Here is a 235,000-nt window from a genome sequence, read left to right on the forward strand (position 1 = left end):
AAGTGATACAGAGAGATCGTGACAGGTGAGAAACATCATACTCCAATGACATGTGCGTTCTACTGTAATTTGTGGTCCATACATTTACATGCTGTACATTTCTTGTGACAAGCCAATTACTTTATTTTTAAACACTTGGTTTCAGCATTATTTCAATCCAAATATCAGTCAAATGTATACATACAATAAGTTGACTCTTTCTAAACACTGATGTAATGACTTTTAAAATCTTCTGATAGGCCAAGTATTATAATTAGAAATGATTCAGGAATGTGTGGGAGGCTGTATGTAAAGTGCGGTGTATAAGGTTTGCCCTTAATACCTTAATCCAAGCAACCCCAGTAAGACCTCAGAAGCCCTGTTCCTCATTAGGAGGAAAGGTATCACAAGAATATGTAAAAACAATTGCAAATTGTACAGTACTGTATATAATGCAAATATTTAATTCAATTAAATACAATTTATGATTTACAATTTATTTAATGAGCAAGCCAGAGGCAATGGTGTAAAGAAGAGACTCCCTGAGATGATATGAGGAAGAAACTAAGAGGAACCAGACTGAAAAGGAAACCCATCCTTTTCGCTGTGACATATTCAATATGTGGTTTGTTGGTGCAGTAAATAAAGTTAGTTAGTGAAACTCAATGTGAAAACAGCAGATTATGAGAGTCTGGTAAGGTTCAGGTTCATATCGCTAACATTTTCCTTTTCTTCTCGGTGTGATTGTGAGTGATCCATTACTCCAAAGCCAGAATCAAAGAGGGAAAGTCTACACGTGTGCTGTTAGTAACGGAAAATGTTCACCAATGCAAATTAATGGTACTAACGCAGACAATTTTTATTAATCATAAGCTCATGCGATTTTTTAATCAAAATAATATCCCAGAAATGCTACTCCATTGACCCACATTTAACTACATGTTAAATCTTGCCACAGTTCCCTCTGAGGCTGTCAACATGTCACTTGGGCTGTCAATGACTAAAGATCACAAGTCTTCAAACGTAGTGGTAAGCCACAGTACATTGGTATTTCAACTCAGGTAGGGAAAAACTCTGTATTTCAATTCAGGTAAAGATTGATTTTAAAGGTGGGGTGTACGATGTTTGAAAGCCAATGTTGACATTTGAAATCACTGAAAACAAACACGCCCCTAACCCAAATGCTTGATAGCTCCGTCCCACACATATATATGTAACCCAGGCAACTATTATGGCGGAACCTGCTGGGGCAGCTGGCCGAGGGGATATTTTTTACCAGTAAATGAACTCAATGAGTAATACCATGGTAATACATGTCAAATGTGTTTTTGTAGTACTGTGAAATGTGCATTTTAGAGTTTAACCATTTCCAATTAAGTAAAAGGAAAAACATTATTTTTCAGGTCTGTGGCCCAACCATTCCCAAGGACTGTAAGGCATGTGTTTTAAACTGGGTTCCAATAGTCCTATACCACAAACTTTGAGAGGTATTTCATATGAACAGCTAGCAGCAATAAAAATCCAAAATTTTTGTTCTCTATTCTTATAATTTTGTTTTCATGCTTTCTTTAGATTGTTCATCGGGAACAGACATTGCTTTCTTGCTGGATGGCTCTGGAGGAAGTGTAATGCGGAGTGATTTTATTTGGAAATTTGTTATAAACATGATTAACGAGTTCAAAGACAGAGATTTTCTGGCAAGTGCAAAAACCTCTTTGTCTATCCAATATATTTGAATGTTTTTATAGTTATGGGACTGAATACCCTGTTGCCAGAAACTACAGCTACATGTTTATGCATTTTTAAATACATTCCAAACACAACTTGAAGTACCAAGATAAAATTGTTAAGAAGAAATAGTTAAAAACAATATGGGTCCTAATTAAGGTGGCAGAGCTACTGACCATCATTAGTGTTATATGAAAAGAACAGAGAGCAGAACAAAGAACCAAGTTTCTGAAATTCATTTGACAGTCGTTCATGAAATGATTTGAATAGTAAGGCTAATTAATTTGTTTGTGCTTGAGACCAAAGACATTGGGTTTGAGATCAAAAGATGGATATGAGATGAGAGTTTGGGATTTCTGCTATTTATATCTAGAAGTGTTAAACAACATAAACCACTAAAACGTTTTTAGTGGACCAAATATTTTTAGGTTATCAAAACTATAGGAACCAATTCTTAGAGATATCTGGTTAACCCACTGGCCTTAAATCATTATTATTTTATTTATTTATTTTTTGTAAAAATAAAATAAAATAAAATAAAATAAATAAATAAATAAATAAATAAATAAATAAACAAACAAACAAATAAATAAATAAATAATAGCTTACTGAGCAAAATGTCCTTCTGGACGCATGGGGCTCATTATTAAATTTTAATTTATAACAGACAGCCATTTGATTAAAGACTTTCATTCTGGTTTTGCAAATTACATTGTTAGAAACTTGCTGTAAAAAGAAAATGCAATAGAAATAGATAAGTGGATGCAATGTTTACAATCAGTTAATGTATTTTGTGCAGGGATGAAGTATTTACCACTAGGGCAGGGGCCAGAGAAAATGCTAACAAAGTGTTGGTGGTCATCACTGATGGCCAGTCAAATGATAGAATTCCACTGTCAGATGCTGTTCGGAATGCAGAGAGGAAGAACATTATTCACTATGCTGTAGGGGTAAGAGATTCCCCTACATTTCCCATTCATAGTAATATTATGAATGTTTTATTAATTTATTTATTGCCTCTAATTAATACATGTCTGACCAGAAGAACTATTACATAGTAATTATCTAAATAGAGCAAAATGTTAGACTGCCTGGTCCTTAATAGTCATTATTTTGCCTCATATATTAATCTTTTATTAAATTTGTGTGTGTGTTTTTGTCAGTCAAACAAAGCTAAAAAATTCCATCTGATTCAATATTTTTTTGGAAGTAGTGCTTTTCTTAATATTTATGCTGTTATTTTTTCTTCACTAGGTCGGCGATGCCTTTAAAACTAATGCAGCAGAACAAGAGTTGAATACTATTGCGTCGGATCCAGACAATAAACATGTATTTAAAGTGGATGACTTTTCTGTATTGAAGGAAATTCAAAAAACACTGGAAGCGAATATCATTGCAATTGAGGGTATGCAAGTAATCTTCAGAATCTATTGTAGCTACTGAAGAAAGATTTGATTTTCTGATGGTGTTTACAATAAGTGTCATTCGTGGTATTATTACTTTATTAGGAACCCAGGCTTCAGGAGATTCCACCAGGATGGAATTTGCACAGGATGGCTTCACTGCAGACTTTGATGAAAATGTAGGTAAAGCCTTTCATTTTTTTAACTAGTATTGATTGACATTAATTTCATTTTCTCTCTATTTTTTTAAATCAACTTTTAATTAAATATTACCAATATTATCTAGTCTAGTATCACATCAATATTGAGTCCTTGGTGTAAGTTGATATTCTTTATGTGTCTTTAGAGTGACATGATAATGAGTGCAGTTGGAGCATTTCAGTGGAAAGGTGGCTATCAGAAGTACAGCAGTACAAGAGGAACACCACTAAACTCCTTTCAGAAGGGCAACGGTAATGAAAGTTATCTAGGTGAGATGCCCTTCTAAACTAATCTAAGTAATGTAAATTTAAATTGGGATATTACATGAAAAATGTTTTGTTCAGGTATCCATAAACACTTAAAACACTACATGCACAAAAGTTTGCAGACACCTGACCCTCATGTGGGTCTTCTCCAAAACTGTTGTTGTAAAGTTAGAGTCACACTAACGTTAGAATGTCTTTGTAGGCTGTAACATTAAGATTTCTTCATGGGAACTAATGGCAATTCCAATGTGTATTGGATATTCAACACTTACATTAGGTGCAGAGTCGATCCTGACCTCCCTGGGGCCCTAGGCAAAATTCTGCTAAGGGGCCCTCCTACCTGACCCGTGAGCCGTAAGAAATAGAACACAGCTTTGGATTTTGGGATTACCTTTGGTTCCCATTCCAATGTAAATCCATTGGTTTCCAAATTGCATTAACGTTGTTGTAATCCTGATTCAGAGACTATAAACATTGTCATTTAGGAGTGCTATCATGCTACTTTTTGTACTGGTCCCCACACAGATGTTGCTGCTGGAAAGCGTGCGTGTCATTTCGTGCACGTTTGCACGCGCATTTCGAGCTGCCGTTTATAAACACCGTTGCCCTTGGGCATTTATTCAGGCAAATGTTCACGCAATAAATTGTTGTGTGACAGAAAGGCCAAGGATGCACTGGCAGCACTGCACGGCTAATTTAGCTAATCAGATAACTTTACTGTTATTTGCTCTTGCTGACATCAAACTTGAAGAGAGCACAAGTTTACCTGGTTGCTGTTCTCGCATTTCACTCTCATTTTGTTTCTTTTTACTCTTTTCATGGCCTATGGATAGCTCCACTTCATATCGTCATCTACACAGTAAACATTAACACGCGCTGTTAAATGACGCAGGGGGAGGTGGGGTCTTGCGTAATTTGCGGGGCCCTACGCAACTTGCTTAGTGAGCGTATAGGGCCGATCAGCTCTGCTTAGGTGTGTATGTACCTTTATCCATATAGTGTGGGTTTGCATTGTGATGTTTATATACTGTCAATATACATAATATGTGCTTTAAACATCAAGGATCAAAGATTTTAAAGTCCTCAATATAAGAGATTTAACAAACGAGTTGAAGGTAGTTCATTGTCAAATCTGCTAAGTTGAAGGTCAATCAATCAATTCAGTACAAAGGGCTTCTGGAAACACTTATTAGTTAATCAGAGAATGTTTTAACGAATGAGAAAATAAGTCAGAATGTTTAAATGAAACCCAGATGAGATGTTAACCAGGAGTCAATAACCGGATTTGTTTATAACTTGTAGCACTACCTGGTGAATTACTTGCTACCTTTTTTCTTTTTAAAATAAAAAGAAAGAAATCACAGGAGTTTTGTTTGTATTGAACCTCTGAATACTGCATAATGCTAGGATATAAGTTAGGAATCAGACTGTGAGCAAACATGTAACATGACCAAGCAAAACTCCTGTTCTGTGTTCACAGGTTATTCCATGGCAGTAGCACAAACATCCGTTAGGCAATTCTACATCATTCAGGGAGCTCCAAGAGATAAGCACATGGGGGCAGTGATCATATACAATGGAGACAATGTCTTTCAGGCACTGGATCCTCCCGAGGTAATTTTATTCATCTAGTAATAGCAGTAAAAAATGCTGCATTGAGGTGCATCTCACAGCTCCAGCACACACTGATCAGTCCTAGGCCTAGCAATATGAACTGTGTATTTCCCAGTCTCAGATGAAATTTAGACCCTGTCACCAATTTTTCAGCCTCAAATTGGTGCCTATTATGGTGCTGAGTTATGTGTTGTGGACTTGAATCGGGACAACATCACAGACCTCCTACTTGTTTCTGCTCCGATGTATAATGAGGAGGATCAGGAAGGAAAAGTCTTCATTTACACCTTTCAAGGATCTTATGGGTCCCAGGTAAAGAGTAAACATGACAGTGCTAAAGTACCAAAGCTGAAGTGTTGTCTTATTCTCAACATCTTCAACAATCCCGTTCTACATTAAAGGAAATTGCAGTTAGTAAAATTACAGTCTCAGAAGTCTCCAATTTTATTGCTTTGTAAAAGAAAACTTAATTTTGATCAATAAATTAAAGTTGCTTCCTGTTTCTATTGTAATCTGTATAGAAGCTTTTCACAATTAATTTTAAAACAATTATCTTGGGTACTAAAAACTCCATATTCATCCCATACTGGGCAAAAATTAACTTCACCCTTAAACCATCACATCGTTGAGCATTAATTGCTTAATTTTCCTATAATATTTGTCCCCAGCTTGGCCAGTAATATTAAATAGTATACCCTTGGCCAAGTGGCTTCTTTAGTCTAGAAACACATCTCACATAAATTATGTAAAATGGCTATATTGCTATATATGGGTCAATATTCAACTGTTTCAATGTTATGTGATCTTGAGCCACCAAAATCTTATTAAAATGCTTATGTAAAAAAAGGGACTTCCTAAAATATATTGTTTAAAAAAATACATTTTGTTTTATAAGAACATAATATCATATTTTAATATTATAATATAATATTACTGTATACCAGACATCTTCCTGTGATTTTATCCAAAAAGTGGCTTGTTACTTAACATGAAGAATTCTTTAGCAAACTGCAGACATTTTCTGTAAACATTTTACAGCTACAATACATAGGGGCAGTGAAAGGAAATCTCAGGACAAAGGGGGAGGTTTGGCCTGACGCTGGCGAGCCCTGCAGATCTAAATGAAGACAGCCTGGTGGATGTAGTGGTAGGAGCACCTCTAGAAGAGAATAACCAGGGCAGCATCTACATCTTTAATGGGAGAAATGGAGACATTGCCCCAACCTTCTCCCAGGTCAGACAGAAATAAGTGTACAGCATATTATTATGATTAAGGTTTATTTAAAATGTATTATAATATATAGGGTTGTGAAAGACCTGCTGATTCACATAATGTTTAATTTTGCATTGGCTTCTTTGTAAATCATTGATGAGATTATGATCAGATGACATTTTGATATATATATATATATATATATATATATATATATATATATATATATATATATATATATATATATATATATATATATATATATATAAACAGTGTTAGGTTAAATATAACCTAATGTGAGTCATTTTTGGCTCCAACATACAACATAACACTAGAATTTGACCCAAAACATCATTATAAAGCAGCCATAGATCTTATTCACGGGAATTACGTTTGAATTATTAAACCTCACAATTTATTTGCCATTACATTAAGCAGGATGTTCTTAATTACTTAAATTTTCAATACTGTAATTTTACTTATGTCCAACAAAACAAATACAATATACATACTTAAGTAAAACCCAAATATTGAAAAAATAGTAATTTTTTTTACCTCTCATATATTGTTTTAGGAGGCCTCTGATGTAGAAATTAAAGGTTTTTTTTTAATTTTTTACATTTTAGTAAGTTTTTACGGAATTGTAATATTGCAACGTTGGGCTCTGCAAGGAGCAGAATTTCTGCATTTGTACTCACTTTCTCTGAACAGATATACAGAGCATTTAAGCATTCATTTGCATATTTTTTATGAATAAGCATTTATTAATATAGATTACAAACCAGAAAATCCAGTATTGGGACTGATACACTCCTTTTTCAGCCAGCGATGTCTGTCACGGGGCAAGGTGTGCTTCTTTGGTTGGGGCTTGATGTCCACACCAACTCATTGGCTGGGCAGTCAATGAGGTGGTGGTTTTCTTTGTCCATTGCACCTGCATCTTCATTCTCTGAATCACTTGCATCAGTGTCATCTGAGTCCATTTCAAAATCACTCTCTCCATTTTGGACTGCAGCAATCACATCCTACACAGTGACTAGCTGACCTTTCTGCACTGGTGGCATTCTGAAATGGAAAAAGTAAAAATAAATAAATAATTTAGTGATTAATACATATGGGTCTTATATTGTAGTAGATACACTGAAAGAATAGTATTATCCATCAAAGTATTATCAGTTCAATGCAAATGCTAATCAAAATTCCACTACTACATTCAAACAATACTCTCTGGATGGCGTATTATGCTATCTATTTATCATACTAAAGGGAACACATGCATCTCTCCATATCACAGGTTCATATTCAAGACCATTTACATCTGTCCTTGAACAATGCAACAGACATCACCCCAAAAAAAATCCAGAACATTTAGAGCCTGCTTTTCTGTCTCCTAATGCTATAAACTGCTACTTGGGCAATACTCATAAAAAATCTCAGGATCGTTTAGACGTTAAATAACAAACAAAAAAACTACAAAGATACAGGGAGTTTCAGATACTGCTCTATATGATGGAGTTTTAAATACGACATAAAATTTATTCTTGTGTTTAATTACGGTCTAATCTAAACTAAGTACAAATTTAACAGAAAAGCACATTTGCACATTTAGAAATGAGTTAATGAATCATCTAACAGTTTAAATTTCAATTTGTGATGATGTCAGTAGTGCAGAAGTGAAGTCCTAATGTAATGTGTAAGGTGCACAGGCTCTTTTGACTACCACTCTGGCCCAACGGTGTACAATTACAACATGGACTTAATAAGCTCTAAATCAAATTTTATTAATGTTTTCAAAAATACCTAAATATTTATGTTCTATACATTGTAATAAACACAGAAAAAATATGTGAGGAATTTTACTTAATTGAATCTTGACAAATCCAGTGATGCAAAAAAATAGAGATGAGCTCAACGCGAAGTTTGCAGGTAGAGTGAGTTCATAGTCAGATGACTGGATCTATAAACACTTCTTCTATCAAATAGTATTATGAGGACAAACAATAGAACCCATTAACTATGTAAATGTGGTCTTGAGAAAAAAAAACATTCGCAGCCCTTTTAAAAAAATTGTTAAAAATTATGTTGTAATTCTGCAACAGTGGGCTTTACAAACAATACTTCAGTTATAAGAGCTATCTTCACTACATCAAAGAAAAAATGGGGGTATTTTGTCTGGTCCAGGAAATGACTGTCCTTTCTGGACCAATAAATTAGGCATGAGGAGCAGAACCCCATTCCTACCACAACCCCCTGTCTACTTCACTGTGTGTATTTTGGCTGGAAGTTCAGCTAACACTAGCATCTATCCGCTACAGACATATGATCTTATTTGAGGTGGAGGCACTTAAGAAGAAGAGCATAAACACTCAACGACGCGTCTTGACATATTCTCACTAGAATCCATGTGCAGGGTATTTTTTAACATATTCTAAATCAGTGTCAAAATAGACCCTAGTCAAACACAACAACTCACCCACACAGACACAAAATAAAGATTTAAGATCAAATACTTAGAAGCATGTTATATTAGAAGTATCATGATTTGTAATTTTGTAAATAATAGTCCTGTAAATAATTTTCTTTTTCTGTTTTTTTTTTTTTTTTTTTTTTTTTTTTACAGAGAATCACAGGCTCGTCTGTGCGCAATGGACTGCAATTTTTTTGCTATTTCTCTGAGTCCATCTGCTCTGGACCTTAGTAAAGACCAACTGCCAGATCTTGCTGTCGGTTCCAAAGGAGCTGTCTTGCTTTTAAGGTCTGGCATTTCAGTTCTGATGTGTTAACCTGATATGTTAATCTCCTGGGTTTGGGGCAATCTGCTCCAAATCTAGATGTGGTATCAATGAATAAAATATACAGAAATTTCACCCAATTGAGGCTTTCCACATTTTGTCCTGCTACACCTGGAAAATTATATGGATTGGGATTTTTTAAATTTGGTATACACAATATTTGGGTAACCTTTCACACTGTGAGATTTTTAAGTCATACTATCATAGTATTCACCTTTCCGTGTTAATTCTTTATAGAACAATTTTCTCTGCAAGATATCTTTCCCACCAGACCACATATTTACATTTACATTTACATTTACAGCATTTGGCAGACGCCCTTATCCAGAGCGACGTACATAAGTGCTTAAATCTCTAACACTGAATACATTAATGCTGGTTCACTAGGTTACATACTTAAGATACCAAGAGTTTAAAACATTTGTTCAAAGTTAGAATGAAAAAGTGTCAAAGGTTTTTTTTTTTTTTTTTTTTTTTAAAATGCAAAAGATAAGGAAAGAAGTGCTAGTTGAAGTGCTTCCTGAATAAGTAGGTCTTCAACCGCCGCTTGAAAATAGCCAGTGACTCGGCTGTCCGGACCTCTATGGGAAGTTCATTCCACCACCTTGGTGCCAGTACAGAGAAGAGTCTTGTAGTATACTTGCCTCTTACCCTAAGAGATGGTGGAACCAGTCGAGCAGTGCTGGTAGATCGGAGGTTACGGGGTGCAGTGCGAGGAATGATGAGGGCTTTGAGGTAAGAGGGGGCTGGTCCATTTTTGGCTTTGTAGACCAGCATCAGTGTTTTGAACCGGATGCGTGCAGCTACCGGAAGCCAGTGGAGGGATCGCAGTAGCGGGGTGGTATGCGAGAACTTTGGCAGGTTGAAAACAAGCCGGGCAGCTGCATTTTGGATCATTTGCAGAGGACGGATTGCGTTCATAGGTAGACCTGCCAGCAGTGCATTGCAGTAATCCAGTCTAGAAATGACAAGAGACTGAACAAGTACCTGGGCAGTCTGTGTGGACAAAAATGGCCGAATCCTTCTAATGTTGTAGAGAAGAAACCGACATGAGCGAGTCACATTTGCAACATGAGAGGAAAAGGACAGTTGATTGTCCATGCTTACCCCAAGGTTGCGAGCTGTGGCTGAAGGGGAGATCAGATCGTTGTGCAAGGATATAGCAAGATCGTGACCTGGGGATGAATCACCTGGGATGAACAGCAGTTCAGTTTTGCTAGGATTGAGCTTTAACTGATGAGCAGTCATCCATGATGAAATTTCTGCCAGACATGCTGAGATCCGGTCAGAAGCTGTGGCATCTGAGGGTGGGAAAGAGAAGATAAGTTGTGTATCATCAGCATAGCAGTGGTAAGAGAACCCATGTGATGAAATAACTTCACCAAGAGAGTGAGTATACAAGGAGAAAAGAAGAGGACCAAGTACTGAGCCCTGTGGGACGCCAGTGGAGAGTCTGCGTGGAGCAGAAGTCACTCCCCTCCATGTTACTTGATATGAGCGTCCTTCCAGGTAGGAGGCAAACCATTCCCAAGCTGATCCGCAAATCCCAAGACTCTTGAGGGAGGATAAGAGAGTCTTGTGGTTGACCGTATCAAACGCTGCTGAAAGGTCAAGGAGGATAAGGACTGATGATAGTTTGGCTGATCTAGCAGTATGTAGCTTCTCAGAGACATCCAAAAGGGCTGTCTCTGTAGAGTGAGCTGCTTTAAAGCCAGACTGTTTGGGATCTTGGAGGTTGTTCTGTGAGAGATAGACAGACAGTTGATTATAGACAATGCGTTCAAGAATTTTTGAAAGAAATGAGAGAAGTGATACCGGTCTGTAGTTACTGATGTCTGATGGATCCAGAGCAGGTTTCTTTAGGATGGGAATAACCCTTGCTCTCTTGAAAGTAGTTGGCACCTGACCAGATGCTATGGATCTATTGACGATAGTGGAAATGAAGGGCAAGAGGTCTTGTGAGATGGTCTGGAGCATAGTGGTAGGGAGTGGATCCAATGGGCAGGTGGTAGGATTGCAGGACTGGATGAGTTGTAAAATCTCTTCTGCTGCCACAGTTGAAAAATGTGACAACGAAGGTGTAGGGGAATCCATACTCTGAGATGTAAGTGCAGTCGGGGCTGAAGTGAAGGTCCGGCAGATTTCCTCAATCTTCTCCTGGTAGAAAGAAGCAAAGTCTTCTGCAGTCAGGGAGGATGAGGAAGGTGGAGCCGGGGGGTTGAGCAGAGAAGAGATGATGTTGTGGAATTTCCGAGGGTCATGTGAGGAAGCTTCAAGCTTTTCCTTGTAGAAGGAAGTCTTGGCAGAAGTCACATCTGAGGAGAACTTGACAAGAAGTGTTCTGTAAAAATCAAGATCTGCATCAAGTTGTGATTTCTTCCACTTTCTCTCTGATGATCTTAGCTCTCTTCGATTGTTGCGCAGCACATCTGAAAGCCAAGGAGCAGAAGAAGAAGTTTTCTTGGGTTTAGTGAACATAGGGCAGAGGGAGTCCATAGTTGAGGAAAGAGATGAGAGGAAAGTATCTGTGGCTGAGTCTAAGGGTAGTGAGGAAAAAGACTTAGCATCAGGAAGGGAAGAAAGAGTGCAGGAAGCTACAGATGAAGGTGAGACAGAGTGAAGGTTGCGGCGAGTAAGAGCAAGGGGCTGAGAGGTAGTTTTAGGTAAGATAGGTAGAGTGATGGTGAAGGATACCAGGTGATGATCAGAGACGTGGAGTGGGGTAGCAGTCATATCTGTAGCTGGAGAAGGACGGGTGAAAACCAGGTCCAGGACATTGCCTCCTTTGTGTGTGGGGATGTAGCTGTTGAGTGTGAGGGAGAAAGAGTCGAGAAGAGACAGGAGGGAAGAAGAATGTAGCTTGTCAGAGGGGAGGTTGAAGTCACCAAGCACTGTCAGGGGGGAGCTATCGGAAGGGAAAGCACTAAGCAGTGAGTCCATTTCTTCCAGGAAGTTTCCTAGGGGACCAGGAGGGCGGTAGACAACAATGATAACAAGGCTGATAGGAGAGGTAACTGAAATGGCATGAAATTCAAAAGAAGAGATGGTTAAATTAGAGAAGAGTAGAGGTTTAAAGCACCATTTCTTTGACAACAATAAACCTGTACCACCACCCCTGCCTGTTTCTCGTGGTGAGTGAGAGAAAGCATAGGCAGAGGATAAAGCAGCTGGTGTAGCCGTGTTCTGTGGGGATATCCAGGTTTCTGTTAGAGCAAGAAAATCAAAGGAGTAATGGGAAGTTAAAGCAGAGATAAAATCAGCTTTCTTTACCGCAGACTGACAATTCCAGAGCCCACCTACCACTACTGTTTGAGACTTACACAACAGAGGAGGGTAGATGAGGTTATTGGGATTGTGACCTCTGCTTTGTGGATGAGAGCGTCTGCGAGAGTAGGCCTTGAGTACAGAGATGGGTTTAAGGCACATATTTGTAGTCTAGTACTAGACACTAATGTGAGAGAGAGAACCTTCAATTTAAATAGGTAAGCCCTGCCCCCAATTCACACCTTAAGGGAGACTGAAACTACTCCTGATTAATCAGCTGAGAGAACAACAAAAACCAACACTATAAAAATCAACAATGCTATAGAATATAACACGATTCAAATCACACTACTCTAGAACAAAGTGAGTTAAGCAGATAGTATACAAAAGACAGGAACCTACTTTACCAGAAGACAATATAATCAAATGTAGAGAGTTAAAGCACACATAAAGCACACATAGCACACATATATCTATTCACATTTGAATCACCAGCATGATTGTTTAAAAACCTGAATGTAGAATCACTCTTCAATAAACCCAGCTTTATGGAATGTTTAGGCAACCAGCATCTTCCATGTGAACTTTGGATCTAACCAGCAACTACATTGTGGTCTTAATTGTGGTCTCTTGCTTACTTCACTGACTACGAATACCTTCCTTACTCAGTCATTGACTATTGGTGAATGTCCTTCTTTGGGCTCTCCTGTGGCTTTCCAGGAACACGTGTATTTATAATGAGATAATGTGGAACTCACTGAGGATAATTGAAGACAGATCAGTTAATAATGTTGCTTCTGATAGCAAATGGCAGCACCAGAACTAATTAAAGCTTTAAGCTTTTTTTTTATCTGCTCAAATCCAAATTAATGTGGAAATGCTTATACGTAGTTTGATGTTCCATATGCATATTTACATTGTATGAAGTGTTTTGTGTAAATGTTCAGATCCAGACCCATTGTGGATTTGCAGAACACAGTAACTTTCATCCCGTCCAAAATACTCACCAAAGATGTTGACTGCAACAAACCTTTAACAAACAGTAAAATTGTGTTTCAAAATGACGAGGCTGAATAATGCCAAACAAGGTACCAATATTTTTCTACATTTTTTAAAAACACATAACTTTTGCTTTCTCATAAAATTACAAGGGAAATGTTTGACTTCAGGAAGCTTATTGTTGTGGTTATTTCTTTTTCTTTTATTGTGTTTGTTTAGATTTGTCTAAACAAAAAGGATCCAGCAAGGCAGTAAATCACATCATTACTAATTGCTCAAGCCACTGAATAAATATAAAATAAATATCTATAATATTTTTATTTAAACAGACAATCTTAATAAAATCTCACATTTTCAGTCAGCATTATTTCAGGCTAAGAAATGTCTTTGTTTAAATTTATTTATTTATTTATTTATTTATTTATTTATTTATTTATTCATTTATTCATTCATTCATTCATTCATTTTATCAATTAATCCTTATCATTCCTTGGAACACTGCTCTAGTGTAATGTGACTTTTAACAGCATGTAAACAGTTTGATGGATGTATATTGGAAGTGTGTGTGTATTTGGTGTAAGTCTGTGCAGTCCATACAGATGATGTGCATGTGCACTGTATGTTGTGCTCAGTACAGCTCAGTTCAGTTATTGAGAAGTCTGATGGCTTGTGGGAAAAATTGTTACAAGTCTGTTTGTGAGGGCCTAAATGCTTTGGTACCTTTTTCCAGAAGGCAAGAGGGTGAAGAGTGTGTGTGGGGTCATCCACAATGCTGTTGGCTTTTGGGATGCAGCATGTGGTGTACGTGTCCATGATATAGGGAAGAAAGACTCCAATAATTTTCTTAGCTGTCCTCACTATTTGCTGTAGGCTATTGAGATCCGAGATTGTACAGTTCCCAAACCAGACAGTGATGCAGCTGCTCAGGATGCTCTCAATGATCCCTCTGTAGAACATGGTCTGGATGGGGCGAGGGAGGTGTGCCTTTCTCAGCCTTCGTTGGAAGTAGAGTCACTGCTGGGCTTTCTTGGTGATGGAGCTGGTGTTGAGTATCCAGGTGAGGTTCTCTGCTAGATGAACACCAAGAAATTTGTTGCTCTTGACGATCTCTACCGATGATCCGTCGATGTTCAGCAGAGAGTGGTCGCTCTGTGCTCTTCTGGAGTCAACAACCATTTCTTTAGTTTTGTAAACATTCAGAGACAGGTTGTTGGCTCTACACCAGGTAGTTACTGTAGATGTTGCACCTCCTCCCTGTATGCTGACTTGTCATTCATGCTGATGAGACCCACCACAGTTGTGTCATCGGCGAACTTGATAATATAGTTTGATCTATGCATTGTTTGAGTCAGCAAGGTGAACAGCAGTGGACTGAGCACGCAGCCCTGAGGGGCTCCAGTGTTCAATGTGGTGGTGCTGGAGATGCTGTTCCCGATCCTGACTGACTGAGGTCTCCCAGTCAGGAAGTCCAGGATCCAGTTGCAGAGGGATAACAACAGAGGTGTTTAGTCCCAGCAGGCTCCGCTTCCCAATCAGGTGCTGAGGGATGATTGTATTGAATGCTGAATTAAAGTCTATGAACAGCATTAGTACATAAGTGTCTTTATTGTCCAGGTGGGTGAGGACTAAATGAAGGTCTGTGGCAATGGCATCATCTGTGGAGTGGTTTGGACGACATGTGAACTTCAGAGGTCCAATGAGGGTGGTAGCATGGTCTTGATGTGCCTCATGAAGAGCTTATCGAAGCACTTCATTACGATGGGTGTGAGTGCGGTGGGACGGTATTCATTTAGGCAGGACACTATAGACTTCTTTGGGATGGGAACAATGGTGGTAGTCTTGAGGCACGTAGGAACAATGGCGCTGCTCAGGGAAATGTTGAAGATGTCTGTAAAGACATCTGCTACAGTAGCTGTTCTGCACATTTTCTGAGCACCCTGCCAAGAATGTTGTCTGGTCCACCAGCCTCCTGTGGGTTATCTCTGCATAGAGTTCTCCTCACGTCGGCAGTGGATAGACAGAGTACCTGGTCATCGGGGGGAGGGATGGTTTTCCTTGCCATTACGTTGTTCCTCACGTCAAACCGAGTGTAGAAGTCATTCAGCGCATCTGGGAGAAAGGCATCGCTATCACAAGCAGGTGAAGTTGTCTTGTAATTTGGCTGTGGATTGTCTGGGAGTGTGTACGCTTTGCCTCTCTGATGGCTCGGGACAATTTGGCCCATGCTGGTTCTTAGGGCCCTGTACCCTGTTTTGAAGGCTAGGTCTCTAGTCCTCAGCAGCGCACGCATGTTAGCAGTCATTCACAGCTTCTGGTTGATGCATGAGGTGATGGTCTTGGAGATGGTCACGTCATCAATGCACTTGCCAATGTAGCTGGTCACTGATGACGTGTACTCCTCCAAGTTGACAGAGTCGCTGTCGGTTTCAGCCTCCCTGAAGATGTTCCAATCAGTGCACTCAAAGCAGTTCTGAAGAGCAGATGTGGCTCCTGCTGGCCAGGATTTCACCTGCTTCAGAAGCGGTTTTGAGCAACTGACGAGTGGTCTGTACGCTGGAATTAGCACAACAGAGATGTGGTCTGAGTAGCCGAGGTGGGGGTGGGGCTTTGCACAATACGCGCCGGGAATGTTTATATAAACCAAATCCAGCGTGTTTTCACCTCTCGTAGCAAAGTCCAAATGTTCATGGAATTTAGGGAGCACTGACTTGAGATTCGCATGGTTGAAATCTTCAGCGATGATAAACAGGGTGAACTGCAGGTCGCTAATAGTTCCGTATAACTCACTTAGCGCCTCTCTAGCAGTAGTGCTAGGAGGAATGTAAATTCAGACAAGGTAAACAGTAGTAAATTCCCGTGGTATATAAAATGGCCTGCATCTAACAGTCATAAAGGACTATTAATAGACATTTCCCCTAATTTGTGGTGTTTCTCCAATCTTAGCTATATCACTACTAACTACTATTAAACAATAATAATTAACATGCATTCATTTTGATGTATCTTCATAGGCATTTTTGAAATATTAAACAACGATTTAATGCTGTTTTGTAGTGGATTAAATTCGGCCGTGAAAAATTTTATTAGCTAAGAGTATTGAAAGTTTCTTTTTCTGTAACTAATTATTTTCTCCTGCCTTACAGACCTGCCCTAATGATGTAGTAAACCCAATAATTAATGAGTTAAAGTATACATTCGAAGGTCTTCCTATTAATCAACAGGATAATTTGCGGCCGATACTGCGACCTAATACAAAGAATACCTCAGATTATAACGTAAGTTCTGAGAGTCTTCAGCATTTTACACATCAGTTCTATTATCTAATTTTCTCAACCTATTATATAAATCACATAAATGTTTAAATGTTATACCATGCATGTGACACCTTACTGTGTAAACATTTTTTACAGCTGGATTTTGAAATAAATTGTGGAACTGATAACATCTGCATTGATAATCTCAAAGTGGATTTTAATTTTTCTCGGTAAGTGGAAACAGTAACACTCAAAGAAAACACTCAGCGTCCACTCAGAGATCTAAGAACAAGGATTTGACCTTTTGGTTTGTTTTTCTTTCCATTTTCAGATACTCAGTCATACAAATTGGAACAATTCAAGAACTGAATGTAACTGTTTCCATAGTGAACAGAGGGGAAAATTCCTACAACAGTCGAGTAATTCTTAAGTACCCTTTTGGACTCTCTTTCAGGAGATCCAGCACTAAAGAGGCAAGTTTATCAATTTGACCACATTAAGTGTTGAGTTGTACCATAGTTGAGTAATGAGGTATTACTAAGATTTAAAACACAGTGGTGCAGCAGATAGCGTTCCTACTTCACAGGTCCTGGGTCCACTGTTTGGCACTGAAATGAGGTACCATCTGTGTGGAGGTTTACATGTGTACACATGGGTTTTCTTCATGTTCCATTGACTGGATAGTGGCAGTGCTGTGATTTACTCAAAACCTTCTAATTAGTGGCCCCCATAGCCTTAACCAGTGAGACACCACTTTCCCTTAAAATCTATGGCAGCATGGTGGCACAGCGATAGTGTTGCCTCAGGTTACTGTCTGTTTGTATTATTTCCTGAAATTGATTTAGTATTTTGTGTAAACACAAGATGGCAGCATATAAACTTAAAAGGTTATGTGTTTAAATCCTAGGACCAACAAGCTGCCTCTGCTGGGCCCTTGACCAAAGCCCTTATTTGACTAAATGAGTTCATTGTAAGCTGCTTTGGATAAGGCTAAATGTTTGTATCATGTCTGGTCATTGAATGTAACTTTCAATAGTCCAAAATGTGCAGAATTCCTAAATGCATGTGAACTGAGAATTGGGACAATCCCTCCAATCTGCCGAATTGGATCCGCTGAAAGAGAACTGATTGACACCTCCCTTCTCTCAGTGACAACTAGGCCAAAATATTCTATGTTGTTATTACAATCCATCCTGTGTGATTAGTAGATTGTTTATCACAACCCTTTAATTCAAGACATTTGGTCCATATTCCAACTCCCACAAGAGTGTCAGGACTCAGCCCGGACTCAGCCGGAGAGATTACATCAGATCAGTTGGTCCTTATGATAGTTTCAGGGATACAAACTGCAATTTCACCACTGGGCCCTAGACTTTGCAGTGCAATGCTCATTGATAACAAACTCCACATGTGGAAATGTGTTCAAGCACTGGCTTGCTGGAGATATAGAAAACTGTTAATAAAAGGATTCTGACTGGGACTGGTGCATCAAACAGAGATATCTACCATACATTTTGTGGAGCTGTGTGGTGCGATAAGGGTATGAGGAGTGTAGGTCATCGTCTAAACAATAAAGGTCAGTCTTATATTAGCAGTCAGGTAATTACAAGGTTATGCAGCTCTTCCCATCGGTCTGCACCTAGTAGTCATACCTGGTAAAAGTTTTATGAGCCACAGGTGAACCTCTTTATCAATTTCAGATTCCTGCTTTCGGTCAAATAAGGAATCAGACTAAACACTCCTGAATGCAAGATGGTTTTAGATAGAAGTGGGTTGTTAATGGTGCTCTGCTCTTTGAACTGAGCTTATTGTCCAATTCCCAATCTACTACCCTTTTCTCATGGTATTGAGCAGCAAGTTATTATCTACACTGAATGTGTATGTCACGACACATCCCACCTCTGCAGAATGGATGGTATTTTTCTAGAGACTCACAGGCTTATTACTTTTTTATTACCTTTTTGAAAGTTGAGGTGCCTTCATTCACCATAATCCCCTTTTACTGAAGTCCCTTGAGGGCCCCCATTATGAGCCTATTCAGAATGCTAAAAGGAAAACTTTTTTGTTTGTTTGTTTGTTTGTTTGTTTTTTTAATGAAAATTGGTTAAAATTTTGGGGATTTACTTACTCTGGTATTAGGCATAAATAGCATGTATTCTTGACCAGATGATAGTAAGGTGAGCTTGTTTTTCAGCGATTTCAGTGTATATGTTCTGCAAAAGCTGTGCTAATTATTTGTAATCTTTATCAATGGAAATTGTTACAATACAATGACTTAAAGAATGGCGAAGAATTTGTTTCTTAGAAATGCTGTTTACTTTCATTCTAAATGACTGTCTGAGCAGGGTAGAGTGGAGTGTGAATCTGTGGATAGTGATGAAAAAGCTACACTGGGGGAGACGACTTGTCTCATCAGTAAACCAATTTTCAAGACTAATGGTTTGGTGAGCACTAATGAGTTTATACTTTATTTTTCTCTTATAGATATTTAATGCATTAAGAATGACTAGGTATTATATTTCGAGTTATGCCTAGGACAAAGATGAAAGTAGTGTAGATTTTTAAATATTGGCTAGTTAAATCGAAATAAGAAAAATGATGACACATTATCTGAATTGCTGTATTACCCCTATAGGCTACCTTTGATGTTACATATAGCATAAACAGAGAAAGTAACTTTGACAGGATGATGAAATTCACTGCATCTGCTTCCAGGTATGATCTTATATTATTTTAATTAATAGAGCGAGTACTAGTATCTATACTTTTTCATGTTTTTCATGTTTTTGTTTATTGTTTGTTTTTAAGTTTATTTTTGAGAGTATTTTTGTCCACGGTTTTGAAAATCACTGATGTACTACTTGCAATTGCTTTTTATCTTTTTTGACATATGAATTCATATATAAATTAATTAAGTCTGGGCTAAACCATAGAGAAAGTATCAGAACAATTTTATACTGAACTAAGAAAAATATTCCGATATTTACAGTGACAATGACAAACATTCACCTAACAATGAACTCATCAGAGAAAAAAACATTGATGTTAAATATGCCATCTACGTTGTGATGATCAGGTTAGTTGACCATTTGTTTTGCTGACTTATAGTGCAAATACATATGTATATAAATTTGCTATATTCTTGTTTACATCTATCAATAAATTGTCAAATAATGTAATCTGCCAGTAGAAAACACATATGTAAAGTACATATATTAATGGGCTTTATCTGTGCAATTTCTTATGTTTGTTTAATTGTCTGTGAGCAATATCTCACTTTATATGATTTTATGTCAAGGCATGAAAATTCCACTATTCACATCAACTTTACTGCAGGACAAAATAACCTTGAGAAACCAGTCCACCAAATATTCAAGGTATAAATAAAAATAAATAAATAAATAAATGAATAAACTCTTTGATGTGCAATTTTTATTTGGTTATTATAAAATCTTCACTTTCTCTTAGGTGGAAAATTTCCTCAGGGATTTGAGCTTCAACATTTTTTTCAGAGTACCCATAAAATTAGGAGTTAAGGACATCTGGACTAATAACAACTTGGAGGTACTGTAAATTGACATTAACGTTACTGCAGATATATATCTTTGACCGACTATTTATTAGTTTTAAATGTCCACCATGATGACTTCACTGCCGAGCCACCACAAGACATCCTCCCACATACATGTCTTTTGAACTTCTTCTTCATTTCTAATATAGGAGATTGAAACAAATGCTGGCAAAACAAAAAATGGAAATAAGCATAAATCAGACAACCTTCACAACTGACTACTCACAACTGATACTCATAACAACAATCACAAACTGCAGACACTAAACCTAAAGTGGGGGCTGGGTGTGAGGTTGGGTAACTGGGGAAAGGGGGAAACTGAATAAGTGTTCACAAACAATGGAAATGATCTGCAAATAAGAACTTATATGGGAGGGTACCCTTGGGTCGTTTTGTGGTGAATTATTCATGGTGGTTAACTAAGTCAAACATTATTCATCCTGACCTGTTAGTTGAGGTGGGGGATTGCATTTTGACTCCTGTCAGCTGTCCAACTACAGTATAAGCCAAAATGAAACTGATCCTAGAAAGTTTTGTAGCAAAGACGTTTTTCTGATCTACAATGGATTAACATTCGTGGAATATCACTCAAGATCACTTGGCTTTGATCGGGGTCAGACCTCCTTGGTGATGCTTGAACTTTCTGGAGCTTTTGACACCACCAATCACACTTTTCTCCATGTTAGGCTAAAAATGTTGGAGTTAAGCAAACAGTTGTGTTTCTTAGATTCAAGGCTGCAGTGCAGACAAAGATGAGCAACCCACAATCCAAGATTTTGTAGAAGCACTGAAAAATCAGCCAGAGGTGGTGAGTAACTGTTATGTCTTTCTATAATCACCTACCATTTTAAACATCTAGCAGCAAATCTTTGTGTTCTCCAGACTCTTCATAGAAATAAATACATAATTAATTTATTAATGAAGTTAATTTATTTGTGGTGTGTGGAAACTCTCTGGGTTTTAGAATTGCTCTGTAGCTGTGTGCAGTGTGTTTAAATGTGCTGCAAGTCTCATTAAAAATCAAGCTATATACTACAGCATCTCTGGTAATGTCAGCTCTGGATGGCCTGAACAGGTATATCAATGATGCGCTAACACATTACTGGTATTTTCACCAATTTCCACCAAAAGTCCTAGATCTCTGCATTAATCATTCATATACACTACCTTTTAGATTGGACTGAAATCAGCCATTTTTGAGCTGGTCAGTACAGCAACCCTGGACTACAATGAAACAACATATATCTACTCCCCCTCTGGTTCTATAAACACTGCACCTATTGGCAAGGTATGTCAGTGGGCTGAGACTTTAATAAAATCAGACTGATCATGAGCTGATTTTTGTTTATCAGCTCGCATTGAAATAAATAACTATAAATTCACATGACTTTCACGGACGTCTGGTGTGGTGGTTATTGGACTCAAAGTAACAGGATGCAGTGCAGCTATAGGATGTGATGTCAATAGTTAGGCGAAGGCTCCATCTGGCGAGTAGGAGCGGGATTATCAGGCATGGTTGTAACCATTAAAGACTGCAGGTTAATTGTACAGATTTCTATACTCTATGGAAGTTATTCCTGATTAATCAGTTCTTAGACTATCCACAGCACCACCATGACAACCTCAGCTTCTAGTGGCTGCTTAAAATGACATGTTTCTTAGAATATTATTATCCAACACAGTACTAGATCCTATTATAGATAGATTCTGAATTTACTTACCAGATTGACTTGTTATTGCAACTGTGTCCAGGTTAATACCCAGGTGGAGCTGTATGAAGATAAATTCCCACTTAAGGAGGTCATTGGTGGTGGTGTAGGAGGAATTGTGCTTTTGGCTATCACTGCTGTTCTCTGTAAGGTCAGTGCAGAGATGATCATTAGTCTTTAGTTTTCTCTCATTTTTATATTTGAACACAACAACCTTCTGAACTCTGTTATATGTTGTGTGAACTTTCCTATCACTCCTAGACTGGGTTCTTCAAAAGCAACTATAAGACGATGTTGGAGGAAGCAGGAGCAGCAGCCGGAGAGGAAGGAACAGGAGACGCCCTCGTGGAGAGATCACTCTGCTTCAAATTGTGTTTAATATTATTACACGTATAAGGTGTCAGTCTGGTGTTTCTAACCGTAAATCTCCTGAAATCTTTCTGGAGAGCTCACAATGCTATCCAGAATGACCTCATATGCTAAAAGAATCTAACAATTTACAATCCAATTCATAAGTAAACCTGCTTAAAGTTTCTTTTATCGCTGTTGCAGCTTGTAGTGATTTTAGGAAAGCTTACAATACACATTATGTATTATGTACAGTATTATGGTTGGCATGCTATATTCACCATGTGTTCAGACTTGAACTGTTGCTTCGAGATCACATTTTAATAACTGAAACTCTTATTTGCTCAAAGAGTAAAACCTATTTGTGCATGTTTTGATGTCTTGGCTATAATACTGAATGATCTTCTTATGATCAGAAGAATCAGAATTAATAAACGTTCATTCAAACATACTATTTTATAAATCTGGATTTTTTAAAATAATAAGTATAATTCAAATGCATAATAAATAATATAATTATTATATTTATTATTTATTATCATATTTATTAAAAAAAAATCCAAAATTTTTATGTAAATTTATGTTATTTTAAAAAATGAGATAATTTTGAATTAATTTAATTGTCTGTCTGTCTGCTGAAACAATTCCACCATACAAGAATATGTGTTCGTGGAATTGTTTTAGCAGACAGACAGACAGACAGAAACACACACAAACATACACACACAAGGTCTCATTTTGTCTTGTCTTTTTTCTGCTTTCCTCTAAGGCATGTCCTTCTCTATTGGTTGGTGTAGAGGAGAGAAAAGTTTATGATGTATGTCGACACACACACACACACACCAGGCAGAAATCTTCCAGAACAAATACTAAAATAGAAGCTAGATAGAACGAACCAGCTTCTGACACCCAGGATGCCATGACCAAGAAATGTGCTGCTGTATTTGGCACCATTTGGCCTGCAACTGTGAAAAGAAATGTTCAATTTACTGACCATGTCCCATTGTTTGTTAGAGCATTCAGTGATAAGTTGTATAAGGTTTAATGAATGCTAAAAGCTAATGATAGTTTTGGATCCTTTGTAATTGCTTCAGTAAACTTAAAGCTGCACGGATGGTCTTATCGAAAGCTTGTCTCTATAGACTCACATAATCCTAGCTGCAGAGTGTAAAAGATGATGCCCAGTAAACTGTTTGCTTGGTTCAGAATGCTGTCCTTTTCAGCAAACAGCTGAACGAGACCAAATCCACGTCCCCACCTGACAAAAAACATGCAGAGGATATCAGGGCTGAACAGTGGCTAGCTACAGTAGCTGATGGTTCATGTTTGTGACGTTTACAAAGCCTGTCTTTATGCTTCTTAGAAATTTTCTTGCTAGATCTAGTTAGTCTTAAACGACTTTAGTGTCTTTAATGACTTTAGCAACACATGTTGTGACTTTTAGAGCAGATATTAGTGACTGCTGGAATTCCAAATCCCAGTCACTAATCACCATTTTTACAAATGCCTAATCACTGACCACCATTTTTACACAAAGCACAATCACTAATCACAATTGTTCCCAATGGCCTAAGACTAAACAATATTGCACCCAATGCCCAATCACTAATCACCATTGTTCCCAATGACCAATCACTGTGTACCAATATTCTCAGTGCCAAATCAATAATCACCATAATTCCCAATCAACAATGAACTTTTTCCAATGCCCAAATCTCTAACCACAATTTTCCCTCTAAAGCCCAATCACTAATCCCCATTGTTCCCAATGACCAATCACTAATTACAATAACAGCAACCAATGAGCCGAACTGTTTTAAATGCGAGCCAACATTACAAATGATAAAGGAGTCCAAAAGGCAAAAAACACTTACAATAAACAACACTAGTAACTAGATTTGTAAAGTTTGTCGCGACAAACTTTGATGTTGGCTTTGACGGTGCAAGTATTTGCAAAGGCAGGTGCATTTTGGAGGAAATTGTCAAAGCTACTGTACCGCTAGGGTGGAAATACCTTTGGAGGTGAGCGGACATGAGCATGTGACATGATCCAAAAACCCATAGGGCAGTTCCCCTCATTGTGCTGAGTGTTTTGATATGTCACATGTCCATGTTGTGCAAATTTTTAATTGTCACATGACCTCACGTGACGTCACGTGATGTCACGTGATGTCACGTAATACACCAACGGGGTGTATTAAGACGGTATGGCGCCTTTCGTGCTCAAATAAATTACACCATTGTTTGAAAAATGAGTAACCAATAATTTTGTGGTCATTTGGACACTAAACATGAAACGGAATGACGATATAAAGGCAGCGGTACATTACATACACAGATCAGTAATTAAAGTGTAACTGATGTTAATACAGTGTTGTGTTCTGACACATGAATAAAATACGCCCATGTCAGGAAAGTAAGGAGCAAATAATTTTAAGTCAGGCAAGCCTTAACAGAAGAAACACATTACAAAAGGGTTATAAGAATAAGAATCTTAGAGTATCTTATCTACTTGTTTTATTAGTAAAAGGAATGTCTCTGTGTACTCTACCTATCCTACCTAAAACTACCTCTCACCCCCTCGCTCTTACTCGCCGCAACCTTCACTCTGTCTCCCCTTCATCTGTAGCTTCTGGCACTCTTTCTTCCCTTCCTGATATTGAGTCTTTTTCCTCACTACCCTTGGACTCAGCCACAGATACTTTCCTCTCATCTCTTTCCTCAACTATGGACTTTCTCTGCCCTATGTTCACTAAACCCAAGAAAACTTCTTGTTCTGCTCCTTGGCTTTCAGATGTGCTGCGCAACAATCGAAGAGAGCTAAGATCATCAGAGAGAAAGTGGAAGAAATCACAACTTGATGCAGATCTTGATTTTTACAGAACACTTCTTGTCAAGTTCTCCTCAGATGTGACTTCTGCCAAGACTTCCTTCTACAAGGAAAAGCTTGAAGCTTCCTCACATGACCCTCGGAAATTCCACAACATCATCTCTTCTCGGCTCAACCCCCCGGCTTCACCTTCTTCATCCTCCCTGACTGCAGAAGACTTTGCTTCTTTCTACCAGGAGAAGATTGAGGAAATCTGCCGGACCTTCACTTCAGCCCCGACTGCACTTACATCTCAGAGTATGCATTCCCCTACACCTTCGTTGTCACATTTATCAACTGTGGCAGCAGAAGAGATTTTACAACTCATCCAGTCCTGCAATCCTACCACCTGCCCATTGGATCCACTCCCTACCACTATGCTCCAGACCATCTCACAAGACCTCTTGCCCTTCATTTCCACTATCGTCAATAGATCCATAGCATCTGGTCAGGTACCAACTACTTTCAAGAGAGCAAGGGTTATTCCCATCCTAAAGCCCATCCTAAAGAAAACTGCTCTGGATCCATCAGACATCAGTAACTACGGACTGGTATCACTTCTCTCATTTCTTTCAAAAATTCTTGAATGCATTGTCTATAATCAACTGTCTGTCTATCACTCACAGAACAACCTCCAAGATCCCAACCAGTCTGGCTTTAAAGCAGCTCACTCTACAGAGACAGCCCTTTTGGATGTCTCTGAGAAGCTACATACTGCTATATCAGCCAAACTGTCATCCGTCCTTATCCTCCTTGACCTTTCAGCAGTGTTTGATACGGTCAACCACAAGACTCTCTTATCCACCCTCAAGAGTCTTGGGATTTGCAGATCAGCTTGGGAATGGTTTGCCTCCTACCTGGAAGGACGCTCATATCAGGTAACATGGAGTGGAGTGACATCTGCTCCACGCAGACTCTCCACTGGGGTCCCACAGGGCTCAGTACTTGGTCCTCTTCTTTTCTCCCTGTATATTCACTCTCTTGGGGAAGTTATTTCATCATGTGGGTTCTCTTACCACTGCTATGCTGATGATACACAACTTATCTTCTCTTTCCCACCCTCAGATGCCACAGCTTCTGACCAGATCTCAGCATGTCTGGCAGAAATTTCATCATGGATGACTGCTCATCAGTTAAAGCTCAATCCTAGCAAAACTGAACTGCTGTTCATCCCAGGTGATTCATCCCCAGGTCATGATCTTGCTATATCCTTGCACAACGATCTGATCTCCCCTTCAGCCACAGCTCGCAACCTTGGGGTAACCATGGACAATCAACTGTCCTTTTCCTCTCATGTTGCTAATGTGACTCGCTCATGTCGGCTTCTTCTCTACAACATTAGAAGGATTCGGCCATTTTTGTCCACACAGACTGCTCAGGTACTTGTTCAGTCTCTTGTCATTTCTAGACTGGATTACTGCAATGCACTGCTGGCAGGTCTACCTATGAACGCAATCCGTCCTCTGCAAATGATCCAAAATGCAGCTGCCCGGCTTGTTTTCAACCCGCCAAAGTTCTCGCATACCACCCCGCTGCTGCGATCCCTCCACTGGCTTCCGGTAGCTGCACGCATTCGATTCAAACCTCCGATCTACCAGCACTGCTCGACTGGTTCCACCATCTCTCAGGGTAATAGGCAAGTATACTACAAGACTTTTCTCTGTTCTGGCACCAAGGTGGTGGAATGAACTTCCCCTAGAGGTCCGGACAGCTGAGTCACTGGCTATTTTCAAGCGGCGGTTGAAGACCTACTTATTCAGGAAACATTTCAACTAGCACTTCTTTCCTTATCTTTTGCATTAATAAAAAAAAAAACCTTTGACACTTTTTCATTGTAACTTTGAACAAATGTTTTAAACTCATGGTATCTTAAGTATGTAACCTAGTGAACCAGCATTAATGTATTCAATGTTAGAGATTTAAGCACTTATGTACGTCGCTCTGGATAAGGGCATCTGCCAAATTCTGTAAATGTAAATGTGTTGTGTGTGTGTGTGTGTGTTCTGGTTGAGGGCCCCTATGAGTTCAATCAGAGAAGCGGCATGGGGTTATCTGGTCTTTGTGTAGGCTCCAGTCATTCTGGAGCCAGTTGTGTGTGTGTAAAACTGGGTTGCTCATCGGTTGATTGAAGATTAGATCCCGAAGTTTAGGGTGCCTTGGACATGAAATCTAAATGACCTGTACCAGATGCTACATTGGATTGGGATGGCATGGTTCCGGCGTGTTGGCCTCTCTAATACTGGACCCAATTCAGCACATAGATCCAAGAGCACAGCTCTAGGGAATCTAAATCGGCTTATTAGCCAGTCATCATTACGGGCCAGGAAATCATGATGGTCCCTGAAAACTCATTCTCTCCTTATTCTGCAATTGGCCTAATCCTCCAACAGTGACAGCAGTGCCATCATGATGCATTACATACCCGAGTCACCGGAGGATTTATATTTCTAGCAATTAGACTTAATACGACTACATGCTATTCTGTATCACATGTAGTCGCGACATCTCCTCCAGTGCTCCCATTGTGGACAATGTGACTGTAAGGCAGCACTGATTATTATTATAAATTTTTTTTAATACATTTTGAATTACGTTTGGATTTTACTAGATGTATATAGCCTAAAACAATCTGCACAAATAACACTGTTGGATTTAATCTTCATGATAATGTGGATATAACGTATGAAATGTTGTGAAAATTAAATGTCATTAATTCTTATAATCGTTCTTCTCATTTATTTTCTACAATCTAACTATAGTTCACGACCTCAACATCTGTGTCGCCAGTTCCCTTTGTCTCCAGAATGTGCGTACACACGGCTCAAAGTTTGCTTATAGGTGCGCACATTCTCCCTGGTCCGTGGCCCTCAAAGAAAGAGACCTGTAGTCTGGGATGAAAAATGTTTCTTATTGACATCACAATATTAAAATCTTCATTAATTTTAATATTGTGATGTCAATAAAGATAATTTTGTATTGTTACCTATGTCTCTGACTCTAATTAGTGATACGAATTTGTGTATGCCAGTTCTAGGTGTTCCAGTCTAATTCTTTGGGTGAAATTCCCAAAGTGGCGTAGTCGAAACTGATACATCGTTACTTTCCTCATTTGTATTTCTAGTAGGGCTGTAGCTATCGAATATTTTAGTAATCAAGTATTCTACCGAAAATTTCATCGATTAATTGAATAATCGGATAAAATGTATTTTTGCTTAATTAAAGAGCTATATTAAATATACAAGATAAAATAAGACAGGTCTCTTAAAATGAACAACTACTTCAGGGGTGGCCAACCCAAGCCGCATGCGGCCCTTTGCCCGGTTTCATGCGGCTCTTAGGTTCATACCGAAGTTTGTATTTGTGTTTTTAATGTGCGTGTTTGCTTCGCTTGAGTTCAATACGGTATTTTCGTCAAACGCGCATGTGAGTGGGATGAAAATACCTCAAAGTTTCCCAGTAGGAGCAAGATCATTTGAGTAAACAATTTGTATCAAGTTGTGTCCCTTTTTTATGAACATCAAATATCTTAATCCCTCTACACTGCTTCTCTCTTTCTACCCATCCCGAGGCATCCAGACATTGTACCAGCTCCGATCGTCTTCCGTGCAATGAAGATTTTGGACCTCCACTGAGATGAGGCTGACTCTATGAAAATCCTGAGACATCTACAGATCTACCAGCTCCAGTTGGACTCTATGATACCAAGAGGAGATCTGAACTCCATGTGATCTTTACACCAATTCAACACTTGTTTGACTGTATATTTGTAATCTCACCCCCAGTTCCACCCATATGAGGATGGGTTCCCCTTTGAGTCCGGTTCCTCTCGAGGTTTCTTCCGTATCAATTTAAGGGAGTTTTTCCCTTGCCACTGCTGCCTGAGTCACCTCAGACTTGCTCATTGGGGATAAATAAATACATACATACATACATACATACATACATACATACATACACACTGTGAACTATATATATATATCTTAATTTTTTACTATAATAATTCTTTTTTCTCCTTATGTTTAACTTGTTCTATGTTTATGTTCTGTAAAGCTGCTTTGAGACAAAGCCCATTGTAAAAAGTGCTATACAAAGAAACTTGAATTGAATTGAAGTTCGCTCTCAAAATGGCAGGGGAAAAAAAGGTGAAGTTCAAGTGTGCATATGTGTATGATGTGGCTCTTTGCAGTAACACAGTAAAAAATGTGGCTCTTGGTCTTCGACTGGTTGGTCACCCCTGAACTAATTGGTTTCTTTTTTTTTAGAAAAATGAACTTTTATTTTTTAAATGCATAGTATGCAATGCATACAACAATATTTTCTACCAAAAATAAACATTGAAATATTACCCATTGTTTTTCTGTCTGTACTTGTACTACGAACAATGACAAAGTTGTCTGAGAAGAATTAATTACATTTAAGTGCCAAACATTCTGGGTTTTAAATGAACCCTTTTCTGAGATGCAAAAACAAAAACTTTCAAATTACTTTTTAAGTATCAAAACTAAGGTATACATTAAAACAAACAAACAAACAAACAAACAAATAAATAAACAAACAAACAAATAAATAATAATACAAAAATACTGCCTTTAAGTCATGCAACTTAACTTTCAGAACTAAAAGATTCAAAATCTACAGCTCAGCCATAGCATAAACCTTTACTGTCTAATTTGGAATGCTTTGTGGTAATTAAGAGGCAAAAAACATGGACAGGAACTTGGAACTAGAGGCCATGCATGTTACATCCCAAATCAGATCAGAATAGGCAATAACCAAATCACCACCATGCATTTGTTTAGTCAAAACATTATCTTTTCCCACAAGACCTTGTTGAGCTTTAACAATATGGTCGTCTTTTCTCTGCATTAGTGACATTAGCATATTATCCAATTTTGGTAACTCAAAATCAAATTCTGGGATATCTTCCACAAAAACTAATTGTCTGCTGGATTAAATGACATTGTCTGTAGAGTGAAATTAACATATGGAAAGTAATATTTTCCTATGAACCAAGCTGTCTCTGGAATCATACAAAGTAAAGTAACCTTAATCGGACAAAGTGTTATCATGTGGTTATCATTAACAAAGATAGAAAAGTGATCATGAGTTGTGGTGACATGTTTTCCTGTGTGAAACTATTACTCTTGTAAAATTATTGTGGACATGTGTTAGATCGATTTCACAAGCCTCATAATTAGTGTGGGGTGCCCCATATTATGGTTGTTTTTCCAATGCATCAAACATGCAAATAAAACCAATGTAGTTTTGTCACAGTGTTCTATGTCCCGTCCGTGCCATTCTCCTGATGGTAACTGTGTGATAAACCTAAAAGTCCTTGAAGTCCATTCTTTAATACACTCTTCTGTAATATTCCCAAATTGTCAATGCTTAGAATACTTTCAAACAATTCTTCAAATCCTTTCCAATCCTTGGGATTATTTACTTAAAGATGTTCTCTGAGCAGTTGATGAACTGGTTGCAACAGCACTGTGATTCCTCAGGAACGACTTGAAGATGTTCTCTGAGGAGGTGATGAACTGGTTCCAACATCACTGTGATACCTCAGGAACGCTGTTGTCAAGAAGACCTTATACATTCCTGTAAAACTGTTCCTCTGGGTCTGGAGATCATGCTGGAAGGTTCACCAAGACCGGAACCTGAATCCATTGTAGATAAGCACTTTGGGACAGCGTTGGGCACTACTGTCATGAGGGCTGCCTTCCTAGTCCATCCCCCACATCTATTTCTTTTTTGACCTGAAAAACACTTGAAAACATAATTAGTTTACCCCCCTTTTAAACACACTACTGATCTAATAATCACACTAATAATCGCTCTGAAAATGCCATGGGGTGCTCCCCTGTCCTCATGTGTACATCAGATATTTTATCCCAGTCAACTGACATTACACCTAGGACTTTAAGCAGTGCTTGTTTCCTCTCTAACGTATTGGCAGTTCTAGTTTTGACATTTAACGCTCCAGACAAAGTTTCAGGCAAACACACAGTTAACAACACACGCATCACCGTCTGTGAATTTGTAAATGTCAGCATATAGCTCGAAAACCTTTAGAAAGTCTAATGGATCTTGTTTGGCAGGATCAAATTTACCAATACTTTTAATCACAGCTTCTAGCTCAATGGGTTTAAACCCTCTGACCATAGTCGAGGTCACTGGTTCCTCCGCCCTTTCACTAGCATGCATAGTTGTAGTTAAGTGAACTGGAGCCATGGGGAACTTAACTGTACAGTCAGAGTATTGACTCCTGACTGACTGAGAATCTCTTTCTGAGTTCTTATCACTGTCTAACATGTCAGGAACCTGATTACTCCACATGCCACATACAGATGTCTTACTGCTGCTAGTTTAGTTTCAATTTTTATCAGAAATTGACAAGCAGACTTTGCTTCCTCTAAATCTTTGAACACTGTTTCCACAGATGAGCTAAGCACACTGTTGTTAGTTTTAAGGCGTGCAATCTCACTCTGCATGCCAATCTTTTCTTCCTTCCAGATTATCTCACTAGTCTGGTAGTCTCTTTTAGAGATTATCCCATCATCTAGTCTAGATTGCAGTTGCTCATTGTCAGCCTTTAATGCATTTAAAGCCTTTCTAGTGACTTTATACGATGCAAGAACTGCTTGCAGTGCATTGGCAATTTTTCCTTTTTTGTTCTTGGGAATTTTGGGATTATTTTCACACTTAGAAATAGCCCACTCATACGGTTTATCAACAATGTTTTCTATTCCATCAAACATTCCCTGAGAACCTTGTTTAGCGAAGTACTTAACAATCAGCTGTTCCATTTTAACAAACTCACAGCTTTCCTTAAATGTTAGTCTTTAAACTTTACAGTTTCTGTGACTACGAGATATCTAGTTAACCGTTAGTCTATTTATTCACAGCTTCAGTACTTCGGACGCAAATGAACAAAACAGCCCAAATACGTCGGGCTTTTGAACTCAAAAGTCTCACTGCTTCAGACACAGACACACTTCGTCTGGCATCGAGGTCAACTAAAGTAACACTTAACACTCACAACTCTCACAGTCACAAACACTCACCAACAGGAACACTCAAACAATAACACTCACAAACACTTTCAAACAGTCACAGACAGTAACACTCACAAACTTTTGTTGCTTTAAACTCTACAGAGCCACGGTGCGTCGGGCTCTTTACTGTTTCAGTTACTTTAGAAACACTTTTAGCTATAATTCAACTGCCACACTGCTTCAGGCTGATTCAGTTACTTTAGAATCTTAACAGACTTTTAACAAACACACAAGTTTCAGTTACTGTAGAAACCTATCAGCTTAAGCACTTTGCTTCAGTTACTTTAGAAGCAACAATACAACTCTGTCACCACACTGCGTCGGGTTTATTCAGTTCCATTAGAATCTTAAATAGAAATGTAGAATAGGTTTAACAATAATAACTCCTACTGCTTATGATCAGTAAACTATACTCTATGTTCGATTCTACACTAAAACATTTCTTTTCTAGGTTTTTTAAATGAAGGGGTTCGCTGAATAAAAAAGAAGAAAATACCGCTTTTCTTACCTTTCCCCACTTTTTTTTTTTAATCCGTCGCTGGGTGGCTCACCAATGTAAGAAAAAATGCGTTGTGTGAAAATAAGACGATGTTGAAGATCATAATAAAGAACAAGAAGTTTATTCCAGCATAGCAGTGACAAAATACATGGTGTACTTTGGGTTTGTCGGAGTCGGTAGGAACCCGGAGCAAATTCTGCTCAAGCCTTATATACAGTTTTCCCATTTGGTAATTTTAAATGAAGTTCCGCTTTGAATGTGTATTGAGTGTAAGAACCGAATGTCTCCCAAATGGCTGGGCTACACCTTGTTGTCTAGCTGATGTCTTTAAATGTTAATCATGGTCACATACACCTTGTCTTTGTATTGTTACAATTGCTAGCACCCAAGTGGTCACTTCAAATGGTAATTGCGGTCACGTAGACCCTTTGTTCGTGGTGATCCCTAATGTCCTACCGCCATCCCCATATTTACAATTGAATCACATTTATACGTTTAGAGTCCTAAACGTGTTACCTTATGATACAGTACTTCTTAGGAATGAGCTCTTTTTAGATGTGTACCTTGGAGTGGAAATTGTTTGCAATTTCTGTAATTTCTTACAAACCTATGCAACAATGCTCTTCATAGATATCAGTTCAGCGTTTAACACAATCATCCCAGACATTCTAATCAATAAATTATCTGCACTGGGGCTTTCCCCCTCCATCTGCATATGGATAAAGGACTTCCCCACAAATCGCCCACAAACTGTTAAGCTCGGCTTCCACCTCTCCCGTACCATCACGCTCAGCACCGGCTCTCCAAAAGGCTATGAAAGGAGCCCTCTCATATACTCCCTGTATACATATGACTGATTCCACCAACACCATCATCAAATTTGCAGATGATACCACAGTGATTGGACTCATCTCAGGAGATAATGAATCAGCCTACAGAGATGAAGTCCGAAAATTAGAGGAGTGGTGCTCTGTAATTAACTTGTCCCTGAACACCTCTAAGACAAAAGAGTTTATATTGGACTTCAAGAGGCATCACACTGAACCAGCCCCACTCTACATCAATGGGGAATGTGTCGAAAGGGTAAACAACTTCAAATTCCTTGGAGTACACAACAACATGTCTTGGTCTACTAACACCTTAGCAACCATCAAAAAGCCACAACAAGGCTGTACTTCCACAGAGTGCTCAGGAAGAACAACATAGAGAGTAAGCTGCTGGTGTCCTTTTACTGCTCTACCATAGAGAGTGTGTTAGTGTACTACATTTCGGTGTGGTACACCAGCTGCACTGCAGCAGTCAAGAAAGCCCTTCAAAAAATAGTAAACACAGCCCAAAAAATCACTGGCTGCCCACTACCGTCCCTGGAAAGCATCGCTCACTCCCATTAACTCTCTAGGGCCAAAAACATCATAAAGGACACATCCCACCCAAGACACTGCCCTCAGGCAGGCGGTACAGATCATTAAGAGTAAAAACTGCCCACTTGCAGAACAGTTTCTTCCCAGTTGCTATCAGGACATTAAACTCAATGCACTAATCTCAAAATACCATACCATTCATGCTATTCTGTTATTTATAGTAACTTATTTCACTTAGAACTTATTTCACTTAGAATAATCACTTTACTCATTGGTCGATTTATTCAGACTATTTAATGTGAATTTCACTTGGTGTATTTATGTGTAAAAGTGTATTGTTTTTGTCTGTGGTTATATGTCTGTTTTTTTGTGTGTGTGACTATATGCATGTTTTTCAAGCAGGAGTAGAGCTCCTAATTTGGTTGCATGCATAATACAATGACAATAAAGGCATTCAAATGCATTTAAAGGAGCTGTCTGGCCTGCAGCTGACTTCCTCTTCGGTGGGATAGGAGGTCCCTCACAGCCATCTGTGCACTAGAAATATTTCTACAGCATTTCCCTGATTTTCTACAAAAACAACTTATGCCACTCCCACAGTGGTGTGCAGGGCTTATTACATTGAGTGTTGAATACATTTTCAAAACACTTCTTCTGTTTCTACTTCCTCAACTTTACTCTTTTCACCTACCCAGTTATTCTGAATCTGATGACAGGATAGAATATGGACTGGAATCTTGCATTGTACATGTTCCTGATTTCTGGTAAGATGTATTCAAATTCTTGTCAGTTTTGATCTGTTCTATCACTGGTGCAGGTCTTATATATTTACAGCCACATTAAGGACAATTAGGAAGTCAAACAGGCTAATTGTCACAGACCTCTGGTTTTACTGGACCACAGTATAAGGAAACATTGCTATGGGAATAGAAGTGTTTAATAAGGTGTCCATTAAGTGTACACTTTAACCTTCATTTAAAAATTCCTGCTTAACTGTTACACTCAAATGTTTTGAAGTGTTTATTAATAAAGCGTTAGCTTTGACAGAGGTCATCTTATCAGGAAGAGATAATGTACAAGATGCTTTTTAAAGGTTTGTACTTTTCATACCAGTTCGATTTTGAGGTGAAGATTTAAGTTATTAATGAAAGTGACATGAATGCTCCTTGAATTTAAAAACTTTACTTTTAAGTGTAAAGGGCATTTGTTTGTACGTTAGAGTAAATATATTTGTCTCATGTGAAACTATGTACTATTTCTTAATGGAAGATATATGAGTTTGTGTGTTTGTGTGATAGAAAGTGAATATACAGTGAATATACCGTGAGTAGGCATTACTGTATTATTTCCTTCAAAAACAGAAACATCACATTACATAAGTATGGAATAAAAACACTGTCAATAATAATCATACGTAATTCAAAGCATTTGTGTGTAAATTTTAATTTAGTTGTGCGTAATTTAAAACTATTGTACGTAATTATGTTTTTTGCGGAGGTGGATCCCAAAATCTACAGCCACGACAGTTTACAGATACGACATTTTGTGTGTTTGTTCAAATACAACTCAAAATGTACGACTATGACAGTTTACACACACAACGCTTGTTTTCACAACACCTCTTTTTCATACACGAATTGCGGTCTGCGAAACAACTGTCAAAAATATGTCATCACGTTCACAGGCATTACTATCTGAGGGAAGATGAATCGCCCTCTTAAACCACTGCCGCCGAAATGGCGGATCAGCAGCCAAGCGCTCACTCATGCTAATTATGATAAATTAATAAAGAACCACTTAATTAATAATTACTAAATTTGCAATTGCCCCACATCTATCCATTTGCTTAATCTCATAGTCCACAATTCACTGTGTGACCTCAAAGGGCCTTGCCACTTCTGAATAATTTGGAGTTTTTTTTTTTGGGTTTTAAGTAACCCAAGTGATCGGCCGTTGGATTATAGTGTTCCTGGCCATGCCTCTTCTTCCACAGGATGCCTGTTGATGTATGTTATTAAGGTATTCGCACCAGTACTAAACATCCCTTTTACTGTACTAGACATTTTTCCAAAAGATATTTTCTTATTTTGTGTTTTAATGATGACTCTGAAGGTCTATACAATTTCATCCTCATCAAGTTGTTCAGTAAGCCCGCATGCACTGTGGATGACGTGGAGTCTTTCTAGAAGAGGCCATTCCACCTGGAGGAAAATTCAGTGATGAGTTTATGAATGATTGAGAATGCATTAGCCAGTTTTAACACACCAATAGCATTCAGACTGTTAAAGATCAAATGTATGTTTAACTCAACTCTGAATCCATCCAGAATACGTATGTTCTTTCAAATTTCAATATTAAATATAGCTGCAAGCAGCGATGGCGGGCCCTCGCACGTTTTTTATCACTATACGGTGCCTCCCAGAAAACAATGCACAGTTCCCACTTGATGCACTTGCCCATCGTGCATCAAGTGGACTATTTTATGTTGTTACTGACCCATTTGGGGACTGTAGGTAAATGAAACCCCACATTTTAGACAAACGGGGGCGCTAGTGAGCCACTTAAGAGACACACCTTTGTCTGACCTTTTTGTCCACACTTAACAGCCGAAAAATGTGATGTATGTGTCAAATTTCGAGTTAATCTAAGCATGCCAAAAGCCTTAAATATGCCTGAAATAAAAGTAAACTTTGACACGATGCCATGGCAACGGTGTTTGAGATATCAAAAATTTGTTCACGATTTTGCATTAGATTCAATCGCATGAATCCTCTAGGAGGAGTATTTAACAGTTCATTGAATGCAACTGTGAAAAAATGCACCTTTGTGACTGTCACACTACATGGGGCCTGTTGGTGGCGCTATACCCGGGACGCACAATAAGCACATCGATGCGATCGGAATCCTTGGCCGAACATACACACCGCGTGTCATCACAATAAGACATTTTTTGCTTTAGATAGAAGAGACTTCTTGTTTCTCTGAATCCCTTCGCAATTTAGCAAGTGCAACGTCTCGGCATCATGTTCACCACGTTTGATGTCAATCGCATGAATTCCCTATTAGGAGTATTTAAAAGTTCACCGCACTTATAAAACAATCCAAAAAGACCGACCTCAAATTTCAAGAGTTTTTGAGCATGTTAAGGGACCCCAATTGGCCCTAATAAAATGCATATACAGTACTCTAATGTTAATTGTCATCTATTTAATAGATAAATAATTTTGTTTACTATTAAAGTCATGTATCCTGTTTTTTTTTAAAAATTATTTAAAATTATTTTTATTTTAGTATCTCAATCAGTGTTGGCTTTCAACATTGATCCAAATCCATGGAAAGATTTTACCCAACCCCAAAACATAGCCTTCGGCTACAAAGTGATACAGAGCGATCATGACAGGTGAGAAACATCATACTCCAATGACACGTGTCTTCTATTGTAATTTGTGGTCCATACATTTACATACTGTACATTTCTTGTGACAAGCCAATTACTTTATTTTTAAACACTTGGTTTCAGCATTATTTCAATCCAAATTCCAGTCAAATGTATACATACAATAAGTTGACTCTTTCTAAACTTTCTAATCTTCTGATAGGCCAAGTATTATAATTAGAAATGATTCAGGAATGTGTGGGAGGCTGTATTTAAAGGGCAGTGTCATTTTGCCCTTAATACAGTAGCTTAATACAAGCAACCCCAGCAAGACCTCAGAAGCTCTGATCCTCATTAGGAGGAAAAGTATCACAGGCCACTCTAAAAACAATTGCTAATTGTATATAATGCAAATATTCAATTATATTAAATACAATTTAATTTGTATAGCACATTTAACAGCGGGCATTGTCTCAAAGCAGCTTTATAGGATCAGAAATTCTATGGTGTAAAGGAAAGACTCCCTGACATGATATGAGGAAGAAACTAAGACTCAAAAGGAAACCCATCTTTTTCTCTGGGACATATTCAATACGTGGTTTGTTGGTGCAGTAAATAAAGTTAGTTAGTGAAACTTGATGTGAAAACAGCAGATTATGAGAGTCGGGTAAGGTTCAGGTTCATATCGCTAACATTTCCCTTTTCTTCTCAGTGTGATTGTGAGTGATCCATTACTCCAAAGTCAGAATCAAAGAGGGAAAGTCTACACATGTTCTGTTAGTAACGGAAAATGTTCACCAATACAAATTAATGGTACTAACGCAGACACAATTTTTATTAATCTTACGCTTATGTGATTTTTCATCAAAATAATATCCCAGAAATGGTACTCCCTTGACCCACATTTAACTACATACTAAATCTTGTCACAGTTCCCTCTGAGGCTGTCAACATGTCACTTGGGCTGTCAATGACTAAAGATCGCAAGTCTTCAAACGTAGTGGTAAGCTACAGTACACTGGTATTTCAACTCAGGTAGAGAAAAACTCTATATTTCAACTCAGGTAAAGATTGATCTTAAATAGTGGGTCTGATATCCCATTGTAGGTTTTGTTTCTATATAAGAATCTAGATTTAAATTATCTGTGAAATGTAGTTTAGTTTAACCTTTTCCCATTAAGTAAAAGGAAAAACATAATTTTTCAGGTCTGTGGCCCAACCATTCCCAAGGACTGTAAGCAGTTTACTTCATACAGTGGCATGTGTTTTAAACTGGCTTCCAATAGTCCTATACCACAAACTTTGAGAGGTATTTCATATGAAGAGCTAGCAGCAATAAAAAGCCAAAACTTTTGTTCTCTATTCTTATAATTTTGTTTTCATGCTTTCTTTAGATTGTTCATCAGGAACAGACATTGCTTTCTTGCTGGATGGCTCTGGAAGTGTTAGCCAGAGTGATTTTACTATAATGAAGAATTTTGTTATAAACATGATTAACGAGTTCAAAGACAGAGATTTTCAGGCAAGTGCAGAAACCTCTTTGTCTATCCAATATATTTGAATGTTTTTATAGTTATGGGACTGAATTCCCTGTTGCCAGAAACTACAGCTACATGTTTATGCATCTTTAAATACATTCCAAACACAATTCTAAGTACCAAGATAAAACGGTTAAGAAGAAATAGTTAAAAACAATATGGGTCCTAATTAAGGTGGCAGAGCTACTGACCATCATTAGTGTTATATGAAAAGAACAGAGAGCAGAACAAAGAACCAAGTTTCTGAAATTCATGACATTCCTCCATGAAACGATTGGAATAGTAAGGCTAATTAATTTGTTTGTGCTTGACACCAAAGACATTGGGTTTGAGATCAAAAGATGGATATGAGATGAGAGTTTGGGATTTCTGCTATTTATATCTAGAAGTGTTAATCATAAAACACAAACTTTTGTAGTGGACCAGATAGTTTTAGGTTAGCAACACTATAGTAACCAATTGTTAGAGATATCTGGTTAACACACTGGCCTTAAAATCATTATTAAAAAATAAATAAATTAATTAAAATGAATAAAATAGCTTACTGAGCAAAATGTCCTTCTGGACTTATGGGGCTCATTATTAAAGTTTCATTTATAACAAACATTTATTTAATAAAGACTTTCATGCTGGTTTTGCAAATTAAATTGTTAGAAACTGCAAAAAAGAAAATGCAATTTATTGTGAATGTTATTTTCCATTTCAGTTTGCAGTTGCACAATATTCTTATAATTGTGAAATACACGTACAATTCAACACATTTTCAAGCACTGATCAAATACTTAGAATCACACAAATGCGTAGTTTGACCCACACAGCCTCTGCTATCAACAAAGTCGTGTGAGTATCCTGAATGCATCTAAAAGCCAAAATGTTTAACGTTGATCTTTCTTATTAAAAAAGATAAGTGGATGCAATGTTTACAATCAGTTCATTTGTTTTGAGCAGGAATGAAGTATTTACCACTAGGGCAGGGGCCAGAGAAAATGTTAACAGAGTGTTGGTGGTCATCACTGATGGCCAATCAAATGACAAAAATCTACTGCCAGATGCTGTTTGGAATGCAGAGAGGAAGAACATTATTCGCTATGCTATAGGGGTGAGAGATTCCCCTACATTACCCATTCATAGAACTATTATGAATGTTTTAATTATGCCTATAATTAATACATGTTGGACCAGAAGAATAATTAAATAGTAATGATCTAAATAGAGCAAAAGGAGAGCCTGGTCCTTAATAGTCATTATTTGGCCTCATATATTAATCTTTTATTAAATTTGTGTGTACGTTTTTGTCAGTCAAACTAAGCTAAAAAATTCCATTTGATTCAATATTTTTTTGGAAGTAGTGCTTTTTCTAAATATTTCTGTGTATATTAATAAGTGACAGTTACTCTTAGTGCAAAGTGTGTTCATCGCATAGCCCACTTTCATTTAGTGATGTCAAAAATAACGTGATAAAAAACAAATGATGACAAAGGAGGAAGAGATTAAATTGAATTGAATTGAATTGAACTGAATTGAATTAAATAGATCGTTGTAATTGCAGAGTGATCTAAAATTTCTGATGATGCTTTTAAACAATTGCAGCTCATCATCTAAAATAGACACAATAGTTTTTCCTCCTTCTATGTGGCTACACAGCAAAACACAAACGTTTATCCTAATTAAATGGCTAGTCTAAATATTTGTCTGGATTTGTACTGGATTACTTAGTATTACTAAGTATTAGTATATAGGAGAGATTTAAAATTTGAAACTATGCTGTGTTCAAAGTGTCTATTTATGCTGTTATTTTTTCTTCACTAGGTCGGCAATGCCTTTCACTATCCTGAAGCAGCACAAGAGTTGAATACTATTGCGTCGGATCCAGACAATAAACATGTATTTAAAGTGGATGACTTTTCTGTATTGAAGGAAATTCAAAAAACACTGGAAGCAAATATTATTGCAATTGAGGGTATGCAAGTAAACCTATCTTCAGAATCTATTGTAGCTACTGAAAAAAGAAAAGATTAGATTTTCTGGTGGTGTTTACAATAAGTGTCATTCGTGGTATTATTACTTTATTAGGAACCCAGGCTTCAGGAGACTCCACCAGGATGGAATTTGCACAGGATGGCTTCACTGCAGACTTTGATGAAAATGTAGGTAAAGCCTTTAATTTTTTTAACCAGCATTGATTGACATTAACTTCATTTTTTCTTTTTTTGTTCTTTTAATTAAATATTACCAATATTATTTAGTCTAGTATCACATCAATTTTGAGTCCTTGGTGTAAGTTGACATTTTTATGTGTCTTTAGAGTAACATGATAATGAGTGCAGTTGGAGCATTTCAGTGGAAAGGTGGTTATCAGAAGTACAGCATTTCAAGTGGAACACCACTAAACTCCTTTCAGAAGGGCAACGGTAATGAAAGTTATCTAGGTGAGATGCCCTTCTAAACTAATCTAAGTAATGTAAATTTAAATTGGGATATTACATGAACAATGTTTTGTTCAGGTATCCATAAACACTTAAAGGTGTTGTGCACGATGTTTGAAAGCCAATGTTGACATTTGAAATCACCAAAACAAACACCCCCTAAGCCAAATTGGTGTCACCCCTGTTTTAGCTCCGCCCCACACATACATACGCAACCCAGGCAACTATTATGGTGGAACCTGCTGGGGCAGCTGGCCGAGGGGATATTTTTATCAATAAATCAACTGAATGAGTAATACTATAGTAATACAAATGTGTTTTTGTAGTACTGTGTGCTGTACCATGAAAGGTTTAGCTCTGTTTCACGCGGAAGACGTTCAGTTCTCTCCAGCACTGGAAAGCTGATCCTATAGTAACACGTGTCCTGCTTTTTGCCTTATCGGAAGCCTTTTTTGCTTTTCGTTTATATCCGCAATGTTAATGTTTCAATCGCTTTCTATATATCCGCCATGTTAATGTTTCAATCGCTAATGTCAGACATGCGCACTGAACACCGCCGCATATTGACAAGACACGCCCCTTTCTGCTCATTGGCTACACGTTTGTTTTGTTTGTCGGCCCGACTCAGTTTTCTGAAGCATTTCTCAAACATTGTGCACCCCACCTTTAAAATACTATATGGACAATTGATACCTGACCCTCATGTGGGTCTTCTCCAAAACTATTGCTGTAAAGTTAGAGTCACACTAAAGTTAGAATGTCTTTGTAGGCTGTAACATTAAGATTTCTTCATGGGAACTAATGGCAATTCCAATGTATATTAGATATTCAACACTTAGGTGTCAATATACCTTTATCCATATAGTGAGGGTTTGCATTGTGATGTTTATATACTGTCAATATACATAATATGTGGAGGATGAAGGATTTTAAAGTCTTCAATATTAGAGTTTTAACAAACGAGTTGAAGGTAGTTCATTGTCGATTCGAAGGTCAATCAATCAGTTAACTCATCGTCTTTATGTACTATGTTCAGTACAAAGGGCTTCTGGAAACACTTATTAGTTAATTAGAGAATGTTTTAACGAATGAGAAAATAAGTCAGAATGTTTAAATGAAACCCAGATGAGATGTTAACCAGGAGTCAATAACCGGATTTGTTTATAACTTGTAGCACTTGGTGAATTACTTGCTAACTTTTTTCTTTTTAAAATAAAAAGAAAGAAATCACAGGAGTTTTGTTTGTATTGAACCTCTGAATACTGCATAATGCTAGGATATAAGTTAGGAATCAGACTGTGAGCAAACATGTAACATGACCAAGCAAAACTCCTGTTCTGTGTTCACAGGTTATTCCATGGCAGTAGCACAAACATCCGTTAGGCAATTCTACATCATTCAGGGAGCTCCAAGAGATAAGCACATGGGGGCAGTGATCATATACAATGGAGACAATGTCTTTCAGGCACTGGATTCTCCCGAGGTAATTTTATTCATCTAGTAATAGCATTAAAAATGCTGCATTGAGATACATCTCACAGCTCCAGCACACACTGTTCAGTCCTAGGCCTAGCAATATGAACTGTGTATTTCCCAGTCTCAGATGAAATTTAGACCCTGTCACCAATTTTTCAGCCTCAAATTGGTGCCTATTTTGGTGCTGAGTTATGTGTTGTGGACTTGAATCGGGACAACATCACAGACCTCCTACTTGTTTCTGCTCCAATGTATAATGAGAAGGATCAGGAAGGAAAAGTCTTCATCTACACCTTTCCAGGATCTTTTGGGTCCCAGGTAAAGAGTAAACATGACAGTGATTTCAGTCTCGGAAGTCTCCAATTTTATCACTTTGTAAAAGAAAACTTCATTTTGATCAATATATTAAAGTTGCTTCCTGTTTCTAATGTAATCTGTATAGAAGCTTTTCACAATTAATTTTAATACAATTATCTTGGATACCAAAAACTCACCACATATATAAGAAGAGGACTTCCTGAAATGGTTTAGATTCACTCCATACTGGGCCAAAATTAACTTCACCCTTAAACCATCATATCGTTGAGTATTAATTGCTTAATTTTCCTATAATATTTGTCCCCAGCTTGGCCAGTAATATTAAATAGTATACCCTTGGCCAAGTGGCTTCTTTAGTCTAGAAACAAGTATCATATAAATTGTGTAAAATGGCTATATTGCTATATATGGGGCAATATTCAACTATTCAACAAAATCTTATTAAAATGCTTATGTAAAAACAGGACTTCCTAAAATATATTTAAAAAAAAATAAACATTTTGTTTTATAAGAAAACTGGCCGGTACAGTTTCTATTAAATATGACTGTAGACCAGACATCTTCCAGTGATTTTATCCAAAAAGTGGCTTGTTACTTAACATGAAGAATTCTTTAGCAACCTGCAGACATTTTCTGTGCACATTTTACAGCTACAATACATAGGGGCAGTGAAAGGCATCCCGGGACAAAGGGGGAGGTTTGGCCTGACGCTGGCGAGCCCTGCAGATCTAAATGAAGACAGCCTGGTGGATGTAGTGGTAGGAGCACCTCTAGAAGAGAATAACCAGGGCAGCATCTACATCTTTAATGGGAGAAATGAAGACATTGCCCCAACCTTCTCTCAGGTCAGACAGAAACAAATGTACAGCATATTATTATTATAAAGGTTTATTTAAAGTTTATTTAAGGTTTAATTAAGGTTTATAGGGTTGTGAAAGACCTGATGTTTCACATAATGTTTATATTTGCATTTTCAAAATTTTTGGGTTAAGTGTTGGGTTAAATATAACCTAATGTGAGTCATTTTTGGCTCCAGCATACAACATAACACTAGAATTTGATCCAAAACATCATTATAAAGCAGCCATAGATCTTATTCACAGGGAATTACGTTTGAATTAGTAAACCTCACAATTTATTTGCCATTACATTAAGCAGGATGTTCTTAATTACTTTAATTTTCAATACTGTAATTTTACTTATGTCCAACAAAACAAATACACTATACATACTTAACAAACAAGACTTCAGTTGTAAGAGCTCTCTTCACTACATCGAAGAAAAAAAGGGGGTATTTTGTCCGGTCCAGGAAATTACTGTCCTTTCTGGACCAGTAAATTAGGCATGAGGAGCAGAACCCCATTCCCACCACAACCCCCTCGTCTACTTCACTGTGTGTATTTTGGCTGGAAGTTCAGCTAACACTAGCATCTATCATATACAGACTCACATATGATCTTATTTAAGTTGGAGGCATTTACGAAGAAGAGCATAAACTCTCAACAACTGGTCTTGAGATATTCTCACTAGAATCCATGTGCAGGGTATTTGTGTCAAAATAAACCCTATTCAAATACAACAACTCACCCACACATAGACACAAAATACAGATTTAAGATCAAATACTTAGAAGCATTTTGCAATTAATATTAGAATTATCATGATTTGTAATTTTGTAAATAATAGTCCTGTAAATAATTTTCTTTTTCTGTTTTTTATTTATTTATTTTTGACAGAGAATCACAGGCTCGTCTGTGCGCAATGGACTGCAATTTTTTGGTATTTCTCTGAGTCCATCTGCTCTGGACCTTAGTAAAGACCAACTGCCAGATCTTGCTGTCGGTTCTAAAGGAGCTGTCTTGCTTTTAAGGTCTGGCATTTCAGTTCTGATATGTTAATCTGGGTTATGAAGGGATGACGTTATCAATCAATCATTCAATCAAATTTTATTTAAAGAGCACCTTACAACAGCCAAAAGGAGCACAATGTGCTTTCCAGTAAAACAACAATAAAAAACAAAATAAATAGTATCAATAAGAACACAATGAACATAAAATAGCAGTTGAAACCGGGTCTACGCGTTAAAAGCTTCTATGAATAAATATGTCTTCAACTGTGATTTAAAAACACTCAGCACAGTGATGGATTGTAAATGTGCTGGAAGTGCGTTCCACAGCTTTGGTCCCTTGATGGCAAATGACCGGCCTCCAAACTTCTCATAATTGTATTTGGGAATGACCAGAGAGGTATGTCCAGAGGAGCGGAGAGATCTGGCTGGTTAGTAGACCTTTATTAATTCTGTGAGGTAGGCTGGGGCCAGACCATTGATGGCCTTGAACACACAGAGAAGGACCTTATACTCCACCCTAAACCGCACCAGAAGCCAGTGAAGCGAGTGGAGGACAGGAGGGATGTGTGAGCGTTTGGAGGTGTTGGAGAGAAGACGTGCTGCCGCGTTTTGTACTATTTGAAGCCGATTGAGAAGTGATTGATTAAGTCCAGTGTAGTTTTTCAAGGTCAGCTTGAGACAAGAATGATTTTACCTATCAAGTAAGATTTTACCTATCAGTTATCAAGTTCAGCACTTTTCATTGTCACTCCGGGGTTTGGGACAGTCTGCTCTAAACCTAGATGTGGTATCATTGTGTCCTGCTACACCTGGAAAATGATATGGACTGAGATTTTTTAAATGTGGTATACACAATATTTTGGTAACATTTTTCACTGTGAGATTTTTAAGTTATAATATAATAGCATTCACCTTTCTGGGTTAATACTTTATAGAACAACCTTGATCTGCAAGATATCTTTCCCACCAGAACACATATATCTATTCACATTTGAATCACCAGCATGAACCCTGAATGTAGAATCACTCTTCAATAAACCCAGCTTTATGGAGAGTTCAGGCAACCAGCATCTTCCATCTGAACTTTGGATCTCACCAGCAACTACATTGCGGTCTAAATTGTGGTTTCTTGGTTGCTTCACTGACTACGAATACCTTCCTTACTCAGTCATTGACTATTGGTGAATGTCCTTCTTTGGGCTCTCCTGTGGCTTTCCAGGAACAGGTGTATTTATAATGAGATAATGTGGAACTCACTGAGGATAATTGAAGACAGATCAGATAATTATGTCGCTTCTGATAGCAAATGGCAGCGCCAGAACTAATGCTTCTTCTCAACAGAAGTCTCTGAGTCTGCTTAACACTCTTAACGTTTTTATTTTGTAAATAAATTAGATTTTACCCCTCTGTGTAATAATATGGACTTTTACGGTCAAATCCAATGTGGAAATGCTTATACGTAGTTTGATGTTCCATATGCATATTTACATTGTGTGTTGTGTTTTGTGTAAATGTTCAGATCCAGACCCATTGTGGATTTGCAGAACACAGTAACTTTCATCCCGTCCAAAATCCCCACCAAAGATGTTGACTGCAACAAACCTTTAACAAACACAGTAAAATTGTGTTTCAAAATGACGAGGCCAAATAATGACAAACAAGGTACCAATATTTTTCTAAATTTTTTTAAACACATAATCTTTGCCTTTCTCATAAAATTACAAGGGAAATGTTTGACTTCAGGAAGATTATCGTTGTGGTTATTTCCTTTTCTTTTATTGTGTTTGTTTAGATTTGTCTGCAAAGTTAAGCTATACATTAATGCTTGATGCCAAACGACAGAGCTACCGGGCCTACTTTTCAGAAAAAAAACGTATTCTAACTGACACCATAGATGTGTTGCTACAAGAGAGATGCAAGGAACATGTATTCAGTCTAGAGGTATTTGAAATGCTCCTTTTAAATCTTTTAAATATGTGAAATGGGGGTGAAGTTGAATGACAAAAATGCTGATTAACATTGATGACACATTAGATTTCAAGCTAATTATTTTTACATTATACCTTCATTTATAAATGTTGTGTTTAAACATGAAATACAAAGGGTTAATGAGTAATAAACAGGATCCAGAGAGACAGTAAATTGCCTCCTTACTAATTGCTCAAGCCCCTGAATAAATGTAAAAAAATCTCTATGATATACTTATTTAACCAGACAATCTTAATAAAATCTGACATTTTCAGTTAGCATTACTTCAGCCTAAGAGATGTCTTTGTTTAAATTTATTTATTTATTTATTTATTTATTTATTTATTTATTTATTTATTTATTTATTTATTTAATCAATTAATCCTTATCAATTCTTGGAACTCTGCTCTAGTGTAATATGACTTTTATAAATGTCTTCATTAAGTAAGCAATTTTCTCTATAAGCAATGCTCTATAGAAACGATTGAGTTTTCACACTATTTTGCATTAAATTTCATAGAGGATTATTTATAGTCATTTCCCCTAATTTGTGGTGGTTCTTCAAACTTAGCTATATCACTACTAACTACTATTAAACAATAATAATTAACATGTCCAAATTAAGGCATGTTAATTATTATCGTTTTCGAAATATTAAACAACGATTTAACGCCGATATTTCATGTGTTGTAGTGGATTAAATTCGGCCGTGAAACATTTTATTAGCTAAGAGTCTTGACAGACATCTTGTGTAGGATGTCCAACGGTGTGTATATGAGGTGGAGGTACCGTAAATACAAGAGAGGATGTGAACACATGTCAGCCAGCGCATGTCCATAACAGACATCATTTTGACCCTTAGTTTGGTTTTTAAAATAATAAATACGATTGTATTGAAAGTTTCTTTTTCTGTAACTAATTATTTTCTCCTGCCTTACAGGCCTGCCCTAATGATGCACTAAACCCAGTAATTAATGAGTTAAAGTATACATTTGAGGGTCTTCCTCTTAATCAACAGGATAATTTGCGACCGATACTGCGACCTAATACAAAGACTACCTCAGATTATAACGTAAGTGCTGAGAGACTTCAGCATTTCATATTAGCATTAAGACCAGCAGCAGCTCTCTTTCATAGCTTTTTACTTGCTAATAATCTTGTCTAACGTATTATGGATCATTTCCATAATGTTTATTTCTACAATAAAATGCCATTTTACACATCATTTTACAACCATCATAAAAATCATATAAATGTTTAAATGTTAGACCATGCATGTGACACCTTACTGTGTAAACGTTTTTTACAGCTGGATTTTGAAATAAATTGTGGAACTGATAACATCTGCATTGATAATCTCAAAGTGGATTTTAATTTTTCTCGGTAAGTGGAAACAATAAAACTCAAAGAAAACACTCAGCGTCCACTCAGAGATCTAAGAACGAGGATTTCACATTGTGTTTTCTTTTTCTTTCCATTTTCAGATACTCAGTCATACAAGTTGGAATAATGCAAGAACTGAATGTAACTGTTTCCATAGTGAACAGAGGGGAAAATTCCTACAACAGTCGAGTAATTCTTAAGTACCCTTTTGGACTCTCTTTCAGGAGATCTGGCACTAAAGAGGCAAGTCTATCACATAACAATTTAGCCACATAAAGTATTGAGTTATACCATAGTTGAGTAATGAGGTATTATTAAGATTTAACACACAGTGGTGCAGCAGATAGCCTTCCTACTTCACAGGTCCTGGGTCCTCAGTTTGGCCCTGAACTGAGGTACCATCTGTGTGGAGGTTTACATGTGTGCACACGGGTTTTCTTCGGGTTCCATTGACTGGATAGTGGTAGTGCTGATTTACTCAAAACCTTCTAATTAGTTGCCCAATGAGCCACCAGTTTCCCTTAAAATCCATGGTGGCACAACAATAGTGTTGCCACTTCATAGCTTCATATTCCCTGACTCCTCGGGTTACTGTCTGTTTGTATTTTTTCTTGAAAATGATTTAGTATTTTGTGTCACCGCAAGGTGGCAGCATATAAAGTCAGGAAGTTATGCTTTTGAATCCTAGGACCACCAAGCTGCCTCTGCTGGGCCCTTGACCAAGGCCCTTATTTGACTAAATGAGTTCATTGTAAGCTGCTTTGGATAAGGCTAAATGTTTGTATCATGTCTGGTCATTGAATGTAACTTTCAATAGTCCAAAATGTGCAGAAGTCTTAAATGCACTGAGGATTGGGACAATCCCTCCAATCTGCAGAATTGGATCCTCTGAAAGAGAACTGATTGACACCTCCCTTCTCTCAGTGGCACAACTAGCCCAAAATATTCTATGTTGTTATTACAATCCATCCTGTGATTAATAGAGTGTTTATCACAACCCTTTAGGTCAACACATCCTGGATCCATATTCCAACTCCCACAAGAGAACCATTTCTCAAAAGGGTTCTTCTTACAATCCTTAGACAGGGTACATCATGTCCACAGATTGCTGGTAGGTGAGGGGATGTGAAAATATTACTTAGTGGATAGAGATTACATCAGATCAGTTGGTCCTGATGATAGTGCCAGGGATACAAACTGCAATTTCACCACTGGGCCCTAGACTTTGCAGTGCAATGCTCATTGATAACAAACTCCACATGTGGAAATGTGTTCAAGCACTGGCTTGCTGGAGATATAGAAAACTGTTAATGAAAGGGTTCTGACTGGGAGTGGTTCACCAAACAGAGATATCTACCATACATTTTGTGGAGCTGTGTGGTGCGATAAGGGTATGAGAAGTGTAGGTCATCTTCTAAACAGTAAAGGTCAGTCTTATATTAGCAGTCTGTCCCAATCTACTACCCTTTTCTCATGGTATAGAGCGGCAAGTTATTATCTACACTGAATGTGTACTGTATATCATGACACATCCCACCTCTCTAAAGCAGATGGTATTTCTCTAGAGACTCATAGGCTTATTAATTTTTTATTACCTTTTTAAATGGTGAGGTGCCTTCATTCACCATAAGTCCATAGGACTCAGGGACTGGGCCTCCTTCTTTTACTGAAGTCCATTAAGGGCCCCCATTATGAGCCTATACAAAATGTTAAAAGGAAATGTGTATGAAAACTGTTTTTTTATTTATTTTTATTTATTTATTTATTTTTTAATGAAAATTGGTAAAGATTTGGGGATTTACATACTCACATATTTATTAGGCATACTGTAAATAGCATGCATTCTTGGCCAGATGACAATGTAATTTCGGATGTAATTTCTCTCCAAACTTTATATCACCCAACTTTGTAAGTCAACTTACTGTTCATATTTTAGTGAAGGTGCAAGTTCAATTCAGTGTCTGGTTCATGCTCTATTTAGACTGGACTGCAGCTGCTGACTGCATTGTATTGCAGCTGACAGCAACTGTTCATCTGTCATTTTGTAGTTTCTGCAGGCATGCTCTTGCAAACAAACATGAATTTTGGTAGCGTCACTATTCTTGGCCTATATTGAGGTTCATAGAACCACAGTTACATAAGTAACTAACATTAAAAAAGACAATCATTTGAACATTTTCTCAAAAACTATTTAAGCATTATGCTTTATAAACTATTTATGCAGTTATCATGAATGTGCTCGGAGGATTCAGCATAAATGCTCTGCAAAAACTGTGATAATTATTTGTAACCTTTATCACTGGGAATTGTTACAATACAAAGACTTAAACAATGGTGAAGAATTTGGTTCCTAGAAATGCTGTTTACTTTCATTCTAAATGACTGTCTGAGCAGGGTAGAGTGGAGTGTGAATCTGTGGATAGTGATGAAAAAGCTACACTGGGGACGACGACTTGTTTCATCAGTAAACCAATTTTCAAGACTAATGGTTTGGTGAGCGCAAATGAGTTCATACTTTATTTTTTTTTCTTAATGCATTAAGAAAAATTACTAGGTATTATATTTCGAGTTATGCCTAGGACAAAGATGAACGTAGTGTAGATTTTTAAATATTGACTAGTTAAATAGAAATAAGGGAAACGATGACGCAATATCTGAATTCCTGTATTACCCCTATAGGCTATCTTTGATGTTACATATAGCATAAACAGAGAAAGTAACTTTGACAGGATGATGAAATTCACTGCATCTGCTTCCAGGTATGATCTTATATTATTTTAATTAACAAAACAAGTACTAGTATCTATATTTTTTCGGGGTTTTCACGTTTTTGTTCATTGTTTAACTTAATCAGATAAAATTCGCTAATTTTTTGGTTTGAAAAGAGGTTTTGTCCATGGATTTTAAAATCACTGATGCACTACTTTTTTACACATGAATTTGCAGATAAATTACATTAAAAGCATAGAGAAAGTATCACAACATTTTTCTTTTTACTGAACTAATAAAAATATTCTGATATTTACAGTGACAATGACGAACATTCACCTAACAATGAACTCTTCAGAGAAAAAACCATTGATGTTAAATATGCCATCTATGTTGCAATGATCAGGTTAGTTGACCATTTGTTTTGCTGATTTATAGTTCAAATAAATATGTATATAAGTTTGCTATATTCTTGTTTTCATCTATCAATAAATTGTCAAATAATGTAATCTGCCAGGAGAACACACACATATATACATATGTTAATGGGCTTTAACTGTGTGCAATTTCTGATGTTTGTTTAATTGTCCGTGAGCAATATCTCACTTTATATGATTTTATGTCAAGGCATGAGAATACCACTATCCACATCAACTTTACTGCAGGACAAAATAACCTTGAGAAACCAGTCCAACAAATATTCAAGGTATAAATAAATTAAAAAAAAAAGAACAGAGAAATAAATTAATAAACCCTTTGATGTGCCATTTATATTTGGTTATTATAAAATTTTCACTTCCTCTCAGGTGGAAAATTTCCTCAGGGATTTGAGCTTCAACATTTTCATCAGAGTACCCATAAAATTAGGAGTTAAGGACATCTGGACTAATAACAACTTGGAGGTACTGTAAATTGACATTAACGTTACTGCAGATAAATACAGTATATCTTTGACCGACTATTTATTAGTTTTAAATGTCCACCATGATGACTTCACTGCCAAGCCACCACAAGACATCCTCCCACATACATGTCTTTTGAACTACTTCTTCATTTCTAATATAGAAGACTGAAACAAGTGCTGGCAAAACAAAAAATGGAAATAAGCATAAATCAGACAACCTTCACAACTGACTACTCACAACTGATACTCATAACAACAATCACAAACTGCAGACACTAAACCTAAAGTGGGGGCTGGGTGTGAGGTTGGGTGTGAGCATGAAAGGCGTAGGAATCTGATGAAGGGGGAAACAAAGGAACAAAGTGTTAACAAACAAAGGAAATTATTATATGGGAGGGTACCCTTGGGTCACTTTGTGGTGAATTATTCATGGTGGTTAACTAAGTAAATTATTATTCATCCTGACCTGTTAGTGGAGGTGGGGGATTGCATTTTGACTCCTGTCAGCTGTCCAACTATAAGCCAATACCAAACTGATCCTATAAAGGTTTGTAGCAAAGAAGTTTTTCTAATCTACATTGGATTAACATTTGTGGAATATCACTCAAGATTTAGGCCTCATTATAGCACACAGACAGCACTGGTTAAAGTGGTAAATGACCAACTACTTAGCTTTGATCGGGGTCAAAGCTCCTTGGTGTTGCTTGAACTTTCTGCAGCTTTTGACACCATCGATCACACTATTCTCCATGTTAGGCTAAAAATGTTGGAGTTAAGCAAACAGTTGTGTTTCTTAGATTCAAGGCTGCAGTGCAGACAAAGATGAGCAACCCACAATCCAAGATTTTGTAGCAGCACTGAAAAAACAGCCAGAGGTGGTGAGTAACTGTTATGTCTTTCTTTAATAACCTACCATTTTAAACATCTAGCAGAGAATCTTTGTGTTCTCAAGACTCTTCATAGAAATAAATACATATAATTAAGTTATTTATTTATTTGTGGTGTCTGGGTTTTAGAATTGCTCTGTAGCTGTGTGCAGAGTGTTTAAATGTGCTGCAAGTCTCATTAAAAATCAAGCAAAATACTACAGCATCTCTGGTAATGTCAGCTCTGGATGGCTTGAACAGGTATATCAATGATGCGCTAACACATTACTGGTATTTTCACCAATTTCCACCAAAAGTCCTAGATCTCTGCATTAATCATTCATATACACTACCTTTTAGATCGGACTGAAATCAGCCATTTTTGAGCTGGTCAGTACAGCAACCCTGGACTACAACAAAACAACATATATCTACTCCCCCTCTGGTTCTATAAACACTGCACCTATTGGCAAGGTATGTCAGTGGGCTGAGACTTTAATGAAATCAGACTGATCATGAGCTAATTTTAGTTTATCAGATATTAAAAGGTAAATATTGAAATGCTGTCATTGAAATAAATAACTATAAAGTCACATGACTTTCACGGACGTCTGGTGTGGTGGTTATTGGACTCAAAGTAACAGGATGCAGTGCAGCTATAGGATGTGATGTCAATAATTGGGGAAGGCTCCATCTGGCAAGTAGGAGCGGGATTAGCGGGCATGGTTATAACCATTGAACACTGCAGGTTAATTGTAAAGATTTCTATACTGTATGGATTTTATTCCTTGGATGGATCAGTTCTTAGACAATCCACAGCACCACCATGCCAACCTCAGCTTCTAGTGGCTGCTTAAAATGACATGTTTTTTAGAATATTATTATCCAACACAGTATTAGATCCTATTATATATAGACTCTGAATTTACTTACCAGATTTGCTTGTTATTGCAACTGTGTGCAGGTTAATACCCAGGTGGAGCTGTATGAGGAGAAATTCCCACTTAAGGAGGTAATTGGTGGTGTTGTAGGAGGAATTGTGCTTTTAGCTGTTATCACTGCTGTTCTCTATAAGGTCAGTGCAGAGATGATCATTATTCTTCAGTTTTTTCTCATTTTTACATTTGAACGCAACAACCTTCTGCACTCTGCTATATGTTGCTTGAACTTTTCTATCACTCCTAGGCTGGGTTCTTCAAAAGCAACTATAAGACGATGTTGGAGGAAGCAGGAGCAGCAGCCGGAGACGGAGGAACTGGAGACAGCCTCGTGGCAGAGTGAAGAGAGATCACTCTGCTTCACAATCATCACATAAACTGCAAAATTGTGTCTAATTTTATTTCACATAGTATAAGGTGTCAGTCTGGTGTTTCTAACCCTAAATCTCCTGAAATCTTTTAGGAGAGTGCACAATGCTATTCAGAAAGCCCTCATATGCTAAAAAGATCAAACAATTTACAATCAAATTTATAAGAAAACCTGCTTAAAGTTTCTTTTATCGCTTTTGCAGCTTGTAGTGATTTTAGGCAAGCTTACAATACACAGTATTATGGTTGTCATGCTATATTCACCATGTGTTCAGACTTTGAGATCACATTTTAATAACTGAAACTCTTATTTGCTCAAAGAGTAAAACCTATTTGTGCACGTTTTGATGTCTTGGTTATAAAACTGAATTATTTCTTATGATAACTAAAGAAATCTATTTTATATATTGACATATATATTTTATTGTTCATTGTTCAGATGTGTTTAACATTTAGCCTAATGTGTAATGGTGGAAAAAAATATTTGTATTTGAATAGATGATCTAGTCAGAAATTGTGTACAGTTTACGTGATTATATTTTTAATACAGCTTAATGCAATTTATTTAATCAGTTGTCCAAACCTTTTAGTTTTCTTGTCACAGATTTGATAAAAAATAGCTTTTATCATAGTCCCTGTGAAACTGAAGAGAATCTCAAAGGGCAAAGTTTATAAATTAATGTGATTTATGATTATGCCTTAAACATAATAAAAAACTACAACACACACATTATGAAATTTAAGTTTTTCTTTAAATATGCTCCATTGTTATGGGATACAATATTACCTATTGATACTATGCCCCCTTGTGGCCATAATTACAAACACATCCCTTAAATAAAATCCACTTATTTCAGAATGTATTCAGTTCGTTATTATCAATAATTAATCGTGTTTACTCAACCAATAAATTTAAATAATTATACAGTGTGAATGTGAAAACATAAAGTTTGAAATCTTTAATTTTTTTAATCATTAGCATCTGGTGAATAGAAATAGAGCAGTTTTCCAATGTTTACTAAAATACTGAATTGAGCTGACTGTAAATTCCATTTGAAGTCTATTCAGATTTGAGACGCCAAAGTTGCTGCGTTTTCAGGCAAAACCTTTAGCATATTATTTATTTTAATTATGTATAATGATATATACAATATATGTTTTAATATACATGAATCAAATAACTGTATAACCCTAACCCTAACCCACACAATTATTTGAAAATCACTTATCATTGAAAAATGATATTATTAATTAAGATTTATCTCATTTAAAAAAAAATAAAATCCAACTTTCCTTTGAATTATACTTATTAATAAAATGGCATTTTAGCTTTTATTTATAATCTAGAACGTTTGAATTGTTAGTTTTACTTTTAATTTTTATTTTGTTACTTATTAAAAGTAAATTATATATACAGAGGGTGTAGGAGCCAAAAAGTTAAATATGTATTTAATATTGTAAATTAAATGTTTACTATGTCAATGTTCATGTTCACTTGTTTATGGTGTTTTGTGTGCCCCCCTGTGGTGAATGGGAAAAGTTGCACCTGCCTTGGCACTTCCTGTAGGTAGCTATATTAGACAGGAAGTGATGTGGCAAGGGGAAGTGGGAAGGGAGACAGTTTTTTGACCTACATGCACAATGTGGAATTGAATCTTTTCGAATAAATCATCCTCAATTCAACTACGGAGTAGCGTCAACTTTACTTTCCCACCAGAAATGGTTAAATTCAAAAGGAAGCCGTTATAGAGGGGTTCAGTTTTCAACAGAACAGAACAGCACATTACCTATTCAGGTCAGCAGGTGGCAGTGTTGTTAGTATACAGCCATTAGACAATCCTCATTCATTCATTCATTCATTCATTCATTCATTCATTCATTCATTCATTCATTCATTCATTCATAAGAAAAGTTGGTGATGTAAAAATAATGCAACTGTTCAAACAATCTTAACAATTTTTTGATTTGTAGTTTGAAGAAATTAAATAACTTTAATCAATAAACTCGAGTTATATATTAATAAACTGTTATATTAATAAACTGTTGTTATTTAGAGTTATGTTGTCAGGTTGGTAAGGATTCCACAGGTTTGTGTAAAACCTAAAGATCCATGTTAGATCAATAATAAAAAAAAATACTTTTTATGTATGTATGTATTTATTTATTTAATAAATCTGCTTACATTTAAAATTATGTGCAAGAAATTTTGCAATTTCTTAAATTTCGAGTAGTCGAAAGGTTGCATATTTAATTTATTTTAAAATAGTTTCATATTCTAAAAATTTGTTTGTTTTATTTTTTATTTATTTTATTTTCATGTATATCTGTCAATATGCCTGTACTGCACTACTACTTTGCACTTAGATTCTAAATGCATTTTGTTGCCTTCTTCCCACGTGCAATGACAATAAAGTCGAATCTAATCTAAATAATAATTACATTAGTATTTGTTTAACTACGCTAATTTGGCATGTCAGGATAGTGAAACAGACTATAATAAGCCATCCACTGTTAGTTTAAATGTTACCTCTCTGCACGTGAATCCCAGTAATGTCCATATTTGATATTTCTAATAATAAATTATAAACACAAAACAGAGGAGATTTTCTGCCATGATTCCATTTGTAAATCTTGTGGGATTGTGACCCCTATTTGGAGCATCTGAGGCATAAACACGTCTTTATTCAGAAGAAACACAAAAATTATGTCATTACTTTTTTATAAGCTTTTATTCAAAGAGACAAATAGTTTTTAAGTAAACAGAATTAATCATTTGCTGGCTTTTGTGTAACAAAAATTTATGCTCTATAAGAAAAGAACACTATATTCTTGTATTCTGTCCTTCTTCCTTTGAATTTCGAAAAAATGTCTACACACACACCATGCAGAAATCTCCATGCAGAATTTGAAATTTTAAAATTCAAAAAGTCTACACACACACCATGCAGAAATCTTCCAGAACAAATACTAAGCTAGATAGATTGAACCAGCTACTGACACCCAGGATGCCATGCCAAGAAATGTGCTGCTGTATTTGGCACCATTTGGCCTGCAACAGTGAAAAGAAATGTTCAATTTACTGACCATGTCCCATTGTTTGTTAGAGCATTCAGTGATAAGTTGTATAAGGTTTAATGAATGCTAAAAGCTAATGGTAGTTTTGGATCCTTTGTAATTACTTCAGTAAACTTAAAGCAGCACAGATGGTCTTGGCACAATGCTTGGCTGTATAGCGGGCATAACCAAAAGGCGGGCCGTGGTCCGGATCCGGACCGAGTGACAGGTCTGCCTGGACCCGTTAAAATTCTAATATTATCATATTAAGCATCTCCTTATTATAATCTAATATTTTAAGATTATATAAGCTCTTTGATATTAATAAAAAGATCAATCTTTCGTTCATGTGCAGTTAATCTAGTTATTACGACAGGAGTGTCATCAAAAGCCAAGCCAAAAACAGATTGTTTCTCTTCCATGCTCCAGAGCAGAAGGTGGCAGTAATGCACCTAATTAAGCTGGCAGGACAATTAAGATTCAAACTGCTGGAAGGACAGTTACATGGCCATTTCTCTCAGTAGGAACGGAAGGTGAAAAGGGAGTAAGGAGAGGTGGAAAGGAAAGAGGAAAAAGGGAGCTGCTCAAAGCTCTGCACTTTTCTTTTATTCAGTAAATTCTGCCCTGTTCTATTTTACTTGAAATGTTCTTTTGCCTAAGGTTCCTGTGTTATTAATGTAGTTAATGTTTAAAAAGGGGGCAGCTCAAAAGTCTTTTGTTTAATTTTTTTCTTAAAGATTAAATGCACTTTTATTTTATTCGGAAGATTCTGAATGTTTTACATTGCTTGAAATATATGCCCTAAGTTAAGGCTGCACAAAGCTGTGTTTGTACTTTTTATTTCTTTTATTCAGAAGAATTTCAGTGTCTGTTGTCTGTTACTTGACATGTAATAAATACAGGATTGTTTTCCATTCAAAGTTCAGACTTTGAAAACACTTGAAATTTAACAATAAATTATATAGAAATGTATGTGCGTTATTGATTTTATTAACATGAGGGTACACTATTTTAAGTGACAATATAAGATTCTGACCTTTGCTGGAAGGACATTTTAGTAACTGGACCTCTTGGAATTTTAATTGAATACCCCTGCTGTATAGACTCACCTAGGCCTAGCTGCAGAGTGTAAAAGATGATGCCCAGTAAACTTTGGTTGGTTCAGAATGCTGTCCTTTTCAGCAAACAGCTGAACGAGACCAAATCCACGTCCCCACCTGACAAAAAACACGAAGAGGATATCAATGCTGAACAGTGGCTAGCTACAGTAACTCATGGTTCATGTTTGTGACGTTTACCAAGCCTGTCTTTATGCTTCTTAGAGACTTTCTTGCTACATCTGGTTAGTCTTAAACGTCTTTAGTGAACTTTTTATTAGCTAAAAAAGCCTAGCTGTTTGCCATGTTTTCTTGAAGTGGTTATGAGTGAAGGTTTATATTTTGAGTTGGGTTAGTTTTATTTGAATTGTGTCTCCTTACACTTTAAGGGCCTGCCACAGGCCAGAAAACTAGCTAATATAGTAATAGTGTGAACTGGCTGTTATCTTGGAGAGTTGGGACCAACTTTTGAAGAGTTACACATTTCATGTGTGTTTGATTTTGTGTACATTATTTGCTGTCCTATTTTGTAATAAATATTTGTACCTTGAGTGATTTGAAGTGTTTCTCTTTCAAATTAATTTTGAAGGAATGGCCTAGTGTTGCAATTTGGCGCTGCAAGCAGGGCGGATCAATTTGGATATACTCATTCATTTGTTAGGCTGGGAAGTATGTAGTGTTTTTGTTCTTTGGTTATTTTTATTTTTTGGAAGGAGAAACAGCAATTGGCTTTGAGGGACCTTGATTGTCACTGGACAGGACATGCTGTGGCATAAGCTGATAGTCTGCTGTAGTTATGACAGAGGATCTGCAACACTTACGGGAGCAGTTGGAGCAACTGCGTGTAGAAAATGAGAGGCTGAAACAGCAGACTCAAAATGGAATTTCAGCAGGTGCTGTTTCAAGTTCATGCACATGAAGGTAATGGACAAAGGAGGGAACAAGCTTTATACTTGCCTAGGGAGAGAAAATGTCCCAAATTTTCCGGTAAAGTGTCATTGGGATCTCTACCTATTGAAGATTGGATTGAAGAGTTGGAGAGCTGCATTAGGGGAGACGTATGTCGGAGTGGGACATAGCTGTGTTTGTTTATGATCATTTAGAGGGGAGGCTCAGACTGAAATTAAATTCAGGTCTAGGGAAGTAAGAGAGAATTCAACTCAGATTTTTACTGTTTTGCATAAGTTGTATTGCTCATCATTTTCTTACAACAGCAATTTTTTGATAGAAAGCAAAAGGAAGGGGACTCTTTTCAAGAGTTTTCTCATGCTTTGATGGATTTGATGGATAGGATTCGTTTATGTTTTATGAGAATGTTTATGACCATACTCTCCATAGGGAACTTAAAAGACTGGTAAGGCAAAATCCTTTATGGATGCTTCTTGATCTACATAAAGAGACAATGTGGTGGGTGGAGGAGGGGCAACCCCTCCGAAATAGATCTAGTAGAATAGCTCCTCGCTCATTGGAATCCCAAGCAATTGTTACATGTGAAGAGAATATAATGGTTAGTTCTGAGTTTGCAGAGCTAAAAGATATGGTTGTATGACAACAAGCACAACTGGATTTGATTTTGAAAATCCTAAGTAATACAGAGGGGACTTCTAGTAATGTAACTAGGCCCCCTAGAAGTACTAGGTTTCACCTGAACACCTGATGGTCAACCAATATGTGTTAAATGTAATCAAGGTGGCCATATTGCTAGATATTGTACTAATATAATTCAAACTGGGTTTTCTGAGGTCCCAAACTCCAGCGTTGGCACATTTTTTGGACCTGTACCAGGGGCAGAAATCTAAATCAAACATGGTGCAGAGCTTTTTCAGGTCCCTTGGGTGAGAATGGCTGCTCCTGCCTGAAGACAGGCACTGCGTTGTTGTCAACAGATTGAAGCCATTTCAGGCTCTGCTTCTAGATACAGTATAAAGTAAGAACACGGGGTAAGGTCCCAATTTGTGTTGCTGCAGGTACTATGAATATAGTCCCTGTTACTTGTCCTCAGGTTTCAGGTGCTGTATTTTTGTTAGAACCTTTAGGGCCTGAAGAAAACGCTCTTCCAGAAGGCTTGCTGTTGTCTCCTTCTGTAGTGTAGGCTGAGGGAGGGTTAAGCTGAGTGCTTTCCATAGCACCGTAGTCCTTCATTGAGTGCTTTCAATAACACCAAAGCAGATGCTTCCTTTTTTTTAAGACAGTCAGTGAGTTGAGTTTTTGTATCGGACCAGAGTATTTTCTGTATCCTTTTGCTCTGTATGAGCTCCTTTATAACGCTGATGTCCAGTTGAAGTCATTTCTCAGAGACCAGTTTTGTTGGCTTAAGCGCATCAAACAGAGAGTGATTGTCTGTAACACAGATCAAGGGAGGTGCATTCATCTCAGGATTTCCAGTGGTGAGCTCAGAAAATAGGGTAGCCAGAAACACAGCATTATCTATTCCATCTGACATGGCCAAAGTTTCCCCTGCCAGAGTACTTCTCACCACATGTCGAATTTTCTTAGATTGCCAGCTGAGAGGAGAAAACTTCTCTCCTTCTCCCATGAGACCAATCAATGTTCCCGATTGTGTGCCCCCATCAGGGAGATTTCCAAGGGAAGCGTAATTAAAAACAAGAAAGTTCAGAGCATCATTGTTTCCCATGTGCTGAAACTTGAGAGTCACCTCTTCAGATTTAATCTTTCTAATGACCTTATTTGTCTCATGAATAGACTGGACTGTGGCATCTTTTATATTAGACACTAAGCTGCTTGCATCAAACATATTGTCTGGTCTGGTTTGTTTTGCAATTAATAGTACCTGTCCTATTTTTGACCTAAGCTGCTCTTTTTCAGTCTCATTAAGAGAGGCATCTCTCTGCACAGCACGTGCTGCTTGCAAGCGAATAGGCTGTAGGTTTTCAATGTATGTTGATGTACATGAACTACACCATTAATAGTGACAAAGTCCATTCCGAAATAGCAGAAATTGTCATGTTCTTCACATCCAACATGGAATGCAGACTTTAGTATGGGTATCATATCTGTTGAGAAGTTTTCTGAGCCTGCCCAAAGAAAATCATCAACATGACATGCGAGTACTCCAGTAACCTTACACTGTTCATCCAACCAATAGAACACTGCCGGATCTACTTGAGACATTCTACCACCTGTACTCAGCATGATGTCTTTCATCTTGTTGTACCAATACAGTGATGCATCTGCAAGGCCATAAACACATTTGTTTAGTTTCCATAGAATGTCTTTCTTTTCTGCTTCAGGAGGGGGTCAGACATAGATTTCTCAGGACAACTGCTTGCCCTGTAAGAAAGCAGATTTGATGTCCATAGAATGAACTTGCCACTTATTTTGACAGATTACTGCTAATAATAGCCTCACAGAGTCAGAAGCACATGTTGGGGAGTCTTTATGCAGCTTGTGAATGTTAAGCTCTTCAAAACCTCGGGCTACAAGTCATGCTTTGGGGATAATGCCACTGGGAGTTTCTTTGAGGCCACAGACCCATCGGGTAGAAACACACTTTTGACCTGCATCATCAACTTCCTCAAAAACATTGTTTTTGTTCCAATTCATAATTTCCTCCTGCTTGGCTGCATCAAATGAAATGTATTTTGTAATGAGTACATCATTCTCCCTATCAGTTGATTCAATGTTAAGATTATCAACACATGACATACAGTATCCACTGGCTCCTTTTGTCCATCACTGCCGTCAGGTTCAATATGTTGCAAATTAAACCAGTGTTTTTATTTTCCAGAGGCTTTACCTGCTCTGCCTAAAACCTAAAACTTCACACCAGCAGAAGATGCAGGGTTATCACTAGCATTGTGATCTGTTTCAGTTTGTGTCATAGGATGAAACACTTCTCCTGTATTCACCTCATCATTGCTGATGTTTTCCTGTTCGCTGTCTGTGTTTTCTTCTCTTTTGTAGTATACCTTGTCTCCTGTCACATACATGTCGTCTGTGGGTCTGAGCTGTTTATGTGGTGCTCTTCTTAGTGAAAAAACTGTTTGTGGAGCTTCAGAAGGACTTTGCGTTTCTCATCTGTCACTGTTACAGTAGGACTTTTTCTTCAGTTAGACATTTTTTAGTTTCTTTGTCTCTGATATTGACACAGTAATGTCCAGAACTAGTAAATTCAAGAGGAATGCATTGTTTTAACATACTGTACAGTCATTTTCCATGTCCAAAATGGTCCCTGCTTTCTTCAGTGATGTTTTACTCAGCAGAAGTGGAATGTCAGCCTTGACAACTTCAGTTTCAATTTGGCATTTTGTCAGTCCTATTTTAGCTGGTAGTTTCAAATTTTTTTTGTGGAATATAACAAATTCCCATCTCCGAATCGAAATGGTCTGCAACTAGGAGTTTCTGTTTGCATCAACTGGTTTACTTGATTTTGGGTAAGGTCATCAATATAGCTTTTCAGCCATTTCTCCTCACACACAGTACGAGTACAAGCAATGTATAAAAAGTCATAAATATCTCTGCATCTGAGATAGCAGCCTGTGTAAACAATGTGATGTTACATTTCTCTACCTCTGCAGTTAATCTTAATTGTTCAGTTTTCTTGTGGGGACAGTCTTTAACCCAATGAAATGTACACTGGCAAATAGCACATTTGGATCTCTTACCGAACTTATCCAGTGGATTAGTCCCTGCTAATGGCTGCTTTAGTTGTCCACTTTGGAAAGTTGTGATCCATTTTCCTCTGCCTTGTGGTCTTTGTTCTATGAAAAACACCACGTCCTGTTTCACTTGTATTCCGTTTGATGAGCCTGTCGTTTTCCCTCCAAAAATCCTTTTTAGAGCCGATTTCATAGAGGAGAACGTCAGCTCGGTGTTGGCCGTCAGTGCCAGCTGTCTGCTTTTATCGTCGAGACAGGCCGTGTCTAAAAGCTTAAAAGCCAGTACAGCATCAGGAAGCATCATATTATACTTTTTCATCCGGTTGTATCGCTGTTCAAAGTCAATTATGTAGTCCTCCATGGAAACAGAATTATTCTTTGTTACGCCATAAAAGCATGAATAGGCTTCATACGCGCGATCTTTTTCCTCTTTAAGGAATACGCCGTCCAGCTTTGCCATCAACGTTGCCATGCCGTTATCGCGGTCCAAATCTTCCGCAGGTATTTCCATTGCCATCTCACATGCTCTCTCTCCAAGCCCCAAAGCAACAGCAAGGGCTTGCTTCTTTTTATCCAGATCAGTAACCCCCGTCCAGATGTTAATTTCATTTTTCCAACACTCGTGTGGCCTGGCTTCATCAAACTTCGGCGGAACTTTGTAACTCGCTGCCATCCTTTAACCATCCTCTGCTACCATGTTATTTGAAATAAACCCGACGTTTATTGTCTACACAACTTTATTGCAGTGTCAGGCATCACCGTCACTCACACACTGAACAACCCGCGCTGCCCATGCGCAAAAAAAACATCTGGCACACCGTACTGTATTTAACAGAGTAGAAGCACCTTATGCTGTAATGAACAGAGTAGGGGAGGAATAACTTGTTAACATTCAGGTGGTGAAAGTAGTAAAAATGATGGGGTAAACGATTGACTGATAAGCCGCCAATGATTGGCAGCTTAATGCAAAGACTAGGAAAGATGCCTATCCATTGCCTAGAATTGAAGAGTCTCTGGATGTGTTGACTGGGACAATGTGGTTATCCACCTTAGATTTAGCCAGTGGTTACAATCAGGTACAAGTGGCTGAGGCCAATAAAGCAAAGACTGCTTTCTGTACTCCATTTTGGCCTATTTGAGTTCAATCGTATGCCTTTTGGGCTGTGTAATGCCCCAGTCTTACGTCTCGCTATGGGTCTAGAGGATGCGGATGTAACACGTGAAAATTTTGTTATTAAAAAAATGCGAGTTAAAGAAAACCTCCGTTCTATTGGTGAATTGTGGTGTGTGTTCAAGTGAACAGGTAGAGGCAAAAGCTGAGTCTGGTTTTGCTTTTATAGTAAAAATGAACCAAACAAAAAAATAAACATTCAATAATTCCATAATCAGTGAACCAAAATTAAGCTCAAAAGTGTGTATTTACAAACTATATACAAACACAATAGATAACGATAACAAAGTGAGGGACAAGAGCAGTGCTAAAGAAAAGAACTCAATAAAACAAACACGTCAACTAAATCTCAGGTACCAATACTTAGCTAACAAAAGAAAACAGCAAAGAAACATATTCAGCGTAGAATGCCACTAACTACGCTGCCTGATAACAAAAGTACAAGGAATTCCATCCGCTCGTAACCTAGTGTGTCTAAACAGTTTCACTCTGCGTGATGAAATGTAAGTCACGTGACAAACTAACCTGGTCCCAATCACTATGTATCGGAGAAGGACTGGAATAGGCACCGTTAAACTGAGAGTCGAGTCAAAGCATCGATAACTGTATGGAAGAGTTCACACACAATAACTAAACACAGAATTAGAAATAAACAAAGAATTAGAAATAAACAAAGGCAAAACAAGAACAGGTAAGCAAATGCGGGTGAGCAAACAACCAGGTAAATCAACGCCCCTCTCCTGCGCTCGTGTCACATCCGGGTCTTTATACCTGGCCAATAACACCAGATTGGTTCCTGGAGTGGTTCATGGAATGATGACTGGCGGCTGAATCGTGCAATCACAGGACCTGCAAGTCGGAACAGTGAATAAAGGAGAAAAGAGAAAGAAAACAATACGGGACGTAACACCCAGCAACTTTCCAGAGACTCATGGAATGTATGTTTGGAGATAGGCGGTTCCACTCTTTGTTGTTGTACTTGGATGATGATATTGTTTTTTCATCTACCGTACAGGAGCATTTGGTACGGTTAGAAGAGGTATTTGTCCAGATGCAGCATGAGGGCCTTAAGATCAAGCTGAATAAGTGTAGCTTTTTCCAGAAGCAGGTAAAGTACCTAGGTGATGTTGTACTGTATGTTGTACCTTCAGCCATTTTTAGGGTTTGCCAGTTATTATTGACGTTTTATTGAGGGATTTGCCAAGTCAGCTAGGCCACTGCATGCACTGCTAATGAAATTGAGTGGTAACTGGAGAAAAGAGAAAACCCCACAGTTGCCCTTATGTTCCTTTTGGGATTCTGAGTGTGAGGAGAGTTTTCAGACTTTAAAGACAAAGCACCCGTACTTGCCTATGCGGATTTAAAAAACACAACATTTGTTTTAGAGATTGCTGCGAGTCATGAGGGGCTGGGGGCAGTTTTGTCCCAAGAGCAAGGGGGAAAGCTCCGCCCGATTGCTTATGCCAGTAGGGGTTTACGAAAGACTGAACGGAATATGGAGAACTATAGCACAATGAAGTTCGAGTGTTTGGCTCTTAAATGGGATGTATGTGAAAAATTCAGAGAATATCTGTTGGGAAACAAGTTTGTTGTTTATACTGACAATAATCCCCTCTGTCATCTGCAGACATCAAAGTTGGGTACCCTGGAGCAACGATGGCTATCCATGTTGGCTTCTTTCAATTTTGTCATAAAATATCACCCTGGGAGGGTTAATCAAAATGCAAGATGTTTTTCCAGGTATAAAGGTCCTATTAGTGCTACAACAGCAGGTTGGTATACAACCCCTTGAACAGGCAGTTGTTAGGGTTAATGAAACTGCTGCACTGCCTGGATGTTCACAATCAGATTTGCGGTCTTTGCAACAGGCAGGCCCTGTAATTGGCCCTATTTTGAAAGCTAGGGATGTTGGCACCCCTCTGCAGGCTTCAGAGTTGGTGGAGATGGGTAGAGCAGTGAAGGAGTTGTCTAGACAGTGGGATCGATTACATGTAAAGGATGGGTGCCTTTATCGGTTAATATATTAACCTGATGGCCACCAAGAGATCTATCTGTTATTGTTACCTCAAAACCTCCAAAAGGAGGTGTTTATGAGTTTACATGATGGTCATGGGCACCAAGGGGTAGATAGGACTGTTGAATTGCTTAAGCATCATTGCTATTGGCCAGGGATGTTGAAAGATGTGGAGCAGTGGTGCCATGAGTGCCAAAGGTGTGTTCTGGCTAAAGCCAAAGGTGAGGTCTTTGATGGGTACATTGCAAGCATCCCAGCAATACTGTAGATTTTAGCAATAGATTTTACTATGTTGGAGCCTGCAAGTGATGGGAGAGAGAATGTGTTGGTGCTTACAGATGTGTTCTCTAAGTTCACTCAGGCTATTCCCACGAGGGATCAGCGAGCAAGTACTGTAGCTCAAGTTTTGGTCTGCAATTGGTTTCAGTTGTTTGGGGTGCCTCGTCGTCTTCATTCTGATCAGGGATGAAATTTCGAGAGCAATCTTATAGGTCAGTTGTGTAAACTGTATGGTATACAGAAGAGTCGTACTACCCCTTACCATCCACAGGGTAATGGGCAGTGCGAACATTTTAATTGAACTCTACATGACCTATTGCGTACTTTGCCTCCTGAAAAAAGAAGCAGTGGTCTCAACATTTGCCGCAGCTTGTTTATGCATATAACACCACAGTGCATCATTCTACAGGTATGAGTAAAATATTTTATGTTTGGCTCGGAACCCAGATTGCCATTTGATTGTTTGCTGAATAAACAGTTGGAGATGACAGCGGATGCAGTTGAACGGTGGATTGTGGAGCATCAGGATAGACCTCAGTTGGCATATGGGGAAGTGCAAAAAAGGCTGAATGATAGGGTTGCCCGACGTAACCAGCGCCATAAGGGTAGGATAAATGATCAAGGGTTTTGTGAGGTTGAGTTGGTTTATTTACTATGATACCAAGAGGAGATCTGAACTCCATGTGATCTTTACACCTATTCAACATTTGTTTGTCTGTATATTTGTAATCACACCCTCTAGTGTCACCCATATGAGGATGGGTTCCCCTTTGAGTCTGGTTCCTCTCAAGGTTTCTTCCTTACCAATTTAAGGGAGTTTTTCCTTGCCACTGCTGCCTGAGTCTCTGCTACCTCAGACTTGCTCATTGGGGATAAAAGCATATACATACATACATACATACATACATACATACACACACATACACACACTGTGAACTATATATATCTTGAATTTTTTACTATATTAATTCTCTATATTTTTCCTTATGTTTACCTTCTGTTCTATGTTTCTGTCCTGTAAAGCTGCTTTGAGACAAAGCCCATTGTAAAAAGCACTATACAAATAAACTTGAATTGAATTGAATTTATTTAAGAAACCATCAACATGGGCAAAATATAATCCAGGACATGTATGATTCATGTTTGCATAAGGTTGTTCAGGCACCAGGTGAGCAGAGTGCAATATATTCAGTCACCCCGGTGTCTGGGGAAGGGCTGGCGAAACAGGTGCATCGGTCAGAAATGCGTAAGGCATTTTATGAACCCGTAGTTGAAGATGTGGACCCTCCTGTTCTTAGTGGAGTGTCTAATTTGAAGTAATTATACTGACGTACTTGCCCCTTATCGACACATGTTTTCGGATTGCGTAGGAAACCTTCCATGCCCCCGCTAAGGAGTGTGTCTTAATTGGCACGGGGTTGTGTTGGAAACACAAGATCAACTATTAAAAGTTGGTCTTACCTTGAACGCAGGTGTCCTTCGAAGTCCCCTCGGTCTTCTAACAAAGGCTCCTCTCGAAGGTCTTCTACTTAATCTATTATTTGAATCTTTAAATGAAGGAGGCAGACTTAGACTTTTTTGTCTTTTCAGGATCCTCACAATGGGAGGCCTTGTTTTTATTAAAAGTAGTGTAATACAAATAGGTGTGTATAATATATGTAAAATAAAAAGAAAAAATTACAAATTAAACACTTCCTTCAAATAATCAAACAGTACTAGAATAAGTAAAAGGTATTAAGATGCAAAGATTATAACAAACCAAGAAACACTCTCCAAGTGTGAACTTGTGTTTCTTCTATGATGCACCTAAAGTATAACATGCACTAAGGCTGTCTACAATAGAATGCACACACAATGTTATTCAAGGCGAGCTTTTATACTTTTTTACTGTGCCCAGATAGATTTGGCTGTCAGGTTTGGTTGGCTTTGTTCCTTTTAGACGGCTACCATCTTATTTCATAAACACTTCTTGGTTTCCCAAACATATCTTGCCGCCGACTCTGTGTGCGCTGCTAATGTCTTTTTTCCTAACCTCACGGTTAACACTTCTATATATGGTCATACTTTCTGCAACTTCTCAGGCTGTGATTATATAGAACTGAAGCTTTTTCTTGCCATGGAATTTGACAACGAGCTATAAAACACTGCGCGTGCAGATTACTCCCCGCAAATACACAGAAGGCTTCACTTTTAACAGCAGGCCTTGAAACACTTGTGTGCAGATACTCTCAGTAATACACAGTAGGCTTTATAAGCGTTCACTACAAGAAAGTTTACTGTAAAATAAACAATATTAATCTAATCAACTCTATTACATTAGAATACATGATTATAAAAAAAGGAAAAGCATATCAGAATTTTCTTGAACATTCTGAAAATAAAACATTATAAGACTTAATGCATTATAGTCTTCTTTTCTTTTGGAATCTTCTTCCAGCTGTCTAGGTACAGTGTCTGATCCCTCGGTGTCTTCTTCTAAACACTCATATTCAAGTCTTTCAAATCTTCAACCAGTTCTTCAGCCTTTTGGATTTTTACATCAATCTTTTTTTTGTTTATTCACCTTACATTTTCTTTCCCTATTTCTCCTTCTCTTTGTATTATCTATGTCCGTCTGTCTACTGACAGATAAGTTAATAATTGGTTGTGGTGTACCTTTATATTTATTATTATTTATTTGCTGAGAACCAGTATTAAGAAAACCAGTATCAGGTATGTAGAGTACTGTAACAGGTTAGGGTTACGTCGCCAGCTTGATTCCTAGTGCTTGCCTCCTGTGTGTGTGGGCCTCTCTGTGTATGGGATCCATGTTTGCCTTGCTTTCTTGAAGTGATTTGAATTGTGGTGTTTTTTCTTTTCAGTGTGTATTATCAGGGAGATGTCTCCTTATGCTTTAAGGACCTGCCACACGCCAGGAAACTAGCTAATATAGTAAGAGTGTGAACTGGCTGTTAACATCTTGGAGAGCTGGGACCAACTTTTGATGAGTTATTTATATAAATCATTTCATGTGTGTTTGATTTTATGTATATTATTTGCTGTCCTATTTTTGTACCTTGAGTGATTTGAAGTGTTTCTCTTTCAAATTAATTTTGAATGAGTGGCCTAGTGTTACACTAACAAGCAATCACATACTGTACTGCTCATATACAAATACAAAATAACAAAATAACACAAAATAACAGTAACAATTATATTCCTAATTGTTTCTTGTATATGTATATAATGCATAAACCATTTGTTTGCAGCTACAATATTTATTTAAAATAGATTATATAAATATCATTTTTTATTCTGATAAAACCCTATTCTATTCTGTCGTCTAAACTGTTTTGAAAAAATCTTCATGAAACACGGTTCGATATGCAAATGATTGCTGCGAATGATGATGATGATGGCCGGAATGTCAATGGGACCTTGGCGTGCCATACAGAATAATTAAACAAGCCAGTGAGTGAGCTAAATGAATTGGGATTTTGCATCCATGCACATGCTCAGCTATTTTTGTGAGGGGGAGAATGTTATGTTTTACAGCTGAGGTTGGTGTGATGGAGACATTGCCAATATATATGACTTTTAAACGTTATGTGGAATGTAGAGCGTGTCCATGTGGAGAGATAGTGTACAGATCCTATATGTTAGAAACAGAACTGCTGGGGATCCAAATCAGACTGCCACCTATGTACTGTATGTTGCAATTACATCTCTCAAACCAAACCTGAGAGATAAAATCAAGAATAATCAAACTCTCAGATATTAGATTTAGCGGTCCTGTTGCTCATTGGCAAACTTTGAGAATATGTGACATGAGTTTGGGCCAACAAACATTTAAACCCAATGATCATCTTTGGGACTAACTGCTACTTCCAAAAACCTCAATACATTAAAGTAACAGTTAATAATAATTCCTTGACTGGGCCTCATTGATTTTATAGATAAAACTGTGCAAATATGTAAACCTGTAAACCTTTTTTATGCATCCTTTATAAAATCCTAAATTGGGAAATGAATCCAATTCAATCCAAAATTGAATTAGGAAGTAAAAAATACTCTCAACTTTACTAATCTACATGATGTGAAAATATTTCTACAGAGTTTCCCTGATTTCCTCTAAACAATTTATGCCACTCCCACAGTGGTGTGCAGGGCTTACTACATTGAGTGTGCAATACATTTTCAAAACACTTCTTCTGTTTCTACAGTACTTTCTCAACTATACTCTTTTCACCTACCCTGTTATTCTGAACCTGATGACAGGATAGAATATGGACTGGAATCTTGCATTGTACATGTTCCTGATTTCTGGTCAGATAAGACTAGGTGGTCTAGTCTTGGACACACTAGGTCATCACTTCTATAACTCTATTTCTAGAGTTGTAGTACTCGAGATCGGTCTTGGTCTGGAGACCGGTCTCGAGACCACTTTTTAAAGGTCTTGGTCTCGTCTCGGAATCGACCGCATTTTGACCCGGTCTCATCTCGGACAAAGAGGACTCGGGATTTCATTTCAAGACCGGTCAAGACCAAAATTCAGGGCATATCACGAAATTATTTGTTAACATCATTATGTGATTGGACAATAAACTTTCGACCAAGAGCTTGACCCCTGTGTCTAATTTTAAATGTTTTTAGTTTTTACTCCCCTCCCCTCCCCGTGCCGCCAACCCCCAACCCCCACAACGCATCACACTCCACACGTGAAAGCAGGAGACAGGAGAGCAATCTGTGCCGTCACCGTGACCGTGGCTGTCGGAGAGATGTCAGCCAAATCTTCTGTTATACAATTTGGCTACCTAAACCACAAAGTTCATCTGTAAAAATGCATCCAAAAGAAAACATTCAGCAGTGTGTAAGTTCTGTAACTTCTATCGACATTTGGAAAGGAAGCATAAAGAAAGGTAAGCTAAGTGCAAGTAGTGCTGGCAAATTTTGCTGTAATGATAGCAAATTTTGCTGTACCAAAACTCAAGTTCACCCCTCCCTCCCCATAGTGCTGGGTGATATTAACCAAAAACATAAGTCAAATCACATGTGAGATATTTGTTAAAACAAACTGATCAAAAATAAAATGCAAAAACAGGGTTTCCTTCCATGTTGCACAATAAAGCTACACAATAACGTTACCAACATGTAAATTAAAAATATATAATAATTATTATATAATAATTTGCCTACGAAGCAAGACTTAATGGAAAAGGAGTTCTGAATAAATGGTTAAGTTAATTTCAGCTCTTAAGTGTTTGTTCGCATTTATTTGCTTATAGAAGAAAAAGATAAAACACATTAAGTCCAATTAGGAAGTCAAACAGGCTAATTGTCACAGACCTCTGGGGTTACTGTACCACAGTATAAGGAAACACTGCTATGGGAATAAGAGTGTTTAATAAGGTGTCCATTAAGCGTACACTTCAACCTTCATTTTAAAATTCCTCCTTATATTGTTACACTCAAATGTTTTGAAGTGTTTATTAATAAAGTGTTAGCTTTGTCATCTTATCCAGAAGAGATAATGTACAAGATGCTTTTTAATTGTTTGTACTTTTCATACCAGTTCGATTTTGAGGTGAAGATTTAAGTTATTAATGAAAGTGACATGAATGGATAAGCGTTTGGATTGGATGTCTGCCATTATGCATGTAAATGTCTCAACTGTTACTCACTTTGGATAAAATCTTTAGGAACATAAACAATTATATAATGTATTACTGAAAAAAACACAAAAAAAGTGCCTCTCACACACACACAAAAAAAAATACTTTCATGTTGTGACCTTCAAAACTAGAATCAATGTCAAACCATTCAGAAACACTTTGTATATGATCTTTCCTGCATCTGGATGGATTTATGCTCATGTCTAACTTTGGGTTTCATAATGGTCTGGGATGCCATCTTGTGGAATTTATTTAGACTAATGATTTCTTTGCACCAGTTAGTCTCATTGTTTTGAGGTAAATCTCTTTCTTTAGTAGTCTTCATAACAGAAAACTGTCAACAAGTTAAGCAGCAAGTGTTAGTCTTATAAGCTTTGAGAAGGTGAGAGGGAAAAGAGAAGCTTGTGAAGTAACTACAGATTACCAAATGTTAAGAAGAACTAACTTGTTTCAGAAAATATTACACAACATTTAGCATACGTCCAAATGGCTAAAAACTGTGATGTGTTATTTTTTAGAATTATTTGAGTTTTGCAGTAGTACATGTGGAATATAACATCCCAGGACATGCTGTTATTGGAAAATAATGTACTGGGAATAGCAGCTCCTTGTCCCAACAGGAAAAGGAGCTGACTTTCAGGTTTCAGTGTTTTACAATATGGAGCACACACACTCTCATCACACACAAAACTCAGCAGCATGTTTTACTCTCTCTCTCTTTTGCTCTATTTTGTCTTCCCTCTTTTTTCTGTTCTTTTCTATTTGCCCGAGTTCACTGAAAGAAAGAGCAAATCATTAGTGTGATTAATCACAGGTAGTGTGGACTCTAAGAGTAGTTCTGGTTGACTCTGCCTTCCATTCACAAATGCGTCTGCTTCCGTATAACCCCAACGTCCGCCTCAGGCTGGGGAGCTGTCTGGCCTGCAGCTGACTTCATCCTTCGGTGGGATAGGAGGTCCCTCAAAGCCATCTGTGCACTGGAAATATTTCTACAAAGTTTCCCTGATTTTCTCTAAACAATTTATGCCACTACCACAATGGTGTGCAATACTTACTACAGTAGATTGAGTGTGTAATACATTTTCAAAACACTTCTTCTGTTTCTACTTCCTCAACTTTACTCTTTTCACCTACCCAGTCATTCTGAATCTCAGAGGATAGAATATGGACTGGAATCTAGCATTGTGCATGTTCCTGATTTCTGGTAAGATCAGACTAGGTTTCTTCATCACTTCTATAACTATTTCGATAAATGTATTCAAATTCATGTCCATTTTGATCTGTTCTATCACTGTAGCAGGTCTTATGTATTATCAGCCACATTAAGGACAATTAGGAAGTCAAACAGGCTAATAGTCACAGACCTGTAGGGTTACTGTACCACAGTATAATGAAACATAGCTATGGGAATAGAAGTGTTTAATAAGGTGTCCATTAAGCGTACACTTTAACCTTCATTTTAAAATTCCTGCTTAACTGTAACACTCAAAAGTTTTGAAGTGTTTATTAATAAAGCATTAGCTTTGACAAAGGTCATCATATCCATAAGAGATAATGTACAGTAGGAGATGCTTTTTAATTGTTTGTACTTTTCATACCATTTAGATTTTGAGGTAAAAGATTTAAGTTATTAATGAAAGTGACATGAATGCACCTTGAACTAAACTTTACTTTTGAGTGTAAAGGGCATTTGTATGTACGTTAGAGTAAATATATTTGTCTCATGTGAAACAGAGGCAGAAATGTTCTGTTTCTTAATGTAAGATATACGAGTTTGTGTGTTTGTGTGAGAGCAAGTGAATATAGAGTGAGTAGGCAAAATAAGGGCCTTAGATTAAAATACAAACACAGATGCACTGGTGAGTTATATTATTAGTTTATTAGTAATATAGTGAGATTTTTAAAAAGCCAAATACTAAATGTTACAATTGTCATTATTCTTCTGTTGTTGTAGATACAGTAAGGGTGTCTGCCTTTATGTATGTAAATATCTCAAATGTTACTAACTTTGGATAAAAGCTTCAGGAATATAAACAAACTTGTATATTACTGAAAAAAGTATCACACACACACACACACACACACACACACACACACACACACACACACACACACACACACACACACACACACAAAATACTTTCATGTTGTGACCTTCAAAACTAGAATCAATGTCAAAGCTACCATTCAGAAACACTTTGTATATGATCTTTCCTGCATCTGGATGGATTTATGCTCATGTCTGTGGGCTTCATAATGGTCTGGGATGACATCTTGTGGAATTTATTTAAACCAATGATTACTTTGCACCAGTTAGTCTCATTGTTTTGAGGTGAATCTGTTTCTTTAGAAGTCTAAATAACAGAAAACTGTCAACAAGATAAGCAGCAAGTGTTGGTCTCACACACACACAAAAAAAAATACTTACATGTTGTGACCTTCAAAACTAGAATCAATGTCAAAGCTAACATTCATAAATACTTTGTATATGATCTTTCCTGCATCTGGATGGATTTATGCTCATATCTAACTGTGGGATTCATAATGGTCTGGGATGTGCACTGGGCCTGTGGAACTGGAAGTTAAAAGGCTATAGAGATAGACACCAATGATCCTCATATTGGCATCCTTTGTGTGTTCGAGCCACTGGAGCAAGGGGTGGTCCAAACAGAGGATGAAGGCCCATCCCAGCAGGTACTGTCCGAGAGTGAGGATCACCCACTTGATGGCCAGGCACTCCTTCTCTGTTGCTGTGTTTAGTCTCCCTCACCAATAGTTTGTGACTAATATACAGCACAGGGTACTCCTCCCCTCCTCCACCTGGGACAACATGGTCAGCAGCCATGTCTGTTCAATCTGTGAAACAAAAGGGAAAGAGAAGTCAGGAGAATGCAAAAGCAGTCCAACACATCATGCTGCCTTTACCTTAGTGAAAGTCTGCTGGCATGGCTCTGTCCACTGGATCATGTCTGGTGCTTCCTTTTTAGCGAGATCAGTCAGTGGGCTTGTGACATCCAAATAGTTAGGTATCTGAACATATGATATGAGGTATAATAGCCAGCCAGCCCCAGGAACTGTTGCACCCCATTTTGATCTCACTCCATTTTGAAAGAACTGTGAAGAATTTCTGTAAACCAAAGAGTTTTTAAAAGGCTGTTTTTTGCAGGACATTAGAGTCAAGGTCCCTTTTTAAATCCAGTCACCGAGTTGACTTGTCTACACAGTATCGAACCAACCCATTAGACTTTGGCACCAAGACCACCGGACTGGCCACTCATTGTGCTACACCTCGATTACCCTTCTTTTAAGCATGGCCTGAAGTTCACCGTTTTTGTTTGTGGGTCAGCTGCACACTGTGACCCCTGGGAGTGTCTTAATATGGTGTTCTCCATGAGTTAGAAAGGTGAAAGGTGGTCTGGAGTGAATGAATTTGATGATTTTAATTTTAGCTCTGGTCCCACCTTCTTCCTCTCCGGAACTACCATCATTAATGCCACAGGGACCACCTTTTTCCATGGTTTTAGGAGGTTGAGGTGGTAAATTTGCCATTGCCCCACGTCTATCCGTTTGCTTAACCTCATAGTCCACAACTCGCTGTGTGATTTCAAAGGGCCTTGCCACTTTCTGAATAATTTGGAGTTTGATGTGGGTAGTAAAATGAGAACTTTATCTCCTGGTGTGAATTCTCATAGTTGGGCATTCATATTATTGCATAATCCACTGGGCATTCATATTATGTAACATAATCCACCAGCATTAACACAAACTGATATCCCCATATCAACTGCTCTAAGGAGACTTTGATTACCGGTAATGGGTGCAGTGGCATTTTTGGGGTGGCTGGTGGATTCACCAATTGACATTTGACATGCTGCACACCACTAGCCAACATTGCTGCAAATGCCCGGACAATAAAAGTAGGCCATTAGACGGTTCACTGTTTTAAGTGACCCAGGTGATCGGCCATTAGACTATAGTGTTCCTGGCCATGTCTCTGTTTCCACAGCATGCCTGTTGATGCATGTTATTAAGGTATTGGCATCAGTACTACACATCCCTTTTACTGTACTGGACATTTTTCCAAAAGATATTTTCTTATTTTGTGTTTTATTTTTTGACTCTGAAGGTCTATACAATTTCATCCTCATCAAGTTGTTCAGTAAGCCCTCATGCCCTGTGGATGACGTGGAGTCATTGTAGAAGAAGCCATTCCACCTGGAGGAAATTTCAGTGCTAATTTTATGAATGATTGAGAATGCATTAGCCAGTTTTTACACATCAATAGCATTCAGACTATTAAAGATCAAATGTATGTTTAACTCAACTCTGAATCCGTCCAGAATACTTAGGTTCTTTCAAATTTCAGTAATAATAAAATGCATATACTCAAATTTATTCTAATGTTAACTGTCATTTAAGTAATACATAAATACTTTTGTTTACTATTAAAAGTCATGTATCCTGTTTAAAAAAAAAAAGTAAATTATTTTTATTTTAGTATCTCAGTCAGTGATGGCTTTCAACATTGATCCAAATCCATGGAAAGATTTTACCCAACCACAAAACATAGCCTTCGGGTACAAGGTGATACAGAGAGATCTTGACAGGTGAGAGACACAATACTCCAATGACACGTGCGTTCTACTCTTAATTTGTGGTCCATACATTTACATACATTTCTTGTGACAAGCCAATTACTTTGTTCAAATTACAATTACTTTCAGTCAAATGTTTACATACAATAAGTTGACCAATTATTAAAGGCCAATTATTATAATTAGAAATTATTCAGGAATGTGTGTGAGGCTGTATTTAAAGTGCAGTGTCATTTTGCCCTTAATACCGTAATCCAAGCAAGTAATCACCAAGACCTCAGAAGCCCTGCTCCTCATTACGAGGAAAGGTATCACAAGCCTCTGTAAAAACAATTGCAAATTGTATGTAATTCAAATATTCAATTTAATTAAATACAATTTAATTTGCATAGCACATTTAACAGTGGGCATTGTCTCAAAGCAGCTTTGCAGTATAAGAAATTCTAATAAAAATGATAAAAGTTTACATTTATAATGTATATTTATTCCTAATGAGCAAGGCAGAAACTAAGAGGAACCAGACTCAAAAGGAAACCCATCTTTTTCTCTGTGACAAATTCAATATGTGTTTGTTGGTGCAGTAAATAAAGTTAGTTAGTGAAAATCGATGTGAAAACAGCAGATTATGAGAGTCGGGTAAGTTTCAGGTTCATATTGCTAACATTTCCCTTTTCTTCTCAGTGTGATTGTGAGTGATCCATTACTCCAAAGTCAGAATCAAAGAGGGAAAGTCTACACGTGTGCTGTTAGTAACGGACAATGTTCACCAATGCAAATTAATGGTACTATTGCAAACACAATTTTTATTAAATCATAAGCTCATATGATTTTTTTTATCAAAAGAATATCCCAGAAATGGTACTCCATTGACCCACATTTAACTACATGCTAAATCTTGTCACAGTTCCCTCTGAGGCTGTCAACATGTCACTTGGGCTGTCAATGACTAAAGATCGCAAGTCTTCAAACGTAGTGGTAAGCTACACTGGTATTTCAACTCAGGTAGAGAAAAACTCTGTATTTCAACTCAGGTAAGAATTGATCTTAAAGGTGGGGTGCATGTTGTTTGAAAGCCAATGTTGACATTTGAAATCACCAAAACAAACACACCCCTAACCCAAATGGGTGTCACCCCTGTTTTGATAGCTCTGCCCCACACATACATATGTAACCCAGGCAACTATTATGATGGAGCCTTCTAGGCAGCTGGCCGAGGGGATATTTTTATCAGTAAATTAACTCAATGAGTAATACTATGGTAATACAGGTCACATGTGTTTTTGTAGTACCGTGAAAGGTTTAGATCTGTTTCACGCAGAGGACAACTTTCAACACCTAGAACCCGAGGCAGAGTTAATACCAGGTATCCGCCATGTCAATGTTTCAATCACTTTCTGCTAATGTCAGACATGCGCACTGAACACTCTCTCTGCTGCATATTGATAAGACACACCCCTTTCTGCTAATTGGCTACACGTTTGTTTTGTTAGTCGGCCCGACTCAGTTTTCTGAAGCATTTCTCAAACATCATGCACCCCAACTTTAAATAGTGGGTCTGATATCCCAATGTATGTTTTGTTTCTATATAAAAATCTAGATTTAAATCTGTGAAATGTGCACTTTAGTTTAACCATTTCCCATTAAGTAAAAGGAAAAACATTATTTTTTAGGTCTGTGGCCCAACCATTCCCAAGGACTGTAAGCAGTTTACTTCATACAATGGGATGTGTTTTAAACTGGGTTCCAATAGTCTTATACCACGCAATTTGAGAGGTATTTCATATGAAGAGCTAGCAGCAATAAAAATCCAAAACTTTTGTTCTCTATTCTTGTAATTTTGTTTTTATTATGTAATTATGCTTTCTTTAGATTGTCCATCAAGAACAGACATTGCTTTCTTGCTGGATGGCTCTGGAAGTGTCAGCGAGAGTGATTTTAATATAATGAAGGAATTTGTTATAAACATGATTAACGAGTTCAAAGACAGAGATTTTCAGGCATGTACAGAAACCTCTTTGTCTATCCAATATATTTGAATGTTTTTATAGTTATGGGACTGAATACTCTACATGTAATACAGCTACATGTTTGTGCATTTTTAAATACATTCCAAACACAACTTGAAGTACCAAGATAAAATTGTTAAGAAGAAATAGTTAAAAAAATATGTGTCCTAATTAAGGTGGCAGCGCTGCTGACCATCATAATGTTATATGAAAAGAACAGAGAGCAGAACAATAAACCAAGTTTCTGAAATTCATTCGACAGTCTTCCATGAAACGATTGGAATAGTAAGTTATTAAGAAAATAAAAACAAACAAACAAACAAACAAAAATAAATAAATAAATAAATAAATAAATAAATAAATAAATAAATAAATAAATAAATAAATATCTTACTGAAGCAAAATGTCCTTCTGGACTTATGGGGCTCATTATTAAAGTTTAATTTATAACAAACAGCCATTTAATAAAGACTTTCATGCTTATTTTTGCGAATTAGATTGTTAGAAACTTTCTGTAAAAAGAAAATACAATTGATCGTGAATGTTATTTTCCATTTCAGTTTGCAGTTGCACAATTTTCTTTAAACAGTGTAATACATGTACAATTCAACACGTTTTCAAGCACTGAACGAATACGTACAATCAGACAATTGCGTGGTAGGACCCACACAGCCTCTGCTATCAACAAAGTTGTGTGAGTATCCTGAATGCATCTAAAAGCCAAAATGTATAACGTTGATCTTTATTATTAAAATAGATGAGTGGATGCAATGTTTACAATCAGTTCATTTGTTTTGTGCAGGGATGAAGTATTTACCAGTAGGGCAGGGGCCAGAGAAAATGCTAACAAAGTGTTGGTGGTCATCACTGATGGCCAATCAAATGATAGAATTCCACTGTCAGATGCTGTTCAGAATGCAGAGAAGAAGAACATTATTCGCTATGCTGTAGGGGTAAGAGATTCCCCTACATTACCCATTTATAGAACTATTATTAATGTTTTATTAATTTATTTATTGCCTCTAATTAATACATGTCTGACCAGAAGAAGAATTACATAGTAATTATCTAAATAGAGCAAAATGTTAGACTGCCTGGTCCTTAATAGTCATTATTTTGCCTCATATATTAATCTTTTATTAAATTTGAGTGTGTGTTTTTGTCAGTCAAACAAAGCTAAAAAATTCCATCAGATTCAATATTTTTTTGGAAGTAGTGCTTTTCTTAATATTTATGCTGTTATTTTTTCTTCACTAGGTCGGCAATGCCTTTCAAACTAATGCAGCAGAACAAGAGTTGAATACTATTGCGTCGGATCCAGACAATAAACATGTATTTAAAGTGAATGACTTTTCTGTATTGAAGGAAATTCAAAAAACACTGGAAGCGAATATTATTTCAATTGAGGGTATGCAAGTAAACCTATCTTCAGAATCTATTGTAGCTACTGATAAAAGAAAAGATTTGATTTTCTGGTGGTGTTTACAATAAGTGTCATTCGTGGTATTATTACTTTATTAGGAACCCAGGCTTCAGGAGACTCCACCAGGATGGAATTTGCACAGGATGGCTTCACTGTAGACTTTGATGAAAATGTAGGTAAAGCCTTTCATTTTTTTTACCAAGCATTGATTGATATTAATTAGATTTTTTCTTTTTTCTTTTTACTTTTAATTAATTATTACCAATATTATCTAGTCTTGTATCAAATCAATATTGAGTCCTTGGTGTAAGTTGATATTTTTATGTGTCTTTAGAGTAACATGATAATGAGTGCAGTTGGAGCATTTCAGTGGAAAGGTGGTTATCAGAAGTACAGCAGTACAAGTGGAACACCACTAAACTCCTTTCAGAAGGGCAACGGTAATGAAAGTTATCTAGGTGAGATGCCCTTCTAAGTAATGAAAATTTAAATTGGTATATTACATAAAAAATGTTTTGTTCAGGTATCAATAAACACTTAAAACACTATATGGACAAAAGTTGGCAGACACCTGACCCTCATGTGGATCTTCTAAAAAAAACTGTTGTTGTAAACTTAGAGTCACACTAAAGTTAGAATGTCTTTGTAGGCTGTAACATTAAGATTTCTTCAAGGGAACTAATGGCAATTCCAATGTGTATTGGATATTCAACACTTACTGTAGGTGTCAATATACCTTCATCCATATAGTGTGGGTTTGCATTGTGATGTTTATATACTGTCAATATACATAATATGTGCTTAAAACATCAAGGATCAAGGATTTTAAAGTCTTCAATATAAGAGATTTAACAAACAAGTTGAAGGTAGTTCATTGTCGAATCTGCTAAGTCAAAGGGCAATCAATCAAATAACTCAACATCTTTATGTACTATGTTCAGTACGAAGGGCTTCTGGAAACACTTATTAGTTAATTAGAGAACGTTTTAACGAATGAGAAAAGAAGTCTGAATGTTTTAATGAAACCCAGCCGAGATGTTAACCAGGAGTCAATAACCGGATTTGTTTATAACTTGTAGCACTTGGTGAATTACTTGATAACTTTTTTCTTTTTTTGAATAATAAAAAAACAGATACAGAGAGTTTGGATAGCTGTTACAACTACATTTTCTGTATATCAAATAATCTGTTTGTACTGAACCTCTGAATACTGCCCAATACAAGAATATAAGTCAGGGATCAGACTGTGAGCAAACATGTAACATGACCAAGCAAAACTCCTACCTGCTTGTTCTGTGTTCACAGGTTATTCCATGGCGGTAGCACAAACATCCTTTGGGCAATTCTACATCATTCAGGGAGCTCCAAGAGATAAGCACATGGGGGCAGTGATCATATACAATGGAGACAATGTCTTTCAGGCACTGGATCCTCCCGAGGTAATTTTATTCATCTGGTAATAGCAGTAATAAAACGCTGCATTGAGGTGCATCTCACAGCTCCAGCACACACTGTTCAGTCCTAGGCCTAGTAATGTGAACTGTGTATTTCCCAGTCTTAGATGAAATTTAGACCCTGTCACCATTTTTTCAGCCTCAAATTGGTGCCTATTATGGTGCTGAGTTATGTGTTGTGGACTTGAATCGGGACAACATCACAGACCTCCTACTTGTTTCTGCTCCAATGTATAATGAGAAGGATCAGGAAGGAAAAGTCTTCATCTACACCTTTCAAGGATCTTTTCGTTCCCAGGTAAAGAGTAAACATGACAGTGCTAAAGTACCAAAGCTAAAGTGTTGTCTTATTCTCAACATCTTCAACAATCCCGTTCTACATTAAAGGAAATTGCAGTTCGTAATATTCTCGGAAGTCTCCACTTTTATTGCTTTGTAAAAGAAAACTTAAATTGATCAATAAATTAAAGTTGCTTCCTGTTTCTCATGTAATCTGTATAGAAGCTTTTCACAATTAATTTTAATACAATTATCTTGGATACTAAAAACTCCAAATTCACCCCATACTGGCCCGAAATTAACTTCACCCTTAAACCATCACATCGTTGAGCATTATTTGCTTAATTTTCCTATAATATTTGTCCCCAGCTTGGCCAGTAATATTAAATAGTATACCTTTGGCCAAGTGGCTTCTTTAGTCTAGAAACCTAGTATCTAGTATCACAGAAATTGTGTAAAATGGCTATATTGCTATACATGGGTCACGATGTTATGTGATCTTTAGCCACCAAAATGCTTATTTAAAAACAGGACTTACTAAAATATATTGTTTAAAAAAAAATCTTGTTTTATAAGAAAACTAGCTGGAACAGTTTCTATTAAATATGACTGTATACCAGACATCTTCCAGTGATTTTATCCAAAAAGTGGCTTGTTACTTGAGTTACATGAGAATTCTTTAGCAACCTGCAGATATTTTTTGTACACATTTTACAGCTACAATACATAAGGGCAGTGAAAGGAATCTCAGGACAAAGGGGGAGGTTTGGCCTGACGCTGGCGAGCCCTGCAGATCTAAATGAAGACAGCTTGGTGGATATAGTGGTAGGAGCACCTCTAGAAGAAAATAACCAGGGCAGCATCTACATCTTTAATGGGAGAATTGGAGACATTGCCCCCACCTTCTCCCAGGTCAGACAGGAACAAATGTACAGCATATTATTATGATTAAGATTTATTTAAAATGAATTATAATATATAGGGTTGTGAAAGACCTGCTGATTCACATAATGTTTAATTTTGCATTGGAAAATGTTTTGCTTTTTTTTTTAAATCATTGATGACATTATGATCAGATGACATTTTAGTATATATATATATATAGCTGAAGTTGTAAGAGCTTTCACTACATCGAAGAAAAAAAGGGGGCATTTTGTCCGGTCCAGGAAATTACTGTCCTTTCTGGACCATAAAATTAGGCATGAGGAGCAGAACCCCATTCCCACCACAACCCCCTGTCTACTTCACTGTGTATTCTGGCTGGAAGTTCAGCTAACACTAGCATCTATCCTTTACAGACATATGATCTTATTTGAGGTGGAGGCACTTAAGAAGAAGAGCATAAACACTCAACAACTGGTCTTGAGATATTCTCACTAGAATCCATGTGCAGGGTATTTCGTAACAAATTCTAAATCATTGTCAAAATAGACCCTAGTCAAACACAACAACTCACACACACACAGACACAAAATAAAGATTTAAGATCAAATACTTAGAAACATTTTGCAATTAATATTAGAATTATCATGATTTGTAATTTTGTAAATAATAGTCCTGTAAATAATTTTCTTTTTCTGTTTTTTATTTATTTATTTTTGACAGAGAATCACAGGCTCATCTGTGCGCAATGGACTGCAATTTTTTGGTATTTCTCTGACTCCATCTGCTCTGGACCTTAGTAAAGACCAACTGCCAGATCTTGCTGTCGGTTCCAAAGGAGCTGTCTTGCTTTTAAGGTCTGGCATTTCAGTTCTGATATGTTAATCTGGGTTATGAAGGGATGACGTTATCAAGTTCAACACTTTTCATTCTCACTGCTGGGTTTGGGGCAATCTGCTCTAAACCTAGATGTGGTATCATTGAATAAAATATACAGAAATTTCACCCTATTGAGGCTTTCCACATTTTGCCCTGCTACACCTGGAAAATTATATGGACTGAGATTTTTTAGATTTGGTATACACAATATTTGGGTAACCTTTTAGATTGTGAGATTTTAAGTCATACTATAATAGTATTCACCTTTCCGTGTTAATTCTTTATAGAACAATCTTGATCTGCAAGATATCTTTCCCACCAGAACACATATATCTATTCACATTTGAATCACCAGCATGAACCCTGAATGTAGAATCACTCTTCAATAAACCCCGCTTTATGGAGTGTTCAGGCAACCAGCATCTTCCATCTGAACTTTGGATCTCACCAGCAACTACATTATGGTCTTAATTGTGGTCTCTTGGTTGCTTCACTGACTATGAATACCTTCCTTACTCAGTCATTGACTATTGGTGAATGTCCTTCTTTGGGCTCTCCTGTGGCTTTCCAGGAACACGTGTATTTATAATGAGATAATGTGGAACTCACTGAGGATAATTGAAGACAGATCAGCTAATTAGGTCGCTCCTGATAGCAAATGGCAGCACCAGAACTAATGCTTCTGCTCAACAGAGGTCTCTGAGTCCGCTTTACACTCTTAACATGTTTTTATCTTTTAAATAAATTAGATTTTGCCCCTCTGTGTAATAATATGGACTTTTTCGGTCAAATCCAAATTAATGTGGAAATGCTTATACATAGTTTGATGTTCCATATGCATATTTACATTGTGTGTTGTGTTTTGTGTAAATGTTCAGATCCAGACCCACTGTGGATTTGCAGAACACAGTAACTTTCAGCCCGTCCAAAATTCCCACCAAAGACGTTAACTGCAACAAACCTTTAACAAACACAGTAAAATTGTGTTTCAAAATGACGAGGCCGAATGATGACAAACAAGGTTCCAATATTTTTCTACATTTTTTTAAACATATAATATTTGCCTTTCTCATAAAATTGTTTTCTTTTACTTTTATTGTGTTCGTTTAGATTTGTCTGCAAAGATAAACTATACATTAACGCTTGATGCCAAACGACAGAGCTACCGGGCCTACTTTTCAGAAAAAAAACGTATTCTAACTGACACCATAGATGTGTTGCTACAAGAGAGATGCAAGGAACATGTATTCAGTCTAGAGGTATTTGAAATGCTCCTTTTAAATCTTTTAAATATGTGAAATGGGGGTGTAGTTGAATGACAAAAATGCTGATTAACATTCATGACACATTAGATTTCAAGCTAATTATTGTTACATTATACCTTCATTTATAAAAATATTATATATTTTGTGTTTAAACATGAATTACAAAGGGTTAATGAGTAATAGACATGATCCAGAGAGACAGGAGCTTGAATTCCTCAGGGGCTTGAATTCCTCAAGCCCCTGAATACAAATGTAAAATAATATCTATGATATACTTATTTAACCAGACAATCTTAATAAAATCTGACTATCAGTTAGCATTATTACAGTCTAAGAAATGTCTTTGCTTAAATTTATTTATTTGTTTGTTTGTTTGTTTGTTCATTTTATCAATTAATCCTTATCAATCCTTGGAACACTGCTCTAGTGTAATATGACTTTTATAAATGTCTTCATTCTCTTACGGGTCGCCGTGCCGTAGAAGTGACCACTAGGGGATGACCCAGAAACAAGCTTCAATTCAACTTTAAAGCATCAAATCCTCCAAAAACAAGAAAAAACCTATTTACCTAGTAAAGTTTATACTCTCAATAATTTTTTAAGCCCACACACAAAGCACAATATGATTCACAGCCTTCATACAATTAGAAAAAAATTTCGGACAAAACTGACCTAGGTGGCGCTAGACCGGTTTTTCCCTTACCTTTAGACGCGTCTCTTTCTTCACTGGGGTAATATATTCCAACACAAATAATACACAAAAATCCACACAGGTCCAAGGAATTGAAATCTGTAAGCCTTTTAATCCAAAACGCTCTGGTCGCGCCGCAAATATTCCGTTAGTGTTCTGAAAACTGGAAACATAAGTGCGCCATCATCTCGTTTTGCCGCTCTAACTCCTAATTGGGATATTCAAAAATTCAAAGTCTACGTCATATATATTTATAGCCCAGGTCCTACCGAATCAAATAAGCCCTCATTTGAGCCAATCGGTGCTTGTATGGCAGAGATAGACGGCTGAGAAGCCAATGGTGGCATGACCTAATTTTTGGGAACCCGCGTTTGACTGACAATTACTCCTTCCAATAGCAATGAAATGGGCTGGGACCTATACAGCCGTTTAGCCAATAAGCAGACGATTCCAACGGTATATGACATGCCGTATGTTCTTTGCCTGTGTCTGCGTGAACTGGATGCGCAGAAGAATTCTTGCGTAATCCCTGACCTTTTGTCCCTCTCACAGCTCAGGGTGTCAAGTTACAGGCCTGTTTTCACACCAGAGTGATAGAGAGAGAGTCTAGGCTTGTTTATGGCCTTTCAGACTGAGCCTGCAGCCTTTTATTTCAAAGTTATATAGTAAACAAGTACACAAAAACGCTGCACCCGACGACCAGGGCCGTAGAAAAATATTCATATAAAATCCATTTTTGGGTCTTTTGACTTGAAATTTTTTTTGGTGAAAGCCAAGACATGTGGCTATGACTCTCAGTTGTTGGTTTGTCCCTAACATGTTCCAGAAAAATAAGATTAATCAGTTTATCAGAAAAACAACCCAGGCGGACAGGAAAATCTGCACTAACACCCCTGTAACTTTGTGCCAGTAAGGCCTAGAAACTAGTTTGTAAACTAGAGACTAGAGAATCTCTTCTTTCAAATGAGACCAGGCTCACCCCTGTGTGTCAAAGTATGTGGGAGCTGTAGCACTTTTTGTTGGATAATGGATATAGGCGGAGGTCCTTAAGAGGGAATAATTGTAAGCAATTTTAAAATTTTAAGATTAAATTCAGCCGTGAAACATTTTATTAGCCTAGAGTTCTGACAGACATCTTGTGTAGGATGTCCAACGGTGTGTATATGAGGTGGAGGTACCGTAAATACAAGAGAGGATGTGTACACATGTCAGCTAGCACATGTCCAAAATTGACATCATTTTGACCCTTACTTTGGTTTTTAAAATAATAAATACGATTGTATTGAAAGTTTCTTTTTCTGTAACTAATTATTTTCTCCTGCCTTACAGGCCTGCCCTAATGATGCACTAAACCCAATAATTAATGAGTTAAAGTATACATTTGAGGGTCTTCCTCTTAATCAACAGGATAATTTGCGACCGATACTGCGACCTAATACAAAGACTACCTCAGATTACAACGTAAGTGCTGAGAGACTTCAGCATTTCATATTAGAATTAAGACCAACAGCAGCTCTCTTTCATAGCTTTTTACTTGCTAATAACCTTGTCTAAAGCAAATTGATCATTCTATAATGTTTATTTCTACAATAAAATGCCATTTTACACATCAGTTCTATTATCTAATTTTCTCAACCTATTATATAAATCACATAAGTGTTTAAATGTTAGACCATGCATGTGACACCTTACTGTGTAAACGTTTTTTACAGCTGGATTTTGAAATAAACTGTGGAGATGATAACATCTGCATTGATAATCTCAAAGTGGATTTTAATTTTTCTGGGTAAGTGGAAACAGTAACACTCAAAGAAAACACTCAGCGTCCACTCAGAGATCTGAGAACGAGGATTTGACTTTGTGTTTTCTTTTTCTTTCCATTTTCAGATACTCAGTCATACAAGTTGGAATAATTCAAGAACTGAATGTAACTGTTTCCATAGTGAACAGAGGGGAAAATTCCTACAACAGTCAAGTAATTCTTAAGTACCCTTTTGGACTATCTTTCAGGAGATCTAGCACTAAAGAGGCAAGTCTATCACATAACAATTTAGCCACATAAAGTATTGAGTTATACCATAGTTGAGTTATGAGGTATTATTAAGATTTAACACACAGTGGTGCAGCAGATAACGTTCCTACTTCACCGGTCCTGGGTCCACAGTTTGGCTCTGAACTGAGGTACCATCTGTGTGTAGGTTTACATGTGTGCACACGGGTTTTCTTCAGGTTCCATTGACTGGATAGTGGCAGTGCTGTGATTTTCTAAAAACCTTCTAATTAGTGGCCCATAGCCTTAACCAGTGAGACACCACTTTCCCTTAAAAGTGTTTCCCCTAACCCTATTGCAGCATGGTGGAACAGTGATAGTGTTGACACTTCATAGCTTCAGATTCTCTGACTCCTCGGTTTACTGTCTTTTTGTATTATTTCCTGAAATTGATTTAGTATTACGAACACCAGATGGCATCATAAACTTAGAAGGTTATGTGGACACAAGATGGCATCATAAACTTAGAAGGTTATGTGGACCACCAATCTGCCTAATTTGACTAAATGAGAGGCCCTTATTTGACTAAATGAGATCATTGTAAGCTGCTCTGGATAAGGCTTGTATCATGTCTGGTCATTGAATGTAACTTTCAATAGTCCAAAATGTGCAGAAGTCCTAAATGCACTGAGGATTGGGACAATCCCTAAAATCTGCAGAATTGGATCCTCTGAAAGAGAACTGATTGACACCTCCCTTCTCTCAGTGGCACAACTAGGCCAAAATATTCTATGTTGTTATTACAATCCATCCTGTGTGATTAGTAGATTGTTTATCACAACCCTTTAGGTCAACACATCCTGGATCCATATTCCAGCTCCCACAAGAGAACCATTTCTCAAAAGGGTTCTTCTTACAATCCTTAGACAGGGTACATCATGTCCACAGATTACTGGTAGGTGAGGGGATGTGAAAGTATTACTTAGTGGATAGAGATTACATCAGATCAGTTGGTCCTGATGATAGTTTCAGGGATACAAACTGCAATTTCACCACTGGCCCCTAGACTTTTCAGTGCAATGCTCATTGATGACATACTCCACATGTGGAAACTTGTTCAAGCACTGGCTTGCTGGAGATATAGAAAACTGTTAATGAAAGGATTCTGACTGGGAGTGGTGCACCAAACAGAGATATCTACCATACATTTTGTGGAGCTGTGTGGTGCGATAAGGGTATGAGGAGTGTATATATCAGTCTTATATTAGCAGTCAGGTCATTACAAGGTTATGCAGCCATTCGAAACGTTATAATCGAAACTTTATAATCACCCATCTTTGTAAGTCAACTTACTGTTCATATTTTAGTGAAGGTGAGCAACTGTGCAAAAAGTTCAATTCAGTGTCTGGTTCATGCTCTATTTAGACCGGACTGCAGCTGCTGACTGCATTGTATTTGCGCTGACAGCAACTGTTCATCTGTCATTTTGTAGTTTCTGCAGGCATGCTCTAGCAAACAAACATGAATTTTGGTAGCGTCACTATTCTAGGCCTATTTCTGGGTTCATAGAACCATAGTTATGTAAGTAACTAACATTAAAAAAGACAATCATTTGATCATTTTCTCAAAAACTATTTAAGCATTATGCTTTATAAACTATGTATGCAGTTATCATGAATGTGCTCGGAGGATTCAGCGTAAATGCTCTGCAAAAACTGTGCTAATTATTTGTAACCTTTATCAATGGGAATCGTTACAATACAATGACTTAAACAATGGTGAAGAATTTGGTTCCTAGAAATGCTGTTTACTTTCATTTTAAATGACTGTCTGAGCAGGGTAGAGTGGAGTGTGAATCCGTGGATAGTGATGAAAAAGCTACACTAGGGACGACGACTTGTTTCATCAGTAAACCAATTTTCAAGAATAATGGTTTGGTGAGCGCAAATGAGTTTATACTTTATTTTTTTCTTTTATAGATATTTAATGCATTAAATAAAAATTATTTGAAAAAAAGAAAAATCACTAGGTATTATATTTCGAGTTATGCCTAGGACAAAGATGAAAGTTAAATAGAAATAAGGGAAACGATGACACAATATCTGAATTCCTGTATTACCCCTATAGGCTATCTTTGATGTTACATATAGCATAAACAGAGAACGTAACTTTGACAGGATGATGAAATTCACTGCATCTGCTTCCAGGTATGATCTTATAGTATTTTAATTAACAGAATGAGTACTAGTATCTATATTTTTTCATGTTTTTGTTTATTGTTTGTTTTGAACTTTATCAGATAAAATCTGCAAATGTTTTGCTTTGAAAGGAGTATTTTTGTCCACGGTTTTAAAAATCACTGATGCACTACTTGTAATTGCTTTTTTTTATACATGAATTCACATATAAATTAATTAAGTCTGGGCTAAACCATACAGAAAGTATCACAACAATTTTTTACAGAACTAATAAAAATATTCCGATATTTACAGTGACAATGACAAACATTCACCTAACAATGAACTCTTCAGAGAAAAAAACATTGATGTTAAATATGCCATCTACGTTGCGATGATCAGGTTAGTTGACCATTTGATTTGCTGAGTTATAGTTCAAATAAATATGTATATAATTTTGCTACTCTTGTTTACATCTATCAATAAATGGTCACACACACACACACACACACACACACACACACACACACACACACACACACACACACACACATATATATATATATATATATATATATATATATATATATATATAGATAGATAGATAGATAGATAGATAGATAGATAGATAGATACTGTATAAGTTGACGTAATTGTCTGTGAGCAATATCTCACTTTATGATTTTATGTCAAGGCATGAAAATTCCACTATTCATATCAACTTTACTGCAGGACAAAATAATCTTGAGAAACCAGTCCACCAAATATTCAAGGTATAAATAAAGAAATAACAAAAAAAAAAAGAAACGAATAAACCCTTTGATGTGCAATTTTTATTTGGTTATTATAAAATCTTCACTTCCTCTCAGGTGGAAAATTTCCTCAGGGATTTGAGCTTCAATATTTTCATCAGAGTACCCATAAAATTAGGAGTTAAGGACATCTGGACTAATAACAACTTGGAGGTACTGTAAATTGACATTAACATTACTGCAGATATATATATTTGACCGACTATTTATTAGTTTTAAATGTCCACCATGATGACTTCACTGCCGAGCCACCACAAGACATCCTCCCACATACATGTCTTTTGAACTACTTCTTCATTTCTAATATAGGAGATTGAAACAAATGCTGGCAAAAAAATGGAAATAAGCATAAACCAGACAACCTTCACAACTGACTACTCACAAATGATACTCATAACAATCACAAACTGCAGACACTAAACCTAAAGTGGGGGCTGGGTGTGAGGTTGGGTGTGAGGATGAAAGGCGTAGGAAACTGATGAAGTGGGAAACTGAATAATTGCTCGTAAACAATGGAGATGATCTGCAAATAAGAACTTATATGGTAGGGTACCCTTGGGTCGCTTTGTGGTGAATTATTCATGGTGGTTAATTAAGTCAATTATTATAAGCCAATATTAAACTATAAGACAATATTAAACTGATCCTAGAAACCTTTGTAGCAAAAACGTTTTTCTGATCTACATTGGATTAACATCACTCAAGATTTAGGCCTCATTATAGCACACAGACAGCGCTGGTTAAAGTGATAAATGACCAACTACTTAGCTTTGATAGGGGTCAAAGCTCCTTGGTGTTGCTTGAACTTTCTGCAGCTTTTGACACCATCGATCACACTTTTCTCCATGTTAGGCTAAAAATTTTGGAGTTAAGCAAACAGCTGTGTTTCTTAGATTCAAGGCTGCAGTGCAGACAAAGATGAGCAACCCACAATCCAAGATTTTGTAGCAGCACTGAAAAAACAGCCAGAGGTGGTGAGTAACTGTTATGTCTTTCTTTAATAACCTACCATTTTAAACATCTAGCAGAGAATCTTTGTGTTCTCAAGACTCTTCATAGAAATAAATACATATAATTAAGTTATTTATTTATTTGTGGTGTCTGGGTTTTAGAATTGCTCTGTAGCTGTGTGCAGAGTGTTTAAATGTGCTGCAAGTCTCATTAAAAATCAAGCAATATACTACAGCATCTCTGGTAATGTCAGCTCTGGATGGCTTGAACAGGTATATCAATGATGCGCTAACACATTACTGGTATTTTCACCAATTTCCACCAAAAGTCCTACATCTCTGCATTAATCATTCATATACACTACCTTTTAGATAGGACTGAAATCAGCCATTTTTGAGCTGGTCAGTACAGCAACCCTGGACTACAACGAAACAACATATATCTACTCCTCCTCTGGTTCCATAAACACTGCACCTATTGGCAAGGTATGTCAGTGGGCTGAGACTTTAATGAAATCAGACTGATCATGAGCTGATTTTTGTTTATCAGGTATTAAATGGTAAGTATTGAAATGCTGGCATTGAAATAAATAAAGTCACATGACTTTCACGGACCTCTGGTGTGGTGGTTATTGGACTCAAAGTAACAGGATGCAGTGCAGCTACTGTATAGGATGTTATGTCAATAGTTGGGTGAAGGCTCCATCTGGTGAGTAGGAGCGGGATTAGCGGGCATGGTTATGACCATGATTTCTATACTGTATAGAAGTTATTCCTGATGGATCAGTTCTTAGACAATCCACAGCACCACCATGCCAACCTCAGCTTCTAGTGTCTGCTTAAAATGACATGTTTCTTAGAATATTATTATTCAACACAGTTGAATAATAGGTGCAGTTAGGTGCAGTTTTTCACATTACAATTTTGATAAATTCTGAATTTACTCACCAGATTTGCTTGTTATTGCAACTGTCTGTAGGTTAATACCCAGGTGGAGCTGTATGAGGAGAAATTCCCACTTAAGGAGGTAATTGGTGGTGGTGTAGGAGGAATTGTGCTTTTGGCTGTTATCACTGCTGTTCTCTATAAGGTCAGTGCAGAGATGATTATTATTCTTCAGTTTTTTCTTATTTTTACATTTGAACACAACAACCTTCTGCACTCTGCTATATGTTGCGTGAACCTTTCTATCATTCCTAGGCTGGGTTCTTCAAAAGCAACTATAAGACGATGTTGGAGGAAGCAGGAGCAGCAGCCGGAGACGGAGGAACTGGAGACGGCCTCGTGGCAGAGTGAAGAGAGATCACTCTGCTTCACATTCATCACATAAACTGCAAAATTGTGTTATCTTATTACACATAGTATAAGGTGTCAGTCAGGTGTTTCTAACCGTATATCTTTCAGGAAAGTGCACAATGCTATTTAGAAAGACCCCATATGCTAAAAAAAAGCTTAAAGTTTATTTTATCACTGTTGCAGTTTGTAGTGATTTTAGGCAAGCTTACAATACACAGTACTATGGTTGGCATGCTATATTCACCATGTGTTCAGACTTTGAGATCACATTTTAATAACTGAAACTCTTAATTGCTCAAAGAGTAAAACCTATTTGTGCATGTTTTGATGTCTTGGTTATAATACTGAATTATTTCTTATGACAACTAATGAAATCTATTTTATATATTGACCTATATATTTTTTTTAATTCATTGTTCAGATGTGTTTAACATTTAGCCTAATGTGTAATAGTGGGGAAAAAATATTTGTATTTATTGTAATTTATTTAATCAGTTGTCCAAACCTTTTAGTTTTCTTGTCACAAATTAAAAAAAAAAAAAAAGCTTTTATCATAGTCTCTGGGAAACTGAAGAGAATCCCAAAGGGTGAATTTTATAAATTAATGTTATTTATGATTATGCATTAAACATTAAAAAACAACAACAACAACAACAACAACACACATTATAAAATATACGTTTTTCTTTAAATATGCTCCATTATTCTCCATTGTTATGGGATACAATATCACCTGTTGTAGTTCTGAAGAAATTAAATAACTTTAATCAATAAACTCGAGTTTTACGTTATAAATATATTAATAAATTGTTGTTATTTAGAGTTATGTTGTCAAGTTGGTAAGGATGTGGTAAATTTTGTAACAAAATTGCATAAAATGTGGTAGCTCAGTGGTTAAGGTGTTGGGCTACTGATCAGAAGGTCATGGGTTCAAACCCCAGATCCACCAAGCTGCTACTGCAGGGCCCCTGAGCAAGGCCCTTGTTGCTCAGTTGTAACTCACTCTGGATAAGAGTGTGTGCTAAATGCCATAAATTTGAACACATGTGTTGGAGGGGGAAAGACTCTGGAGAAAAAAATCTGAACAATTTATTTTTTACAAATTTGCTTACATTTAAATAGTGCTAAAAGATCAAATCCAAAAGGTTCATCCAAAATGTAGTGGAAAAACCTAATGGAAGATTTTATAGAACAGCTGGGCAACTAAATCTATAATAAACAATAGAGTGTACTTCACATATGCATACATAGAGATAGATTTATTTAGCTGTTCTCTAACATTCCCCCTTTTTTTTAACACATTGAGCATGTTGTAGCACATGGCGTATATTTAGACATCATTTTCACTGCTGGCTTGAGTTTTAGAGTTGTTTTAACTCTTCACCACAGTCATGGCGGGCCCGAGACTCAAACCCACAACCTTAGGATTACAAGTCAGACTCTCTAACTATTAGGCCACAACTTGCCATCCACTGTTAGTTTAAATGTTACCTGTCTGCACGTGAGTCCCAGTAATGTCCATATTTGAAATTTCTAATAATAAATTATAAACACAAAACAGAGGAGATTTTCTGCCATGATCCAATTTGTAAATCATATGGGATTGTGACCCCTAGTTGGAGAAGCTGAGGCGTCTTTATTCAGAAGAAACAAAAAAGTTATATAATTATTTTTTTATAAGCTTTTATTCAAAGAGGCAAATAGGCAGAATTAATCATTTTCTGGCTTTTGTGTAACAAAAATGTTTGCTCTATAAGCAAAGAACACTATATTCTTGTATGGTGGAATTGTTTCAGTGTACAGACAGACAGACACAAACCCACAAACATACACACAAAAGGTCTTATTTTGTCAATTTGCTCAATCTCAAACGTGCATTAACCTGCTGAAATAATGCAATTGTTCTGTTTCAGTTAAAGTGCTTTCCTGTTGCTTCATTTGGCAGTGTGGCCAAACTGCTATTAAAAATGTAATCCAACCAAAGCAATGATGATCCTTCACCTTTTCTCGACCTTTCTATGACTTTTGCGTGTAGTGGGAAAGTAAAGGTTACACATGCTCAGTCATATGGCATGTCTGAATATCTGACAGGGGTCTATTAGGTGTAACCTTATGTGTATTAATTAAGAGGTTGTTGTCCACAAAGACCACATTGAGTTGGCAACTTTCAGTGAAGGTCCGAAATCTTCATGAAGGGGAACACAACTTTAGCTGGTACAGTCTCTGGATGCCTAGTTTCCTTGTGAGTTCTTTGGTAGACAAGTGGGAACATATACAACTGCTGCATAACTTGCATTACTGTCCAAGGAGTGCTTCCAGGGTGTCACTATAATTTTAAAGGTTATGATCTTTTACTCTTGTTTTAAAGCTAATCGAGATGCTGCATAATGATCTTTGCTCTAAACATCAGCCTAGGTCCACCAATCTGCCACTGCTGGGCCCCTGAGCAAGGCCCTTAACCCTCAATTGTTCAGTTGTATAAATTGAAATAATAAGGGGGTCTGCTAAATGCTGTAAATGTAACATTTTTTGAAGGAGTCTTTACTGTCTGTGGAGACATACATTTTCTCTATGAGAAAGAGTTCAGGACTGTTTCCGGTTAACAGGAAAATTTGCCCCTGTACATCACATCCATAGGTGAGGCACAAGATTTGGGAGAAAAGAAGTGCATAAAATGCTACACCATATTATTTCACCAAACTATAATGCCCTTGCACACAAAGCAACGTTTAAAAAGATATGTTTTGCCTAGAATTTGGGTCCCTACAGACCCCAGTGATCACCTTTGGCATCAGCACACCAATTAAGTACAAGGCCTCTGCAGCCTTAGTGCCTGATTTCATTAATTCTCTTGTTGCTAAAAGACCAAATCGAAAAGGTTCCTCCAAAATGTAGTGAAAAACCTAATGGAAGATTTTATAGAACAGCTGGGCGACTAAATCTATAATAAACAATAGAGTGTACTTCACATATGCATACATAGTCAGATATAGAGATAGATTTGTTAAGCTGTTCTCTAACATTCCCCCTTTTTTTAACACATTGAGCATGTTGTAGCACTTGGCATATATTTAGACATCATTTTCACTGCTGGCTTGAGTTTCTGTGGTGAAGCAATAATCCGATGTTCCATGTTGGTTCACTTTTAAGCTTTCTTGGCTAATAAATAAATATTCTGTTTTTAAACCTTCTGTAGCCAGTAACCAATTTGAAGATAAAATTCACAAATTTTAACACCACAGCACTTTTTATTCCCCAGCTTTTGACTTGCAAAACACATTAAGTCCAATTAGAAAGTCAAACAGTCTAATTGTCACAGTATAAGGAAACACTGCTATGGGAATTAAAGTGTTTAATAAGGTGTCCATTAAGCCTACACTTCAACCTTCATTTTAAAATTCCTGCTTAACTGTTACACTCAAATGTTTTGAAGTGTTTATTAATAAATCGTTAGCTTTGACAGAGGTCATCTTATCCGGAAGAGATAATGTACAAGATGCTTTTTAATTGTTTGTACTTTTCATACCAGTTTGATTTTGAGGTAAAGATTTAAGTTATTAATGAATGTGACATGAATGGATAAGCATATGGATTGGATGTCTGCCTTTATGCATGCAAATGTCTCAAATGTTAATCACTTTGGATAAAAGCTTCTGGAACATAAACAATTATATAATGTATTACTGAAAAAAACACAAAAAAGTCTCTCACACATGTTGAAAACTTTCATGTTGTGACCTTCAAAACTAGAATCAATGTCAAAGCTACCATTCAGAAACACTTTGTATATGATCGTTCCTGCATCTGGATGGGTTTATGCTCATGTCTAACTGTGGGATTCATAATGGTCTGGGATGCCATCTTGTGGAAATTATTTAGACCAATGATTTCTTTGCACCAGTTAGTCTCATTGTTTTGAGGTAAATCTGATTCTTTAGGAGTCTTCATAACAGAAGACTGTCAACAAGTTAAGCAGCAAGTGTTGGTCTTATTAGCTTTGAGAAGGTGTGAGAGAAAATAGAAGCTTGTGCGGTAACTACAGATTACCAAGGGTTAAGAGGAACTAACCTATTTCACAAAATATTACACAACATTCAGCATATGTGCAAATGGCTAAAAACTGTAATGTGTTATTTTTAGAATTATTTGAGTTTTGCAGTAGTACATGTGGAATATAACATTCCAGGACATGCTGTTATTGGAAAAAAATCTACCGGGAATAACAGTTCCTTTTCCTGTTGGGCCACAGCACACCACCACCACAGTATTCAACCAAAATAGCTTTATTTTGCTTTCAAGTTTCAGTGTTTTATGGAGCACACACACGCTCATCAAATACAAAACTCAGCAGCATGTTTTTCTCTCTCTTTTGCTCTATTTTGTCTTCCCTCATTTTTTCTGTTATTCTCTATTTGCCAAAGTTCACTGAAAGAAAGAGCAAATCATTAGTGTGATTAATCACAGGTGTGTGGACTCTAACAGTTGTTCTGGTTGAATTCAGTTGCCTCTGCTTCCGTATACCCACAATGTCCACCCTTTCAGGCCTGCAGCTGACTTCACCCTTCGGTGGATAGGAGGTCTCTCACAGCCATCTGTGCAATGATTTCCTCTAAACAATTTATGCCACACCCAGAGTGGTGTGCAAGGCTTGCTACATCGAGTGTGCAACACTTCATCTGTTTCTACTTTCTCAACTTTACTCTTTTCACCTACCCTGTTATTCTGACCCTGTTGACAGGATAGAATATGGACTGGAATCTTGCATTGTACATGTTCCTGATTTCTGGTAAGATCAGACTAGGTTTCTTTATCACTTCTATAACTCCATTTCAAATAAATTCAAGTTCATGTCCATTTTGATCTGTTCTATCACTGTTGCAGGTTTATGCATTAACAGCCACATTAAGGACAATTAGGAAGTCAAACAGGCTAAAAGTCACAGACCTGTAGGGTTACTGTACCACAGTATAAGGAAACATAGCTATGGGAAAAGAAGTGTTTAATAAGGTGTCCATTAAGCATACACTTTAACCTTCATTTTAAAATTCCTGCTTAACTGTTACACTCAAATGTTTTGAAGTGTTTATTAATAAAGCGTTAACTTTGACAGAGGTCATCTTATCAGGAAGAGACAATGTACAAGATGCTTTTTAATTGTTTGTACTTTTCATACCAGTTCGATTTTGAGGTAAAGATTTAAGTTATTAATGAAAGTGACATGAATGCACCTTGAACTATAAAACTTTACTTTTAAGTGTAAAGGGCATTTGTATGTACGTTAGAGTAAATATATTTGTCTCATGTGAAACAGAGGCAGAATGTACTGTTTCTTAATGTAAGATATACGAGTTTGTGTGTACCTGTGTTCCTATTTGAGGTATAATAGCCATCCCGCCCCACTGCTGCACTAGGAACTGTTGCACCCCATTTTGATCTCACTCCATTTTGAAAGAACTGAAGAATTTGTGTAAACCAAAGAGTTTTTAAAAGGCTGTTTTTTGCAGGACATTAGAGTCAAGGGTATCTGTCAATGTCCCTTTTTAAATCCAGTCACCGAGTTGACTTGTCTACACAGTTTACACAGTATCGAACCAACCCATTAGACTTTGGCACCAAGACCACCGGACTGGCCACTCACTGTGCTACACCTCGATTACCCTTCTTTTAAGCATGGCCTGAAGTTCATTCTAAACCACCGTTTGTGTGTGTGGGTCAGCTGCACACTGTGACCCCTGGGGGTGTCTTAATATGGTGTTCTCCATGAGTTAGAAAGGTGAAAGGTGGTCTGGAGTGAATGAATTTGATGATTTTAATTTTAGCTCTGGTCCCACCTTCTTCCTCTCCGGAACTACCATCATTAATGCCACAGGGACCACCTTTTTCCATGGTTTTAGGAGGTTGAGGTGGTAAATTTGCCATTGCCCCACGTCTATCCGTTTGCTTAACCTCATAGTCCACAACTCGCTGTGTGATTTCAAAGGGCCTTGCCACTTTCTGAATAATTTGGAGTGGGTATTAAAATGAGAACTTTCTCTCCTGGTGTGAATTCTCATAGTTGGGCATTTATATTATTGCATAATCCACTGGGCATTCATATTATTGCATAATCCACCAGCATTAACACAAACTGATATCCCCATGTCAACTGCTCTAAGGAGACTTTAATTACCGATAATGGGTACAGTGGCACTTTCGGGGTGGCTGGTGGATTCACCAATTGACATTTGACATGCTGCACACCACTAGCCAACATTGCTGCAAATGCCCGGACAATAAAAGTAGGCAATTAGACGGTTCAGTGTTTTAAGTGACCCAGGTGATCGGCCATTGGACTATAGTGTTCCCTGCCATGTCTCTGTTTCCACAGCATGCCTGTTGATGCATGTTATTAAGGTATTGGCACCAGTACTATACATCCCTTTTACTGTACTGGACATTTTTCCAAAAGATATTTTCGTATTTTGGGTTTTATTTTTTGACTCTGAAGGTCTATACAATTTCATCCTCATCAAGTTGTTCAGTAAGCCCTCATGCCCTGTAGATGGAGTGGAGTCATTGTAGAAGAGGCCATTCCACCTGGAGGGAAATTCAGTGCTTTTTTTATGAATGATTGAGAATGCATTAGTCAGTTTTTACCCATCAATAGCATTCAGACTATTAAAGATCAAATGTATGTTTAACTCAAATCTGAATATGGACCAGAATACTTAGGTTCTTTCAAATTTCAGTAATAATAAAATGCATATACTCAAATTTATTCTAATGTTAACTGTTATTTAAGTAATACATAAATAATTTTGTTTACTATTAAAAGTCATGTATCCTGTTTTTAAAAACAACATTTTAAATTATTTTTATTTTAGTATCTCAGTCAGTGTTGGCTTTCAACATTGATCCAAATCCATGGAAAGATTTTACCCAACCACAAAACATAGCCTTCGGGTACAAGGTGATACAGAGAGATCGTGACAGGTGAGAAACACAATACTCCAATGACATGTGCGTTCTACTCTAATTTGTGGTCCATACATTTTCATACATTTCTTGTGACAAGCCAATTACTTTGTTTATTATAAAACAGTTGGTTTCAGTATTATTTAACTCCAAAATCCAGTCAAATGTTTACATACAATAAGTTGAGCAATAATTAAAGGCCAATTTTTATAATTAGAAATTATTCAGGAATGTGGGAGGCTGTATTTAAAGGGCAGTGTCATTTTGCCCTTAATACCGTAATCCAAGCAACCCCACCAAGACCTCAGAAGCCCTGCTCCTCATTACGAGGAAAGGTATCACAAGCCTCTGTAAAAACAATTGCAAATTGTATGTAATTCAAATATTCAATTTAATTAAATACAATTTAATTTGCATAGCACATTTAACAGTGGGCATTGTCTCAAAGCAGCTTTGCAGTATAAGAAATTCTAATAAAAATGATAAAAGTTTACATTTATAATGTATATTTATTCCTAATGAGCAAGGCAGAAACTAAGAGGAACCAGACTCAAAAGGAAACCCATCTTTTTCTCTGTGACAAATTCAATATGTGTTTGTTGGTGCAGTAAATAAAGTTAGTTAGTGAAAATCGATGTGAAAACAGCAGATTATGAGAGTCAGGTAAGTTTCAGGTTCATATTGCTAACATTTTCCTTTTCTTCTCAGTGTGATTGTGAGTGATCCATTACTCCAAAGTCAGAATCAAAGAGGGAAAGTCTACACGTGTGCTGTTAGTAACGGACAATGTTCACCAATGCAAATTAATGGTACTAACGCAGACAATTTTTATTAATCATGAACTCATACGATTTTTTTTATCAAAATAATATCCCAGAAATGGTACTCCATTGACCCACATTTAACTACATGCTAAATCTTGTCACAGTTCCCTCTGAGGCTGTCAACATGTCACTTGGGTTGTCAATGACTAAAGATCGCAGGTCTACAAACGTAGTGGTAAGATACACTGGTATTTCAACTCAGGTAGAAAAAAACTCTGTATTTCAACTCAGGTAAGGATTGGTCTTAAAGGTGGGGTGCATGATGTTTGCAAGCCAATGTTGACATTTGAAATCACCAAAACAAACACACCCCTAACTCAAATTGGTGTCACCCCTGTTTTGATAGCTCCGCCCCACACATACATATCTGACCCAGGCAACTATTATGGCGGAACCTTCTAGGCAGCTGGGCGAGGGGATATTTTTATCAGTAAATGAACTCAATGAGTAATACTATGGTAATACAGGTCAAATGTGTTTTTGTAGTACTGTGTGTTGTACTGTGAAAGGTTTAGCTCTGTTTCACACGACTTTCTACACCTAGAACCCGAGGCAGAGTTAATAGCAGGTATCCGCTATGTTTCAATCGTTTTCTGCTAATGTCAGACATGCACACGGAACACTCTCTCCGCCACATATTGATAAGACCGCACCCCTTTCTGCTAATTGGCTACACGTTTGTTTTGTTAGTCGGCCCGACTCAGTTTTCTGAAGCATTTCTGAAACATCGTGCACCCCACCTTTAAATAGTGGGTCTGATATCCCAATGTATGTTTTGTTTCTATATAAAATATATAGATTTAAATTAAATTGAATTATCCGTGAAATGTGCATTTTAGTTTAACCTTTTCCCTTTAAGTAAAAGGAAAAACATTATTTTTCAGGTCTGTGGCCCAACCATTCCCAAGGACTGTAAGCAGTTTACTTCTTACAATGGCATGTGTTTTAAACTGGGTTCCAATAGTCCTATACCACGCACTTTGAGAGGTATTTTATACGAACAGCTAGCAGCAATAAAAATCCAAAACTTTTGTTCTCAATTCTTGTAATTTTGTTTTCATGCTTTCTTTAGATTGTCCATCAAGAACAGACATTGCTTTCTTGCTGGATGGCTCTGGAAGTGTCAGCGAGAGTGATTTTACTATAATGAAGGAATTTGTTATAAACATGATTAACGAGTTCAAAGACAGAGATTTTCAGGCATGTACAGAAACCTCTTTGTCTATCCAATATATTTGAATGTTTTTATAGTTATGGGACTGAATACCCTGTTGCCAGAAACTACAGCTACATGTTTATGCATCTTTAAATAACATTACTTTCCAAACACAACTTGAAGTACCAAGATAAAATTGTTAAGAAGAAATAGTTAAAAAAAAATATGGGTCCTAATTAAGGTGGCAGAGCTACTGACCATCATTAGTGCTATATGAAAAGAACAGAGAGCAGAACAACAAACCAAGTTTCTGAAATTCATTCGACAGTCCTCCATGAAACGATTGGTATAGTAAGTTATTAAAAAATAAATAAAATGAATAAATGAATAAATAAATAAATAAATAAATAAATAAATAAATAAATAAATAAATAAATAAATAAAATATCTTACTGAAGCAAAATGTCCTTCTGGACTTATGGGGCTCATTATTAAAGTTTAATTTATAACAAACAGCTATTTAATAAAGACTTTCATGCTTATTTTTGCAAATTAGATTGTTAGAAACTTTCTGTAAAAAGAAAATGCAATTGATCGTGAATGTTATTTTCCATTTCAGTTTGCAGTTGCACAATTTTCTTTAAACAGTGTAATACATGTACAATTCAACACGTTTTCAAGCACTGAACAAATACGTACAATCAGACAATTGCGTGGTAGGACCCACACAGCCTCTGCTATCAACAAAGTTGTGTGAGTATCCTGAATGCATCTAAAAACCAAAATGTTTAACGTTGATCTTTCTTATTAAAGAAGATAAGTGGATGCAATGTTTACAATCAGTTCATTTCTTTTGTGCAGGGATGAAGTATTTACCATTATGGCAGGGGCCAGAGAAAATGCTAACAAAGTGTTGGTGGTCATCACTGATGGCCAATCAAATGATAGAATTCCACTGCCAGATGCTGTTCAGAATGCAGAGAGGAAGAACATTATTCGCTATGCTGTAGGGGTAAGAGATTCCCCTACATTACCCATTCATAGAACTATTATTAATGTTTTATTAATTTATTTATTGCCTCTAATTAATACATGTCTAACCAGAAGAAGAATTACATAGTAATTATCTAAATAGAGCAAAATGTTAGACTGCCTGGTCCATACTAGTCATTATTTTGCCTCATATATTAATCTTTTATTAAATTTGTGTGTGTGTTTTCGTCAGTCAAACAAAGCTAAAAAATTCCATCTGATTCAATATTTTTTTGGAAGTAGTGCTTTTCTTAATATTTATGCTGTTATTTTTCTTCACTAGGTCGGCAATGCCTTTCAAACTAATGCAGCAGAACAAGAGTTGAATACTATTGCGTCGGATCCAGACAATAAACATGTATTTAAAGTGGATGACTTTTCTGTATTAAAGGAAATTCAAAAAACACTGGAAGCAAATATCATTGCAATTGAGGGTATGCAAGTAAACCTATCTTCAGAATCTATTGTAGCTACTGAAAAAAGAAAAGATTTGATTTTCTGGTGGTGTTTACAATAAGTGTCATTTGTGGTATTATTACTTTATTAGGAACCCAGGCTTCAGGAGACTCCACCAGGATGGAATTTGCACAGGATGGCTTCACTGCAGACTTTGATGAAAATGTACGTAAAGCCTTTAATTTTTTTAACTAGCATTGATTGACATTAATTTCATTTTTTCTTTTTTTTTACTTTTAATTAATTATTACCAATATTATCTATAGTATCAAATCAATATTGAGTCCTTGGTGTAAGTTGATATTTTTATGTGTCTTTAGAGTAACATGATAATGAGTGCAGTTGGAGCATTTCAGTGGAAAGGTGGTTATCAGAAGTACAGCAGTACAAGTGGAACACCACTAAACTCCTTTCAGAAGGGCAACGGTAATGAAAGTTATCTAGGTGAGATGCCCTTCTAAGTAATGTAAATTTAAATTGGTAAATTACATGAAAAATGTTTTGTTCAGGTATCCATAAACACTTAAAACACTATATGGACAAAAGTTGGCAGACACCTGACCCTCATGTGGATCTTCTAAAAAACTGTTGTTGTAAACTTAGAGTCACACTAAAGTTAGAATGTCTTTGTAGGCTGTAACATTAAGATTTCTTCAAGGGAACTAATGGCAATTCCAATGTGTATTAGATATTCAACACTTACTGTAGGTGTCAATATACCTTCATCCATATAGTGTGGGTTTGCATTGTGATGTTTATACACTGTCAATATACATAATATGTGCTTTAAACATCAAGGATCAAGGATTTTAAAGTCTTCAATATAAGAGATTTAACATACAAGTTGAAGGTAGTTCATTGTCGAATCTGCTAAGTCAAAGGGCAATCAATCAAATAACTCAACATCTTTATGTACTATGTTAGGGCTTATTAGTTAATTAGAGAACGTTTTAACGAATGAGAAAAGAAGTCTGAATGTTTTAATGAAACCCAGCCGAGATGTTAACCAGGAGTCAATAACCGGATTTGTTTATAACTTGTAGCACTTGGTGAATTACTTGCTACCTTTTTTCTTTTTTAAAATAAAAAGAAAGAAATCACAGGAGTTTGGATAGCTGTTACAATTACATTTTCTGTATATCAAATAATCTGTTTGTATTGAACCTCTGAATACTGCCTAATACTAGGATATAAGGCAGGGATCAGACTGTGAGCAAACATGTAACATGACCAAGCAAAACTCCTACCTGCTTGTTCTGTGTTCACAGGTTATTCCATGGTGGTAGCACAAACATCCTTTGGGCAATTCTACATCATTCAGGGAGCTCCAAGAGATAAGCACATGGGGGCAGTGATCATATACAATGGAGACAATGTCTTTCAGGCACTGTATCCTCCCGAGGTAATTTTATTCATCTAGTAATACCAGTAATAAAGCGCTGCATTGAGGTGCATCTCACAGCTCCAGCACACACTGTCAGTCCTAGGCCTAGCAATGTGAACTGTGTATTTCCCAGTCTTAGATGAAATTTAGACTCTGTCACCATTTTTTTCAGCCTCAAATTGGTGCCTATTATGGTGCTGAGTTATGTGTTGTGGACTTGAATCGGGACAACATCACAGACCTCCTACTTGTTTCTGCTCCAATGTATACTGAGAAGGATCAGGAAGGAAAAGTCTTCATCTACACCTTTCAAGGATCTTTTGGTTCCCAGGTAAAGAGTAAACATGACAGTGCTAATGTACCAAAGCTGAAGTGTTGTCTTATTCTCAACATCTTCAACAATCCCGTTCTACATTAAAGGAAATTGCAGTTAATGTTCTCAGAAGTCTCCACTTTTATTACTTTGTAAAAGAAAACTTAAATTTGATCAATAAATTAAAGTTGCTTCCTGTTTCTAATGTAATCTGTATAGAAGCTTTTCACAATTAATATTAATTTTAATTTAATTATCTTGGATACTAATAACTCCAAATTCACCCCATACTGGCCCGAAATTCACTTCACCCTTAAACCATCACATCGTTGAGCATTAATTGCTTAATTTTCCTATAATATTTGTCCCCAGCTTGGCCAGTAATATTAAATAGTATACCCTTGGCCAAGTGGCTTCTTTAGTCTAGAAACCTAGTATCTAGTATCACATAAATTGTGTAAAATGGCTATATTGCTATATATGGGTCACGATGTTATGTGATCTTTAGCCACCAAAATGCTTATTTAAAAACAGGACTTCCTAAAATATATTGTTTAAAAAAATCTTGTTTTATAAGAAAACTGGCTGGAACAGTTTCTATAAAATATGACTGTATACCAGACATCTTCCAGTGATTTTTATCCAAAAAGTGGCTTGTTACTTGAGTTACATGAAAATTCTTTAGCAACCTGCAGACATTTTTTTGTACACATTTTACAGCTACAATACATAAGGGCAGTGAAAGGCATCCAGGGACAAAGGGGGAGGTTTGGCCTGACGCTGGCGAGCCCTGCAGATCTAAATGAAGACAGCCTGGTGGATGTAGTGGTAGGAGCACCTCTAGAAGAGAATAACCAGGGCAGCATCTACATCTTTAATGGGAGAAATGAAGACATTGCCCCAACCTTCTCCCAGGTCAGACAGGAACAAGTGTACAGCATATTATTATGATTAAGGTTTATTTAAAATGTATTATAATACATACGTTGTGAAAGACCTGATGATTCACATAATGTATAATTTTGCATTAGAAAATGTTTTGCTTTTTTGTAAATCATTGATGAGATTATGATCAGATGACATTTTAGTATATAAATAAATAAATAAATAAATATATATATATATATATATATACATATATATATATATATATATATATATATATATATATATATATATATATATATATATGTGTGTGTGTGAAGTTGTAAGAGCTTTCACTACGTCGAGGGTATTTTGTCCTTTCTGGACTTACTGTCCTTTCTGGACCAGTAAATTAGGCATGAGGAGCAGAACCCCATTCCCACCACAACCCCCTGTCTACTTCACTGTGTATTTTGGCTGGAAGTTCAGCTAACAATAGCATCTATCATCTACAGACTTACATATGATCTTATTTGAGGTGGAGGTACTTATGAAGAAGAGCATAAACACTCAACAACTTGAGATATTCTCACTAGAATCCATGTGCAGGGTATTTCGTAACAAATTTAAATCAGTGCCAAAATAGACCCTAGTCAAACACAACTCACCCACACATAGACACAAAATACAGATTTAAGATCAAATACTTAGAAGCATTTTGCAATTAATATTAGAATTATCATGATTTGTAATTTTGTAAATAATAGTCCTGTAAATAATTTTCTTTTTCTGTTTTTTATTTATTTATTTTTGACAGAGAATCACAGGCTCGTCTGTGCGCAATGGACTGCAATTTTTTGGTATTTCTCTGAGTCCATCTGCTCTGGACCTTAGTAAAGACCAACTGCCAGATCTTGCTGTCGGTTCCAAAGGAGCTGTCTTGCTTTTAAGGTCTGGCATTTCAGTTCTGATATGTTAATCTGGGTTATGAAGGGATGACGTTATCAAGTTCAACACTTTTCATTCTCACTGCTGGGTTTGGGCAGTCTGCTCTAAACCTAGATGTGGTATCATTTAATAAAATATACAGAAATTTCACCCTATTGAGGCTTTCCACATTTTGCCCTGCTACACCTGGAAAATGATATGGACTGAGATTTTTTAAATTTGGTATACACAAGGGGGGCACGGTGGCTTAGTGGGTAGCATGTTCGCCTCACACCTCCAGGGCCGGGGTTCGATTCCTGCCTCCGCCTTGTGTGTGCGCGGAGTTTGCATGTTCTCCCCGTGCCTTGGGGTTTCATCTGGGTACTCCGATTTCCTCCGCCGGTCAAAAGACATGCATGGTTGGTTGATTGGCATCTCTGGAAAATTTTGTGTGTGTGTGTCCTGCGATGGGTTGGCACTCCATCCAGGGTGTATCCTGCCTTGATGCCCGTTAACGCCTGAGATAGGCACAGGCTCCCCGTGACTCGAGAAGTTCGGATAAGCGGTAGAAGATGAGAGATGAGTGGTATACACAATATTTGGGTAACCTTTTAGATTGTGAGATTTTAAGTCATACTATAATAGTATTCACCTTTCCGTGTTAATTCTTTATAGAACTATCTTGATCTGCAAGATAGCTTTCCCACCAGACCACATATATCTATTCACATTTGAATCACCAGAATGATTGTTTAAAAACCTGAATGTAGAATCACTCTTCAATAAACCCAGCTTTATGGAATGTTCAGGCAACCAGCATCTTCCATCTGAACTTTGGATCTCACCAGCAACTACATTATGGTATTAATTGTGGTCTCTTGGTTACTTCACTGACTACGAATACCTTCTTTACTCAGTCATTGACTATTGGTGAATGTCCTTCTTTGGGCTCTCCTGTGGCTTTCCAGGAACACGTGTATTTATAATGAGATAATGTGGAACTCACTGAGGATAATTGAAGACAGATCAGCTAATTAGGTCGCTTCTGATAGCAAATGGCAGCACCAGAACTAACGCTTCTGCTCAACAGAAGTCTCTGAGTCCGCTTTACACTCTTAACATGTTTTTATCTTTTAAATAAATTAGTTTTTGCCCCTCTGTGTAATAATATGGACTTTTTCGGTCAAATCCAAATTAATGTGGAAATGCTTATACATAGTTTGATGTTCCATATGCATATTTACATTGTGTGTTGTGTTTTGTGTAAATGTTCAGATCCAGACCCACTGTGGATTTGCAGAACACAGTAACTTTCAGCCCGTCCAAAATTCCCACCAAAGACGTTAACTGCAACAAACCTTTAACAAACACAGTAAAATTGTGTTTCAAAATGACGAGGCCGAATAATGACAAACAAGGTTCCAATATTTTTCTACATTTTTTTAAACATATAATAATTGCCTTTCTCATAAAATCGTTTTCTTTTTCTTTTATTGTGTTCGTTTAGATTTGTCTGCAAAGATAAACTATACATTAACGCTTGATGCCAAACGACAGAGCTACCGGGCCTACTTTTCAGAAAAAAAACGTATTCTAACTGACACCATAGATGTGTTGCTACAAGAGAGATGCAAGGAACATGTATTCAGTCTAGAGGTATTTGAAATGCTCCTTTTAAATCTTTTAAATATGTGATATGGGGGTGTAGTTGAATGACAAAAATGCTGATTAACATTCATGACACATTAGATTTCAAGCTAATTATTGTTACATTATACCTTCATTTATAAAAATATTATATATTTTGTGTTTAAACATGAATTACAAAGGGTTAATGAGTAATAGACAGGATCCAGAGAGATAGTAAACTGCATCCTTACTAATTCCTCAAGCCCCTGAATACAAATGTAAAATAATATCTATGATATACTTATTTAACCAGACAATCTTAATAAAATGACTATCAGTTAGCATTATTACAGTCTAAGAAATGTCTTTGTTTAAATTTATTTGTTTGTTTGTTCATTTTATCAATTAATCCTTATCAATCCTTGGAACACTGCTCTAATGTAATATGACTTTTATAAATGTCTTCATTAAGAATAATTGTAAGCAATTTTCTCTATAAGCAATGCTCTAAAAGAAACGATTGAGTTTAACATTATTATGCATGAAATTTCCTAGAGGATAATTAATAGTCAATTCCCCTAATTTGTGGTGGTTCTTCAAACTTAGCTAAATAACTACTAACTACTATTAAACAATAATAATTAACATGCATTCATTTTTACGTATCTTTATAGATGTTTTCGAAATATTAAACAACGATTTAACGCCGATATTTCATGTGTTGTAGTGTATTAAATTCAGCCGTGAAACATTTTATTAGCCTATAGTTCTGACAGACATCTTGTGTAGGATGTCCAACGGTGTGTATATGAGGTGGAGGTACCGTAAATACAAGAGAGGATGTGTACACATGTCAGCTAGCACATGTCCAAAATTGACATCATTTTGACCCTTACTTTGGTTTTTAAAATAATAAATACGATTGTATTGAAAGTTTCTTTTTCTGTAACTAATTATTTTCTCCTGCCTTACAGGCCTGCCCTAATGATGCACTAAACCCAATAATTAATGAGTTAAAGTATACATTTGAGGGTCTTCCTCTTAATCAACAGGATAATTTGCGACCGATACTGCGACCTAATACAAAGACTACCTCAGATTACAACGTAAGTGCTGAGAGACTTCAGCATTTCATATTAGAATTAAGACCAACAGCAGCTCTCTTTCATAGCTTTTTACTTGCTAATAATCTTGTCTAAAGCATATTGATCATTCTATAATGTTTATTTCTACAATAAAATGCCATTTTACACATCAGTTCTATTATCTAATTTCCTCAACCTATTATATAAATCACATAAGTGTTTAAATGTTAGACCATGCATGTGACACCTTACTGTGTAAACGTTTTTTACAGCTGGATTTTGAAATAAACTGTGGAGATGATAACATCTGCATTGATAATCTTAAAGTGGATTTTAATTTTTCTGGGTAAGTGGAAACAGTAACACTCAAAGAAAACACTCAGCGTCCACTCAGAGATCTGAGAACGAGGATTTCACCTTGTGTTTTCTTTTTCTTTCCATTTTCAGATACTCAGTCATACAAGTTGGAATAATTCAAGAACTGAATGTAACTGTTTCCATAGTGAACAGAGGGGAAAATTCCTACAACAGTCGAGTAATTCTTAAGTACCCTTTTGGACTATCTTTCAGGAGATCTGGCACTAAAGAGGCAAGTCTATCACATAACAATTTAGCCACATAAAGTATTGAGTTATACCATAGTTGAGTAATGAGGTATTATTAAGATTTAACACACAGTGGTGCAGCAGATAGCGTTCCTACTTCACAGGTCCTGGGTCCACAGTTTGGCCCTGAACTGAGGTACCATCTGTGTGTAGGTTTACATGTGTGCACACGGGTTTTCTTCGGGTTCCATTGACTGGATAGTGGCAGTGCTGTGATTTTCTAAAAACCTTCTAATTAGTGGCCCATAGCCTTAACCAGTGAGACACCACTTTCCCTTAAAAGTGTTTCCCCTAACCCTATGGCAGCATGGTGGCACAGCGATAGTGTTGACACTTCATAGCTTCAGATTCTCTGACTCCTCGGGTTACTGTCTTTTTGTATTATTTCCTGAAATTGATTTAGTATTTCGTGTCAACACAAGCTGGCATCATAAACTTAGAAGGTTATGTGGACCACCAATCTGCCTAATTTGACTAAATGAGAGGCCCTTATTTGATTGAATGAGATCATTGTAAGCTGCTCTGGATAAGGCTTGTATCATGTCTGGTCATTGAATGTAACTTTCAATAGTCCAAAATGTGCAGAAGTCCTAAATGCACTGAGGATTGGGACAATCCCTCCAATCTGCAGAATTGGATCCTCTGAAAGAGAACTGATTGACACCTCCATTCTCTCAGTGGCACAACTAGCCCAAAATATTCTATGTTGTTATTACAATCCATCCTGTGTGATTAGTAGATTGTTTATCACAACCCTTTAGGTCAACACATCCTGGATCCATATTCCAACTCCCACAAGAGAACCATTTCTCAAAAGGGTTCTTCTTACAATCCTTAGACAGGGTACATCATGTCCACAGATTACTGGTAGGTGAGGGGATGTGAAAGTATTACTTAGTTTATAGAGATTACATCAGATCAGTTGGTCCTGATGATAGATACAAACTGCAATTTCACCACTGGCCCCTAGACTTTTCAGTGCAATGCTCATTGATAACAAACTCCACATGTGGAAATTTGTTCAAGCACTGGCTTGCTGGAGATATAGAAAACTGTTAATGAAAGGATTCTGACTGGGAGTGGTTCACTAAACAGAGATATCTACAATACATTTTGTCGAGCTGTGTGGTGCGATAAGGGTATGAGGAGTGTATATATCAGTCTTATATTAGCAGTCAGGTCATTACAAGGTTATGCAGCTATTCCGATCGAAACTTTATATCACCCAACTTTGTAAGTCAACTTACTGTTCATATTTTAGTGAAGGTGAGCAACTGTGCAAAAAGTTCAATTCAGTGTCTTTTTCATGCTCTATTTAGACTGGACTGCAGCTGCTGACTGCATTGTATTGCAGCTGACAGCAACTGTTCATCTGTCATTTTGTAGTTTCTGCAGGCATGCTCTTGCAAACAAACATGAATTTTGGTAGTGTCATTATTCTTGGCCTATTTCAGGGTTCATAGAACCATAGTTATGTAAGTAACTAACATTAAAAAAGACAAGCATTTGATCATTTTCTCAAAAACTATTTAAGCATTATGCTTTATAAACTATTTATGCAGTTATCATGAATGTGCTCGGAGGATTCAGCGTAAATGCTCTGCAAAAACTGTGCTAATTATTTGTAACCTTTATCAATGGGAATCGTTACAATACAAAGACTTAAACAATGGTGAAGAATTTGGTTCCTAGAAATGCTGTTTACTTTCATTCTAAATGACTGAGCAGGGTAGAGTGGAGTGTGAATCCGTGGATAGTGATGAAAAAGCTACACTGGGGACGACGACTTGTTTCATCAGTAAACCAATTTTCAAGAATAATGGTTTGGTGAGCGCAAATGAGTTTATACTTTATTTTTTCCTTTTACAGATATTTAATGTATTAAATAAAAATTATTTGAAAAAAGAAAAATCACTAGGTATTATATTTCGAGTTATGCCTAGGAAGAAGATGAAAGTTAAATAGAAATAAGGGAAACGATGATGCAATATCTGAATTCCTGTATTACCCCTATAGGCTATCTTTGATGTTACATATAGCATAAACAGAGAAAGTAACTTTGACAGGATGATGAAATTCACTGCATCTGCTTCCAGGTATGATCTTATATTATTTTAATTAACAGAATGAGTACTAGTATCTATATTTTTTCATGTTTTTGTTTATTGTTTGTTTTGAACTTTATCAGATAAAATCTGCAAATTTTTTGCTTTGAAAGGAGTATTTTTGTCCACGGTTTTAAAAATCACTGATGCACTACTTGTAATTGCTTTTTTTTATACATGAATTCACATATAAATTAATTAAGTCTGGGCTAAACCATAGAGAAAGTATCACAACAATTTTTTACCGAACTAATAAAAATATTCCGATATTTACAGTGACAATGACAAACATTCACCTAACAATGAACTCTTCAGAGAAAAAACCATTGATGTTAAATATGCCATCTACGTTGCGATGATCAGGTTAGTGGACCATTTGATTTGCTGAGTTATAGTTCAAATAAATATGTATATAAATTTGCTACTCTTGTTTACATCTATCAGTAAATGGTCACGGACGCACACACACACACACACACACACACACACACACACACACACACATAGATAGATAGATAGATAGATAGATAGATAGATAGATAGATAGATAGATAGATAGATAGATAGATAGATAGATAGATAGATAGATACTGTATAAGTTGACGTAATTGTCTGTGAGCAATATCTCACGTTATATGATTTTATGTCAAGGCATGAAAATTCCACTATTCATATCAACTTTACTGCAGGACAAAATAACCTTGAGAAACCACTCCATCAAATATTCAAGGTATAAATAAAGAAATAAATAAAAAAAAGAAACGAATAAACCCTTTGATGTGCAATTTTTATTTGGTTATTATAAAATCTTCACTTCCTCTCAGGTGGAAAATTTCCTCAGGGATTTGAGCTTCAACATTTTCATCAGAGTACCCATAAAATTAGGAGTTAAGGACATCTGGACTAATAACAATTTGGAGGTACTGTATACTGACATTAACATTACTGCAGATATATATTTGACCGACTATTTATTAGTTTTAAATGTCCACCATGATGAATTCACTGCCGAGCCACCACAAGACATCCTCCCACATACATGTCTTTTGAACTACTTCTACATTTCTAATATAGGAGATTGAAATAAGTTCTGGCAAAAAAATGGAAATAAGCATAAACCAGACAACCTTCACAACTGACTACTCACAAATGATACTCATAACAACAATCACAAACTGCAGACACTAAACCTAAAGTGGGGGCTGGGTGTGAGGTTGGGTGTGAGGATGAAAGGCGTAGGAAACTGATGAAGTGGGAAACTGAAACTGAAGTGTTCACAAACAATGGAGATGATCTGCAAATAAGAACTTATATGGTAGGGTACCCTTGGGTCGCTTTGTGGTGATTTATTCATGGTGGTTAATTAAGTCAATTATTATAAGCCAATATTAAACTATAAGACAATATTAAACTGATCCTAGAAACCTTTGTAGCAAAAACGTTTTTCTGATCTACATTGGATTAACATCACTCAAGATTTAGGCCTCATTATAGCACACAGACAGCGCTGGTTAAAGTGGTAAATGACCAACTACTTAGCTTTGATAGGGGTCAAACCTCCTTGGTGTTGCTTGAACTTTCTGCAGCTTTTGACACCATCGATCACACTATTCTCCATGTTAGGCTAAAAATGTTGGAGTTAAGCAAACAGTTGTGTTTCTTAGATTCAAGGCTGCAGTGCAGACAACGATGAGCAACCCACAATCCAAGATTTTGTAACAGCACTGAAAAAACAGCCAGAGGTGGTGAGTAACTGTTATGTCTTTCTTTAATAACCTACCATTTTAAACATCTAGCAGAGAATCTTTGTGTTCTCCAGACTCTTCATAGAAATAAATACATATAATTAAGTTATTTATTTATTTGTGGTGTCTGGGTTTTAGAATTGCTCTGTAGCTGTGTGCAGAGTGTTTAAATGTGCTGCAAGTCTCATTAAAAATCAAGCAATATACTACAGCATCTCTGGTAATGTCAGCTCTGGATGGCTTGAACAGGTATATCAATGATGCGCTAACACATTACTGGTATTTTCACCAATTTCCACCAAATGTCCTACATCTCTGCATTAATCATTCATATACACTACCTTTTAGATAGGACTGAAATCAGCCATTTTTGAGCTGGTCAGTACAGCAACCCTGGACTACAACGAAACAACATATATCTACTCCCCCTCTGGTTCTATAAACACTGCACCTATTGGCAAGGTATGTCAGTGGGCTGAGACTTTAATGAAATCAGACTAATCATGAGCTAATTTTAGTTTATCAGATATTAAATGGTAAGTATTGAAATGCTGTCATTGAAATAAATAACTATAAAGTCACATGACTTTCACGGACCTCTGGTGTGGTGGTTATTGGACTCAAAGTAACAGGATGCAGTGCAGCTACTGTATAGGATGTTATGTCAATAGTTGGGTGAAGGCTCCATCTGGCGAGTAGGAGCGGGATTAGTGGGCATGGTTGTGACCATTAAATACTGCAGGTTAATTGTAAAGATTTCTATACTGTATAGAAGTTAACCTGATGGATCAGTTCTTAGACAATCCACAGCACCACCATGCCAACCTCAGCTTCTAGTGGCTGCTTAAAATGACATGTTTCTTAGAATATTATTATCCAACACAGTGCTAGATCCGATTAGGTGCAGTTTTTCACATTACAATTTTGATAAATTCTGAATTTATTTACCAGATTTGCTTGTTATTGCAACTGTGTGCAGGTTAATACCCAGGTGGAGCTGTATGAGGAGAAATTCCCACTTAAGGAGGTAATTGGTGGTGGTGTAGGAGGAATTATGCTTTTGGCTGTTATCACTGCTGTTCTCTATAAGGTCAGTGCAGAGATGATCATTATTCTTCAGTTTTTTCTCATTTTTACATTTGAACACAACAACCTTCTGCACTCTGCTATATGTTGCGTGAACTTTTCTATCACTCCTAGACTGGGTTCTTCAAAAGCAACTATAAGACGATGTTGGAGGAAGCAGGAGCAGCAGCCGGAGACGGAGGAACTGGAGACGGCCTCGTGGCAGAGTGAAGAGAGATCACTCTGCTTCACATTCATCACATAAACTGCAAAATTGTGTTTAATCTTAGTACATATAGTATAAGGTGTCAGTCAGGTGTTTCTAACCGTATATCTTTCAGGAAAGTGCACAATTCTATTTAGAAAGACCCCATATGCTAAAAAAAAAAAGCTTAAAGTTTCTTTTATCACTGTTGCAGCTTGTAGTGATTTTAGGCAAGCTTACAATACACATTACTATGGTTGGCATGCTATATTCACCATGTGTTTAGACTTTGAGATCACATTTTAGTAACTGAAACTCTTAATTGCTCAAAGAGTAAAACCTATTTGTGCATGTTTTGATGTCTTGGTTATAATACTGAATTATTTCTTATGATAACTAATGAAATCTATTTTATATATTGACCTATATATATTTTTTTATTCATTGTTCAGATGTGTTTAACATTTAGCCTAATGTGTAATAGTGGGAAAAAAAATATTTGTATTTATTGTAATTTATTTAATCAGTTGTCCAAACCTTTTAGTTTTCTTGTCACAAATTAAAAAAAAAAAAAAGCTTTTATCATAGTCTCTGGGAAACTGAAGAGAATCCCAAAGGGCGAATTTTATAAAATAATTTTATTTATGATTATGCATTAAACATTAAAAAAAAAAAAACACAAACAACAACACACATTATGAAATATACGTTTTTCTTCAAATATGCTCCATTATGCTCCATTGTTATGGGATACAATATCACCTGTTGTAGTTCTGAAGAAATTAAATAACTTTAATCAATAAACTCGAGTTTTACGTTATAAATATATTATTAAATTGTTATGTTGTCAAGTTGGTAAGGATGTGGTAAATTTTGTAACAAAATTGCGTAAAGTGTGGTAGCTCAGTGGTTAAGGTGTTGGGCTACTGATCAGAAGGTCATGGGTTCAAACCCCAGATCCACCAAGCTGCTACTGCAGGGCCCCTGAGCAAGGCCCTTGTTGTAAGTCACTCTGGATAAGGGTGTGTGCTAAATGCCATATATTTGTACACATGTGTTGGAGGGGGAAAGACTCTTTAGAAAAAAATCTGAACTATTTATTTTTACAAATTTGCTTACATTTAAATAGTGCTAAAAGATCAAATCCCAAAGGTTCATCCAAAATGTAGTGAAAAACCTAATGGAAGATTTTATAGAACAGCTGGGCAACTAAATCTGTAATAAACAATAGAGTGTACTTCACATATGCATACATAGAGAGAGATTTATTTAGCTGTTCTCTAACATTCCCCCTTTTTAACACATTGAGCATGTTGTAGCACATGGCGTATATTTAGACATCATTTTCACTGCTGGCTTGAGTTTTAGAGTTGTTTTAACTCTTCACCACAGACTCAAACCCACAACCTTAGGATTACAAGTCAGACTCTCTAACCATTTGGCCACGACTTGCCATCCACTGTTAGTTTAAATGTTACCTGTCTGCATGTGAGTCCCAGTAATGTCCATATTTGAAATTTCTAATAATAAATTATAAACACAAAACAGAGGAGATTTTCTGCCATGATCCCATTTGTAAATCATATGGGATTTTGACCCCTAGTTGGAGAAGCTGAGGCGTCTTTATTCAGAAGAAACAAAAAAGTTATATAATTATTTTTTTATAAGCTTTTATTCAAAGAGGCAAATAGGCAGAATTAATCATTTTCTGGCTTTTGTGTAACAAAAATGTTTGCTCTATAAGCAAAGAACACTATATTCTTGTATGGTGGAATTGTTTCAGCGGACAGACAGACAGACACAAACCCACAAACATACACACACAAGGTCTTATTTTGTCAATTTGCTCAATCTCTCTACGTGCATTAACCTGCTGAAATAATGCAATTGTTCTGTTTCAGTTAAAGTGCTTTCCTGTTGCTTCATTTGGCAGTGTGGCCAAACTGCTATTAAAAATGTAATCCAACCAAAGCAATGATGATCCTTCACCTTTTCTCGACCTTTCTATGACTTTTGCGTGTAGTGGGAAAGTAAAGGTTACACATGCTCAGTCATATGGCATGTCTGAATATCTGACAGGGGTCTATTAGGTGTAACCTTATGTGTATTAATTAAGAGGTTGTTGTCCACAAAGGCCACATTGAGTTGGCTCACTTCACTTCTCAGTGAAGGTCCGAAATCTTCATGAAGGGGAACACAACTTTAGCTGGTACAGTCTCTGGATGCCTTGTTTCCTTATGAGTTCTTTGGTAGACAAGTGGGAACATATACGACTGCTGCATAACTTGCATTACTGTCCAAGGAGTGCTTCCAGGGTGTCACTATAATTTTAAAGGTTATGATCTTTTACTCTTGTTTTAAAGCTAATCGAGATGCTGCATAATGATCTTTGCTCTAAACATCAGCCTAGGTCCACCAATCTGCCACTGCTGGGCCTCTGAGCAAGGCCCTTAACCCTCAATTGTTCAGTTGTATAAATTGAAATAATAAGGGGGTCTGCTAAATGCTGTAAATGTAACATTTTTGGAAGGAGTCTCTACTGTCTGTGGAGACATACATTTTCTCTCTGGGAAAGAGTTCAGGACTGTTTCCGGTTAACAGGAAAAGTTGCCCCTGTACATCACATCCATAGGTGAGCCACAAGATTTGGGAGAAAAGAAGTGCATAAAATGCTGCACCATTTTATTTCACCAAACTATAATGCCCTTGCACACAAAGCAACGTTTAAAAAGATATGTTTTGCCTAGAATTTGGGTCTCTACAGACCCCAGTGATCACCTTTGGCATCAGCACACCAATTAAGTACAAGGCCTCTGCAGCCTTAGTGCCTGACTTTGATTCTCTTGTTGCTAAAAGACCAAATCCAAAAGGTTCCTCCAAAATGTAGTGAAAAACCTAATGGAAGATTTTATAGAACAGCTGGGCGACTAAATCTATAATGAACAATAGAGTGTACTTCACATATGCAAACATAGTCAGATATAGAGATAGATTTATTTAGCTGTTCTCCAACATTCCCCCTTTTCTAACATTTTCCCGTTTCTGTGGTCAACAAGTTAAGCAGCAAGTGTTGGTCTTATTAGCTTTGAGAAGGTGTGAGAGAAAATAGAAGCTTGTGCGGTAACTACAGATTACCAAGGGTTAAGAGGAACTAACCTATTTTACAAAATATTACACAACATTCAGCATATGTCCAAATGGCTAAAAACTGTAATGTATTATTTTTAGAATTATTTGAGTTTTGCAGTAGTACATGTGGAATATAACATTCCAGGACATGCTGTTATTGGAAAAAAATCTACCGGGAATAACAGTTCCTTTTCCTGTTGGGCCACAGCACACCACCACCACAGTATTCAACCAAAATAGCTTTATTTTGCTTTCAAGTTTCAGTGTTTTATGGAGCACACACATGCTCATCAAATACAAAACTCAGCAGCATGTTTTTCTCTCTCTTTTGCTCTATTTTGTCTTCTGTTCTTCTCTATTTGCCTAAGTTCACTGAAAGAAAGAGCAAATCATTAGTGTTATTAATCACAGGTGTGTGGACTCTAACAGTTCTGGTTGACTCTGCCTTCCATCCACAAACGCCTCTGCTTCCATATACCCACAATGTCCACCCTTTCTGGCCTGCAGCTGACTTCACCCTTCGGTGGGATAGGAGGTCTCTCACAGCCATCTGTGCAATGATTTCCTCTAAACAATTTATGCCACACCCAGAGTGGTGTGCAAGGCTTGCTACATCGAGTGTGCAACACTTCATCTGTTTCTACTTTCTCAACTTTACTCTTTTCACCTACCCTGTTATTCTGACCCTGTTGACAGGATAGAATATGGACTGGAATCTTGCATTGTACATGTTCCTGATTTCTGGTAAGATCAGACTAGGTTTCTTTATCACTTCTATAACTCCATTTCAAATAAATGTATTCAAATTCATGTCCATTTTGATCTGTTCTATCACTGTTGCAGGTTTATGTATTAACAGCCACATTAAGGACAATTAGGAAGTCAAACAGGCTAATAGTCACATACCTGTAGGGTTACTGTACCACAGTATAAGGAAACACAGCTATGGGAAAAGAAGTGTTTAATAAGGTGTCCATTAAGCGTACACTTCAACCTTCATTTTAAAATTCCTGCTTAACTGTTACACTCGAATGTTTTGAAGTGTTTATTAATAAAGCATTAGCTTTGACAGAGGTCATCTTATCAGGAAGAGATAATGTACAAGATGCTTTTTAATTGTTTGTACTTTTCATACCAGTTCGATTTTGAGGTAAAGATTTAAGTTATTAATGAAAGTGACATGAATGCACCTTGAACTAAAAAACTTTACTTTTAAGTGTAAAGGGCATTTGTATGTATGTTAGAGTAAATATATTTGTCTCATGTGAAACAGAGGCAGAAATGTTCTGTTACTTAATGAAAGATATACGAGTTTGTGTGTTTGTGTGAGAGAAAGTGAATATAGAGTGAGTAGGCAAAATAAGGGCCTTAGATTAAAATACAAACACAGATGCACTTTTGAGTTATATTATTAGTTTATTAGTAATATATTGAGATTTTAAAAAGACAAATACTAAATGTTACAATTGGCATTATTCTTCTGTTCTTACAGATATGGGTGTCTGCCTTTATGTATGTAAATGTCTCAAATGTTACTCTGGATAAAAGCTTCAGGAATATAAACAAACTTATTATGTATTACTGAAAAAAAAACACAAAAAAGTGTCTCTCACACACACACACACACACACACACACACACACACACACACACACACACACACACACACACACACACACACACACACACACACACACACAAATACTTTCATGTTGTGACCTTCAAAACTAGAATCAATGTCAAAGCTACCATTCAGAAACACTTTGTATATGATCTTTCCTGCATCTGGTCTGGGATGTGCACTGGGCCTGTGGAACTGGAAGTTAAAAGGCTGTAGAGATAGATACCAATTCAGCAGGTACTATCTGAGAGTGAGGATCACCCACTTGATGGCCAGGCACTCCTTCTCTGTTGCTGTGTTTAGTCTCCCTCACCAATAGTTTGTGACTAATATACAGCACAGGGTACTCCTCCCCTCCTCCACCTGGAACAACATGGTCAGCAGCCATGTCTGTTCAGTCTGTGAAACAAAAGGGAAAGAGAAGTCAGGAGAATGCAAAAGCAGTCCAACACATCATGCTGCCTTTACCTTAGTGAAAGTCTGCTGGCATGGCTCTGTCTACTGGATCATGTCTGGTGCTTCCTTTTTAACGAGTTTAGTCAGTGGGCTTGTGACATCCAAATAGTTAAGTATGAACATATGATATGAGGTATAATAGCCAGCCAGCCCCAGGAAATGTTGCACCCCATTTTGACCTTAGGTCTAGGGTACATCTGTGGTGTTGTCAATGTCGGGTGCTTCTGCCCATGACCCAGAGGATTCTGTCCATGAGCCGCTGGGGCTCCGACCAATCCAAAAACAACTGTGAAGAATTGGTGTAAACCAAAGAGTTTTTAAAAAGGCTGTTTTTTTGCAGGACATTAGAGTCACGGGTATCTGTCAATGTCCCTTTTTTAAATCCAGTCACCAAGTTGACTTGTCTACACAGTTTACACAGAATCGGACAAACCTGTCAGACTTTGGCACCAAGACCACCGGACTGGTCACTCACTGTGCTACTCCTCGATTACCCCCTATTTTAAACATGGCCTGAAGTTCATTTAAAACCACCGTTTTTGTGTGTGCGTCAGCTGCACACTGTGACCCCTGGGGGCTGTCTTAATGTGGTGTTCTCCATGAGTTAGATGGGTGAAAGGTGGTCTGGAGTGAATGAATTTGATGATTTTGATTTTAGCTTTGGTCCCACCTTCTTCCTCTCTGGAACTACCATCAATAATGCCACAGGGACCGCCTCTTTCCATGGTTTAAGGAGGTTGAGGTGATAAATTTGCCATTGCCCCACGTCTATCCGTTTGCTTAACCTCATAGTCCACAACTCACTGTGTGATTTCAAAGGGCCTTGCCACTATCTGAATAATTTGGAGTTTGATGTGGGTACTAAAATGAGAACTTTATCTCCTGGTGTGAATTCTCATAGTTGGGCATTTATATTATTGCATAATCCACTTGGAATTCATATTATGTAACATAATCCACCAGCATTAACACAAACTGATATCCCCATGTCAACTGCTCCAAGGAGACCTTGATTACCGTTAATGGGTGTAGTGGCACTTTTGTGGTGGCTGGTGGATTCAGCAATTGACATTTATGACATGCTGCACACCACTAGCCAACATTGCTGCAAATGCCCAGCCCATAAAAGTTGGCCATTAGACTGTTCAGTGTTTTAAGTGACCCAAGAGATTGGCCATTGGATTATAGTGTTCCTGGCCATGCCTCTTCTTCCACAGCATGCCTGTTGATGCATGTTATTACAGTATTGGCACCAGTACTAAACATCCCTTTTACTGTACTGGACATTTTTCCAAAAGATATTTTCTTATTTTGTGTTCTAACAATGACTCTGAAGGTCTATGCAATTTCATCCTCTTCAAGTTGTTCAGTAAGCCCTCATGCCCTGTGGATGAAGTGGAGTCATTCTAGAAGAAGCCATTCCACCTGGAGGAAAATTCAGTACTAATTTTATGAATGATTGAGCATGCATTAGCCAGTTTTTACACATCAATAGCATTCAGACTATTAAAGGTCAAATGTATGTTTAACTCAACTCTGAATATGGACCAGAATACTTACAGTAGGTTATTTCAAATTTCAATAATAACAAAATGCATATACTTAATTTTTTTCTAATGTTAATTGTCATCTAAGTAATATATAAATAATTTTGTTTACTATTAAAAGTCATGTATCCTGTTTTTTTGTTTGTTTGTTTGTTTGTTGTTGTTTTTTTTTTAAATTATACTATAGGTAAATGAAACCCCACATTTTAGACAAACGGGGGCGCTAGTGAGCCACTTAAGAGACACACCTTTGTCTGACCTTTTTGTCCACACTTAACAGCCGAAAAATGTGATGTATGTGTCAAATTTCGAGTTAATCTAAGCATGCCAAAAGCCTTAAATATGCCTGAAATAAAAATAAACTTTGACACGATGCCATGGCAACGGTGTTTGAGATATCAAAAATCTGTTCACGATTTCGCATTAGATTCAATCGCATGAATCCTCTAGGAGGAGTATTTAACAGTTCATTGCATGCAACTGTGAAAAAATGCACCTTTGTGACTGACACACTTCATGGGGCCTGTTGGTGGCGCTATACCTGGGACTCACAATAAGCACATCGATGCGATCGGAATCCTTGGCCGAACATACACACCGCGTGTCATCACAATAAGACATTTTTTGCCTTAGATAGGAGACACTTCCTGTTTCTCTGAATTCGCCATAAATTTGTCACCTCGCCATGGCAACACCGTTCGAGATATCAAAAATCCCTTCGCAATTTAGCAAGTGCAACGTCTCGGCATCATGTTCACCACGTTTGATGTCAATCGCATGAATTCCCTAGGAGGAGTATTTAAAAGTTCACCTCATGCACTTCCTGTTGGGCTATCCAAAATGGCCGACTTCCTGTTGGGCAGAGCTCATAGTTTAGACCACGAAAGTTGTTCGGGTCGATGAGATCTATATGCATACCAACTCTCGTACATGTGCGTACATAATTGCCCGATCTGTGCACAGCCTTTGCCTGAGCCTAGTGTCGCATGACTCTGACGTGTGTGCCAAATTTCAAGAGTTTTCGAGTATGTTAAGGGACCCAAATTGACCAATGTGTGCACAAAAAAAAAAAAAACAACAATAGGGCTTCTCACCATTAGGTGCCCGGGCCCTAATAAAATGCATATACAGTACTCTAATGTTAATTGTCATCTAAGTAATACATAAATAATTTTGTTTACTATTAAAAGTCATGTATCCTGTTTAAAAAAAAAAAGTAAATTATTTTTATTTTAGTATCTCAGTCAGTGTTGGCTTTCAACATTGATCCAAATCCATGGAAAGATTTTACCCAACCACAAAACATAGCCTTCGGCTACAAAGTGATACAGAGAGATCGTGACAGGTGAGAAACATCATACTCCAATGACACGTGTCTTCTACTGTAATTTGTGGTCCATACATTTACATGCTGTACATTTCTTGTGACAAGCCAATTACTTTATTTTTAAACACTTGGTTTCAGCATTATTTCACTTCAAATTCCAGTCAAATGTATACATACAATAAGTTGACTCTTTCTAAACAGTTTAAAATCTTTCAAATCTTTTTTTTTAAATCTTCTGATTGGCCAAGTATTATAATTAGAAATCATTCAGGAATGTGTGGGAGGCTGTAATTAAAGGGCAGTGTCATTTTACCCTCAATACCGTAATCCAAGCAACCCCACCAAGAAATCAGAAGCTCTGCTGCTCATTACGAGGAAAGGTATCACAAGAATCTATAAAAACAATTGCAAGTTGTATATAATGCAAATATTCAATTCAATTAACCTCTTAAGGATCTCCGCCTACATGACCTACCCAACAAAAAGTGGTACAGCTCCCACATACTTTGACACACAGGGGTGAGCCTGGTCTCATTGGAAAGAAGAGATTCTCTAGTTTCAGAAACTAGTTTCAGATTGATTCTAGGCCTGGCACAAAGTTACAGAGGCTAGAATGGAAGGTTTTCATTTCCGCCTGAGTTGTTTACCTGATAAACTGATTAATCTTATTTTTCTGGAACATGTTAGGGACCAAATAACAACTGAGAGTCATAGCCACATGTCTTGGCTTTCACCAAAAAAAAATTCAAGTCAAAAGACCCAAAAATGGCTTCAATAAAAATATTTTTCTACGGACATGGTCGTCTGGTGCAGCGTTTTTGTGTACTTGTTTACTGTATAACTTTGAATTAAAAGGCTGCATGCTCAGTTTAAAAGGCCTAAAACAAGCAGAGTCTCTCTCTCTACATGTCTAGTGTGTAAAAAGGCCTGTAACTTGACACCCTGAGCTGTGAGAGTGACAAAAGGTCAGGGATTACGCAAGAATTCTTCTGCGCAGCTTTTTCACGCAGATCCTGGCAGAGAAGACACGGCATGTTGCATATCGTTGGAATCGTCTGCTTATTGGCTAAAGAGCTGTATAGGTCCCAGCCCATTTCATTGCTATTGGAAGGAGTAATTGTCAGTCAAAGGTGGGTTCCCAAAAATGATGTCATGACATCATTGGCTTCTCAGCCGTCTATCTCTGCCATACAAGCACCGATTGGCTCAAGTGAGGGCTTGTTTGATTCATTAGGTCCTGGGCTATAAATATGACGTAAATTTAGTTAGCGCGGCAAAACGAGATGATGGCGCACTACTGTTTCCAGTTTTCGGAACACAAACGGAATATTTGCGGCGCGACCAAAGCGTTTTGGATTAAAAGGCTTACAGATTTCAGTTCCTTGGACCTGTGTGGATTTTTGTGGAATATTTGTTTTGGAATATATTACCCCAGTGAAGAAAGGGACGCGTCTAAATGTAAGGGAAAAACCGGTCTAGCGCCACCTAGGTCAGTTTTGTGTGTGGGCTTAAAAAAATATTGAGAGTATAAACTCTACTATTTAAATAGGTTTTTTCGTGTTTTTAGAGGATTTGATGCTTTAAAGATGAATTGAAGCTTGTTTCTGGGTCATCCCCTAGTGGTCACTTTGACTTCCCATACAATTTAATTTGTATAGCACATTTAACAGCGGGCATTCTCAAGCAGCTTTACAGGATCAGAAATTCTATGGTGTAAAGGAAAGACTCAGTAGAGATGATATAGGAAGAAACTAAGAGGAACCAGACTCGAAAGGAAACCCATCTTTTGACATATTCAACCCATCTGTGACATATTCAATATGTGGTTTGTTGGTGCAGTAAATAAAGTTAGTTAGTGAAACCCAATGTGAAAACAGCAGATTATGAGAGTCGGGTAAGTTTCAGGTTCATATCGCTAACATTTTCCTTTTCTTCTCAGAGTGATTGTGAGTGATCCATTACTCCAAAGTCAGAATCAAAGAGGGAAAGTCTACACATGTGCTGTTAGTAACGGAAAATGTTCACCAATGCAAATTAAAGGTACTAATGCAGACACAATTTTTATTAATCTTATGCTTATGCGGTTTTTCATCAAAAGAATATCCCAGAAATGGTACTCCATTGACCCACATTTAACTACATGTTAAATCTTGTCACAGTTCCCTCTGAGGCTGTCAACATGTCACTTGGGCTGTCAATGACTAAAGATCGCAAGTCTTCAAACGTAGTGGTAAGCTACAGTACACTGGTATTTCAACTCAGGTAGAGAAAAACTCTATATTTCAACTCAGGTAAAGATTGATATCAAATAGTGGGTCTTATATCCCATTGTAGGTTTTGTTTCTATATAAGAATCTAGATTTAAATGATCTGTGAAATGTGCATTTTAGTTTAACCATTTCACATTAAGTAAAAGGAAAAACATTATTTTTCAGGTCTGTGGCCCAACCATTCCCAAGGACTGTAAGCAGTTTACTTCATACAATGGCATGTGTTTTAAACTGGGTTCCAATAGTCCTATACCACAAACTTTGAGAGGTATTTCATATGAAGAGCTAGCAGCAATAAAAATCCAAAACTTTTGTTCTCTATTCTTATAATTTTGTTTTCATGCTTTCTTTAGATTGTCCAACAGGAACAGACATTGCTTTCTTGCTGGATGGCTCTGGAAGTGTTAGCCAGAGTGATTTTACTATAATGAAGAATTTTGTTATAAACATGATTAACGAGTTCAAAGACAGAGATTTTCAGGCATGTACAGAAACCTCTTTGTCTATCCAATATATTTGAATGTTTTTATAGTTATGGGACTGAATACCCTGTTGCCAGAAACTACAGCTACATGTTTAAGCATCTTTAAATACATTCCAAACACAATTCTAAGTACCAAGATAAAACTGTTAAGAAGAAATAGTTAAAAACAATATGGGTCCTAATTAAGGTGGCAGAGCTACTGACCATCATAAGTGCTATATGAAAAGAACAGAGAGCAGAACAAAGAACCAAGTTTCTGAAATTCATGACATTCCTCCATGAAACGATTGGAATAGTAAGGCTAATTAATTTGTTTGTGCTTGACACCAAAGACATTGGGTTTGAGATCAAAAGATGGATATGAGATGAGAGTTTGGGATTTCTGCTATTTATATCTAGAAGTGTTAATCATAAAACACAAACTTTTGTAGTGGACCAGATAGTTTTAGGTTAGCAACACTATAGTAACCAATTGTTAGAGATATCTGGTTAACACACTGGCCTTAAAATCATTATTAAAAAATAAATAAATTAATTAAAATGAATAAAATAGCTTACTGAGCAAAATGTCCTTCTGGACCAATGGGACTCGTTATTAAAGTTTAATTTACAAACAGCCATTTAATAAAGACTTTCATGCTGGTTTTGCAAATTAAATTGTTAGAAACTGCAAAAAAGGAAATGCAATTTATTGTGAATGTTATTTTCCATTTCAGTTTGCAGTTGCACAATATTCTAATGATTGTGAAATACACGTACAATTCAACACGTTTTCAAGCACTGATCAAATACTTAGAATCACACAAATTGGTGGTGGGACCCACACAGCATCTGCTATCAACAAAGTCGTGTGAGTATCCTGAATGCATCTAAAAGCCAAAATGTTTAACGTTGATCTTTCTTATTAAAAAAGATAAGTGGATGCAATGTTTACAATCAGTTCATTTGTTTTGAGCAGGAATGAAGTATTTACCATTAGGGCAGCGGCCAGAGAAAATGTTAACAGAGTGTTGGTGGTCATCACTGATGGCGAATCAAATGACAGAAATCTACTGTCAGATGCTGTTCAGAATGCAGAGAGGAAGAACATTATTCGCTATGCTATAGGGGTGAGAGATTCCCCTACATTGAATGGCTAGTCTAATTATTTGTCTGGAGTTTTCCCGGATTACTTTCTTTCAAGAGATTAATATGCAACATGATTATACATGAGACCCAGTTTTTGTTTTTAATGGAGGCAGTAAATATCTATGTGCCCAATAGCATGTGAACCATAGGGTATAAATTCCTAATTTTGATAATTAAACTGAGAATGACTACACCACCCCACTTAACTTAGTGGGAGAAAATAAGACAACCTGCTCAAGCAATTCAATTGAATGAATTAGAAGCCAGAGTACAAAGGAGGTTACAATTTATTCAACAGTGATAAAATACAAGCTCCACATATACTGTACAAAGACTGTGAACAGCCCCCCCCCCCTTCAGATTTAAACACCCATTGGGCATAAAGGAATGAGTTCTAGCATTAATAAAAAATAAACACAATAAAAAAAAATCACATCAAAATTAAACCTGTATGAAAAATATTTCTGTATGAATTATATTTCACACCTCAAATCCAAAGAATAAACAAATAAGCAAACACCCAATACACAAGAACTCAATTCCTATACAAACCCACAGCACAAGCCAAGTAGGAGATCAAACTTATAAAAACAGGAGCGTATAATTTCATTATATTTTATCATGTATAATGGCGTAAAGAAATACAAAAAAATGGAAAAGAAAATAAATGAAAAATACAACAGGAAAGAAACAGTAACAGTGGTTGCCCAGTCAACAGCCAAAAGTACTCCTATAAATAAAAACACCTTTAATACATTTCAATTAAAACACAGCATCAAATATACACAGTATAAGACATGTGCATTTCACAAATCCAAATTACAGACCTCTTTTTAAAAGCCGGATTAACCTGGCTGCCTCATTTGAAGAGAAGCTTTTCCCTTTTGTCCAAAATGAATAAAATAGTTACATTTTAACATGAGATCTCTCCATATTACACAATAAAAGCCCCACACTTCAATGAGAATAAAAGCAGCATTATTACCTGGCTAATCACATCAGGTGCTATTGAGCAATTGGTTATTTGTTACACATCCTGTTCTGGATAGCTGTGCATCTGCATTGATGAACTGTAGCAACACAAACATTAGATATTCAACACTTAGGTGTAATATACCTTAATCCCTATTGGGTTTGCATTGTGATGTTTATATACTGTCAATATACATAATGTGTGCTTTAAACACATATTTTATGGATTTTAAAGTCTTCAATATAAGAGATTTAACCAACGAGTTGAAGGTAGTTCATTGTCGAATCTGCTATGTTGAAGGTCAATTAACAACATTTTTATGTACTAGGTTCAATACGAAGGGCTTTTGGAAACACTTATTAGTTAATTAGAGAATGTTTCAATGTGAAAAGAAGTCCGAATGTTTTAATAAAACCCAGCCGAGATGTTAACTAGGAGTCAATAACCGGAATTGTTTATAACTTGTAGCACTATGTCAGGACTCAACCCGGACTTTTGGCCACGTGCTGTTTTTGTTTATCTTCTTCGTCACGTGTCTGCCCCGCCTTCGTCTGCCCCTCCCTGTCTTCACACCTGTTCCTTATTGTTTCATCGTGTCTTTTTATATTTAAGTGAGCCGCGTTGCCGAGTGCAGCGCGGAATCATTAGTTACGTTTACCCCTCGTCATGTCTAGTCCATGTTACGTGTCTTCATTTGTATTGCTTTTATTATCGTCTTTATGTCGTTGTCTTTGTTATTTATTAAACCCCTTTCCTTTGAAGCTATCCTGCTTACGGGTCTGTCTCCTTCCTCTTCCGGTTGTGACAGAATGATTCCGCCTAAGAACTGAGACCCAGCAGGATAGCTTCCAGCTCGGACCGGTTTTTTTTCTTCTCCCCCTGGACTGTTCCGGCAGTCCTTCTGACCCTTTTTTCTTTTTTCAGTGGCATCGCTCCGCACTTTTTCCGGTGAGGGACGCCGCTACACTTTCGGTTCCGTCCGAAGCGGTCGTCGCCTCACTTCCTTCGCGGAGGATGTCACCATACCGTTTTTGCCCCTTTTTTATTTTTTGGTGCCCTGCGGCATCGCCCCGCATTTTTTTCGGTGAAGGACGTCGCTCCACTTTCGGTTCCGTTCCGAGGAGGGCGTCGCTTCACTTCATCCGCGGGGGGTGCTGCAGGCCCAGGGCGAAGGACTTTTCCCTCCCTCCCACCCTTCATATTCTGGTCATCGGGACGTGGATCTGGCAGCGGTGCGTCGGGGGTTATGTGCGGCCCTCCAGCTCGGCTGTGGACGTCGCTCGGTCCTCCAGCTCGGCTGTAGACGTCACTCGGCCCTCCGGCTCGGCTGTGGATGTCGCTCGGCCCTCCAGCTCGGCTATGGAAGTCGCGTGGCCCTTCTGCTCGGCTGTGGACATCGCTCGGCCCTTCTGCTCGGCTGTGGACGTCGTTCGGCCCCTCTGCTCGGCTGTGGACGTCGCTCGGCCCTCGCTGGCTGTGCCCGCCGTGTGCCTTGCTCCCCCCACCTGCCTCGCCGTGTGCCTTGCTCCCCCCACCGGCCTCGCCGTGTGCCTTGCTCCCCTCCACCGGCCTTGCCGTGTTCCTCGCTTCCCCCATCTGCCTCCGCCGTGTTCCTCGCTTCCCCCATCTGCCTTTGCCGTGTTCCTCGCTCCCCCATCTGCCTTCACCGTGTTCCTTGCTCCCCCTTCTGCCTTCGCCGTGTGCCTCGCCCCCCCCACCCCCCCCCCCCACCCCCGGACCTTGTCGGGGTTTGGCGCTTCGGGAGCCGCGCCTCGAGGGGGGGGTACTGTCAGGACTCAACCCGGACTTTTGGCCACGTGCTGTTTTTGTTTATCTTCTTCGTCACGTGTCTGCCCCGCCTTCGTCTGCCCCTCCCTGTCTTCACACCTGTTCCTTATTGTTTCATCGTGTCTTTTTATATTTAAGTGAGCCGCGTTGCCGAGTGCAGCGCGGAATCATTAGTTACGTTTACCCCTCGTCATGTCTAGTCTATGTTACGTGTCTTCATTTGTATTGCTTTTATTATCGTCTTTATGTCGTTGACTTTATTATTTATTAAACCCCTTTCCTTTGAAGCTATCCTGCTTACGGGTCTGTTTCCTTCCTCTTCCGGTTGTGACACACTACTTGGTGAATTACTTGCTAACTTTTTTCTTTTTTAAAATAAAAAGAAAGAAATCACAGGAGTTTGGATAACTGTTCCAACTACATTTTCTGTATACCGAATAATATGTTTGTATTGAACCTCTGAATACTGCCCAATGCTAGAATATAAGGCAGGGATCAGACTGTGAGCAAACATGTAACATGACCAAGCAAAACTCCTACCTGCTTGTTCTGTGTTCACAGGTTATTCCATGGTGGTAGCACAAACCTTTAGGCAATTCTACATCATTCAGGGAGCTCCAAGAGATAAGCACATGGGGGCAGTGATCATATACAATGGAGACAATGTCTTTCAGGCACTGGATCCTCCCGAGGTAATTTTATTCATCTAGTAATAGCAGTAAAAAATGCTGCATTGAGATGCATCTCACAGCTCCAGCACACACTGTCAGTCCTAGGCCTAGCAATATGAACTGTGTATTTCCCAGTCTTAGATGAAATTTAGACCCTGTCACCATTTTTTCAGCCTCAAATTGGTGCCTATTATGGTGCTGAGTTATGTGTTGTGGACTTGAATTTGGACAACATCACAGACCTCCTACTTGTTTCTGCTCCGATGTATAATGAGAAGGATCAGGAAGGAAAAGTCTTCATCTACACCTTTCAAGGATCTTTTGGGTCCCAGGTAAAGAGTAAACATGACAATGATAATGTACCTAAGCTGAAGTGTTGTCTTATTCTCAACATCTTCAACAATCCCGTTCTACATTAAAGGAAATTGCAGTTAGTAAAATTACAGTCTCAGAAGTCTCCAATTTTATTACTTTGTAAAAGAAAACTTAAATTTGATCAATAAATTAAAGTTGCTTCCTGTTTCTAATGTAATCTGTATAGAAGCTATTCACAATTAATTTTAAAACAATTATCTTGGGTATAAAAATTCCATATTCATCCCAAATTAACTTCACCCTTAAACCATCATGTCATTAAGCATTAATTGCTTAATTTTCCTATAATATTTGTCCCCAGCTTGGCCAGTAATATTAAATAGTATACCCTTGGCCAAGTGGCTTTTTTAGTCTAGAAACACGTATCACATAAATTGTGTAAAATGGCTTTATTGCTATATATGGGTCAATATTCAACTGTTTAGGTGTTATGTGATCTTGAGACACCAAAATCTTATTAAAATGCTTATGTAAAAAAAGGGACTTCCTAAAATATATTGTTTAAAAAATACATTTTGTTTTATAACAAAACTGGCTGGTACAGTTTCTATTAAATATGACTGTATACCAGACATCTTCCAGTGATTTTATCCAAAAAGTGGCTTGTTACTTGAGTTACATGAAGAATTCTTTAGCAACCTGCAGACATTTTCTGTAAACATTTTACAGCTACAATACATAGGGGCAGTGAAAGGAATCTCAGGACAAAGGGGGAGGTTTGGCCTGACGCTGGCGAGCCCTGCAGATCTAAATGAAGACAGCCTGGTGGATGTAGTGGTAGGAGCACCTCTAGAAGAGAATAACCAGGGCAGCATCTACATCTTTAATGGGAGAAATGAAGACATTGCCCGCACCTTCTCCCAGGTCAGACAGGAACAAATCTACAGCATATTATTATGATTAAGGTTTATTTAAAATGTATTATAATATATAGGGTTGTGAAAGACCTGCTGATTCACATAATGTTTAATTTTGCATTGGAAAATTTTTGCTTCTTTGTAAATCATTGATGAGATTATGATCAGATGACATTTTGAGATATTCAATACTGTAAGTTTTACTTATGTCCAACAAAACAAATACACTATACATACTCAATCAAAACCCAAATATTGAAAAAATAGACACTTTTTTTACCTCTCATATATTGTTTTAGGAGGCCTCTGATGTAGAAATCAAAGGTTTTTTAAATTTTTACATTTTAGTAAGTTTTTACAGAAATGTTGTAATATTGCAACGTTGGGCTCTGCTAGGAGCAGAATTTCTGCATTTGTACTCACTTTCTCTGAACAGATATACAGAGAATTTAAGCATTAATTTGCAGGGTTGATTGCTTACTTTGCCCCAACAGTATATATCATGAGTAATAATCACACAATAATCTTTTTTTTTATGAATAAGCATTTATTAATATAGATTTCTGAACCAGAAAATCCAGTATTGGGACTGATAAACTCCTTTTTCATATTAGCGATATCTGTCACGGGGCAAGGTGTGCTTCTTTGGTTGGGGCTTGATGTCCACACCAACTCATTGGCTGGGCAGTCAATGAGGTGGTGGTTTTCTTTGTCCATTGCACCTGCATCTTCATTCTCTGAATCACTTGCATCAGTGTCATCTGAGTCCATTTCAAAATCACTCTCTCCATTTTGGACTGCAGCAATCACATCCTACACAGTGACTAGCTGACCTTTCTGCACTGGTGGCATTCTGAAATGGAAAAAGTAAAAATTAGTAATAAATTAATTAAGTAAATAAATTAGTGATTAATACATATGGGTCTTATATTGTAGTAGATAAACTGAAAGAATAGTATTATCCATCAAAGTATTATCAGTTCAATGCAAATGCTAATCAAAATTCCACTACTACATTCAAACAATACTCTCTGGATGGCGTATTATGCTATCTATTTATCATACTAAAGGGAACACATGCATCTTTCCATATCACAGGTTCATATTCAAGACCATTTACATCTGTCCTTGAACAATGCAACAGACATCACCCCAAAAAAATCCAGAACATTTAGAGCCTGCTTTTCTGTCTCCTAATGCTATAAACTGCTACTTGGGCAACACTCATAAAAAATCTCAGGATCGTTTAGTCGTTAAATAACAAACAAAAAACTACAAAGATACAGGGAGTTTCAGATACTGCTCTATATGATGGAGTTTCAAATACAAAATAAAATATATTCTTGTGTTTAATTATGGTCTAATTTAAACTAAGTACAAATTTAACAGAAAAGCACATTTGCACATTTAGAAATGAGTTAATGAATCATCTAACAGTTTAAATTTCAATTTGTGATGATGTCAGTAGTGCAGAAGTGAAGTCATTATGTAATGTGAAAGGTGCACAGGCTCTTTTGACAACCAATCTGGCCCAACAGTGTACAATTACAACATGGACTTAACAAGCTCTAAATCAAATTTGATCAATGTTTTCAAAAATACCTAAATATTTATGTGGTCTATACATTGTAATAAACACAGAAAAAATATGTGAAGAATTTTACTTACTTGAATCTTGACAAATCCAGTGATGCAAAAAAATAGAGATGAGCTCAACGTGAAGTTTGCAGGTAGAGTGAGTTCATGGTCAGATGACTGGACTTATAAACACTTCTTCTATCAAATAGTATTATGAGGACAAACAATAGAACCCATTAACTATGTAAATGTGGTCTTGAGGGGAAAAAAACATTTGCTGGCCTTTTTTAAAAATTGTTAAAAGTTATGTTGTAATTCTGCAACAGTGGGCTTTACAAACAAGACTTCAGTTATAAGAGCTATCTTCACTACATCAAAGAAAAAAAAAAGGGGGTATTTTGTACGGTCCAGGAAATGACTGTCCTTTCTGAACCAGTAAATTAGGCATAAGGAGCAAAACCCCATTCCCTCCACAACCCCCTCATCTACTTCACTGTGTGTATTTTGGCTGGAAGTTAAGCTAACACTAGCATCTATCCGCTACAGACATATGATCTTATTTGAGGTGGAGGCACTTAAGAACCAAAAGCAGTGAAATTTCGCTATGCTTATTACCAGAGTTGTAGCACAAACAAAATATTAATGCAAACATTCCATTCAATACTAAATAAAAATAACATTTATTGATTTGGTCTTGAAGCCTGAGATCTTCCCGTGACCTGAGGTAGTTTGTGGATAAGCGGAAGGAAAAGCGAAAAGTGCATTCATTGGACACACTGTTTGTAGAGAATGCACACACACATGAACTGATTTGATTCGAGACTGGCATCATTACATCATGCATAAAATTTTGGTGTCCACTTTTGCCATTTAATAATACCATAACGTTTGGCTTACTATGTAGTCATATAATATATAATATATAACTCTTCTTGTTTTAAATTTTCATTAAAACCCCTAAAGGTGAAATCCTAGAACCGCCCCTGCTCTTATGCATACCGAAAATCACTGAAATTGTACTTTTTACTTTTACTTCAAATACTTAAGTACATTAAATATCAGAAAATTACTTTTGATACTTAAGTACAGTAAGTATCAGATATTTTAAGACTTTTACTTGAGTAATATTCTAAAAGGCAACTTTCACTTCTACCAAAGTCTTTTTCTAGTACGATACTTGTACTTTTACTCAAGTATTGCTTTCTAGTACTTTATACAACACTGCTCACTAGAATCCATGTGCAGGGTATTTTGTAACAAATTCTAAATCAGTGTCAAAATAGACCCTAGTCAAACACAACAACTCACCCACACACAGACACAAAATACAGATTTAAGATCAAATACTTAGAAGCATTTTGCAATTAATATTAGAATTATCATGATTTGTAATTTTGTAAATAATAGTCCTGTAAATAATTTTCTTTTTCCTTTTTTTTTTTTTTTTTTTTTTTTACAGAGAATCACAGGCTCGTCTGTGCGCAATGGACTGCAATTTTTTGGTATTTCTCTGAGTCCATCTGCTCTGGACCTTAGTGAAGACCAACTGCCAGATCTTGCTGTCGGTTCCAAAGGAGCTGTCTTGCTTTTAAGGTCTGGCATTTCAGTTCGGATATGTTAATCTCCTGGGTTTGGGGCAATTTGCTCCAAATCTAGATGTGGTATCAATGAATAAAATATACAGAAATTTCACCCAATTGAGGCTTTCCACATTTTGCCCTGCTACACCAGGAAAATTATATGGACTGAGATTTTTTAAATTTGATATACACAATATTTGGGTAACCTTTCACACTGTGAGATTTTTAAGTTATACTATCATAGTATTCACCTTTCCGTGTTAATTCTTTATAGAACAATCTTATCTGCAAGATATCTTTCCCACCAGACCACATATATCTATTCACATTTGAATCACCAGCATGATTGTTTAAAAACCTGAATGTAGAATCACTCTTCAAAAACCCAGCTTTATGGAGAGTTCAGGCAACCAGGATCTTCCATCTGAACTTTGGATCTCACCAGCAACTACATTGTGGTCTTAATTGTGGTCTCTTGGTTGCTTCACTGACTACGAATACCTTCCTTACTCAGTCATTGACTATTGGTGAATGTCCTTCTTTGGGCTCTCCTGTGGCTTTCCAGGAACACGTGTATTTATAATGAGATAATGTGGAACTCACTGAGGATAATTGAAGACACCTCAGTTAATAATGTTGCTTCTGATAGCAAATGGCAGCACCAGAACTAATTTAAGCTTTAAGCTTTTTTTCTATCTGCTCAAATCCAAATTAATGTGGAAATGCTTATACGTAGTTTGATGTTCCATATGCATATTTACATTGTGTGTTGTGTTTTGTGTAAATGTTCAGATCCAGACCCACTGTGGATTTGCAGAACACAGTAACTTTCATCCCGTCCAAAATTCCCACCAAAGACGTTGACTGCAACAAACCTTTAACAAACAAAGTAAAATTGTGTTTCAAAATGACGAGGCTGAATAATGACAAACAAGGTTCCAATATTTTTCTACATTTTTTTTAAACACATAACCTTTGCCTTTCTCATAAAATTACAAGGGAAATGTTTGACTTCAGGAAGCTTATCATTGTGGATATTTCTTTTTCTTTTATTGTGTTTGTTTAGATTTGTCTGCAAAGATAAACTATACATTAATGCTTGATGCCAAACGACAGAGCTACCGGGCCTACTTTTCAGAAAAAAAACGTATTCTAACTGACACAATAGATGTGTTGCTACAAGAGAGCTGCAAGGAACACGTCATCAGTCTAGAGGTATTTGAAATGCTCCTTTTAAATCTTGTGAAATGTGAAATGGGGGTGTAGTTGAATGACAAAAATGCTGATTAACATTGATGACACATTAGATTTCAAGCTAATTATTTTTATATTATACCTTCATTTATAAATACATTACATATTTTGGGTTAAAACACGAATTAGGGTTAATGAGTAATAGACAGGATCCAGCGAGACAGTAAATCGCGTCATTACTAATTGCTCAAGCCACTGAATGAATATAAAAAAAATAGCTATAATATTTTTATTTAAACAGTCAATCTTAATAAAATCTGACATTTTCAGTCAGCATTATTTCAGGCTAAGAAATGTCTTTGTTTAAATTTCTTTATTTATTTGATTGTTTGTTTGTTTGTTTGTTTGTTTGTTTTATCAATTAATCCTTATTATTCCTTGGAACACTGCTCTAGTGTAATGTGACTTTTAACAGCATGTAAACAGGTTGATGGATGTATATTGGAAGTGTGTGTGTATTTGGTGTAAGTCTGTGCAGTCCATACAGATGATGTGCATGTGTACTGTATGTTGTGCTCAGTACAGCTCAGTTCAGTTATTGAGAAGTCTGATGGCTTGTGGGAAAAATTGTTACACGGTCTGTTTGTGAGGGCCTAAAAGCTTCGGTACCTTTTTCCAGAAGGCAGGAGGGTGAAGAGTGTGTGTGGGGTCATCCACAATGCTGTTGGCTTTTGGGATGCAGGATGTGGTGTAGGTGTCCATGATATAGTGCTTAACTCACTTTGTTCTAGAGTAGTGTGATTTGAATCGTGTTATATTCTATAGCATTGTTGATTTTTATAGTGTTGGTTTTTGTTGTTCTCTCAGCTGATTTAATCAGGAGTAGTTTCAGTCTCCCTTAAGGTGTGAATTGGGGGCAGGGCTTACCTATTTCAATTGAAGGTGAACCAGCCTACTCTTCAGTGTGCTTTAACTCTCTACATTTGATTATATTGTCTTCTGGTAAAGTAGGTTCCTGTCTTTTGTATACTATCTGCTTAACTCACTTTGTTCTAGAGTAGTGTGATTTGAATCGTGTTATATTCTATAGCATTGTTGATTTTTATAGTGTTGGTTTTTGTTGTTCTCTCAGCTGATTTAATCAGGAGTAGTTTCAGTCTCCCTTAAGGTGTGAATTGGGGGCAGGGCTTACCTATTTAAATTGAAGGTGAACCAGCCTACTCTTCAGTGTGCTTTAACTCTCTACATTTGATTATATTGTCTTCTGGTAAGAACGAATCCAATAATTTTCTTAGCTGTCCTCACTATTTGCTGTAGGGTCTTGAGATCCGAGATGGTACAGTTCCCAAACCAGACAGTGATGCAGCTGCTCAGGATGCTCTCAATGATCCCTCTGTAGAACATGGTCTGGATGGGGCGAGGGAGGTGTGCCTTTCTCAGTCGTCGTTGGAAGTAGAGACACTGCTGGGCTTTCTTGGTGATGGAGTTGGTGTTGAGTAACCAGATGAGGTTCTCTGCTAGATGAACACCAAGAAATTTGGTGCTCTTGACGATCCATCGATGTTTGGCAGAGAGTGGTCGCTCTGTGCTCTTCTGGAGTCAACAACCATTTCTTTAGTTTTGTAAACATTCAGAGACAGGTAGTTGGCTTTACACCAGGTAGTTACTGTAGATGTTGCACCTCCTCCCTGTATGCTGACTAGTCATTCATGCTGATGAGACCCACCACAGTTGTGTCATCGGCGAATTTGATAATATAGTTTGATCTATGCATTGTTTGAGTCAGCAAGGTGAACAGCAGTGGACTGAGCACACAGCCCTGAGGGGCTCCAGTGGTGGTGCTGGAGATGCTGTTCCCGATCCTGACTGACTGAGGTCTCCCAGTCAGGAAGTCCAGGATCCAGTTGCAGAGGGATAACAACAGAGGTGTTTAGTCCCAGCAGGCTCCGCTTCCCAATCAGGTGCTGAGGGATGATTGTATTGAATGCTGAATTAAAGTCTATGAACAGCATTAGTACATAAGTGTCTTTATTGTCCAGGTGGGTGAGGACTAAATGAAGGGCTGCGGCAATGGCATCATCTGTGGAGCGGTTTGGACAATATGTGAACTTCAGAGGTCCAATGAGGGTGGTAGCATGGTCTTGATGTGCCTCATGAGGAGCTTCTCGAAGCAGTTCATTACGATGGGTGTGAGTGCGGTGGGACGGTAGTCATTTAGGCAGGACACTGTAGACTTCTTTGGGATGGGGACAATGGTGGTAGTCTTGAGGCACGTAGGAACAATGGCGCTGCTCAGGGAAATGTTGAAGATGTCAGTAAAGACATCCGCTCTGCATAGAGTTCTCCTCACGTCGGCAGTGGATAGACAGAGTACCTGGTCATCGGGGGGAGGGATGGTCTTCCTTGCCGTTACGTTGTTCTGCACCTCAAACCGAGTGTAGAAGTCGTTCAGCACATTTGGGAGAAAGGCATCGCTATCACAAGCAGGTGAAGTTGTCTTGTAGTTTGTGATCGCCTGTATGCCCTGCCATATGCGCCGGGTGTCTCCGCTTTGCGTCTTTGATGGCTCGGGACAGTTTGGCCCTTGCTGTTCTTAGGGCCGCCCTGTATCCTTTTTTGAAGGATAGGTCTCTAGTCCTCAGCAGCGCACGCATGTTAGCAGTCAACCATGGCTTCTGGTTGATGCGTGAGGTGATGGTCTTGGAGACGGTCACATCATCAATGCATTTGCCAATGTAGCTGGTCACTGATGACGTGTACTCCTCCAAGTTGACAGAGTCGCTGTCGGTTTCAGCCTCCCTGAAGATGTTCCAATCAGTGCACTCAAAGCAGTTCTGAAGAGCAGATGTGGCTCCTGCTGGCCAGGATTTCACCTGCTTCATAACCGGTTTTGAGCAACTGACAAGTGGTCTGTATGCTGGAATTAGCATAACAGAGATGTGGTCTGAGTAGCTGAGGTGGGGGTGGGGCTTCGCACGATACACGCCAGGAATGCTTGTATAAACAAAATCAAGCGTGTTTTCACCTCTCGTAGCAAAGTCCACATGTTCATGGAATTTAGGGAGGATCTTTGGATTTGCATGGTTGAAATCTTCAGCGATGATAAAGAGGGTGAACTGCAGGTTAGCTAATAGTTCCGTATAACTCAGCGCCTCTTTAGCATTAGCGCTAGGAGGAATGTAAATTCAGACAAGGTAAACAGTAGTAAATTCCCGTGGTAAATAAAATGGCCTGCATCTAACAGTCATAAAGGACTATTAATAGACATTTCCCCTAAGTTGTGGTGGTTCTTCAAACTTAGCTATATCACTACTAACTACTATTACACAATAATAATTAACATGCATTCATTTTGATGTATCTTCATAGGCATTTTCGAAATATTAAACAACAATTTAACACTGTTTTGTAGTGGATTAAATTCGGCCGTGAAAAATTTTATTAGCTAAGAGTATTGAAAGTTTCTTTTTCTGTAACTAATTATTTTCTCCTGCCTTACAGACCTGCCCTAATGATGCAGTAAACCCAATAATTAATGAGTTAAAGTATACATTTGAGGGTCTTCCTATTAATCAACAGGATAATTTGCGGCCGATACTGCGACCTAATACAAAGAATACCTCAGATTATAACGTAAGTTCTGAGAGTCTTCAGCATTTTACACATCAGTCCTATTATCTAATTTTCTCAACCTATCATAGAAATGTTTAAATGTTAGACCATGCATGTGACACCTTACTGTGTAAACATTTTTTACAGCTGGATTTTGAAATAAACTGTGGAACTGATAACATCTGCATTGATAATCTCAAAGTGGATTTTAATTTTTCTCGGTAAGTGGAAACAGTAACACTCAAAGAAAACACTCAGCGTCCACTCAGAGATCTAAGAACGAGGATTTGATCTTGTGGTTTGTTTTTCTTTCCATTTTCAGATACTCAGTCATACAAGTTGGAATAATGCAAGAACTGAATGTAACTGTTTCCATAGTGAACAGAGGGGAAAATTCCTACAACAGTCGAGTAATTCTTAAGTACCCTTTTGGACTCTCTTTCAGGAGATCCAGCACTAAAGAGGCAAGTTTATCACATATCAATTTGACCACATTAAGTGTTGAGTTGTACCATAGTAGTATTATTAAGATTTAACACACAGTGGTACAGCAGATAGCCTTCTTACTTCACAGGTCCTGTGTCCAAAGTTTGGCACTGAAATGAGGTACCATCTGTGTGGAGGTTAACATGTGTGCACATGAGTTTTCTTCATGTTCCATTGACTGGATAGTGGCAGTGCTGTGATTTACTCAAAACCTTCTAATTAGTGGCCCATAGCCTTAACCAGTGAGACACCACTTTCCATTAAAATCTATGGCAGCATGGTGGCACAGCGATAGTGTTGCCACTTTATAGCTTCAGATTCTCTGACTCCTCGGGTTACTGTCTGTTTGTATTATTTCCTGAAATTGATTTAGTATTTTGTGTTAACACAAGATGGCAGCATATAAACTTAGAAGGTTATGTGTTTAAATCCTAGGACCACCAAGCTGCCTCTGCTGGGCCCTTGACCAAGGCCCTTATTTGACTAAATGAGTTCATTGTAAGCTGCTTTGGATAAGGCTAAATGTTTGTATCATATCTGGTCATTGAATGTAACTTTCAATAGTCCAAAATGTGCAGAAGTCCTAAATGCATGTGCACTGAGGATTGGGACAATCCCTCCAATCTGCAGAATTGGATCCTCTGAAAGAGAACTGATTGACACCTCCCTTCTCTCAGTGACAATTAGGCCAAAATTTTCTATGTTGTTATTAGATGTTATTAGATTGTTTATCACAACCCTTTAGGTCAACACATTTGGTCCATATTCCAACTCCCATAAGAGTGTCAGGACTCAGCCCAGACTTTGGCCAGATGCTTCACTTGTCTGCCCCACCCTTGTCCCCCCCTGCCTTGCCGTGTGCCTTGCTCCCCCCAACTGCCTTGCAATGTGCCTCACCCCCCTCCTGGACCTCGTCGGGACTGTCATTAAGACAGATTGGTGGGTCGGGAGCCACGCCTTGAGGACTCAGCCCGGACTTTGGCCACGTGCCTATGTTTATGTTTTGTGTCACGTGACTGCCCTGCCCTTGTCTCTTCCTCCTCGCCTCTGCACACCTGTTACTCATGTGTTAATTGTTAGTATTTAGTCGTTTAGTAATTTAAATTATAGTAATTTACTATTTTATTTTTTTCAAGCATGGAGGCGCCAAGTTGTCTGTTTGCGCATTTGATAACAGGAAGCAACGTCATACGCACATGACGACAAGGAGGTTACTGTAGTGCATAAAGCGAGTTACCCCTCCCACTTCTGCTAGTTTTACTGAGATGTCTTGTCCTGTGCAAATTGGCCAATTAATATTACAGACGTCCTGAGGTAAAATTGTATTACTCCATGTCCCCACGATTCTCCATGTCCCAACAATTTCTCAATAGGGTTCTTCATACAATCCTTGTCCACAGATTGCTGATAGGTGAGGGAATGTGAAAGTATTACTTAGTGGATAGAGATACAAGTAGCAATTTCACCACTGGGCCATAGACTTTGCAGTGCAATGCTCATTGATAACAAACTCCACATGTGGAAATGTGTTCAAACACTGGCTTGCTGGAGATATAGAAAACTGTTAATGAAAGGATTCTGACTGGGACTGGTTCACCAAACAGAGATATCTACCGTAGATTTTCTGGAGCTGTGTGGTGCGATAAGGGTATGAGGAGTGTAGGTCATCTTCTAAACAATAAAGGTCAGTCTTATATTAGCAGTCAGGTAATTACAAGGTTATGCAGCTCTTCCCATCGGTCTGCACCTGGTAAAAGTTTTATGAGCCACAGGTGAACCTCTTTATCAATTTCAGATTCCTGCTTTCGGTCTTATAAGGAATGAGGCTAAACACTCCTGAATACATTTACATTTACGGCATTTAGCAGACACCCTTATCCAGAGTGACTTACAACTGAGCAACTGAGGGTTAAGGGCCTTGCTCAGGGGCCCAGCAGTGGCAGCTTGGTGGACCTGGGGTTTGAACCCATGACCTTCCGATCAGTAGCCCAACACCTTAACCACTGAGCTACCACAACCCAATACAAGATGGTTTTAGATAAAAGTGGGTTGTTAATGGTGCTCTGCTCTTTGAACTGAGCTTATTGTCCAATTCCCAATCTACTACCCTTTTCTCATGGTATTGAGCGGCAAGTTATTATCTACACTGAATATGTATGTCACGACACATCCCACCTCTGCAGAGTGGATGGTATTTCTCTAGAGACTCACAGGCTTATTACTTTTTTATTACCTTTTTAAAAGGTGAGGTGCCTTCATTCACCATAATCCCCTTTTACTGTCCCTTAAGGGCCCCCATTATGAGCCTATTCAGAATGCTAAAAGGAAAACTGTTGTTTTTTTTTGTTTGTTTTTTTAATGAAAATTGGTTAAAATTTTGGGGATTTACTTACTCTGGTATTAGGCATAAATAGCATGTATTCTTGACCAGATGATAGTAAGGTGAGCTTGTTTTTCAGCGATTTCTCAGGATTCAGTGTATATGTTCTGCAAAAACTGTGCTAATTATTTGTAACCTTTATCAATGGAAATTGTTACAATACAATGACTTAAAGAATGGCGAAGAATTTGTTTCTTAGAAATGCTGTTTACTTTCTTTATAAATGACTGTCTGAGCAGGGTAGAGTGGAGTGTGAATCTGTGGATAGTGATGAAAAAGCTACACTGGGGACGACGACTTGTCTCATCAGTAAACCAATTTTCAAGACTAATGGTTTGGTAAGCACTAATGAGTTTATACTTTTTTTTTCTCTAATCGATATTTAATGCATTAAGAATGACTAGGTATTATATTTCGAGTTATGCCTAGGACAAAGATGAAAGTAGTGTAGATTTTTAAATATTGGCTAGTTAAATAGAAATAAGAGAAACGATGACGCAATATCTGAATTGCTGTATTATCCCTATAGGCTATCTTTGATGTTACATATAGCATAAACAGAGAAAGTAACTTTGAAAGGATGATGAAATTCACTGCATCTGCTTCCAGGTATGATCTTATATTATTTTAATTAATAGAGCGAGTACTAGTATCTATAGTTTTTCATGTTTTTCATGTTTTCGTTTATTGTTTGTTTTTAAGTTTATTTTTGAGAGTATTTTTGTCCACGGTTTTGAAAATCACCGTGCAATTGCTTTTTATCTTTTTTTACACATGAATTCACATATAAATTAATTAAGTCTGGGCTAAACCACAGAGAAAGTATCACAACAATTTTATAGTGAACTAATAAAAATATTCCGATATTTACAGTGACAATGATGTACATTCACCTAACAATGAACTCTTCAGAGAAAAAAACATTGATGTTAAATATGCCATCTACGTTGTGATGATCAGGTTAGTTGACCATTTGTTTTGCTGATTTAAAGTTCAAATAAATATGTATATAAGTTTGCTATATTCTTGTTTACATCTATCAATAAATTGTCAAATAATGTAATCTGCCAGTAGAAAACACATATGTAAAGTACATATATTAATGGGCTTTAACTGTGCAATTTCTGATGTTTGTTTAATTGTCTGTGAGCAATATCTCACTTTATATGATTTTATGTCAAGGCATGAAAATTCCACTATTCACATCAACTTTACTGCAGGACAAAATAACCTTGAGAAACCAGTCCACCAAATATTCAAGGTATAAATAAATAAATAAAAAACGAAATAAATGAATAAACTCTTTGATGTGCAATTTTTATTTGGTTATTATAAAATCTTCACTTCCTCTCAGGTGGAAAATTTCCTCAGGGATTTGAGCTTCAACATTTTCATCAGAGTACCCATAAAATTAGGAGTTAAGGACATCTGGACTAATAACAACTTGGAGGTACTGTAAATTGACATTACTGCAGATATATATCTTTGACCGAATATTTATTAATTTTAAATGTCCACCATGATGACTTCACTGCCGAGCCACCACAAGACATCCTCCCACATACATGTCTTTTGAACTACCTCTTCATTTCTAATATAGAAGACTGAAACAAGTGCTGGCAAAACAAAAAATTTAAATAAGCATAAATCAGACAACCTTCACAACTGACTACTCACAACTGATACTCATAACAACAATCACAAACTGCAGACACTAAACCTAAAGTGGGGGCTGGGTGTGAGGTTGGGTAACTGGGGAAAGGGGGAAACTGAATAAGTGTTCACAAACAATGGAAATAATCTGCAAATAAGAACTTATATGGTAGGGTACCCTTGCGTCGCTTTGTGGTGAATTATTCATGGTGGTGTTCATGGTCGTCCTGTCAGCTGTCCAACTACAGAATAAGCCAATATGAAACTGATCCTAGAAAGGTTTGAGCAAAGACGTTTTTCTGATATACAATGGCTTAACATTCATGGAATATCATTCAAGATCACTTGGCTTTAATGGGGTTCAAACCTCCTTGGTGTTCCTTGAACTTTCTGCAGCTTATGACACCACCAATCACACTATTCTCCACGTTAGGCTAAAAATGTTGGAGTTAAGCAAACAGTTGTGTTTCTTAGATTCAAGGCTGCAGTGCAGACAAAGATGAGCAACCCACAATCCAAGATTTTGTAGAAGCACTGAAAAATCAGCCAGAGGTGGTGAGTAACTGTTATGTCTTTCTATAATCACCCACCATTTTAAACATCTAGCAGAGAATCTTTGTGTTCTCAAGACTCTTCATAGAAATAAATACATAATTAATTTATTAATGAAGTTAATTTATTTGTGGTCTGTGGAAACTCTCTGCGTTTTAGAATTGCTCTGTAGCTGTGTGCAGAGTGTTTAAATGTGCTGCAAGTCTCATTAAAAACCAAGCTATATACTACAGCATCTCTGGTAATGTCAGCTCTGGATGGCTTGAACAGGTATATCAATGATACTACATTGCTGGTATTTTCACCAATTTCCACTAAAAGTCCTACATCTCTGCATTAATTATTCATATACGCTACCTTTTAGATTGGACTGAAATCAGCCATTTTTGAGCTGGTCAGTACAGCAACCCTGGACTACAACGAAACAACATATATCTACTCCCCCTCTGGTTCTATAAACACTGCACCTATTGCCAAGGTATGTCAGTGGGCTGAGACTTTAATAAAATCAGACTGATCATGAGCTGATTTTTGTTTATCAGCTCGCATTGAAATAAATAACTATAAAGTCACATGACTTTCACGGATCTCTGGTGTGGTGGTTATTGGACTCAAAGTAACAGGATGCAGTGCAGCTATAGGATGTGATGTCAATAGTTGGGCGAAGGCTCCATGTGGCGAGTAGGAGAGGGATTATCAGGCATGGTTGTAACCATTAAAGACTGCAGGTTAATTGTACAGATTTCTATACTCTATGGAAGTTATTCCTGATGGATCAGTTCTTAGACTATCCACAGCACCACCATGCCAACCTCAGCTTCGAGTGGCTGCTTAAAATGACATGTTTCTTAGAATATTATTATCCAACATAGTACTAGATACTGTTATAGATAGATTCTGAATTTACTTACCAGATTGGCTTGTTATTGCAACTGTGTCCAGGTTAATACCCAGGTGGAGCTGTATGAAGATAAATTCCCACTTAAGCAGGTCATTGGTGGTGGTGTAGGAGGAATTGTGCTTTTTGCTGTTATCACTGCTGTTCTCTATAAGGTCAGTGCAGAGATGATCATTATTCTTTAGTTTTTTCTCATTTTTATATTTGAACACAACAACCTTCTGAACTCTGTTATATGTTGCGTGAACTTTCCTATCACTCCTAGACTGGGTTCTTCAAAAGCAACTATAAGACGATGTTGGAGGAAGCAGGAGCAGCAGCCGGAGAGGAAGGAACAGGAGACGCCCTCGTGGCAGAGTGAAGAGAGATCACTCGGCTTCAAATTGTGTTTAATCTTATTACACATATAAGGTGTCAGTCTGGTGTTTCTAACCGTAAATCTCCTGAAATCTTTCTGGAGAGTGCACAATGCTATCCAGAATGACCTCATATGCTAAAAGAATCTATCAATTTACAATCAAATTCATAAGTAAACCTGCTTAAAGTTTCTTTTATCGCTGTTGCAGCTTGTAGTGATTTTAGGAAAGCTTACAATACACAGTATTATGGTTGGCATGCTATATTCACCATGTGTTCAGACTTGAACTGGTGCATCGAGATCACATTTTAATAACTGGAACTCTTATTTGCTCAAAAAGTAAAACCTATTTGTGCATTTTTTGATGTCTTGGTTATAATACTGAATTATTTCTTATGATCAGAAGAATCAGAATCAGCTTTATTGCCATGATAACTAATGAAATCTATTTTATATATTGACCTATATATATATTTTTTGTTCATTCTTCAGATGTGTTTAACATTTAGCCTAATGTGTAATGGTGAAAAATAATCTATTCGAATAGATGATCTAGTCAGAAATTGTGCACAGTTTACGTGATATATTTTTACTACAGCTTAATGCAATTTATTTAATCAGTTGTCCAAACATTTTAGTTTTCTTGTCACAGATTTTAAAAAATACCTTTTATCATAGTCTCTGGGAAACTGAAAAGAAGGGAAAAGTTTATAAAGTAATGTGATTTATGATTATGCCTTAATTCACACACATTATGAAATATACGTTTTTTCTGTAAATATGCTCCATTATGCTCCATTGTTATGGGATACAATATTACCTGTTGATACTCTGCCCCCTTGTGGCCATAATTGCAAACACATCCCTTAAATAAAATCCATTTATTTCAGAATGTATTCAGTTCATTATTATCAATAATTAATCATGTTTACTCCAGCAACAAATTTAAATAATTATACAGTGTGAGTGTGAAAGCATAAAGTTTTAAATCTTTAATGTTTTTTTTAATCATTAGCATCTGATGAATAGAAATAGAGCAGAGTTTTCTGAATTGAGCTGACTGTAAATTCCATTTGAAGTCTAATCAGATTTGAGACGCCAAAGTTTCTGCATTTTTAGGCAAAACTTTTAGTACATCATTTATTTTAATTATGTATAAATAATAAAATATATAATATATATTTTAATATACATATAGAAAATAATTGTATAACCCTAACCCATTCATACACAATTATTTGAAAATATGATATTATTAATTAAAAAATTTATTTTTTATTTATTTTTATTTATTTTTTATTTTTTATTTATTTATAAATCTTATTTTTTAAAATAAAATAAATTTACATAAAAATTTTGGAATTTTTTGTTATTAATAAGTATAATTCAAATGCATAATGATATTATTTATTATGCATTTGAATTATACTTATTAATAAAAAGAAATCCAGATTTATAAAATAGAACGTTTGAATGAACGTTTATTATTTTGTTACTAACTAACAGTAAATAATATATACAGAGGTGTCATTCCGCTATATGTCTTTTTCAACAGAACAGAACATTACCTATTCCAGTCAGCAGGTGGCACTAATGTTAGTATTCAGGAAAATCCTCTGTCAATATGCCTCTACTGCACTACTACTTTAGTTTGTTTAACTACGCTAATTTGGCATGTCAGGATAGTGAAACAGACCATAATAAGCCATCCACTGTTAGTTTAAATGTTACCTGTCCGCACGTGAATCCCAGTAATGTCCATATTTGATATTTCTAATAATAAATTATAAACACAAAAAACGAGGAGATTTTCTGCCATGATCCCATATGTAAATCATGTGGAATATCACTCAAGATCACTTGGCTATGATCGGGGTCAAACCTCCTTGGTGTTGCTTGAACTTTCTGCAGCTTTTGACACCACCAATTACACTTTTCTCCATGTTAGGCTAAAAATGTTGGAGTTAAGCAAACAGTTGTGTTTCTTAGATTCAAGGCTGAAGTGCAGACAAAGATGAGCAACCCACAATCCAAGATTTTTTAGCAGCACTGAAAAATCAGTCAGAGGTGGTGAGTAACTGTTATGTCTTTCTATAATAACCTACCATTTTAAACATCTAGCAGCGAATCTTTGTGTTTTCCAGACTCTTCATAGAAATAAATACATAATTAATTTATTAATTAAGTTAATTTATTTGTGGTGTGTGGAAACTCTCTGCGTTTTAGAATTGCTCTGTAGCTGTGTGCAGAGTGCTTAAATGTGCTGCAAGTCTCATTAAAAATCAAGCTATATACTACAGCATCTCTGGTAATGTCAGCTCTGGATGGCTTGAACAGGTATATCAATGATGCCTGAAAAAAAATTCTATTCGAATAGATGATCTAGTCAGAAATTGTGTACAGTTTACGTGATATATTTTTAATACAGCTTAATGCAATTTATTTAATCAGTTGTCCAAACATTTTAGTTTTCTTGTCACAGATTTTAAAAAATACCTTTTATCGTAGTCTCTGGGAAACTGAAAAGAAGGGAAAAGTTTATAAATTAATGTGATTTATGATTATGTCTTAAAGATATTTTTTATAAAACAACAACAACAACAACAACAACACACACATTATGAAATAGGCTATACGTTTTTCTGTAAATATGCTCCATTATGCTCCATTGTTATGGGATACAATATTACCTGTTAATACTATGCCCCCTTGTGGCCATAATTGCAAACACATCCCTTAAATAAAATCCATTTATTTCAGAATGTATTCAGTTCGTTATTATCAATAATTAATCATGTTTACTCCAGCAACAAATTTAAATAATTATACATTGTGAGTGTGAAAACATAAAGTTTTAAATCTTTAATGTTTTTTTTAATCATTAGCATCTGATGAATAGAAATAGAGCAGAGTTTTCCAGTGTTTACTGACTGTAAATTTCTTTTGAAGTCTATTCAGATTTGAGACGCCAAAGTTTTCTGGCACTAATGTTAGTATTCAGGACAATCCTCTGTCAATATGTCTGTACTGCACTACTACTTTAGTTTGTTTAACTACGCTAATTTGGCATGTCAGGATAGTGAAACAGACTATAATAAGCCATCCACTGTTAGCATCTTATTAATAAAAAAAATCCATATATATATATATATATATATATATATATATATATATATATATATATATATATATATATATATATATATATATATAAAACATGACATCCAGTTACCAGCATGACACTAAACAGGTAGTAGTAACGGCGACTTTTTACTTAAGTACATGTCAGAGCCCATACTTCTTTACTTTAACTTGAGTAAAAGAGTGTAGTCACTACTTCTACTGTTACTGGAGTCTTTTAAAAAATGAGTATCTGTACTTCTACTTGAGTAAATGATGTGTGTAATTTTGCCAGCTCTGTCCACAACTGCGCGGGCACGAGAGTGGACTTTGTTATAATGAGTTTCCTCTGCACTCTGCGGGTTTAAAAATGGGGTGAGGAGCCAGCATCTCATGGGTAGCCACTGTTGCTGCAGGTTATAATTATATTTAAAGCAACATTGTTATAATTATATTAAAAACAAAATTGTTACAGTTTCTACTTTTTAATATTGTTATATTGATATTAAGGAACTCAGGGATTGCTGTGATATACTAGACCTATAGAGTGAGATGATGGTTTCCAATAGAATTATTTCATATACAAAAAGGTCTTAGAGACAAAGTTGAGGATTACTTACAGTTTTTTAATATAAATAATTTACCTGTCTGCCAATTCCCAGTTGCCAGAGTGGTGAGTACTTGTATTTGGTGTAGCGATTTTGGCTCGCAAAACAAGGTAAATATTTATAAGTAATTATAACATGTTATAATGACGCTTAACCTAAGTTGAAATTGACGGTAATGGAATTAACGTTACACTTATTTGGTCTGTTTGTCCACCGAACAGACCGTGTGATCTTTATTAATTCTATGAAGGAGGTATCTTCCCGGCCAAGAAAGATTCACTTCCCTTTTACTTTATACCATGATGTAAATTGAATTAACTTAATAGAGCATGTAGTTCAGACCAGATGTTGCAGGTACCTTAAGTTTGTGAGCGATACTCAGAGACAATCACTTATGGCACAAAAATATGACATTTAATGAATGAGACAAACACAACATAAAACTAACTACACAAACAAACAAAAGTAATAGGGAAAACGAAGATGAAAATAAAATAAAACAACAGAAATTAAAATTGGGGAAAGGGAGGAAGAGACTGGAAAGAAGAAATTAGAGAAAGGAAGGAAAGGAATGGCAAGCTTAAACTTCAAAATTAATCACACCCTAACTGGGAAATCGTCACCGGAAACTTAAATTCACCTCAAGACACAATACAAGGTTCATACTTAAAATATGCATCTAAATTGGTTGGTAAAGGAAACGGTTACTTGCATTGGCTTACTGCACAAGAGTCCGGATACAACAGAGAAATCTCTGAAAAGTCAGTTAGGGTGGGGTCAGACGTTCTTCCAAGTTCTCCTGAAGATCAGAATAGTTGTCGTTCTTGGAAGTGAAGCTTGCTGGAACTTCTTTGAAGGAAGATGAAGTCGTCTCCAAGCTGTTCCGAAAGTCTGACCACGGATTGGTGGTGTTTGTGACAATTTAAAGGTTGCGAACTCCACCCATCTTTGGGGAGATGGCCAATACTACGGCCTGAGATTTCAGAGGGAAAACTCCCTTTGTTTCAGGTGACTGTGGGCGTGGTTTAGCTATCAAACTTTTAGATGACTTTAAAGTTTTATCCAAGGTGTATTAAGTCGGTATGGCACCTTTCAATTACACCATTGTTTGAAAAATGAGTAACCAATAATTTTGTGGTCATTTGGATACTAAATATGAAAGGGAATGACGATATAAAGGCAGCGGTACATTAAATACACAGATCAGTAATCAAAGTGTAACTGATGTTAATACAGTGTTGTGTTCTGACACATGAATAAAATACGCCCCTGTCAGGAAAGTAAGGAGCAAATAATTTTAAGTAACAGAAGAAACACATTACAAAAGGGTTATAAGAATGTTAGAGTATCGTATCTACTTGTTTTATTAGTAAAAGGAATGTCTCATTGTGTTGTGTGTGTGTGTGTGTGTGTGTGTGTGTGTGTGTGTGTGTGTGTGTGTGTGTGTGTGTTCTGGTTGAGGGCACCTATGAGTTCAATCAGAGAAGCGGCATGGGGTTATCTGGTCTTTGTGTAGGCTCCAGTCGTTCTGGAGCCAGTTGTGTGTGTGTAAAACTGGGTTGCTCATCGGTTGATAGAAGATTAGATGCCGAAGTTTAGGGTGCCTTTGACATGAAATCTAAATGACCTGTACCAGATGCTACATTGGATTGGGATGGCATGGTTCCGGCGTGTTGGCCTCTCTAATACAGGACCCAATTCAGCACATAGATCCAAGAGCACAGCTCTAGGGAATCTAAATCGGCTTATTAGCCAGTCATCATTACGGGCCAGGAAATCATGATGGTCCCTGGAATCTCGTTCTCTCCTTATTCTGCAATTGGCCTAATCCTCCAACAGTGCCAGCAGTGCCATCATGAAGCATTACATACCCGAGTCACTGGAGGATTTATATGTTTCTAGCAATTGGACTGAATATGACTACATGCTATTCTGTATCACACGTAGTCTCCATCTCCTCCTGCGCTCCCGTTGTGGACAATGTGACTGTAAGGCAGCGCTGATTATTATTATAATTTTTTTTTTAATACATTTTGAATTATGTTTGGATTTTACTAGATGTATATAGCCTAAAACAATCTGCACAAATAACACTGTTGGATTTAATCTTCATGATAATGTGGATATAACGTATGAAACGGAGTGAAAAATAATGTCATTAATTCTTATAATCGTTCTTCTCACATTTATTTTCTACAATCTAACTACAGTTCACGACCTCACCATCTGTGTCGCCAATTCCCTTTGTCTCCAGAATGTGCGTACGCACAGCTCAAAGTTTGCTTATAGGTGCGCACATTCTCCCTTGTTCAAAGAAAGAGACCTGTAGTCCGGGCTGAAAAATGTTTCTTTATTTATTTTAATATTGTGATGTCAATAAAGATAATTTTGTAATGTTACATATGTCTCTGACTCTAATTAGTGATACGAATTTGTGTATGCCAGTTGTAGGTGTTCCAGTCTAATTCTTTGGGTGAAATTCCCAAAGTGGCGTAGTCGAAACTGATACATCGTTACTTTCCTCGTTGTATTTCTAGTAGGGCTGTAGCTATCGAATATTTTAGTAATCGAGTATTCTACCGAAACTTTCATCGATTAATTGGATAAAATGTATTTTTGCTTAATTAAAGAGCAATATTAAATATACAAGATACAATAAGACAGGTCTCTTAAAATGAACAACTACTTCGGGGGTGGCCAACCCAAGCCGCATGCGGCTCTTTGCCCGGTTTCATGCGGCTCTTACGTTCATACCGAAGTTTGTATTTGTGTCTTTTTAATGTGCGTGTTTGCTTCGCTTGAGTTCAATACGCTAGTTTCGTCAAACGCATGTGAGTGGGATAAAAGTACCTCAAAGTTTTCCAGTAGGAGCAAGATCATTTGAGTAAACAATTTGTGTCAAGTTGTGTCCCTTTTTTATGAACAACAAATATGTTAATCCCTCTACACTGCTTCTCTCTTTCTACCCATCCCGAGGCATCCAGACATTGTACCAGCTCCGATCGTCTTCCGTGCAATGAAGATTTTGGACCTCCACTGAGATGAGGCTGACTCTATGAAAATCCTGAGACATCTACAGATCTACCAGCTCCAGTTGGACTCTATGATACCAAGAGGAGATCTGAACTCCATGTGATCTTTACTCCAATTCAACACTTGTTTGACTGTATATTTGTAATCTCACCCCCTGTTCCACCCATATGAGGATGGGTTCCCCTTTGAGTCCGGTTCCTCTCAAGGTTTCTTCCTTTCAAATTTAAGGGAGTTGTTCCTTGCCACTGCTGCCTGAGTCACCGCAGACTTGCTCATTGGGATAAATAAATAAATACATACATACATACATACATACATACATACATACATACATACATACATACATACATACATACATACATACACACTGTGAACTATATATATCTCAATTTTTTACTATATTAATTCTTTTTTCTCCTTATGTTTAACTTCTGTTCTATGTTTATGTTCTGTAAAGCTGCTTTGAGATGAAGCCCATTGTAAAAAGCGCTATACAAATAAACTTGAATTGAATTGAAGTTCCCTCTCAAAATGGCAGAAAAAAGGTGAAGTTCAAGTGTGCCCATGTGTATGATGTGGCTCTTTGCAGTAACACAGTAAAAATTGTGGCTCTCCTATTCTCTGACTGGTTGGTCACCCCTGGACTAATTGGTTTCTTTTTTTTTTAGAAAAATGAACTTTTATTTATTAAATGCATAGTATGCAATGCAAACAACAATATTTTCTATCAAAAATAAACATTGAAATATTACCCATTGTTTTTCTGTCTGTACTTGTACTACGAACAATCAAAAAGTTGTCTGAGAAGAATTAATTACATTTAAGTGCCAAACATTCTGGGTTTTAAATGAACCCTTTTCTGAGATGCAAAAACAAAAAAAACAAAAAAAATACTTTCAAATTACTTTTTTAAGTATCAAAACTAAGGTATACATTAAAATAAATAAATATAAATAAATAAATAAATAAATAAATAAATAATAATAATAATAATAATAATAATAATAATAATAATAATAATAATAATACAAAAATACTGCCTTTAAGTCATGCAACTTAACTTTCAGAACAAAAAGTTTCAAAATCTACAGCTCATCCATAACATAAACCTTTACTGTCTAATTTGTAATTAAGAGGCAAAAAACATGGACAGGAACTTGGAACTAGAGGCCATGCATGGTTTCACATCAAGTGCTTTAAGCATAAATATATTAATCAGAATGTAAAAGTCTCTCTCTCAATGTGTGTGTGTGCTTTAAAAGGCTTTAAAGGAGCATGTGTTTGCAATGCAGAAAGGTATCAACATGCTCAGAACTGAGGCTTCCTGCTGCAGAAAACAGATGCTCTGATGGTGTCCCAAACCTTGGACATTTTCTGTCGTTTTCTCCTGTTTGTTTCTTCTCTTTGCTTTTTATTGATGCTTTTTAATTGTTTGTACTTTTCATACCAGTTCGATTTTGAGGTGAAGATTTAAGTTATTAATGAAAGTGACATGAATGCACCTTGAACTAAAAAACTTTACTTTTAAGTGTAAAGGGCATTTGTATGTACGTTAGAGTAAATATATTTGTCTCATGTGAAACAGAGGCAGAAATGCTACAATTGTCATTATTCTTCTGTTGTTGTAGATAAGGGTGTCTGCCCTTATGTATGTAATGTCTCAAATGTTACTCACTTTGGATTAAAGCTTCAGGAACAATGGTATTACTGAAAAAAAAAAGTGTCTCTCACACACACAAAAAATACTTTCACGTTGTGACCTTCAAAACTAGAATCAATGTCAAAGCTACCATTCAGAAACACATTGTATATGATCTTTCCTGCATCTGGATGGATTTATGCTCATGTCTGACTGTGGGATTCATAATGGTCTGGGATGCCATCTGGGCAATTATTTAGACCAATGATTTCTTTGCACCAGTTAGTCTCATTGTTTTGAGGTAAATCTGTTTCTTTGGGAGTCTTCATAACAGAAAACTGTCAACAAGTTAAGCAGAAAGTGTTAGTCTTATTAGCTTTGAGAAGGAGAGAGAGAAAAGAGAAGCTTGTGACTTACAGACTACCAAGTGTTAAGAGAAACTAACTTGTTTCACAAAATATTACACAACATTTAGCATATTTCCAAATGGCTAAAAACAGTGATGTTATTTTTAGAATTATTTGAGTTTTGCAGTAGTACATGCAGACATCCCAACCTGCAAAAAGTATTTTCCGGGAGGTATTCCGAAAACGGAATGTCGTTTACAATCATTTACCCCACTATGGGCAATGCTGACGTCACTGTTACAAAGTTTACAGTGTGCAAGATTGTCATTATGTTTAACACTTGTAAGACAGGGGGACACTTTCGTGTAGTCTGGCATAAAATGTGTCTTATACTGTGGTTTTTTTTGGGGGCTCTCTCCCTCTGCCATGGGCCATGATGGTGTGAAATGTGTCTTATGCTATGTTTTTTTGGGGCTCTCTCCCTCTGCCATGGGCCATGATGGCACTCCTGTTTCTAGATACACTGATTAATTTGGTTCGGGAGAAGAGATAAAAGCCCACCCACACTGACAATTGATTGGTTGACTTACCAAAACAGACCAATCAGGATGCTCTCTGTCTTACATGTGCTTAATGACGTGCACACACTAGCACAGACACGCAAGGTCTCTCGCTCCCCCTCCCTCTCTGCCGTGCACGCGTTACAATATGCGGGAGACTCCCGGATCTCAACAATTTCTTTGCCTGGTTTGAGGTCAAGCAACCCACAACAAATTCAGCACATTCACCAACCTCCGGCACCTACCATCTCACCCTACAGGAACATGAGGTGAGAAGGGTACTTAAAACTGTAAACACAAGGAAGACCACTGGTCCAGATGGAGTATCTGGCAAAGTACTCAAAGCCTGTGGAAACCAGCTGGCTGGAATTTTTACAACCTTTCACTATCATCAGCCATCATTCCACCCTGCTTAAAATCAGCCACTATCATTCCTGTTCCTAAAAAAGCAGTCATCAGCAGCTTAAACAATTACAGACCAATTGCACTAACACCAGTAATCATGAAGTGCTTTGAGAGATTTGTCTCCCAGCATATCAAAACAACCTTACTACCACACTTGACCCACACCAGTTTGCTTACAGAGCAAATAAGTCCACAGATGATGCCATCTCCATAGCGCTTCACACTGCACTCAACCACCTCGAATGGCAAGGAACCTATGCAACAATGCTCTTCATAGATATCAGTTCAGCGTTTAACACAATCATCCCAGACATTCTAATCAATAAATTATCTGCACTGGGGCTTTCCCCCTCCATCTGCATATGGTTAAAGGACTTCCTCACAAATCGCCCACAAACTGTTAAGCTCGGCTTCCACCTCTCGAGTACCATCACGCTCAGCACCGGCTCTCCACAAGGCTATGTATTGAGCCCTCCACTCTACTCCCTGTATACATATGACTGTACTCCCACTCATCCCACCAACACCATCATCAAATTTGCAGATGATACCACAGTGATTGGACTCATCTCAGGAGATAATGAATCAGCCTACAGAGATGAAGTCCGAAAATTAGAGGAGTGGTGCTCTGTAAATAACTTGTTCCTGAACACCTCTAAGACAAAAGAGTTTATATTGGACTTCAAGAGGCATCACACTCAACCAGCCCCACTCTACATCAATGGGGAATGTGTCGAAAGGGTAAACAACTTCAAATTCCTTGGAGTACACAACAACATGTCTTGGTCTACTAACACCTTAGCAACCATCAAAAAGGCACAACAATGGCTGTACTTCCTCAGAGTGCTCAGGAAGAACAACATAGAGAGTAAGCTGCTGGTGTCCTTTTACCGCTCTACCATAGAGAGTGTGTTAGTGTACTACATTTCGATGTGGTACTCCAGCTGCACAGCAGCAGACAAGAAAGCCCTTCAAAAAATAGTAAGCACAGCCCAAAAAAATCACTGGCTGCCCACTACCATCCCTGGAAAGCATCGCTCACTCCCATTAACACTCTAGGGCCAAAAACATCATACAGGACACATCCCACCCAGGACACTGCCCTCAGGCAGGCGGTACAGATCATTAAGAGTAAAAACTGCCTGCTTTCAGAACATTTTCTTCCCAGTTGATATCAGGACATTAAACTCAATGCACTAATCTCAAAATACCATTCCAACCATGCTATTCTGTGATTTATAGTAACTTATTTCACTTAGAATCTCTTCTGTCTAAGCTGCTGCTATTCTTATATATGGTCACCGTACAATATATGGACTTCATTACTATCAATGGTCACTTTACTCAATGGTTGATTTATTCAGACTATTTAATGTGAATTTCACTTGGTGTATTTATGTGTAAAAGTGTATTGTTATTGTCTGTGGTTATATGTTTGTTTTTATTGTCTGTGATTATATGTATGTTTTTCTTACACCAATCAGGAGTAGCGCTCCTAATTTCGTTGTATGCATAATACAATGACAATAAATGCATTCAAAGGCATTCAATGGAGCTGTCTCTAGCTGACTTCCTCTTTGGTGGGATAGGAGGTCCCTCACAGCCAACTGTGCACTGGAAATATTTCTACAGCGTTTCCCTGATTTCCTACAAAAACAACTTACAGTATGACACTCCCTTGGTGGTGTGCAGGGCTTACTACCTTACTACCCTCTTTTCACCTACCCATTTATTCTGAATCTGATGACAGGATAGAATATGGACTGGAATCTTGCATTGTACATGTTCCTGATTTCTGGTAAGATCAGACTAGGTTTCTTTATCACTTCTATAACTCTATTTCGAATTAATGTTTTCAAATTCATGTCCATTTTTATCTCTACTATCACTATTGCAGGTCATATATTTACAACCACATTAAGGACAATTAGGAAGTCAAACAGGCATATTGTCACAGACCTCTGGTTTTACTGGACCACAGTATAAGGAAACATTGCTATGGGAATATCCATTAAGTGTACACTTTAACCTTCATTTTAAAATTCCTGCTTAACTGTTAGACTCAAATGTTTAAGTGTTTATTAATAAAGCGTTAGCTTTGACAGAGGTCATCTTATCCGGAAGAGATAATGTACAAGATGCTTTTTAATTGTTTGTACTTTTCATACCAGTTAGATTTTGAGGTGAAGATTTAAGTTATTAATGAAAGTGACATGAATGCAGCTTGAACTAAATAACTTTACTTTTAAGTGTAAAGGGCATTTGTTTGTACGTTAGAGTAAATATATTTGTCTCATGTGATCTACTATGTACTATTTCTTAATGTAAGATATACGTGTTTGTGTGAGAGAAAGTGAATATACAGTGAATATAAAGTGAGGCAAAATAACGGCCTTACAAACACTGTGTTCGCAAACACAGATGCACTGGTGAATTATATTATTAGGTTATTAGTAATATAGTGAGATTTTTAAAAGCCAAATATTAAATGCTACAATTGTCATTATTCTTCTGTTGTTGTAGATACAATAAGGGCGTCTGCCTTTATGTATGTAAATGTCTCAAATGTTACTCACTTTGGATAAAAGCTTCAGGAATATAAGTGTTGCATGCTGAAATAAATGAAGTTCTAGACGTGCATGATTTGATGGGTTCGTTTATTGTATTTTATTTTCTCTCTATGCTTACAAATGGAAGCGCTAATTCCAAGCTTTTTCACACACCAAAACCTATCCGTTTTTTCTTATTAACTCTTTGTTTCCAGTCCTCGCATGCACCTTTTTTTCCCTGCTAGAGCCCCCTACAGTTCGATTGCTAGCACAACATGCCTTCTTGAGCATTCATCACAGCAGATTGAGCAGTTTCATGCACTTACACAAACATTTCTCCAAATCAGACTTTATGCATTAAACCCATCATAAATCCAAAACACAAACATCAAAATGAACTACATAATGCAAATGGGGGTGGGTATTATTTCCTTCAAAACAGAAACATCACATTACATAAGTATGGAATAAAAACACTGTCAATAATAATCATACGTAATTCAAAGCATTTGTGTGTAAATTTTAATTTAGTTGTGCGTAATTAAGTAATTTAGTGATTTAAAACTATTGTACGTAATTATGTTTTTTGCGGAGTTGGATCCCAAAATCTACGTCCACGACAGTTTACAGATACAAGATTTTGTGTTTGTTCAAATACAACTCCAAAATGTACGACTATGACAGTTTACACACACACAACGCTTGTTTTCATAACACCTCTTTTTCATACACGAAGTGCGGTCTGTGAAACAACTGTCAAAAATACGTCATCGCATTCACAGGCATTACTATCCGTGGGAGGATGAATCGATTCCACGGAGTGCGCATGCGCCCCGCATTCTTAAACCACTGGCGCCGAAATGGCGGATTAGCAGCCAAGCGCTCACTCATGCTAATTATGATAAATTAATAAAGAACCACTTAATTACTAATCGCAACATGTCTAAAAGTAAACTATTGTCTTGTTTTCTTCTTAACATCGTAATAAAATGCCTTTTTCAGAAGATTGTACCTCAAATGGGCTCTTTGCAGAAACTAATTTATGATTATTATATCCCCTCAAATAAGTTGGCTACAGGTTGAGATTGTGGCTGCTATACTCTTACCAAAGAGCAGTTTATTTGAATTTTAAACACAGAATAATCATAATGATAATAATTAGTTTAAAATTGTAAATAATTATGAAGTGATGCTGACTAGCCTATGATTGAATTAGTTCACTACTATGAGCTGTATGTTTTGTTCAATATGTCTCCAACTCCAAAACACCTAGATAAACTACTCTTTGGTAAGAGTATAGCATTTGATCTTAGGTCTAGGGTATATCTGTGGTCTTGTCAATGTGGGGTGCTCCTGCCCATGACCCAGAGGATTCTGTCCATGAGCCACTGGGGCTCCGACCAATCCAAAAATAACTGTGAAGAATTGGTGTAAACCAAAGAGTTTTTAAAAGGCTGTTGTTGTTTTTTTGCAGGACATTAGAGTCAAGGGTATCTGTCAATGTCCCTTTTTTAAATCCAGTCACCGAGTTGACTTGTCTACACAGTTTACACAGAATCAGACAAACCCGTCAGACTTTGGCACCAAGACCACCGGACTGGTCACTCACTGTGCTACTCCTCGATTACCCCCTATTTTAAGCATGGCCTGAAGTTCATTTCATGGCCTGAAGTTCATTTCACCACTGTTTTTGTGTGTGGGTCAGCTGCACACTGTGACCCCTGGGGGTGTCTTAATGTGGTGTTCTCCATGAGTTAGAAGGGTGAAATGTGGTCTGGAGTGAATGAATTTGATGATTTTAATTTTAGCTCTGGTCCCACCTTCTTCCTCTCCGGAACTACCATCATTAATGCCACGGGGACCGCCTCTTTCCATGGTTTTAGGAGGTTGAGGTGGTAAATTTGCCATTGCCCCACGTCTATCCGTTTGCTTAATCTCATAGTCCACAACTCACTGTGTGACCTCAAAGGACCTTGCTGAATAATTTGGAGTTTGATGTGGGTAAAATGAGAACTTTATCTCCTGGTGTGAATTCTCATAGCTTGGCTTTTGGGGTGGCTGGTGGATTCAGCAATTGACATTTATGACATGCTGCACATCACACGCCAACATTGCTGCAAATGCCCGGCCAATAAAAGTAGGCCATTAGACTGTTCAGTGTTTTAAGTGACCCAAGTGATCGGCCGTTGGATTATTGTGTTCCTGGCCATGCCTCTTCTTCCACAGGATCCCTGTTGATGCATGTTATTAAGGTATTGGCACCAGTAGTAAACATCCCTTTTACTGTACTGGACATTTTTCCAAAAGATATTTTCTTATTTTGTGTTTTGATGATGACTCTATTCAGTTTCATCCTCATTAAGTTGTTCAGTAAGCCCGCATGCACTGTGGATGACGTGGAGTTATTCTAGAAAAAGCCATTCCACCTGGCGGAAAATTCAGTGATGAGTTTATGATTGATTGAGAATGCATTCGCCAGTTTTTACACATCAATAGCATTCAGACTATTAAAGATCAAATGTATGTTTAACTCAACTCTGAATCTGTCCAGAATACTTAGGTTCTTTCAAATTTCAATATCAAATATAGCTGCAAGCAGCGATGACGGGCCCTCGCATGTTTTTTTATTGCAATACGGTGCCTCCCAGAAAACAATGCACGGTGGGCAAGTGCATCAAGTGGGTAAATATCAGTGGACTATTTTATGTTGTTACTGACCCATTTGGGGACTATAGGTAAATGAAACCCCACATTTTAGACAAACGGGGGAGCTAGTTAGCCACTTAAGAGACACACCTTTGTCTGACCTTTTTGTCTACACTTAACAGCCGACAAATGTGAGGTACGTGTCAAATTTCAAGTTAATCTAAGCATGCCAAAAGCCTTAAATATGCCTGAAATACAAGTAAACTTTGAAACGATGCCATGGCAACAGTGTTTGAGATATCAAAAATCTGTTCACAATTTCGCATTAGATTCAATCGCATGAATCCTCTAGGAGGAGTATTTAAAAGTTCATTGCATGCAACTGTGAAAAAATACACCTTTGTGACTGACACACTTCATGGGGCCTGTTGGTGGCGCTATACCCGGGACTCACAATAAGCCCATCGATGCGATCGGAATCCTTGGCCGAACATACACACCACGTGTCATCACAATAAGACATTTTTTGGCTTAGATAGAAGACACTTCCTGTTTCTCTGAATTCGCCATACCTTAGTCGCCTCGCCATGGCAGCACCGTTCGAGATATCAAAAATCCCTTCGGAATTTAGCAAGTACAATGTCTCGGCATCATGATCACAACGTCAATCGCATGAATTCCCTAGGAGGAGTATTTAAAAGTTCACCTCATGCACTTCCTGTTGGGCTATCCAAAATGGCCGACTTCCTGTTGGGCAGAGCTCATAGTTTAGACCACGAAAGTTGTTCGGGTCGATGAGATCTATATGCATACCAACTCTCGTACATGTGCGTACATAATTGCCCGATCTGTGCACAGCCTTTGCCTGAGCCTAGTGTCGCATGACTCTGACGTGTGTGCCAAATTTCAAGAGTTTTCGAGTATGTTAAGGGACCCAAATTGACCAATGTGTGCACAAAAAAAAAAAAACAACAATAGGGCTTCTCACCATTAGGTGCCCGGGCCCTAATAAAATGCATATACAGTACTCTAATGTTAATTGTCATCTAAGTAATAGATAAATAATTTTGTTTACTATTAAAGTCATGTATCCTGTTTTTTTTTAATTTTTTTTATTTTAAATTATTTTTATTTTAGTATCTCAGTCAGTGTTGGCTTTCAACATTGATCCAAATCCATGGAAAGATTTTACCCAACCCCAAAACATAGCCTTCGGGTACAAGGTGATACAGAGAGATCGTGACAGGTGAGAAACAAATACTCCAATGACACGTGCCTTCTACTGTAATTTGTGGTCCATACATTTACATACATTTCTTGTGACAAGCCAATTACTCTGTGTATTTTAAAACAGTTGGTTTCAGCATTATTTCACTCCAAATTCCAGTCAAATGTATACATACAATAAGTTGACTCTTTCTTTAAAATCTTCTGATAGGCCAAGTATTATAATTAGAAATGATACAGGAATGTGTGGGAGGCTGTATTTAAAGGGCGGTGTCATTTTGCCCTTAATAGCTTAATCCAAGCAACCCCACCAAGACCTCAGAAGCTCAGATCTTCATTAGGAGGAAAGGTACTGTATCACAGGCCGCTCTAAAAACAATTGTGAATTGTATATAATGCAAATATTCAATTCAATTAACCTCTTAAGGATCTCCGCCTACATGACTTACCCAACAAAAAGTGGTACAGCTCCCACATACTTTGACACACAGGGGTGAGCCTGATCTCATTGGAAAGAAGAGATTCTCTAGTTTCAGAAACTAGAGTTTCAGATTGATTCTAGGCCTTACTGGCACAAAGTTACAGAGGCTAGAATGGAAGGTTTTCATTTCCGCCTGGGTTGTTTACCTGATAAACTGATTAATCTTATTTTTCTGGAACATGTTAGGGACCAAATAACAACTGAGGGTCATAGCCACATGTCTTGTCTTTCACCAAAAAAAAATTCAAGTCAAAAGACCCAAAAATGGCTTCAATAAAAATATTTTTCTACGGACATGGTCGTCTGGTGCAGCGTTTTTGTGTACTTGTTTACTGTATAACTTTGAATTAAAAGGCTGCATGCTCAGTTTAAAAGGCCTAAAACAAGCAGAGTCTCTCTCTCTACATGTCTAGTGTGTAAAAAGGCCTGTAACTTGACACCCTGAGCTGTGAGAGTGACAAAAGGTCAGGGATTACGCAAGAATTCTTCTGCGCAGCTTTTTCACGCAGATCCTGGCAGAGAAGACACGGCATGTTGCATATCGTTGGAATCGTCTGCTTATTGGCTAAAGAGCTGTATAGGTCCCAGCCCATTTCATTGCTATTGGAAGGAGTAATTGTCAGTCAAAGGTGGGTTCCCAAAAATGATGTCATGACATCATTGGCTTCTCAGCCGTCTATCTCTGCCATACAAGCACCGATTGGCTCAAGTGAGGGCTTGTTTGATTCATTAGGTCCTGGGCTATAAATATGACGTAAATTTAGTTAGCGCGGCAAAACGAGATGATGGCGCACTACTGTTTCCAGTTTTCGGAACACAAACGGAATATTTGCGGCGCGACCAAAGCGTTTTGGATTAAAAGGCTTACAGATTTCAGTTCCTTGGACCTGTGTGGATTTTTGTGGAATATTTGTTTTGGAATATATTACCCCAGTGAAGAAAGGGACGCGTCTAAATGTAAGGGAAAAACCGGTCTAGCGCCACCTAGGTCAGTTTTGTGTGTGGGCTTAAAAAAATATTGAGAGTATAAACTCTACTATTTAAATAGGTTTTTTCGTGTTTTTAGAGGATTTGATGCTTTAAAGATGAATTGAAGCTTGTTTCTGGGTCATCCCCTAGTGGTCACTTTGACTTCCCATACAATTTAATTTGTATAGCACATTTAACAGCGGGCATTCTCAAGCAGCTTTACAGGATCAGAAATTCTATGGTGTAAAGGAAAGACTCAGTAGAGATGATATAGGAAGAAACTAAGAGGAACCAGACTCGAAAGGAAACCCATCTTTTGACATATTCAACCCATCTGTGACATATTCAATAGGTGGTTTGTTGGTGCAGTAAATAAAGTTAGTTAGTGAAACTCCATGTGAAAACAGCAGATTATGAGAGTCGGGTAAGGTTCAGGTTCATATCGCTAACATTTTTCCTTTTCTTCTCAGTGTGATTGTGAGTGATCCATTACTCCAAAGTCAGAATCAAAGAGGGAAAGTCTACATGTGTGCTGTTAGTAACGGACAATGTTCACCAATGCAAATTAATGGTACTAACACAGACACAATTTTTATTAATCATAAGCTTATGCGATCTTTCCTCAAAATAATATCCCAGAAATTGTACTCCATTGACCCACATTTAACTACATACTAAATCTTGTCACAGTTCCCCCTGAGGTTGTCAACATGTCACTTGGGCTGTCAATGACTAAAGATCGCAAGTCTTCAAACGTAGTGGTAAGATACAGTACACTGGTATTTCAACTCGGGTAGAGAAAAACTCTATATTTCAACTCCGGTAAGGATTGATCTTAAATAGTGGGTCTGATATCCCATTGTAGGTTTTGTTTCTATATAAGAATCTAGATTTAAATTATCTGTGAAATGTGCATTTTACTTTAACCATTTCCCATTAAGTAAAAGGAAAAACATTATTTTTCAGGTCTGTGGCCCAACCATTCCCAAGGACTGTAAGCAGTTTACTTCATACAATGGCATGTGTTTTAAACTGGGTTCCAATAGTCCTATACCACGCACTTTGAGAGGTATTTCATATGAAGAACTAGCAGCAATAAAAATCCAAAACTTTTGTTCTCTATTCTTATAATTTTGTTTTCATGCTTTCTTTAGATTGTCCAACAAGAACAGACATTGCTTTCTTGCTGGATGGCTCTGGAAGTGTTAGCCAGAGTGATTTTACTATAATGAAGAACTTTGTTATAAGCATGATTAACGAGTTCAAAGACAGAGATTTTCAGGCATGTGCAAAAACCTCTTTGTCTATCTAATATATTTGAATGTTTTTATAGTTATGGGACTGAATACCCTGTTGCCAGAAACTACAGCTACATGTTTATGCATCTTTAAATACATTCCAAACCCAACTTAAAGTACCAAGATAAAATTGTTAAGAAGAAATAGTCAAAAACAATATGGGTCCTAATTAAGGTGGCAGAGCTACTGACCATCATTAGTGTTATATGAAAAAAAGAGAGCAGAACAAAGAACCAAGTTTCTGAAATTCATGACATTCCTCCATGAAACGATTGGAATAGCAAGGCTATTAATTTGTTTGTGCTTGACACCAAAGACATTGGGTTTGAGATCAAAAGATGGATATGAGATGAGAGTTTGGGATTTCTGCTATTTATATCTAGAAGTGTTAAACAACATAAAACAATAAACCTTTTGTAGTGGACCAGATAGTTTTAGGTTATCAAAACTATAGGAACCAATTCTTAGAGATATCTGGTTAATACACTGGCATTAAAATCATTATTATTAATTATTTTTTTTGTAAAAAGTAAATAAATAAATAGCTTACTGAAGCAAAATGTCCTTCTGGCTCATTATTAAAAGTTTAATTTATAACAAACAGCCATTTAATAAAGACTTTCGTGCTGGTTTTGCAAATTAGATTGTTAGAAACTTGCTGTAAAAAGAAAATACAATTTATTTGTGAATGTTATTTTCCATTTCAGTTTGCAGTTGCACAATATTCTTTAAACAGTGTAATACATGTACAATTCAACACATTTTCAAGCACTGAGCAAATACATAAAATCAGACAAGTGCGTGGTGGGGCCTACACAGCATCTGCTATCAACAAAGTTGTGTGAGTATCCTGAATGCATCTAAAAGCCAAAATGTTTAACATTGATCTTTATTATTAAAAAGATAAGTGGATGCAATGTTTACAATCAGTTCATTTGTTTTGTGCAGGAATGAAGTATTTACCACTAGGGCAGGGGCCAGAGAAAATGTTAACAGAGTGTTGGTGGTCATCACTGACGGCCAATCAAATGACACAAATCTACTGCCAGATGCTGTTCGGAATGCAGAGAGGAAGAACATTATTCGCTATGCTGTAGGGGTAAGAGATTCCCCTACATTGAATGGCTAGTCTAATTATTTGTCTGGAGTTTTCCCGGATTACTTTCTTTCAAGAGATTAATATGCAACATGATTATACATGAGACCCAGTTTTTGTTTTTAATGGAGACAGTAAATATCTATGTGCCCAATAGCATGTGAACCATAGGGTATAAATTCCTAATTTTGATAATTAAACTGAGAATGACTACACCACCCCACTTAACTTAGTGGGAGAAAATAAGACAACCTGCTCAAGCAATTCAATTGAATGAATTAGAAGCCAGAGTACAAAGGAGGTTACAATTTATTCAACAGTGATAAAATACAAGCTCCACATATACTGTACAAAGACTGTGAACAGCCCCCCCCCCCTTCAGATTTAAACACCCATTGGGCATAAAGGAATGAGTTCTAGCATTAATAAAAAATAAACACAATAAAAAAAAATCACATCAAAATTAAACCTGTATGAAAAATATTTCTGTATGAATTATATTTCACACCTCAAATCCAAAGAATAAACAAATAAGCAAACACCCAATACACAAGAACTCAATTCCTATACAAACCCACAGCACAAGCCAAGTAGGAGATCAAACTTATAAAAACAGGAGCGTATAATTTCATTATATTTTATCATGTATAATGGCGTAAAGAAATACAAAAAAATGGAAAAGAAAATAAATGAAAAATACAACAGGAAAGAAACAGTAACAGTGGTTGCCCAGTCAACAGCCAAAAGTACTCCTATAAATAAAAACACCTTTAATACATTTCAATTAAAACACAGCATCAAATATACACAGTATAAGACATGTGCATTTCACAAATCCAAATTACAGACCTCTTTTTAAAAGCCGGATTAACCTGGCTGCCTCATTTGAAGAGAAGCTTTTCCCTTTTGTCCAAAATGAATAAAATAGTTACATTTTAACATGAGATCTCTCCATATTACACAATAAAAGCCCCACACTTCAATGAGAATAAAAGCAGCATTATTACCTGGCTAATCACATCAGGTGCTATTGAGCAATTGGTTATTTGTTACACATCCTGTTCTGGATAGCTGTGCATCTGCATTGATGAACTGTAGCAACACAAACAACTATTAATTTAAGCAATATCCCGCAATTAGGCAAGTCGTGGCCTAATGGTTAGAGAGTCTGACTCGTAATCCTAAGATTGTTGGTTCGAGTCTCAGGCCGGCCACGACTGAGGTGCCCTTGAACAAGGCACCGAACCCCCCCCCCCCAACGCTCCCCGGGCGCCGCAGCATAAAATGGCTGCCTGCTGCCCACTGCTCCGGGTGTGTGTTCACTGCTGTGTGTGTGCACTTTGGATGGGTCAAATGCAGAGAACGAATTCTGAGTATGGGTCACCATACTTAGCCGTATCACTTTTCAATTATACGTTTCAACTCCTAAAACACCACTGCAGCATCTTTACCTGATAAATGACACTCCTTAAGAATGCCCAGCAGTCACTAAAGTCACTAAATCCACCAAATTGAAGAGGCAGAATTTCCACAGTGACTTTTAGGGCACACACGTACCAGAGGAAACGAAATGACACGATAATTTTTAACAAGATCGTGTAACAGACTAGTCGCAGCAGTCCTTCCAACGCACACACGTACCAGAGGGTACGAGATCAAACGATCGTTTCTCAGAGTCGCGAGACTTTAAACACCTGTGTAATTATCTTACACACCCTCTTAAAGCGATAGTCGTCTCATTCCGGTCACATCTATAAAGTCTACTAATATACGATGATATAATATTTTTAACTAGTTAGCACTTAGTATTACTAAGCATTAGTATTAGTATACTATGCTATGTTCAAAGTGTCTCTATTTATGCTGTTATTTTTTCTTCACTAGGTCGGCAATGCCTTTCAAACTAATGCAGCAGAACAAGAGTTGAATACTATTGCGTCGGATCCAGACAATAAACATGTATTTAAAGTGAATGACTTTTCTGTATTGAAGGAAATTCAAAAAACACTGGAAGCAAATATCATTGCAATTGAGGGTATGCAAGTAAACCTATCTTCAGAATCTATTGTAGCTACTGAAAAAAGAAAAGATTTGATTTTCTGGTAGCGTTTACAATAAGTGTCATTCGTGGTATTAATACTTTATTAGGAACCCAGGCTTCAGGAGACTCCACCAGGATGGAATTTGCACAGGATGGCTTCACTGCAGACTTTGATGAAAATGTAGGTAAAGCCTTTAATTCTTTTAATCAGCATTGATTAACATTAATTTTTTATTTCTTTTTTTACTATTAATTAAATATTACAAATATTATCTAGTTTAGTATCACATCTTGAGTCCTTGGTGTAAGCTGATATTTTTGTGTGCCTTTAGAGTGACATGATAATGAGTGCAGTTGGAGCATTTCAGTGGAAAGGTGGTTATCAGAAGTACAGCAGTACAAGAGGAACACCACTAAACTCCTTTCAGAAGGGCAACGGTAATGAAAGTTATCTAGGTGAGATGCCCTTCTAAACTAATCTAAGCAATGTCAATTTTGGGATATTACAAAATTAGGATATTACATGAAAAATGTTTTGTTCAGGTATCCATAAACACTTAAAACACTATATGGAGAAAAGTTGGCAGACACCTGACCCTCGTATGGGTCTTCTAAAAAACTGTTGCCGTAAAGTTAGTCACATTAACGTTAGAATGTCTTTGTAGGCTGTAGCATTAAGATTTCTTCAAGGGAACTAATGGCAATTTCAATGTGTATTGGATATTCAACACTTAGGTGTCAATATACCTTTATCCATATAGCGTGGGTTTGTTTATGTACTGTCAATATATATAATATGTAGAGGATCAAGGATCAAGGATTTTAAAGTCTTCAATATAAAAGATTTAACAAACGAGTTGAAGGTAGTTCATTGTCGAGTCGAAGGTCAATCAATCAGTTAACTCAACGTCTTTATGTACTATGTTCAGTACAAAGGGCTTCTGGAAACACTAATTAGTTAAAAAGACAGTTTTAACGAATGAGAAAAGAAGTCTGAATGTTTTAATTAAACCCAGCCGAGATGTTAACCAGGAGTCAATAACCAGATTTGTTTATAACTTTTAGCACTACTTGGTGAATTACTTGCTACCTTTTTTCTTTTTAAATAAAAAGAGAGAAATCACTCAAATATTTGGATAGCTGTCACAACTACATTTTCTGTATATCAAATAATGTGTTTGTATTGAACCTCTGAATACTGCATAATGCTAGGATATAAGTCAGGGATCAGACTGTGAGCAAACATGTAACATGACCAAGCAAAACTGCTACCTGCTTGTTCTGTGTTCAAAGGTTATTCCATGGCGGTAGCACAAACCTTTAAGCAATTCTACATCATTCAGGGAGCTCCAAGAGATAAGCACATGGGCGCAGTGATCATATACAATGGAGACAATGTCTTTCAGGCACTGGATCCTCCCGAGGTAATTTTATTCATCTACAGTAGTAATTGCAGTAAAAAATGCTGCATTGAGATGCATCTCACAGCTCCAGCACACACTGTTCAGTCCTAGGCCTAGTAATGTGAACTGTGTATTTCCCAGTCTTAGATGAAATTTAGACCCTGTCACCATTTTTTCAGCCTCAAATTGGTGCCTATTATGGTGCTGAGTTATGTGTTGTGGACTTGAATTTGGACAACATCACAGACCTCCTACTTGTTTCTGCTCCGATGTATAATGAGAAGGATCAGGAAGGAAAAGTCTTCATCTACACCTTTCCAGGATATTTTGGGTCCCAGGTAAAGAGTAAACATGACAATGATAAAGTACCAAAGCTGAAGTGTTGTCTTATTCTCAACATCTTCAACAATCCCGTTCTACATTAAAGGAAATTGCAGTTAGTAAAATTACAGTCTCAGAAGTCTCCACTTTTATTACTTTGTAAAAGAAAACTTAAATTTTATAAATAAATTAAAGTTGCTTCCTGTTTCTAATGTAATCTGTATAGAAGCTTTTCACAATTAATTTTAATACAATTATCTTGGGTACTAAAAACTCCATATTCACCCCATACTGGGCAAAAATTAACCTCACCCTTAAACCATCACATCATTGAGCAAATTGCTTAATTTTTCTATAATATTTGTCCCCAGCTTGGCCAGTAATATTAAATAGTATACCCTTGGCCAAGTGGCTTCTTTAGTCTAGAAACAAGTATCATATAGATTGTGTAAAATGGCTATATTGCTATATACATATGGGTCAATATTCAACTGTTTAGATGTTATGAGATCTTGAGCCTCCAAAATCTTATTAAAATGCTTATGTAAAAACAGGACTTCCTAAAATATATTGTTTAAAAAAATACATTTTGTTTTATAAGAAAACTGGCTGGTACAGTTTCTATTAAATATGACTGTATACCAGACATCTTCCAGTGATTTTATCCAAAAAGTGGCTTGTTACTTGAGTTACATGAAGAATTCTTCAGCAAACTGCAGACATTTTCTGTAAACATTTTACAGCTACAATACATAGGGGCAGTGAAAGGAATCTCAGGACAAAGGGGGAGGTTTGGCCTGACGCTGGCGAGCCCTGCAGATCTAAATGAAGACAGCCTGGTGGATGTAGTGGTAGGAGCACCTCTAGAAGAGAATTACCAGGGCAGCATCTACATCTTTAATGGGAGAAATGAAGACATTGCCCCAACCTTCTCTCAGGTCAGACAGGAACAAGTGTACAGCATATTATTATGATAAAGGTTTATTTAAAGTTTATTTAAGGTTTTATTAAGGTTTATAGGGTTGTGAAAGACCTGATGTTTCACATAATGTTTGAATTTGCATTTTCAAAATTTTTGGGTTAAGTTTTGGGTTAAATATAACCTAATGTGAGTCTTTTTTTTTGGCTCCAGCATACAACATAACACTAGAATTTGACCCAAAACCTCATTATAAAGCAGCCATAGATCTTATTCACAGGGAATTACGTTTTAATTAGTAAACCTCACAATTTATTTGCCATTACATTAAGCAGGATGTTCTTAATTACTTTAATTTTCAATACTGTAATTTTACTTATGTCCAACAAAACAAATACACTATACATACTTAACAAACAAGGCTTCAGTTGTAAGAGCTCTCTTCACTACATCGAAGAAAAAAAAGGGGTATTTTGTCTGGTCAAGGAAATGACTGTCCTTTCTGGACCAGTAAATTAGGCATGAGGAGCAGAACCCCATTCCCACCACAACCCCCTCGTCTACTTCACTGTGTGTATTTTGGCTGGAAGTTCAGCTAACACTAGCATCTATCATCTACAGACTCACATATGATCTTATTTGAGTGCATCAGTATTCAAATATTAGAATTATCATGATTTCTAATTTTGTAAATAATAGTCCTGTAAATAATTTTCTTTTTCTGTTTTTTTTCTGACAGAGGATAACAGGCTCGTCTGTGCGCAATGGACTGCAATTTTTTGGTATTTCTCTGAGTCCATCTGCTCTGGACCTTAGTAAAGACCAACTGCCAGATCTTGCTGTCGGTTCCAAAGGAGCTGTCTTGCTTTTAAGGTCTGGCATTTCAGTTCTGATATGTTAATCTGGGTTATGAAGGGATGACGTTATCAAGTTCAACACTTTTCATTGTCACTCCGGGGTTTGGGACAGTCTGCTCTAAACCTAGATGTGGTATCATTGTGTCCTGCTTCACCTGGAAAATGATATGGACTGAGATTTTTTAAATTTGGTATACACAATATTATGGTAACATTTTTCACTGTGAGATTTTTAAGTCATACTATAATAGCATTCACCTTTCTGGGTTAATACTTTATGGAACAACCTTGATCTGCAAGATATCTTTCCCACTAGACCACATGTATCTATTCACATTTGAATCACCAGCATGAACCCTGAACGTAGAATCACTCTTTAATAAACCCAGCTTTATGGAATATTCAGGCGACCAGCTTCTTCCATCTGAACTTTGGATCTCACCAGCAACTACAATTGTGGTTTCTTCGTTACTTCACTGACTATGAATACCTTCCTTACTCAGTCATTGACTATTGGTGAATGTCCTTCTTTGGGCTCTTCTGTGGCTTTCTAGGAACAGGTGTATTTATAATGAGATAATGTGGAACTCACTGAGGATAATTGAAGACAGATCAGATAATTAGGTCGCTTCTGATAGCAAATGGCAGCACCAGAAATAATGCTTCTGCTCAACAGAAGTCTCTGAGTCTGCTTAACACTCTTAACATGTTTTTTTTTTTTTTTTTTGTAAATAATTTGGATTTTGCCCCTCTGTGTGATAATATGGACTTTTACGGTCAAATCCAAATTAATGTTGAAATGCTTATACGTAGTTTGATGTTCCATATGCATATTTACATTGTGTGTTGTGTTTTGTGTAAATGTTCAGATCCAGACCCATTGTGGATTTGCAGAACACAGTAACTTTCATCCCGTCCAAAATTCCCACCAAAGACTTTGACTGCAACAAAACTTTAACAAACACAGTAAAATTGTGTTTCAAAATGACGAGGCGGAATAATGACAAACAAGGTACCAATATTTTTCTACATTTTTTTAAACACATAATCTTTGCCTTTCTCATAAAATTACAAGGGAAATGTTTGACTTCAGGAAGCTTATCGTTGTGGTTATTTCTTTTTCTTTTATTGTGTTTGTTTAGATTTGTCTGCAAAGATAAACTATACATTAACACTTGATGCCAAACGACCGAGCTACCGGGCCTACTTTTCAGAAATAAAACGTATTCTAACTGACACCATAGATGTGTTGCTGCAAGAGAAATGCAAGGAACATGTATTCAGTCTAGAGGTATTTGAAATGCTCCTTTTAAATCTTAAATGGGGGTGTAGTTGAATGACAAAAATGCTGATTAACATTGATGACACATTAGATTTCAAGCTAATTATTTTTACATTATACCTTCATTTATAAATTTTGTGTTTAAACATGAATTACAAAGGGTTAGTGAGTAATAGACAGGATCCAGAGAGAAAGTAAATTGCCTCCTTACTAATTGCTCAAGCCCCTGAATAAATTTAAAAAAATCTCTATGATATACTTATTTAACCAGACAATCTTAAAACCTCTTACGGGTCGCTGTGCCATGCACGGCACGGAAGTAGAAGTGACCACTAGGGGATGACCCAGAAACAAGCTTCAATTCAACTTTAAAGCATCAAATCCTCCAAAAACACGAAAAAACCTATTTACCTAGTAAAGTTTATACTCTCAATAATTTTTTTAATCCACACAGGTCCAAGGAATTGAAATCTGTAAGCCTTTTAATCCAAAACGCTCTGGTCGCACCGCAAATATTCCGTTAGTGTTCTGAAAACTGGAAACAGAAGTGCGCCATCATCTCGTTTTGCCGCTCTAACTCCTAATTGGGATATTCAAAAATTCAAAGTCTACGCCCAGGTCCTAACGAATCAAATAAGCCCTCATTTGAGCCAATCGGTGCTTGTATGGCAGAGATAGACAGCTGGGAAGCCAATGGTGGCATGACCTAATTTTTGGGAACCTGCCTTTGACCGACAATTACTCCTTCCAATAGCAATGAAATGGGCCGGGACCTATACAGCTCTTTAGCCAATAAGCAGACGATTCCAACGGTATGCGACATGCCTTACATTCTTTGCCTGTGTCTGCGTGAACTGGATGCACAGAAGAATTCTTGCGTAATCCCTGACCTTTTGTCCCTCTCACAGCTCAGGGTGTCAAGTTACAGGCCTGTTTTCACACCAGAGTGATAGAGAGAGAGTCTAGGCTTATTTATGGCTTGTCAGACTGAGCCTGCAGCCTTTTATTTCAAAGTTATATAGTAAACAAGTACACAAAAACGCTGCACCCGACGACCATGGCCGTAGAAAAATATTTTTATTGAAGCCATTTTTGAGTCTTTTGACTTGAAATTTTTTTGGTGAAAGCCAAGACATGTGGCTATGACTCTCAGTTGTTATTTGGTCCCTAACATGTTCCAGAAAAATAAGATTAATCAGTTTATCAGGTAAACAACCCAGGCGGAAATGAAAACCTGCATTCAAACCCCTGTAACTTTGTGCCAGTAAGGCCTAGAATCAAACTGAAACTAGTTTCTGAAACTAGAGAATCTCTTCTTTCCAATGAGCCTTTTCCAGGCTCACCCCTGTGTGTCAAAGTATGTGGGAGCTGTACCACTTTTTGTTGGGTAGGTCAAAAAGCTGCAAAAGGGGGGCAATGCTTAAAGGGGTTTTAATAAAATCAGACATTTTCAGTTAGCATTATGTCAGTCTAAGAAATGTCTTTGTTTAAATTTATTTATTTATTTTATCAATTAATCCTTATCAATCCTTGGAACACTGATCTAGTGTAATATGACTTTTATAAATGTCTTCATTAAGAATAATTGTAAGCAATTTTCTCTATAAGCAATGCTCTACAAGAAATGATTGAGTTTTCACACTATTTTGCATTAAATTTCCTAGAGGATCATAAATAGTCAATTCCCCTAATTTGTGGTGGTTCTTCAAACTTAGCTACATCACTACTAACTACTATTACACAACAATAATAATAATTAACATGCATTAATTTTGATTAATCTTCATATGCGTTTTCGAAATATTACACAACGATTTAACACCAATATTTCATGTGTTGTAGTGGATTAAATTCGGCCATGAAACATTTTATTAGCAAAGAGTCCTAACAGACATCTTGTGTAGGATGTCCAACGGTGTGTATATGAGGTGGAGGTACCGTAAATACAAGAGAGGATGTGAACACGTGTCAGCCAGCACATGTCCATAGACATGTGCTGGATAGACATCATTTTGACCCTTTTAGTTTGGTTTTTAAAATAATAAACACGATTGAAAGTTTCTTTTTCTGTAACTAATTATTTTCTCCTGCCTTACAGGCCTGCCCTAATGATGCACTAAACCCAGTAATTAATGAGTTAAAGTATACATTTGAGGGTCTTCCTCTTAATCAACAGGATAATTTGCGACCGATACTGCGACCTAATACAAAGACTACCTCAGATTATAACGTAAGTGCTGAGAGTCTTCAGCATTTCATATTAGAATTAAGACCAGCAGCAGCTCTCTTTCATAGCTTTTTACTTGCTAATAATCTTATCTAACATATTATGGATCATTTCCATAATGTTTATTTCTACAATAAAATGCCATTTTACACATCAGTTCTATTATCTAATTTTCTCAACCATCATAAAAATCATATAAATGTTTAAATGTTAGACCATGCATGTGACACCTTACTGTGTAAACCTTTTTTACAGCTGGATTTTGAAATAAACTGTGGAACTGATAACATCTGCATTGATAATCTCAAAGTGGATTTTAATTTTTCTGGGTAAGTGGAAACAGTAACACTCAAAACACTCAGCTTCCACTCAGAGATCTAAGAATGAGGATTTGACCTTGTGTTTTCTTTTTCTTTCCATTTTCAGATACTCAGTCATACAAGTTGGAATAATGCAAGAACTGAATGTAACTGTTTCCATAGTGAACAGAGGGGAAAATTCCTACAACAGTCGAGTAATTCTTAAGTACCCTTTTGGACTGTCTTTCAGGAGATCCGGCACTAAAGAGGCAAGTTTATAGCATAACAATGTGGCCACATTAAGTGTTGAGTTATACCATAGTTGAATAATGAAGTGAAGTGACATAAGGCTAAGTATGTCTGCTCAGAATTCGTTCTCTGCATTTAACCCATCCAAAGTGCACACACACACACACCAGTGAACACACACAGCCGTGAACAGTGTGCAGCTATTTACAGTATACTGCAGCACCCGGGGAGCAGTTGGGGGGGTTCGGTGCCTTGCTCAAGGGCACCTCAGTCATGGCCAGCCCGAGACTCGAACCCACAACCTTCGAGTTACGAGTCAGACTCTCTATCCATTAGGACACGACTGCCCTTGAGGTATTATTAACATTTAACACACAGTGGTGCAGCAGATAGCATTCCTACTTCACAGGTTCTTGGTCCACAGTTTGGCCCTGAACCACCTGTGTGGAGGTTTACACATGGGGTTTCTTCGGGTTCCATTGACTGGATAGTGGCAGTACTGTGATTTACTCAAAACCTTCTAATTAATTGCCCATAGTCTTAACCAATGAGCCACCAGTTTCCCTTAAAACCCATGGTGGCACAGCGATAGTGTTGCCACTTCATAGCTGCATATTCCCTGACTCCTCGGGTTACTGTCTGTTTGTATTTTTTCCTGAAATTCATTCATTTTCTACCGCTTATCCGAACTTCCTCGGGTCACGGGGAGCCTGTGCCTATCTCAGGCGTCATCGGGCATCAAGGCAGGATACACCCTGGACGGAGTGCCAACCCATCACAGGGCACACACATTCTCATTCACTCACGCAATCACACACTACGGTAAATTTTTCCAGAGATGCCAATCAACCTACCATGCATGTCTTTGGACCGGGGGAGGAAACCGGAGTACCCGGCGGAAATCCCCAAGGCACGGGGAGAACATGCAAACTCCACACACACAAGGCGGAGGCAGGAATCGAACCCCCAACTCTGGAGGTGTGAGGCGAACGTGCTAACCTCTAAGCCACTGTGCCCCCTTTCCTGAAATTGATTTAATATTGTGTGTCAACACAAGATGGCAGCATATAAACTCAGAAGGTTATGTGTTTGAATCCTATGACCACCAAGCCGTCTCTGCTGGGCCCTTGACCAAGACCCTTATTTGACCTAATGAGATCATTGTAAGCTGCTCTGGATAAGGCTAAATGTTTGTATCATGTCTGGTCATTGAATGTAACTTTCAATAGTCCAAAATGCACTGAGTATTGGGACAATCCCTCCAATCTGCAGAATTGGATCCTCTGAAAGAGAACTGATTGACACCTCCCTTCTCTCAGTGGCACAACAAGCCCAAAATATTCTATGTGGTTATTACAATCTATCCTGTGTGATTAATAGAGTGTTTATCACAACCCTTTAGGTCAACACATCCTGGATCCATATTCCAACTCCCACAAGAGAACCATTTCTCAAAAGGGTTCTTCTTACAATCCTTAGACAGGGTACATCATGTCCACAGATTACTGGTAGGTGAGGGGATGTGAAAGTATTACTTAGTGAATAGAGATTACATCAGATCAGTTGGTCCTGATGATAGTTTCAGGGATACAAACTGCAATTTCATCACTGGGCCCTAGACTTTGCAGTGCAATGCTCATTGATAAACTCCACATGTGGAAATGTGTTCAAACACTGGCTTGCTGGAGATATAGAAAACTGTTAATGAAAGGATTCTGACTGGGAGTGGTTCACCAAACAGAGATATCTACCGTAGATTTTCTGGAGCTGTGTGGTGCGATAAGAGTATGAGGAGTGTAGGTCATCTTCTAAACAATAAAGGTCAGTCTTATATTAGCAGTCAGGTCATTACAAGGTTATGCAGCTCTTCCCATCGGTCTGCACCTAGTAGTCATACCTGGTAAAAGTTTGATGAGCCACAGGTGAACCTCTTTATCAATTTCTGATTCCTGCTTGTGGTCAAATAAGGAATCAGACTAAACACTCCTGAATGCAAGATGGAGTGATAGAAGTGGGTTGTGAATGGTGCTCTTCTCTTTGAACTGAGCTTAATGTCCAATTCCCAATCTACTACCCTTTTCTCATGGTATAGAGTGGCAAGTTATTATCTACACTGAATATGTATGTCACGACACATCCCACCTCTGCAGAGTGGATGGTATTTCTCTAGCAACTCATAGGCTTATTACTTTTTTATTACCTTTTTGAAGGGTGAGGTGCCTTCATTCACCATAATTCCCTAGGACTGGGCCTCCTTCTTTTACTGAAGTCCCTTAAGGGCCCCATTATGAGCCTATTCAGAATGTTAAAAGGAAATGGGTATGAAAACTTTTTTTAAAGTTTTTTGTTCTTTTAATGAAAATTGGTAAAGATTTGGGGACTTACTTACTCTGGTATTAGGCATAAATAGCATGAATTCAGCATAAATGCCCTGCAAAAACTATGCTAATTATTTATAATTTTAACAATGGGAATTGTTTCAATACAATGACTTAAACAATGGTGATGAATTTGGTTCCTAGAAATGCTGTTTACTTTCATTCTAAATGACTGTCTGAGCAGGGTAGAGTGGAGTGTGAATCTGTGGATAGTGATGGAAAAGCTACACTGGGGACGACGACTTGTCTCATCAGTAAACCGATTTTCAAGACAAATGGTTTGGTGAGCGCAATTGAGTTTATACATTATTTTTTTCTCTTATAGATATTTAATGCATTAAGAAAAATGACTAGGTATTATATTTTGAGTTATGCCTAGGATAAAGATGAAAGTAGTGTAGATTTTTAAATATTGGCTCTTTAAATAGAAATAAGGGAAACGATGACACAATATCTGAATTGCTGTATTACCCCTATAGGCTATCTTTGATGTTACATATGGCATAAACAGAGAAAGTAACTTTGACAGAATGATGAAATTCACTGCATCTGCTTCCAGGTATGATCTAATATAATTTTAATTAACAAAACGAGTACTAGTATCTATACTTTTTTGGGGTTTTCACATTTTTGTTCATTGTTTAACGTAATCAGATAAAATCTGCTAATTTTTTGGTTTGAAAAGAGGATTTTTTGAAAAAGAGGAAGAGCCCACGGATTTTAAAATCACTGATGCACTACTTTTTTTTACACATGAATTTGCATTACATTAAAAGCATAGAGAAAGTATCACAACATTTTTTTTTACTGAACTGATAAAAATATTCTGATATTTACAGTGACAATGACAAACATTCACCTAACAATGAACTCTTCAGAGAAAAAAACATTGATGTTAAATATGCCATCTACGTTTCGATGACCAGGTTAGTTGACCATTTGTTTTGCTGATTTATAGTATTAAATAAATATGTATATAAGTTTGCTATATTCTTGTTTACATCTATCAATAAATGGTCAAATAATGTAATCTGCCAGTAGAACACACACACATATATTAATGGGCTTTAACTGTGCAATTTCTGTTTGTTTAATTGTCCGTGAGCAATATCTCACTTTATATGATTTTATGTCAAGGCATGAAAATTCCACTATTCACATCAACTTTACTGCAGGACAAAATAATCTTGAGAGACCAGTCCACCAAATATTCAAGGTATAAATAAATTAAAAAAGAAAGAAATGAATAAACCCTTTGATGTGCAATTTTTATTTGGTTATTATAAAATCTTCACTTCCTCTCAGGTGGAAAATTTCCTCAGGGATTTGAGCTTCAACATTTTCATCAGAGTACCCATAAAATTAGGAGTTAAGGACATCTGGACTAATAACTACTTGGAGGTACTGTAAATTGACATTAACATTACTGCAGATATATATCTTTGACCGACTATTTCTTAGATTTAAATGTCCACCATGATGACTTCACTGCCGAGCCACCACAAGACATCCTCCCACATACATGTCTTTTAAACTTCCTCTTCATTTCTAATAAAGATTGAAACAAATGTTGGCAAACCAAAAAAATGGAAATAAGCATAAATCAGACCAGGTCCGCTGGATGTCTCTGTAGAAAGATATCAGAACAAATAACAAGCATTAGTCTCGGTTAGGCCACACCCACTTTTCCTTCTCCAGCCGCTGAGCCTTGCTTCCTGCTGTGCTTTCCTCCTGGAGGGTGAATGCTCCAGCGGCGCTCCTGATTGGTCCGTGTTTTCCTGCTGCTCCGCCCCGCTCTCACTTGCCGCGGTGCTGAACCGCCGCCTGTTCCTCTCTCTCGCTTCCGGGTTGCCGCTGCAGTGGGCGAAGAGCGGTTTTTCCTCTGTGTGTTTGCGTTGGTGCCCGTGCCGCCGTCACAGTCCCCCCCCTTTGCTCTGAGCCCCCACCTGGTAGCCGTTGTCCCCAGAGGGCGTAGCGCCGCGAGAGGCCATCGGCGTTCCCGTGCTGGCTCCCGGCCCGGTGTATGACCTGGAACGAGAAATCTTGCAGAGATAAGAACCACCTTGTTACCCTGGCATTGGTGTCCTTCGCCTTGGCCATCCAGAGTAGAGGGGCATGGTCCGTCACCAGGGTGAAGTGCCGCCCTTCCAGGTAGTACCGGAGGTCCTCCACAGCCCACTTGATGGCCAGGGCTTCTCGTTCCACGGCGACGTAATTTCTCTCGGCGGGGGTCAGCTTCCGGGAGATAAAGAGGACGGGGTGCTCTTCCCCATCAAACTCCTGTGAAAGGACGGCTCCCAGCCCTGTTTCGGACGCATCCGTTTGCAGCGAAAAGGAACGACCGAAATCCGGGTTCCGGAGTACTGGCTGGGTGGTGAGAGCCTCCTTGAGCTGGCGGAACGCCCGTTCTGTGCCATCCGTCCAGTGCACCCGATCCGGCTGACCTTTCTTGGTGAGGTTTGAAAGAGCGGCAGCTAGAGAGGAGAAGTTAGGCACAAAGCGTCTATAATAACCCGCTAATCCCAAAAAGGCCCGTACCTGTTTCTTTGACGTGGGCCGGGGGTATTCTCTCACGGCCTGGACTTTCTTCTCCTGGGGCTTTATTTAGCAGTCTCCGACCAATGCAGTAGCCCAGATACTGGGCCTCAGACAAGCCCAGGTGGCACTTGTGGGGGTTTGCCGTAAGACGGGATGTCCGGAGAGCCCCCAGAACCTCCCCCAGATGGAACAGGTGATCGGACCAGGTGGAGGAATGAATTACTACATCGTCCAGGTAGGCGGCAGCGAAGGCGCGGAGAGGCCGGAGGACGATGTCCATGAGGCGTTGGAAGGTGGCCGGGGCCCCATGTAGGCCGAACGGAAGGACCCGGTACTGCCAGTGGCCATGTGCGGTGCTGAAGGCGGTCTTTGGCTTTGCCTCCGGCGCCAGGGCGACTTGCCAATAGCCCTTCGTCAAGTCCAGGGTGGAAATAAATCGAGCCTTCCCCAGCCGCTCCACTAGTTCGTCTACTCGGGGGAGGGGATAGCTGTCGAAATCTGGTTGAGTCTCCGGAAGTCGTTGCAGAGACGAACGGACCCATCTGATTTAGGCACCAGCACAATGGGGCTGGACCAAGGGCTGGCCGATTCCTCGATAATCCCCTCTTTCAACATACGTTCTACCTCCTCTTCGATGGTAGCGCGTCGGGCTTCCGGGACCCTATATGGTCGTTGCCGTACCACCACCCCAGGAGGGGTCTTGATCTCATGGTGTACCAGTGCCGTGCGTCCTGGGCGAGATGAGAAGACATCTGCGAACTGGTCCAGGAGCTCTGTGAGGTCGTGCTGCTGGGCTGGTGTGAGATCCTCTCCCCTCCGTACTAGGGTCCGTTCTAGGGTATCTGTGTGAAGGGAAGCAAAGGCAGACACCACAGCTGGCGGAGGAATCCACTTTTTTAAAAGGTTGATGTGATATAGCTTGGTGTCTGCACGCTTACCTGGCTGTTGTATCTTGTAGTTCACTGGACCCACCTTTTCGAGGACCGTGTACGGGCCCTGCCATTTTGCCAGGAACTTACAGGCGGCGCTGGGAACGAGGAGCATTACTTGGTCCCCAGGGCACAGTTCCGTTGCCTGGGCTGGTCGATTGTACGTTCTTTGTTGTGCATGCTGGGCCTCCTTTAGGTGTTCCTTCACGATGGGCCCGACGCGCTCGATGCGGGACTGCATATCCTGGACAAAGTCTATGATGGAGCGGAAGGGGGAGGGTTGCTCCTCCCAAGCCTCCCGGGCCATGTCCAGGATGCCCCGGGGCCGCCGCCCAAACAGGAGCTCGAAAGGGGTGAAGCCTGTGGACGCCTGGGGCGTTTCCCGGATTGCAAAAAGGACATAGGGAAGGAGGAGGTCCCAATTCCGTCCTTCCTTGTCTACCACCTTCCGCAGCATACGTTTCAGGGTCTGGTTGAAGCGTTCCACCAAGCCGTCGGTCTGGGGATGGTAGACAGACGTCCTAAGGTGTTTGACCTGCAATAGCTGACATAAATCTATCATTAGTTTGGACATAAAGGGCGTACCTTGGTCACTCAGGATGTCTTTGGGATCCCGACTCGGCTGAAGAGCAGAAGCAGTTCTCTGGCCACGCTCAGAGTGGTGGCCTTCCGAAGTGGGACCGCCTCGGGGTAGCGGGTGGCGTAGTCCACCATAACCAGGATGTACTCATGGCCCCGGGCAGACTTTGGTAACAGCCCAATGAGGTCCATGCCGAGTCTCTCAAAGGGGACGCCAATGATAGGTAGGGGAATAAGGGGGGCCGGAGCTGGCTTCAGGGGAGAGGTTCGCTGGCATGTGGCGCAGGCCCTGCAAAATCCCAGGACCTCTGCGTTCATGCCCGGCCACGTAAACCGATCCCGCAATTTCTCTAACGTGTTCTTGGGCCCCAGGTGGCCTCCCAAGGGGTGAGTGTGTGCTAGGTGGAGCAGGGGGGAGTACGTTGGCGTGGCACCACCAGTAGGTCACAAGGTTCTCCTCTCCTATTGGTGTGGAAGTAGAGCAGCCCATTTCTCACCAGGAAGTACGACGGGGGAAGTCGCCGTTCAGGGTCGGTGTTTACTCCCTCCACCCGCCAGATCTGGCCCCAGCAGTGCTTCATCCGGTCATCCTCTTTCTGCTCTTTCCCAAAACCTCTCTCTTGGGTGGCCTGTTGAAACAGGGAAGACAGAGGGTTAACCTGCAACGGGGGCTCACCTGGGGAGGAGTCTCTGGTGTCTCGATCCTCGTGAGCCATGTACGCCCGGCGGAGCCCTTCTTCCCCCGTTCCGACACACTCTTGGCATTGGCCTTCATGGCGGCGGCGAACCCAGGCCAGTCGTGTCCCAATAAGAGGGGGACCGGGAGGTCTGGGATAAGGCCGATGAGGAGCGGCCACTCTCCTGCTGGGCTCCGGTTCTTGACCTGTGCGGTGGGGACCGAGCGGGCATCGCCATGGACACACGAGTCCCCACCGACTTTATGGGGCCGGGGAGTACGGCCGGGCGGGCCAGGGTGACCGTACTCCCCGAATCCAGGAGTGCAGGCACCGGGTGGCCATTTACCTCCACAGTAAGACGGGCCCCCTTTGGAACGGTGGGGGTGTGCAGGCCGCAGCTTGTGAGCCATTGTTTGTGGGCCTGGGTTGGAGTTCTGAGGTTCGGTGGGCATGGGCTCATCAACCGGTCCCAGGGTGGGGCGTCTATACATCGTTTTTTTTCTCCCAGATTTCTTCCAAAACGGGCTGTTGCCAGGGCTGGGGGTGGCGGGCGCTGGCCTGGAAGTCTCTCCAAGCCTCCCGGCCCATTTCGAGGGTGGCCTTGGCATGTTCCAGGGTGTTTAGGAGGTCCTTTGTGTCTCTTGAGGCCCTTCAGCCCAACAGCCTTCCGTTCTTCTGCCGGTAACGCCCGTAGGAACCGGTCCATGGCCACTCTTTCCACAACCTCTTTGGCTGTGAGGCGATCGCTCTGCAACCAGCGTCTGGTGATACGCAGCAGTTCATCCATCTGGGGGCGAGGGTTGCTGGTTGGATCATACCGCCACCTGTGGAAATCTCCGGCCGCAGTTACAGGGGAATGGCCGCAGCGGATGAGAATTTCTTCTTTTAGCGTTTCATAGTCCCGAGCCTGGTCTGGATCCAGTGCATAATACGCAAGTTGAGCGTTTCCGCTGAGCAATGGGGCTAAGGCATCGGCCCATTCATGTTTGGGCCAGCCCTCCCGGTCCGCCGTGCGCTCGAAGGTGTCCAGGAACGCCTCCACGTCATCTTCGGCGCTGAGTTTTGTGAGCCGGCGCTGAGCATCGCGACCGGGATCAGTCACAGCTGGTTAAAGTGGTAAATGACCAACTACTTGGCTTTGATATGGGTCAAAGCTCCTTGGTGTTGCTTGAACTTTCTGCAGCTTATGACACCATCGATCACACTATTCTCCATGTTAGGCTAAAAATGTTGGCGGTAAGCAAACAGCTGTGTTTCTTAGATTCAAGGCTGCAGTGCAGACAAAGATGAGCAACCCACAGTCCAAGATTTTGTAGCAGCACTGAAAAAACAGCCAGAGGTGGTGAGTAACTGTTATGTCTTTCTTTAATAACCTACCATTTTAAACATCTAGCAGAGAATCTTTGTGTTCTTGAGACTCTTCATAGAAATAAATGCATATAATTAATAATAGTTTTTTATGTATTTGTGGTGTCTGGGTTTTAGAATTGCTCTGTAGCTGTGTGCAGAGTGTTTAAATGTGCAGCAAATCTCATTAAAAATCAAGCAATATACTACAGCATCTCTGGTCACGTCAGCTCTGGATTGCTTGAACAGGTATATCAATGATGCGCTACTACATTACTGGTATTTCCACCAAAAGTCCTACATCTCTGCATTAATCATTTATGTACACTACCTTTTAGATCGGATTGATATCAGCCATTTTTGAGCTGATCAGTACAGCAACCCTGGACTACAACGAAACAACATATATCTACTCCCCCTCTGGTTCTATAAACACTGCACCTATTGGCAAGGTATGTCAGTGGGCTGAGACTTTAATGAAATCAGACTGATCATGAGCTAATTTTAGTTTATCAGATATTAAATGGTAAATATTGAAATGCTGGCATTGAAATAAATAACTATAAAGTCACATGACTTTCACAGACCTCTGGTGTGGTGGTTATTGGACTCAAAGTAACAGGATGCAGTGCAGCTATAGGATGTGATGTCAATAGTTGGGCGAAGGCTCCATCTGGCAAGTAGAAGAGGGATTAGCAGGCATGGTTGTAACCATTAAAGACTGCAGGTTGATTGTAAAGATTTCTATACTGTATGGAAGTTATGCCTGATGGATCAGGAATCTTTGACTATCCACAGCACCACCATGCCAACCTCAGCTTCTAGTGGCTGCTAAAAATGACATGTTTCTTAGAATATTATTATCCAACACAGTACTAGATACTATTATAGATAGATTCTGAATTTACTTACCAGATTGGCTTGTTATTGCAACTGTGTCCAGATTAATACCCAAGTGGAGCTGTATGGGGAGAAATTCCCACTTAAGGAGGTAATTGGTGGTGGTGTAGGAGGAATTGTGCTTTTAGCTGTTATCACTGCTGCTCTCTATAAGGTGAGTGCAGAGATGATCATTATTCTTCAGTTTTTTCTCATTTTTACATTTGAACACAACAACCTTCTGCACTCTGCTATATGTTGCATGACCTTTTCTATCACTCCTAGACTGGGTTCTTCAAAAGCAAATATAAGACGATGTTGGAGGAAGCAAGAGCAGCAGCCAGAGACGGAGGAACTGGAGACAGCCTCGTGGCAGAGTGAAGAGAGATCACTCTGCTTCACATTCATCAAATAAACTGCAAAATTGTGTTTAATCTTATTACACATAGTATAAGGTGTCAGTCTGGTGTTTCTAACCGTAAATCTCCTGAAATGCTATTCAGAAAGACATCATATGCTAAAAAAATCTAACAATTTACAATTAAATTCATAAGTAAACCTGCTTAAAGTTTCTTTTATCGCTGTTGCAGCTTGTAGTGATTTTAGGAAAGCTTACAATACACAGTATTATGGATGGCATGCTATATTCACCATGTGTTCAGACTTGAACTGGTGCTTTGAGATCACATTTGAACTCTTAGGGTGTTTTCACATATAGTTTGTTTTAAAAGAACCAAACCCAGTTCACTTAAAGTGAACCAGAAAAGGAACTAGTCGAATGTGACCTAAGTCCGTTTGGTGTTCACAATATAATGGACTCAAAAGAGAACCCAGTTCTCTTTTTGGTCCTCTTTAGTATTGAAGTGATCTCAGACCCTTTTGTGTTCACACTTCATAAGAACTCAGAACCCAGAATTCTTTGCAGCAATGGATTTTGGGTATTTTGGTATTTGGTGCACAGCGTTTGGAGGGCTCAAACGAACTATGTGTGAAAACACCCTTATTTGCTCAAAGAGTAAAACCTATTTGTGCACATTTTGATGCCTTGGTTATAATACTGCATTATTTCTTGTGATAACTAATGAAATCTATTTTATATATTGACATATATATATATAATTTGTTCATTCTTCAGATGTGTATAACATTTAGCCTAATGTATAATGGTGAAAAAAAATTGTATTTGAATAGATGATCTGTGTACAGTTTACTTGATATATTTTTAATACAGCTTAATGCAATTTATTTAATCATTTGTCCAAACATTTTAGTTTTCCTGTCACAGATTTAAAAAAAAAAAAAAGCTTTTGTTGTTGTCTCTGGGAAACTGAAGAGAAGGGCAAAGTTTATAAATTAATGTGATTTATGATTATGCCTTAAAAATAATTAAAAAAAAAAAAAAAAACACACACACACACATTATGAAATGTACGTTTTTCTGTAAATATGCTCTATTACGCTCCATTGTTATGGGATACAATATTACCTGTTGATACTCTGCCTCCTCGTGGCCATAATTGCAAACACATCCCTTAAATAAAATCCATTTATTTCAGAATGTATTCAGTTCGTTATTATCAATAATTAATCATGTTTACTCCAGCAACAAATCTAAATAATTATACAGTGTGAGTGTGAAACCATAAAGTTTTAAATCTCTAATGTTTTTTAATCATTAGCATCTGATGAATAGAAATAGAGCAGAGTTTTCTGAATTGAGCTGACTGTAAATTCCATTTGAAGTCTATTCAGATTTGAGACGCCAAATTTTCTGCGTTTTTAGGCAAAACTTTTATGTAATTAATTTTAATTATGTATAAATAAAATATATATATATATATATTTTAATATACACATATAAAATAATTGTATAACCCTAACCCATTCATAAACAATCATTTAAATATTATATTATTAATTAAAATGTATCTCATTTTTAAAATAAATTCCAACCTTCCTGCATTATGCATTTGAATTATACTTATTAATAAAAGAAAATACCAGATTTATAAAATAGAACGTTTGAATTGTTATTTTTATTTTATTTTTATTTTTTGTTATATTATTTTGTTACTAACTAACAGTAAATAATATATACAGATGGGTCATTCCGCTATAGGCCTTTTTCATTATCTATTCTGGTCAGCAGGTGGCACTAATGTTAGTATTCAGGACAATCCTCTGTCAATATGCCTCTACAGTACTGCACTACTATTTTGCACTTTTGGTTAGATTCTAAATGCATTTCGTTGCCTTCTTCCCACGTGCAATGACAACAAAGTCGAATCTAATCTAAATAATAATTACATTAGTACTTGTTTACCTACGCTAATTTGGCATGTCAGGATAGTGAAACAGACTATAATAAGCCATCCACTGTTAGTTTAAATGTTACCTGTCTGCATGTGAATCCCAGTAATGTCCATATTTGATATTTCTAATAATAAATTATAAACACAAAACAGAGGAGATTTTCTGCCATGATCCCCTTTGTAAATCATGTTGGATTGTGACCCCTAGTTGGAGCATCTGAGGCATAAACACGTCTTTATTCAGAAGAAATACAAAAATTATGTCATTACTTTTTTAAAAGCTTTTATTCAAAGAGGCAAATAGTTTTTAAGTAAACAGAATTAATCATTTGCTGGCTTTTGTGTAACAAAAATGTCTGCTCTATAAGCAAAGAACACTATATTCTTGTATGGTGGAATTGTTTCAGCAGGCAGACAGACACACACACACACACACACACACACACACACACAAGGTCTCATTTTGTCTTGTCTTTTTTCTGCTTTCCTCTAAGGCATGTCCTTCTCTGTAGGTTGGTGTAGAGGAGAGAAAAGTTGATGATGTACGTCGACACACACACCATGCAGAAATCTTCCAGAACAAATACTAAAATAGAAGCTAGATAGATCGATCCAGCTACTGACACCCAGGATGCCATGACCAAGAAATGTGCTGCTGTATTTGAGACCATTTGACCTGCAACAGTGAAAAGAAATGTTCAATTTACAGACCATGTCCCATTGTTTGTTAGAGCATTCAGTGATAAGTTGTATAAGGTTTAATGAATGCTAAAAGCTAATGGTAGTTCCTTTGTAATTACTTCAGTAAACTTAAAGCTGCACAGATGGTCTTATAGAAAGCTTGGCTGTATAGACTCACCTAGGCCTAGCTGCAGAGTGTAAAAGATGATGCCTAGTAAGCTGTTCGGTTGGTTCAGAATGCTGTCCTTTTCAGCAAACAGCTGAACGAGACCAAATCCACGTCCCCACCTGACAAAAAACACGCAGAGCATATCAGGGCTGATCAGTGGCTATACAGTAACTGATGGTTCATGTTTGTGACGTTTACCAAGCCTGTCTTTATGCTTCATAGAAACTTTCTTGCTAGATCTGGTTAGTCTTAAACATCTTTAGTGAACTTTTTTTATTAGATAAAAAAGCCTAGCAACAAATTTAGTGACTTTTAGAGAAGATATTAGTGACTGCTGGATTTCCAAAACCCCGTCGACAATTCTTTTTTTTCCCCCAATGCCTAATCACTGACCACCATTTTTACCCAAAGCACAATCACTAATCACAATTTTTCTCAATGGCCAAAGACTAAACAATATGCACCAAATGCCCAATCACTAATCACCATTGTTCCCAATGACCAAACACTGTGTGCCAATGTTATCAGTACCAAATCACTAATCACCATAATACCCAGTGCCCAATCAACAATTAACTTTTTCCAATGCCCAAATCACTAACCACAATTTTAACTCTAAAGCCCAATCAGTAATCCCCATTGTTCCCAAAGATCAATCACTAATTACAATAATTCCCAATTCCCAGTCAAAGACCACCAGTTTTTCCCAAAGCCGAATCAATAGCCACCATTCCTCCCAAAGTTCTATTATTAATCACAATAGTTTCCACTTCTCAATCACTGACTCTTTACTATTCCTAACAACCAACCACATACCGCACATATCCGTCTTGGTGGTTTTAAACACTCTTATTGTTTATAAAATAACAGTAATAACAGTAATTCTATTCCTGTTTCTTGTATATGTATAAAATGCATAAACAGTTTATTTGTAGCTACAATGAAATTTATTTAAAATAGATTAAATAAATATAATTTTCTATTCTGATAAAACTCTATTATATTCTATTCTAAACCGTTTTGAGAAAATCTTCATGAAATCTTCACGATTTGGTGTGCAAATGATTGTGAAGATGAAATGAATGAATATGCAAATGAGCCCGTGACGTCAGTTCGTTGACTTTTCGAGCTGACACGTGCTAGCTTTCGCACTGTTAGACGTGGCATTATCGGTGTAGCGCTTTAGTGATGTGTGTGTGTGTGTGTGTATATATATATATATATATATATATATATATATATATATATATATATATATATATATAAGTATAGATATATGGATATATAAATGGATATGCATATACTTTTAAAGATATAAGATATAATTATATAATTTTACCTGGAGGTGAAAACCTTGGAGCAGCTGACAGAATCAGCGAGGTCGCACATAGCCCTGTAATTTGGGTCGTTTTCTCGTGACAGCTCCACGTGAAGAGCATAAACCGACAGGATTAATCCTAAAACACAAAACACGACCCGAACCCATCTTTCCCACCTCGGTACACTGTCTTTTGCTTTACTAGAAGACATGCTAGGATGCAGATTTACTTCTGAGTCAGTCCAGAGTAATTACAAGACCACTTATTCGGAGCTCTTGTTTACTTCTGCGAGTCCTGAAAAGTCAACTTCTCTGCTACGTGGAAAAATCCGGGTCTCGCTCTGTGATTGGATGGATGTCCGTGCAGCCACGAGTTCTGATTGGACAGTCGATATGCATCGTTATGATAATCATTAATAATTTCCGTTGTTTAGATTTTTAGAGTCTAATAAATTCCCCACATCGTATCCTTTGGTGTGTCCATATACACGTGTGTATAACCTATTATTTTAAGTTGCTGAGGGTTAAATCCTGTTTAAAATCGAAGCAGATCACAAACAGAAAACTCATGTTAATCATCCAAACCGTTATGACGTGTGACATCCAAACGCCACGTGTGAAAGTACAGTTTACTTTATGACTATGAACTGACTATGACCTGAAAAAAATCATTCAAAGTGAATACAATCAAGTTTATAACCTAAGATGTTTAAAAAAAATACTAAGACAGAAAAAAATAGAAAAGTGCACAAGGTAAAATATTAAATAAACTCCACTGCATTACCATGCATTCACTAACTACACCTCTTACAGCTAAACATTGACCAAAGCAAACAGTTGGGTTTTTATCGTCCTGAGATATGGGGAAGATCTGACAGGGGGAGAAACTGTTCCACTGTTTTGGGGCTGCAACTGGAAAAGGACGTTTACCCTTAATTATTCAGAAGAACTTGATTCTAGCTGATCAGACTTTAATGTAATGTAGGATGTAAGTGGTGCGAATACACACACTGTCTACAAAACAATCATTAAACCTTAAAATCAACTGAAATGTAACTTGTAGCAAGTAAAGAGAGACCAATACAAGAGAAGATTCCCCATGTAACTGCATGGAAAGCAGAATTAATTCATCTGTTTGTCAAATTTTAGGTTAGATTCTGATTTTTATATGGTTATGTTGTTACCAAGTTGACCAAGAAAATTCACTGGCTATCAGATTTTAATCTCACTCAGTCAAGCATGGAAAGGCATTACAGTCATTATCACCAGATTTAATTTGGGTGTTGGCAGGTACGACTGTTTATCACAGGTACAGAAATGCTAGGACCAACAGACATTAACAAATTATGAGAAAGTAAATAAATATTCATGAGCTCATTTACCATCACTGGTAAGACCTGTAACAATTCACAAACATAAAATCAGTAGATGTAAATGTTATAGCACATAACAACTGTATCTTATTGTATTTGTACATGCTACACTTAATGTTGCTGTCATACTGTTTTAAAGTACCATGTGGTGCTGCAGTGTGTTAGTGTGTCTGTGTTTGTGTGAGTGCGTGTGTGCGTGTGTCTGTGTGTCTGTGTGAATGCGTGTGTGTGAGAGAGAATATGAGTGTCTGTGTGGTCAGGGTATATTCTGGCAAACGGTTTCCCTATTGCGGTTTCGCAATCGGCAGAGCAAATGTAGCACACGCCGTTTACCAACTCGCGATGGGTAATTCGCAAAGCACAACATTCCTTCCATTTACCCAGCGCGAGATCATAGGAAAGAATTAAAAGTACGAGGCTCCAGGTGCAAGAGGCGGGGCAACATTTACCAAATTTCAAACTTAAAGTTCATGCAAACGGATATTACCAGACAGGTTTCAGTCAAATATTTATGTTTTATTTAGCATTTAACTATTTAACTATTTTATAAACATGCATCCTCTTCTATGGTTAATATTCTCATCAAAGTGAGCATCATAAACGTAGGAATCAAAATAATAAAAGATAGGCTACTACACCTGTCAGAGGAAATCAAATTTATTTTTGTGCCCTTTAATTTATTCTTTAAATTTATTATGTTTCTATGTTTGTGTTAGATAAATCCATTTGTGTGAAAATTGTATCACAAAAACAAGTAAATTGATGCTGAATAATAATTAATTACGTTTCGTATAGAGGGGGACACAGGAGTGGATTTTCAAACCTCTCCCGTCCCACTCCCAGAAAAAAATCCCGTCCCATCCCAATCCCGCAAAAAAAAAAAGACTGGGTAAAATCCCAGCCCGTCCCAATCCCAGAGGAATGACTCCTATTCCCTCCAACTTCCGTGTTTTTTTTTTTCCGACTCCATTTTTAATTCTCGCGGCTTCTAGAGAGTGCATGGGGAAGACGCCTTCCCTTATATTTTTGTGTGGAGCACGTCATTCATTTAAGCAGCAACAGATTATATTTTTATTTATATCAAAAGTATATGTGTGTATTCCCGGTCCCGCCCACTCCCGCTGACATTTTTTATTTTTTTCCTGTCCCGTTCCAGTCACATGATTAATAGTGATTTTGTTGCCCATCCCACAGGATTCCCTCTTCGTATTAGTAATTCTCTCAATGGCTCTGATCGTCTATTAAACCGCATATGATTGGTCAAACGTAATAACCGTGCAATTTGAATTTTTACGCACTTTTAACTGCTCAGTCGGAACCATGAGTTTATTAGCATATGAAAACATTATAACAAACATGTATGGACACCAGGATATGTAAATATCAGATCGTTTATCAGAGCTGGGTATGCAAAGGTTTTTTTTTTGCTAAAAACAACGCCTACTGGTTAAGTTTGTATAATTCAGCCTTGGTTGTGTTGTTATTTTTCCATATTAAATAAACTGATGACCAAACCGATTTTTCACACACACGATAATAATAAAATAAAAGCAATCTATACAATTTTTTGTTGCAGAAAACAATTACAGATTTGACAATAATGCAAAATTTAAGTTAATCATTACACATTTCATTCGGATCGCGGTTGAAGCCACGGGTGGGTCGGAGGCGGATATGAGAGATATGATATATTTATATAAGTGAACGTTCATTTAAAACAGCATTCATTAAAAAAGGATTAAATGATATCGAAGCTGCCGGGTGATTCGGGTGACGTTTATGATTCGAGCAACTGTAATGTACAGTAAGAAAAAAGATTAAGCTGTAGATGATTTTAATTGCAGTCTGAATGTCCACATCAGTGGTCATCATCACTATTTCAGAATGTGGTAGACAGGTGGTTCTAAAACTGTATCAGCATGAGACCCCCTGGCTGTATGCAATGTGCATCCAAGTTTGTGTCCCCTTCCACAGAAAATGAATGACACGAAACAATTTCAGACTTACAACCATACATATGAAATAATACAAAAGAATGCTTTATGCAATGATTTGATAAGTTATGTTGGTTGGTAGTCTTTTTCTCTGATGATTACATTCAATAAATTCTATAGGCATAGTTCATAAAATGTCAAAAGTGTGGCTTGCCCTCTTTGCCATCTGGCAACTCCGCAGGAGGCATGATGACCATCCGTTTGGAAACAACTAGGTTAAAATCCATATTAATGGACTTTTATTACATAAGATAATATATAATTTTATTACAAAATGGAGGTTATGCTTTGGTGGGGTTGTTGCCACTGTCTTATTTGTCGAATTCTTTATACTTAACTGGATTAGTATGTACTATGTTCCAAATATTTTTGTTTTTTTAAATTGATTCACACTTAAAGACTGAGAAGCATAGTATAACCTTTCAATGATAGATCTTGTAATAACTATATAACTTATAAAAAGTTTGTTTGTATTGTTTAAGTCTGTTATTGAATTACTTGTACTGCTTCTCATCTTGGCCAGGTCACTCCTGTAAATTTTAATCTCAGTGAGTTCAACCTCTTTAAATAAAGGTTAAATAAAATAAATAAATAAAAACTAATGGTTAATTGTTTTCTGTTTTTTTTTTGTCCAAAACTTGGTTAAGTTACATTTCCTCTGACAACTTGGCGTAGTAGTATATAATAATATAATCCTTTTATTATTTTGATTCCTAAATTCATAAATATTTGACTGAAACCTGTCTATTAATATCTGTTTGCATGAACTTTAAGTTTGAAATTTGGTAAATGTTGCCCCACCTCGTACTTTTAATTCCTTCCTATGATCTCGCGCTGGGTAATTGGAAGGAGTGTTGTGCTTTGCGAATTACCCATCGCGAGTTGGTAAACGGCGTGTGCTACATTTGCTCTGCCGATTGCGAAAACGCTTGCCAGAATATTCCCTGACCCTTGTGTGTGTGTGTGTGTGTGTGTGTGTGTGTAAGAGAGAATATGAGTGTGTGAGTGTGCGCGCGCGCAGCCTTTGATCCCAGTGTGTTTACAGTACACTATCAGCAGACGAGTGGGAGGCGCCCAGTCTCACTGTATACGAGTCGTAGGCAAAATAAACAGTGGAACAGATCAGATTTTTCAGTGTGGTGCGTATTTTATTAGCCACATCTTAGTAACGGCTTCTCTGACGTGTTTCTGTAAATAAAATAAAATAAAATAATGATGTAAGTGTTTACCCGCGACTCATTTCAGGTCGACACCCAAACAAAGGTTCTTTTGAATAGAGAAATGAGCCCGCCTCTTAGACATACCTCAGAGCCTATTGGCTAGGACATGCATATCTTCCATTCCATTGGACAGTCGCGCTGTCACTCACACACAACACGGAAGCGTAGAAGGAAGTAAAAAAGGCTTGCTGTAGACAGCACAGAAACAAGCAGCCATGCTTTGACAGAAATGTTTACAGGATCATCGCTATCCTGATAATGATAAGGTAAAATATGTTTTTTTTTTTATATCATGAGTCTGTTTTGACACAATTATTGTTATTTTCTTGTGCAGTGACATCATAGAGTGTGTTCTGTCGCCTGACTGCTGTTTTATTCTAATGTTGTTATTGTAAACTCATTAAATAATAACCTCATCTCATCTGTTTAATCGGATCATTTATAGTGCCTTGAAATGAAATGGAAAATGCTTTCTTTTCAGTTTGATGACTATGAGGAAATGTAATATATTACACATATCTTTATTTACATCTGTGCTTTTCACTCCATTCATAAGTCACTGAATTAGTTCACATCAACAACGGCTTAGCTATAGGTTGATTTTTTTTTTTTAACAATAAACAACAACTGAACAATAAAATGGTTATCCGATAACACACAGGTGTTAAACAATAACAGAAACCGTAGCCATATTCTGTTTACAGTGTAAGGTACATCAGTAACACAATACTTTTTTGTTAAAGGTAGGTCATGTTCACAAATGCTACATCTTTATTGTTTCCTGCATCCCAAAGGTCCAGGATGTCATCCAGTGAAGTTGCGAAATCAAAAGACACCGTTGCCAAAATTAAAAGGGAGTGTAGCAGTGATGAGAATCAACAGGTACCTGAGGTGGAACAGCACTCCCAGAACGTCAACGATGTGTCCACCAGTGCAGATGAAAACACTGTGGCTGCGAAGAACCTGGCACTTCTTAAAGCCTTTTCTTTAGATGTGAAGTTTGAGGTCGGTGAAGAGTATGACATTATCGAGACCATCGGCACAGGTGCCTATGGCGTTGTGTCATCTGCCAGGAGGCGGGACAATGGTAGGGACCCCAAAATGTTGTTTGACTAAACTTGTAATGTTAAGCACAATAATTAAACACAGATTTTACATATTTAACTTAACTCTAAAATATTACGCTGACACCTATTTTTAATGGAATGTTTTCCATTTATTTTAACGATAATACTTATTATGCAGGGCAACAGGTGGCTATAAAGAAGATCCCGAATGCGTTTGAAGTTGTGACGAATGCCAAACGCACACTTCGAGAGCTCAAGATCCTCAAACACTTTAAACATGACAACATTATTGCAATTAAGGACATCCTTCAGCCGTCGGTGCCTCCTTCAGCCTTTAAATCGGTGTAAGTGTGAGCATTGTGTCATTTGTATATAAAGTGGAAGCAAAGAAGCTTGGTGGTTAGCACATTTCCCTAGTACCTCTAGGATTACATTCTGCCTCCAACCTGCATGCGCAGAGTTTGCCTGTTCTTCTCATGCTTCAGGAGTTTCCTCTAGGACCATGTCAAAATGCATGGTATCGCTAAATTGCTCATCATCTGTGTGTGAAGGGTGTGTGCGCGTGAATTTATGCTTGATAATTGGTTTCCACTCCATTCAGGGTGTCCCCCACCTTGTAGCTTGAATCCCTGCGGATTGGTTCTTGACCCTACGTAAGGAAATGGAAATGGATAAATTTTCTTCTTCTTTAAATGTTTCAGCCTTTTGTTTGATCATCTTTGTTTCCTTTTTGTAGGTATGTTGTCCTTGACCTAATGGAGAGTGACCTACACCAGATCATCCACTCAAGACAGCCTTTGACCTCTGAGCACACGCGCTACTTTCTGTACCAGCTGTTGCGTGGTCTGAAATACATCCACTCAGCCAATGTAATCCACCGCGACCTGAAGCCTTCAAACCTGTTGGTGAACGAGAACTGTGAGCTGAAGATAGGGGACTTTGGCATGGCCCGGGGTCTAAGTGCTGCCCATGCTGAGGAGTCACGTTCCTTCATGACAGAGTATGTGGCTACACGTTGGTACCGTGCACCAGAGCTTCTGCTCTCACTTCATCACTACAGCCTTGCCATTGACCTCTGGTCGGTGGGCTGCATTTTTGCCGAGATGCTGGGTCGTAAGCAGCTCTTCCCAGGCAAGCACTATGTGCACCAGCTGCAGCTGATTCTCTCTGTCTTGGGTACACCACCTGAGAGTGTAGTGGGTACTATTGGAGCTGAAAGAGTGCGCTCATACATCCAGAGCTTGCCTTTTAGGGCACCTGTGCCTCTCAGCAAACTGTACCCACAGGCTGAACCTGTTGCATTGGACCTTCTGAACGCCATGCTGCACTTTGACCCTCGTGAACGGATTAGTGTGTGCCAGGCACTAGAGCACCCCTACCTTGCCAAATATCATGACCAAGATGATGAACCTGTGTGTGTGCCTGCCTTTGATTTTGAGTTTGACCGACAGCCAATGGGGCGAGAGCAGATCAAGGAGGCCATACTTGCTGAAATACAGGACTTCCACCAGAAGAAACAAGGTAGCAAGAAGATCCATTTCAAACCGCTTCAGAGACTGGGACAAGTGGCAGAGAGCACAGGTAATCATGTCTATCCAATGGTGCCCAGTACTCAAAACCAGTCAAATGTGACACGCCCTCAGCAGCAAAAAGTAAATCACAATTTGGCCGTAGCACAGAGTTCTGTCACGTTTGTTCCTTCATTAAATAAGCAAGCTCTTCCACCAGTTTTTGCCCATCTTGCCAATTATATGACACCATTCACAAGAAATTGTCAGGATGTGGACATGCCCAGTGCAAATTCAGATGGACAACCAGAGACCATAGACCTTACCACTCCCACATCCAGCCAAGGCACACCACCTTGTGAACCAACTGGAGATTGCACCAAGAGGGAGGACTGTGCTCCTGCAAATCAAGTTTCTGCTGTACAGACAGTTCAGAGCCAGGCACTTCACCAGCCACCAGCCTCTACAGCACCTCAATCCAGTATCACAAAATCCAGTGTCTCTCTTTCACTATCTCAGATGCAAGCTTATTCTCTCTCTCAGTCGCTTTCTCATTCACTTGGAAAAGGGGGGAAAGGAACTTCTGGAGAAACCACTAGAAAGGAAGGAGCAATTTCTGATGATACCAAAGCAGCACTTAAAGCAGCTTTACTCAAGTCGGCACTAAGGCAAAAGGCACGAGGTATGTGTAACCATACAGTACATAAACCATTGTACAGTACCTTTTGTTTCTTATGTGGGACTTGATGAAGAAATTGATGAAATTTCAAATTCCCATAACCTAATTTTTATCATTATAAATCTTTTCATCATCAATATGCTTTTGTCTTCTCCATTATTTCTATACTAGTGTGCCTTTAAGGTGCTGTTTGTAACCTGGAGGTCAATTCATTTGAGTAGACCACACGTTGTTAAATCGGACATTCGAGGAGATGGCAATAATTATGCTATAATCATGAATAGGTCTAAATATTAAGCTCAGTTATCTTGGTCAAGATCATGGAGGATTCAGAGACTATCCCTGACACTTTGTGCTTGAGGTAGAGGTCTTCTCGGGTATAAGGAAATGAACCCGACCCGAAGTGACCCGGATCACTTTTTACCCGAACCCGACGTGCATAATTATTATTTTTTTAAGGAAGACCCGACCCGATGCAAACCCAAAAAAATTAGACCCGAGTCCGACCCGAACCGTTGGAAATTTTTTTTTTTTAACCCAACTGGACCCGAATGTTGCGTAACTCTACACTAAAGTAGCCGCTACAGAGTGGATTCAGAATTGATTGACAGGTCTGTTTCAACGAAAATTACTGTAGCTTACCACCAGCCACATGTCGCCAGCCACATGTCGCAAGCGGTCTTGGCAAACAGAGGAGAGGTTGGAAAAGGACTCGAGTCGATGCACACACACGAGATACAGTAGTTCAGGTCTTCTCGGGTCCGTTCGGTAAAAACACATTCATTTTAAATTACCCGAGACCCGATGCCGCTATTATTATACCCGACACGTGTCCAAGGTACACGTGAAACTTTGAGACCTGAACCCGCTCGGGTCGGACCTCGGGTTTTCGGATCTAAGTGGGCCCGTGAAGACCTCTAGATTGAGGTGGGCATATTGGGTGGGACGGCAATACAAATTTGAGGGCACAATGTGTGCACACACCTTTTACACCCATAGAAATTTAGACTAGTCAGTTTGCTTGTTTTTGTGAGAAAACCCAAGAAAACAGCTGAAACCTTGATCATTTTGGATCTAAATCTATATTGTGACCGTCTTTATTGTTAAAGATGCTTTTGAAATTATTGAATGATTTAAAAGCAGATCATTCATTTTTGTTTTTCTTTGATATCCAGATGGAAGTGCTGCAGCCCTGGGTATAGACCTGGGCAGTGGGACTGGGAGCTCTTCTTGCTTGACTTCATCCTCTGGTACAGAACACAGGAGACCTGTTACAGCACAAGAGAGACAGCGGGAAAGAGAAGAGAAAAGAAGGAAAAGACAGGAACGAGCAATTGAGCGAAAGAAAAAGCTAAGAGAAAAGGAGAAAAAGGAAGGGAAATCAGGCGAGTCCTTGGGTGGTGTCATGCTGAGTGACAATGACAAGAAGCTGCTGGAGCGGTGGGGAAGAATGATGGACAAATCACAGTTCATTGACAATAAAACCTCCAATAATATGCCAGGTTCTTGCCAGATGCAAGCAACTGTGGGAAAAGGCGCGTTGTCTTCAGACACTGTAGAGTCAGTGGCAGACAAACAACCAAGTGAGTTGCAGGCATTCAAACCACCCCAACAAATGCCTCAGATTAATCAGTGTGTGGCGTCTGGAATATTCGATCCTTGTGCCACCTTCAATTCCTTGCCAATCCCCTTAGACTCTGCTCAAAATGGGGACATCGGGATGGTGGCAATTAGTGGAGATAGAGGTGTAGGGGGTGGGGCTTTAGCCATAGTTGGAGGTGGAACACTTGTTGCAGCCCCATGTACCCTTGCCAAGAGTGATGCATTAAAACCCCAACCCCCAACCCAATTCCAGGGGTGTGGGACAGTATTAACCTCAGTAGGAAACTGGACAGGGAACCCGTCAGGTGGAGGAATGGCACAGCAGCAGCAAGCACAAATCCAGCACCAGTCACAGCAAGTCCAGCTGTCTCCTCTACAGCTAGGTCATGGGAGCTTACCCCAGCAGTCACTTCTGCTCACTCAAACCCAGTCCCTTACACACCCCCAACAAACTCAACCTCTTCCCAGCATTGAAATGACCATCACTAACCCACCTGTCAAACTCTTCTCATCAGACTCCTTCATCAAAAAACCTCTGAGTGGTATTCAGGGCACCAGTACATCGCTCTCTAACCAGAACACCGTAGTTGCTTCTGAGCCCATGGAGAAGTTGTGTTCTGAACTTGGCAGGCAGCAAAATGGTACTCCTTCACATGAAGCTTCTCATGAGGTACCTGGACCATCAGCCCAGACCAGCCTCACAGACACGGGGCTACCAGGAAGCTGCAGAGCACCAGACATTCATACAGTCACACTACAGCTGTCTAAGTCACAGGTCAGTTGTGAATAAACAAATCACGTGGAAGGATTATGAAAGTTTTAGCTTGGAGGTTTAAAATAATGGCATTTTTAGATTTTGTACTACTGCGAGGATATTTTCTTTTCCTGAAAAATAGCATCTACTGAATACTGAAGGACTTATGAATTGTTCAATCTCCCTTTGCTCATGTTTTATCCAGGTTGAAGATATTTTGCCCCCTGTTTTTTCTGTGACTCCCAAAGGCAGTGGAGCTGGATATGGCGTCGGTTTTGATCTTGACGATCTCCTCACTCAGTCGCTGTCTGACCTCCAGCACTCAGACCTCAGGGAAAGGTCAGTCATGACTCATTTAAAATATAAATATAATGTATTTAGTTGTTCTTTTTATTTAAATGGTTCCTGTAAGCTTACCAAGTGATTTAAACGGGTTCTTTACTTTCGTGACAGCCACAACGATTCTGCACCTCTTTCTGCATCCTTGCTGTCAGATTGGCTGGAAGTACACCGCATGACCCCAGCCGACTTGGAATCACTTCAGCAGGAGCTTCAGCTTGGATCTCCCATGATTCTTTCTGACAATTCCAACCTCCCTTAGACTAGATTTTGGCCTTCATGCCTCCCCCAAGCTCTGTCATGGCAATATGGCTCCTTAATTTATTCTACTCATGATCATATGCTTTACTTCCAAAACAAGTGCCAAGTTCACTAAAAACCCGATTTTGTCTGTGAAGATAAGTTTATGTTTATAGATTTTTTTTTAAATGACTTCACAAGTTTGAACATGTGCATTACAGAACCTATAGCATGCCATAGTGTATGTATTTCAAAGATTTATTTCCTATAGGTGTATACGTTCGGTCAAGTTTTACTGCTAAGAATTTTAACGTCTAACACATTACATGGCTAAATCGTTACCTTTCATGACCAAAACTGGAGGCCTAGTTAGCATTGTGGTGCTAATTTGGTGCTAAAACAAAGCATTACAGCTGAAGAATATGATCTTTATATGTTAAATAAAGATATAAACTGGGTCACAGGGCAGTAGGTTGACCTCAATTTTCTGTTGTGCCACAATCTTGATCTTGAAACTGAAAGTCTGGTGCTTTGAGACTTAAGACTTGCCCATTGGCAGCTACGACAGATTGCAGTAAAGTGTTGAAGCGCTATGAAAGGTTTGTAATTGTGTTCCTGAGGTGAACACGGAAGATAGACTAAAAAAGATCAACCACTGCCTTTGGATCCATGCAAACACGAACATCACCAAGCACATTTCAAACTGGAGGCAGATGAAGCAGCCTAGGTAGATGTTATTAAATAGATTCGATATTAGTGTTCAGATAAGTGATTTTTCACCAGCATGACAAATAACATGTTTGTTTGCAATAAAGGAACAAAAATGATCGATGTTCGAGTTGGTTTCACCGTTTCATTTAATGAATGCAAGGACCAAATTTTCAGCTTGCCTTCTTCCCATAGTACAGCCTGGTGCTATGTCCTTCCCAGATAAACAGCACACATGCACATCCACATGATGTAAAAGAAAATGTGACTCCTCAGGCTATGCTGCATTTTTCCATTGCTCCATGGTCAATTTCTGCTGCACACATGTCTACTGTAGGCCTGTTCAGCAACAGACAGGGGTCAGCATTGGCAATCTGACCGGTAAGTTGCTAGAAATGTGTCAGTACACACAGTATATCATATTCAGCATTAACAGTATCACACACACACACACAGACCAATCACTGTACACGATTCTTTATTTAACACAATCACAAGTTAAAAAGGTAAGATATAGGTAAAAAAAATAATCAATAAATACTTGATCTCTCTACCCACAATTAAAACCTATTTTCCTCACTTTTTGTCATCATATCTGGCAGTTTACAGATTTCCTAAAATAGTTTGACCAGGAGTTTACTGGTGCAAACCGCATATCACTTATGACTAAACTGTTACGCTTCTATAATCAAACTAGTTATGCACATTCCACAGAGTGGACACAGAAGGCAAAGGCAAGTAAAAAAAATTTATTCAATATACAGTTTAAAAACAGGATCACAGTCTCTGCATTGCCTCTTATTAATGTCCCCTGAGGTTTGTGAATTTATCCTTCCCTTGGTGTTTGATAAGTTTCAGAACAGTTAATTATCTCAGAAGCTGTGCCAAAGTTAATGCGATTACAGTCCTGGTGAGTATGATGAGCCAGCCAGTCCAGTTGTGATCTGCTGTGCTACTCAGTTGTATTCCTTGAACATTGCTCTGAATAAAGTTGGAAAAGGCTGACACTCTAGCGTAGACTCCTGGCCGGTTAGGCTGGGCACATCCCAGTCCGAAGCTCACAATGCCAACCTGCAGCCAAATGCCACTAGATGTTTGGCACACCAGCGGTCCTCCAGAATCCCCCTAAAGAGAAATTCAATTTTTTCAGAAAATTCTATAATGAAAGCAATCATGTATAATACCCATATTAAACTACTGTATGTCTACAGTTTTAAGCATGTATGTCCAGTCGTAAATGTCAAACACACACACACACACACACACACACACACACTTACCTGGCAGGAATCTTTTCCCCCCTTTTGAAAGCCAGCACACAGCATGTCAAAGCGAATATTAACCTGCTCTGTGGCTTGGATCTGGAACATGTCCTGGCAGGCAGTTTGATCAATGATTGGCACCTGCACCTGCTGCAGAGTTCCCACCCCTTGCAAAGAGACTAGACCCAGAGACAGAAGATGGGAAAATGTTACACTAAGCCATATCTTCTCACCTCATTCCTATTTTGTGTTCTCTAACCATCTTCTACAACTTCCAACAAAATTTGACTTATTACAGGGTGGTGCTTTAGGTCCCTGGCGGTGTAACCCAGCCACTGAGGGGTTAATGCTCAGTGCCAGGCCTAAGCCTAGATAACATGGGGGGTAAGGGTCAGGATGGATCAGGATGATCTGCTGTGCTAACCCCAAACAGGGAGAAACAACAACAGAGCTCTATTTACTTCCTCATTTAACATAATAAAAAGGCCATCCTTAAAAATATTTTGGTTTGCAGTAACAGTATTTAAAAAAATAAAAAAGGGTCAGTTGGTAGGTCTATGTATTTTTTTTCAAATTTCAAAGTACAATTTTGGTGACGGTGATTATGTAGGTATAACTTTAAACAAATTAGCATATTGTGACATCACTGACTGGGTCATCAACCCGTGCCTTCGGGTGCATCATCGCAAACCTTATTTTGATGCTGGACACAGTTTTTCCAGAACTTCGTGCCAAGTTAAAGCGGTGTCCAGCTGTTTTAATGATTTTTTTTAGATGTATTATGGTGCCCGAACCCGTTAATATTATTTTATTGCTTTTGTATTAGTTGTTTAAAGAGTGTAAAAAAAAAAAAAAAAAAAGGTCGGTCTTAACGCAAATTTACAACCGGCAAGTCGGTCGGACTTAAAGCAAAAATATAAAATAAAAAATTGAGTCGGTCCTAAATTGACAGGGTCGGTCGGTTTACGGCAAACAAGAATATTTTTAAGGATGGCCTGATGTGTAGTTCTTTGCCCAAAAACCTGGCTTAAGTTGCTTTTTCTTAATTTCCTCTCTTTTCTGCATGAAATTCTGTTATCTGTTCCTCACTACAATTACTCTGCCAAATAATCTATTAATGCAAACACGCACTCAAACTCACTCGGTGTGTTTTTAATTGATGTTTCCTTCTTCACACTGACCTCTAAGTCTAGCATCCCCAACCGCACTCACCTCCGTCTCTAATGTCTCCCCAGCCAGTGATGGTGCACATGGTTCCTCCAGGAAATGAAACATCTGCATTAGGAACACACACAGGCTGGACATGATTAGACCAGATGACTGGGGTAGTCAACTCCACTAAAGCAATGTCCTGGCCCAGCTGTGGGTCCGTGTAGCCATATGGCACCACCACACGATTAACCCGATGTGTCGTCTCGTACTGGTTCCAGCCATTCAGCTGCAGACGCCCTGCATAGATCAGGTACTGGGACGTGTCCGAAGGACTAAAACACAGTGAGAGACAAAGACAGATGTGCTGAATACAGCTAAAATCCTGAACGGTCATTTATTAAGCATGATCGCATTTGTATACGAGTAAAAGGAAAAGGTTCCTGCATGGATGCAAGCTTTCTGTTCATTCAGAACTAAACAGTGTAAATAACTGATAGATTTGACAGAATTCTTCTGCATGGAAACATCTCAAGTAAGAAAAAAAAAAGTATAGAAACTTACTTTGGGAAACAGTGAGCTGCAGACAAAACCCAGGTCTCAGAAATGAGTGTTCCTCCACATACATGTACTCCCGAACCCTGTAAACAAATAATTTATGCATTTTATTGCTGCTGTAACATATTTATTTAATAAAAACACACTGTAGTACACACTGTACACACAAACTGTACATTATATAAATGCAGTATAATATAGTATTGCAAGTGAGTGAAATATACAATAATAATGGCAGGAATAACCCAGGTATTTAAAGCAGCAATAACATTACTAGAAGTGCAAATATTAATATAATATTTCAAGAAAGTGCAAATAGTATAACAATAGCAGCAATGACAAAAACAGATGTGCAAAATTAAGATGGGGCTACATGAATAATATTAGCGGTGTATAATGGTGGTGGTAATAGCAACAATATAAATTACAATGTTATAATGAGGTGAACAGTTGGACTGACTGTTCACTGAGGTGGGTGGCTGTTTAGGAGTCTAATAGCTGAGGAGTTCTTTAGTCTGGTTGTCCTGCACTTTATACTCATGTATATCCGTCCTGAGGATAGGAGTATGAACAGTCCTCAACAGTGTGTGTATGTGTGTGTGTGTGTGGGGGGGGGGGTGGTCTTTAAGGATGGATGCAGCTCTACTTTGGACTCGGTGGACTTGGCGATGGTAAATGGCCTGCAGAGAGGGCAGTGGAGTTCTGATGATCTTCTCAGCAGTCCTCGCCACTCTCTGCAGACGTCTGCGGTCGTACACAGTAGTGCTGCCATACCACGCAGTGATGCAGCTGGTCACGACACTTTTAGGAAAATGATGGTGGTTGCAATGCTGTTGCTTCTGCTACAAGCTTCTGTCACAATCACAGTATAGCTATGGCTGGTGAGCTATAGCTTGGTCATAGACCAACTGACTGATCTTAAGGCATTTGATGACAAGACCACGTTTAAGGGCCCTCAGTTCTTCACTGTGACCCGTTCTATTGCCAGTGTTTTCTATACAGATACCTATCTCTGTTATGGATTTTATGCACCTGCTCAAAATGGATGTGGAAAATACCCACATTGTTCTTGGATGAAAGGACTGAAACCTGATGTCTGTTGCTGTTGTAGCTCGTCTACATCGAGGTTTGCTGAGTTGTGCATTTTGAGATTGTTTACAGCTCACCATGGATGTAAACAGACTGAGTTATTAAAGTCGTATGCAAAAGTTTAAGCACCCCTGACAATTTCCATGATTTTCCATTTATAAATATTTTGGTGTTTGGATCAGCAATTTGCTGTGGAATGCTGTGTTCTTTTGCCACCATGCAGAACACCCCTTATTATGACCAAATAACTTAATCTTTGTTTCATCACCCCACAACAGCTTATTCCAAACTTAATCTGTCTTGTCCAATTGTGCGTGTGTGCAGAAAAGGCTTCTTTCGCATCACTCTTGTACAGCTTCACCTTGTGCAAAGTGTACTGAATTGTTGAACGATGCACCGTGACACCATCTGCAGCAAGTTGATGTAGGTTTTTCTAGGTGGTCTGTGAGCTGTTTTTGACCGTTCTCACCATCCTTTGCCTCTCAAATATTTAACACAGGCTGCCACTTCTGGCCAAGAACCGTGCCTGTGGTCTTCCATGTTCCTCACAGTGGACACTGACAGCTTATATCTCTGCGATCACATTTTGTAGCCTTCCCCTAAACCATAATGTTGAACAATCTTTGTTTTCAGGTCATTTGACAATTGTTCTGAGGCCTCCATGTTGCCGTTCTTCAGAGGAGAGTCAAAGAGAACAACAACTTGCACTTGACCACCTTAAATACCTTTTCTCATGATTGGATGCACCTGTCTATGAAGTTCAAGGCTTAATGAGCCACCAAACCAATTGTGTTTTCCAATTAATCAGTACTAAGTAGTTACAGTATTCAAATCAACAAAATGGCAAGGGTGCCAAAATTTATGACTGACAGACCTACACCATGTACACACTCTTCAAACATATAGCCATCAAACTGTTTACATGCTGTTTTTGCACACGGTTTCTTTGCTCTTTGCACATGCTGTCTCACATTTCAGTCGTTTGCTGTTTTGCACAATCCTTTACGATATCTCATGTAACTGCTGCTAAAATACAGTGTTCATTCCAGTACTTCTGCACACGCAACATTGTTAAACATACAGTATTTACACAGGTTGGGGCTGCTTCTGTTTTTTGTGTATCGTCTTCTCATTTTTTTGTTTACACTGTCTTTGGTCCTGTACTGTCTTTTTGCCTTGTCTTGCACTGTTTGCACCAGGTTGCACATATGCACTTTATGTGGCTTGGACTACTTACTAATGCCCCTTTTTAGTTGTTCAAAGGTAAGGTGATCGGATTTTGGTTATCGGATTGGGTCAAATCTTGAAAATGGGTTGTTCAACAGGGAAAGAAGGAATCTGAAATCTGATTAGATTTCAAAATCCAATCCTAGTTTTAATCTGGATCAAACCTTCAGTTTGAGTTGTTCAAAACTTGTCAGTAGGACTTGGATAACTTTGATCCAGGAAAACAGGATTATCCTGATCCCAACACGGGGTAGGATTTCAAGGTGGATTCCAGGAGGAAAATGTCGTAAAACTTTAAAATGTGTCAAATAATACATTTGTATCATTTAGTGTATATACTTTTATTGAAGCAGAACTTTAAAACAAAACTTCAGATCTCCAAATCCGGATCATTTTGATCCAGATTAAACTTTTTGAACAACTGGCCCCAAAACATTGCTGGTCTAGACTTAAGAGCCGCTTTCGTTAAGGGCTGGTGGTGGGGCTACTGTTAGCGCATTAGATAATGTACCTTAAGTATACTAATGTTTAATACACTTTTACTTTACCGCAATATGATCCATTATCAGCGCACATGATAGTAGGTAGCTACATGCTAAGGCTAACTTTTTTCTCGGTTAGTGATAAAATAATGTTATGTACTTTCTCTGTTACAATCTCCGTTTATACAGATTACATGGAGCTGCACGTACACGTAGGATTTGCTGCGTTTGGATGCCAATGTTTCACAAAGCCATGAGCATTAACAGTAAAGCAACATCCGCCATTGTTGATGTGTTTGTTTTTGCTGCTGCTGTACTAACGTTGCTGTGTAACGTGACACGTATACAGTGACGTCAGACTCGGCTCTGTGACGGCTCTCTAGCTGGTGGAAAGGCAAACCGGTTTTAAGAAGGTTCGCCAGTGGAACCAACTTTGAACCAGCACCAGCGCTAGCTCTGAACCAGCACCCGGTTCTTTTTGGTGGAAAAGGGGTACAAGTCCTTAGCTCTGTCTTTGTTTTATGTAGCACCCTGGTCCTGGAGTAACGTTTCATTTTACTGTGTGCTGCAACAGTATATATGGTTGAAATGACAATAAAAGCTTCTTGAATTGACTTGACACTGAAAATATTTGGGTTGGAGAGCAAAAGATGAATGAGAAAAGTTCAGAGCTTTCAGTCCTGGTGATTCAAAACAGATGTGTTAAACAGCATAGCACTGGTCACATTTCATTAAATTTTTTTGGTGTTGTGTCCAAAAGTATTGGAACACTTGTGTTTTGCAGTGTGTTTGGATCTTTGTCTTGCTGAAATAATGAAATTCCTCCTGAAATCTCAATTTCTCTGTAAATTGGCAGAAACTGATTCTGTAGACTTGTGAATTCATTCTGCTGCCTTCATCATGAGTTAAGCAATAACACTTTGACACTACCACCACCATGTTTCTCAGATGACCTTGTATGTTTACATTTACATTTCTGGCATTTAGCAGACACCCTTATCCATAGTGACTTACAATTTATACAATTGAGGGTTAAGGGCCTTGCTCAGGGGCCCAGCAGTGGCAACGTGGCAGACCTGGGATTCAAACTCATGACCTTCCGATCAGTAGTCCAACACCAGTATTCCAACAGTAGTCATAACCACTAGGCTACCACGTCTCTAAGTGTTTTCCACCACATCTCTATTTCTTTGCCAATTCCAATATGGCCTTCTGTTTCTTACTGCTGATGAGAGGTTTGAATCTGCTCGATGTCCGGTTACACAAGTGTCTCACTTTTCCCAGGACATTCAATAGTGTTGTATTATATATCCTCAGCTTCAGAATGCTTCTCTGCTGCAAACCATTCTCCTGCCATAATATTGATAAAAACAACAAATGCAGTGTTCTTAGGCATATATCAGGACTAGGTGTTCAGACCTATTAGCCATTTAAACAATCGATCTAATGGGGCAACAAGAAACACCAGTCAGTCACATGTTACCGTATTTCTGAACACTTGAAAATGGGGTGGGTTCAAACAAAAAGGTACCAAGGTCTAGCAATTATGATCTAAAGCCCATATTCATCTGTTGATCTCAAAAACCAGTGTCTTCAGTGCATATAGGGTATAAATGATGGGTGAGTCTTGCTGTTCCAAAATTTTCGGATGTGATTGTGTGTGTATATGTGCGTATGTACAGAAAAAGGATGTGGTCACTTTAAGCCGAAAAACAAGTTCCTTAAACCAGGTGCAAAACAAAGCAACCATATAACATCTACTCTCGAATAACATCCCGTAATGTTCCCGGTTTGTATTTAATTACATGTCAATTATCTGATAGCCATCAGTTATAGGAAATACTGTGATATTAATTACACCGAGTGTTATTAGCATGAAGTGGTGTTAAATTTGCAAAACAAGGAGACCTTAGCAGCAAGTGTTCAAAATCGTATGCTAAAGACAGTATAAAAAAAAAATAATAATAATAAAAAAAAAATATATGGATACTTCGGCACTTACCGAGTTAAGGCATCAAGGCGGTACATACAACATACCTTAATCCTGTAAGTACAGCGTACACTCCACATTGCACATCTCACTTTGGCTGATCTACACCCTTTGACAAAAGCGTATACCAATAACACTTTACAATTTTTTATAATTTTTTGGGGGAATTCCTTAGTGTGCATGGATGACCAAAGTAAATAAATAAAAGTAGGACAAACCCGTCACAGTTTAACCCATCAAGACTCAAAAGTGTTCTTCATTTGACACGGGGACAAAGAAAGCGCTTTTACACAAGAAATTTGAGGCGTGTTCATGTTTATGAAAATCTGGAAAATCCAAAAAATACCAGAGTTTGTATTCCAAATACTCGTGTGTTAAAATGTAGGCAGGATATGAACTAATTAAACTTTTATTGATAAACTTCAAATCGTATCATTTGTATGGATTACTGCGCTTTATGATAACTGTATGTGGGTCAAGTCCATGATGCTAATGGTTTAAGCCTGAGATTTGTTTATACTCCTGACTAATATAGGTCCGATCTGAGGGTAGCCTGATGTAGACTATGCAATGTATAACAACATAATTAACTGTAAACTGTGATATGTGATGCATCATAAAAGAAAGATTTAAATTAAACACGTCTAATCGGAACATTGCATTATTTACTGTACCTGTATATCGACCTGCCACGGCCAGTGACCTTCAGCAGCGTCAAATCCTCCAACTATCCTGCTCTGTAGAGGTGGCTGGCCGCATTCTGCAACACGCATTTGGAAAATAAATCAGTCTACTTTTAACACCTGTAATATCAACATTACAGTATATCACATTATTGTCAGTTTTTAATTCTGTAACCTGTAGTTTAACATCCATGGTCTACGTTAATAAGCCACGTTACATACACACATTTATTGAACTGTTGATTTGTTTTCGATTGGATATCACTGCCAATCTTAGCTATTTATGTGCAAATAAATGGCTAAGTAAAAGCAAATGAAAACTCTCAGACTCCCCACTAAATAGTAATCCGGTGCCTCCCATTTGCACTAATTAGCCTTGAGAGGTGTCTAAAACACAACCGGGATCCACCTGGTGCATGTGATTAGATTAGCTAGTTTGGAAAGGCATGCTCCAGGTTCTATCAGGGTCTTTAACTGTGCTGTCAGGACAAAAATCGAGCCAAAGACCAGACTGAGGCAAAGCACCGAAGGCTTAGAGTGGCCTTGGGACCACAGTGGCTCCTGTCATTTTGAAATAGAAGAGGGTTGGAAAAACTTTCCTAAAGTTGGCCATTTCACCAAATTAGATCTTTTTGAAAGAAGAGGCTTGGTCAGGAAGGCAAAAAATAACCCAAGCGTCAGTCTAAAAGTCCAAAATCCAAGAATCTGCTCAGAAGCAACAGAGGAGTCAAATTCAGGTCAGCTTGGGTTCTGGAAACGTGTATAAAACGATTCTCTGGACCAATGAGACAAAATCTGAAATTTCTGATTTTACTGAACAAAACAGCAAGTACTATCTCTTCCATTGAAGATCACCAGATTAGTATTATCCATGTAGTGAAACAAACTCGTGACAACATCGTGTTAAGGGGGAATGATAGAGAGGGACAGAGAGTATGGCAACAACTGAAGAACAAATGAACGCCACCAAATGCAGGAACATTCTGGGAGAAAAATGTTCACCAGAGCGCATGTAACTCAAAAGTTCTCTAAAGCATACGAGTAAAACAACACTGTACTGCCTTTGGGGCAAGTCCCTCGATATACTTGTAAGGCCCAGCTAAATCCCAGACTTAAACCCAATCAAGCATCTTTGGAGAGACCTGAAGATGGCAGTTCACAGATGCTTGCCATCCAATTTGATCGAGCTGGAGAGCTCTGGCATAAAAATTGGGATAAACTGCCCAAATACACGCTTGCAGAGCTAGAAAAATAATATCCAAGAAAATCATCCACTTTCCTTATAATTAAACTCATTAATCTACATTCAAGTCAAATCTACAACATGGTGTGAATACTTTCTGAATCCACTGTATATTCTTCACATATGAGGTCATAATCCATATACTGGTAATTCAGGTTACATCACTGCCCTGTGGGGGGACAAACCTGCACGCACATGCAAATGCAGACTAAAGCTGTACTGATTTTTCTTGCAATCTTGATATATTAGGTGTAAATATACATATATATAATCCTACACTTAATATATCTGTAGTTCCTATAGTTCAGGGTCACATGATTAGCTAAAGAACAGAATAAAAATGCAGCCAGGTTTCATCTAGGTAAGTCTGCATCTTGAAGCCCTTTAGCGGTTGTCTGCGGCTTCACAAGCTTTGTGACCACACAAGTGATGCATGCATATCACATCTATATTTGACCTCATTTTAAATGTTGGGGTAATAATCACAAGCAAGCAAACGACATTTAAGTAGCGGATATGATTCTAGTATGTATCAGTGTCACTGCTCATTTCCTAGTTGATTGAGTTGTATAGCATTTCTATCAATAAACAGTGACATAAAAGCAACTATTTAGATACCTATTAATTTTGTTATTAATCATTGTATATGAAAAACAGCCATCAGACTACAGAACTATACTGATAACATGACCTAACCTGAACCTAATCTAGCATGAGCATGATTGTGTCTGCTTAAGAGAAAATCACAGTAGATGTTTGAGCTTAATCTCAAGTTCAAGTTAAATTTTAACAAAACTTTTTGTTTTTCTTTTTATTAGATCAACTACAATCTTTTTAGGAACACCGCAGGTCTGTTAGATGTTTTTTTTGGACACCTGTGCTCATTATGCACATGTAAATAGAAGGTGAATGTCTTAACCCAAATGCAAATGAACAGCATTACTAACAAATATATTTTCTAAAGTAAGAAGAATTCGAAAAAGAATGGAGTGAAGAGATATGCTTTGGGGCTTAAGGGACAGCATTCCAAGGCAGACCAGTGTTCGCTCACACACACACACACACACAAACACACACACAAACACACTTACCTTGTGCATGACTTGTCCAAAGTCCTTTGCAAGAAAGGGGGGAAAAAAGGAAAACTTGTCAATTCACTAAAGCTAAAACAACTCATACTGAAAGCCTGCTACATAAACACACATTCTCGTGTATAAAATAGAACACTCAAGAGATACAGCTTTAAGAAAAAATTAACACAAAGCTCTTATTAATGGAAAATCAGGTTTCTAACATGAACTTTATATGTGTTTGGTCATTTGTTACTGTATTTTATGCTTACATTTTATATATAATTATGGTCCTATATATATACATAACAATGGTCCTATATATATACACATACACACACACACACATATATATATATTACAATTATCAGATATGCTTCAAACTTCTACTTTTAGTTGAAATTATTTGATCCATTTCTGGCATTTAGCAGACACCCTTATCCAGAGTTACTGGGCAAATGAGGGTTAGTGGACCTGGGATTCGAACTCATGACCTTCCGGTCAGTAGTCCAACGCCTTAACCACTAAGCTCACCACATCGCCGCTTTCTCCAGGAAACGTTAATATACCTTGTTTTATTTCTCACGATAATAAGGCATCATTATTAAATAACTCCTGAAGTCACCTGCACCTTTCTCTATATCCCAGGAGCTTGTGTTACCGCCTCAGGTAAATAACAGGTAGGAGGTAGAGTACAGGTTCAGCGGATATATTCGAGCACTGTTTGTGTTATTAAACTACGTCACATCATTAGAAATTTTCGCCATCATTAGAAATTTTCGCCATCATTAGAAATTTTCACCATTTCTCTCTCAGGTCGATAAAGTTTGTTTAATACTCACCGAGTAAAACCAAGCAACAGCGAACCAAAGACCAACCAAAGTGGAAACGTTGCATCCTCTCCAAGTCGTTTGTTGAGCGATTACAATGAAACAAATGCACAAAAACTCCACACAAGAGCCAAATGTAAAGTTCACTGAAACTCTGATTACTCCAAGTTTCGTTCAAGAGGAAAATAGTCGAGGAAAACGAAGCGAGTTTCGGCTCAAGGGCCAATTACAAACATCTACCAGGTTCCTGTTTAGGTTTACTACACAGGGTGTGGCTCTTGCTTATAGCAGTGCACTAAATGTTCACGAGAAAGGGGTTTGAGATTGAGCCTAGAGCCAATACCAATCTTAGTGACACAGGAACAAGTGAAACCCCGCCCACAGCCTCACTTTTTTATCCACACGTGACTGTAGAGGACTAATTTAGGTAAGCAGGTTGGTTTGCGACACAGAATAACATATACAGTATACCATCGACCTGTCTGAATAGTTTGCATCAATTTGTTAGGGGAATATTACAAGCTGCTGGTGTAAGTGCTTGTATATATAGAGAGAGATATAGATATATAGATATACTCAATTCAAGAAATCGACTGACATTATTGAGAGAAAAAAAAGTCTCTCCAAAGCAGGAAAAACCAGTTCAGTAGGCAGCAATAAAGGTTAGGAATGCAAAACTCTGTCTCTTTCTCACTTGATGAGAAATACACGACTATATTGTTTGTTTGTTTGTTTTGTTTGTTTTTTGTCTGATTCAGTCTAAAATCTTAATTTCGGGCACGTTTGGACCTGGCGGTTTGCAATTCATGATCATGCTCGTTAGAGTAAGAATCAAACTGTTATGCAAAAAAAACAAAAAATGGTAAATGGTCCTATATGGATAACGTAAATGTTGCACTTCAGAGAAACAGTATATGAGCCAAAACGTCAGAGATCTCACTAGATTTGTATAATTACTAATGCTGTTATCTTAAAGACTATCATGCACATACTGAGCATTCCTTCAAGACATGTAGTATTGGTTGTTGTAATACTGCACAGTTGAAAAAGAGAAATGACGTATAAAAGCATTGAGGTGTAGACAGTAGTGGTTTGGTGCCTTTTGGATTATGGTTCCTCATATGGGTTTTTCCCACCATGTCATCACAGGTTGATAAAGGCATTCTTTGATGCTATCAACTCTACCTTGTATCCTTACGATCTAAATATAAATCTGTCTCGGTTTCTGTAAAACTACTTGAAATGTCAATTGTTATAAGACAATACACAGAAAAATGAACTGATTTATGCAAATACCGGGTAAATCTGTCTTGGTGTGAAACCTATATCTGAGTTTACATGTAACTTTAATGTTACATAACATGTTTCCCCTTGACAGCGATGATTCAGGAGAGCTTGTTGTGTCTTGTTTTTATATGATCATTATGATTGGATGTGTTCACTACACGTTCCTCCTAAAAGTAGGCTGTACATTTGAGTCACTATTCATGTCTAGTAGTTAGTTTCTGCTTTGCTGCAAGGTTTCTGTGAGTGCGGTCATCTTCATTCTTGTAAGTCATATGAGTACACCTAATTTATTTGCCACTCCCTTTTGTTTTCTTCTAACTAGTAAAGTCCCATTATCTCTCTTGTTCTTTCTATTTATAAATATAGCAGCTGGTATGTATTTATTACAGTAGGAAATCTTAGGGAACATATTACATTGCACAAAGTTTCTATTTTAGGCATACCTGAACAGCTGTTATAGCTCTTAACTAATCAGCTAATAAACTGAACTGCTGTTCATCCAAGGTGATTCATCCCCTGGTCAGCATTGATTATCAACTGTCCTTTTCCATGCTCGTTGCCAGGAACCTTTAGTTTGTCCGTTTCTTTTCAACACAGGTCACTCAGGTGCTTGTTCAACTACACGTCATTTCAAGACTGGATTACTGTAACTTCCTCCTGGTTTACCTCTGAGTTCCCTTTGACCTTGGAAAGTAATTCAAAATGCAGCTGCATGACTTTTTAAATTCTCCCACACTACCCTCATTGCTATGCTCCTTCTGCTAGCTTCCTTAAGTTCCCTGCATTATATATAAAACAATGATGCTTGTCTTCAAAACCAAAAACCTGCTTATTCAACAAAAATGAGGATAGATTGACACCAGAACAACAAAGACAAGGAGCCCTAAAACCTCAGCTCATTCCATCAAGATCTTGCCATTCCATTAAATCCAGGTTGCGATGTGAGTCCCACAAACTTAAGCCAAACATTGAGACTGCTCTAGGCATGGATGTACACAGCCACCCCATCATCATTTACCTGAAACCAGGTAGTTCAGAAGGACTCAAGTACTCAAGCTATGTTCAATATGCCCATAATAGAGAAGCCCTGTGATTTTGGTGCACAAAGTTATTGGGTCAGTCTCTTTTCTTGCAAACCAAATGCAATGCATTGAGAAGCTGCTTGATCGGGTTCCAGGTGTTGGAAGGAAGGAGCAACCCATACTGTGTCAGCCAAAAACTCTACCAGAGGGAGAATAAGGACAGCACAATAGAGAAGGCGTGTCTGACCATCAAGTGGGCAGTTCTCACCCTCACCTACTGGTGCACATCTTTAATGTCTCTTTGAATTACACCCTGCTCCAATGGTTCTATCTCAAGAAGTATGCCAACGCATGGTGAACTCATTGGTATCTGGCACTGCAAATCAGAGGTGGCAAGTTAATAGTGGTCCACAGGCTGATGGAACAGACGGTGGTTGGAGATTACCTTGCTTGAACAGATGGGTGGTGGTGGTGGTGGCATGTGTCAGCAAGGGCATGGTCGAGCGTCAGACTGACAAATAATAATGTATAAATCAAAAATACGTTAACCAGACAGCCAAGCGACCACTTGGCACAGCCAAACAAACCTGATGAAATCTCCGGAATGAAAGTTCACTAGAGAAACAGGAACACAAAGCAGCGAATCCCGCCGCACAAACAGCACTTCACACAGCAACACACAAGATAAAGGCATTCAGTTAAAATATGGAACTCTACCAACATAATCTAGCAGTCGCAACCAAATGACCAAATGCAAGATACTAGATTATAACCAGATGGTTAAGTACTTCCTATTTCCAACAACAGCAACCACACACCCTGTGATAGCATTAAGCTAACGAAAAACACAAATTATTGATTTGAACTTCTACAACAGCCTGTACCATAGTTGCACAAATTAAACACCACACATGAAAAAGGAGTGTGTAGCACCGAGAGATACAAGGAAAGCTGAATCAGCGTGATAGCGATATAGTGCTATCCTGCTGCCCAAAAACAAGGCTGAGAACACAGTCAACAACAATTCTAAAAGCAACAGACCGAATTCGAAAGTGATGCCTCTATTACAGTATATACCAGTATATAAAATAGTGTACCCTCATGTTAATAAAATCAATAACACACATACATTTCTAAATAATTTATTGTTAAATTTCAAGTGTTTTCAAAGTCTGAACTTGTATGGCACTTGAATGGAAAACAATCCTGTAGTTGTCTTTACTACATGACAAGTAACAGACAACAGACACCGAATTTCTTCTGAATAAAATAAATAAAAAGTACAAACACAGCTTTGTGCAGCCTGAACTTAGGGCATATATTTCAAGTAATGTAAAACATTCAGAATCTTTTGAAAGAAATAAAAGTGCTTTTAATCTTTAAGAAAAAAATTAAACAAAAGACTTTTGAGCTGCCCCTTTTTTAAACATTAACTACATTAATAACACAGGAATCTTAGGCAAAAGAACATTTCAAGTAAAATAGAACAGGGCAGAATTTACTGAATAAAAAAAAGTGCAGAGCTTTGAGCAGCTCCCTTTTTCCTCTCTCCTTTCCACGTCTCCTTACTCCCTTTCCATCTTCCGTTCCTACTGAGAGAAATGGACATGTAACTGTCCTGCCAGCAGTCTGAATCTTAATTGTCCTGCCTGCGTAATTAGGTGCATTACTGCCACCTTCTGCTCTGGAGTATGGAACAGAAACAGTCTGTTTTTGGCTTGGCTTTTGATGATGCTCCTGTCGTAATAACTAGATTAACTGAGCATGAACGAAAGATTTATCTTTCTATTAATATCAAAGAGCTTATATAATCTTATAATATTAGATTATAATAAGGAGATGCTTAATATGATAATATCAGAATTTTAACGGGTCCGGGCAGACCCGTCACTCGGTCCGGATCCAGACCGCGGTCCGCCATTTGGTGATGCCCGTTATACACCATACTCAGTGAAGTTACTTAATCATACCTTGGACAGTCAGTGGCTTTCAGGAAGAGAAAGCAAACCAAACGTTAATTTAGAAATGACTCTTACCTGTGGGACACACCAGCGAAGCCATAGCCATAGATCAACATTAACAGTATAGTCAGGCAGATAACATCTATACTCTAATGCCACAATTGTCTGTAAACACGGCTTGCTAATCCACTGCTTTGAATTCATTTTGAGTTTTACCTCATAGCATCTTGTGCTTGTAGGCCTCATCCACTGCAGCTTCCTATGGCTCTGTGATATACAGGCACAAAGAGGAGTCCTACAGTAAGGTCTGGCCTGAGGTTGTTGAGGCAATTAGAGCTTCTAGCCCTACTTCTTCCAATACCATGCATTATTCAGCTTTCCAGTCTCCAATGTAATTGTGTGGAGCTTGGAATCATTCTGGTCTTCCCTGATAAATGTAAACAGATGTAGTTCAGAAGGTAGGGGTAGCAAATCTGCTGTGTTTCCATCAATGCTGTAGGGCATATGAGCACAATGTTGTGCTGTCAGGTGCATTCGCTTTGTGTCAGGCTTGTTTTGCAGTCAACTATTATGTGTTTCATTGATTCTCAAGATGGACAAAGAGCGCACTTTGGATCTTCACCTTATCATTAGTTGAAGTTTTGTGAGTTAGCAGGACATCATATGTGGATTTTTGATGAAGCTGGATCTAAATACATACACGTTCTATACAATATGTCTTTCCAAGAGTCATCTTAAATCTACTCCCTTCCTTCTCAAACACATCCTTCTCCTGTTTTTTTTGGATATGGTTCTTTGATCACAAGGGTGTGGAGATCCTCTGAGCTTGTTGGCTACTGAATAGTCTTTGTGCTGGAGAGCCATCTTTGAGTTCAGGGTTGCCAGTGTACACGTCCTCCCAGCCGCCAAAGAACTTTGGTGCATTTATACATTTACATTTACATTTACAGCATTTGGCAGACGCCCTTATCCAGAGCGACGTACATAAGTGCTTAAATCTCTAACACTGAATACATTAATGCTGGTTCACTAGGTTACATACTTAAGATACCATGAGTTAAAAACATTTGTTCAAAGTTACAATGAAAAAAAAAGTGTCAAAGGGTTTTTTTTGTTTTTGTTTTTGCTTTTAAATGCAAAGGATAAGGAAAGAAGCGCTAGTTGAAGTACTTCCTGAATAAGTAGGTCTTCAACCGCCGCTTGAAAATAGCCAGTGACTCAGCTGTCCGGACCTCTATGGGAAGTTCATTCCACCACCTTGGTGCCAGTACAGAGAAGAGTCTTGTAGTATACTTGCCTCTTACCCTGAGAGATGGTGGAACCAGTCGAGCAGTGCTGGTAGATCGGAGGTTGCGGGGTGCAGTGCGAGGAATGATGAGGGCTTTGAGGTAAGAGGGAGCTGGTCCATTTTTGGCTTTGTAGGCCAGCATCAGTGTTTTGAATCGGATGCGTACACCACTACAAAACTGGAAGCTGGAGGATGCCTTAGCTATAGAGCCCAGTGTGCTGAGCAAGAGTGGAGCCTTAGCTACAGTTTTATATTATACTTATTATTTTTATTAAGTGTGCACATGAGCTGGGGCAGCAGGCCAAACTGCAGGCCCTGGAGCTTAGATTTGCAATTCTCCCTGAGAAGAGAATAACAACACTATGCAAGCAGAGACAGACATTTAGCAGAGAAAGAAAGCAGATAGCAACATTGACAAAATCCTTTTGTTGGATTGACTGTCTTACACTTACTGACTTACAATGACTGTACAAACTGTATAATCATATCACACAGAAAGATAGTTTTTAAGATTACGATCACATCCATCCTGCTTATTTCAAGAGTCCTTCATCAATTATCAATGCCTGAGTGTGTAGTTTACTGTAATATGCTTGAATTGACTATAAGTTTGATTATATCTGCAATCAACAGAAAAACATGAATAAATATTCCTTTTAATCCATCAAAGGAATAAAAATATTATTTGAAATAGGCGTGGGCAGCAATTACATGGACATGGAAAATGGTCAATATTATATTTCGTTGAAAAATCCAACATAAATAGAAAGTGAAAAATTTCACTTCACTGGTACGAAGAGTCTCTTCCAACATGACAATGCCCCTGTGCACAAAGCAAGCTTCATGAAGACATGGTTTGACAATGTTGGAAAGGAACAGCTCAAGTGTCCTGCCTTCAGAACCTTAAATCAACCCCACTGAACACCTTTGCTACTAAAACACTGACTGAACCCCAGACCTCCTCCCCAAAACATCATAGCGTGACCTCACAAATGATCACAAATCCCTACAGTCACGCTCTAAAACTAATATGAAAACCGTCACCGAAGTGTAAAGCTTATTAAAATCTGAATCTGGAATGACATGCTCAGGTGCCCATATACAACTTTTGGTCATAGTGTACGTTGTAACCGATCATAGGAAAATACAGTCTTAAAGTCATCATTTTTTTGTTTATGATATTTATATGATCAAGCAGCGCCTGGGAGCTGCTTAAATGTACTACACCAAATCGAAGAAAATCTGCATCAGAAGTACATCCTGGGGCAAATCTCTTTATTCAGATGTATTCCTAAATGTTTATTCAGAATAAGACTGAAAATGAAATTGCTCTAGAATATTTACTTTGCTAGTCATGTTGATTTAACGCTTTCCAGCTTTCTTCATTTTTGCCACACAAAAATTGTGGTAGTTCAGGGCAGATCACTACAGCATGACATCACATGTCGTTCTCTCTAAGCTACTTTATGTGTCTTTCTCAATCTCTGTCTTTCTGGGTTCCCGGTGGCCAGTTAATTAGGCATACCTAACTTATTTTATTTGCCTTTATATCAGGTAAATGATGCACTTTGTAGATAGAAGGGTTCAGAAAATGTGAAAAAAAAGAAGAATTGGAAAAGGCCACAGAGTGGTTATTTGTCTTTTTATTTCTCTCTTTGTATCCTTTGCTCTGTGTATCTGTCTGGCTCTGCTTGCCTTTCTTCTTGCCTCTCTCTCTCTCTCTCTCTCTCTCTCTCTCTCTCTCTCTTTCCTCTCTCTCTCTTTCCTCTCTCTGTCAGCCCCAGGCTCTACATCTTCTTTCACAACCCAATTGAAGGTGACAGGGACAGGGGGGATTAGGGGGGTGAAGGGGAAGGCGAGGGACGATGCACAACGGTGTCGCCTGCGGCAACACAATCATGGAAGAGGAAGCGAAAGGGAGAGGGATAGAGAAACAACAGCAAGAAGAAAGAGTTCTATAAAGGAAGATGAACAAAGTTGTAAACCCTTCCATGAAAGGGATCTTCTTTTTTATGACGTGAGCTGATTTGCTGAAGAACAAACGCTTGTAGACACATACTGTACAGTATATACGGAACGTGACCTGGCATGTTGTGGATACAAAACGTGGGTCTTATTCACTTTATCTGAATATTCACATTATGAGATATTGCCGTCATTTTTGTTTTAAAGACTTGATGAATATTTGTCATGGCATCGTTACCATGGTGATTGCGCTCTTCCTCTCATAATCCCTCCCCTTCACTCCCGTTCACAACATTCAAACGCTCACATGCAAAACTTATGGAATGAGAGAAAGCATGATAAACAAAATAGACGACATAATTGAAACAATCAGTAGAAGCCGAGAAATGGAAGAAAAGGAGAATAGTATTGAGAGACGTAATGACAGATCAATAAATAAGAGATAACAAGGAAGAGATGATGTACAAGAGAATATGTGATAAATAAATAAAAATAAGGTGGTTGTGATGTCACTAATTACAGCACAAAAAAGTCAGATAAAGAGAGAGAGCATGAAAAACAATAGGAACTGAGCAAGTGACCAAGAGAGAAAGATAGTGTGTGTGTGTGTGAGAGAGAGAGAGAGAGAGAGAGAGAGAGAGAGAGAGATGAAGCACGAGAAAAAGATGGTGACAGGAATGAACTAACGAGATCCAAAAAAATTGCATGCCCTAAAGCTATATGAAGCTCTGTGAGGAGATACACAGACATACGCACATTTACACAAAGACACATGCAGCAGTATTGCAAATCCACACCATGATGGACAAAATAAAACTAAAAAGAATCCCTATTATTATTATTATTATTATTATTATTATTATTATTATTAGTAGTAGTAGTAGTAGTAGTAGTAGTAGTAGTAGTAGTAGTAGTAGTATAAACCAAATATTTGTTAGTTTCTTTGTTCTTTTCTTTAACCATAATGAATATTTTTGTTAGCATTAATTCTAGGCAAAAAAAACAACAATAAATGCCAAACATCTGTGTGTGCTTGTATGTGTGTAGCAGCATGAGCGATAGACAGAGACAGGAAACAAGTGGACTGGATATAAAAGAAGACGACATCCCCTTTAATTGTATTCGCTTTTCATTTTTAGCAACAGCTAATTTATTCACTCATAAAAAAATGTCCACATCCCTCAAGCACATAGCTTTTTTATTATATTGCGTAGATTTTCTTTATAGTACGTCCTATAAAGTCGACCGCACTCACTTTTTGATCGGGTTTGACTTTGCTGTGCTTGTATCTACAAATATACGCACTTCACTGCTAAAAGAAACCGAGTAAATATATATTGGATAAAAGGACTCTCTAGCTCATTAGCTCGTGCTCGAATACCGTTTCGCTGCTGACCCACAGTAACCCGTACCCCTGCCTGTTACAGGGAGGTTCTGAACAAGGATCTGCTTCTTGTACAGCACAGGAGACAGACTTGAACAGGTTAAATGAACTTGAGATAAGTGAGAATCAGAAGATAGTAAAGATATAAGTAGTATACTCTGACAGGAAACCGGAAAACCCAATAATCTACAACCATGGGAGAGAGGAGGGGGTGTGGTAGCATCAAAACACTTAAAAGCCTATATCAGTGGTGTAGGTGCAGGATTTTGTTTCAACCAAGCAGGAGACACACCTGATTTCATGCAATTAATCAGTTGATCTTGGCTTTTTGTCGACTCAGACATGAAGTAAAGATGCAGGCCTGGGGGTTCATTGGCATAGGAAAGGGTTAACCAGTCAACTCAGGTGTGAAGTGAACATGCAGGCCTGGTGGTTCATTGGTGTACGTCAGGGATCTCCAGTCGACTCAGTTGTGAAGTAAAGATGCAGACCTGGGGGTTTATTGGCATAGGACGGGGTTCTCCAGTCGACTCAGATGTAAAGTAAAGATGTAGTGGTTCACTGGTGTAAGTCAAGGTCCTCCAATCTTATTCCAAAGGGCTCATGTGGGTGCAGGCTTTTATCAGCTTTCAGAAGACTCAGATGTGGCTTCTGCCTGGTTGGAAAAACCTGCGCCCATATGAGTCCTTTGGAATAAGGACCCTGTCTTATGTCAATAAACCACCAGGTCTGTATCTTTACCTAATAAAATAACTACTCAATAATATTCCTTACTAAACAAATGCAGGTTTATCTGGACTTAGAGACTGTGCCTGTGTTAGTACAAGAACAGTAACTGGAAGGAACATGAGCATAAAGAATGAACATCAAAAACAAGCAGATTCATCATTATATTTGGATCTATGGCAAGTAAATGGCTGAGTGACATGGGCAGTGACTGACTGAGCAAATGTGAATGCTTTTCAATGAGACATTGATCTGGCAAATGAATACCAAATGTTGATGCTCTGAAGAGAAGGAGTGCAGAGTGCACACTGTTACTGGCAAATATGGTGTTAAACCAGGCTGAGATGTGGTTGGAGAATCCCCCAGCCTTGCCACTCCTGAGGCAACTGAACCAGTTGGTCAGCTATGCCCAATGGCTAGGTAGTGTATCTCGGAAGTGCAAATGGAATTCTGGGAAGTGGGTCTAGAAGACCAGTGGCATTTAGCTATAAGTACTCATCTGGACCATAATCTACTCATTCCACCAGATACTGGAGTTCCTCACAACTCCTCCAGTTCAGCAGAGATCTCACAACATGAGCTGGAGAACCACTGACAATGAGAAACACATGATGACTTGATGAGAAACATATCTAATATAGGTTTCACTTATTCTGGAGGTTATGTCCTCCTATGTCCTCAGTATGTCCTCTTAAAAGCATTGCCCAGATTAATAATAAAACTGCATCACGGGAAGCGGGTCATCTTTACAGGCTGTTTAACCTATAGTTCTTTGTTCAGCCTTCTATTGTATGTGCAAGATACATGAAGGAACCAGCAAAGAGCTGCCAAATCAAAGTTTAAAATTTTTCCAAGAATCCAAGTTCAAAATTAGGGTCAGTCTCTATAATGGGATCTAATTGGGAATATTGTAAATTGTACACATGATGCCTTGTAAACAACAAAATTACACATATTTTCCCCAAGGTCTTGTGATTAGACAAATTTCGTAATACTCAATTGCATTATTATTATTATTATTATTATTATTATTATTATTATTATTATTATTATTATTATTATTATTATTGTGGAACCTTCAATTTATTACACCCCCACATACTAGGAATATACATATACACTCTAAACCCTATGCTATAGCACTATAACTAATGGATTAGTGGGATGTTAATTATTAAATCGTTAAATTGTTAAATATTAATTTAGAAATATTCTTCACTCTGCCCATTTTATTTTTTTCTCCATTATCTCTCGTCTTTCCGTTGCTCCTCTTTCTCTTCCCTTCCTCCCCTCTGTGACATTAAGTTTAAACTTGACACTGATGTTGACTTACTGTGTCACCTACTCTCTCTCTCTCTCTCTCTCTCTCTCTCTCTCTCTCTCTCTCTCTCTCTCTCTCTCTCTCTCTCTCCCTCGCTCACTCTCTCTCTATTCTACTCTTGCTGCGAGGACATAAGTGCCCGCAGACGCAATTCTCTCTGGAGCCCCCCTCCATCTCGCTCCCTTCCACTCCATCTAACTCTCTCCATCTCTCTCTCTCTCTCTCTCTCTCTCTCTCTCTCTCTCTCTCTCTCTCTACCCTTCTTTACCCAGCTATCCACCCTCTATCTTACAAACATACCATCCATTGTCAACAAACAGAAGAAGCAAGATAAAACTGTGTTCCGTGAAGAGCAATGACTTTAGCATCACATTCCATGATGTGTTGATGTGCATAAATCGATATTTGGTGAGTTGGTTTTAACTTCATTTTTATTTTATCGCTGTCATCAAAGGAGTGTGTAGAATTTTGTATCATATCATCAGAGAAAACTAAAAGTAAAGACACAGAAGCATAAAGAATTTAAGGAAGACCTCTGAACCTGGGTTACTGACCATAATTGTCATGCACACCCTTATTTACAGTTTGTGTTTATTCCCATAAATATTATTTACACTGGTAAAAATGTATTATATTCGGTGTATTTTAAAACAAGCATTACAATCAGATATATTAGTACATTACTAAATTTGTTCAGTGTTCTAAAATCACCTTAAATAATGACCCAACTCTAACCTTTTTGTTTTTTTGATAGTATTTGATCTGTTAATGCGTATTCGTATTATACTTATATTTATGCTCTTGTATGTTGCAGAGCACTACAGTTGTGCCCTACGTTGGCACTTTGTCTTTCTAATGCAGTGCATTTAACAGTTTTGTGTTTGCACTGTATAACGTGTATACCTATAAAACACTAGAGGATTCTTTCTGTTCATGTAACCAGCTTTTGCTGTCAGGATGATGCTAATTCATTTTAATGCCAAATTGCGTAGATTTATACCTGTGTATACTCTCTCTTTCTCTCTCTCTCTCTCTCTCTCTCTCTCTCTCTCTCTCTCTCTCTCTCTTTCTCTCTCTCTCTCCCTCCCTAGAGTTGCTTCCATATTTATCTCTGTTCCTTTGTAGATTGAAAAGCCAACGGATGATGTACGAGAAGTTAACAATGCTGAATTTGCAAAGTAGTTCTAACTGGAACATGCCCAATGACTGGTACCATCAGTCTGGTACCAACACCGCTGCCAGCCATCACAGCACAGGTGACTTTATTTGCCATATTTGAGTCTGAACATATTTTATCATCTGGGTATCTTTTATGTTTAGGTTCAGTTCTTCTTACTAGTAGCAGAAGTAGATACAAATACAGCATCCAGTGTATAGTATCTATGAAGCTTCTTAAATGATCTGAATTTAAACTGAACGGTATGTTTTATTATATTTAAGGCATTTATCACCTTAAATTATATAGTACTAGTTTGAGATTGTCCTACTAATTTGTGCATATTAATTATTCTGCATCGTATTATTTGATTCTTTGGGTTATCAGTTTAAAAACCAAAGCTCTTGATTGTAGTGTCTGATGGCTGCATGCTGGACACAGACCCCAGGATGGGGACGGGAGGAGGAAGAGTGCAGATGGAGAGGGACGACGGTGAAGAATCACAGCTGCGGCTGCAGCTGAAGAGGAAACTGCAGAGGAACAGGACCAGCTTTACTCAGGAGCAGATTGAGGCCCTGGAGAAAGGTACTACCAGTCTATGATTTTGGGCTATCAATGTGGATTTTGCTGTAGATACTGTATACTGTGGATCCTGAGGACTGTGCATCCTGAGTAAGTGTAGTTTTACTTATTTTAATACACATACAGTATATTATTCTCAACTAAATGATCAGTATAGACAAAACCTGGATCTATAGAAGTATATTATTGATATCTTGATGTGTGTTTCTGCCTTTATAATAAGAGTAATAAGAGAGAGGTTATCCTAAAGAGATGGCTTACACATTGGTGTGGTGTACTGCAATGAAGGGTCAGGTTACTAGGAATTAGGCAATATGATCCAGACTTCTGCTTAAGGGCATACAATGCCCATGTACTTAGGCATTTTGCATTAATAGCTGTTTCCTAAACTGCTAGATTCCAGTTGGCAATTGAGGCTAAAGGATCAGACACACAGGCATAGATGTCCTGACTGAGGGTGCCAGATGTTGTCATCCAGAAGTGTTTCACTGATTACTATTGAAAACAGCAGTGAAATCCAGGGTCTTGTTGGCTGTTTTGTGACCAAAAACAGGGTTCTGTAGCCATGTTGCTAAATAATAGAGGAGAAAAAACAGACTGAGAGCCACAATTGGCATTGAGTTGATTTGGCACTAGTGACAAGCTCTAATTGTGCCTCTCAAAACATCTCCAGTATCTGGTGCAGGCCAGATATGAATGGGCTCATTTGAGGAAATTTTGTCATGGGTTGTACTGCTTATCCATATTCCACTATAATGGCTGAAATAGCTCACTGTCATTCCCTCGGCTGGCAGATTAGCATGATCAAGTTGGTTGATGTATTCTGGCTGCCACACACCATTAATATCACCACTTCAAATCAAACTCCTTCTGTTCGGCATGTCTACATTACCTGCAATGTTTGGGTTCCTGTCAATGGGGTAAGGGCATGCTCAAGTCCATGGTGTTTGGGGTCCAATCATTGTCTTATAATCCACTTTTCAAATACATTTGAAACTCCAGGATGTATCGAGCATTCACCAAACCTAGAATCCTCAAAAGATCCTACCAATGCACATGGCTGAATGAATAATATCTCGATGAATATTAATCAGAAGCATAAATAATATCCACCACACTTTATGGGGTAAAGAATTGGCTACCATTTTAAGTGAATCTAGCCACATGGTGTTCACTGTCAGACCCAGTTATGTCACATGGACAAAAAAAATAGCTGCTTCCTAGTGAGAGTACAAAGTAAACCAAGCTAAACAGCATAATATTCTGGATCCAAATATAACAATATTCTAATACCAGTCACCATCACGAGTTACTATCATGATTCATGAGAACATCTGTGGTGTTAGGAAGAGCAGGAATTTGATTGGATTACTACTTGGAGCAGCAATGATGCAACAGTGGTGTCTTTGGAAGACGGCCGATGAGTGATGTTTTCAGCAGTGGAAACCAGGGTCTTGTTGTGCCATAGTGCTGTGGTACAGGTGCTATGCATAAAAATGCATTTGATTTTTATTGCACCAACCATTGCACTCAAGCCGCGATTTAGAGGACATACTGTTTAGAACTATATGATCCAGTATCAACTAATCTTTGATTTTAGGAAAGTTTCAGCAAGTTCTGGCAAAATGCAGTTCTGAGTTTAAACACTGGGTGTCACTGTCATTAATTTTAAAAGCCTATGTAAACAAGCTTGGCTAGATGTCAAGAAGATTTTTATTGTCATTTCAATTGTCATTACACTGAAAAAGAAAATAATGATCCTCTAGGAACCTGGTGCTACATAAAGATACATAAAACAACAAGGAACTAGGGACTGAGTACAATCACACAGTCCAAATGAAGTGTTTGGGTTTCTTTGTACAGCAGGAATCTCAGGGAGTTTTTCCTTGCCGCCGTCACTTCAATAGTTTTTATAAATTAACATTAAATTTAAAATGTATGTATTTATTCATTTATTTTTATTCTTATTTTTTCTTCTTATTATTATTAGATAAATATTTTTCTCTTCTGTTTCTATACTTCTATAAAGCTGCTTTAAGACAAAGTGAATTGTTAAAAGCACTATATAAAGAAAAAGAATTTCAATAAGATCTAAGATCAAAATCTACCGAATTTACTGTTGACTAAAATGCCTCTTTAATTTAGCAAGATTCACTTGTTCTAATAAGGGGGAAAAAATTACAAATAAATGTCTGACTTTTTTTATTTAGAAGGAACATTGTCATAATATATAAGAACCACAGCAGAGTAGATTACATCACTGAGAGGAGATTACATGCAGCTTTGTATGGGCAGGGCACCAAGGCACAGCAGCTATATGTATAGCTCTATAATGTGTTCATGTAGTCTAATGTGTACAGACAAGAAGTCTCTTTGACTTTGTGGGAAGATCATGGCATGTTTGCACATGTGCACAAGGAGGTTACCAGGTGTTTCACATCCCTGAGGTAATATCCAGCCAAATCACATTTGTGTATTATATGAGAGTGTCCTGTGACATTTTTAACCTGCATATAAGGACACATACTCTAAAAATGGAAGAAAACTGTCCTACGCAGGCTCCAGGTAAAAGGTAAAAGTAAAAATCCTTGCTAGATTAACAGGCAGAACCCAAAGCACATCAAATAGCAATAAGCGATGAGGGAAGCCGAGACGTCTGTAAGGGGCGGTCTGATCTGCTGTGTTCTCAGCGCCTTTCTAAATGGATAGGGCGACGTCTAGTGACGGTAAAGAGTTATAGCGAGTAAGATCAATTAGAATTAGCCAATTGGAGGAGGCAAATATGACCTTTGCATGTGCATCCTCCACAATCTTCAGCCCTTCTCAGGTTGAATGAAGTTGTAATAAAGTTCTTACTGGTTCTAAGAAGTTTGGTTCCTTGCTTATCCTCAAACCTGCTTGGGATATTATCAGGATATTAGCATGTAGTAACTGGAAAAGCTCATGTAATGCTCGCTTGTTGGAAAATCATCAGTAGGAAGAGGGTTGATATGTAATTTATAATCCATCATAACATTATAAAACTAGCTTTTAGACATAGAGCTAAGGATCTTCAGCTTTCTTGTACAGCTTTTTCATCAGTTTTGTCCAGAAGTGTCCTCAGTAACCTTGTAGGGAAACATGAAACGTTTTCACAGATACCTGACATGTTTATCTTACAAATTTTGGAATATGTCCTTCTGACAGTTTAATTTCTTACTTAGGTTTAGAAATATGATTGCAAAGACGCATTGTGCATAAATAATGTGTGTAAGAGATAATACAAAAAAAATGACTATGCATTGATGCCGATAGACAAACGTGATATTTGGGATTAGGCTGTATATTGTGTGTTAATCTGTTATCTTTTCTTCTACAGAATTTGAGAGGACACACTACCCTGATGTCTTTGCACGGGAACGTCTAGCAAATAAAATAGACCTCCCAGAAGCACGGATCCAAGTATGAACTTCCATCCTTGCGTTAATCCTGGTGTGTTTTTTTTTTTTGGCATGGTAATGACATCTGTGTGATTGACTTACAGGTGTGGTTCTCCAATCGAAGAGCCAAATGGAGACGAGAAGAGAAGCTGCGCAACCAGAGGAAATCAGGAGGAGGAACTTCATGCACCCAAACACACACTCCTCTTAGCACTTCCTTTAACGCAGCCCTGTATCAGCAGCACAGCAACAGTGCAGGTGTGTATTCTTACAACCGTAACTAATTACTCCATGGTGAATGTAGGCATGTAGATGAGTGCACAAACATTTTCAATGAAACACTAAATCAGTACGTTTTAATATATAAAGTTTAGCACTGTTTCTGACGTCCACCTTTACAGATGCAAAATTATGCTTGGTCTAATGTTTAAAATGTTTACAAAAGTGTGTGTGTGTGTGTGTGTGTGTGTGTGTGTGTGTGTGTGTGTGTGTGTGTGTGTGTGTGTGTGTTATGGTTAGGCTCCATGATCAATCAAAGTGAGACAACTCTCCCTAGTTACAGTTCCCTATCTGTCTATTCTGGAGTACAGGTAACGTTTGTTTTATTTCTATAGTGTTTCTTAGTGTACAGATTTTTTTCACCTAATATATTCTTCATAACACATTCAAACATATCAAATGCCAATAAATAGTCCAAAGGAAATGTAAGTAAGGATGTGTGTTTACACTGTCACTGAATGTTCAACATATTCTTCAATTATTAGATATATGTTTGTTCAATCTTTTTTTTTTTTTTGGTGAGAAAAATAGCTAATGCTGCCCTCTTGTGGACCCAAAAGACTCCAGACATCAAACGATAAATAATAATAAACAAATAATAAGTTCCTTTGTCAAAATGAATCTCGTTTATAAAAACATTTTTTTCTCTACCCCACTTTCCTTTCCTTAATATTCACTCCGGTTATGTTTTATCATGGATTTCTGTTTTATGGCATGAATTTGAATTGTTTGGTCAGTCGGCCCCCTCGTACCCTTGCATGTTGCCCCCTTCCCCTTCTGCCCCGCAATCCTTTGAGCCTTCTTCTTACCCCTCCCCCCACCTCCCAGGCCCGCCACCCGGAAACACCAGCACAGGTAAGACCCGCCCACTTTTAAATATGGTTGTCAATAACAATATTAAATTGACTGTTTCCTTTGTTTCACTGTTAATAATTAAAATTCTGAAAATTCTGAACATTAAAAGTGGAACAACATTCAAACCAGTTCCAAAATTATTTGATTTGATTAATGTATTTAACATGGAAAACCATATTATGTCATACATAATGCCCCTTTCAAAAGTATTGGAAAAGGAAGGCTATTACTTTTGCTTTTTGCTAGACATTTGGGTTTGAAATCTAAATTTCAGCTTTCATTTCTCGATATTTACATCCAACTGTGTTAAACAATTTGCACCCTTGGTGGAAGATCACCTGTTTTTTTAATTGCTCAAAAGTATTGGCACTGATAATTTTTCTTAGTTTCTAAGCCCAAGCCATGACACTACCACCACCATGCGTCACTGATGATTATATGTTTGGGATCAGGTTCAAATCATTTTTGGCCTTTTCATCTTGTTTTATAAAGGTTCATCTTGGTTCCAGATTTTATGTGGCTCAAAACTGTACTTCTTTGTCAATTTCATTCTCATTTTCTCTTTCTTACTGCTGATGAAAGAGATCTCTTGGCTCGATGTTTCCCTCTTGTCTCAGCTACAAAATGTCTCTCTTTTCTCCCATAGATATCGTTTTGATATATTACTGAAGCTAAGAGTGCTCCTTACTATCTTAACAGTTTCTTGAAGCTGCGAACTTTCTTGCTGCGAGTTTCCAGTTGCCGTTCTATGTCTCCAGTATGTACTGTATTCTTAATACTGGTTGCCATAGTAATAGAGTATGGCATAGTGACTGGAGCAAAAAAGGACGGATCCTAGGGCCACCAACTGGGTTGATACTACTGGGCCCCTGAGCAAGGCCCATAACCCTTAATTGCTCTGGATAATGTAAAATTATGTAAATGTAGATGAAATGTGGATGAAAATGTAAAATTTTCTCAACTTTGTTGCATCACTGGACGCACCGACATCCACTGGTCGCTGTCTGTCACGTCGCTGAAAGTCACTAGCTCTTAAAGGTGGGGTGCACGATGTTTGAAAGCCAATGTTGACAGTTGAAATCACCAAAACAAACACGCCCCTAACCCAAATGGGTGTCACCCCTGTTTTGATAGCTCTGCCCCAAACATACATAAGTAACCCAGGCAACTGTTGTGGCAGAACCTGCTGGGGCAGCTGGCCGAGGGGATATTTTTATCAGTAAATGAACTCAGTGAGTAATACTATGGTAATACAAATATGTTTTTGTAGTACTGTTAGTTGTACCGTGAAAGCTTTAGCTCCGTTTCACGTGGAAGACTTTCAGTTCTTTTCAGCGCTGAAAAGCTGTTCCTATATTAACACGTGTCCTGCTTCTTGCCGTATTGTAAGCTTTTTTCACTTTTGTTTTTATCCGCCATGTCAATCTTTCAATCACTTTCTGCTAATGTTAGACATGCGCATTGAACACTCTCTCCGCCACATATTGACAAGACACGCCCCTTTCTCCTGATTGGCTACACGTTTGTTTTGTTTGTCGGCCTGTCTCAGTTTTCTCAAGCATTTCTCAAACATCGTGCACCCCACCTTTAATGAAAATGATCCTCTCACGTCACTGTATTGTTTTTAATGCCATTGTGAATTTGTATGAGACTATGGTGATATATCAAAATACCAAACAGCACGCTTATAAGGTAAATCATATTATACGGTTCAACCCTATTTACAGTATTAAAGTAAATGCACTTATATATACCTGTATTTGTTTGGGCAATATGACAAGTAGCCCGGGCATTTCAATAAAAACTGATTAATGGTCATTCGTTGCTCTGTGTATTATAGGCTTGATCTCTCCTGGGATTTCAGTACCGGTCCAGGTCCCAGGGAATGAGCAGAACATGGGTCAGAACTTGGGCCAGTACTGGGCCAGACTGCAGTGAGGAAAACACAATGCGATGAAGTGATAAAAAAAAGGCTTGAAGAGAAAGCTCAACTCAGCCATGCTGAAAACTCACTATAGAGTTCACATTCATGACATAACATTCAAGATTAAAGTGTAGGAACTTTGTTTTGTTAACTATACTGCATCGTCAACAACGTGAACCGGTCGCAATGCACTATGGGATAGTATTTCTTGCTCGATAGGCTGCTGTTTAAATTTACGCTACTAAATTTGCAAGAAAATGAATCATACATAACAATTGTCGGGATTTATATATTTTTTTTATTAAACCTATTTAGACAGTGTTCTTATTAGCAACACGCTCATTAGTCGACCTGAGAGACATGAACCAAAAAAGAACCAGAAAAATAAGGAAGGTTTTTTCTTTGTTTTTTTTACAAAAGTATTTACTTCTCTTATATAATCATTTCTTTGCTGAAAAATTTCCTTGTTCTAACTGAATGAAAAATACTGTGAAACTAAACTTCTAGTGAATTTTCCAAATCACGAATTTGTCAACTGACACGTTTTTTTTTGTTTGTTTGTTTTTGACACTTCCTTAAATCTTGACAGATTTTTGTGCATGTGTTTTGTTTGTTTGTGTGCTTTATTTATTTATTTATTTTTAACAGATGATTGAATTTATTTTCACATTTCAGATGTAAAACTGTGTTAAGGGGATGAAATAGGGACAGATTCAAACAGAACCTGCGAGAGGAAGTCACCAGGCATGGTGTTAAAAATAAATAAATAAATAAATAAATAAATGAAGTACTGGAACAGAGCCATTGTGTCACATCCGCTGAAATACTTGCACTAAAGCGAACGACTATCAGCGATCGTTACAAAGCCGATGACAATCACTGACAATTATGCAGCTTCAATTTTCATAATGACTTCAAAAGCATCTGTCGATCCAAAGTTTCTCATCTCTTCTTCTTTTTTGCCCCAAAGCATTACTTAATCTGCGTTTTGATTAAAAAAATATATTTGATATTTATTTATAATTTTTCCTGTCTTCTGTATAACTATGTTTAAATGCTAGGATTTCTAATCTGTGTGCTCCGCTTAGTATCTGCTCATTAAATCTGTGAATGTGTACATATATGTGTGTGTGTGTGTGTGTGTGTGTGTGTGTGTGTGTGTGTGTGTGTGTGTGTGTGTGTGTGTGTGTGTGTGTGTGTGTGTGTGTGTCTGATGGCACGGATGCACTGCAATGCAAGTGTTTTTTTGTGTAGGGATAAAAAAGAAAGTGTCTTTTTCCTGCAGTCAACCTATTTTGTGTATGCACTGAACCCTTTAATAAAAATCTACATGTGATCATTAAAACCGAGCTGTTGTTTTATTCCATAACGCCAGATGTCGTTATCAGTAACACGATGCAGCTGTGAGAGGATTTTCTCAAATATCTGGAGTTTTAATCAATAATGTTAAAGTATGATCAAGAGTCAGGAGGGAAAACAAATCTATTTACTGCTATCACTTTTCTCTTTGGTTCAACTGTGAGATTGTATTGAGGCAAATGATATGAAGCTAAGCTGGTGGATGCTCTCTCTCTCTTTCTCTCTCTCTCTCTCACACACACACACACTTGAGCATTCTCTCTCTCTCTCTCTCTCTCTCTCTCTCTCTCTCTCTCTCTCTCTTACACACACACACACACACACACACTCACTTGACCACTCTCTCTCTCTCTCTCTCTCTCTCTCTCTCTCTCTCTCTCTCTCTCTCTCTCTCTCTCTCTCTCTCACACACACACACACACACACACTCTCTCACTCTCTTGTGTGCACATTTGACCATCATAACCACTCCCCAACCCTCCCATTCTCTCTGTAATTCTGTCTGTCCGTCTATATAGAGGCAAATATGAAGCTGGCTAATGCTTAACCATCATCGGTGCTCTCTCTCTCTCTCTCTCTCTCTCTCTCTCTCTCTCTCTCTCTCTTACTCTCTCACCACTAATAACATTATTGGCCTAGCTCTGAAGCCTGGACAGTTGGTCTACTCAGAGCTGCAGTGCTGCCATGTATAATTTTGATGTAAATCGTGGAGCATGAGGAATCTTTAATGCTCACTTTTAAGCATTATGTACAAACATAGAAATGATCCTTGATCTCACTGTATTTTTTCATTTGAAATAAAAATCTACACGCATAAACAGCACCCCGTGACACCATATGAGTTTGGTGCATGAGCCGACGTCTCTCGGCTCTCATCTGACTATCTCACGCAATTAGTTCCTGTTCTATATTGTGCAAGCGGATTGCAGTAATCATGCAACATTCCGCTAAACTACTTTACGTCATTCAGTCTTGAACACAGATAAGAATAAGGTGACGTTCATGTTTAGTGTGGGCTTGATGAGAACTTGCAATATTCTGGTCACTGGCCACTGACCACAAAGAACTGATGCTGCAGTCGTCTGTATGATGCATGGATCTCAAATAAACTTACTTTAGTGGTATATCCAAGAGATTTTCTTACTGTACATTCATAAATGCCCAATTTGCATATGTACTGTAAAATAAACAGATATTTAATAAATTAAAAATATGCTTGTCTAGTCAAAGTGATAAAAGCTTGTAGCTCCAGATATATAGACTTCCTGACCTCCAGCAGCTCATTTCCTCTGCTTTCATATGGGGGGTGGATGTGTGTAAAACCCTGAATTGTAAAGATCCTGTTTATATAGGTTTCCTGCCCTGGTTATTAATATAACTGTCTCATCTACCTTAAAAGCAGCTGTGTTGCTAAACAGGAAAATTGCAATTTAAAAAAAAGTAGAAGTGGAAGTTAACTAAGCAGTAAAAAGTCCTGAATTCAGGGTTTACGCTTGAATTAAATCCTCATGTCTATTGAATTTTCTCTACTTTGTTGTAAGGGTCTAATTTCTTTTTCTCTCTGACTTTTGACATTTAATTCAAACACAAATAATGTTTCATTGTAAATATTAAAATATAAAGTATTAATAATTAAAATATATCAATGTTATATAAATCAAACGTCCTCTCGAAGTGTGACCCAAGATTTTGGAGTAAGAATATCAGAAAAAATCGATGCTAGGGGAAAATTTAAATGCAGACAGTTTTCTACAGGATGGCTGTATGATATTTATTTATTTATCTATCTATCTATCTATCTATCTATCTATCTATCTATCTATCTATCTATCTATCTATCTATCTATCTATCTATCTATTTATTTGTTTATTTATTTATTTGTTTATTTATTTATTTATTAGTTATGCTAAGATAACAAACTATTTT

General features: G+C 37.9%; 7 protein-coding genes, 2 long non-coding RNA genes and 2 pseudogenes across 13 annotated transcripts; 8 read left to right on the top strand and 3 right to left on the bottom strand.

Annotated features, from left to right (window-relative positions):
• Positions 1-619: 619 nt before the first annotated feature.
• LOC113636624 lies at positions 620-1,415 on the top strand. The gene is made up of 3 exons (XR_007143661.1): positions 620-819; positions 938-1,008; positions 1,383-1,415. It is a non-coding gene; the product is annotated as an uncharacterized LOC113636624 (long non-coding RNA).
• A 1,829-nt stretch (positions 1,416-3,244) lies between these two features.
• LOC113653563 lies at positions 3,245-22,389 on the top strand (annotated as a pseudogene).
• Positions 22,390-34,834: 12,445 nt separating this feature from the next.
• Positions 34,835-54,973, top strand: LOC113653538 (annotated as a pseudogene).
• A 15,709-nt stretch (positions 54,974-70,682) lies between these two features.
• Positions 70,683-186,543, top strand: LOC125145310 (integrin alpha-M-like). 2 transcript variants are annotated; one of them, XM_047817109.1, is made up of 30 exons: positions 70,683-70,784; positions 162,140-162,248; positions 164,150-164,250; positions 164,370-164,440; positions 164,646-164,748; positions 164,834-164,961; positions 165,685-165,818; positions 165,926-166,076; positions 167,958-168,108; positions 168,222-168,295; positions 168,447-168,570; positions 169,408-169,538; positions 169,697-169,855; positions 170,582-170,776; positions 171,497-171,630; positions 172,484-172,626; positions 172,757-172,905; positions 174,995-175,126; positions 175,379-175,452; positions 175,550-175,691; positions 178,234-178,332; positions 178,529-178,608; positions 178,889-178,975; positions 179,187-179,265; positions 179,355-179,450; positions 184,034-184,114; positions 184,258-184,368; positions 184,458-184,571; positions 185,063-185,173; positions 185,284-186,543. In XM_047817109.1, exons 1-30 carry the CDS (start codon positions 70,745-70,747, stop codon positions 185,377-185,379), a joined length of 3,399 nt encoding a protein of 1,132 aa, XP_047673065.1. In that variant the 5' UTR covers positions 70,683-70,744; the 3' UTR covers positions 185,380-186,543. The 2 variants fall into 2 exon arrangements, with proteins under 2 accessions (XP_047673065.1, XP_047673064.1); XM_047817108.1 differs by lacking the exon at positions 70,683-70,784 and adding an exon at positions 157,448-157,605.
• On the top strand, positions 73,181-93,480 carry LOC113653540 (integrin alpha-M-like). The gene is made up of 30 exons (XM_027163195.2): positions 73,181-73,334; positions 76,629-76,737; positions 77,407-77,507; positions 77,630-77,700; positions 78,396-78,498; positions 78,595-78,722; positions 79,292-79,425; positions 79,534-79,684; positions 79,989-80,139; positions 80,253-80,326; positions 80,489-80,612; positions 81,460-81,593; positions 81,748-81,906; positions 82,605-82,799; positions 83,493-83,626; positions 84,527-84,669; positions 84,759-84,907; positions 86,934-87,065; positions 87,317-87,390; positions 87,492-87,633; positions 89,433-89,531; positions 89,722-89,801; positions 90,087-90,173; positions 90,466-90,544; positions 90,641-90,736; positions 91,477-91,557; positions 91,696-91,806; positions 91,906-92,019; positions 92,513-92,623; positions 92,734-93,480. Exons 1-30 carry the CDS (start codon positions 73,295-73,297, stop codon positions 92,827-92,829), a joined length of 3,402 nt encoding a protein of 1,133 aa, XP_027018996.2. The 5' UTR covers positions 73,181-73,294; the 3' UTR covers positions 92,830-93,480.
• On the top strand, positions 97,458-146,991 carry LOC113653539 (integrin alpha-M-like). Of its 2 annotated transcripts, none has more exons than XM_047817106.1 (30): positions 97,458-97,615; positions 99,693-99,801; positions 100,492-100,592; positions 100,712-100,782; positions 101,492-101,594; positions 101,680-101,807; positions 102,383-102,516; positions 102,625-102,775; positions 103,079-103,229; positions 103,343-103,416; positions 103,572-103,695; positions 130,463-130,593; positions 130,746-130,904; positions 131,617-131,811; positions 134,842-134,975; positions 135,755-135,897; positions 136,029-136,177; positions 139,658-139,789; positions 139,916-139,989; positions 140,091-140,232; positions 142,874-142,972; positions 143,164-143,243; positions 143,508-143,594; positions 143,817-143,895; positions 143,989-144,084; positions 144,762-144,842; positions 144,999-145,109; positions 145,204-145,317; positions 145,782-145,892; positions 146,003-146,991. In XM_047817106.1, the coding sequence occupies exons 1-30, from the start codon at positions 97,576-97,578 to the stop codon at positions 146,096-146,098; spliced, it is 3,399 nt and encodes a 1,132-aa protein (XP_047673062.1). In that variant the 5' UTR covers positions 97,458-97,575; the 3' UTR covers positions 146,099-146,991. The 2 variants fall into 2 exon arrangements, with proteins under 2 accessions (XP_047673062.1, XP_027018995.1); XM_027163194.2 differs by lacking the exons at positions 130,463-130,593; positions 130,746-130,904; positions 131,617-131,811; ... (14 more) ...; positions 145,782-145,892; positions 146,003-146,991 and adding exons at positions 104,520-104,653; positions 104,808-104,966; positions 105,669-105,863; ... (14 more) ...; positions 114,888-114,998; positions 115,109-116,009.
• LOC125145313 lies at positions 170,636-171,698 on the bottom strand. The gene is made up of 3 exons (XR_007143662.1): positions 171,495-171,698; positions 171,310-171,312; positions 170,636-170,771 (listed from the first exon to the last, which is right to left on the bottom strand). It is a non-coding gene; the product is annotated as an uncharacterized LOC125145313 (long non-coding RNA).
• Positions 186,544-187,576: 1,033 nt separating the features above from the next.
• vkorc1 (vitamin K epoxide reductase complex, subunit 1) lies at positions 187,577-189,809 on the bottom strand. Its single transcript, XM_027163189.2, has 3 exons — positions 189,500-189,809; positions 188,170-188,279; positions 187,577-187,986 (listed from the first exon to the last, which is right to left on the bottom strand). Exons 1-3 carry the CDS (start codon positions 189,688-189,690, stop codon positions 187,769-187,771), a joined length of 519 nt encoding a protein of 172 aa, XP_027018990.1. The 5' UTR covers positions 189,691-189,809; the 3' UTR covers positions 187,577-187,768.
• Positions 189,810-193,765: 3,956 nt separating this feature from the next.
• On the top strand, positions 193,766-201,083 carry mapk7 (mitogen-activated protein kinase 7). Of its 2 annotated transcripts, XM_027163210.2 has the most exons (8): positions 193,776-193,984; positions 194,091-194,331; positions 194,860-195,152; positions 195,311-195,476; positions 195,869-197,322; positions 198,495-199,696; positions 199,881-200,014; positions 200,129-201,083. In XM_027163210.2, exons 2-8 carry the CDS (start codon positions 194,324-194,326, stop codon positions 200,274-200,276), a joined length of 3,405 nt encoding a protein of 1,134 aa, XP_027019011.2. In that variant the 5' UTR covers positions 193,776-193,984; positions 194,091-194,323; the 3' UTR covers positions 200,277-201,083. The 2 variants fall into 2 exon arrangements, with proteins under 2 accessions (XP_047673279.1, XP_027019011.2); XM_047817323.1 differs by having other exon boundaries at positions 193,766-194,331; positions 199,924-200,014.
• Positions 201,084-201,696: 613 nt separating this feature from the next.
• Positions 201,697-212,792, bottom strand: zgc:92313 (uncharacterized protein LOC436869 homolog). Its single transcript, XM_027163212.2, has 7 exons — positions 212,558-212,792; positions 211,737-211,760; positions 209,394-209,479; positions 203,938-204,014; positions 203,437-203,708; positions 202,243-202,403; positions 201,697-202,087 (listed from the first exon to the last, which is right to left on the bottom strand). The coding sequence occupies exons 1-7, from the start codon at positions 212,610-212,612 to the stop codon at positions 201,830-201,832; spliced, it is 933 nt and encodes a 310-aa protein (XP_027019013.2). The 5' UTR covers positions 212,613-212,792; the 3' UTR covers positions 201,697-201,829.
• Positions 212,793-212,908: 116 nt separating this feature from the next.
• LOC113653552 (paired box protein Pax-6-like) lies at positions 212,909-233,059 on the top strand. Of its 2 annotated transcripts, none has more exons than XM_047817324.1 (9): positions 212,909-212,972; positions 223,772-223,907; positions 224,625-224,755; positions 225,070-225,240; positions 228,596-228,678; positions 228,761-228,914; positions 229,176-229,246; positions 229,673-229,790; positions 231,631-233,059. In XM_047817324.1, exons 3-9 carry the CDS (start codon positions 224,641-224,643, stop codon positions 231,726-231,728), a joined length of 810 nt encoding a protein of 269 aa, XP_047673280.1. In that variant the 5' UTR covers positions 212,909-212,972; positions 223,772-223,907; positions 224,625-224,640; the 3' UTR covers positions 231,729-233,059. The 2 variants fall into 2 exon arrangements, with proteins under 2 accessions (XP_047673280.1, XP_047673281.1); XM_047817325.1 differs by having other exon boundaries at positions 229,764-229,790; positions 231,631-231,745.
• The last annotated feature ends 1,941 nt before the right edge of the window (positions 233,060-235,000 follow it).

The sequence above is a fragment of the Tachysurus fulvidraco genome, chromosome 8 (assembly GCF_022655615.1).
Source record: "Tachysurus fulvidraco isolate hzauxx_2018 chromosome 8, HZAU_PFXX_2.0, whole genome shotgun sequence".
Lineage (NCBI taxonomy): Eukaryota > Metazoa > Chordata > Actinopteri > Siluriformes > Bagridae > Tachysurus > Tachysurus fulvidraco.

What these genes read in the sequence shown, in the direction of transcription:
- LOC113653540 (XM_027163195.2), top strand. Translation starts at nt 73,295, where the DNA reads ATGGACTGGAATCTAGCATTGTGCATGTTCCTGATTTCTG. An exon ending in AGGCACTGGATCCTCCCGAG is followed by an intron (nt 81,594 to 81,747) that starts GTAATTTTATTC and finishes CCATTTTTTCAG; the next exon opens with CCTCAAATTGGTGCCTATTA. An exon ending in GGAGCTGTCTTGCTTTTAAG is followed by an intron (nt 83,627 to 84,526) that starts GTCTGGCATTTC and finishes GTAAATGTTCAG; the next exon opens with ATCCAGACCCACTGTGGATT.
- zgc:92313 (XM_027163212.2), bottom strand. Translation starts at nt 212,612, where the DNA reads ATGCAACGTTTCCACTTTGGTTGGTCTTTGGTTCGCTGTTGCTTGGTT. An exon ending in GCAGCTCACTGTTTCCCAAA is followed by an intron (nt 203,709 to 203,937) that starts GTAAGTTTCTAT and finishes ACTGTGTTTTAG; the next exon opens with TCCTTCGGACACGTCCCAGT. An exon ending in GGGGAAAAGATTCCTGCCAG is followed by an intron (nt 202,088 to 202,242) that starts GTAAGTGTGTGT and finishes ATTTCTCTTTAG; the next exon opens with GGGGATTCTGGAGGACCGCT.
- LOC113653539 (XM_027163194.2), top strand. Translation starts at nt 97,576, where the DNA reads ATGGACTGGAATCTTGCATTGTACATGTTCCTGATTTCTG. An exon ending in CACTCCATCAAATATTCAAG is followed by an intron (nt 112,894 to 112,987) that starts GTATAAATAAAG and finishes ACTTCCTCTCAG; the next exon opens with GTGGAAAATTTCCTCAGGGA. An exon ending in TCACTGCTGTTCTCTATAAG is followed by an intron (nt 114,999 to 115,108) that starts GTCAGTGCAGAG and finishes TATCACTCCTAG; the next exon opens with ACTGGGTTCTTCAAAAGCAA.
- mapk7 (XM_027163210.2), top strand. An exon ending in ACTAAGGCAAAAGGCACGAG is followed by an intron (nt 197,323 to 198,494) that starts GTATGTGTAACC and finishes TTTGATATCCAG; the next exon opens with ATGGAAGTGCTGCAGCCCTG. An exon ending in TACAGCTGTCTAAGTCACAG is followed by an intron (nt 199,697 to 199,880) that starts GTCAGTTGTGAA and finishes TGTTTTATCCAG; the next exon opens with GTTGAAGATATTTTGCCCCC.
- vkorc1 (XM_027163189.2), bottom strand. Translation starts at nt 189,690, where the DNA reads ATGTCTTCTAGTAAAGCAAAAGACAGTGTACCGAGGTGGGAAAGATGG. An exon ending in TCCAAGGTTTTCACCTCCAG is followed by an intron (nt 188,280 to 189,499) that starts GTAAAATTATAT and finishes GTTTTTTGTCAG; the next exon opens with GTGGGGACGTGGATTTGGTC. An exon ending in CACTCTGCAGCTAGGCCTAG is followed by an intron (nt 187,987 to 188,169) that starts GTGAGTCTATAC and finishes TCACTGTTGCAG; the next exon opens with GTCAAATGGTCTCAAATACA.
- LOC125145310 (XM_047817109.1), top strand. Translation starts at nt 70,745, where the DNA reads ATGGACTGGAATCTTGCATTGTACATGTTCCTGATTTCTG. An exon ending in TTATTCGCTATGCTGTAGGG is followed by an intron (nt 166,077 to 167,957) that starts GTAAGAGATTCC and finishes TTTCTTCACTAG; the next exon opens with GTCGGCAATGCCTTTCAAAC. An exon ending in CAGTCCACCAAATATTCAAG is followed by an intron (nt 179,266 to 179,354) that starts GTATAAATAAAT and finishes ACTTCCTCTCAG; the next exon opens with GTGGAAAATTTCCTCAGGGA.
- LOC113653552 (XM_047817324.1), top strand. Translation starts at nt 224,641, where the DNA reads ATGATGTACGAGAAGTTAACAATGCTGAATTTGCAAAGTAGTTCTAAC. An exon ending in GATTGAGGCCCTGGAGAAAG is followed by an intron (nt 225,241 to 228,595) that starts GTACTACCAGTC and finishes TTTCTTCTACAG; the next exon opens with AATTTGAGAGGACACACTAC. An exon ending in CTGTCTATTCTGGAGTACAG is followed by an intron (nt 229,247 to 229,672) that starts GTAACGTTTGTT and finishes TTGTTTGGTCAG; the next exon opens with TCGGCCCCCTCGTACCCTTG.